The sequence below is a fragment of the Haemorhous mexicanus genome, chromosome 5 (genome assembly GCF_027477595.1).
Source record: "Haemorhous mexicanus isolate bHaeMex1 chromosome 5, bHaeMex1.pri, whole genome shotgun sequence".
NCBI classification, from domain to species: domain Eukaryota; kingdom Metazoa; phylum Chordata; class Aves; order Passeriformes; family Fringillidae; genus Haemorhous; species Haemorhous mexicanus.
The window spans coordinates 27,034,088-27,307,015 of record NC_082345.1 but is presented as its reverse complement, the minus strand read 5'-3'; the positions used below and the strand labels follow the sequence as shown (position 1 = coordinate 27,307,015).

The following is a 272,928-nucleotide window of genomic DNA, read 5'->3' as shown; positions in this document are numbered from 1 at the left end:
TATAAATGCCCAGTTTTGCTCAGCTTGGCCAGCAGCAGCTCCTCAAACTTCTTGCCAAGGCTGACTGTTACTTACCACCTCTCCTCAGTGGGGCACAATGGCAAGGCTCGGCCGAAGCACAGTGTGTGCCCAGGATCTCAGTTGATGCCAGTGGGATGCAGGAGGAGAACGAGCTTCCCCACGCCTTGAGTCATTCACAGGCCAGCAGCCTTGCAGCGGGTCCTGCTGAATGATGCAGAGCCAGGGAGGACATACAGTAGGACTTATTCACTGCTCTGGGATGTCAGTCCTAATGGAAAACAGCAGTGAGGAGTTAGAATATGCCATAAATATTTACTAGCTAAGGCATCCATTTCCCCAACAGTTGTTAGAAGTCCTTAGATGCTTGAAATTTCAGGATTGGACTTCATCTTCCACTCCAGCCTTAGAAGAACCCAAGCACCATCCCAGCACCATCCTAGTGAGTCCAGGTCATGCCTCCTGTGCAGTGGGTGACTGCATGGCTGCCAAACCAGCCCCAGATCTGCCGAGCCCCCGGGCAACACAGTCACCTCCTGTGAAGTATGGTTGGTTTGTGGATGCGGAAATAGCCCGCTGTGGTTTGAGACTGGGATGAGCTGCATTGTTCTCGCCTCTGACAGAGGGCTGCTGAGAAATGTCAAGGTTTCCCTTTGCTCTGGGAGAAGCTAGCCCAGTCTCAGCCTTTCTTTCAGCATTTGGCCCTCCGTGTGCAAAATCTGGGGTCCAGCAGCGCGTTCCTTCTCAGCCTGAACAGCACAGGCACGTGGCTGGCGCTAAGGAGACACACTTTAAATAACCACACCACAGTGACTCATGCCTTACCCAAGGCAGTCTGGCTGCTGGCATATAAAGCATGAAAGCCGATGATCTTTGAAAGAAGAGAGGATCCTACAGTGAGCAGACATATGGCTCAGTTCCTGGCCAGAAGGTGGGCGGGGTGGAAGCGTTTCTAAATGAGATAGGCTGGGAGGCTGAGGCTCGCAGGTGTAGAGCAGTGGTCTCCCCAGCGCTGCCCAGCTCTGTCCTCCTGACCTGCTGCCACATGCGCAGCCCCTTGTCTCTGGAATTTCCCTGAGCTAGCAGTTTTCCAAGCTGAGAAGGCTTGGGGGGTAGGGAAAAAACATGCGGGAGCAGTGCCTGAACCCAGCATGGCTGACATGGGGGGAGACGTCATATGCTCTTTTGCCCTTTGCAGCATTTGTCCTGTAGCACCGAGGTGGCAGAAAAGGATAGGCAGTTCTTGTGGTTCTGGTGGACCTTCACCTTTCTCTCTAGCATTTCAATCATCCTCCATTTCCCCAACCCCCAACAGTTCCAGAATTGCCCTTCCCACTCTGCCTCCCTCTCAAAACTCTCCCCATCCCCTCAGCCCCCTTGTCACACCAGCTCCCCTCAGCACTGTCCCATCCTTCATTGCCCGTCCCTTTCCTCCTCCCTATCCTCCCACACCTCCTGTGCTTCTTTCCCAGCTCCCCTCCCTGGAAGACCACTCTACAATCTCTGCTCTCTGCTTCTCTGTGCCATCTCTGCACCCCTCCTTCCCTGTCTGCTGCCTGGGGCCACATCTTCCCCTCTGGCAAACAGTCACCCCTCAGGACCTACTGTGGTGTTTCCCACAGACCTCCCCCTTCCCACAGCTGTTTCCTCCAGAAGCACCACAGTGGCTTGGCAGGCTGGCCCAGCTTTCTGCCAGCAGCCAATACGGAGGCCAGCCTTCATCTTGGGTCGCATCCCGCTGTCCCTCGCCTCCTCTCCAGGCTGTGGCTGGGTTGCCCTTGACAGCCACATGAGCTGCCTTCCCCAGCCCACAGGCTGTTTTCAGGGCCTGGACGCCCTGGAGCTGCTCATTGGCTTTGGCAGGGTAGCGTAAATGTCACGTCCCTGCCTGTTCCCAGCCTGATGCCTGTTCCCGGCCCCAAGCGATGCCCGCGTGTCTCCCATTATGTAAGGCCTAATGTGGATGGGAGCTGGGAGGCCTCGGGCTGGCTTGTACACCATGAATGACAGCTGCAAAAATGAGAGGGGAACTATTTTTAAACCTTCCCCTGCTCTCCTTCTCCAGCTCTTTTCCCCACAGCCTCAGCCAGGCTGTGTGGATGGCCAGCCTATGGGGGCAACTGGTCCTGCTGGATTCTGCTGAACAGGTCCTAAGCAATTCTTTGTACTGCCACAGAGGCACATGCAGCACCTCAGCACAGGGCTGGTGGTACCCAGAAGACGTGTCCTCTTCCAGCCCTCCTTGGCCATCAACATTCCCCAGACATTCTCTCCTTCACCTCTCAGAGCCCTGCTTGTCAGCAGGACCAGCAGTCTTCCTTTCTTTCCCCCAGCCTCTCTCTGTAACTTTAGAAAGGTCATTCCCTCCTCCCTGAGCTACAGGGTTATCACAGTTCCTTGGAGAAGAGCAGAAGGGATCTAGAGGGGGAAAAAACCCTACGTTCTACTGCAGAAACATGATACTCCAGCACCACCCTGTCCCTCAGAGTGAGGGCAAGAGACAGATGGTCTGGAGCAGGGGCCTGCATAATTGTCCCATCTCCCACTGTGTGTTGTTGGCACAGGGACCACTAGGGAAGAGGCAAGGTGGGTGAGGAGCTGTCTAAGAAAGGGGCTCTGACAGTCACAGGGAGAACTGTCAAAACCAGCAGCGTTTTGCCTCAGAATGCTGTAAACAAGACACCCCTCAAGTCGGAGCATTGGAAGAAGGCGTGCAGGGGGTAGACACTGCCCATGTGCTGTCAGTTTGGCTCTGAATAAAGACTCGGTTCAAGGATTTGCCCATCAAAGAATTGTCTGGAGAGACCAGTAAGTGTGAGGTACCTCTTCACCTGGCATTGCAGATACTGCTTTAGACGCCCCTCCTTAGGAAAGATGGAGCTGGCCTGTAGCAGGTACAGAACAGGCTTGTGAGTGGCCATTTTGAGTGTGGAGCTTGTTTAATCTAAAACAGGAGAATTTGAGAGGGAACGACATCCATGTATCAAAAAGATATGCTAGGGCAAATGTCTAATTTGTTCTCTCAGAAGCTCATCTGGATCATAAATACATTTAGAATTAAAATTAGAAAGAAGTTCCTAGCCAGCCATGGTATAAACTTCTGTGACAGCCTGTCGGGCTGGAAGGTGGGCAGAAGAAGCCTAATTTGGTAAGAGACTCAGCAGGCTGGTAGTCACTGCATGGCAGAAGAGGAGGGAGCCCAGAATGAGCCATACACATACACAGGCCTGAAATGAAGCTCGCAATCATGTCCCCAAACTGGTCCCCAGAGGTATTGGTACAGAGCTGAAACCGCAGCGTATTGCATCCTCTGTAGGCTGGTTACATATCATTAATGTCATGCTTCAGGGTCCTCCCAGACCTTTAAAGAGGCAAGAAAGAGGTCACCTCTTTTCCTTCTGGGTTTTTAGGAAATGAATTTCCTTCATTTCTTTTACCTCTCTGGCCACAGTAGCCACGGGGCTGGGGTGAGGCAGGGAGGAGAACAGGGTCACTCCTGCTGCTCTTACTCATGCTTTGGGCGTGCTGGTTTGCCTTGCTCACAGGCTCAGGACAAAGCCAGCTCTAGGGCTAGGGAAGCATTTCCCTCAGGCTTGGTGTGCTGTGGCAACCTCGGGAGCTTGAGGTGTTGCTCACCATGGCAGGCAATGCCCTTCTGGGACTCCTTGGCTGCATTTCCCGTGTTGCAAGTGCTTGGGGAACAATAGAGACACTTTTGCTCTCTCCCACTCCTGCTGCTGTTCGCATCCTTAGGTTTCTGTGGACTTGCCAACGGGAAGGGAGAGGGTGCCTTTAGTCAGTCAGGGCGTTCCCTGGGTGGTCCCCAAGTGTCTTTACTCGGGCAGGCCCAAAAGAGTCCAAAGCCTCAGCCCTATGTTTCAGTGTGGCACGGAGCCCGCACTGTCACGACAAGGCCCTCAGCCTTCGCGACCTGCTATTTGTGCCTGCCCCTTGTTGCTCTCAGTGCTGGGGCTGCAGGGCACACCTGCCCTAACGCGGGAGCCTCCGTGACGGCTGCGGGAAGTCAGCTCGGAGGAAAGCGGAGAGCTGTCGGAGACCGGCAGCTGCCGTAACAGGAGGCAGAGGCTGCTCCTTACCCTGCTCAGCCCCAACCGAGCGCTGCCGGCCCGGCCGTGCCGGGACCCCCAGCGGCCGCCGGGCCCTGAGGCGGGCGGGGCCCGGCCGGGGCGGTGCGCGCTGCGGCAGCGCCACCTCGCGGCGCCGCGGAGGGCGCGGCCCGGCCGCCATTTGCGGCGCCGCGAGGGCCGTGAGGGGGCGGCGGGCGCTCCCTGCCCGCGCCCCCAGACCCTGTCACGCCACGGGTGGGTCCTGCAGTACGACTGCCGTCTTAGGACTTGGTGAAGCCAGCTTTTCCTTCAGGATTAACATTTGGAACGGCAGCTTATCCCTGGCTGCAAGCAGCGTGCAGGAAGCAGGACACCGGAGCAACCATGGCTTGATGGACTGAGGCAGTATATGCCAATTTAGGAGAATATGAGATTACTTCTCCTCAAATGATGTATTTTACATTTTACACCCTATAAAACTTTAGGAACAAATTAGCAACCATCAGGACAAAATGAATGCACCGGCAGACAACGAAGGCTGAAGCAGCAGCTGCTCGGGAGCCCCCGCGCCCTTCTCCAGCACAGGCGGGTTGAGCGGCACCGCGGCCCCAGGCGCAGCCGCAGCACCGAGCCCGGGCCAGGGGGGTTCTACTGCCGCCTCTCTGCCACCCTGGAACACGCTCATGGATCTGGCTCAAAGCCTTGCTGCTCCAGCCTGAGGTGGGTGATGAGCCTGCTCTTGCAAGCTGGAAGCATATTTCGGGAATAAAGCATACAAGAGCCAGTTTTGATCATAAAAATTGTGATCAGGCACAGAGGGGTAAGGTACATGAACTCACCTCTTGCAACATCTGGAATACTGCCAGCAACTTTCCACTCCACCTCCCAAGCCAGCCTCTTTCACCTCCTCTCCTTTCCTTATGGGAAGGCTAGTCCCATAATTACTCTTTTGCAATTATTTCCCAGTGACACGCCACCCACTTAAGCACATGTCTATCATAGCTATACCATCAGCTTCTGGCTTTACTCTCTTATTGTCGGTTTGCTCTCTATTTCTTCAGAAGCCTAGGACACATTTTCTCAATGGCCAACAACCACAGCCAAGAGCAAGTAGAAAACCCCAAGGCACTTGGCAGATGCAGCTCTTGCACATTTCTCAACCACAGCATTCCACTGCTGCTTCGGAGTGCTACAGACCAAGTGCAGATAGATCCTTTCTGATTTTCTGTGGATCTGGTGTAGCCAGCAGGAGCAAAAATGAGTACCAATGAATCTGAAGTCCCAGTATCAGCAGATCTTCCCAAAACACCACAGGAAGAAGGCTGAGTAAGCAACTGTCATATATCAGATCACTAATAGCTGTAACATTTCCCAAAGAGAACTAGTAATATAATGTGCAAAGATAGTACATTTATAAACACATTTATAAACTTACTCCCCACCCACCCAAGAGAACATTCACGCTCCTGGAAAGAAGGCAGTGTAACAAACATTGGTGCTGCTGCCTGCTGATATCCCAACAGGGAAAAAATGCCTCCAATCTGTTAAGGCCATGTAACACCAGGATACATCCAGCACAGCCTTGCATCCACTCAGTTTCTAGGGCAAATTCTTGGCTTGGCCATGTCAAGTCCTTGGCCTTTGGAACATAGTATAGTTCAGGCCCCTCCCTCTAAAGATGCTTTCATAAACAAATTGCTTGGGTCACTAATCCAGCCATAGCTCTGGAAGACAGCCAGAGAAAAACAACTCACTGACAGTTTGTTTGTTCCTTGCTACCACTCTATCACTAATCATACAAGATACCTTTTACAAAAGTGAAGATCCAACAAAGATCCTTACTGCAGTTTATCTAGCGGTTATACTGAAACAGCAGTGATCTTGTCTACCTTGAAAGCACCTGTGAGATGTAGTGAATATATAGAAGACATAAATTTCTTACCAGGTTGATCTTCAATTACCAGCTTTTAGAAAACAAAAAAACCCAACCACCAATGAAAAAAACAACAAACCAACCAAATCCCTCAACAAATCAACCAACCAACCAAGGTTTAGTTAAAAAAAAAATAAAAACCAAAAACCATAGAAAGGTACAGAGAAAGCTGTCCTCATGGAAAAAAACTTACTTATTCAGAACCTTACTTCTTCCCATGAAAAAAAAAGTAAAATTCTAATTACTCTGTGGATATTCTCAGCTCCAACGTAACAAAGCACAGTCATTGCAGGACAAACACAAAGCCTTGCAATGCTTTTGAAATCAGTTAATCCAGAAAATAAAAGCAGGGAACTGTATATCTGTTACCAGCACACCTAACACATGGGAAATGCACAGCAAGCACCTGCTCCCAAAGGGTGATCAGCTGCTTTATTGTCTACCAACTTCACCGCAAACTGCAGGTGTAATGGTGGCAGTGGAGCTGTACACCACACAGTATGCTATCTAGAGAACAAAATTACTGGATCTCAGCATAGTGGAATATACATTTTATTTCTTAAAAAGGAAGGGTACTAACAGAATTTAATACAGTCAAAACTTTACATTTTAAACAAAAGCTTTTCTTTTTCTTAAAAACCAGTTACGAGCAGAGAGGTGCGAGGATTTAAACTACTCACAAAACCCAAGCTGAAGACTTTGAGAATTCAAATCTGTGGTTTATACATTTAAAAAAGTGTAATAAATGGAAATATAAAATAATACCAACTCTGTAATAGTGAAATGCCCTTTCCTCATTAGATTGCTGTTTAAGCACCTTTATTTTCACCCATCAGCTGCCAGGAGTGTTTAGGTTTATGTACAAAATAAGCAGTTTGGGACAGAAGATTCATATATAAATTAAAACCATTTATGGCAATACAGTTTTACCCAGCTGCTTTACAAGCTTTATTATCACTTTCACTTCTATGGAGTTTTTCAGTCAGGATGATCTCAAATGCTCTTGATGGACTGCTTCAAAAAGCAGCTACATATACAGGAATTATATAGACAACCTCAAGGAGTAGACATCCAAGAGATTAAACAATTTAACACACAGTAAAACTAAGATCAGATTCATATCTTATATAAATACTGTGCAGATTTATCATCCATCCCACTGAATGAATGGGACAGATCAGTGTCACATCTGAAGACAAAAAAATACTTTTATCCAAGAGGCAACAGAATTTCAGGCCAAATATAACAGATAGGAGTTCCCTCAAATTATTCAGTTAAAAACTGTATCTGTCTGAAAAAGCTTAACAAGAACAGAGTTTTCAGAATAACTTGCACATTTGCTTAGCTGTTTCATAGCTATTTTACAGCCTAGAGACACTGAGAGAGGAGGAAAGAAAATAGAAGAAAATAAAAAGAGATGCTGTTATCTCTGCCCACTACAAAAGATGTAGCTTTGTCATTTATGGAACACTGCAGACACAGCTGTTACCAGAGAGCTCTGAGACTGCTCCAGTACAGCATTAAAGACAAAGTTACATTATGGCTGGAGAAAGTGTCATCACAGGCTTATCTCTTCACATGAAGGCTGATGGATTAATCTCACCTCCTCCTCAAAACCCAAGCATTCAGATTTCCTAGCAGACTACTTATGATTCTTACTCCACTGTTTTCTATTTTTTTTTCTTTTTAACACAAGATAGAAAAGGTCATGAAATCTGATGAAAGGTCCAGCTGTGCAGCATCCAGTGGACATGTACTCCGCAAAACCATAAGTCATTAATCACTTTCTCTCTCTCTCTCTCCACACCACAACAGGAAACCTGTGTCATCTATGTACATAATGGAACTAATAAAGATGTAGACTATCTAGGTCACAAATGAGCTTCAGTAACAGTCACTCACTGCTGCACTGCAACTTGCTGCAGTCTGGCTGAAGGGTGGAGACAGATCTGTTTGAGCCAAAAGAGAGAATAGTTAAAAAAACCACACCCAACAAAAACCACCCAGCTTTAGTCTTCCTCAGTCACTAAAGTTTACAAATTATGTAATATTGCTACTTTCCAAATGCTACTCACAAACAAATCAACTGTCCAGCTAACAGGATGGAAATGGTACAGTTATGAATGTAATCAGTGACTACTGTTAAAGAAAGACTGGAAGAGAATCAGTTCCCTCAAAATCTTAGTTTCTCTGCTTAAGTAGCTCATTACTATTTTTTAACTTTTTTTTTTGATAGAAAGCATCACAACTAGACTAGAATTCCACAACATCAATCTTTGTTTTGATTTCTGTAGTTCTCTAGGAAAGAAATAATCCCAAATCAAGCTACATGAAGCATTAACAATATTCAGATATTACAATGGAAGCACTTATTTATTACTTCATAGAACAGATTAGTTTTAAAAGTGTATTTACATGTTCTAAGTTATACAAAATACAGTATTCCAATAATTATGTTAATCACCATATTTCAGACAACTTCACATAAAAGTGCGGAGGATGCATCCATCCCTGATCCTGGCCAGCAGCGAGCGGTCACCGCAGTGTGACAGGTGAGAGCTGCTATTGTGCCCCCTCGAGAGAACAAATCCCACCATCCCTTCCCACTGAAACGGAGCTGCAGATCTAGGAAAACATTCAGGCAGGTACACGAGCAAGGTTTGTTGAGACCCACAGACCAAAATCACATGCCTTAATTTACTAGACATATGTGAAGTACATTTTAAAGTTTTTTACAGATGTTGTACATCAAAGGGCTTCTGCTCATGCCTTAGTTAGGAAAATGAAGTAACAAGGGTTTTGGCTATATAACAGGCACCAGATTACACTTAATATCAACAGCCCTATAACTACAACTGGACAGTGTGTTAAGGACACAATTCTGCAGCTGACTGCCTGGGCAGAGCTTCACATTCAATAATAGATCCTGTGAAGTCCACATGGTTCTCTATAGATATAGGGCTCTTCCCATGCAGAAATGGCAGCAGAATTGAGGCCTTACAAGATTGGGGCCTCAGATAAGTAGTTTCCTCATGAGACAGCACTGACCAAGTCACATTGGCAGGTCAAGTTCCAGCGCAACAGCACACTTAGTTGAAGCAACAGCTATTTTTTCATGCCTTTCTGCAGTAGCTCTTCTCCCTATCTGTATATTCCTTTCACTTCTTTCTGGACTGTGGAAGTAGGACCAAGACAAGGAGATTCCCAAGACCTAAACAATTACTTATCTTCAGTATGATGCTAAACTGAGGGGATCCAAATTGACCTAAAATTGTAAACAGTGAGATGTCAGTTTTAGCAATTTCACTCAGGTCAGACTCATGCATTACTCTCCCCTTCCTCTTTCATTCTTTGCTCTCCTTGACAAGTATCTATGTCTATCTATGTATGGATCTACTCAAAGGATTCCTTTTTCCCTGTAGGTGTCTGAACTTCAAGAAGTTTGCATTCCAAAAGTGACTCGCGAGGGACAGCGGACTGTCAAACTAACAAATTACATCTCTATGCCAATTTGCATTATGATGAGTTAAATCACTGTAATTTCTCAATTAGCATTATGTTAGCATCTCCACAGATATTTAGTTAACCTTATTCTTTCTACCTTTCTCCCAGTCTTCAACTGTGAGTTTATCTATCTTCACCATGTTACAGTGGCAGATATACAGACCAGAGTAATTATCTGAACATCTAGAAAGCCAGTCTGAGTCTTGTAGTGCTGCAAAGGCACAATGCTAGCACAAAAAATGATTTTGCTCTTTATGGATTTAGGTGTATGTTGCCAAAAATATGAGATTTATGCACTAAGATAAATCTGCATTTTTCATCTTGTGCTTAGTAGCAGCTAAAACTAGAAGGGTGAACAAAAGCCTATCTGGATTTTACAAAGGTCTGAGATACCTTCTCTCTCACTAAAAATGAAAGCACCTGATCACAACGAACAAAGCTCTTCTTTTATGCTCAGGTGGCTTACAATACTGAAGCAGCAATATTCTCCTCTGTGCAGGTCCATTTATTTTTGCTATCTAAAAAAAAAAAAAAAAAAAAAAAAAAAAAAAAAAAAAAAAAAAATCTGCCTAAGTGGTTTTATTATAGTATTCCCAAAGCTGCTGGGCTTCCACTGCACCTCCCAACTTGAAATTGATTTGGTACAATTAGTAGCAGGCCTGAAGATAATGCTGAAAGTGACTTCTAGTTAGAACACCTTGGGCTTTCAAATGGCACAGCAAGGAAATGAAGAATTGTCAGAAAAGACATAAAATGTTACTGCAAAAAACCAAACAACCTGAAAACACTTCTTCTCCAACACAAGTTTATAGTACACTACTTTTTCACTCTGTCCATGGAGGACCAAAAAAAAGCAGAGTTCAGATTATCTGAGTATCAAAACTATCAGGACCAGTTTACCAACACTATACCTGCAATCTGAGATGTATCCACCTGATCCCAGCACAGAATGTGTCAGAGTAAAGCAAAGACACCCATGACTCCAGCACTTGCTAAAACTTTACAATAACCACATAAGGGTAAAGACTTTTTCCTGTGGGAGTTAATGAGATCTTTGTTACTAGCTTCAGTGGGAGCAGATCTTGGCAACAGGTGAAAGACTAAGCTTCTTGGAATTTTTAGACACAAACCCACTATATGTAGATTAGATCATCACGTATGAAAGCAATACTGTATTAAAATTTGCACATTATTTATTCATAGCTACTGTCTTCTGTAGAGTAAAACAGCACTCATTGTCCACAAATTTCATCCACAGTTTATATATTTTCAAAGTTAGCACTATGAAATTGCCATGTGGTGTCAATCTTCTTCCTAGTGAAAGTACAGTTGTCATGAACTGCTCTTTCCTGGCAATACTTGCAGTGATGTTGAAAGGTGCACATGCCCTTTATTCTCTCCCCTTGGAGATGGTCCCTTTGTGGAATGGGGTAGTTTGGCATCAGGCAAACTTATGGCCTCTACAGAGTATGTTCCAAGGCTAGAGAACTTCAAACCCTAACAGTGTCAATTCAGCATCTTTTAATATTCAAATTGAGCTAAAAGAATATTTGTCTTCTTATGATTGGTAAGAAAACATACCCAAGTTATCACTTACAGATAGGACTGTCATCCTAGTCAAAGAAACAAAATGATATAGCACATCATTCTGAGAGGAGCAGGGAGCTCTGGAGCAATAAACTTAACTTCCTGAGACTGCAAAAACTGAGAAAGGAATTCAGCATTGCACAGTATTTTCTGTCTGGCTATATCTGCACTCCTTTAAATAGTTACTACCTTGTCATCTATCTTTAAAGATACTGCTTCTTAATAACAACACCACCAAATTCTCCAGCTACAAAAGTTGAGCTGCACTCACTCTAAAGTGCAATTTTCCAGTTTTGCAACCCGTAGACACATGAATCACAGATTGTGCAAATCTGCATTGTCCTACAGGGAAGCACAAATGTTTGCTAACAGTCTTCTCTGAAAAAAAGCTCTAATGAACATTCACTGTTAGTTTCCACTGTGTAAGTTTTTAAGATAACAGAAACAAAACAATAGAATTGCACATGCTAATCTCACTGACTGAATATTTTGCTGTTAAAATGTCATGACATACTGCAAAACCAAATCCTGTTCACAATATGTAAGTATTTAAAAGATATTCCTAAGCACAGTAGGATCCAAATGAAGCAACTTCTCTGCCCAGTTATTTAGCTTTTAGCTTTGTGATTTAAACAGGAAGAATGACGTTTAAGAACAGCCAGGGCTAACTGAAAATTTAGAAATTATAAATTAAAAAAGCTGCTACATTTACATGCTGTCATGGTTGTTTGTTTTTCTTAATCCATGGTTTGGGCCTTTATCACAATAATAAAGCAAAAACCAGTACATACTGAAAATATCAGTTCAAATCAGCAGTACTCAATTCAGGTAGAGATATATGCTGCCATATCAGCAACATGGAACTAAGATATTTATCTATTTGATAAAAATATCCCAAGATTATTTCAGAGCTTTATAATACACTCATAGGTATACTTTGGTAATCAGCAAAAAATTAAAAACACTTTCTTTACTCCAGTACATCGTCCATTAAAAATGATAGGTCAAAAACTACATTTAATATATAAGCTCTGTACAAAGGTTATGCTGTCAAACACTGGTTATGAATCCTGGCTTTTGAATTTTTTTTTTTTATTAAGCTTACAATATTTGCTGCTGCTTCTCACATTTTTCTCTTTGCGTTTCTGCTCTGAAATTAGGGGTAGAATCTCTTGGGTAAATACAAAGTCAAAATAATTGTTCAATATGATAGCACTGAGCTATGCTGGTAACTAGTCATGCCTCACAATTTTGGCACTTGTGCTTCAGAAAGCTTTTAAGTTTTTTTTTTTTTTTTTGAGGTGTATGCTATTCATCAATCTCCAGGCATGAATACACTCCTGTCTTACAAGCTCCATTTTGGCTACAAGCATGGCCCTGTACTCCTTTCCTAGAAAGTAACTACTCTTCCCACATAGATTTAGCTTTCAAGCTCCCTTAATGTAAGAGCAGATTCTTGTTACGCTGATGAAATTCTTACAGCGGAACTGCCACCTACTTCCTCCATCCTCTAAACACAATAAACATCTCTGCAATCCATCCAACCTTTTATCTACCCTCCCATACAAGTACAAGGGTCCTCACGCTTAAGCTGCCCATTGTAACTGTGGGATATCATTGGCTATTTCACCTTCAGCACCACAGCTGTTCTGCAGTCAAGAGACAGAAAATGGTAATATGGCAACTACTAGCCATTGTTCTCCTGGAGCTAATACTCATTCGGTAGTTTCAGATTGCCAAAAGACTTGGAGATAAGCAGCTCAGAATAGCACCTTTTCCATGATTGCTAAGTCATTAGCAGAAGAATAGATTCTTTTTCAGCAAGATACCATGAAAGAAAGTGAGCCTCATAAATGAAATAAAGGAAAAGGCAGGTTACAGCAGTGTAACTGTGGAGCAGGAAAGCCACCGACGTGGTTTATTATTACGTGGGTCATTTGATAGAGGTTTATTACTCCCTGTATGGCACATTGTGGTGCTTTCTGGGTTATTTCAGTACATCTGCTGCACTGAAGTCTCACACATTATGGGCTGCTGTCTTCCCGGTGTCTTTAGTTCTGCACTCACAGTACTCCACAATACGCTACACTGTACCAGAAGTGAGCTGCAGTATTAAATAAAATTCATTATACTGCAGGGAAAAGAGTCTTAAAATATAGCAGTTCTTTATATATACAGACACTTTCATTTAAAACTCCCTCTCTTCTTCCACTCGAGTGCCAAAACGAAGAGTCACTATTCATACAGGCTGTCAACAGACTTTGAGACATGAACTTTGAGTGTCTTGACAAAACCCCAGTAGGTAAGCTTATTGTAGTTCATAGTTACAGTGAGAAAGACAGATAAGAAAGCCATATACAGAATTAAGGAGACTTTGCACTTTTCATCATGCCCAGCCCTGGGTAGTCAGATGGGGTACTTGCAGGCAAGGAGGCAGGCAGGGTCATCATCAGTTGTTTGTGTTGGGACACCTCATAGATTTCACTGCTCACTCTGAAGACTGGCGATTCATGTGTGCTTTTTAGTTTCTTTGTTTTTAAAAGTCTTTAAAGTTGCATCACTCGGAATCAGATAAGTCACTTTAAACAAAGCAAAGTGTTAAGTGTGACAATTTATTTATAACATACTTCCCACCATCACCACCACAAACCACCCTGTGAAAGAAAAAACCCCTGCTGAAAGGGTGACAATTTTTAGTATGTTTGAAAGAAATTAGACCAACACCGCATCAAGAGCCACTCCTAGTCAAATTAAGAGCATAACAGCGGGGGGTGTGGGGGGGGAATAGTTCAAAGCATACATTAGGTGCTGTGGATTAGCCTGCTTCTCCACTTCCTTAAGAATTCAACACAAAATTGCTCCAAACTCATAATTTCCACATTATGTTTAAAAGACAAGCTAGTCTTTAGCATAGAAAAAAAACCCTAATGCTTTTCTCATGTATTTTCAGATTTCAGTAGAGGAACTGCAACTACCCGCAACATCACCATCCCACATTTACTCCTTAATATAAATATTATCCCAGGAAGTATAGCCTAAGAGTTCTGACACAGCCACTATCTTAAGACAGCTTCTCTTGTAAAGAGGACTTCTAGACATACACTTCTGGTAAAGCTTCTAGTTCTTGCAGTTGTAGGTCATGTAGAAGGTCTCAACATCACACACAGCGTATTTTTTTCTTTTAACACCATATATTGTTGAAGCAGTGCTTGGTGCTGAGAATGGATTACTTCCAAGAGGGCAAGTCTTGTGTGCTAATTTTTTATCAGGAAACATGCTGGAGATAGAACCAGCAAGCGTGGAGAGACCAGATATACTGCTACACAGGAGATAGTGAGGTAAACTGTTCACGTTTACAGTGGGTGTAGCTTATCCCATAGTGTGTTCACGAGGCAAAGGACCAAAACTCTTTCTCAATCTCTTGCACAACAGGTAAGGTGCAGTAAAATAACAGTGGCTTGTTTACTTCTTTAAAAAAGCCCCTTCTTTCAAAGCATAAGATGCTGGCCATTTTTTAACAGCTGGGACTCAAGGTTCAGCCAAATGAGCCAGACCTCTTTTTCTAAATCTCCCTTACTTCTCAGTTAAGTGCAACATGCTGCTTTATCAGCAGTTCAAGAGGGAAGACCCTCTAAAGAAAAAAAGGAGGGGTGGTGGTAGAAATACAGTCTGGAACCCACATCAAATTATTTTGTCCACATATGTAAAGCGAGTGATTCATTACTGCTCTCTCTCCTTGGTTTCTGCAAGTTATCCAGGATTAGAACCTATCAAGACATTTAGACAGTATTGTAATCTAAACTGCACTGACTCCATTCTGCATAATATTCATTGCAATATTTTTGTTTTTACAAGAGATTGAATGTTTTCCTGTCTTCCTGTCCTAAAGGTTCTCCTATTCCTCTTCAACAGGAACAGAGTTCTATTCAACAGATGCTTTCTAGTGCCTCTGAATGGGAGAGGAAACAATGTCATGATGCTGCCCAGCAACATCTACTTATATCCTAAAATTATGTTTTACACTTTTACTGGGAGGGGGAGGTGGAATGGAGAGGAGAGAAGAGCAAAAGTTTGAAAATTAAACATAACAAAAAAAAAAAAAAAAAAGGAAAATAAAAGAGAGAGAGAGTGAGGGAGAGAGGAGAGTCTCCTAGGATCTTTCTCCACTTAAAAATTAAGGTTAGAACAGATAGCAAAAGCTCTCTCCAATCTGGAGGGATCCACATTTATTCCTCCAGACAGGTGAATCTGTTCAGTTGTATGACATCAGAAAATGTTCTATCGATGTCGAAAACAAGGTTCTAAACATAGACACTAAGATTTTGGACAACAGAATGATCAGGAAAGGGCCTGAAGGAGTTGTGCCAACAGAAACAGGGTTTGTTTGTGTTTTGTTGGTTTCTTTCTAGTGTAGATGCAAAATGGCAAAGCCTCCATAAACTTTATTTCTGGGAGTCTCTACAGAAGGCAGAGAAGTCTAAGAGGCTAAAACAAAGAGCCCTAACAAGGAAAAGGGTGTGCTTACAAGGGTCCGTATCTGGTCTCGTATTTAGAAACAATGTTCTTGCATCGTCCCACTTCCTTGCGCAGCTCTGCCACCTCCGTCCTCAGGGCCGTATTTTCTTTCTCAAGAAAGGCTGCCCGAATTGTGATCTGATTCTCCTTTAATCGCCGAGCGTCACGGGAACGCTTTGCTGCCACATTGTTCTTCTTTCGCCTTGTCCAGTACTTTTCATCCTGTATTAAAGAGCAAAGCCAAACTGACAAGTGTTTTGGAGACACCTCTTTATTGTATAGTGATATTCACACTGACTGCTCTATTGAGGAATCTCCTCCATAGGTTTGCAGGGCTCGGACATCAAAATGGAGACCAGGCAGAACTGCAAGATTGCATCTTTACACAAGTCTTCTTTTAGGATTAACCAAGTGGTTTGCTAGAACTAAAGAGATTTAGAGACCTGGGTATTAAGAAGCTGTCCAACTGAAATGGTTCCTTTACTTAGTTTCAATTCAGGAGTCAACTTTTACATAAAACCAACTGTTCTGTTGTCTAGGTTGCTTAAATCCAGATTAAACACAATACTGGGCAAATATAGACAGTGGCCTTCAAAAGTGCAGATGATGAGGATTTGACTAGTTCTTCTAATTTCTCTGTATAGCATGATCAGTTGCTCTTGCCAGTAATTAGCTCATGATACCAAAACCTACAAACCAGCAAGCACAGCAGTTGGCTTGCCAATTCTATTCTCGGCAGTGCTTCTGACCAATCATGTAGGTAAACTGCATTAACTCTGTATGTCAAAGTGTTTGGACAAACAGTCAGAAACTTTATCAAAGCCTAAAAGAGTTTGCAGCAATAAATCTGTTACCTTTTGCTCATCTGGGACAAAAACCTTCTTGGCTTTTTTAATCATAGGTTGTGGTTTCAGGTCCTCTTCGGTAAACTTGTGTTTGCGAGGATTGAAGAGCTCACCACCAGGCACACTGGACAGCACTAAATCAGCAGGGTCAGGGTTGAAATTCACCTCAACTTCTACGCAGTCAGGATCAATGGGGCTGGGTGTATTTCTCTCATTTTGTGGTGGGGACTCTGGCAACAACAGGAGAAATTACAATATATTCAGCAGGATTAAGAGAATCAACAAAGCAGCCAACTTTATTGCCCTGTGGTGAGAAATCTCTAATAGAATTAGTTGGTGCTTCCCTGAGGTGTGGTGGGTGCTGTACTGCTGCTGGTATAGAGAGAGAGTTCACAGTGTTCACAGTCCAGTCTGTAATATAACTCTAGGAGCATATGCCAGAATAACAGACATGAGTAGACAGATGCAGACAGGAGTTAATACTTCCTTGGCAAAAATTACTTGTTTTGCACACATAAAAAGCACCTTCAGCAGCAGTAAGAAGGGAGAAACTTGTATCAGCCTGAGTTTTGTACCATACAAATCCTTACAAAAATAAGCCTGCCCTAAGACCCCAGTCTTCAAATGTCACACAAGCAGACTTCCAAAAAACTGACTAAATAAAGGAGGATTTGCTACAAATGCAACAGTATTCTTCTTTCCACATAGAAATAAATGCCCTGACAGAAATGTCTGACACTGGCAGTGTTCATATGAGCTTTATCATATTAATCTATTGTTTACAAAACTTCATATACATGAGTTGCAAAACTGCATGTCACTGCCATGTGCAGTAGTGATCAAAAAATAAGTTTTGCATACACCACCTAGAAAAAAGCCACACCCTGTAACTTACGGAAGGAGTTCCATGTTATCGTTCCCACAGATTCACAAAAAAGGCCCAGAGCAAAACGCTTTCTTTAAAGCTTGCTCATAAAATAGTACTGTGACGGCTATCATGTTCAAACTCCAAATCTAGGGCAAACCAAGCAGCTGAATTCTTTAACAGAGAAGATCTCCATAGTACAAATGAAGTTTCCTAGTACCATTTAAGCACAGTTTTGTTTGTTTGTTCCTTCATTCCCACTTCAAAGCACCACAGAACATCAAACTGCATGATTAAAACACCTTTTCCAAGTGTCTGTATTCACATTTCCCAGGCTACCACAAAAAAGACTGCTTCATTGTTTTTCTATTTAACATTGTTATTTGAGGTACATTAAGTTCATAAGTTCACCCAAGCAGACCAAGGTAGTAAAAATGACTTGTGACAAGCTATCAAATCTGTTGTAAAATAACCTGAGAAAGTATTTTCTCAACTTGTCCAGCTTCTTACTATATTAGCAATACCAAGAAAGCAAATACTTTATGTTGCTATTTCAGCTCTTATAATTTCAAAAGCAAAACAGACTGCACACTGATAGACAAACAGACTGCACATTGATAGACACTCATTCTTTACAGGATGGGAAGAGGGAAAGAAAAGGAAAGGCAGCATCTTCATGAATTGACACAAGAGCTAAGGCTCTACATTGAGCATGTTTGTACTGTCTAACCTGCCACAGCAAACACTGACAGGTTAGCATATCTCCTCTTTGATCTAAAGAGACACCTTTTAATATGAGAACAACTGGAGTTCCTCAGAGCCCCATATTAGTCCATCTACCTGTGCTGGAGGCTGCTTCAGATTGCTGGTAAACCGCAGTGGAAGAGGATGATGCAGGAGAACCAGTGGAAGCACTGGCAGATTCCTTCGCTTCCAGCTCAGCCACAGGCAAGAGTGGATTCTGGTTCAAATCCAGGTGAGTAGGGCTGGAAGGAATTCCATTCTCCAGCAGGAACTCATCCAGATCCATGTACTCCAGGTGGAAAGACTCGCCATCATAAGGAATAGTTTTGTCCCAAATGGGTGGCATGAGGGAAGCTGAGACTGCCATAGTGCTGGCAGCTGCTGCCTCATCTTCTTCAAGCTTTATTTTCTCCTTCTCTTTATCTGAAAAATACAAGTAGGTCACTGTACAAGCCAAAACACAGGAGAGATCAAGGTTTAAGAGTCCAACAAAATCCCCATGAAAGGAAATTCAGTAAGCTCATGGTTCTGCCTCATGACATGATCTGGAAAACCAGATGTTGAAAAGGAACATTTATGTATGGAAGGCTCTAACCCCCTGTGATGGCTGGGCCACAGGCAGCTGAGCAGCCCTGCAGAGCAGCATCTTTGCTGAGACAGCTTACCAAGGGGAGACGAAGTGCTGCATGGAGCTTATTAACCAGTCACTGCAAAACAGCCTGGGTTTCACATACCCATCTCAGAAGACAACAAAAGTGAGTGTCCCTAAGCAGGATTACGTGGGAAACCATTTAAGAAAATTCTGAGGAAGCAGAGTAGCTTATTCTATGCACAAAGAAGGAAGGTGCAGAACAATAATTTAAATACAAACGGGAGAAGAATATGAGTTTTCAGATTACATTTGAAAATCAGTCAAAAGGTCCATAGGACACCAGAGACCTGGATGCTTACTGTTCAGCATTTTAGAAGCATTTCTCTCTGAAATGACTCAGCATGTCCACAGAAAGCAATAGCTCCAAGTGCTGCACACTATAGATAGCTCAGAGTACCCACATACAATTTTCACTCTTTGGGGAGATGTCTAATAAGGCACACTCCCACATCACACCCCCAAGTCACAAGAGACTGATGCGTTTTTCTCCATTTACTGTGCTACAGTGCACATATTACAGAAAAATGGCTGTTTCTATGTTCCCCATAGCTACTGAATTTTAACAATTGTCTGGGACATAATCCAAGCAGAAAACTCAAGTTATGGAATAATTACATAATTCAAGAGATAAAAATAAGCTGGCAGAAAAAAAAATTAAAAATCCAAGTCCTTTTCCTGATCCAGTTCTCCATGCAGCCATGCAGTTCTGTCAGCAGTGAAGGAGGCATTCCAGAAGCAGTGCTAGTACTGCCAGCACTGAGCCAGCACTGCTGTCAAAAGGAAGGGACAGTCACCAGTTGTACCCTAATCACCTGCAAACTGGGCATTACCATGGAAGCCAACAAATACTCAATTCAATAGAACAGGGACTCCAAGGACATACACTGGACCAGTTTGGATCTCCAGTATTAAGAGAGATTAGCCCAATAAAATGCACCAATCTTTGGCATTAGGGTTTTCTAGACTGGCTACAATATGCTAAAGGAGCATTTTTCTTTATCGGGGGTGGAAGTGGGGGTGAAACTCAGCTCTAAATCAGAAAAGCCTATTTATATAAAACCTATTCTGATAAAAGTGGCATTCCTTCCGCTGTTGCCTTAGCTGGTGTGGATCTGAGACTGAAAGAGCTTTTTATGGCTTTAAGAACAGAGCTGCCATACAAAGTAAATTATCTACCGTATTCTGAATATTTTATACAAAAGAAGATAATGATTTTAAACCAAGCAGCTGAGAAAGTATTCACCAGCTACTGGCTTGGGATCAAGAGCAAGTACCTAAAGGACACATTAAATTCAGACCAGTGGCTCCTGGACCTAAGCTTTGGTAATATCACCTCGCAGCTTTTGGCTTTCTCCTTGCCACTTCACACTGCTCCCTCCAAATCACCATCTTCCAGCTTCTGTTCCTGCTATAAACTCCTTTTCACGGGGAGTTTTGCAACTTTCCTAGCCTTTGCTTGGACAAAGCAAACATGCAGGTTAACAGTAATGGTGTCAATAACCAGAATGTTTCTAAACAGCTCCTACTTGAAGTCAGTAAAGAAACAGCATCTACTCCCTATATAAGGAGGATTTCCCTTACTACTGGTGCAGGCCCCACCAAATTGGAACCGATATTTCACCTGTGAATAGAGATTGTGTACTTCCCAACACTTCATAGTGCCCAGCACAACCAAACCCAATTTGCACTGGATGTTGTGGATGATATCCTAGTAAAGACAGCACCAAAACAAATCCAAGCAACAATAATGAATTATTTGTAAATAACTGTTTCTAATTAGCATGATAAAAAACTTGTGAAATGTCAAGTCAAAATGTCAACTGAAAAGGAAAAAAAATTCTTAACTCTTGAAAACAACAGTACACCATTATAACTTATGCCAGTAATACAAACCAGCAGTGCTTTTATTTTGCAATATCTAATTTGACACCTCCAAAAGAGAAGAAAAAAAAAATATTGTTAGACTGAATATAAAGCTTAAAAATATTTATCAGAAGGTAGATGCTAAAAAGACTACACTACTGGCATATGTGGCTCTTCTCAGATCTTTTAATGCCTTTTGGATGTGCATGATCAACCTGCTGTCCTGCAGTAACCTGAAAAAACTGTGGTTCCTCCAATTTCCTCTTGTGATTGTCCCTGCTCACACCAGATTAGATCCTTCCACCACGTGAGAAAAGCATCTGAAATTTTTTGTCCTTCTGCTACAAGCTGACAACTCATCAGCAAGCACTGGGCCCCCAGTGCTGTCTTTGTTTAGCTATGCTGTCTCTCTCTCCTCCCTCACTTCTAACAGTATCTGAAATAAAATAGCAGAAATTAACACATATTGGGAGCTCATCTGTTTCAAAGATGATACAGAACACGGTAAAACCTTTGTATGATCATTTATGCACTGATGTTTTCCCACAGGCTTTCTTTCTATTCATTTAATCTTTATTTCTGACACACAACATCCTGCTTGGGTGCACAACATCTAATGAAACACTAATTAACTTCTTGCATCTTGAGGGGGAACTTTCTGCCTACCTCAGCACAGGGACCTGAAAGATTAATTCTCTTAAGATATTTATAGTGTAAACAGGTATTACCTGACAGTAGAGCTGCAGTATCCTAAGAGGCTCCATTTGCAGCGATTCAAGGTCACCCTGATAAATCTGGACTGTACTTCTGCAGATGATGGCTCATGTCTGATTTAGCCCCCTCATCCTGCTACTGTGACCTATTAACTGGGCTCTACATTTGCTGTCAACAGTGAGGACACCAGTTTATGCTCAGTGACTTAAGTGGACCATTCCAGTTACTGAACTGTTGGAAATACTGCTGCTTTAACCAAAAGCAGCAGCATGAAAAGAGCTTTATTCCCTGTCCTGGTTTTTCCTCAAAACCAAAAAACCAACTAAACCAAAAACCAACCAAAACACTTTGGCCACCACGCTGTCAAGAGCTAGCCCAGCCACAAACAGAACAAATACTTATTTGACAAACGTCCTCTTGTTCACCAAAAAATAATGACAAATTATACTGAAACCACTATATATGTGCGTGTGTGTGTGTGTGTGTGTGTGTGTGTTTAGGCTGATTGCTCCATAAATCTTTAGTCCCACTTGTGAGGATGGAGCAAGGCAGGTTGCAGGGTTCCCTATCCCTAATGCCCATTACTGTGATGTTTGCTGAGGCATTTCTCCTGCCACAGCAGCATGCAACTTGTAATTAAGGCATCCTTTGGAGACTATGTTGCAGCTCCTTACTAATGGAAGAGACCTACACTCCTGCTCCAGAATAACAACTGCCTTCCCTTAATCCACATGACTTTTCTCTTTTTTATGGAAATATCATTATTTTTATTTATTTAATCCTTCCAACTCCCAGCAAGGCTGGTGAGCTGTACCTGGTCCATGGCAAGGTGTTCAAGGGGATGACATTCTGCTGGAACTGGCTGACCTCCCTCCTCTGCTGCTCAGGAGGAGTAGAAAGCTGCTTGCTTTGACTGGGTAGTCAAATTACCCACAGCAGCTGGAAAACCCACAGGTAGCTTGCAGAGACTACAAACGGACAGACACTGCAGCTAGCTGATATAATTCCTTACAGAATAAAACAGAAAACTGTGTTTTTGTCAATAGGCATTCCAAACAAAAGTGCAGGGCTTTTTCTCAGACAGTTTGCTGAAAGTGCACCAATGGATTAAGTGAATGAGTAATTTTTTAACATTTTGAGTGTATCACAGTTAAAAGAACAGAAAATAATCAAGGACCCTCTGAAGTCAATTGAGTCACAGGTCTACTGACAAGCCTTTTGTAAATTAGGAGTAACTACCTGCTGACAATGAAGGCATTCTTTCTTTTGTCTTGAATATGCAAACAAGAAAAGTATCAGAGACCAAAATAAACAGAGAGCAACAAGTTCCACAAAGTGTGAAGTGAAACAGAACAAAGTGAACCTAAGGGAATCTATGGAGAAATTTTAAGAACAAGAACAACCTGAACTTTATCACACCGTGAATGGAGAGGGATAATCAAGATGAAATGGACTCACTAGCAAGCTTCAGAGGCTTCAGCTGAACACCTTCACGAGCTGGAATGGGGTCATCTATTAATCAATCTAGTATCAAATGTTTCTAATTTTAGAAAAATGCACTACCTCACAATCATATTAATTTCAGAATTTTACATCACATGATTCTGAACACAAAAATCAGCCCCAAGATGAAGTTACTAAATCCCTATCAGCAACCACACATTAACTGAAATTGCTCCTGCTAGCACTAATGTCTTTAAAAAGGACCGGGTGCAGAAATATCTTAAGAAATCCCATTATTCGGTAGATTCAAGATTCTGTGTGCTGCAGCATTCTGCACCATAGCAACATAACTAAAACCTTTATCACAAACTGACTTTTTTTTTTAGCAGGAAGGAGAAAAAGATAGTCTCCAGAAACACAAAATGGATTTACAGGGTATTGTGCAATATTAGACATGCAAGGTAGGTAGGATCCTCACCAGCAAAAATCTTGCCAACCTTGTTTATGCTGTGGTTTACCCTGTCGTGTACTGTTCCAAAAACATATTTTTAACCTCAAAATTCATGGTGTAAGGACTTCTTTTAATATATCCCAGTACACTGGGCATTACAGCAGTGCAGATAATCCTGAGCCTTCCTCGAAATGAAACTGATACTCAGAAAGGCAAAAATACTGCCAGATGAGAAAGAGAAAAAAAAAGCCAAAAAAAAGCCAAGAAAAAAAAGAAAGTGTGCCATCAGCACCGAAGACTACAAGTACTAGCACTGTTATTTACACAGCTGCTGTCCACATCAGCAGGGGCAGAGAGGCAGCTCCAGCCCATGCAGGACTGCATGTGCAGGCAGTCACTCATACCCTTATGGATTATCACCGAACCTAAGCTGAGGGGATCCGCTGTTTACTCGTGTCATCGGGCAACTTCCCAGCAATTAAGGTCAAGCAAGACTGGAAACCTTCTCACTGCTGCTCCCAGCTACGCGTCTACAGGCGGGGGAGGCTGCGGAGAGCCGAGGGACTAAAACCAGCGTGTCGCGTCTCGGCTCCTGCCCACCCCTCGCTCCCGCAGCGTTCGGGTTTGCCCGGCGCAGGCACCCACACGCTCCGGAGAGGACGATCCCCGGGAGGCGGGGAGCGATCCCGTGCTGCCGGCTCTTGGCTCGGCCGGCCAGGGGGCGGAGGGAGGGAGGGACGGGGCGGAGGGAGGGGGCCGCGGCGGGCGGCCTCTCCCGCGGGTGCTCCCCCCGCGGCCAGTCCCGCCGTGACCCGGCGGGTCCCGCCCTCCGAGCCACGGGGCGGGAAGGGGGCGGTGGGGGCGGATAACTGGGGGGCGCCGCGCGCTCCCGCTGCCCCCGCGCGCGCCCCCGCGCTCACCCAGGCGCGCCTCCCGCGGCGGGTTCTCCATCAGCTTCTTCAGCACCAGCGGGAACGCACCCGCCAGGCCCCGCCGCTCCTGCTGCGCGGCGGCCCCCGCGCTCCCCCCGGCTGCAGTGGGCTCTGGTCCTCCCGCCGCCGCCGCCGCCTCCTGGTGCGCGGCGCGGCCGGGCATACTCCCCGCGGGCGGGCGGGCTGTCAGCGGTCACCGGCGGCGCGGGGCTGCGGCGGCTCCCCGGGACCCGGCGGCGGCAGCAGCGGCGGAGAAGCGCGGAGCAAACGGCGCAGGCGCGGCCAGCTGACGCCCGGCGCGTGCTTCAGTATTCATGAGCTCCGGGACCCCGCCCCGGCCCGGCCTCTTCGCGCCCCGGGATTGGCCCGTGTCCCCCGAGGGGGGTGGTCCCGCGCGAACAGGCCCCGCCTTCCCCGCCCTGCCCTCTCCGCGGCCGGCGCGGGCACGCGCCCCCCGCCCGTCAGGGCACGTGCAGAGGCGGGGCCTCAACGGAGCTCATTAGCATTCGGAGCCCCGCCCCTCCCGCTCCTCCCGCAGGCGCTGCGTCACTGTCAGGAGGGCGGAGGAGGCGGGGGGAGGCAGCGCGCGCGTGGGCGGCGGAGGCCGCGCGCCTCCTGTGCCTCCGCGCGCCCGGCTGTTCCCGCGGCCCAGCAGTGCCTGAGGGGGCCGCGGTCGAGCGGGCGCCCGTGAGGGCCGTCCCGGCAGCGCGACGCCTGCGAACCCCCTCCCCCTCCCGCCCTGTCACGGCACCAGCGCTCCAGCCCGCCCTTGCATATCCTCATTTAGGATCCCGAAATCACCTTTCGCGCGTGCCCTGGATTTAATCTCCCTCCGTCCCACACGATGCCCGCAGCGGCGTGCCCTAGATAACATGGGCAGGGAGAGGGACTTCACTGCAGTGCTGCCTGGGGGAAGGGAGGAGAGGCCACCTTTCCAAATTGTCATGATCACAAGAAATTCTTGTGATTCTCCAAGCGGCTCCCTGGCTCTAGCAACAAGGATGCCGTGCTGGGATTTAAGCTGCTGAACAAAAGAAGGGAGCAAATATTGCCAAGTTGGTTCCCGAGAGCACAGGTGGATACTGAGGAGCCTCTCCCACGAATGAATAAATTCGCAGAAGTCTCATGCTGCAGCCACAGGCTTTTCCTGTCAGCAGCGGCTGCTGCTCCCTCGGCAGGATGGGCTGCAGCGAACCTACTATACAGTGCTGCGAGCCGGGAAAGGGAGGGGTGTGCTCCGCTGGGATCCGCCCGTCTGCATCCAACAGAGCCGCGAGAGCGACGGCAGAGGCATTCCCATTCGTGCTAGCAGAAAAAAAAGACATCTTCCTCTCAGGTAGGCACTCGGGCATCTGCTTGGTTGAACTTCCCTGCCACAAACCTCAGACATTTAATTTACCTGACAAGGCACGATTTTACGTGACCCTTGCTAATAAACCCTGATGGTCTTTGTGACAAAAAATACCCCAAAAAACACCAACAAAAGCAAAATCAGGTCTAAACTCTTCTCCACATGCCCCAGGAAAAGGAATGGAACGTGAAGTCACACAGGGTAGGTGTTTTTCTCCATTGTCTTACAGCAATGAGGACCAAAGGACATCTCCACCCAACCTGAGTGATGTGGAGCTGCCCTACCCAGCAGCTACTTCTCTTGCATGGGCTGGGAGGCCCAGTCTGCTCCCTCCTTCACAGGGAATGAGTGGGATTCCCGATGCAACTCCTGCACACATGCTGCCCAGCAGGAAGCTTGGAAAGGGACACCCTGTTAGTATAGGCTGACGGCGCAGGTTAATGCATCATTTATCAAGGCTGATAAATCCAGTTGCAAGAAGCAGGCAGAGCAGGTCATGCTCCGCTGCCCAGCATGCTCCAGGGCTGCTACGTGCCCTCCATGGACTCCCTCCGCCTTGCCAAGCTCAGCTGGCAGGAAGAAAAGGCACATGTGTGAAAGGGAGATGGCACTTCACAGAGGGTAATGAGACACAGATGTCAGACCACACACGACAGAGGCAGCACACACAGCTTGGCAAGGGGCAGCAAGCCTGCAGCAGTGCTTTTGTCTAGGAAACAGCTACTGATAGGTGGTAGATAGAGAACACAACCAAGTGAGGTCACAAAAGAACAGCTTTTAGGCAAGTAGATGCAGCCAAAGTGGGGCAGGCTGCAGGCTTCCCATTCAGTTGTAGCTCTCATGGTCACTTTGTTCCATTGTTGTCAATGCTGGTGGCCCCCAAGGATGATGCTGTGCCTCAGTACTGTACAACACTCCTTCAAGGAACAGGGTCTGCGCACATCACCCCTGCAGAGCTCAATGGCAGCTGCTTCGCTGGGTAATGTCTGTATGAAGGGAGGTTATTAAAACCACTCAGCAGCTTTTACTTCAGGGCTTTTCCCTGTAGATTGACCATGTTCTTCCTCCACCACATTTCCACCCATGCTCCACTGTACTAAGTTTTGTTCTGCACCACTGAGAGTTGTGACTTTCCTTGGAAAGGATCTAGACTACACAACGTTAGCTGCTCTTCCCAAAGGCAGGAGGGAGGGAGGGAGTTCCTGAGGAACATTCCTGTGGGCTGCTTCTCACATCGCCTTGCTCCAGCATTAGCACTGCCCTGCCAGCTAAGAGGGAGGCTGCCCTGAGAGCTTTTCCTCACTGCCTCTGGGGATTAGTGTTCAAAGCAATTGCCAACAGAAAGCAAGCACTGTACCACAAGCTTTACCTTCTTGGTTAAGCTGGGATCTGCCTGTGATTTTACATTTGCTTTCACTCTGCAGCTGAGAAGGAAGAGTAGAGGACAATGAGATGTGAGGAGAGGAATGCAGCAGCCTTGGCTGTTGCTGCTGGGAGTCTTGTCAGGGCCAGATGATACAGAACAGCCCAGTTCTGGGGTGCAGCAGGGAGGGAGGCAAGTGATAAGCAGCTCACTGCTGGGCACAGGGTGTGAGGGGAAGATGTACAGTAAGCCCCACTGGGAGGTTTGAATAGCAGAATAGAGAATTTCAAAGAGAGGCCTGAGAACTAGCAAATCCAGATGAGTGCTGTCCAAGTATGGAGACCCAGAAGGAGAGACTGAGCTCTGTGGGAAGAGGGCCATGATGGGAATGCTGGTCTGGAGAGGGAGGCAGCATAATAAATACAGTTCTGAGGACTACGGGAAGTGATGTGGAAAGGCAGGGTGGTCCTGGAGCTGAGGAAGAAAGCTGCCACAAAACAGCACTCTCAGCTGCCAAATAAGTCATATTCAGTTAAGACTAAATTATTCTCTCTTCAAATCATTGATCTCTCCTCTACCCCCTACTCTAAACAGATAGGTCTTGCCAGCACTCCTCCCTTGGATTAATTGAATCCACTTGGCTGTGGAGAACAGAGATCCCAGAAAAGCAGCCAAACTCAGCTTAGCCACAGCAAGACTCTGCACCACATGAGCTGCCCTTGGCTGTTACTGCCTCCTCCCAGACAGTTCCACTTTCTTACCCACAGTACCTGGCTACTGTCAGCTGGGAAAACATGCCCTGGGTCCACACAACCAGTGCAACTTCATACGGTGTGGCATGTAAACACACCTGTTAGTGGGCAGTCTCAGCAAAGAAGAGAGAGAGCTCACAGGAGGCAGCAGCAGAGCAATGTGACAAAATGAGCCCCTTAGGGGTGGGGCAGTTCCCCTTGCCCTATTTCCCTTTTCCACAGGGAGCTGTGCATGTGCCATAGGGCTCACTGTGTTACAGCAGGTGTAGGCAGGTGCCTTTCCTTACATGAATGCTTTACTGTCACAGGAGCAGCCTTTTCTCCCATTGACCCTGGAGCAAGAGCAGGGTCCCTCTCCACATTGTCTGGCTTTTCTGCTCCTGGGTTCTGCTGCCCCTCAACACTGCAGAGCTGCCTGGATGTCCTGGTAGCAACTTCCTAGAGAAGAGCAAGCTCTGTGCATCTTTGTTTCTGTGAGCTCAGGTCACTCATGCCCAGACATAGGCTTGTTGAGCTGAGGTGTTCCCACACACCTCCCCAGAGCTGTGCAGCAAATGTTAAAACATAACAACCAAAAAGCAGCTTGTCAAGGGTGTGTAGCATCCTATCCAAAACCAGAGAGTACTCAAGCTGTGTGATGGGTGCTTGGAGCAGACCCAGCACTAGCAAAGCCATCAGTGCAGCATGAGCAAAGTGTTCAGCACAGCAAAAGCCCAAACTAAATAACCTCCTGGGTCCTTTCCATTTGTTTTCTAGGATGCTGCACAGAGACTGAGAAAGCCTAGGAGTACAGTAGTGCTCTTGCAAAGAAAATGCAGCATTTGCTGTGTTCTCTATCCCAGCTTTTCACTGATAAACAATTAAACAAAGTTTGCACAGTCAGCCTGCCCCATGCAGGCTGGGCTCTGGACAGTCTGAGTCTGGGAAAAGGCAATGTCTGGAGACTTAGTGGTTATTAACCACAGGACAACAACAAATGGCAATCCTGGAAATTGCTTCTATGTGAGCATCAACATTTGTGCCCAGGCCTTTTCTGTGCATGAATCTTTGAGTGTTTCCAAGAAGTAGCTGAGCACAGAGATTAAAAGGATCAGGAGCTCAGCATGATTTTATAATCAGTCCATTGCTGCCCTTTTTCCTCCTAGCTGCACAACATGCACAGTGCCAGAACTCCCTGTCTGACTTGGACACTTTGAGGAAACACACCCTGGAAGGGCTTGCAGCAAACAAGGTCTGCCCCTTTCTCACCTTGCAACTGAAGGAGGGGATGGAGAAATCAAAACAGAACCCCCAGTACATATTTCCTCAATCCTACCTGTCATCTTGTTGGTCCAGGGCAAGGAATACTCCAGTAGGGACTTCAGGACTTCCGGAAAGTCCAGGGCAGTGGGGCCCCCAGGGGTGTTGCAGCTTGACATGTCCTGTCCTGGGACTGTGCCAGCAGAGCTGAGGGAGGGCCAGGTGCCTGGCCACCAACCTTACACCCCACTATCCTGGGCGCTGTGAGATGGGCTGGGAGGCACCCGGAGCGGGTGTGCTGAACTGCTCTGGCTGAGAAAAAACAAGGAGAATGGGAAGCAGCCTGGCAGAGATGCAGCTTGCCCGGCTGTCTTCACCTCCCCCTCTCCCACTCTGAAGTGGCCAATTGTGGAAATAGCTTGCAGCCTTGCAGGGCTGGGCTGGGCGCCTGGCCAGCGTGGTTTTACAGGGCCTCTCCCAGCCAATCCGGCAGCAAAGAACTGGGCCAGTTATCTAACTTTGCAAAGGCAGCACCCTTTTCCTTCCCAAGGTGTTATAACAAATACATGTGTCTGAAGGGGAAAAAAAGCAAGTGTGTGCTGTTAAGGGTACATGTTGGCTGCAAACACAACAGCAGAGGGATCCTCTGGCACGTTCTTGGGAAGCTTTGAGGAGCTCCAAGCTGTGCAGGCTCTTACAGGGAGATACACATGCTGTCTGCATCTGCCTGATAACTTTTTAGCTGAGATGAAGATAGTGAGATTATTTGTATGTGATGCAACAATTACTGCCTGTCCCTCCTAAGTCAATATTGATAATAGCACAAGGTTTCTTTCTTATAAAGTGTGTATCATCCCCAAAATACAGGATTTTTCTTCTGAAGTGCCACAGAATTTTATCAGGAAGCAAACAGCCTCCTCTTAGAGCACTGCTGTACGGGAAGAGAGTTCATGAACCCTGCAAATACCCTGGTAACAGCTGGTTAAGTAAGATCTTGAGCGCACAAAGCCCCTCTTCTCCTGTCAGTAAAATTTTTAGCATGGAGAAAAGGACTGGAGACAGGAGGATAAAGGTTTGATCCTCTTTTTCAGAACCTGGTGTGAGAAGTAGCATCTTACATCTGCTATGGTCTTTTCTTTTGCCGAGTGTGGTATTTCAACAGAAGTGCCTTTATTTCTCAGTTTGTTCCTGTCCTTTTTGCCAGGCTCAGCCTTAGAGTGCCAGTGTGAGTCGGTAGAAACCAGGTATTCCTACAGTGGTCTGTGAGCCACAGCAATTGGACACATCCCAGCAAAATTGGGCATGGCGTTTGGTTCCATAAGGAAATGCATTTGATTTAACTCAGTAGAAACCAAAAAGAAGGAATTACCTAGCCAGGTTGGGTAGTTGAGAATTTCAGTTTAGCTGGAGAAGACTTGTGATCTAGATCCCAATCTAATCAGGTTCAGAAATCACACAATATTATGATACAACCTCTTCAGATTTTAAGCCAGTCATAACCATCAGTGGTGAAGTCATTCAGGGAGAACAGTACCATACTAGTGGTATGTTACAGTGTTCTCCACCCACCCAAAGCTGGAGCCAGCAGAGTCTGCAGATGGTCAGTGCGTTCTGGCTGCTGTCAGCAAGAGACTCGATCACATCTCTCCTTCCTGGAGCACAGCCTGCCAGCCAGGAGATCCATGTCCTCTCCTGAAATCTTCCAGTCCATTCAGTCATGCCAGGCATCATTGATGTTTGGAACAGCTACTGTCATATATGCCTAGTTTTGCTTTTTATCACAGGCTGGCATGGGAAAGTCACTGGGAACATGGTAGCTGTCCAGTGCCAGGTGCAGCTGGACTCCCTGATTTTGTCCCAGGCTCAAACTTGTTATGAAATCTGAACAAACATCTGACCACACGTCTGGAGGGACCCAAGAACTTCACAGCCACTGCTGCAGCAACTGACTGACATTTATGTCTTCAGAAAATGAAGACATTAATTCAGAGAAAATTCACAGAATCATGAAGTGGTTTGGGTTGGAAAGTACCTTCAAAATCATCTAAATTGTCTCTTAGCAGTTTGAATTATTAGCCTGCAATGGACATCTCTAATTTTTGTCTAGAGTTCTGAGAGTGATGAGATACACATCTCATCTGGTGTTTGCCATGTCCACAAAGTCTCCTACCAATAGTGTATGTCCCTCTTGATTCAGAATCCCAGAGCAGCAAGCTCCTGCCCACCAGAAGAGCTTGGATAACATCACTAGCTGGAAGCATCAACACCACCCTGTCTTCAAGCCCCAGGAAATCAGAAAATATACGATGGAGTAGAGTCATAGCAGTAGGGAATGTCTGTCTGCCCCCATGTCCCTGCCATGGAGAGCAGAACACTTGAGCTGCTTTAGTGAAGGAAGTTGAAATGTTGTCTCTGGAAAGGTGCAGGCATGGCCACAGATTGCATCACTTGTGCTGGCTGCACTGTTGTCAGATCAGATATGTTTTTACTGGTTTTGTGATCCCATTTTAGTGGAGGTGCCAGCAGCTCTGCTCCAGCCATCACTCAGAAGCCCAGTCAGCCCTTAACAGCACATTTTCTCACAGACTCAACCAGCCATAGTCAACTTACACTGGCCCTGAGTGGATGGCACACAAAAGGAGGCACCTAATGTCATGGCAAAGGCCAAACTCCAGGAACACCAATTTTACTGGCAGAGACCAGGGCTAACTTCACTGTATTTTCTGCAGGTCTCTTGGGCATCTACCCACACCACCCAGCTGTGCTGGCTGAACCTCTCTGCATATTTGCCCAAGGAGTATGTTCAGCAGTCCTGAGAAGAGGATTGTGGGTCCTTCAACATTTGTCTTGGTCCATACTCTCCCTCCTTTTACATTTTTATTTGAAAGAATTGTTCTTTTTTTAAGCAACCAGTTCTTGTACCTTCCTTTCCCTGACCTCCTTGCCTTCCTGCAGTGTTCAGGTGCTTCTGTTGGCACCAAAGCATGTAAATATCTCTTTTAAAACCTCTAATTCTACTCCTGTCTCTAACGGGACCTCTCCAGAGAGGTGTGCCATCGGGCCAAACAGAACTGTGGAGCAACACTGCTGAGGTGTCACTCATAGCTCCAGCCCTGCTGGCAGTTCGAGACCCTGTAGAATCTTTTCAGACCTTTAGACCTCTGATACCACCCTGCTCATTATAAGGAGCTGGGTAAGGGGGTTCTCTGTTCATGGGTCCAAGTTGCCATCTTTTCCTCAGCCTCAGGAGTATTCCCTCAACTCCTCCACAGGGCCACTTTCGCAGCACTTCTGGAGCAGCCCTTCCCCTGTTTCCACTCCTGCCGGTGTCTTGCAGCCTCCCCCAGACCCAAAACAAGAGCCAGTGCTCCACTTGTGTGCCTCCTCAGTCAGAAACTCCTGCAGATTATTGCTGTGGGTCTTGTCCTTGGTGGTAGCACCTGGCTGCTCGTCAATTTATGAGGCCACCACTACAAAAGGGAATTTAATTGTTTCTCAGGTGTGTCTGAAAGCATAGCTGATGGGAAACCCGGCAGCAGCAATGACATTTGACCAAAGAAAGGCATTAGTGGTTATTATTACTAATTGCTTTAATCTCAGCTTCCTCCAATAAGGTGAAAGTTTGGCTTGGTAATCTAATGGAATGTGTTGTCTTAGAAAATAAAAACTTTTTGTCTTATTTTCTAAGGACACAAAGCTTATGCAACAGTATTATCCATCCATCCATCCATCCATCCATCCATCCATCCATCCATCCATCCATCCATCCATCCTCAAGTCTGCTACTTCACCTTGGCAAAGGGATAAATACATTTAAATATCTTATTCTGTTTGAAAGATAAGCTAGGAAGAGGAGAGTCAAATTAATGCCCCCCCAGAGATAAAACCTGCTGTTATGTGTTCTGTATGATCTGGGGCCCATTGGCAGTGACAAGGGACAGGCAGAAGCCAGCAGTACTGAAAGGACTTTTTGGTGACGTACAAAATGACATTCCCCTGAAGTGAATCTGGAAAAAAGGATAAAAACATTTAGAAACGTCTACAAGATTTGCAAATTCTGCTGTTCTTGAAGCAAGACTAATTTCCTTTTATTCTTAATATCTTTCAGTTACCCGAGACCATTCACACTGGCAGCGCAGCCATTACTTGGAAATTTCCGTTCCTCCTCACATGAGACATCTTGTGCTGCACATCCCACAAATCGAGCCTACTGCTCTAAGTCTGTGTGGAGGCTCCAGGCCCACCCGCAAGGTTTGATTCTTGCACCAAACCCAGCTTGGTAAGTGGTTTCCTCTTTCTTTTATCCATGCAAACCCTTTGCCAGAGGTTAATCACTGCTTCTTTACAGACATCTGTACAATTTTTTGTTCTTGTACTAGTTCCTAGGACAATTGTACATTCCCCTTACAGCTTCCAGACTTAACTATTTATTTGTGTGGTACATTGGGCTTGGTAGGGAATTTTTCTCACCCTGGCAGAGGCCTGCAGGGTGAGTTTCACCACGGCCATTTTGAAAGGACACTTGCACCACATCCCAGAAACTTGTCTTCTTCTGGGTTGAGATGCTGCTAGTGCCAAAAAACATCCATGGAGCTGCAGGAATACCCAGAACGGCAGCGGCAGGGAAGGCTGTGGCCAGACCACAGGGGTGACAGCATCCACAGCAGATTACTTTGAAGAAAAGGAGGTGAGAGAAGGAGTAATGAAGCCAGCAAGGGAGGGTGTACAGCTGAGGGAAAAGTGGGACCAGGGCTCTGTATTGGCTAAAGACCCTGCCCGATGCCTGCAACATGGGCATGCAGCACTTTGGGTACTTTTGATGGTAGCAATATGTGACACAGCCACCTCACTCCTCAGAGCTCCCTTCCTGCCTCTGAAAGGGCTTCCTTCCCCAGCAAGGTATGGCATGCATACATGTGCCTATGTGTGTGTACAAATGTGCCTGCCTGTCTCCCTGTATGGAGGAGCAGCGCTGGGATCTCCCAGCCAAGCAGTGAACTTCAGTGGAAGGAAGTGCCTCCACCTCCCGCCCGAGGCAAAATAATTTCTAAAAACTAATTCCCCAGTATGAGTGCCAAAAAGTTAATGAGCTTTGCTTCCCCACCACCCCTGCCAAGACATCTCCCCCTTCTTGGGGTGCTCACATGGCAGCTGGGCTCACCACAGCTCTGCTTCTCTGCACGTGGCCTTCCCTTGTGAGGTACCATTTGCCAGAGAACTAGGTGCTAGGCAGGGAGAAAACTTGAGAAAGGGCCTTGGGATCACCAGAAGTTGTACTGTCCTGGGCAGGAAGGACACCTAGAGCTGCCTTTTTGCATTTCCCTGCTCTGAAAACACTCTGGCAGCCTGGATGGAGACAGTTTTGGGAGCTCTTGGAACAAGCCTTGGCAGGAGGCAGAGTCCAGGAGGTGCCAAGAGCAGCAATAAACCAAGGGGTTGAAATCAGGATGGGGAAATCCAAGAGCTGTGATGTTGGGCCATGGGAGATCACTGGGTGGGACAGTAAGAGACACATTCTTGTGGCTACTTCTCTCTCAAAACCAAGGCTGTCTGTAAGGACCTAGGCTGTCTCTTCCTACTCACATCTGCTAAGGACAACATGGTTGCCAGCAAGAGCAGGGATCCTGCAGCATTGTAGCACAAGAGGTCTGAGCTTGACAGAAAGATACAGGAGTCAGACGAGCCTGGGGAAGGCACGGGGGCTGAAAGAAAACAAATTACCCTTAAAAACTGCTTCGACAGTTTGGCTGCCACTGATAGCCCAAAACCAACACATGAATGGTCTCAAATAGGAGAAGCTCCAGGCTGCTTAGAGCTTCTTTTGAAACACTGCTGCTGTATTGAATCCCCACCACAGCTCCCAGGGGCAATGCCCAGCTGTGTTGCAGTTATTCTCAAGCAATTTTGCTGAGGAAAACTGAGGCCATCTCACTCCCATGGAAGCAGGACTTTCCCTCTCGGTCTCAGAGCTTTGCTGGGGTACAGATGGGGGCATGTGCCTTGGTATTCAATTAGCAAAACTATGCAGCTCTTCATCCTTTTCAGCCATCTGCCTGGAGGGCTGCAGCGCTATTGGAAGCCCAGAGCTAAGGAAGACATAGGAAATCCTGAGAACAAAGGAAATATGCCAAAGAGCACCTCCAGAGCTGTTTTTTCCAATTCAAAGCAAGCCAAATCTACTCTGGCATCTAGCTTTAGAGACTTCTATCCCACCCCTGGGTAAATGTAATTTTTTGGAGGATTAATTCAGATGGTTATGAATGACCCTATTTACGGGGTCTCTGCTATGTTTGTGCCTCCTAAGGCTCTCTGGAACAAGTAATAATTTTCTGGGGCACTGCCATCCACAAGATAAACTGCAGATACGAGCATTCCTGAAAGAGCCAATCTTGGGAGCTGCCAGGGACAGGACTGTTGTGGTGGGAAATGAGTCAGCTGGAGCTGTCATCTGGTCTGGTCCCTGCTCTTGTCTTTGCTGCATCTGGAGCTGTTTTCAGGAAACACCACTCCTGTTCCAGAGGCACCAGGACAGACTGCTCTTGCCTGGAGGAGGAACCACAAGAAACAAGAGGTGACAATCAATTTGGGAAGGGAGAGAAGTTATGTGGAATGGACAGGTCCTGTCCTGTCCACTCCCATCCTGGGGAGAAAAGGGTGAGGCTGAATGAGACATGGCTCAGCTTCTGACCAGAGCCCGCAGCTTTCAAGGAAGCCCCAATAGCTGTGTGTCCACAGGACCTCTGCCCAGAGCCATCCCATAGTACCCAACCAAGTCTGTTCAGTGCCTTCCTCCACCACATATCAAACAGCTGTGTGCTTCAGCCACCATGCCCACAGCCTTTCCGCCTCCACTTCCCTCCAGCTAGTCACTCCCAGCCAGGCCTCTCTGACTATTTAGCTTGTTGCTTTCTGGCCCATGTTTTCCCCCCCAGCTGCCCTACATAGCTGCATCCTCTGTGCCCAGCCAGTGACCAACACACCTCCCCAGCTCATGCATGTCAGGAACTCTCTGCTGCTCACTGTGCACAGGACACTACACAACATGACCCTGTTCCTGGTTGCAATGGCAGCAGCAAACACAATGAAGAGGATGACAGCATTTGCATCATATGCTGTCACTGCCCAGAAATATTTCTCTGTAGTGTAGTAGGCAGACTCCATTACAGGATTGCTTAGGATTCTCATCTGCAGCAAACTCCTTCTGCCAGGCTGCTGTGTGATGGCATTAACCATCTTCAATAAGAAGCCTTCCTCCCACGTCTCAGGGGTTTCTACCCTGCTCCTCTCAATCTTCCACAGAACCTGGATTTTTCCTGGCTGATCTGGGTCTCTCTGCCTTGTCTTTGTATCTGCTGAAGTTCCTAGGAAGATCAAATTATTGAAATCACCACTCCTTTTCTTCCTCTCCAAAATACAAGTTTATTTCAGTGAAGAAACATGGTTTACAGCTGAGGCTCAAACCTGCAAGGAAAACAGGTGTTCTTCTCCTGATGCTTTGTCTTTCTCACAATTTGACAATTTTGGTTTCAGTTGTACTGGAAAAGCTACCTTCAACTCTTGCCAGCATGGCCTCAACAATCTTTGGAATGTAAAACTAACATCTCTCACATTGTATGTATTCAATTGACGCCCCTCGGAAGTGCGCATGGCTCCTCATTCCCCCTGCACTACAAGAATTTGTTCAGGCCTCTTCTTTGGCCAGAAGGACATGAGTTCTTATGTCTGTATGAAGGCACATCAAGGAGACGTGTGACATATCTTGTCTCTTCAGGCCTCACTGGATATGACCTTCTGGTCACTACCAGTTTATACAGCAGTAACAGGGCATATCCATGGGACGCTTGTGTCTTCACATCTCCAGTTCTGATTTTATCAAGAATCTAGATTAATCTGCATTGTGATGGATTCAAAAAATAAAGAAGGTGGATTTATTAATAAATGTTTTCACAGTGACCTCTTTCCCAAATGCATTTCCTCACACAGCATCCTCTCTAGGAGGAAAGTGCACGGACGCTTCCCATGGCCCAAGCTGTGTGCCACTCAGTGAGTAGGGCTAAGGACATGCTCCCTAGCAGGGTGCACACTGCCAGGCAAAAGAACTGGCCAACCCAGTTCAACAGAGCAGCCTACACAGAAGAATCTCTAGCTGAAGGTATTTACCCAATTATTGGAGGTTTCAAAACACAGGTTACCCAAACACCTGAAACTATGTGTTAATGCATAGCTGGCACTAGGGGGAAAGAAAAACATCTTAAATACACCTAAAGTTCACTAGAACTTTGTGTCTGATGAAGAACTTCATCAACTGTTAATATGCACATAGGCAATTTTCCACTCAGCAAGAAGAGTAGCAGATTGTACTTAAAGATGGGAGAAAGCCACAGTGGTCCAATGCTTTACGAGCTCCCTTTGCTTCCCTCCTCACAGCAGGGAAACCCAAAAGCAAGATAAAATCCTTTGCAGGCTGTTTGAAAAACACAAACACACTCTGGATCAGGAGAGGGTTTAAAGTGCACACTTTTATTTTCTATTACAAAGGCTAAAAGAAGCAAGTTTGGTTTTTCTTTCTTTATTTAAGAACAAAAACAAAAATGTTGTTAAAACATCTACATATTTATCCTTATACTAGACCTTATGAAAGATACTAAGTTCTTTTTTAATAGTAAAGCGTGGTATTCTTAAATTATATTAATATGAAGACATATTAAAGGACTCAAAATCATTACTACCCAGCTCAGAACTGCAGCATCCCCTTGCTATCTTTTCCTTTCACTTGCTAAAACCCATCAATTTTTGACATACAGTTTCATACAAGCTAAGTAGGGTATTTTTGTTGGTTGTTGTTTTTTGTTTGTTTGGGGTTTTTTTGTTAATTCTCCTAACTCCAATCCCAGTGTCACCTAAATCCCTGCCCCTACCTAAGAATTTGGGAAAAGATTTTCACTAAGTCCTTCAGCATGTAATAAGTTTCTTCTCTGTGTGAATGTCTGTAGTTATTTTACAGGATATGAGATTTTCTTCTAATGTTATAAAATTAAAACATTATTTCCTGCGTTAAAAACTCTTAAATTTGGTTCTATGCTGCAGAATTTTCTTCTTCTTCTCTCACACAAATGAAGAAGAGAGAGTTAGCACAGGGTCTTGGGAACACACCACTAAAGCAGCCTCTACAACTTGTGGTTTATCTGCTGTAGAGCTGCGAGCACTGAGCATTTCTGTTGAGAGCACATAATGTGCTGAAGAAAACCCTCTTGGCTTGATAAAGCCTGGGAAGTCAAGTGTGAAACTTCCTGCCTTTCACAATGTCCCTTTAAATAATATAAGCAAAGCCTTATATTAAAACTTTACTCACTAGTTAGCAGTATAATACTCTCTCACTGAGATGGGACTGCAAGGACATCCTAGAGGGTTTCAAAAATGTGAACAAAGAAACCTGTCCCATCTCAAAGTTTATACCTATCTATATAAAACCCTCCCCTCTTTTGTTATTTCCCTTTCCCTATCCCAAATAAAAGGCTTCATAATTAAACTGGAGATGCTGCGTTTCCTGGCTTGAGTCCTTTTCCTTTACCCTCATTTAAAAGATTCCTTCGATACCACACACATATAATATTATATAGAGCGATATATTTAATACCTGTGTATATATGCTTCATGGGAAGGGTCACATATATACACACTAAAACAAGTCTGGTGACAAAGTACTGCAACACCACAGACCAGGTTATCATATCAGGGAAAACAAAGAGACACTTGATGCAACCCCCATGACCGTGGGCCTACCTCACCTCACCCTCACCCCACCCTCTCCCCATCTCAGCCCCACCCTGAACCTCTGAAGCCCCACTGAGCAGCTCAGCTCTCACTGCAGAGATGGGGAGAGGGGACAGTGACCCACTCTGTAACTTGTTTAGGTTACATGAGAAATCACGGCTCAGCCAACGCTAGAGTCACACTAGAGATGCAGGTTTGTTTTAAAAAGAAAAAACACATTCCAGTGTCCCCCAATCCAGATTTCCTTCCTTGGCATCTCTGCCCAAGAAGAGCAGAACAAGATAACCCAGGAGCTGATGCCTGTCTCCTCCCATCTCTAAAGTTGACCACTTGAGCACAAGGATGACCAGGAGAAGGTACCATAGCTACCACAAAGAACAGAGGAGAAAATACAGCACCTGACTACTCAAAAACTGCCATGTCTGATATTGCTCATAGCAAACCAGAGACTACCATCCATATTTTAAGGGAGAGGGAAAAAAGCTCAGCAGAAAAGTGGTTAGGTTGCCCAGGAAAGAGGCTGAGTCCCCATCCCCAAAGGTATTTAAAAATACATGTAGATGTGGCACTTTGGGACATGGTTTATCTGGGAATTGGCAGTGCCAGGTTAACAACTCGACTTGATGATCTTTGAGGTCTTTTTCAACTTAATGATTCTAAGTGCAGAAGTGCATTCAGTTCACTTACAGCACACTGTGTCTCTGGAAAGATTCCAGCACTCTGCTCCAGAACTGGACCCTAACTATCCCAGTGGAGCTGAAGGCTGGTTTAGAAAGATGACAGCTGCCCCACACCATCTTTACATCTCCTGATTTCCTCATCCCATCTCTCCTGAAGCTCTGAACCCCAAGGATATGGGAGCAGAGAGGAATGGGAGGACGCAGCAATGCCAAACCACCAAGCAGTTCAAGGGCAGATTGTATTTACCATGGATACAGCCCTACCAGCCCCAAGGGCTCCAAGACTGCTGTCCCAGAAGAATCTGTATGAAAAAGACATCCCTGACGAAGGCTGGGAGGGAGATGTGTTTGTGTTTGACTGGATGGTGCCATCCATGCATGCAGAACTGCAGAGCACAGCTAGACTGCAGAAGAGAGAAGGAGAGGGAAGCTCAGAACAGGGAACACATTTACTGCTTAGAGGATGAGACTGCCAGAAAGGACAAGGCTGGCATGCAGAGCAGTACTGCTTCTCACTGCTGCCCCTTATAAAAGCAGCAAAACTTCTGTCCCAGAGTTCAGCATTACTGATTACCTCATCAAAGCACACATCAGGCAGCACAAGAGCAGGCCATGGCTGGGTCCCACTCATTTTGTACCACTGTCCCTGCTCTGGGTCACATCCTGGTTGCACTGTGTATCTGCAAGCTCCCTGCTCTGGCTCTGAGGAGGAGGGAGCTGGACCTCTGGTACTGGTAAGCGCTTCCAGCTGGATTCCTATTAGCTTAACATTGCCTGTGCTGTGCAATGGTGTCCTTTTAAATGGGTCCCCACCCAGTTCTTCTGGCAGTGCCGGGAAAAATGCAGCTCTAAGTAACCAGAAACACATGCCATTTAAAGAGTAAGAAAGAACACCATTACCTCCCTCCCTCCCTCCCTCCCTCTCTTCAGGACACAAGGCAACACAGAAACACAGGATCCGTTTGGTGACCACCTCCCTCCTGACTGATACTGCTGTGTGGACTTCAGTGACACACGGTGTGTCACAGATTCCACTACACCTCCTAGATGGGTTCTGTTTTATTTGCACCAGTCGCATCAGCCAAAAAACCAAACCCAAGCTATCTGCCCTGAACACCTGCCACACACTGAAAAAGACATCTAATGAGAAGTCACCAACTTGCCTTCTGAGTACAGTCAGCTGAAGTTTGAAGTAACCTACAACCGCATTCCTGCTGCTGCAAGCAGTTCCATTACTTTGCTGCTTTTACCTTGCACTCCTTATACCACAAGCTGTTATCCTCCTCAGCACCAGTTGATGCCTCAGGGCAATACAGACAGCTAGAGCATAAGCCTAGATCTCTTAAGCCAAATCTAGTGGTTTTCCTTCTTTGCACCACAATTTCTATTTCTTTTGGTACCAAACTCCCAGAAGAGCAGGAGAGCTGCAGCAGAGTAAGTGGCGCTTAGTCTGCAGCACTGAGAAAAGGAACGTATGAAATTCATGGTTACCTTTTCACCAGATTTCATAAAATCATAGAACGGTCTGGGCTGGAAAGGACCTAAAGATCATCCCCTGCCATTTAGAAAGATGCCTTCTACTAGACCACACTGCTCAGAGCTCTATCCAGCCTGGTCTTGAATGGCTCCAGGGATGGGGCATCCACAACTTTTCTGTCCCTCTCTCTCGGCTCTGTCCTCCAGACCTCTGCAGTCATACTCTGAATTGAAAGACAGAAGAATGACACAAGGAGAAATTCTCTGATTTGCAGCCCAATACAGACTGAATTAATTCCTTGGAATGAAGGACAGTGAAAACAAAAAGATGAAGTGGAAGGAGAATTTGGGGGAAAGAAGAGAGAAAAAATGGATCACAAACTCAGTGAGCGTGGCGTTGCTGGCCAACGAGAATTAAATTCACAAATTCGTTCACTAATAAATCATCGTCTCATAATCTTAAAACAAAAGAAAAGATAAAGTTCTCATTGCGAGACACCCATCTCGCTCTCCCTGCTACTGCCATTTGGAAAACCCACCCCGTGTTTCTGCAGCTGACAGACTCCCCCCAGGTCATACTATACGTCATCCCGCAATAGGAAGTTGTATTTCCCGAAGTCGTCATCCCTGGGGCAGAGCAGCATGTCCTTGCGAGCTTTGGCCAGTTTCTGTTTCAGCACTTCCCTCCTGTCCAGCCACTCCGTCAGCTCGTCCTGCCCATGGGCGTAGCGACACTCCTCTCCCTCAGGACAGGCCTTGTTCTTCTGGAACCTGCCAGCACAAGGAGTGCAGTCAGGAGGGCACCCCCAGTAAAGGGGTTTGAGCTCTCTGTCTGGGATACTTGATCAGGACCCACTGAAACATGCTGTGAACTCTCCTTTTTAAGGGTGAGCTGATTGTCCTACAAACCTATGTACAGGTGGGAAAGACATCATGGCTGGGAAAAAAAACAGAGCAGCAAAACCAGCAGTGGCTACAAAGGGATTTAGTCAAGAGCACAAATAAATGTGAGCTGGAACTGGACCAGCAGGGATGAGGAAAAAACAGTGCACAAGAGAGGAAATGCCAGGTAACCGCCATGAAAGACAAGAACCTTCTTGCTAAGTGGCATTTTTAACCATCACAAGCTTTCTGAAGGCACCTTAAGGTGCTGATTCAGAGGGCGTGAGACGTTCAAACCATTTAATAAGGCACCTGGGATTCCCCCAAGCACTGGGCCACGGAGACTGTTCAGCAGCCTGAGAGCATCCTGGCTATGAAGACCATAGGTGCAGACAGGAAGCTCTCCTTTTCTCAAGACACATGCTCAGGAACGTGTTTTTATCCCTCAGTATTGTGGCTGAGCACCTCTGTGATCCAACAGTAGCCACCGTGTCACCCAAACCTGTCATCTCATCCCACTCCCCCTAAATGGAGAAGTCTCCAAGAACTCTGTGAGAGGATGAGGAGGGATGACAGAGGCCCTGGGCCTGTTAGCCTGTCCCCGCAGCAGCAGCACAAGAGGGAGGTGAGACAATAGTACCTCTCGCAGAGCCGGAATTCGCCCATGGGGAACCGGTAGCTCCAGCAGCTGGAGTCACTGTCTGAGGTGAAGACCTTCTCCTTGTGCTTCTCTGACTGGATGTGCTGCTGCCATTGCTTCTTGCTGTTGCTGTTTTTCCCACAGAGCCAGCAGTGGTAGCCCATCTAACCGGTGCAGACAGGGAAAAAGGCCAGTCAGTGCAATAACATTCACGTCCACTGGCCTTCCTTATGCTGGCACTGCCTCTCTCCCTCTCCTTCCAGAGCATCCTGGAAGCTCCACTCAGTCTATGACTACCCACACTTCTCTGCCATATTGTTTTTGAGGAACTGTGCTGACACTAAAGGGGAACACAGGAGATGCTCTGTCAGAGTTTATCTATGACTCAAACAGGCTCAAGGGACAGGGCAGCTCAGTTCATTGATGTGGTCCCCCTGCCCCTGCTGATGGCCCCAGTGGGGTCTCAATGCAAGGTCCCCAGATTCATAGGCAATGCAGGACTCTTTGGCAGCGCTGATCCTTACATCAGTACCACCCATGGCATAAGGAAACACTTCTGCCTCCAGTTTTTCTGTGCCAGCTCTTTCCAAGCTTCCCCCTCTTCTGACAGGCCTGCAATGGTTTTGCCAGCTTGCCCAGGAGCAGGCAGGAGCCCTGGAGAGAGGCTGAGCCCACACAAAAGGGAACCTAAGGTAGACTCCTAATGACTTAGGGATTAACAGAAAAGCCATTGTAGAGCGTTGTTGACCCCAGGTCGATCTCTTCCCACTTCAGCTGTGCTGCCCCTGCTGCGCTGCTCCAAGCTGTCCATTTAACCTATGTTAATACAAGCTCTGTTCCACTAGAGCAATGCGGTCCCTGCTAGCCACACCTGGAGCACAGGAGAGAGGCAGGCTGGCAGCACTGAGGAGGAGGAGGAGGAGGAGAAGGAATGAAGGACAAGAGATCAGCTTATTACCATGATGTCCGCATAGTCAGTGGGCATCTGGATCTGTTTCTCCCCTTCTCGCGAGGTGAGTGGTGTTCCCTCTCCAGGCTTCCCAGGATTGTGTTTCTTTAGCCACATGTCATAGGTCTGCTGCATATCTAGTACTGCACAAAGGCAACACATGAAGCCACTCAATAACCTCCCAGCCGTGCACAAACTATGAGAAAAGGACAAATGCTGGGGCAGCCCTTCCCTCCCCTTGCCTGTGCAGCAGCCCCAGACTGAAGGCCTGTGCCCCATGTCACCTTTTCAGATAAGACCCCTGGGGAGAGAAGCCAAATTCACAGCACACCACCTGGCATGGGGGGTGTCTTCTACCAGTCCAGGGGGAACTGTGACAACAGCCACACAAACTTTTCAGAAAGGTGGCAAAGTGCTGCAAGATCTCATTGGAATTCACCCCACAATACGATTCTCCAAGAGGCCCGTTTCTACTTGACCTCAGGAGACATCTCATCCAGCCAGGAAGCTAAGGCATGGCTGGTTTCAGTTCCATCTCTTCCCTCTAAGCCCAAGCTTCATCCTCAGCACTAGAGAGGGAGGACAGCCCCTAAGCAAGTTTGCCACAGGAAGCACTGCAGAGAGGAGGAAGCCTAATGATAACTTGCCCTAAGTTCAATACCTGCCCAGAGAACTGCAGTCAATGTCTCTCATGGCTTTTGATTTAAAAGCCACTCAACATACTTCTGAGAAGGAAAATTTGAGGTGGAAGCTTTAACTAGACATCTGCCTTTGCAAGATCAGCTCCTGAGAGAGGCTATGGAAACATAAATGTTTGCAGATATCGATATGATGCTCAAAGTGTGATGCATTAGTGATTGACTCCTTGCTAAATGAGTGATTGAGAAACTCGAGGTAACTGGGGATAAATGAATGCAAATTCCCCCAAACTAAGACAATGCTGTTGTTTGAAGATTCACCTTTATGCTTGAGCAAACACACCCAGACTGGTCTGACGTGCTTTAAAGGCCCCAGCAATGAAATGCTGTGAACTGCAATAAGTAACAGTTTGGCTCAGCAGAGAGAAGGACTCTCCACAGAACCAAAACTCAGGGGAGGCCTGAAATTCTTCAGGCTTTCCAGCAGCTCCAACAGAGGTAGGTGAGCACCTGGACAGCTGGCCCTTTTCCCCCAGCCTCCTGTTGATCTGAATAAACAAGGATTTCTGCCACGGAGCTGGCTGTCCAGGATATGGGCTACCCCCCAACTATCACCCAAAAGGTAAGCCTGCAGAATTAAATACAGACAAGTTCCTCCACAAAGGCACCACCCAAGGATGTTCTCATTCAGGATCTCAACTCCACCCCTTTGAATACAATGCCATGAGCGGGGAGAGCCACAGCCCAAGACCAAGGAATACGAGCAGAAATAGTTAAGACAGCCAAGGCAGATAGAAGACAGACAAGAAAGATACAGGAGCAGCTACAGGCCAGGACTGGTGCTTTGGCAGAGCTCCATGTAGAGCCAGGCCTGGGACAGTACAGGCAACTGGAGGGACAGTACAGGGTGGATTCAAAAGTGATGCAGAAAGAGAGGGCAGCAGTGAAGCAATGTAAGACATAAAACTATTGTGCATTAGTCCCACAGCAAAGGACTCAAGAGATACATGCCATTTATGAAAAGAGCAGCTGTAGACAGACCTGACCTATAATCCCACACAAACTCATGGCAGCAGCCTTGTGCAGCTCCATCTCTGTTGTCAAGAATGTATCTTAACAGACGCTCCAGATGCCCAAATGTCCTCTCCCCTCTCCCTAAACTCTTTGGCCCACATTTCCCCCACTCACTTTTATTTTCCTTCATGAAGGTCCACATGTCTCTCTCCTCAGGGCTGTGGGCAAAGGAGCAGTTGCCCACATACTGGCATTTCCTGCCATTCTGTGCATGGATACACAACTGTTAAAAGACAGAGAGAAAGATTTAGCATCTGCACAATCAGTCCTTGCTAGAGGGGAAAGTGGGTTTGATAACCAGCTGGGGCATTAAACTGCACAGGAGAGGTTGCAAACAGGACACTTTATTTAACTCATGATTCTTTTCTTCAGTCTCCTGATGACATAAACACACAGGCAGTTCAGCACCTCCTGCCATTTCCATAGGTGACCAGGTGCAGATACAGGGGGGAGCATCATGGATTGACCCAATAGTGTTTCCCCAAAGGTGACTCATTCTCCACCATCTCTGAGTGGGTGAAGAGTGGGCTTACAGATTGCTTAGACCACACTGGTGCACACACAGCTACCAACAGCATCATTGCCAGAGAAAATGTGAAACTTTCTAAACATCGTATTTACTGATCATCTCTTCTTCCCCTGTCCTGGCACAAAAGGAGGACCTATCATAGGGCAGGGGGAAGGAGCTTTCTCCTTTCAGGGAAAAAAGAAAGGAGAGGGAGAGAGAAACTCTCTATCACAACATTTGGGGCTGGGGTTGTAGGCTGGATATCTGTAATTTTCCTCAGCACATGGCTTTTTACCTGAGTTCTTACTTTCACTTTCAAAACCCATCGTGAGCAAGTTTCACAATCTATAGCACACAGTCACAGCAAAGGCAGGGATAGGCTTCTCCTAAGTGTCTCGTCTCTCACCCACACTGAGAAACCCTGACCTAAGGAGAGTCTTAAATTTCATTCCCAAACCCTGTGCCAGCCAGAGATGCATTAACAGCTCTTGTTATGCATTAGCAGCAACACTGGAAACTTGCATTTGTGAGTAGAGTGGTTTAAATGGGTGCTGCTCTTTCTTCTGCTCCATCTTTTTGCTGGATGGATTTTGCTGTCATCAGTCTGTCCTTACCTCCCATCTCAGCCATCATGTGCTTGCCTCCCTGACAAGTCTTCAATGGAGCAGCCCTCAAAACACTGCACCGTGGTGGAAGGGAAAGGGAAAGGGAAAGGAATGGGGCACCTGGCCATGGCGGGCATGGGACTTACATCATATTGCTGTGGGAAGTTACGGATGGAAGGCAGCGGTCGGACTGACACCCACTTCTTCTTCGCTTTGGACATCACCAGCAGGACACGGCGTTCCTTCGTCCAGCTGAAGAAGAGAGAATAAATCAAGAGAGACATAAGAAAGAGCAGAACTAATGTTCTTTACCTCAGAGACCCTTAAATACTGAGAGATGAGCAGATCCTCCTGCCCAGCTTGTCCCTGCACTATCTGGCTGTTCCAAGACATGTACATTTGTGATGGAGAAGCCACAAGAAGGCTGTTTTAGAAGGACTTCTCCCTGTAAATATTACCTATTTCCTGGGGTACCTCCTTTCATAAAGGCACAAAAGTCTCCCCCAAATCTCACATGGCATCACCGCGGATTATTAAACAGCTGCAATCCATCCTTTGACACAGCCAATTCTTGTGCAATCAGATCCATGAAGAACACTTGGGAATAATTTCTGCTTGAAAGGTGCAATAGAAATGCAAGTCATTACAAGTACTACCTTATGAACAGTGCCAGGAAGTATTTATTCTGTAGCTCCAGCAAGGGATCACCAGGAGATACCCTGAGCAAAACCCCCAGCTCTATTCAGCAGCTGCACAAAGAGGTGTTATTTTTCCCATCCCAGGAAGCAATCCTCACCCATTTACTTCTTCCAGAAACTGCTGCTTCTGTCTCTTCAACAAAAGTTTTACATTTACAATATTAAGCTGGACTGTGCCTTTGTGGCTTATCTTATGGAAAGACAAGTTATATCCATCCTATCCCTGCAGACTGCCTGGGTGAGACAGGCCACAGTTTCCATGACCAAACAGTGACTTCCCAGCCAGTATTTTCCTTCTAGGGGGCTTATAAGACAGATGGGACAATTTTTTTTAGTGGGGCCTGTAGTGTTGTGACAAGGGGTAGTGTCTTGAAACTAAAAAAGGGGAGATTCAGACAATATATAAGGAAGGAATTTTTTATGATGAGGGTGTTGAAACACTGGCACAACCCAGAGAGGTGGTGGATGCCTCATCCCTGGAAACATTCAAGGTCAGGCTGAGCAACCTGATCTAGTTGAAGACCTGCCTGCTCATTGCAGGATGGCTGGATTAGATGACCTTTAAAGGTCTCTCCTAATCCAAACTGTTCTAGGATTCAATGCTTCTATCACACCAAACATTCTCAGAGGTGCAAACAGACATGGCATCCATCACAAAAGCAATGAAAGAGCCAAGGGAAACTAATTTAAAAGGAAGCAGGGTAGTTTGAATCATTTCTAATTGTGACCTGACAGACATCTGCAAACAGCTAAGTGTATAAATACCTGCAGAAGAGAACTCTCTTAGTGGCCTTGGTAAGAAGAAATTATAGGAACTGGAGAAAAGGGAATTGTGGGATCTGGACTGCCTGTGCCAGGAGTAACAGTCTGCACAATGCTGGCAGCAAATACACACAGTAAAGAGAGAAGGAAGCTGGAAAACAGCTATCTGCAATGCCTGCTATAGTGACGAACACCCCAAGCAGTGAGAGGCTGCTAGGAAACCTTACAGCCTCTTCCCAAGATGCCAAATGAAGCCCTGGAGAAGGTAGGATGAAAAATTCCTGCCCTTGAAGAGGGGTAGAGGAAAGAGAAGGTTGAATTGCTCACCAGTGGGGGGCTTTGGCACTACAGTACTTGAGGTCTTTATCTGGCTCCACCAGCTGCCCGTTCCTCCAGCACTGGCCACACACAAATTTCATCTGGAGGTCAAAGGTGCTTGACGTGGGATTCCGGGGAGAAGCCTGGGGAAAAGAACCACAGCCTCAGGCGAACAGAGGCAAAATGCACCCCCCCCAAACCTGCCACAGAGATGCTGGCAGCTCCCTGCAAGCCCGTGTGCCAGCAACAAGCCAGATTAAATCAGCTCTCCTTTGCCAGTGTTTGCTGGTGGCCCAATGAGATACCAGACAGGAGCAAAACCACTGCTTGCTTCAGCATGATTTCCTGGGCTTTGACATCTGGCCAAAAGCACAGCCTGGCAGCTTCCAGCACTGACCAGGCCTGGCTGTGAAACCCCTGCAGTGTACCTCCGTGTACAGACAAGCTCTGTGAGACTTGCCCCAGAGCTTAATCCCCACTTCCCTGCAGAGAGGGCAATCCATGTCCCACTCTGCCTGTGGAGAGCATTTGGTCACACAACTGAGAGAGGCCCCTTGGAAGAAAGCTGGACCATATCACAATGCAGGACACAAAACTCCTGCTTTTGGACCAAGAACCTTATGCCACATTTAACATTTGACACAATGAAGTCAGAGCTGGGTCCTCTTGTTGATATCCTTCCAAGCCTTTTCTGGGCAGGTTTCCATCTCTCATAATTTCTCTGCACTGTGTTTCACAAGCAGTTAAATCACAGTCTCTGGACAGAGGTACAATGCACATATTTCATATCTTCTCAGCCATTGCACTTACTGCCCCCACCCCACCTGAAAAGGCTAGTTTGGGATTGTGACTATAAGATTGTGGAGAAGGAAAAGAAAAGGAGCCAATCTCATATAACTGCTGCCTCATGTTTTCTGAGCAAATCTCCGGTAAACTGTTTGCATTCTGTATCACGACTGGAAGAACATGAGGCTGGTGTCTCCAGTTCATTTCCAAACCAAAAAACAAACCCGACTGGATGCCAGTGGCCCTGGGCACGGGAGTATGTGAGAGTACAAGAAAACATCCTGGTCATCGGGCCGGCCATGAAGCACAAAGGTCATGTACCAGCAAAACAATTCTCTGACTGTCAGCCACATCAGCAGCCCGTGCTACCTGCCATGACTTGACTTTAACCCTAAGCATCTCACAATAACCAGTCATGCAAGCCATGCCCCTGAAGAGCAGGTTTCTGCCAGCAATTGATTAGCAGCAGCATGGAGCCTGGCTGCACCCCTTGGTGAAGGGAAAACAGCAAGCACAGGCAGCACAGTATCAAAGCATTTCCCAGGAGACACCACATCAGCTGTCAGCTACCACTCTGCATCCTCCAGATTTTTGAAGAACCAGAGTTGACATATAAAGGGTCCTCTGTCGCTGTGAAAAGCTGACTGGGGAACTGACCACACCTGTGCTGCATACACGATGCCATCAGTTCTCTGATGTCCCAGCAAAAGGACCCTCCGAGAGAACCAGCATCTCCTTTGAAAGAGATAATCTCTTTTGAAAGAGGGTAATCTCTCATCTGGGAGAATGACCTTTCTGGTGGCTCCCAGCACGACTCGTTCATCACTTGCTGTCAGCTGTCACCTGTGCTGGTGACCACCAGAACACATCAAAGTGGCTGGCTGTGAGATGAGCAGAGTTGAGATTTGGGCTACCATGAAAGGCAATAAGGTGCCTTTAATCTCCACTTGGTCTCCAAAGGAAATTCCACTACCGCTCACTATTGACCCATCAAACATTTAGGCCTATGGTAACAAAACGGCACTGCTAGCATATTCCCTTTTATCAACCCCATGCTATCCTCCTGGTGACTCCTCTCAGCACAGCCAGGAAGCTTTGCTCAAACCTACTGACCCAGAAAAACTAAACATTGAGTGTCTGCCCAAGAGACAAGATATCAGAGAGAAAGAAAATATCTCTAAGGTAGCTCTGGTAATCTGGGCTGCTTTTTCCACAAATTCTTAACCAAAAGAAGCCCTGTGCATTTCTTCATCTGAATCATGCAAACTGCTGGTCAATCCAGTGGGCATGTATTCTCTCAGGGGATTAGGAGCCAAGTAAAAATTCAAAGCAGCTCCTGTTAATGCTACATGACTGTATTTGTAAAGGCAAGACACATACCTGGCAGGCTGCTGATAACCAGCAGTGTGGAAATTATATCACATGAGGCTCTAGCAGACGAAGCCAGGCAAAAGTGCCATGGGCTATGGCACCGCCCCTTGCTATGAAGCCAGACATTATAGTGCTAGCTATGCACCATGGCAACCAAATAAATACAAGTCTCTGGCACAACTGCTCTCCACTTCAGGCTCTGCAGAAAGCAACAGACCCTGCACGGCCACTCAAGTCTCCTAGCTTCAGGAACTCCTCTCAGTGATACTGAAATGTTCCCTAGAGGAGCCACATACCTCACCTAATTGAGTGAGCAGTACTTAGGTGCAAGTACTCCTTAATGGAAAGGTTTTATCCTCTCCATGCTTAAACTGATAATTCTGGGGTGAGCTTTCATGAGGGTTCTGGTGCTGGCCAGGAGAATAAAACAAAACAGCTCTTGAAAACCAGAAAAAATGAGAGCTACAACCCCTCAGTTTGCTGGGATATGATGAGAGGACACCCAGCTCCCTACAACAGCCCCTCCTGCTGACTGGCTCTTCAATATGTGGCCACTGGGTTAACTCCTACAGCAGCTGCTGTGAAGCCAAATTTGTGGGGCCAAGTGCAAAATTCCCGGCAGGTGCTTGGCAAGCAGTGCATCTTCATTTTTCATTTCTTGCTAAGGCTCCTGACCTTCACTGTCACAGCTACTGGGCCCCTGCATGCTGCCTGCCTCTTTTCTCCACAACTGGACAGCCCTGGGTGCTGAGTCCAGCTGGCAGCTGTGACCAAACTGCAGCAAAATCCCCCAGAGTGACTTCGCTTCCGCTGACCAGAGGACAGTGGAGTGAGAGCGGATCACGCGGGATGGTGGGAAGGAGGGGCCTGTTTTTACAGCACTCCTGGGAAGTTGTCTTTGCCAGGCAGCCAACTTTGAAAGCTGGAAGGACGCTGAGAAAACTCTGAGTCACGTTAGCCTGCTTGGACAGGAGAAAACAACGGCAAAAGTAAACATCTCTCAGCAGATAGCTAGTCCTGCCCGCAGGGCCTTCGGCAGCAAGCCCGAGTCTCATCCCAAAGCACAGCCCTGTGGCTGAGGACGTGCTGCTGCCAAAGCCATGGTGTGCTACTACAAACACATGCATCTGACTGACTTGACTGTCTCCCTGCACAGGGCCAGTGCCAGACTGGCAATCCTTAGAGACGGCTGGTGGTGCTGCTGGGAGGCACCTTCTCACTGTACCAACAAGGCTGCTGCTTTGCCTCTGCACCCTGGAAGGGGATGTGGGTGCAGTCAGCTCTGTGACAGGCATGTGTGAGGCACAGCCAAACTTTGCCATTGGTGATTAGCCTTAAGCACTGCCCACAGGGCCCAGAAACTGTAGCTCTCAACCCATCCCCTGATTTAGCAGGCTCTGGCATTTCCTTTCCTGATCCTCTGACCCTTGCAAGCCCCAGCAGCCAGAAATGGAACCCTCACTTAGCATCCAGATCCCACAGGCTTCAGAGGACATGCTCTGACCATGCCTGCTGTACAGCTTATTCTTCTAGCAGCAGCACCTCCAGACAAAGGTGAATTTGAAGCTGCAAGGCTTACAGGAAAACAGCTGTCCATTTATCTTTTTTTTTAATCCCCTCATAATGCACAGAGAATGGCAAGACAGAGCTTTCTTGAAAATGCAGGTAAATTCACAATAGGCAGGACAGAACCAATCTCTGGACTGTTCTCTTGGAGCAAGGTACATATGGAGCAGGGATTGCTGATATAAATCCAACTGCTGTCACAAACTGCTGCAAATTCACATCTAATTTCCTCCCATGTGGAGATGCAGGCCATTGCCTCTGTCCCCACACTAGGCAGAAAGAGATCACAGCCAGCTCTGGTTGCAGGGACATCCAGATCATCCACTTCTCATATAATACAGGATGTAGAAACTTGTCTTGCTTAGCTTCCTGAGAGGTTAGAACATATTCTTTAAGCAAGTCAGACAGTTCTGGGAACTACAGACCTTGGTTATTCTTGCTTATTCTGGACTGCTGCTTCCCATTCCTCTCCTCCAACCTTTTCAGACCACAACAGCTGCACAGGTTTATTGCTGAGCATCCCCTTGAAGATGAATCCATCTCATGCAGCAAAACCAGTGCATAGGTGGACACAGAGCCCACTGCAAGTGTCAGTGCAGTCACTTGCATCTTTTCTCTTAGGCTAAGCTATGCCCATCAGACCTTCCCACAGATGCTTACCCAGCATCAGTGCCCTACAGCCTTCAGAACACTTCTGATGGCACAAAACCAAGACAAAAAACAGCAGCTAAACATGACATGAGTGACTCAGATTCCTCTCCTATAAAAGACCTCCTCCACAGGGTGCTCACAGACTGCACTGGGCACTGGTCTCTGCAGAAGAACTCCTGGGTGACAGATCCCACACAAAGGTGAAACACTCTTGCTCGGACAGTAAGCTCAGGTTTGTTAAGGTTAAAGAAAGGTGTCAAATGGAAACAAAAAGGATTTACACCACTTTCCCCACCATTGTCCTGTTCTAATGGCAAAAAGTGCTTTAGTTCAAACTCAGGACTGGGCTGGGAATTGTCCTCACTGGGTGGGCTCTGCTCCTACAGTACAGAAATCCCCTCTGGGATAAAAAAAAAGGATAAGACAGAACTGCCCATAGCCAACAAGACAGAGGAAAGTAAACAAAGAAAAAGACCTTTGCTTCTAACCCCTCTCACACTACCCTGGTACACTCTTGGCATTGCTGGAGGATGCAGCCCTCCACACTGAGAGACTGGTGGCAAAAAAAAGGCAAAGCTCCCAGCCTCCTCCTGGTAAAGCACTACTAAGGTCTCTGTCAGCCTCAACAGCACCTGGGTGGCCAGTTCCACCCACTCCTGCATTTAGATCAGACATCATGAGTCATTCCTTAGAAATCCTTCAAACTGCTCTACCGCCCCTTGGCCACTAAAGGGCAGCAGGACACATTTGGTCCCCACTGTGTGACCACTGCCCCAAAATCTCCCAGTTTCACCAGCAAGGTGTCACAGGAAACATTCTCATGCGTGTTGCCCTTGGTGAGGCTTCACCCTAGCAGGGAACAGAGCAAATCACAACACTGCAAAACAAGGCACAAAGCTCAACACCAGCACTGCAACCAGGAAAGCTCTCAGCTCTCCTCCACCTCAATGGCCAGCCTGGTCTGCCTGGACCTGTCAGGCACAATAGTGGGAGGCAAAGAGAGAAAGGGCTGGAACCGCTGGGAGCAAAATCTGTCTCCAGGCCCTAGATGGACCTTACTTACCACGCTGTTGGCTGGTTTGCTGGCATGTGCCTCCATCTGCTGCCAGTACTTCTTGGACTCCTGCACAATATCTTCGTGGGTCATTCCTGGGAACAAAAAGGAGACAGAACTGAGCAACACTCCTCTGGCAGAGGGAGGGGTTGCAGACTTTTTAGTTTGGGCTTAGTAACCCCGGAGTAGTTGACAGCTCCCAACAGCCCCCTGGTAATTTCAGGACTGAGTTGTGGCAGAACCCACCACAGAATATGTCTAATCCCTTGCTAAGGAAGTTCCTCTCTACACAAGCCAAACAAAAGGAGAAGAGTTCAGTCTCCTGAGCTTGTTCAGACTTGGCTTTCTGCTCAGGCAGTCTGCAAAGAACCCAGACACTGCTTCCAAGCCAATAATTCTTCACAAGGGTCAAGAGCTTGACCAAGGCTGTCCCCAACCCCCATATCAGCAGATTCTACCAAGGTTCTAAAGGCAATGCTTTATTACTATTGAGCTACTGTATATGGAGTTTTTGCTTCTAGCTTGGAAGATCACAGACACCCACTGAGACATCTAGCATCTGCAAGACCCCTGAAGTCTCACCTATTACCTGCTGGGATTAATTAGCCTGTTACACCTTCAAGTTGAGAGGGCTCCCCATAGGCAAAGAGGAAAGGTGAAATTCAACACAAATAGACACCAAGCACAACCAAGGCAGCATGGAAAGACCAGCAGTGCAAAACTAACCAAGGAACAGCTGCTAGTAAATAACCAGCAAAGAAAGATCTGCAAGGTCTCAGATATCAGAAATACAGTATCAGACAACAAGAAAATGGATTGGTCAGACCTTATCTAAGGAATTAGCTCCTGACCAGCTCAAGTGGTGAGGGAACAGTCTCTGTTAGCACCAGCCAGCTAGATGGGCATTCAAGTTATTAAGTGCTCTAAAGATCCAAGAGAGCTGCCAAGACAAACTGAAGCAAATATCTTGCACAGGCAGCTGATTGCAAGGGGGGTGCTGAGGATGGCCTTGATGCAGCATCCCCAGGACACAGACATTGCAAATTTGATTGCTTTGCTGATGCCTACAGCTTTTTTTACTGAAGTGAGGTGCTCCCCAGGAGTATTACATAAACGCACTCATTGATCTGGGAGACAGAATTTAAGGGCCATCAAACAAAGTTTTCATCTCAGCTTAGGCTGTGGGTAGCTTGGGTAAGTCACAGCATTCCTGACCTCAGTTTTCCTGTCTGGGATTTTGGCTGTTCATGTCTCCATCAGGCACCACTACTGCCATTTGCACAGGGTTTGAACAGGATGAAAAGCATTCAGAAAACTTCACCATTCTTCATGAACATTTGCTCAAGTCTTTAAAATGGCAGTTACTGCATAACTGGTATTGCTCACAGATCAGAGCTATTGGTGAATATTCTACCTCTTAACCCTTAATCCCAGAAGAAATGGTGTAGAGTTAGAAAAATTGCAACTCCCTCTTCCATGTCCAAGTATTCTAGGGTCAGACACGATGATGATTTGTATTTTGGGGACAAAAACTCTAAATCTGGGAAAACCACAACAAAAAATGTACATGCTGTACTGGACCTGGCAGGAAAAGAGCTGAAGCAGCTCCCACCTTTTCCATTCTGCATACCTGTGATCCTTGGGGTGCAGAACCAAAGGGAGAAGCATATACAGGTCTTGTCAGAAAACTGAATTTCAAATATAGTTCTTGTGAGTGCCTTCTTCCAGTTCTAGAATTCTGAACTATCTCAACAATACAGTCTAGAAATGTGGTGGTGGAGAAAGAAAAACCCTCACAAATGTGAAAGGATGGTTTCCAATCTACCAGCTTTTCAAAGCAGGAACTGTCACAAAGAAATGAGCTGGGAACCCAAAGGCCCCTGTGTTGATTACTTATAATATTTCAGCATCTTTTGCAATATCATTAGTGAAGACAAAGAGTTTATTATTACCACTGGTTGAAGAAGATAGCAAGAGATGCCTGTGAAAAGCCACAGTGAACAAGAAAACAGTCTTGCCTGTCCAATTTTCAGATCTTGGGAACCTTTACTCCACTAATACAATCCTTTATCCCCATGAACAAAGCCAAAAGCTCTGTAAATGCTCAAATGGCTGTGAAGTGTTTCAAATGTAAGCTGCCCTCTTCCTATTCTTGCTGAGCAAATAGTGCCCAAATGAAACTTCCTGCTCCAAAGCTAAAGCATTCCCAGAGAATGGTAACAACTACCTTTAATCTCGGTTTCCATAATGAAGGCTACACTTGAGAGAGGCAAACTAACAAGGAAAGCAGGCTCATATATACAGCCCTGCAGAAAAAAAACCCCACAAGATAATGTCTCTCCTGTTGTTGGAAAAGGTGGATCATTAAGCACAAGGCTTAATGATCAACTCTGCAGCTTAACTCATGGCTTGTTTCATCTCCTCAACTTTCCCTTTGAAATAATTTCTTCAAATAAAGAAGGAAAGGAGAAAAAAAATCAGTTTATTTCTTTTGCAGGATGAAGAGGAAGGAACACAGAGGGAAGGAAGAAGGGAGCAAAGAAACTTTTCAAGTAACAAACCTGACCAAAACAACTAAAATAAACCAACCAAGGGATGGGAATAAAAGCAAGGTACTTGAATATTAGAGTGCCCAGAGTACAATGAGCAGTATCAGAAGCATGTAGGGCAGCAGTGGTGGCCCATGACTCACAGGCAGTGTGCTATCTTAGAAATTCCAGAGCTGTATTTTTTAATTTCCTGAGGCCACAAGTAAATGAGGGCAAACGGAAAGATTAAAGATGGCATTTGCCACAGTGAGCTCCTTGTTCATCACTCTCCCTCATGAGCTGAAGCCAAGGCCAAGGACTGCACTGAACATCAATTATGACATCAAAGAATGGTGAGAAACACGCATAAGGTGTTTCCTCTCTGAAGTATTCCCATTACCAGGCTGGGTGTTGCACTAAATGAGACCCTGTGGTGAAAAAACATGTAGGTAGTGCTGTATGTGGACTAATACCTACACAGCCAACAGGACAGCAGCCAGAGAAAACCTCCAATACATCAGACAGAGACAAAGTGACAGGACTGAAAGTGCCAGATGTGGCAGTGTCACTATATGATTTCCCTGAGTATAATCGCCATAAAACCCTCTCCCTAAGGCATATCCTCAAAGGCTCTTTGGGAAACACCAAGTATCTTGCAATTTCCTGCTGTTGGTGAATTTGTTTTGAGAAACTGGAGATTCACAGACTTCTTTATATAACCAACTGCTTCATCACCTGTGCTGCCATTCTCACTGCAAGACATGTTTACTCGGGTCCAGCTTCTATTTGCACAAGATCTAAGCACCAAACAGCTCTTGGGATTCAGCTCTATCTTCCTAATTATCATTTTAATTTATACAGCTGGCCCCAAGGGAAAGGCTTTCTGGTCTGCAAATTATAATAGCCCTGTTCCTATAAATGGACAAGGGCCAAATCACCTCACAGAACACCTTGGTCCTCTCTTTTGTGTCCCTGAGGAGGCAGAGTAAGTAACATGCAGGATCGAGTGACACCTTCTCAGTTGTCCCAAATCACTTTCTTTCCCCCTCAACTGGCCCTGGGTACACACTGGAAGAAACTCAGGTGTACACAACACCAGCCAAGTCACACTCACCTGAATATTGCTGCAGCAGCCAGACCTTGAGCTCAATGAAACTGTGAGCAAAGTGGCAGCTGTCCTCACGCAGGCAGCCGTAACGCACCTCATGGCGGCACACGTCAAACTGGAAGTGCTCCTGGAACTGACGGATCTTGGAATATTTCAGGGAGGTGGAACGCACAATGTGGACCAGACACCTGCAGAAAAATACAAAGCACCAGAGGATCAAACTGTCCCCCCTTCCTCCTTACATATGACATCCAGACATTGGACCGGGCAGGCAAAGGACACAAGAAAATCGACACTGGGAGAGACAGATTCCCTCTGGGAAAAGCAAATCCCTGCCCTCCCACCCTATCAAGCCTGGGTAGTTATTTTCACCCTGAGCACATGGGTGATGCTCTGCCTAAGTTCAGAGACTAGACAAGTTTCAAAATACACAGCAAAGATACCAACTCCTCTAGTTCAGCATCTCCCCACATCTGAGGTTGCCAGGAAACAAAAGGAATTGTATGACTGTGTACTTGACATGTTTGTTATACTTGTTTTCCTAAACATTTATTACCAGACAGTCAGAGGCAGGATCCTGATCTAGAGGATTTTTGTTTTGACCTTTTTGTAAAGGCCAACTGAAAGGCATATTAAGTCAATGGAAAACTTAATGGAGTGGCTCCTAAGGGCTTTGCTGATGCCTGAAATCCCTCAGCACCAGAAGCAAACATGCAGGGTGAAGCCCATAGTGCTATTTATCATGACTTGAGCTGTCCTATGATTGAAACCCATAGGGAAGAAAGAAGAAAGAGACCAGAGCCCTGGAGTTAAACTGGCTGGACTTGTGAGACATGGTTCCCATCAGGAGAGAAAATTGTTCACTCACTTGTTGTCATGGAAAATGTGTTTTGCAGAAAGGTTGGAGCAGACAGATGGTGTGTCCTTGGTCCCTTTGCTGATAATCCGGGGTTTGCTGTCAAAGCAAATCTGAGAAGAGAAGAAGTAGCACACTGGGAAAATCTTAGAGAGCAGTGAACCAGAGCAACTTCACTTAAGAGGAGAAAAAAGAACCAGAGCCAGCCTATTCTAATGTTCAAAGTTAGAAAGAAGTGTGGTGAAAACTTTGTGGTAGGGCTTAAAATAAAGCAAGTCAATCTCTGGAAAAGCTTCCAGACAACATTTTTTGGCTTATTCTCCACAGTATTTTCCATTGTGGTTGGAAAAATTTTGGTCAGAGCCACATATTCTTTCCCAGTTAGCCAACAGAACAAGAACAAGGGAGAAAAAAAAACAGCCACTTCACAGCAAAGAACATGTCCTTTTACATGCACTGCCAACATGGGAAACTCTGTGCTGTAGAGCACTAAGATGATCTGAGGCAATTCTCAACTGACCAACTCAGTAGCTCTGCACAGACATCAAGTTAGAATTTGTTGCATTATGGAATTCCAATTTCTAAAGTAACTGGGGCTAAATTACAATTCAAAGCAATATGTCAAAATGGAGGAAGAGACAGGCGATCCCATGAGGCTGTGAGCACCTGGTTCAGCTGCAGGGCTAAAGAGGGAAACTACTCCTTTCTCCTGCACACTCCTGCATACGATGCTCACGGTCCTTCTGGGAGCAGGGCACTGGCTGGGACACAGAGTTACAGATGGCTTGCTCCTGCACCTTTAAGATTTCCTTCTTGAAGAATGTCCAACATTCCTGGACTCTTTTTCCCTTCAGAATTGCCTCCCAAGGTACTCTGCCAACCAGGCTCCTAAAGAGGCTAAAGTCTGCCCTTCAGAAGGTGAAGTGGCAAGGTGGTAGTCTGCTGAACCCTCTCCTTATTTCTCCAAGAACTGAAAACTACCATTGCATGATTGCTGTACCCAAGATGGCTTCCATTATATCACCCACCAGTCCTTCTCTGTTCACAAACACCAGACCCAATGGATGCCTTCCCTAGTTGTCACCCTCACCAGCTGTGTCAGTTCTCTTCCACATACTCCAGGAACCTCCTGGACTGTTTCTTCTCTGCTGTGCTTACAGCAGACACCTGGTAAGTTGAAGTTCCCCACAAGAAAAAGGGCCAACAATTATGAGACTTATCCCATCTGCCTTTAGAATATTTTGTCTGCTCTTCACCCTGGTTGTGGCCTGCAACAGACTTCCACCTTAGTGGCCTTCCCCCAGTTCCTACCCATAACCACTCAACCCTATCATCATCATGGTTAAACTCTAGACAGTGAGAACACTCCCTAACACACAGGGCTCCCCTACTGCCTCTCCTTCCTCACCTGTCCCTCCTGAAGAGTTTCCATTGCAAGCATTCCAGTCGTGCGAGTCATCCTACCGTATTTTCATGGTGGCAACTATTAACATATCAGTGGTCCAGATACAAACTGAAGAGATGATGGATGCCTGCCCCCTCCCACCAGTTCTGTACCTCACAAAGGAAGGTGAAGATGCCCTGATGTTCCTTGAGGAGCTTGGCAATTGTGAGGCTGCTCTGCTTGATCCCACCTAGCGGGTCAAAGAGGAGGTCACGGTTGAGGGTCCCCTTCCTCTCCTCCGTCCACACGTCGATCTCTTCCTGGTGGTACGCGAAGGTGCAGTTATCCCCGTACTTACAGTCCTGCTTGTTAAGCATATCTACAAAGCAACAAACAGCACACACCACCACACAGGCAGGGCAGCCCAGTCAGAAACTGAACTCTCTTTCGTCTTCTCCCACTGCCCACACCTTACACAGAACTGAAAGCAAGAAAACAGAGAGCTAAAAGAAAAAGACATCTCCTCCCAAGTTCACCTATATCAAGACATTCAGGAGTTAATGCAAACTACTGAATGCTGATAATCTCAAGTAATGCTGCTATAGGGGAAACCATCTTAAAACAGGCAAAGATTTATTTCAATGTCTGGCCAGGGACAGATCATGACTTATCTAACCCCTTGTAAAGCCAATACAATTAAGTTCTCCCATAGGCCCAGGAGTAAGGAGCCATTTTAGCTTGGCTCTGGCAATCTTCCCACCTCATTAGGTACTTTGTAACGACACTGCCTCGGGATACCAGTCTGGTCACGCTGTATTGTGGGATGGGCTGGAGCAAAGGAGCAGGCAGAGAACGCTTTTCCCTAGGGAGAACCACAGCCCTGCCATGGGGCAGCTGGGTTGAGCAGGACTAATGTGGGCACATGTACAGGAGGCAAGTTCTCAGTAAAGCCCATGTCAGCAGAGCAGCTCTGAGCGCTCAACTGTGGGCAGCGGCTCACTGAGCCTTTGGAACTCTTCTGCACCACCACTTTAGAAGCTGCCTGCTCTCCATGACACGGCAGCTCACTGCCTTTCACTGTACTGAGCCATCCAGCCCATAGGCTACTGATGGAACAGGACACCCTGTTGCCAGCAGGCAACACCAAACAGAATTTCCCTCCCAGTCTCCCCTGGTACAGCCCCTTCCCAGCAATCAACCGCCACAGATCACCTTTGCACAGATAATAGGATCCTACAAAGTTGGTTTTGGTTGGGCGAGGACGGATCCTCTTCCAGGTCTTGTCTTCAGAGCTCTTCAGCCTGCCCAGCAGGATGTCCCGCTTGCACTTGTGCTCCAAGCCTTCCCGATAGGTGTAATCGCCAGCCTTGGGCCCTGCCAGAGAGAATAACCCCATAAGCCCAGGGAAAGCCAATTCCTAGTCTGTGCCAGTGCTCTGGAGGCAGAGCAAATCATCACCTGTTTTGGGGTAGCAGATATGACAGGCTTGTTTGAAAACATGAGTAGACGCCAGGGGGTTCTTCACCAGCAGAGCTGTGTTGGGCATTACTGGTTCTGGCTGCGACAGCAGGTGCTCAGTGGCCTTGGGCACAGCTGGGTGACTCACTCCACCAAGGCTGACCTGAGTGAAAACACACACACCTCTCTGTTCAGCTCTGCAACCACATGGGCAAGAGACCTCTCCAACCCCTGCCCCACTCCAGTCTCTCAAAACCTTTCTCATTTTGTCTCTCATCAAAATGTTGATATCTGAAATGACATTTCCAGAAGAGATGACTGCAACTTTTTCAAAGAGAATGAACACTGTGGTGTGTTCACTTCAAAGACAGGCCTCTTTCCTACTGGTAAGAGACCTCTGTTTTCTACCATGAGCCACAGAACAAAATGCCCTCCTCACTCCTTCCTATTCCCTCCATCACAATCTACTCTGCAATGAAAGACTTTTAAATCAACCTTATTCCAAGCTAAAAAAACCCCCAAACTGCTTATCAGTAAATCTTCAGGGATATTCACATTGATGTTAACAGGGCCAGCAGGTGACAGGAACTCAAGAATAACTTTTGTTCCAAGCTTACTAATCCTCCCCTTTTTCTCCAAGACTGGAGACATACGACAGAGGCAGAACATCTGGACAAGTCTTCTGACAGGGGCAGAGAGCAACAAAGAACTTCAGTAGCCTGAAGTCAAAGTTGGCTTACTCTGCCCCATCCTTGAGCATTATGGGACTGCCAGATACAGTGGAACCCCGGCTTCCATGATCCCCTGCTGACCCTACAGCCTTGGTCACACCGTGTTTACCTTGGCAATATGGGTTATGGATAAAAACAAAGATGGAACAAATGTCTTCCTACTGACTCAGCGGGAACCTTTACCTGCCTTGCCACAGCATGGGAGGCAACACTCACCAGGGCAGGCTAAGAGGAGGGGCCCAAATTACCTACATCACCCAAGTGATCACTATCACCACCACTACTACCTTGGTTCCAGAGCACCTTGGGACATCAGCACGGGGCAGTAGCTCACTCACCACTGGGGCTGGTTTTTGGCTGCTGGGTGGGTGTCGCAGTTCCTGAGAGCTAGTTTCTTCTGGGCAAAAGAAGGGAAAAGAGCCCCACAAAACAAAAACAATCATTTCACTCTTAGAGGCAGTTCTACTCACAAAGAAAGTTCCACTTTCTTCCCAAGGCATCTGTCTAGACTCAGAAAAACTCCAGGAAATTCTTTCTTGTCCCAGAAATCCTACTTAACCCAACTCTTTGCTGCTGAGAACTGGCATTACTAAGATGGCAACCCAAAGCTGAGGTGAATGAGAGTGTTCAAGTGCTGACTGGCCAACCTCTGCTGTTCTGAAAATACTTTTGCTGCCAATATACTGCAATACTGGGAACAAATTAATCAAGAAGAAGCCCACTTCCCTCATGAACAGGAGGCAACTTAGTCTTTGCCCACCATCCTCCACAGCTTTTCTCCTTATGACATGAGAGTTCAGAGTCCCATTCGAGAGGACACTCATTGCCCTGAATCCAGAGATGGGAAAGACCTATCTTGGCCTCTACCATTCTGCCCAGCACAACAAGGTCCTGTATCATCTAAAACAATCATCACCATTCTGCTCACTTTGGGCAAAATGTCAAAGAGTCATTGAGGAGAAAGGTGGAGGAATCATGCTATGGTCCTGCAAATTGTGCCAAGGGAAGTGTTCTGGACACCAAGGCGAGTTTAAATCTCATCATTCATCATTATACACCTTGATGTTCCTTTCTCCTCTTTAGATTTCACCCCATGCAGGTACTGGTTATCTGGGATTACACACCTACAGCTTTTTCTCATTACTTTTCAGCTAAACATTATCAGCTACTCTGTCCAAGACAATTCACTGCTCTCTTCTACATTTATATTCCTGTTCTGCCACACCAGCAGAGAAAGCTACAAGACATATGTCCTCAGCATTGAAGGAAATAATTCTGGCATGCATTCACAGCTAAGGCAACACAAAACCACATCACCTTGCACCTACCAATGGCAAAGGAATCCAAGGTATCCAGCGACCCCCTGCTTGTCCCAAAGGAGTCCAGGGCATCAAGCCTTGTATCTGTGTATGGAAGCAGATCCAGGGAATCCAGCGAATCTAAAGTGGAGCCACCACTTCCTCCTGGTGGGGCCTCGAAGGCATCCAGGACAGAGGAGGAGGAGAGCTGCTTGGTGGGATCCATCACCAGGCCAAAGGAGGCAGGTGGCAGAGGGGTAGAGACAGGGATGCTGGCTGTCACAACTGGAGGCAGCAGCGGAGTTCCCCCCGGAAACACAGGAATCAACTGGGGCATCTCTGTTGGCAGGTTGGTAGGAATGGTGCCCTGGACCAGAGACTTCAGGAGAGCAGGAAGGAGGATAAATAGCAAATTAGTATTGAGGAGAGAAAACTGAAAAGAGATGTCCTGGTTTTGGCCAGCACAGAGTTAATTTTCTTCTTAGTAGCTGGATTTAGCATGAGAATAATGTTGATAACACACTGATGTTTTGGCTATTGTTAAGTCATGCTTACTCTAAGTCAAGGACTTTCCATTTCCCATGCTCTGCCAGCGAACAGGTGCACAAGAAGATGGGGGAGAGCACGGCCAGGACAGCTGATCTGAACAAGCCAAGGGGATATTTCATACCACAGAACATCATGCCCAGGATTTAAACTGAGGGAAGCTGGTGAGGGTCACTGACTGCTGCTTAAGGAAGGCTGAGCCTTGGTCAGCAAGTGGTGAGCAATTGTACTGTGCATCACTTGTTTCTCTTGGGTTTTATTCCTCTCTTTCTTTCCTTTTCTGTTATTATTGTTGTTGCTAATATTGTATGTTATTTTATTTCAATTATTAAGCTGTTCTTATCTTACGCCACAAGTCTGGGTTTTTTCCAATTATCCTCCTCACTGGGGAAGGGGCAGGAAGAAAGTGAATGAGCAGCTGGCTGGTACTTAGTTGCTGACTGGGGTCAAACCATGACAACAGAGAGCAACAGGCTCCCAGTGAGGGGCATGCTGTACTAGCTGGAGCAAAAGGATACCTGGCAGCTCAATCTACCTGCACACTTCCCACAGACCTCCCAATTTTTCTGTACTGCAAACAGTCTGGACCAGGATCCCTGAGGAGGTGTTGGGATACCTGAGTTCATCAGTCTGCAAGGCAGTGCCCTGCGCTGGGCACTTAAACCAGCTCAGGCTGAGAAACAAGGCAGCCAAGTACACCCAGTGCAAAGGTCACGGTAATGATCACAACCCCTGGCACCTCCCATCAGGGCTTTTCCAACATGAAAATCACTATACTCCCTCCAGACCCAAGGTGGCTTACATAACCAACACTGGCAACTAAAATCCAACATAAGTATGAATACAGATTGTTCATGCAGCTCCCAGATCTGTTCAACGAGCTTAGGCTGAGTGCAACCTGCACAAAATACAAGGACATTAGAGCATGCCCACTATATAAAATACATCCATCATTCCTGCTTCACCACACTCCTTTTACCACTCTCAGACTTCCTTCAACTTCATGAACATGAGAAGTCAGATGGAAGGAGATGTCAGGGGAGGGCTACCTTGGGTATATTTTGAGAGGCAGCTCCCTGAAGCTGCACACAGCAAAGCATGCTTGGAGGAGGACTCTGCATACTCACAGTAGCAGAAATAAAGGAAAGAATGAATGAGTTTTTCCAGAGAAAGAGAGAGGAGAAAAGAATTACAGAAAGAGAATGAGAGGCAGCATGCACATCTCATGCTCCAAGGACTTCCAAGGACCTATTTAGAACAAAGAAGCAGCAGACCCATGCAGCACCCATTCTTACTAGAGGGTATGGTGACCCTTCAGCAAGGGAATCCAGGAGGGAGTCTAGTTCTTCCCCAATGATGTCCCCATCTGTGAAGTCCTCTGTGTTCTCAGGCACTGGCAAGGGTACACAGTCTGGAGATGGGAGCAAGCTGGCAGCAGGAAGCGAGGTGGGCAAGCCCTTTGCATCTGAGTCAGAAGGCAAAGGGGCCAGCCCCTCATTCACAGGGATGGAGGTGGCCACAGGAGCTGGGAGGCACTGCAGGTCCATAGAGGAGTCTGTGATGAGAGAGAAACAGAGCCAGTCACCAGGAGAGCCTCTTGCAGGAGACAAATAGAGCCCAGCATGGCCAAAACAATACTGTACAGCTCCATCAAATCACAAAAACCAAGTATGCCAATTTTCTGAGAGGAGAGGCTCTACTCTGAAGAGTACTTGCCCTTTCATTTTTGTTCCCACTCTCCAATGGCTCACCAATAGCTGAAATACATTCTAAGGGCCAGTGCCCAATCTGTCTGTCAGGATTTGGCAAGCACCTACAGCAACCAGGAACAACACAAAACCTGTGGCTGAGCAGTTATCAAATTCATTATGGCCAAGACTAAAGGCCAGGGGCACGTAATACAATTTCTCTATAACCCACCACCTGATGTTTTTCTTCAATGTTCCTCACTAATGCATTTGGCAGAGGCCACTGCCTTCCCTCCTTGGAGTTTTGATACCCTAGCTGAAAGCTTGCTTACTTGCACACCCTCTCTAAAAACCCAGGCATCCTAAATGGAAGAAGACAAAAACCACAAGGCCCCGTTGAGAGGAGACTCAGAGATTGTGTGGTGAGATCAGGTTGTGCTAACAATGTGTCCAAAAATTCCCATCAGACTCACTCAGTTGTCCTTACCCAAGTAAATTCCCTGCTCTTGAGTCCTTCCTGATGTCCAAAAGTGGGAGGTTGCTACTCATTTTCCCCCTCAATATCTGATCAGCAAACATGCCCTTGGGAACTCGTGTGAGGCAGGGCTGAGGCAGGAAAGAGGCAGTGGTTTTCCCTAAGGTTTCTTCCCCTCTCCAATACACTACTGAAGTAGTAAGATGTTCCCATCATGCAATATAAACCTCTGTTAAGTGAAGTTAAGGTTGCAAGCACATGTTCCTCACAGAAGAGCATTTTATTCTCAAAATAATTAAAGGTTAAAAAAAAGTTCAAATGTTAGAAATTTGGAAAATGCAGCATTACATTTGCAGTTCTCAAACCAAGCACCCAAACTACCTTAATTCTGCCCCTGTGCAGATGTCCTGGAATAAAAGAAAAGAAATAAGACGAAGGTGCTACTTTCTTCAGCGACATCCCATTGGCTGCACTGTAACTACAACAGAGTAAGGCTATAAAAGCAAGGCAAAGTTTGGAAGGAGAGACAATAGCTTTTATTAGAAAGGCTGATAAAATTGGGAAAGAAACTAGACAAGCTTCAGAGACACAAAACTTGATCCAGCAAGAAATGCTGCATCCTATCTGTACCAGGTCTGTTCACTCAGCCCCCATGAGAACTTGGCCATATCCCTCTGCATCAGGGATGGGGGAAGTGAGCCCTGTTACTGGCTGCAAACTGAGAGCTTCTTCTTTAGCAATTCCAGCAAACCCCCAAGTCCTGAACAAAACAACAGCAGAAATGACAAACACAGGCATGCCCCCTTATCTCTAACCCCACCTGGAGCACAGCACCAACCCCTGCAACCTTTCCTCCAGTATTTGTTGTGAATGGCCCACATGGATGGACTGCAGCAAAGGTTACTGTGCAAGGCAATGGAGGCTGAGCCATGACAAAAGATAGGGAAGCAGGGGAAGTGGCAAGGAACAGACACAGGTCCCTCTCCACATCCTCAAGCATGCCACTGAAGGCAAATGCATGTTATACCTTATGGTACAACACAGGATTTTGGTGTGCAGCAGGAATCCAACACAAGATTTTGGGGTGCAGCTGAATGCATTTCCCACAGGCTGGGCATGTCCTTAGTTTTGCAGCTGCCCCACCAGTCAGGCTCGGCCCCATGCCCCCTTTGCAATGACTCGACTCATCTCATCTCATCTCATCTCATCTCATCTCATCTCATCTCATCTCATCTCATCTCATCTCATCTCATCTCATCTCATCTCATCCTTTGGTGCAGAACCCCCAGCCACCAGGGAGCCAGCTATCCAGTTTTTCTCATGGCTGGAAGCTTGGCCAGATTCCCTGCAGTACAAAGGGATGGCTTGTGCTTTCCCATTTTTCAGATGTTTAAATCTGGAGTACTGTCAAGATCCCTACAGAGGCCAACAAGAAGTTCAGAACATGCCGGAAGGGATGGGGACACGTGCAGCGAGGAGCGAAAAGATGCACAATGACAGGGCCCCAAAGGATCCAGCAGTTCAGACTTTCTCTGAGGAATGAATGAGGCCCTGCATTTTCCACTCAGACTGGGAAGCAAAGAAAAGAGGCCCTCACACACCCTAAGAGGCCACACACACCCTAAGAGGCCCCAAACGTGGAAACACTGAATGCATGACCAAAAGGCAGACAATAACATGAGACCCCCACAGCTCAGTGCATGTGAAGGGCAAGGAAAAGAGCAGGGACCAACAGGCTCCACTACTTGCGAGTGGAAGAGGGAGATGTCCACTCCCCTCTCTCTGACCACCCAAACACTGTCATTCCTTCAGCCACTTCCTCTCACTCTACTCTTTCCAATTTTTTTCCCTATCTCTCCTTTCCCATTCCTGCTTTCCTCAGGACACCAGATCTGCAGACCTCACTCACCAGCTGTGATACCCACACCTCAGGTACTGTCCTTACAGAATGCTCAGGCATCCCCTGTATTCCCCTAACGTTTGCTCCATCTTAAAAGAATAAAACAGCTTTCTTTGACGAGTAGCTCACAGGCACACCCACAACTGCTGACTTCTGCCCCGGCTATCACACTCAGCCCCACGTATTACAAGGTCAACGAGGGGCTTGTCCATACACACCCATGAACCAAGTCTCTCATACCAAGCCCCTCAGCTGGTAGCTTCTCTGGCCATACACCTGCCTGTCTCCAAGAGGCAAGTACAGAGCTTTTAAAAGCACTGTTTCTATCTCTGGTCTCCAAAACAGTAGTGGTTCCCTGGTGCATTAGCTGACCAGTGGCCATACTGAGCCAGATCTGAGCCATGATCTCTCTGCAGGACTGGGCTGAGTTAATCAGATAACTTCGAGCAAAACATGGAGGAAAGGGCTTCAACAGTCTGCATTTTAAAACAAAACAACAACCACAAAAACCATCACTAAAAAAACTCTTCTAATCTGAAACCCAGCACCCACAGTCATCCTGTGACATCCAGCACACCCCTCTCAGGGCAATTGGATAACACAATGCCAGTGCTTTAGCAAAATTTTCCTAGCAGTAAAGGCTCTGTCTGCCTGATCTGCAGTAAAGGTGGCATGCTGCTCTTACACCAAATCCAGATTAGATAAAGAGCTTACTGGACGCGGTCATTTGTTAGTCTGTAGTAAGAGTCCAGTTAATTTTAGCACAGCAAGATAATGTGAAAAACTCTCCTTAATTCACAGAACTGGGTCTCATGATCTCATGTAGCAAGCAGGTACTAAACTGGCATTCAACAGAGAACTAACAAGCTTTCCAAAGCACCCTAATAATGAAATTAGTTTCTTTCTATAAAAAGAGCAATTGCTACTTGTCCTCACACTTACCTTCACGCACACAGAGCTACTTTACAAAGGAACAAAGACTGATGTGCTCAGAGGAAGAACTTCAGTGCTCCAGCACACAAGGCAGCAAGCCTTTCTACAGGGGCAGAGTTAAGGTCACTTGTTTCCCAGCATGAGAAAAGCAACCCTGTTAATCTTCCTTCTCCTGGGTGCCTAACCCTGAACTCGGCTCTCCCTGGGTCCCTCCCACCTCCTTTGTTTTCAATTCCTCCACCTCAATGTCTTGGAGGACCATATGGACTCAGAGCAAAACAACCTTAACTTCACTTTATCTGGACTGTTTTGCCTTGGAGCAGAATTTCAGAAGCTTTGCCAAAAGCAGCTTCAAGGAAGCACAACTGGAGAGAGCTGTGTACCTCAGCAGACCCTTTTAACTCCCAGACACGTCTCTCACTGGGCCTGGACAAAAAGCAGGTTTTGCAAGAAAAACACTCCTGCTTTGCACCACTTCTTCTTTCTCCCAGTTACCAAAGTTAGGAGTGTGCACAAGAGACACAAATGCAGGTGATGAAGCTCTCAAGCCTGCCAGCCTGGTCACATACCATACTGAAGCCACAGAAGTCTGAGGAGAGTGATATCTTTACCTGTTTCGATGTCATCTATTGAGCCCAATCCATTGGAAGCAGTCTGCAAAGAGGATGCAGGAAAAGGGAGACGAAAAGTATTGTGAGAAGTTAATCTTTAAATAGACATCCACACTTTACCTATGGGACTCTTCACTACTCCTAAATGTATATGACCCTTTCTTTTTCTTTATGGCCTCTTTCTATGCTGGAACAGTAAAACCAAATGAACTTTAGGAAGCCATTGATCCAAGGAACCTATTCATGTTTACCTTCAGCAGCCGACAAATCCTTTTGCTACAAAGGAAAACCATGTCTGCACAATATCCAACCATGTGAGCAACTCCATACATAGAACAGGGTATTTCATGTGGGGATGAGAACACTGTGTCCCAAGTCCCAGGACACATCAATTGGTCAGCCCACTGCACGGGAGATCTGATTAGCCTGACCTCACACAACGTTCCCTTTCTTAGTTCACATATTTTGCAATCTAACAACCACAAACTTCGACAGCAAATTCAAAACAGGAAAATGTTTCTGCCAAGACAACTGCTGACTTGGAGCTCAAGGCAAGGAATAAATTGAGTCCATATTTTACAGAAACATAAATAGAGGTAAGTACATGTGCCTTCAGATTAAGCTTAAAAAGGCACAAGTAAAGCATTTGTCCTGTAATATTTCATCTACTACAGTGGGTTTGCACTGTTATAAAATATAAAACAATTTTCAATTGTTATAAAAGGAAAATATTTTGAAATTAAAAACTAGGTGCAACTCTTATAGAAAGCTGACTGGCCTTCCTAGAAAAATGTGAAGCCAAAATGTGAACAGTGAGAGGTAAAGTAGTTCTTTAGCAGTTTGTTGCACAAAATTATCATGTTTATAGTTTTATTGTTTATTTGTTTTAAGAAGCATTGTGAAATACCAAACAAAACCAGCAAGTGCTTGTTTGTTGGGACTTTTTTCGCCCAGTGATAGACCAAGGAAACCAGCAATTTCTTGTATTTTACTTTAGCATTTGTACACTGCCCTGCGCAGCTGGGTCTCCCAGGACAATACAAACAATACACAAACTGTGTATGTACCTTACTCACTACACCACAGGATTTAATTCTATATGTCTCTTCAGCAGTTGCACTTTCTGACTTTCACTTAGCATTGTTGTTAGATATGCAAAACTTGAAAAAAATTTATTTAAAATGCAAGAGATAGCAAACATTCACAATAACTAAGAAAAATAGCCATCTTTGTTGATCTAATTACCAACATAAAAAATTATGTCAGTAGAAATGTTTTCAAAGAAATTAATTTCTTGGCAATATCCCTTCAGAGTAGAAAACACTAATTAAAACAGTTCAAACTTAAAAGACAGTTATAAATTTGCATGTAAATAAAACTTTAAAGCATTCTAGTAGCACAACCCATAAATAGTAACAACCACAGGATGCAAACTCTACCTGGTTTGATGAACTGATTGAAGTGCCATTACTGAGTAGTGAGAATGTTTCCAATTCCTGCTGCAAGGAAGAGAGAGGTCTTAGAGCAGAATTCAGCCTGTGAATGCTCATGAATTAGGTAAAGCTGGGTTACAATATGGTTTTCTTCCAAGCACTGCCCAAAAATAAAAGCCACCCCAAAAGGTTATCCCAGTGTGACACAAGAGTGCACATTTGTCAACACTGAAAAGGGACATTTAATTGTTCTGTACACCTCAGAACATCCAACCCACAACCAGGAGGCAAAAAACTTCCTTGAGAAACAAATGGGTTTGCTTTTCTTTAAGAAATTATCACTTTGGGAAGGCATTACCACACCGGAGTGAAAGCTGGAACTCAACACAAAAGATCACAAAGTGTTAACAAAACACCAATCACAGAATTTCAAATAATAAAAAGCATTCTGGAGTGTTTAATTTTTATATTTCTAACATGCAGGTGGTTTAAGTCCATCTCAGCTAAGTAACATGACAGTGGCAATAAAAGGTGGCAAGGCCAACACAGTGAACAGCTACAAAAAGTATTTCCACATAAACTTCCCTTTCTTTGAAACAGAAACATTTTGGAGTGTGGAAAGCTGCTATGAGATCAAAGAGTTTTCTTAGGACAGGCAAATCACACACAAAGTTTGCTGGGGAGAGGATTAACATGTTACAGCCAGATTTACCCTAAAAGCTCTCTGCAAACCAGATGCCCACCCATCATGCCACCTCATGCTACAGAGGTGCCCCTCTGCAGATGGAACATGCTGTTTGTTTAACACTGCCGTGCTTGGGGCCGAGGATGCAAACACAAACCTCAGCCTCCACTACTAGCTCATGTTCTCTGCTCCTGAGAACAAAACCTGTGACCAAGGCAGCTTTAGGGGAGAGCAGCTTTATGGCAAGCAGTGGCCTAACGCCCTCTAGCTCCATCCCAGGGTACACATTTAAACACCTACAGCACCTCCTCCTAGAGCAAAGTTACAGATCCAGCCACTGGGGTCAATTAGCTTCTGACCAGGTGTATACTCACTGCTCTCCCAAAGCCAAGCCTTTCCCCCACCACAAGAAGTGTATGCCTAGAAATGGGGCAGGAACCCTTCATGATCCACTGCACTACAAAACAGCCATGCCTCCAAAGCAACAGAGGATCCCATCCTTCTCATCTCATAACAGGGAGAGGATTGTGATGCAAAACCTGCTATGGGATCAGGTCACATGTTCCTCTCCTGCAAAAAACACAGCAGGCATCTACTGTGTTGGAAGTTTCTCCTGCAGCATCAGCTGGGGACTCAGAAAACATCCTGGCAGTAGACACAGAGCAGCACTGGGGTTAGAAATGGAGCAAGGCAAAGCGAGTCAGAGGGTCAGGACAAGGAGGGTTGCCAGCAGCCTGCCAGAGTTTGCAGGGTTGTGTACACATGTCTGTAACCACAGAGCAGCACCTACCACTTCTGCAAAAGTAAATTTGTACAAGCAAAGGACAGCCTTTAAGACAAAAGAAGTCATACCTGAGGTCTTTTGTATGCTTTTCGAACCCTCAGTCCCAGCTTCTGGGCAAGCTCCTGCCCCAGTTGTGTGACACTTTCATCCTGGGGACAAAAAAATTGATGGGACACTTTCAGTTTTGCCTTTGTGGCACACAGAACAAAATAAAGAGGAATGCAGTTACGCACATTGGGCTGCACCAAGCCTCAACTTCAGACAGCAGCAGATAGATAATTTCCAGAGCAGCCCCAGGAGAGTCCAGACAGACTTCAGCATTCTTGTGATTTAGTCCTGCCAAGACGCTGCAGTTGCACCAGGAGTTCTGCCCTACACTCATTCAATGCTGCAGAAAGTCAGAATCAAGTATCTGCTTCCAACAAAGCACCCACTCTGCGAAAACAGGGTTCAGGAGTCCTGCGGGCAAGCTGGCTGAAGGAGCTGCCAAGGCTGGCTGCTGATACAGCTTCCACAAGGTCTCCATGCCTGGGAAGGAGCCTGCATGTCTTCCCTTTCTGCCAGCTGCAGAGTTAATCATCAGTTTTGATATGCAGACAGTGCCCACTAGCCTGTTTTGCTTGTTTGTTTTTAAAGCTGAAACAAAGTCTCAGTTTTCAACCTACTAGCTAGAAGGCATTTTGACTGTCTCCAGCTCCAGCTAAACTGCCTCAGCTTAGTCAAGCAGATCTTCAGCTTTCCCCATTGTGTGGCATTTTACCATCCTCCCAGCCCAGTGTCCATGCCCACTCACACACCACCATGGGCATCCTGCCCAGACTAACAACCTGCCACAGTCTTCTACACTTATCACCAACAACTGTTTCCTTCTGTTTTCCTCTCTGTCACTGTTTGCAAAAATATCAGAGTACTTCAACAGTTTTTTCAAAGAAGAAAAAAGGTGTCTATCTGCCCAACCTATTGGGACAGACTGCCTTAATCTTCCAACATTTCCCCCCTCATGTCCAACCTTGAAGCTTGCCCTCTTCTCTCTACTTGCCATGCTCGTCTTTCCAATCTCCTTCTCCCTGCAGGTTGAGTCCTTTCCCTTTCAAGACCTGAGAAGCCTCTGGTTCTTCCAGCCCACCATATCAGTAACATATCCCTTCAATCTGGAGTGCCATTTTTTGATTGTGTTCCCCCACACACTCAACATTAGTCTTGAGACCATCTTAATTGAATGTGGATGCCATGGGACAGGGAGAGAGAAATGGCAAGCATTTCTCACAGCAGCTTGTGAGAAATTTTAGGGAGTTGGAAAGATGTGATAACCTGTTGACTATAAACAATTTGCAGGTGCTGTTTTTCTACCTTGTTTTTCCGTTCCTCTCAAGGACAGTGCGTGAGAAAGATGTTTCTGTTAGTTAGCCAACAGAACAGACTCTATCGTACCACTCTATAAAAACCGCGCGGTCTTTTCAAATAAAGTTCTTCTTCGCCTTCGCTACAATCCTGCCTCTTGTCTGTTACTGCCCCGACCTCGGCGCACGAGTGACAACTGAACTCAGTGAAAACAAAATCTAGCTTGCCCATTTCTTCTTCTAAAACACCTCAGGCCATACCAAACACAAGCATACCACAGAAGTATTAACTTCACCATACTGAGAACTTCTGCACACTTGCAGCACTGAGTATCTGCACCCAGAAACAAGTTAACTCTGGCAGACAGTGAGACAAATGAGTGGCACATCCTTTATCATCAGAAGTTTTAAGACAACCTCTATTTTGACCACAACACAGTTCTCAGCAATTACAGCAATGTGAAGATGGAAGTACCCATGTGCTCCAGAGGGTAATGGAAACAAGAGTGAAATGATGGATAGCATGACTTGCCTTTGATGCAGAGAAGGCTTATGATTTTTGTAAAGTAGGTAACAAGACAATGGGCTGTGTTAATTTACAAGGCTGAATTGTTTAGACTAGGAAACACAGATCACTCAATATGGAAATTTTTAGGCTGAATTTTCCTGGCACAGACAAGTTTGCTAAAGTAGTGATAAAAATGGCAGCTATAATAGCTAACATAACTATATAGTTAAAATATAAATTAAATTAAGGTGCAATGTAAAATATAGCCACATACAGCTTCACAAGAACACCTACATTAGATGCTTTTGTTAATCAAAGGGTTTGTTTAAAAAACAGTTCCTTGGGACTCCCCAAAAATGATACCTTTAATATGTTTTGGTCACCCTGTTCTGCCAAGTCAAAGAAGCTAGATTTTACAAGCTATACAAAAGGAATAACTAAGTGCTAACAAGGCTTTCAAAGATTGCTTCTATACCACTAATAATAAAGGAAAGTTAACTTCTCCTGCTGAGGTGGATGCATTTTTCTTCTAATAACATTACTGATGGATCAGAACCAACATCAGCAAAGTGCTCACTTGAATCCATGTAATCACAGTTTGCTTTCCAGATCAATATCTGGCCTAAGAGGATGCTCAAAAACACTATCAGGAAAATATTTAGCTCCTAGTATATGCAGACAGTCCTCTCTGCATGCAAAAATTTATACATCCCTGAACACAAAAATAACTGTGCCATGTGATGTCAATGACACCTTTGCATGCTCCTCAAGAAATAAAAAGCTTGATCACTTTGCCTTAGCAATCAGTAAGTGAAATGTGAGAGATTTGTATCCAACATAGGAAAATCATACATGTTTTCCTTTCAGAGCTCCAGTTCCCATTTATCCCATGCTCTTATTCACTTCCATTAGAGATAAAAAAGCAGCCAACTAAAACATTCTCATGGCTTTAGTTCACCTTTTGTTAGAGTAGGGGTTTGTTCTTCACAAACAGACCATGAACCTGTTGTCACTAACTGGTGTCCCTGGCTGGCACTATCTGTAAGAGGTGACTTGTCCTGAAGAAACATGTGAGGACAAGTATCTTTGAGTCAGAGAGACAGAATTTCTGGGCATAAGCATGGTCTTGGGAACACACAAAAAAATTTCTCTTCCACTATTCTCTGCCTCACACTAAGCATGTTGAGGAGAGAAGGCTGTGAGCCACAGAGACTAAGATGAGTTGTATGTCAAAAACTTACATGTGGGAGGGACAGCAAGCATCGGCTGTTGCACTCATACGCTTCTTTGTGTCTTCCAAGTTCATTTAAGGAACGGGCTTTCCGGAATAGCGCTCGGATGTTCTCCTCGTCGAGACTCAAAGCCTTCTCGCTGTCTTCCAGCGCCTTCTCATACAACCCCTGCATGGAACAGACCACCTGCAGTCAGCTGAGGCACAGCAGGCTAACTTGTCCTTCTCTGTGAATGCAAATGTTCTATCTTTCAGCAGAACACATGAATACAAGCAGCGGGTGGAAGTGCATATGTTACCTCATGCACAGACAAGCATGCAAACACACCTACATTAACAGAACATTTTGTTAAATCTTGCAAAACTCAAAACACTTCAAAGTCAAGGAATGACAAAACTAAGGCTGCTTGAGCAAACTTATCTTGTCTCTCCCTCTACCCTGAGCATGTTAAACTTGAAAGTTTTTAATTAAGTGACTGCTTGCTAATTTTCAGGGGACTCAGTGTCTTTACAAACAGGACAGGCTGGCTCTGGGGTTGTGCCATAAAGGAAAGCTGTTACATGCCTTAGTAAAATGGAAGCATCCAGCCTTTCAAAGCCTGGGTATTTCAGAATCCCTTTCCATGTGTATGCTGCAAGTACCTTCAAGACCCAGAGCCTTTCTACTGTCTTCCAGTGTCTCAATGGAGGAGGCAAGAGCCTCCAGAACAATAAACAGCATTCCAGAAAAATACTTGCTCAACACTGGAAGACACTGGATGATACTAACTCCTCACCACTGAAGAGCAGAAGAACTGCACTGTCAGTACCTTAGGCCTGGCCCCCTCTCCTCACATCCCTCCTCTGGTCTTGCAAGACACAGTGCAGTTGTGAGGAGACTGCAGACTTTTCAGTGTGTTGCTGTCTCCTCCAGTGTTTGAACAGGGAGTGGACAAAACCAACTGAAATGCCTCATGACATCTTTTCCAACTTCACAGCACTGCAACCCTGGCTCCTGGGGATGACTTGGGAAAGCACTCACCATGGCAAAGTAGCAGGCAGCTCGGTTCACATGGAGCTTGCAGAGGAGCTCCTTTGGGATGGTCACCTCATCAGAGGCTGCATAATCTGCCACGTTCAGCCCTTCTACGTACTGGACCAGGGAAAGCTTGAAATCCTTCTCTCTGAACAAATCATTGCCCTCTGCAAACAAGTTTCTCACCAGCTTCTGCAAAAAGGCCTGGGCAGCAGGGAGAGAACAAATAGACTCAAGTGGATATTCAGAGACAGGAGAGGCTTCTCAACTTCCCATTCCTTTCTGTCTCTTTTAGCGAACTGCTTGCCCACTAAGATACTCCTGCATCCCTACTCTCCTGTAAAACGTCGGGTTTTTTGGTAGAGGAGAACAATCCAGTCAAATTCCTATTCTTCTTGAGTACTTAAGTGTCTTGTCCTTTCCCTGAAAGTTGTCATCATCAGAACCTCCAGTCAAATTCCTATTCTTCTTGAGTACTTAAGTGTCTTGTCCTTTCCCTGAAAGTTGTCATCATCAGAACCGTAAAACTTTAAGTCACAGGCAAATTGTGACAGACCATCCCACATTCTTCACTTTTGGCATGTAAACTAATGGCTGTGCAACAGAACAAATCTTGCTAACCCAGGGCTCCCAGCCTCAACAAACAAAATCTCCCTTACCTCATAATCTTCTTGGCTTAGGGGTAATGTGGACCTGAAGAAAAAGAAGAGAAAATACTCATGAAACAGCCATCCATGCAAACAAAGGCTTTTGTCTCATGAAGAGATCCTTTTTCTAGTCCTGTGCTGGTGATCTCATTAAGTTACCGAACATTTTATCACTGCAAAGGCAGCTGAGGCAAAGAGAACACAGTTAGGGAGCATTATGCTCAGTGACACTCACAGTGGTGTCAAGCAATGGTCACATCTAAGAGGGTCTTGAGCCTCGAGGAGTCTTATTCTCATTTATTTTCTGTGCATACAGGATCCTCTGTAATGTGCCTTCTGACAGTCACCTAAAAAACCCATCTTCAATAAAGTCCCATGAGAGACTGCCATGAAGAATACAAGTGTATTTTATGTGCATCTGGCTCTAATGAGAGGCAGCAGAGTGACACTCCAAGACCTCTTCAAATTCTTTGTGAGACCAGAGACATACAGAGATAAATGCAATCACTTTTCTCTGCCTTAACTTAGCTGCATGCCTTTAGGCCTACCCCACAAAAGGAAGGGAGAAAACAGTGGAGGTTCAGGAGTTCAGGTAATTTAACTCCAACTTTCTTGGCCAAGACTGAACCACAAACACTGGCAGTGCTTGTGAGGATAACACCTACCCTACAACAGCACTGAGACTTAAGAGAAAGGTTCTGTTCTTCAAATTGGACCAATTCATCCAGACTTGATCTACATGTATTTCTTGTTTGTCTTCAAGGACAAATCAATAGGCTCTAGAGGAATCCTCAGCACCTTTCATAGCTTTTCTCACCTACAGTGCATACATGATCTTACTGGTAACAGAATAAACATTTTTTAGATTTCATCTAATCACTCCTTCAAACTAACTACAGGAAATGTCATGGCTTTGTAAGAAATATTCATGCTGCTCACATATTTTACTCCCTCCTTCGCATCAAAACAAACCAACATAGGGCACTGCTCCTGGTTCAGAGTGCAAGATGCCCCAGATGCATGAACTACACCTCATATTTCTAAATTATTTTCTTCCCCAGAATCTTGTGCATTTTTATAAGTGCTACCAATATAAATCTCACAATTACTCCTCCAAAACTGGGCTATCAGCCCTATTTAGTCTCAGACTGGGATGAAAATATCATGGCCATATTACAGGATACAAATATGTAACATGGAAAATCTAGGGGGTTTCCTACTGTAGAGGCGCAGATTTCAGGCATAATAATTGCAGGACACAAAGCAGACGTTAAAAAAACGCAAACTGATCTGATTACAATCTTACTACTTCCTTACTCACCATGGAACCTGGACCTGAGTTTGAGGCCTCTGCTAAGTCAAACATGGGAGGGAGAAATACTACTGTCTCTTGCAAGGAAGTACTAGGATTTGTAACTACTACATAAGCAACTTCAAGCTCTACAAGGCCACATGATATTCACAGAAGAGTGAACTGAGACATCTACATTACAGGTTGGCAACTGTAAAAGAACCCAGGTTATCTGTTTTTCCTATAGGCACCATATGGGGTACCTAACAAGTTATGTAACTTGTTTCCTCACCTACACTATCTCCCTTCCTAACAAAGGTGGGATAACCTTGTTAAGAGAGCACTTTGAGATCTTCATGCTGAAGATGATGTAGAAGATCCAAGTACTATTAGCATTATGCTGACTGTGAAGATAATCCTGGAACTGCAGTGTAGGGCAAAGCCAAAGGAAATTAAAATTACAGAATGTTAAGTTTAGGGAGCTCTAACAGGACAAGAAACACCCTGAAAAAAATCACAGTCAAAATCCTCAGGACAGTATCTCTTTCCCATGCAGCAAACCCAAAGCAGTGAATAATAAAAACTCAGTTCCTGCAATCCTCAACAGAAAGATGACCACCTCCAAATCCACAGGGAACACTGAGGTTGTCCACTTACTGAATGAACTGAAGTCCTTTCTCTATTTCTTGTTTTCTCTTCTGCCTCTCCATTATGGTTGCTGCGGAGGAAGAAGAAAAAGAAACAACACAAAGTGAGTCATTTTAGGTCTCGTTGGCAATTAAACAGCAAAGTATTTTGTTTGTGCCTGAATTTACTACTAACAAAATGTTCCAGACCAGATGCCCTGAACAGCAAAAACCATGATTTACCACACTGCAGATACAGCATGGCAATCAGCTCTCTACCAAGTATCTGCTTTTTCTCACATACTACTGACAGGATACAGGGGCAAAGAGGAATTGCTTCAATTTGAGCTCTCTGCTTAGGCTGCCAGTAAATAAAGCAATGGGAACCAACTGTTATCATGACTGCCTTCTAGGAAAAGGAAGAAACCCAACTCCATCTTTGCCTGAGCTGGCAGTCATTTCAGGAATTTGCACCTAGACCCTCCCATTATAGGCAATTCTGACCACTATTTATCTGGGACAGATTTAAATTGGTTTATTGCACAGCATATGAAATATACCTTATCTACATAAGGTTTATGGAGGTACAGCACAAAGGGACATGCAAAGGAAGGAGATGAAATTGCTTGCTGTGGTCCACATAAAAGGACAGCACTGAATTCATGCAATGGGGATTTCATACTGAAAATCAGCAGGCAATAGCAGCACAGACTGGGGAACACTTCTTTGGAGAGGAAACAGAGCCCTATTCTGCAGTGCTTTAAACTGGGCAGCACCCTTATGAGGACTCATGAGTTATCTGCACTTCATCCTCTGCAGTTTGGAAGCACATCTTGGAATGGCTGCCCAGTGACCTTTGTCCAAGGTACACAGGTGTGTAGCACAAGAAAAGAATAATGAAGGTGAGAAAGGATGGCACTTTGTGGCAAAACTGAGCTGTTGATGACAGCAAATTTCACATCAACCAGCTGTGACCACAAATAATGCTCAGCATTTGAGGAACAGGAACTTGGGGACAAAGGCAGCAAGCACAGAAACACTGAAATGAGATGGAGATGAAAACCCTGTACCTTCCCAACCCAGAATTGCCTCTAAGAAGATATTTAAGTAATTTCTCCACCTCTACTCCACAACACCTTGGAGAGGATTATCATCCAGCTCTCTTTTACATTAAGACCATCTCTATCATTCTAAGATATCTTGCAGTATCAATGACACAGGTTGAAGGGGCCTTTAAGGTACATAAGAATCAATCCTGACAACTCAGCAAGCCCTTACTGACTGTGCTCTGTGCCATGCAAAATGTAGAACTGAACCTGCCCTTTCAACAAGAGGAGTGGGGGGAAGCAGGAAAGACTGGAGTGAGAGAAAGTGGCAGCAGAAGGAAGCAAGAGCTTGAAAGTGATACTTTGCAATTTCTAAGTCATCAGACAGTAGATTTGGGAGCAATCTGGTTCAAGCAGCAGGTAGGAGACTTCAAGCAGCTGAACTTGGAACAGGATGGGCAGTGCAGCAAGAAAGGGAAAGCCAATAGACAAGGTGAGGGATGATCAGCATCTCTACAAAGGTTTTTAAACAGAAGTGATGGAGAAGATCTGATATACTTCTGTACAAAATGAACAGAAGGCCTGCATTGATTCATAAATAGCCTGGATAATGAGCAATCAGGAAGAAAGAAGGAAATTTAACAAGTAGATTGTGAGGTTAATATGATCACTAATGATACAAGCAGACAGGCTTGAGAAGTAGACAAGGAGAGAAAGGTAATTAATTCTTTTTTTTTCTCCCTGTGTGAAATTCTGCAAAGACAGAGGAAGTAAGAAAGAACAGAGAAGCGGAAGAGGAGCGGTAGGAACCATTTCCACAAAGCAGCAGTGAAAGACATGAAAAGACAGAGCCACCCCAGATCACTGTAAGAAACTGTGAGGGCCATCAGAGACAGGAGTGAGGAAAGGGCCTCCACAGGAAATGACAAGAGAGAAACTGTGGGGGAGAAGAGGAGGCAAAAGAGTCAAATGGACCCTCCCAAAGGCTCATGGGGAGAGCACAGGGAGGAAGGAAGAATTTCTAGCTGAACACACTAAAAGTCTTGAAGCACTCCTGGGGATGCCATGGGACAGAGAGAGAGAAACGGCAAGTGTTTCTCACAGCGACTTGTGAGAAGTTTTAGGGAGTTGGAAAGATGTGATAACTCGTTGAGTATAAACAATTTACAGGTGGTGTTTTTCTACTCCGTTTTTCCGTTCCTCTCAAGGACAGGGTGTGAGAAAGATGTTTCTGTTAGTTAGCCAATAGAATGGAACCTATAGTACCACTCTATAAAAACCGCGTGATTCTTTTGAATAAAGCCTTCTCTGCCTTTGCTACGATCCTGCCTCTCACCCGTTCCTGCCTCAATCTCGGCACAAGAGCAACACACCCCAAACAGCCTCACCTTGGACCCCCACCTATGCCCCTCTGTCCATGGTCTAGGAGCTCCATTTCAGCAGAGGTCCAGGTCCTGCCTTGTCTGAACTATGCTGTAGGTGAACTAGTCCTCAGTTCTACCTCTGGGACAAACCTTAGACCTCCACTGCAGGCAGCTTGTCTCCAGTCCTGCCTCTGGCACCATTTCTTACCGCTGGACTCACTGGGTGGATCTGGACCAGATTCACCACCTCATCTTCTTTGGGACTGTTGATGGACCACTCCTATTGGCATCTAGTTCTGCCTACACTGTTCACATGTGGTGGGACTGTACCCTATGAGTGAGGGCATTGCTGGTGACTGCCATCACCTTCTGCTGCTACTCACTTGTCCTGCCTGGAGGTGCAGCCCTGCTCTTGCTGCTCCCTGAGTCATGCTGGAAGGAACAAAAGTCAGGGAAGTGAAGCTGAAGCCCACAGATCTGATGAAAAGGGAGATTATTGGTGACTGTGGGGAGGGCAGTTGAACACTGGCTGGTCACCACCAAATCAATGGCCGCATTCCAAAGATGCCGTGGCACACCTTTACAATTGTGTATATCCACAAAACACATCACCACCTCGAAAAACTTTCAATACACATGGTCTACTTCTGTTTCTGAGCTCAGTCTTTAAAACACTGCAAGGAGTAAAAAAGAGATCAGTACCTGTTCTCAAAGCTACCCTGACCTCGCTGCTACACAATCCTACACAGTAGGATGTGAGTCTGTGTTACAGTGAGAACTGATTACTCTTACTTGCCCAGAGAAAAGGGCATTCAAAAGTTACTGACCCAGACCTGGAGTGCAGCCAAAGGACTACTGGGACCGGCTACAGAACGTCTCCTTTCTAGAGTTACCCAACTCTTCCTGCATCCTGAAGCTCCCCTACTGTTTTTTCCTCTCCTCATCACTATTGCCACTGCATCCAGCATGAATATCCCCACCCTTGCTTCACCCTTGGCCAACCAGCCTATTGCATCTCTGAAAGTCCCATAATACACAGCTAGAGTTTGCTCCTTTCTATAAAACCCTGGTAAAAGACAACCTTCTCCTCCTCCACTACCTCACCAGCAAACTCGGTCACTTCTGTCTCCCCCATCGTTCCAGCCTCTTCACCGTGTTGCATTTAACATTCAGACCATGCCATGCACTTGTTACACCAGCAAATCCAACACACAGTGACCCACCCACACGAGCAACACTCCAGTTCTGCTGCACACTATATCACAGCTACTGCATAATTAATTTTAGGTGCAAAGCTTGTTTAGCTTTTGTTGTCTTGGGCTTTCAAATATTTTTAGAAACACAGTAGAAAATATTTTATTAAGCACTGTGTCCAAGTGTCCCTTTTCTGTCCCCCACCAAATCTCTCTGTCCAGACTCGTCCACTCAAATCACCAGCAAAATTCAAATACAGAGTATTTATATCTCCATTACAAAGCTCTCATCCTTTCAGTCCAGAGTCATTTATCCTCCCTGGTCCAGCATCTAGAGAGAACTTTATTCACGGTTTGTCAATAAATTACAAACCATTTGCCAGAGAGGAATATAATGCTACAGACAGGCAAAACAGTTTTCTTGCCTTAAGAAGGAAGCATGAGCCAGTGAATTGGGTGACTGAATCACAAACTGGGTGGATATCCTCTAGATGGGTAGATGGTAGAAACACAAGATGAACGGAAAGACTTGAATTTATCTTATCAAGGACACAGCTCTTATTCACAACCCTGTCAGAACCGAATTTGGACAAAGTTTTTCATACTGTATTTCTGAGATGGCAATGAGCTGACACTTGACTGGCTTCCAGGCATTGACTGTAACATTTCAAACTAGAAATAAGTACACTCAGATGCAAGTGGCAGGTCGTAGAGCTGACACTGGAGCTCCCCAGGAAAAAGGCTCCAGGATACACTGGTCTGAAACATGGGAGTCTTTCACTGCCTGCAGTTTGGCCACCTTAGTGGTGCAGCAGAATAGCTAACTGGGCACACCTCAAGTAAAGGACAAACTGCAGAGCCCACTACAAACTTGGGCTCTTGCTCACTCCTGCAGCTGCTTTCTGCCATGTCCCACTCCCTGGGTTTCACTGCTTCTCACAGCCAACCACTCTTGGATTCCCCAGCACTATGCTGTGCCCGCCAGGGCTGACTCCTCTGTCCCTCCCCACACCGGCTGCCCCAAGGAACTTCCCTGGCCACCATCTCACATCCCAGCACCCCACTAGTGCCACTCCTGCTTTGCAGCATCACTGGGCTCACTGGGGTGCCGCCAGCTGCGCCCAGCAGTATTCACTGCACCCAGTGAATGCAGAGCAAGCCACAACCAGCTCACCCCCCAGTGAAAATAAAAGCAGTGACTCTTAAGTTTCCCGGAGAGGGGGATGGTGGTGGCGGCTAAGGCCTCATCTGACCACATCAGCCCCCATTACCTCATTTTCCACTCCCTTCAGCCTTGTGTTCCATACATAATCCTTCCGTAGTAGCTCCATACATAACCACTCCATACATAACACCTTCATCCACCACGGGCCACCCTTCCCCCTGCCCCCACTGCAGCGCAGCCAAGGAGCAAGGAGAGAGCTGTGGGGTAATGCTGCCTAACCCTAAACCACTTGCTCTTGGGTTTCTGCCCACCCAGCTCGTATTCCCTGCCTCATCTGAAAAACTAAATTCGGGGGCCGGTTCCCACACGGATGGCGCGGGAACCCTCGCTCGCTCCCTCCCCCCTGCTGCCCGCACTAGGCCGCGGGTCCCCGGCCTTGCGTAGAGGCCGCCGCCGGGAGAGGCGCCACCTCGGCCGCTGGAGCGGAGAGGGGCCGGCGGCGCCTCCTGCACCCCCGCGACTCTGCCGAACGCCGGCACCCCCGCACTCCCAACACCGCGGCCCTGCTGGGAGGGGTCTCCCAGGGCAGGAGACATCCAGGCTTCCCCGGGAAAAGGAAAACAAACTAAAACATACTCTTCCTCCTTCCCCACCCCCCATCCGCTTAAATAAGAATCACGCATCTCCAAGAGTATGGGAGACAGCTTTAAGAGGAAAAAAAAAAAAAAAAAACAAAAAAAAACAAACCAACACATAACGTCCCCTGCCACCCGGAAACTGTCTAAAACATTAAAGAATTAAAACCAAAACAAACAAAACAAAACCCCAAAAAACCATAACACAATCTTCTTATTTGATAAACTTTAGAAGACCCTACGGAAGGTCCATCTAAAAAGCAATTCCAAAGGGCTTCTCTGCCGTTTCATGGGGTTTGGACCAAACAAGAGGGGGAAACTGCAGCCTAAATACAGACCAAAACACACATCCCGAACGTACAAAACACAAACAGGCACGAACGCGATTAATACTAAGTTTTCCACGTAAACCCAGGGTCTTTCCCCCTAGCTATGCAATTTTAGACTACCACATTTTTTTCCAGGGGGTGGGATTAGGATCTTTGACAATTTTTTTTTTTTTTTTTTTTTGCAAACCCCACATTTTTGGCGGAAGAGGGTTTAGCTTCAAAATCTCACCCGTATTATTTTTTCACCACGTTTTTTTTAAATTTCCAATTACACAACCTTTCATCTATGCAGTTACTATCTGAAACCTTTACTTTCTAATGAAGCAACATCCAGAATTTCTTGTTTCTCATGTCCACCCCTTTCTACACAAACAAACACACACAGAATTGATTTAAGACAAAAATAATCCCCCGAAAATAATAATAAAGAACTCACCTCTCCTCGGGTTTTCCCCCCCACACTAGGCATAAACTTTCCTCGATAAATGGTATTGTATTACTAGAGATATTATTAATGTATTATTACTAGAAGTAATAATAATAGTAAGTGCTATTTAATTATAGAAGGCAGCATTCTGCTTCTGGATCGGCTGCCCCTGCAGCTCCCTCCATGTGCCTCCTGATCTCTTTACTTTCATTTCCAGGTCTCGCTCTCTCTCGCTCGCTCTCAGCTGCACCAGCAAGAGAAAATGCCTCCCTGCATATCCTCTGGGCCCTAGAGGCTACCGCTTTCCATTACAAGAATTCACAAATCTTTCCCTTGAGGCTGCTTTTGAGATTCTTTAAGGTGAATTAGGCTTTAAAAACAAAACAAAAAAAAAATCTAAAAAATAAAGCGCTTCAGCAGCCGACTCTCCGTTCTCATTTTAATGCAACATTTTTTTCTTCCCGGTTGTCTTTGCTGATACAAAAAAATATACCCCAAGAGAAAGCAAAGCTGCCTCTGCAGAGGGAATGCATGCGTCCCAACGCGGCGAGGAACTGAATTGTGAGACCCCCCTGGGATTATCACATCCGTGAAGCAGTGACCCTTGTGCCCACCCATTTCTGTTCGCTGGACGGGGGCCAGAGCCATCGCTGATGGCAGAGCAATTATCTGCTCCAGCCAGACCTTACTTACTCCACCCTGCACTGCTGAGGGGGTTCCCTGTAAATAAAATCATCTGAAAACATAAATCTTTGGGTGGAAAGGAATATGTATTTAAAAACAAAACAAAACAAAAACCCCCCGAAACTAAAACAAAAACCAAAACAACAACAACAACAAAACCAAACTAAACACAAAAATAAAACAAACAAAAAAATTTACAATCTCGATTAATATTATATTTTCTATGCCTGGATGTTATACAATCTACATATATTTTATATATATACACACACATATATCTATGTTCTATATATGTAAATGCATATATGCAGCATTAATAAACAAATATTAATATTATATTTTATATGATTGGGTAATATACAATCTACATATATATGTATGTAGATGCATATAATATATAATTTTTTTATATTTATGCATGCACATGTGAGTTTAGACCCTTTTTGGAATCGAATTTTTGCCTTGTTTTCATCCCAAATTCCTCAATATTTCCAGAAAGTGGACTGAATCTCCAAGCAGCCCATGCTAGCAGAGCCCCAGGAAGAGAACTGCTGGCGGGAAAGGGAGGCTGAGTGGGACATGTTCTACCATGGGCAGGGGTTGTGAAGATCTGGATACACAGACCTTCTTAGCTGGGGGGCCACCCATGCCCACCCAGCTGCACTAACTTCAAATAACCCTCTGGGAGGAGTTTTATGCTTGTACAACTTCCCTGGAAGAATTGTTTCCCTCTCCCTAAAGGATTCTGTCTACCATTAGATTAATAATTTTCAGACTGACACTGGCTTAAATGACCAGCTTTTTCCCAATCTAATCAGTGACATGTTTACTCCTGAGTGTCTCACTTCTCTGTTTACAGTGACCCACAAGAATGTCAGCTTGTGCTTTGCAACTGTGTACTCTGCCGAGATTCAAAGGCAGATAGAAGGTAACATCTGAAGCGTGCTAACCTTGCTTGATATTTAAAATGCATTGATCAGAAAAGGAAAGACTTTATTACACTGAGTAGGATTGGCTTCTGACAGCATGGCCAACACAATAAACTGATAATTTATGAAATTCAGGTTGTGACTTGAATAGTGTACCTTATGATACTGGAGAACATTATCTAATGCTCTTCACAATATTTTATTACAATGCACATTTTTAGGTATTGGTTTTGATCAAAAGATTGTTATTATCCATGGATAATATTTATTTTTATTAACTCTTCAGAAGATTTGTTATTTCTTAATTTAAGGTGGTGACACTGTGACAATGTCTAGATCCTAAACTAAGCTGGGCCTCTGGTGCAGAAGCTGCTGGGTAAAATGTACATTAAATGACAAACCCTGTTGATGGAGTGGTTTTGGGCAGAAGAAAGGTGGAGCAGGTCTGGAGGCAGAAAGTAAACATAGGGAGATCAGATAGGCCAGATCACAGTGGGAGGGCAGCCCTACAGAGCCATCACCAAATGAGTCACAGAGCCCAGGACGCCTCCAACCCTGCAGCACCTGCGAAAGGAAAAGACCACTGCTGGATGAGAAGGTTAAGAGGAGATGAGGAAAAAGAGGAACAAAACCAAAACGTACACACAATCAAGAGTTATGCTGCACTAAAGCCTCAATAGTTTTCAATTTAAGAACATTAATTTCCAAGACTGCATTTCTCAATTGAAAGTCATGTTGTGCTTTCCTCCATCCCAATTTCCTTTCTCTGTAAGACTGAGAGGCGTCCTGAAAGGTCATGGGCTGTTATGAACAAAAAAAAGTTACCCTTTTTTTTAAGAGAAGGGGCTGCAGAGGAGTTTTGAGTTGAGCTGGGAATTGATCGCTGGCCAAGAGTTCTTTGTTAGTGAAATGTTGTAATCACCTCTTGAGTATCCTTAAGTATGGCCGTTTAACTCTCTATTGTGGAGAATTCTTGTTTTTCAGTACCACCCTAGCCTGTTGCCAGGAGGATGACAACCCCCCCTCGGACGGTGGGGAGAGGGGGATATTTGCATCTCAGGAGACATGCAAATTTATCTCAAAACCCAGACTGCACTGGGACCGGACCTTCACCAAATCCTGGAACATACCCCAAAAGAGACGAGCCAAAGCAGAATGGAGAGGTCAGGGTGGTGTCTGGACAGCGGGGCCGAGGTCCGAAGCCGGCAGAGATGCTTGAAAACCTCGGTCACTCCTCGCCCCGACTAGAAACAATGCCAGTCGGACTCAGAACCCCCTGGACTGACAAGTTACGTTGAAATTTTGGATATATCTCCACTGGCTTTGGTCGGACAGGATTATCTAGTTTTGCGTCCTGGAAGACAAAGCCGCAAATCCTCTATTGAGTCCCTGCGGGGAGCAGTGGCCGAACTCCGCAGGTCTGCCACAGCCCCCATTTTGAAAAAGGCAGTAAAAGAAGGAAAATATCCTGCCCCGTTTATTTAATGGGCTGGCACGCGCGTCTTCTCTAATGAAGGAAAAGCTTTCCTTAGTGGTCAACATAAGGATTTTTCAGAGTTTGCAAGTGCGGTTATTGAGGTCTCAGTCTCATGTGCAGATAGTCAGCAAGAGTCAAACACTGCAAACCCCTGCTACAAACCAGATACGGTGTCATAGAAGTTGCTTTGATTTGTAAAGCTATTTTTTTAGGAAGAATGAATGCATGGATCTGTGGTACACCTACATTCCAATATAGCTGTAGCTAGAGTCAGTGCCTTTGCCCTCTGGCAAAACCAGTATTTGGGAGAATGACAGGGAAGGGAATCTGATATATTTGATAAGATCCTGTTTATTACTAAAAAATGTGAGTAATATCCAGTGCCAAATTTCTTGCTTATATTTTCCAGGTTCAAGTTCCTTCTCAAGACCGCACTAATTTAGCTCCTCATCAGCTCTATGTATTCTGGCAGCTTTATTCTTCTCACATACAGCCACAGTCTAGTGGCTAAGTGGTTCTTAATTTTCTTCACTTGCAAAAGAAACTTGTCTTACTATTTATGAGGCTGGTTACCCAGCACCATCAACTACTGACATTCTTTTCTTGGGTCCATATAAGCATTTGCTGTTGCTTATTAAAACCACAGTTGGGAAATTTGTGAGGGGCTGGAAAATGCCTCTTACAATGTTTTGAGACTAAACAGCAGAATAAATCCTACCTATGGCCCTCCTCAATAGCAATCTCTCCAGGTATCTGCCACCTGAAATGCTACCTACATTGGTGCCTGTGAAAAATGCGTATTTTATGATTGGCTTTTCGCAAATATTAAAATGAATATTATATGTGTTGTGTTAGAAAGTAACGCTGTATTAATTCTCTTCAGTAGTGTGTTAAATATAGTTTTAGCTTATCAAAATTGTTACAATAGAAACTATGCTATGTAGGATACTTTTTTAAAGAAAGGACTTGCAGCGAGATAGCAGCCACAGGACACCTAAATCTTTCAGAGAAAAATAATTTATTGCCCTCTTATCAGAAGAAACGAACTTCTTCCCACCTCGAAGGCGCTGTTAGAATTAGGAGGAAGAAGTTGATGATGACCAGGCCAAATCCTTCGTTTGAATGGAATTTATGCATCATGTATGAAGTGTATGAATATGCAACAGGCTGTTGTTTTTAAGGGTTAATCCTTTGGTAACGGGTGTCCTTTTTCGGGCTTGTGCTGCCCAGAAAAAAGTACCCAGACGTCCGTAACTCTTTGTTTTTATTGTCTCATACTGTCTTAATTCAAATTGTCTAAATTCTTTTTATTCTAATTGTATTACTATTTTTATAACTATTTTATTACTATTAAACCTTTAAAATTTTAAAAAACAAGTGATTGGTGTTTTTCACTGTGCCTGTTGCTTGCAGGTTGCAGAGAAGGGCCAGAGATGCTGCACAAACCCACTGCAGTAGCAGGCAGGTCTGTGCACAGCTCACCCTGCCTCATCCGATATACTTCTGTTTCTATACTCAGGAAGAAAATGTCATGCATAAATGTGCACACAAGGCTGTCAACAAACCAATGCTTTTTCCCATCCTGAAGCAGGAATGACTTTGCGCTCCAGGGTGAAAGCGACAGATGAGAGAACACAATCCTGTGCTGTGCCAGAGGAGGTTTAGGCTGGCCATTAGGAAGAAATTAGAAAGGGTGATTGGATTTCGCGATGGGCTGTCCAGGGAGGTGGTGTCACCGTCCCTGGAGGTGTTTAAGACTGGATGTGGCCCTTAGTGCCATGGTCTATTTGATAAAGTGTTGTTTGGTCATAGGCTGGACTTGATGATCTCAGAGATCTTTTCCAAGCTAACAGATTCTGTGATTCTGTGAAACGCCTCCCTTAGCAGAACGGTCTGACAGTAACATGCGAGTACGAACAGGAGACCCCAGGGACATTATCTAGGCGAGGTTTCACATCAGAAGGTGCTCGTGTCCCACCTGCGGGCTTGCGGGAGCTTCCCCAGCGACCCTTCAGCGAACGGGGGTTGTGAGCGTGGCCCGGACACAGCCCCACGCAGCCTACTCAAGCCCCGGCCGCGCCCGGAGCCGAGGGCAGGAGCAGGACTACACCTCCCGGCGTGCCCCGCGGCCGCCGCCGCGCGCCTCCGCAGCCCCGCCCACGCCCGGCGTGGCGACCCCGGCTGCGGCGCGGCGGTGGAGCGCGTTCCGTGACGTCACGAGGCAGCAGCCAATCGCGGAGCGGGGAGCAGAACTGCCGGCGTTCAAATCCTCCGCCTCCCCCGCCCGCCCCTCACCCAGCGGCCCCGGCGCGGCGGCGTGAGTCTCCCGCGCCTTCCCCGGCGGCGGAACCCCGAGGAGGTGAGGGGACGGGCGGCAGCCGCTGCCGTTAGCGGCCGGCGGAGGGGCCGTGCGTGAGCGGAGGCGATCCGGCGGGCTGACGCGCTCCTGGGCCCCGCCTGCGGGGGGCGCTCCCACGCGCGCCCCTCCCAGGCGCGGGCGAGGATCCCCGCCCGTGGGGTCGCGTCCCGCGTGTCCGGCCGCGGGTCCCGCTCCCGCTCCTCGCGCGGGGCGGCAAGGGGCGTTCCGGGAGCGCTTTGGCCCCGTTGCGTGGGGCGGGGGGGAGCGTGTGGCCGGCGCTCGGCTGCTCCCGCGGGGGAAGAGAGGAGCTTCGGCCAGCCCTGGAGCGAGCGACGCTGCGAGGCTGTCGGGGGCTGGTGGGGCGGGGACCTCCGGCTGTCGCCCCGCTCTACCAGGTGCCCCGGTGCTGGGCGAGCAGCAGGTAGCCGGTGTGTTGGCTCTTGGGGTCGACGAAGTGTTGTAATTAAAGTATTCGTCTGAACTAACTTTTTGATTATCAGAAAGTGTTAAGTTTCCTACAGCCCTTAAGTGAAAAGAAAACCTGGTCTTTAGGCATTTTCAGATCTTGGTTGTGTTTGACAAGGAGACTAACTCTTTTTTTTTTTTTTTTTTCTTTTTTTTTTTCCCCTCCAAAGCTTTCTCTGTGGAAGAATTAGCGGTGAAGAGACTTCTGGTAGGTTGACAGTTGGGTGTGGCTGACACGTGCTATAAAACATGCTACGGGATGTGATGCTGAATTTGTATGTTGAGATTAGGAGGGAGTCTGTATGTAAGGTGAAGAACGACAAAGGCGATTCAAGGGAAAAAGAAGCCAGGAGGATGTGAACATGTGTAAGGAAGATGATCATAGTAGAATGGAACTGATTTTTAAGAGTAAAGTTGTTAGTTGAACTAGGTGGACAGACTAACTTCTGCAGATATCAACTTCTGTTCCTGTCTGGTAAAGCCTTCATGGTTTGGAGGATGTCCTCTTCTTCCTTCTCAGTCTTGGTTTGGCAGAGGCTGGGAATGTCCATGAGTTTGGTATCTGGGTGATCTGGTAGGAATGGATTAAGTGATGTAGGTTTGATGCCTTAAGTTTTAGCTTTCATATTTTCTAGATTCTGTACTACTGCTTAGTGTGTAACTCTGAACATTATATAAAGCGTTAGCCAGTTCTCTTCACAGGTCAGTTAGACAAAGCAATCCTTTTCCAGCCTGAGACCCAAGGACACCATTGCAGCTTCAGGCCCAGAAAGTGTAAACAGCAGCAAATTGAGGAGAGCAGTCTGGGAGGATGGGACTTCATAACCTGAAGCTGAAATTGGACAATTAACCCCAACATATAAATGGACCAAAACTTATAAAAGTGTGAAACCTTGTGACCAGGGGTCCATCTTGGGTGGAGCCATGGCCGGGCTCTTGCACTGCCCAAGGTGTATCTTTTGAGGGCCTTTTAGTTAATACCTGCTTTATTCCTTTAACTTTGTCTAGCCTCTGCTCCAGGTAGCCTCAGAAGGTATCAGGTTTCTTTCTACTGGCAGCACCTACTTGAGAGGATAGTCATCCTAGACAAATTATGTTCTTCAGCCTTGGAGATTTTCACCCCTTGTTTCCAAAAGGGATATTAAAATTAAAGACCTCTGAAGACAAGTCATACTCTGGGGAAGCTGGAGGCTTTACAGATGGGTATCAGGAGGAAAGGATGTGGAGGAAAATATAGAGCTTTTGTATAGGGATGTTTTAAAACCAGCACTGCTGACCTCAAACAGCTATAAGAGTGTGGGGTCGCTTCTAATCAGACAGGAGCAGAAGGGAACCAGTTTTGTGTTGTAGGAATGGAAGTTCATCCCTCCTGACATCTGAAGTCTAAGTGTGTGGTTTCTAAGCATTAGTTGTGTGTAGCCTTTTATCCCAGCAGAGGCAGTGGGATAAGAAATGTACTCTGTTTATCCTGCTCAATGGATGGAGGCCAGTCCCTTCAGACAGTGATTAATATTCATTAAATAATGCTATGCAGATGCTACCAGCCATGGCTAGCTTTAGACTTGTGTCTCAAGGCTAGATATTCACTAATTTACTGTAAGATCATCCTGTTTAACTTGTGATGAATTTGTGTGGGGCATCTGAAAGAAAAGAGCACCCAGGAAGCTGAGAGAGTTTTTTGTATGCAGCACACACAGTGTTTTCAGCAGCTCGGTGGTTCTGGAACTGTGCTGACAAGGGCACTTCTGGGAATATCACTGAAAAGGAAAAGCAACTGTGTTCATTCTAGCTTGCTAGAATGAGAGAGCAGGGGAAGCATGCAACACATATAATTAAAGGATGGAGGTTGAAATGAGAGGAATATTGCATTGTAATTGTTAATCTTGCACAAAGAGTAATGTCTTAATGTGGCCTTAATCCATAGTTTTACCTACTGTTTATTTATGAAGTATATTGTCAGTGTTGGAAGAATCAGCGCTGTCTGACTGGCTGGCTTTGGAATATTAATCTAGCTTAGTTGTCTTAATTGAGCTCTGGGGAAAAGTAGTAATGACATGGAAAATTCAATTAAATATCTGAGTAACAAAAACCACAAGTGTTCAAATAAATTGGTCATTTGTATAGATTGTTATTTTATAGATATTTCTATAGGTTTGATACAGGTTTTTTGATATTTGATATAGGTTATTTGTACAGATTATGTAATATTCCTGTCTTGTTAGAGTTTTTACTATGACCATTTCTTTTAATTGACAGTTCTTAACTTTTGGAAAAAGCGGGGAAATGGCATCAGAAGACATCACTAAGCTTGCAGAGTCACTTGCCAAAACCAAAGTGGGTGGTGGACAGTTGAGCTTCAAAGGCCAGAGCCTTAAACTCAACACAGCTGAAGATGGTAAGAGAAAATACCTTTGTGCTTTGAAAGCATCTCCCTGAAGTTGTCAAATCTTGTGCTAAACTTTCTGCTAATCCTGCATGGACAGGTTGTCATAACATACCTGCAATGCAGGGGTCTGTCAGCTACAGCTGCTTCTGATAGCGATGTTTGCTGCCCTTCTGGTACCCTGTTTTCACGTGGTGCCCTGGGAGAGCTGCAGCTGCTGTAACTGGGGTTTGGGTGCCTGGTTTGCAGTTGTTGTATTCTTGGTGTTCTCTCTAAGTGCTTTTGACAGTTATTGGGCATTAGAAGTCATTGCTCCTGTTAAAAACAGTAAATGAGTGAATCACAGCTCTTGGAGCAAGAGGTGCACAGAGCAATGGGCTGATATGTTAGCCTGCTGCAGTAGTTCACCTTATTTCTGTCTTGTTTCTGTATGTGTGTTTCACAATAAGTCCTACAGTGGCTGCTAATGTAAGTATCTGGTGAAAATGTATGTATTAGATCAACATTTGTCACACCAAGAAAAACAGCATGTTTTTCAGAGAGGTTATTTGCTATAGTATATAGCAAATAATATATATAGTATATATATACTATATAGCCTTTTTTTTTTTTTTTTGCCAAAGGTGGAGCTTTTTTATAGATTGGTTTAGTAGTTCAAAGGCACTGAACCATGGGGAAAGGCCTTGGGTCTTGGGAACAATAGCCAGTGCCCATTGGCAGGAGAGATGCAGCTTGCTCTTTGCCTTGCACAGGATTACTGTAGAGCTAAATTGTTCCACCCTGATGTGTTTGCTAAACAGACATTTCTTCTGCCAGTCAGTGGGAACTTTTTCCTCTTGATTGACACTAATGCCCATCAACTTAGTCACTGCACCTCTCCAGGGACATTCGCTCTAGCTTTTAAGGCCTGTGCTGAATGGCAGGAGAATTTTATTTGGGAAATAAAGAAACTTACTTATGCAAATAGGAGCATGGCTATCAGAATAGAACATAGACTATAGTAGAGGAGTAGAATTATGAGAAGGCAGGGTAGGGAGTGGAGAGTGTCCTTTCTGGTGGTCTGGCACTTCAGCTCTGTTCCCATTGCTGTTTCAGGTGTTGCTCTAGCTGTTTTTGCTAGAGGAACTAGATTTTTACTGGATCTCAGAGGGTTACTGTGGTAACCAAGACATTGGTTAAAAGGCCAACTAGATTATCTGCTTCTTGCAGCTGAAGAAGTGATCAAGCAAATTGAGGAATTTGATGGCCTGGAAGCCTTGCGCCTGGAAGGCAACACAGTGGGTGTGGAGGCAGCAAAAGTTATTGCCAAGGCCTTGGAGAAGAAAAGTGAGCTCAAGGTGAGATTCTTAAGTGGGGAGTAGTGAAGGGGAGGAAATAATGTAGGCCTGTCTAGACTCTTCCTACAGAGACCTGCCTTGGGTTACCTCTGAAGCTTGCTTGGTGGCTCTTCTGGGAGGAAGAGCAATCTTAAGAAAATACAGCATAACTTGGAGACTTTGGGATAATGGGAATACCTTTGGCATCCTAACCTCCTGTGGAGAAGGCTTCCAATCTTAAAGCTGGGAAGCTGTGTGAGGAAGAGCCTCTATTGAAGGCAGCATCTGTAAACAAAGCCATGGCAACAGAAGACTAAGTTCAAATGAAGTTCTCTGAAAAACTGAGCTGAATCTTCTTTAGAGTGAGTCTTCAGAGAATGTCTGAGTAGGGAGGAAATGCAACAGGAGGGTCATCTTTGCTCAAGCAATGTTTTCCTACTGTTGCTTTAGCCTAATGTTAAGGGGATGCTGTGCTACTAGAGGCACTACACTGTCCCTTGAAGGAGAGTGGTATGAGACATTGATATGTATTAATCACCCAAATGTGGCTTTTCAAGTAAGTTCAGATTGTTGGGCTTCATACCTTAGTAAAATCTGCATTGCTAATGTATTCTTCTGTTTCCTGTTGTTTTTTTTTAGTGGCAGTTTTCTCAGCAAAAAAATAATTCCAGCTTGAACACAAACAAGAATTCTTGTATAATGTTTATAGTGAGAATTTCAGTTACTTTGTCCTTGCAAGTGAAGTGATTGTAACACTGGTTCTTGCAGCTCTTTATTACAATCAAATGACAACCCAAGGGAAAGGAGACAGCATTAAGCTGTCTCCCGTGATGTAAAGCATCTTGTATGTGTAAATGTTTATTACATTTGAGTTGACCTAAATATTTTAGTGGGGTTTATCTGTCTGCTTCTTATTTTAGAGGTGTCATTGGAGTGACATGTTCACAGGCAGGCTAAGGTCTGAGATCCCTCCTGCTTTGGTAAGTAAAAACTAGATCTGAGACTTCTGACTAATATAACCTCTTTTCTCACCTGTCATGGTTTTTGTGGGAGTCTGTATTTTGGTACAGAGCTGATCCTTCTCTGTGTTGTTAGTGCTAAATGTTTCAGAATAGGTGAGTGGTTCTCTTCTGCTTTTACTGTATGGTGGAGAGGAGTTGATTAAAGGCTAAATGTGAGTCCATGCTGGTGAAGGAGCTTTTCACTGGGAAAAACCATCTTCATGACCCAATAGATAAAGTGAGAGCTAAGCTTTCAAAGTAAATCATATGGCTGTGTCTTCTAAGACCTGTACAGAGCTCCTTGTCTCCTCGAGTCCTGTGAAGCCAGAACATAAGCTCAACATTTCAGCACTGTAGAGCAGGAGATTCACTTTGAAAAGTATTTGACCTAAAGGGATGGGATAGTATCTTGATAACTACTTCATGGCTATCTTTAGCTTAATTTGTGCAACTTCCTCTCTGGATTTAGCAGTAAAGTTTTATTTCCCCATGCAGCTTTGCAGAATGTCTTCAAAGTGGAAATTTTTTTTGCAGCATCACTGTCATACCTAGCCCCTGCAGTGATGCTGTCACTAGAAGTTAATCCATTCCCCCCTCCCACTGCCATCTGTTTCCTTACAGATCTCTTTGGGGGATGCACTCATTGCTGCTGGAGCCCAGCTGGTGGAGTTGGACCTGAGTGACAATGCCTTTGGGCCAGACGGTGTGCGTGGCTTTGAGGCTCTGCTGAAGAGCCCTGCATGCTACACTCTGCAGGAGCTCAAGCTCAATAACTGTGGCATGGGCATTGGTGGTGGCAAGGTAAAGGTTATCTCCTCTTTGGGAATGAAGTTGGAAGCAATCTTTGGTGATTGCCAACTCCCCTGCTTAAGGCAACTACAAGTACACCGGGTTCTTCAAGCTTGGTCTAGTCAGGTTTTGAATATGGAGACTTCACAAGCTCTATGAATAACCTAACCCAGTGTTAAACAACCCTCACAGTAAAAAAAGGGGGTTTGTGTTAAAGTGGTGTTTTCCCTGCGCTTTGTGTGCAGTTCTGTCTGACTCTGCCTTCTTTATACCACCTTCTCTCCTTATCTTGTTGTTCTGGCTATTTTTACACATGGATAATATGTCCCCCAGAGCCTTTTCTTCTGCAGCCTTAATTTCAGGGGCCAGTATTGTCCTAGTGAGTAAAATTATCCAGTTCTTCAATTGTCCTTGGTACCCTTTGCTGGACTTGCCCCAGTAAATCAATGTAGGAGCCCAGACACTGTGCTTGGATGCATTTCACAGAGCTAAGTAGAGAAGGATCTGACCCTCTGTGAGTCCTTTTTCCCAGGGCAGCCCAGTAGAATTCCTTAGCTTGAAGTGTGTATTGGTAGCTCATGGTCAACTTCCTACCCATATAATCTTTCCTGCGTAGAAGCAAAATGTTCTTGATGGCTCAGTGTGTTTTAGTGTTGTAAAATTATCAATTCTTGCCTGAGACCAGTGTGGAGGTGTTGCAGGTAGAGAGTTTTATTGTGTACCTGCTGTAGAAACAGGTACCTGTCAGTGATGCCCAAAGTATTTCTCAAGAGGTGGATCTACAAAACAATGTAGGATTCCTGTAGAGTGATATGCTGGGGGATTATAAGCTGCTTGTTTTGTCTTTAGATATTGGCAACTGCTCTGAAAGAGTGTCACAGGAAATCAAGTGCCCAGGGCAAGCCTCTTGCTTTAAAAATATTTGTGGCTGGCAGAAATCGTCTGGAGAATGATGGTGCCACTGCCCTGGCTGAAGCCTTCGGGGTGAGTATCAAAGCAGAGCTGCTTTGACAGCAAATGGGAGCAAGGTATGATTCAGTGCTAGTGTTAAGGATGATGCACAGAGAGTTTGCCTCAGCTAGGAAGCAGGAGCTGGTGGTCTGTTCACTGAAGTCATGATGTTTCTTGCTGCTGAAACTGGAGTCTTCAACAAGTGGAACTAGAGTTGCTGGCTGAGTGTTTTTGTGACCTGAATTTCCAAACACATAGCTAGTTGCTGTGTAAAGTAGGTACCTGAGGGAGAAATAGTCATCTCCTGAGTAATTTAATAGTCCTATTCCTTTTCCTCTCTCCATGCTAATGGTTGGTAATTGGCACTGGGGTGGGTATCTCAGCTTGTTCTCATGAGTGCTGCTTTGCTCAGTCCTCTGGCAAAAGCAGCCCGGTGGTTTTGGTAGGATCATCTGGCCAGAGCTTGAAGTGTTGCCTGGCTTTCTCTAGCTGGCACTGGCACACTTGCACTTTGGTGGGAGGAAGACAATTCACTGTGATTGGGGCCACCTAATTCCCTATTCAAACCTCAGTTGTTGCTAGAAGTGACTTCTGAATTACAATGCAGATTGTCAGGTATATTAACAATGATATTGCAAGTTACAGGTTGACTTTTTGTAAAGAACTGCCTAGATGTGATTTTGATTAATCAGTAATCATGGCAAAAATAAGACTTTTTAAAAACTAGACTTGTATAACAATGTGATTCATGGAGAATCAAGATTGAATGGCACTACCAAAATGGAATTAATTACTGTGTTATGTGGCATGCTGTTTAGTCCATAAACAATATTTGTACTAGGTTTCTTACATGTTTGCTTCTGTAATCAGGGCAAAATGTAGATTTTAATTAGAAAATTAAAGTGATGTTGTGTGGTCTGTTTCAGTGCTCTTGAACCACAGATGAAGAACTCTTGGTTTAAGTTTTTTAGAGTAGGCATATAGGACAATGATACTTGTATCTCTTTGAATCAGGGCTTTGTATGTATCTGACACTTGCTATGTGTCTGTGATTTTACTTAGATTTGTGACAGAATTGCTAGTAAATAATTCACTGTAGAAGAACCAATAGAGTTTTGAAACTCAAAACAACTTTAAGTAAATCCTAAGAATGGAGCAGCATACTCTTGAGCTGAAGGTGAATTGAAGCTGAATGCTTTCTAAAACTTTTTTTTTTTTTTGTCTACATCCTTTCCCAGATCATTGGGACTCTAGAAGAGGTTCATATGCCACAGAATGGAATCAACCATCCTGGCATAACAGCACTGGCACAGGCCTTTGCTATCAACCCACTGCTTAAGGTTATAAACTTGAATGACAACACCTTCACAGAGAAAGGAGCTGTGGCCATGGCAGACGTGAGTTGTTTTAAGCCGTTGTTTTGGGTTTTGTCTCAAGTCTGGTTTGCATTAGCACCTTTGGGTTGGTAGAACCATGTGATGTTGCAGTAGGAAAGATGGCATTCCAGAAGTAATAAGATGTTGACTTACTTGCATGTCCACTTTCAAATCTGTGCTGTCTTGCTCTCCAGACTCTGAAGGCACTTCGCCAGATTGAAGTGATCAACTTTGGGGACTGCCTGGTGCGTTCCAAGGGTGCTGTTGCTATTGCTGATGCTGTTAAAGAAGGGCTTCATAAATTAAAGGTATTGTCTGCCTGCTGGTCAGCTCTTTGGAAAAATGTCAAGTTTTCCATTTCATGGTTTTCTGTTCATTCTCCTACTGCTGCTGATTACTTCAAGATAGCTGAAACCAACAGGCTGTGCTATAGATCAGTGGCATCCCACCATCCAGTGAGGGCAGTGCTGTGTGGAGGTGTATCAGTGATCTCTTTAGTCTTTGCTTGATCTTTTTGCCACTGTTGGCTCAACTCTCTGCAAGTGCTACACAAGAAATCTGATCATGGAAGTACCTGCTATTAGAACTTCCCAGAGATTCAAGAGTGGGGAGTGACATGAAGGGGACTTCATGAGCAGCTTGTCTTTTCAGCATTTCATAGCTCGTACAGTTAATGCTTTTTCTTTGTTAGAGCATCAGTCAAGGGTCCGAGTATTCTTAGTTTTTTGGTGATACCACAGCCTCCTACATCAGTATTTGCACAGGACTTGAATCTGACAACATTCTGGATAGGCTGAAGTCAAATTTATAACAAGCAAGCCAGGATCTTTAGAAATACCTGCCATGAGTCATAACTACCCTGAGACAGACGCTGAACATGTGATTCCTAATCTTGCAGTCAAAGACAAAAATTAACCTAATACCTATTTGAGTGTTTGAACCTGGTGTAGAGAGAAGCAGGTTCTTTGTGGTGTGTGGTCCCTTGTTGGGACTTCTGCTGGAACTGGTCTGAATCTCCCAAGCAAACTTAAGTAATGGGGTATTGAGATGAACAGACAGAAGTTAAGTCATTTTTTCCAGAGCAGAAATGGTTAAGGGAAGGTAGCATGAAGCAATTGCAGCTGATTCATTCTGTTCAAGGACTGCTTCCCTTCTCCTGTTAATGTTCAATCCCTTCTCAGGAAGGGATTGATTGAGCACAATGTGGAATGGTGGGGGATGGTGTCTGGCTGTTGAATTCCTTTACTCTTACTAGTCCACATGGTTTTTCTGCTGGCTGGATCTGTCAGAAGTAGTACCACGCATGGCTTTTTTTTTGAAGGCCTTAACTTGCAACTGAGGTGTCAAAGGAAATGTGCAATCTCTTTAGTACAGTAGCTGCCCTTCTTCTGTTAGACTTACCAGAGTGGGAGTTTTGGAGTGCTCTTGAGACCCTTGATAAGTGAAGATCTGCAGTCAGCTGACTGCTAAGGACTGAAATGTCTGCTGCCTTTTAGGTGAGCAGTGATTTGTAGGCATTTTAAAATTGCCACCTTTAATAGTGCAGCTCCTAGCTACCAGTATGTTTCAAAATTCCCCTTTCAAGTATATGAGGTAGGAGTATGTCATGCTTTATTTTCAATTAATAACACTTTTTTTTGCCAAGAGCCTCTTCAAAGGAGTCTTTCCAGGACACTTGTGAGGATATGAAATTTATGGATATGATACATCTCAATAGGAATTCTGCGGACAAAATGTTCTTTTGCATTTTTAGGAACTGAATTTGTCTTTCTGTGAGATCAAGCGAGATGCTGCTCTGACTGTTGCTGAAGCTATTGAAGATAAGACTGAGTTGGAGAAGTTGGATCTCAATGGTATGTGGGTTTGCTAGATCAAACTATATATAGTTTGGTTCCAATCAGAAACCACAAGGAAGAAGGTTGACAGAACCATATGTTGGATTCTTGCAATTGTCAGCATATAAAAAACAGTACTCAGTAGCTGAACTTGCATGACCTTGGGACAGGAAATGGTTAGATCTTGAAAGTTTTCTTAAACCATGAGCTCAGTGAATTGGTAAGCATTTTTGGTACACCTGATAAGGTGGAAGGATTAGGCTGATACCTATTCCTGTTTTCAGTAAAACTTAATTATTCAGCTCTATCTCAGATACTTCATACTTGTAAACAAAAACCTTTGTGTGCAGCTCTGCAGAAGAGTGTGAGAACTTTGCCTTTGTTGGCTTTTGCTGTTCATACCGTGGATCACCGCATTTCACTGGTGCTGTGCTGTGTCCTTGTTTTAGAATCACTAAGAACAAGAGCTATTTAGAGAAATAGCAGCTAGTCTCTCAAACAAGCTCTGAAGCATTAGGGGATTTTCCTCTCCAGCCATTGTGTAATGCTGCTGAAATTTCTTTAACAACTGTTTGATTCTGATAAGTGCAGCTTGTGTTGCTGCCTCGAAGGTGTTGTGCAGAAGTGGCATGTTTGATTTCAGAAACAAGAGATAGACAAGAATATACAGCTAAGTCCTCAAGAACAAACTTATGTGCATCTGTCAAGTCCACTCCTTTTCCTCTGTCAACCTAGGTAACTGTCTGGGAGAAGAGGTGTGTGAGCAGCTCCATGAGATCCTTGAAGGCTTCAATATGGCATCAGTGCTGGGATCTTTGAGGTAAGCATGGTACCAGAGTTGAAATCAGAAATTTTCTGACCATTTTCATAAACATTTTCACTGACCTATCTCATTTTAAATAAGAACTCTCTCATTGCTGGTGGATGTTGATCTGAGTGTGGAGCACAGCCAAGGATGTGTCTAAAACTTGTCATATTTTCATTGATGGACTTACCTCAGCTTAAGTAACTGATTGTGTTTGTTGCTCTGTTCTTGCTGTTCTCAGCTGGGTGACTGAAGTCCGAGTGTCCTGTTGGTGTGTTGTAGGTGACATGTGCTTCTTGCAGTAGGACCTTGAGGAGAGGCTGCTCTTTTGTTCTTGAAAACTTTTGGGTTTCAGTGTACAGGAATTCCAGGTGTGTAATTAATGGAATGTGTAACATTCTAACCTTAGTGATGATGAAGGGGAGGAGGATGATGAGGAGGAGGAGGAAGATGAAGATGAGGAGGAGGAAGAGGAGGAGGAGCAGCAACAGCTGAAGGAGAGAGGAGCAGAAGAACAGGAGTCACTGACTCCTAAGAAGATAATTGATTCACAGGTAAGGTTACTGCCAGATGGATTTTGGTTTCATCAGCTGGAGAAGAGTAAAGGAGGAAATGAGATTGTGGAGTCTGAACTTGAAGTGCTGACAGGCAGTCACATTCCTGCATGGGCTGGCAGTATTGCACCAGGGAGGTAACATTCAGGAAATAAAATGGATTAGTTGAAATATGTTTTGTTCAAGTGGGCATTTTGTACCCCTGCGTGGAGGGAAAGGCTGAGTAGTGGTTGTAGCAACACATGGGTATCAGAAGTCTTCCATGTTCAGGAAGTGGTGGGGACCTTGTACATGCAGTGCCATGCCCTTGTGCTAGCATATCCTGGCCACTTCAGCTCTGGGCTTAGGTCAGCCTCAGGCTGTTTTCAAGCAGAGCAGATTTTGGCCTGGTATAGCTGTGCCCTGAGCTGCTCCATCTGCTTTTGCTGTGAACCAATTTATTTACTTCCAAGAATAAACTTGAGATGTATTCCACCTTTCAGGCTTCAACTCCAGTGCCATCTCCTCCTGTGGATGTTGCCACGTTCCTTGCTTTCCCATCACCAGAGAAGCTGCTGCGACTAGGACCAAAGTGCTCTGTGCTGATAGCTCAGCAGGTAGGTGGGCTGGTGCTTGTCTGGGCTTGATTCTTCTCTCAAAATTGTTTAATTACCAGAGTGATAACTTGACCTCGATTTGCATCTTTTCTCCAGTGATCCCAAAGAGCTTTATGGAAGGAGATGATGCAGCTAATGCTTAAACTGGCTTCAGAGCTTCTACATAAAGTAATTGTGTTTGTGTTGCTTGTGCCTTGTGATATGGCCAAGGCAAAGCTGATGTCAGTGATCTGAAGACTAATTCTTTCCACAGCCCTAGCAGAGACCCATGTTGTGTAGCTGTCTAGCAGTTAACTGATCTCTATTTTTTCTCTTTCAGACAGATACATCTGATGTAGAGAAAGTAGTTGCAACCCTCCTAAGGATATCCTCAGTCTTTAAAGATGAGGCCCCAGTGAAAACAGCAGTGCATGAAACAACAGGTGATTGGGCCTTTCCTCATTTTGTGGTGTGACCTGGTTCAGTGCCGTAGACACCACTGCAAGGTGGACAAGGCCCCTGTGAGCCAGACCATTGGGCCTTTTTGTCCCTGGCAGATAACAAAGTGCCAAGCTGTGTCCTGCTGTTGTGTGGAGTGGAAGAGTCATTCTGAACCTGGAATATTTTGTGCTGCCAAAGCCTGTCTGTTGTAGTGGCCTGATGCTGCCCTTACTGCATCTCCTTGGTGCTGGGCTGTCCAAAGCCAGTAGTTGTGTTTTTTAAGGCCAGTTACCTTTCCAAGGCTGTTTATTTAAAAAGCATTTTGCAGGAAGTGCCTCCCTAGTGTAGTGTTCTGAGATTGTAAAGAGACATCTCCTAGTTGCTGTCTCTTATCTTTAATTTCTTCAGGAAGCAGAGATTTCCAACATGGGGCAAGACACAGAAACCAATCTTCAAAGAAGGGACCATTTCTCACACTATATTGGAATAGTAGTTTGGGTTAGGTCTGAGTGTGTGGACTACTAGTATATTCCTTCATGGTTTTGCTTGGAAATGGGAATTTCTTAGCAATCCTGGGCATCTGACCACTGCCTTTCATCTTTTTCCACTCCCCCAGCAGTTCAATTCTCCCACACCATATTGTGCAAAAGAATTGGATCAATTATTTTGAAGACCACTTCAAGTGGTGTACTATGCATTTCCCTAGTTTGGAATTCAGATGTGGTGAAACTGTTTTGCAAACAGTAACACAAGAGCTCTCTGCAGTTGGTTGTGGGTTGAATCAGTGAAAAATAGTCAGGTGGCACCTCACTGAGCTAGTGCAGCTTGGCTCATGCCTGTTATGAGTTGTCTCCAGTAAAAAATGGAGCAAAGGATATTAGTGTTGTCTCAAGTATGTTTGTTTACGTATTTATTCTTGCTTCTTCAGGAAAGGTAGAACCTGGCAATTACTTTCCTTCCATAAAAGCAGCCATCAGATGACAGTGAGGGCCCTGGTTAATGTCTGGCACTGTTCTACAGCCATTCTAGTGAATTCTGCCCTTCTAAGAAAACAGTTGTCAGAGGTCAAAAATGGGTTGCCTTGCCACCTTGTACACATGAGAGATCAAAGCCCATTGTTTGTGGCATAGTATTGGTCCTGAGGGAGCTCAGAAAACAGCTGAACAAACTTTCTCATGGTGTTCTCTCATTCTTTGTGGTTTCAAATGAAAGGTGAATTGTTGCTGTCCTTTAAGAAGTCAAGGCTCTACATCTTGATGAGCTCTAGGTCATCTGCTCGTGTTTGTATGCATGTTTATGTGTATGTATATACAGCATGCATGCTCAAGTGCACTGAGCAGAGCAGCTGGTGGTGCACAGGACTGGGGTGCACTGCATCTGAAGCTTGGCCGTGTGGGAATTCTCATGTGGGCTTGGTGTGTTTTGCTGGATGTTTTAAATTTTTTTTTCTCCTTTATGCTTAAGGGGTTTTACCTGTCTTAGTGTTTCAGAGCTTATAGCTACATAGACAAATGAAATCTTAACAGATACTATATCACAAAACCGATTAAACAGCTGAGTTTCTGTATGATCCATTTTAAGCTTGAAATCCATGAATGTCCTTCTTTTGTGTTGATTAAACTTATGTGCTTATCTCTTTAGATGCCTTGATGAAAAAAGCCTTCAGTTCTGCCACGTTTAATTCAGATGCATTCATCTCAAACCTCTTGGTCCACATGGGACTACTTAAGGTGAGGAAGCAGGAAAGAGTTAAGTCATGGTCTGTTTAGGCTGTTGAAGGCCGGACTGGCAGGATTTTGGGTAATTATGTTGCCATGGAAGCAGCTGAGTGCCTGTGCATGCCTGATGCCCAGGGACAAAGGAAGTCTGCAATTTGCAGTTGCTGCTGGACCTGCAAGGTTGCATTAGGATGAAGTATGTGTCGCCTTTTTGTACGTCTCCTGCTTAATGTGCCCTGGGTTCTCAGTCATTCCCTGAAGGTAGGCAGGCTCAGGTAGGGCAGTGATGCTGCTGCTGGACTGTGATGTCTGTAAAAGCCGTGCCAATGTTTTTAGTTATTGGGGTCCTTTGGGGCATTTCTTGAGAGCATGTCTCAAAAATCATCTACTCGTGCCAGTATCTACTCATGCAAGTATCATCTACTCATGCCAGATCAGTGGCATTCAACTTTTTGCTTTGGAGACTCTTTGCCAAATGCTAGTGTTAAGCATTTAGTTGCAAGGAATGAACTTACTGTGAGAAGATGGAGGGATCAGTAGGAAGCCTGTGATTTTCAGAATTAGTAGCTTTATTTTCAGTGAGGTGACTGTGGAGTGGTTCTCTCTGCAAAGCCTTTAACACCTTTGCCTGCTTGTGCTGCAAGGGTTAGTGTTTCTCACTGCCTCAAGACCTGGAAGCTGAGAATATAAACTTGGACTAAGACAATTCTAAACTACAGAAAAGCCATCATCTGTTACAGCAGCCTGCTATTAAGCAGGTTTATGAATGTCCTTCTGGTAGTATCCAGCTTGGCATTCAGACCCTCTTTGACATGCATGGGTATGACTTAATTTCCTAACAATCAGTTTTGCCTCTTCCTGTATTCATTGTATGCTGGACCAGCACTGAGCTTCCCACTTCCCAGAAAGGTCAATGGAACCCAAGGTGGAATTTGGTTCTGCAGAATGTCTGTTTTGAGGACTGCCACCTACCTCTTGCCCATATGGAAAAGCATGAGGCACAAAGCACAAACCTGTGCTGCTGCAGAATTCTTTCAGGCCAGGAAGTGGCACTGATGAAAAGCCCAGGAGGATCAGCTGCTGATTCACATCTGTGATGTGCCTAATTCATCCCCAGTCCCTGCATGTGTAGAAGGTGCATACTCTGTTTTCAGTCCTGTGTAGCTGGAAGCATGTGAGCAACAGATATTCTTAATGCTGTGAACTCCAAGGTCACACAGCAGGAACACAGGTCTGGGTCCTGTCTGCAGAGTGAGGAGTTTTGTTGAAATGCCAGTAGAGAAATAAGTGAAAACAATGTAAGAGTTGGGACATGTAGGGTAACATCACATTAGGAGTAAGAATAACTTATGCATCATGTAAGCAAGGAGGTGACTGTTGGCCTTATCTTGTACATAACTGTGAGACCAGTTCTGGGAACACTGCGTCAGGTTCTGGAGGGAGCCTGTGAAAGAGCTGGAGGTGTTATAAAAATGAGCTACAGAATAATACAATAAAAATTAAGGCAACTGAATTCTTTATGGACTGAAATCTGGTGAAGTTCCTCAGGAGAACACTGACAGAGAGCCTCTCAGAAGATTTGGATGCTTCACTTGTAGGTTCACTACTTCCCTTTCCCTATTAGTACTACTGTCAGTTGATAAGTACTAGAATGTTCTTGATACATTATTTCAGGTGCTGGGAGGCTGTGGAATTGGCTACCTTTGTCTTGTACTTAAGCTAGTGACCAGCTTTCTCTCCTGCAGTGTGTGGGAGCACTTCATTCAGAGAGAATTCCTTGTCTGTGAATTACAGTGGCTTAAACCAAATCCCTGTTGTCTGATGTCTGATTTCTTGTCCATTTCTCAGAGTGAAGAGAAGGTCAAAACTGTACCAAGCCTCTATGGTATTCTTATGACCTTGAACCATATGGTCCAGCAGGATTATTTCCCTAAATCCCTGGCCCCAGTTCTCTCAGCTTTTGTTACAAAGTGAGTATTGTATTTGCCATGCAGTCTTCTCTGTGGGAGCTTGTGCAACTGTTTGAGGGTTAATAGCTACATGTAAGCTGTTGTGAAAGCCCACTAAATGTCTGTTCTAAAACTGAGCATTAATAGCTTAATAGGCCTCTATTTTATCTGCAGTATGTGAGGTTCAGAGTTTAAAAAATCCTAAAGAGGGAAAAGTGGGAAGTTGGCTTTGCAAGGAGGTGGCTCTGAAGGAGAGACTGCTAATGCTTCTCACAGAAGAGCTGTTTTGAGCTTAAGGAAACCTGCTGGGTTTCTGGCCACTGCATGAGTGAACTGTGCATACACTGGATCTAACTGTGCCCTCCAAGGCCTCCTTCAGAGTTGAGGGTCAGCAGAGCTCTGCCAGAGTTGTCATGCTGTGTGACACTGAGCACCAGCAGATGAAAACTGCAAAACACAAAGACTGAATTTGTTTTTAAATGAACTTCCTACTGTGACAGCAACCAAGTTAGTGATTTTTCTGAGAACTGAATGGGGAGCATAAGTACTGAAGAAGCTGCTTTTACTGACTGCCTGTAGTGAATGTTACTTCCACAATAGGTGTAGAACCAACCCCTGTCCCCACCAGCTTTAGTTTTTTTAGTGTTTTAAATGACTATGGAAACCATATCTCTACTGAATTAAATCAGTGTCAACTTCAGCATTGATATTTAGGGGGGAAAACCCCCCAAAGAGATTTGCAATAGGATTTCATACTACTGTTCAACAGTCAGAGAAGCAGTCCAAAAACGTCACTTCAGGCAAAACAGCAGAGGCCTGAAATCTGTTTGGAGCTTGGTGGCTGGCTCAGCATGGACCATGTGCTGTGTAGGGTGAGAGCAGCTTTTTAGTAGGGTCCAAAATGAGGCTTTCCTGAATTTCATGGTATATGGGTTGGCAGCAGCTGCTTAGGGTCCCTTGCTGGTGAAAGGTGGAGGCATCAGATAGTTGTGGTCGGTATGAAACATGGACAGTAGGAATGCAGTCAAATACTGCTAGTCTGTCTTGGTCCTACTGGGCTTGGAAGCTGGCCAGTTGTGATGGGGGGAAAGAGTTTTTCCAAGCATTGGTGTGGCTGAAGCTGTCAAGACTGATATGGACACAAACCACTGCTACATAAGCACCAACCATGCTAATGTCAGTTTTGGAAAATAAAGTGTCTTGTTTACACATGTGCAAATGCCAACTGGAGGCCCTTCTTGTGGAACACTCTGCCTGCTGCCTCCTCTCTTTGTGTTGATCAGGTTAAGGCACTTAAAAGCCAGTGACCATGTGCTTTACCAACTGAAGAAATATACCTCCAACTCAATCATTATAGGTTTAAACAAGAAGTACCAGGACTTGCCATATCACTGAACTTCTGCTGTTTCCTACAGTGATTCAGGGCATTTGGCTATGTCAGGTAGCAGTGCCCAGAGTAGCCTCTTAATTCTAAGTCTCCTAACACATTTTGTTCAGAAAAGACACTTGTCTCCCCTCTTCCTGTACATGTGCATGTAGGCTTTTCCCAATAAATGTTTCTAAGCTGTAGCTGATGCTACATAATTATACATACATACATAATTATATGACAAAATAAAGAGTAAAGTTTTGGTCTTCATCAACAACCCTATTGAAGCCAGAGCCAGCATTTCACTACACGAACAAGAGGGGAGAGTCTTTTGGGGGAAGTATGAGACTGTTCATAGGCTCTTGTAGAAGCTGAGTGAGAGCTGAGAGCCTCCCTTAGTAGAAGGCAGCTCTTCCTGCCTTCTCCTGCTATGTACCAATGCTCATCCAAGCTCCACTGGCCCTGGTGCTATGAAATGCTTGGAGCTGAAGTTTTCTGCTTTACAAACTTGTTGCAAGCTGTGATTTCATAGGGAAACTTTTGTCCCGTGCTGCATAATGAAGTACACTAAATACAGGCAATCTCTCTCTGTTATATGAATATAGGCCTTTCTTACAATGCTTTCCCTTAAGGGAACAAGGACAACAGCTCTTAAATCTGTCTGGGTAAATGTAAACAGCTCAAGAGCCTCCCCAGACCAGTTAAAACAGCCTGGTGTGGTTTCACCTCAGCTGTCACCAAAGCCCCCCATAGCCATTTACTCTCAACCCAGTGGGTTGGGGAAGAGCAGGGGAAGACTGAAAGTGAGCAGACTTGGGGGTTGGTGTGAAGATGGGTTAATAGGTAAAGCAAAAGCTGCATCTGCAAGCAAAGCAAAACAAGGAATTAATTTACCACTTCCACCATCTCCAGGAAAGCTCCATCATAGCTAGCTTCTTCCTTCTGCTTTATCTGATGAGCATGCTGCCATGTGCTGTGGGATATCCCTCTGGCCAGCTGGGGTCAGCTGTCCTGGCTGTGTCCCCTCTGGCTTCTTGTGCACCCCTGGCCTACTTGCTGCTAGGAGAGGTGAGAAACAAAGTGCCTTGGTGCTGTGTGAGCCCTGCTCAGCAGCAACTGAAACATCCCTGTGTTAGCAGCACTGCTTCCAGCACAAATCCAAAACACGGTCCCTCCTGTGAAGAAAATTATCCCAGCCAAAACCAACACACAGCTTCTCAATTAACCTCTATCCCTTGTCTCCTCTTGGAATTCAGTCAGAGTAAAATTGCAATCCTAAAATTAAGCCTCTGCTTGGTTAACCTAGTAATATTCAGAACTCATCTGGCCTCTGTTTCTGCAACAAATCTAATTCCACTCTGTCAAACCTGGGATTCTTCCACTTACAGAAAACTAATATGCATTTTTGTGGTATTTTCTATTTTTTTTTCTTCCTTTTGGTTTGCAGTTAGCTCTTTTGGGCTTTTAGAGCTGTAAAGTTCTTGTAGTTGCCTAGGCCAGAGCTCTGCTGTCTTTCACTGCAAGGGGCTTCTGGAACAGGCACTTACCTCCTTCCTTTTGTGATAATTTGTTGTTGTAGGCAGTGTTCTCTGTTCAATAATAATTACAGAATTTTAGATACAGACTGTAAACAGCATCCATCTTACTCTGCTTGCTGTCAAGCTTTATTTGGGGTTTTTGGACGCAAGAGGGTGCTGTGAATCCACTTGTGCTTCTCCATAATTTTTTAAGTGGAAATGCTGAAAGTGTGTGGATGTCTGCCTGCCCACTTGGGACTTGCTGGAGGTGATGGGGGTTGTGTTTGGCTGGTTTTTAGGGGATTTTTTTTTATGTTGCTCTTTACTGTTGAATTGCATCATATCCCTGGACTCTTCCAACAGTCTGTAGCATAGGGTGGCAGGCAGGTAACCCATAAAGAGAATTGTGTTGCTAGAGGAGGCTTAGTGTCAGGAGAGGGGGCTGAGAGATCTTGTCTGTGGTCAATATCAGTGGTCCAGGTTCTCTAGTTCCAAAAATGGGCAGCTGCCTGGATGGAACCAACTCCCTCATTGCAAACAGGGCTGGGTCTTCCAAAGATCAGGGCTGAAATATGTCTCCCAGCACTCTGAAGATCAACTCCAAGCTGTGATTCTGCAGCACTGTGTGTTCAGTGTGAGGCATTGAATGGCTCTTGGGGGGAGTAAAAAGGGTTCAGTCTTCTCCAGGATGTGCTTCTGTTAAAGGGCAGCAGCCATGGAGTGAAGTACCAAAGAACCTCTGCAGCTATTGGTCTCGTGCTCTACACCTGGAGGTGAACTCCTTGCTCCTTCCTAGATATTCCACTCTTCATTTCAGCTCCCCAAATTGAGTAGGCTTCACAGCTGTGCATTGTTAAAGGTTATTTTGCTGTGGTGAGGCAAGAGAGAGGTAAAATTAATGATTTCTATTCTCAGAACAGTGGAAAACATTGGATTAAAATTCTTTGGAGGAAGCTCCCTAATGGATGGATTGAGACTGGTAAAAGTTTCAGTGGTGCTGAGCCAGAAAAAAAATTAGCCTGCAAAACCAGAAATATATGTTACTGGGAGGTGATGGAAACATTACAGAAACTTGGCCTCATGTTAACCCTGCTGTGAGTGTATTTCCATGGTTTAACTTCAGGGAGCAGATTATTTTGTGGAAATCTGACTTAGCTACTGCAGCCTCTGTCTTGGGCCCTTTCAGGTGGTGTTCTGCATGTTCTGCGGGCTGTTTGTAAGGCACCCTGAAAGGTGGCCCTGTTGCCTTTTTCCCAACCTGGAAAATAAACTGGAGATAATTTTAGTAAGGAGGTAATATAAAAGGGGATCTTTATTTGAAGACCTTCAGAGGCAGCTATGGAAGGATGTCCACAAAAGTCCACCCCCGCCAGGGGTGAGTTCATTTTATAAGTTTTAGAAAACTAGCATAGTTGATAAGAAGCATCTGTTAGGAGGACAAGTGGTGATGCAATTCCCCCCAGGTCAAGCCCCTTCTCTGGAACCTCCCCCTTCAGCACTAGTTGTACTTTGTCCATGAAAATGTATCTTGAAGAGTTGTTCTTGGCCTTGGTTCCCAGGAAGAACCAAGATAGATAGTATGGAGCCTTGTATCTCCTGAGGCTTGGAGCTCTGCAATTTGTTTTGTCTTTCTGCTTAAGGAAGGCCATGGAAAGGTACTGGGAAAACTGGTCACTGATACAATGGACCACAGAACTGCAGATGCATGTGTGAAGAATACAGAGAACATATAAAAGAAAAAAGGCAAAACCTAAACGGCATCAGCCCAGCAAAGCCAGTCAGGTGTTGCTTGACATCAGGGAAGAGTAACAGGAGGTTATGCTGCCTCTTTTAAAGACTTTAAAAGTCCTGAGACCAAAGTCACCATCTGATTATAGGTAGCAGATGACTTGGTGAGAAATGATTGGAGTGCTCACAGGATAATCTCCTGTGTTTTGGGGCTCTAAACAGTGAAACTTTATGGGAAAAACCCATTGCTAGAAGAGAGGGAAGGGGGTTTCCACCTCCATCATTCTACACTGGGCTGCAGAGATAAAAGTCAGTAGCAGATTGTTTATAGTTACGGAAATAAATGTTCTAATTCTTGGCCACTGCCTTCCTGACTTGGACTCTCAGGAGAGAGTTTTCCACAGCAGGCTCTGAATGGGAAGCAGTGATCTGGCCAGCAGTGACAGAATGGTTTTGGAAAAGGTAACTGAGGGCAAAATCTGTAGGTTTTGGGGCATACACATGCAATGCATTGGAAGCAGTGTTTATTCGCTTAGTCAAAGGCAGACACAAAGCCATTCTTGAGTTCAGTATTTTAAAACTCTCTCCCTTCTTTCCACAGACCCAACCGTGCTCTTGACTCCTGTTCATTTGCTCGTCACATGCTCTTACAGACCCTCCACCAGCTGTAGGAGACCAGAGCTGCCCTTCCTTCCCCGTGGGACTGTCATCAGCAGAGAACTCGGAGCTGCCTAGTGGGAGAGGATCCCAGAGCCCGTACAGACATGCTGTCCTTTTTTTTTTAACTTCTGTAGGAAATCTGTCCTTCCTTCTGCTTTCATAAACTTGAACAAATCCTGCTGAATTGTCTTCCTGCTCCTCTTGAAGTGATTCCCTGGTCTGTAGGGCAGGTGCTTATGCTAAAATAAGTCTGTATTGCTGTGAGCTCAGCATGAATTGAAGAGTTCTCCATTTTGGTTGCATTGGCAAGGGTGCCAGGACTAAACACGGGGCCCAGAAGATCCCTCATCTGGATCAACCCAGCTGGGCATTCTGTTTTATTGGACTTTGACTCCTGCCTTATAGCATTTAGCACTGTGCCAGAGGGAGGCTGTGCTGCTGCTGCTGCTGCCCTGCTTCTCTGAGCCAGGGGGGTGCTGCTCCTGGACAGAGGGGTGAGGTGTGATCCCCTTTGGTTCTTCTTTCAAGTCTGTTGTCAAAGGCAGTGTGTGGCTGATTTTTATTTTAATATACTCTTCCCCTTCTGCTGTGGCTTGGAATATTTGTGTAGTGTGGCTGATCCTGGTGGCCATTGCTTAAGGGAGCGAACATATTTTATTGTAAATTTTTTTTTGCCATTGCCTGTGTTGTTTATTCTTCCTGCCCTTTTCCTTCTCACCCTAATTAAATAGGCTTGGTTTGGAAATCAATACAATCCATGAAATCCCTGTGGAACGTGTCCATTTCTCTTCCCTTTGACAAAACACTGGGCCTGTGTGCACTGTTCACATGTTTGAAAGCCAAGCACATGTAAAAATATGGAGAGAGAAGGTTGTGCTTTTCTCTTGCACAAGTAGCAGCAGATGTCCCTAAATCTGTCTGGAGGATTGTCCATGTGTCCATACAGGCCTTTGAGCTGCCATGACATTCCTCCATACAACTTACAAATGTTTATGTCAATTGCCTGAAATGTTATGTAAATAAAAATTAACTCCACAGCCTTATCATCATTTATAAAACCTACACTGGGATTTGGAAGCCTGTTTTGCAGCTTTATGTGACTGCAGAGTTTGCAGTGGAACACAAAATGGGACTGGAATGGAGCCTGGCTTGTGTGAGGAGAGGGGCACCAGTAAAGTGATCAGCCAAGCTATCAAGTCACAAACCTTGTTTCTGCAGCACCCCATCTCTTTCCTTGGTGGTCTCCTGCTGCTGTCCAAAACAGGAACATGGCAGAGGAGCACATTTCCCTCCAGACATCTTCAAATTCCTAGCACAGTCTAAATAGGAAAAGCAGTGCCAACACTTATTAGCAGTAGCCTGCTACTCAGCTGTAAGTAGTGTGAGGCAAACATTGAACTTGTTACTGTCCCACATTCCCAGGATGAGGTAAATTTAAGCAGTTCATCTCACTGGCTAAAAAACTAGGCTGGAATTCACAGGAATATTCACAGGAACATGTAAATGTTAAGAATGATTGGATTAAAAACTCCATCACAAATCTTCCTGGTGTGACCTCATGCACAGCCAAGATTTGGCCAGCCCACGTCTTGCTGGATTTCCCTCTGGAAAGCTGTGACTTGATGCTCTGACTATTTGAATGCTGATTTTTTTCTCTGCCTCTTATCAAATTGCATGGAGTTGTTCTTGAATTTTGCAGTGGTTGTGAGAAAATAAATGTAATCAAAGGGCCAGATCTGTTAGGCAGAGCTCCGTGGACTTGCTAAGGTTGTACTGCCCCTGCATTCATAAAGGTCAGATGGTTACAGACTCATGAGAGCAACATGACATTTAGGGCTTTGGCCAGATTCCAAACTGGTCTGGTCAGTCTTGCTTTTCTTCAGAATTTGGGGCTTATTGGCTACTAGCCCTTTGTAAATATGCAAAATGTTTTTAAATGTGGCCTGCATAGCAAACCAGAACACACGGCTTGCTAAAATGTGTCTGTGCTTTGCTCTTACAGCACAGTGGCTTTGTATGGAGTCCTCTGATTTTGCACATCTACAACTTTTATAATGCACCATGGTTGTGGGTGCAAAGCTCACGAGCAGGTGAGGAAAATGGAAGCTCAGATTCTCAGCCACAGTTCTGAGACTGCAGATGAGGATTTTTCTCCAGACAAATAGGGAGGAGTTAGGATGTTGTGATGTATTCTGTAGGACAGCAACACCTCTTTTATGGTCCTCATTTTCTTGAAGATGAGCACAAAATAATTTTACATTTATTTTGGCTTGTTGGAACTGTCAGAGTCCCTCACTCTTCCACAATTTCATTCACCTTCCTCAGGAAAGAAGCCTTTGGATCCAGCAGCTGACAGGAAACACAACTAATGATGATTATTTGTATAATCTAAAAGTACTTTCTCTTCCTTTCATTTGGGAGCACTTGCACTCTCTGCCTGTGTCCCTTCAGCTGAGCAGCAGCCAAGCAGCATCACTCAGTTATCTCATTAGTCTTTAGGAAGGACAAGACAAGCAAGAGAGTAAAGCTGAAGTAAGAAGGGCTTCTCTGTGGTGGAGCTGAAAAACCTGAATTTCAAATCTAAGAAACACAAGAAAAAATATTTAATATTCCTGACTGTAGGATGAGCAGGAGCAAAAGAAGGAAAAAAAAAAAAGATGAGTGGAACTTTTTAAGCTCCTTAATACCTTTGGAGGAAAGTTTGGTTTAAAACATCATCTCTGACTTCTTGCAAACCTGTGAAACTAACAGAGGTTCTCGGTCCTAAAATACATCAAATGCTGAAGAAAAGGCATAAATGGGAAATCCAATTTCATCAAACTTTCCAAAATCATGCTATCAGTTAATTACTCAGTCTTTTCATTAAATCACAGAATCCCAGAATGGTTTGGGTGGAAGGGACATCAAAGCTCATCTCATTCCTCTCATGGGCAGGGACACCTTCCACTATCCCAGGCTGCTCCAAGCCCTGTCCAGCCTGGCCTTGGACACTTCCAGGGATCCAGGGGCAGCCACAGCTTCTCTAAGCAACCTGTGCCAGAGCCTCACCACCCTCACAGGGAAGAATTGTCTTCAAGAAAAATTACATGGCTGATCAAAGTTTTTCAAAATTCCCCTTTTTAAAGCAACAAGGAAAAGCTCACCTAGGAAATTAAAAATTCTTCTTAAAGATGTATCAGTTCATACTTTTTGAGTGAATGGAGGATCTGTGAAAATGCCACACTTCTTGTAACAAAGGACTGTTTTTTTTTATTTTCAGGGAAAGATTAATATTTATGTGATCCCCCTAAAAGAAATAGAAAATTAGATAACATAAATATGCAGTTATAAATCAGTTAGGGTTATTCTACCTAAAATTTATATCCATTAGCTATGAAATAAACTTGAACATAATCCTATACTCATCTACCCCCAAAAAAGTTATTTACCATTAGTAGCCATCAAATCCCACCTCAGGGCTCTCCTGGGAGGGATGGCCCTTCTTCAGATGTCTGCTGCAATCCAGAGCTGCCCACATGGTGTGACTCAGCTTTTAAAGGTAGTAACAACCTGGTTTTGTCTGTCTTCAAAGAAAAGCTCTTTTCTGGGGGGATGTGGTGTTGGTAGTATTTGGATTTTTCTGATGGGTGGCAGTGACAGATTTTTTAATATTGATTGTGGATGCTGATTCTCATTGTTTCTGAAGAAAAACCCCATGCTCTAGATCTCCCATTCAGATCTCCAAGTGCTGAACAAAGGTGGATTCCACTTTGGTTTAGATCTGGTTTTGCCTGTTGCTTTCAGGAAACATAAAGTGTTTCTGGTTTTAGGTTTTACTAACTCCTTCCAGAGCTGATTTATGTAAATAACTTGTATCTCTCCTTCCCTGGCCTTGCTGGCTGCCTCTGTTCTGCTGCTGGTTTTAATTCAGGGTGTTAACTCTTCAATTCAAGAGCCTGTTTGCTTGAGGGTCAGTAGGGCTCCCAGTGAACACAGTCACCCTTAAACTTGGCCTCTTGGCACTCCTGTAATCTGGGGATAAAGGGGAGTAAAGTTCTAATTTGGGACCTTGCATTCTTGAAATTGCTAATACATACTCCCAGATAGAGCATCCTGAAAGGCTGGGTTGATGAGTATGAGTTCTCTTTGCTCCTTGTATTTGTTGGGATTGAAATTTGCTCCTTGCATTTGTTTGGCCTTTGGAAAGGCTGGATAAACTCCTAAAGTGGGCGATGTGGAATTGTCAAAATCAGCTCCTCTGATCTCAAACAGATGAGGTTTGTGGTTTTTCCAAGCTCAGCTAAACCTGTCCAATAGCTGCTGCCACAAGCTGCTACTCCAGTGGGCTCTGGGAATGCAGGGATTGGTCATGACTTCTGGTGGGATAGCAAAGGCCGAAAGTGACAGTGGTTCCATCCCCTAAGGCATATTCAAGCCTAGATCCTTCTGACACCAATGGTGTAACTCCTCTGCTTATGTAAAATGTCTGTGAAAGTTAAAACACTTTTGCCCATCATGAAATTATCCTGCATTTTTCCAAAATGTAATTATTTATCAAAGTGGGCGTCCTGATGCTGGATTTTTTGAGCCTCTGTGCCTTAAGTCCTGAAATATTTGGAATTTATTTTACTGAAAAGAATACTTACTGTGTATAGTGAAAGCATTTGGCTTCTGAGTGCCAGCTCTCATTCCACCAGTTCAATCATGAGGTGGCTAAGGGTTATTTATAGCTCTTAGACATTCTTTAGGGATGAACTCATCCACTGAAAAAAAAGCAGCCATGGTGCTCATGGGTAATTTATAGCAATTTTTAAGTTAGGAGAAAACTGGCATCTCATACTACAGGCTGAAAACACTGCATGGCAATGGAATTTGGTTGGGATGCTGACATACTCTGAGGAAATTGAGCTCCACACCATGCAGGTACCCCTGAGCTGGGAAAGGCTCAGCTACCAGTCCTAAGGAATTACATAACTTTTTCTTCTCGCATCCTCTAATAGCACAGACACAAATTGAGTCAAAAAGAATTTTTTTTTCCAGTACACTCCATTTGTTCTTCAATTTAATTCAAATAATTAATTCCACCAGGGTTGGAATACATCATTTTACAGGAGGCAGAAACTCAGGGTATACTTTCAGCAAGATGTTTCTAAATTTTAAATCATGTATTTAAATTAGATGGGTTTTTTATATATACCACACTTCATTGCCTTTAATTAAAGTGCACATTTACCTCACTCTGGGTGTACAGTGAAATCCAGCCTGGGTGTGATGTCACTAGAAGACAGAGAACCCATCACCTGTCTGTGAAGTTGTGTGACTGCTGAGATGCTCCTTGGCCTCAGGATCAGTGCTGGGTTCAGTACATGTCTACTAATTTAAAATAGACCTTTTCTCACATAAAACTGAGTCCTGCCACTGTAGGTTATAAAGGATGGCAGTGCACCTCTGTGAGCAGCCTGTATGGCTCTAAATGTCTACTACTGTGCCATGCAAGAGCCATAGATTTGCAGGGGAGGCAAAGAACATACCTTTATGGACCTCATGAAAATACCTTTATGACCTCATGTTATCCATTTATACTCTGAGTCATTACAATGGTTGCTTCTTATAAAAGTTATCTTTGCTAGCACAGGAATATGTGGGCAAATGCTCCCTCTGACAATCAGTGTGCTTTGGATCAGACTCAAAACACACATATTATTCCAGCTTAACTTTCCTTGACTCCTACTGAATGATTTGCCCCCAAAAGAAAACATCTGACTCTCCATTAAACTGCAGGTGATGGTGAAATTCCTGTCAAGCACTGGAGGTCCAGTGTGCTCCTCAGGTTAATTGTAAATTACTCTGGAACCCGCTATGCAAAAACGAGATTTTGTTCCACCTGTGGTCCACCAGTGGGTTTGGAACAAGAATCTACTGTCAGTAGATCAGATTTATTGCACAGTGTCCTTCCCATCAATGGAAAATTTAGGGATCTATAAATCAAAAAAAGATTTGACAACACTGCACTGTGTCCAAGCATTCAACATCTAAACACGTTGGCTTTCTGTTTGTCAGTTTTAGTTATAGAGTAACTTAGAGTAGACTGTAAGGTATTTTCTGTGAGTGTTAAGGGACTTACTGAAGGAAAATGAAGAGCAATGGAAGGGCAGAATGAAGGACAGGTGAAATTCATAAAGCTGTGGGTCAGCTCATGCACACATATTTAGCTTTTCTTTCAATGGAAATGAAGTTACAGGAGGGGATGGTTCAGAACAGATCTCACTCTGATGTGGCAGTAAGGACTGAAGTCCCTGATCAAGGAAGTAGGAATTGCTCTTAGGTCCTGCAGTTTAAATTGGAATAAAATGTATCTTGCTGTAGCAATTAAGACAGCAAACTCCACCAGTTCATCCAGTTAAATCCACTTTTTTCAAGCACTCTGGAGGCTAATGCAATTCAGACCGCGTGTCATTCTATTTCTCAATCATTTTATTTCATTCAGCCACATTTTGCTAGTCAGCATTTGTTTTTGCAACCATAGTGATGAAATGTATTTATTGGCTACATAAGCAGGTGCCTGGCTTGGTCAAATTTCAATAATTCAGAACATCTCCTGTCCATAATACTAATAATTGAAATTTAAACAAATTTCATTCTGTTATCAAATCACAAATCCCTAAATTTGGGATTCACTAAGAAGATATGAGACTATTCATACACAGTTCAATATTTCTGCCAATATCTTGCTAATAATTTTGTCTGGTTTTTTAAGTTATTGTCATTTGGTAACTGTAGTTCATATTTCCATTGAGTTTGCATCTTCTGCTGTAGAACAATATAAGTTTAATCTGTTTTTATATTGTTATGACAGTGACACCACATACTTATTGCACTGACAGTTGATATTTAGAATATATTTATGGGCCAATCTTTAAGCTGGCATTGTCCTTCAGTGCTGTTGGAAATACCCTTATAACCAAAGAATTCTCAGATTCAGAGCAAGTTGCTTTCATTACAAAATCCAATAACCCCATTACTTTTATTGTAGGAGACCTCAAATCTTATTTGGCTTTTATCTCTGAGTTTCAAAATTTTTTTTCATCATTCTTTAATTATATTTTTTTAATTCCCTTCACTTTTTTACAAATAATCCCAGACTCACGAAAACTCACTAAATTTTACATTTGTCTCGGCTATTTCAGTGTTGCAAAATGCTGTTTAAAATATACTCTTAAAAACCCTGATAAGGAACTTTAATACTTTTAAACTGTGATGCAGAGGACAGAACACTTTATCCTCTGTTCTTCATACAACTTAATCACCTTTTAATCCATAAACAATTACAGACAATTAAAAATGTCTTCAACTACCTCAAGGGAAAATGTCCATATGATCAAAATTCAAGATATTTAAAATCAGTAGCATTTTGATGACAGAAATTCATCCAGAAATAGATGCTGAATTGTCAGAAGGAAATCTGTATTAAAAAGGAAGAAGCTTTGCTGATATATTTATGTATTGATGTAATTTTAATATATTATCAGTCTGAAAATGCCACAATACTAAGAACATGTTTGAAAAGAGAGATGTGCTTGATCACATCAGTATTAAGATTGATAAATTATTTGATATGGCTGAATATTCAGCCATAGAAATGGCACAGTGGAAATCAAAATGGCAATAATTTGTAGGACTGTCTGATACGTCAGTGGCAAAAGGAAGATTTTTAACCCGATGGGAAGAAGTGAGAGGTATTCTCTAGTTTTTGTCTAAGTATTTTTGCAGTGGATACCCACAGCTGGCTCTCTCGAGTCTGGTCCTCCACCTTCCTCCCTCCAGCTCTGCTTGCAGCTGTTTTATTTATCCTTTCCTAAGGAGATATTGAAATGGAGCTAGAATTGGAAGAGAGCCTGAATATAATTTCAGCTTTGTTTCAGTTTTTGGCAGCTGAACCCGAACACTTCTGGAAACCTTGAAAAATATATATGCAAGGAAGGTTACTAAAGTCATTAGTCAATTGGGAAACACCCCCTTTTCCCAACCACACAGAGTGGAATAATGCATAAGATGGACATAGCTACTAGTGATGTCAATTGTTGTCACTGCATTGAAGTTGGTGATGAGACAATTATTCAAATTTATTATCTGAACTCTTGCTCCTCTCCATTTCCCATAAGTAGATGTACTAAAAATCTTAGTAGAGGACATGGAATTTAAAACAGGAATGACATGTGCCCATGGAATTGACTGAAGCATGTTGAAGGAACTTCATTTGTTATTAAAATTTAATTGGAAAGATACGATGCCAGCAAAATGACTGGAAAAATGTAATTTTCTTTCTTCCCAGAAATATTATCAAATACTAACAGCATAATAGTCCATGTGCCAGATTCCTAAATGATAATTTCCTTTCTCTGCCTCCCTATAGCTCCTTCCATTCTAAGTACTGCATGTATCCATTATTTTTTCCCTTTTTATACCATAAAACTCCCCTGTCACTCACTATATTTTGTTAGGATACAAACCAGCCCACTCAGCAATTGTTTTGCATTCACACCTCACATGTGAAAAGAGGAAAAAAAAAAGCTGCAGACAAAGTGCAGCTGAGGACAGGCAATATAATCTGCCTTACTTGTGTTTCACTCTGAGAAAAATAACTGGCAGTATTAATGAAGTCAACTGCACTTCATCCTAAGCAAAGATGGCAGAGCTCAAGTGCTTTTAAGGGAGAGAGAAATGAAACTGTATAGATTTTAATTGTGGACACAGGAAAAGGTTAAAGAAGAATTTTTCCCTCTAGTTTTGAAAAATGTTTAGCCTGGAAAATACAATAGGCACAAGACTGCCTATCTCAGGGAGTGCCACCCTTAAGGCATCTCTGTCCCTGGATCATGAAGATGTCATTGGATATAAGAATATTTCATCTTAGACAACAAAACTGAGGAGATTGGCATCATCCCTATGTACCTTATATCTAAAACATCTCCCCTTTATCTAAAGCAAAGTCTTACACACCTTTTTCATTTTCTACTGAGCAGTTACCAAGAAATCATTGATTATATTGATCTGAAGGACTAATAGTGATGTTTTTATAGAGAGCTTCTTACTGACTGTTGACTGTTTCCTGAAATCACTGACGTTTGCAGCTGAAAATACAAAGTGTACAAATGATGCAAATTGATGGGGGCATGTGGGACACTGATCATTGCCATCTGTGATTCCATAGCTCTCAGAACCTCTGGAAAGTCACTGGAGAGCCTAAATTAGTGCCAAAGTGACAGACCCAGGTCCCCCTGGCAGAGAGGCCCAGAACTGCTCTGTTCTTCCCCATATAATTCTCCTATAATTCTTTATGGGAATTCTCCATCTCATAGAATTCTTTTTTTCATCCTTGAGCAAAGAATGCTCTGTAACTTCCTTCTTTAAGTTTGGAGCACCTTCCATCCATCCTGCTCTGAGTTGCTGCTATGTTTTAGCATTGTTTAAAATTATACCAATCTATTGTTGTGATCCTTGGCAGGGCCAGCTGTGCTTTATTACACAGAGAGGAGTAGCAATCCAAATGGTTATTCTGTCATTGATCTCTAGCTTAGTTTTAGAACTTTCATTCACCTCATCAGTTCACTTACACCTTAATTAATTACCTCAAACCATCAACAAAGGATTTAGCTTATTAATAATTTCATAGGTGAGATTTATGGCCAATGTTGCAATCACAGCCATGGAGATAAAGGTTAAATCTGTCTTCTATAAATGTTTATTTTGCCTCATCCATTTTACTACAGCTTTTATTTTTTCATGGTATTTTTTGTTTCTCACATTTTATATCATTATATCAGCATCAACTCATATTGAAGTAAAACAACAGAATTAGCTTTAACCAATAGTGCCCACAGTTAAAAATTAAATACTACATTAAAAAACATACAAATAGTGAATTGGAATAGGGGAGGAAAATAGGCATGAATTAGAGGCTGGATTTGAGAGATGATGTATTCTTATATCAGCTTCAGGAGATCTGCCCAGTGTGGAAGGCTCTTGTACTTTAAATGCCAGGTTTGTTTTATACATTGTGACCAAGTATTCTGAAAACTTAAGTAAAATAACAACTTCAATCACAGATCAGAATTCAGAAAGTTCCACTCTTATGTTTGGTCTCTTTCCCACTGGCATCTCTTGGCCTGTGTGGATTTAAATGAGGTGGTGCAAGACTGGAGCTGGCCTGGCAGTTAGGATAAGATTCAGATAAAAGTCCATTTTCAGTTATTTGCTCTAACAGAAGTGATAGGTTACCAGTTCACCAGTTGCTGAAATGTTTTGTGTGAAGATCAAAAAATCCCTATTTCCTTTGTGTGTGGGGGAAATCTTTCTGTGTGAATATTTGGGGCTTTTTTCTTATGTAAAATGACACGTTTTAAAAATAGAATTTCTAGAACTCTCTTCTGAATGAACCAATATCTCTTTTATTTTTTTAATGTTTTAGAAATGAAAGACAAGCCAGGCTGTTATGCTGGCTCTATGTTTGCCCTCTGTTTATAAACAGTGTTGAGGGTCATCCATCATCTGCCCTGGACTTCAAATTGATGACATCTGGACTTCATCCTCACAATGCTGTAGCACTGACACTTCAAACAAACTCAGAAAATGCTAAAAAGAGGAGCATTACTTACAACCATTCCACAAGCATAATATCTCACTCACACTAAAGTTGAAAACTTCCTCTTTCCAAAGGTAATTGTTTCCAGTTGGTACTTGCCCCTTGAAGGGGGTAAGTCAGTCATTTTTAGAATGAAAATAGTTCTTATATTCCTGAGAAGGGAAAATCCCTGAAAAGGTCTCTGACCTTGGAAAAGAGATTGCATGTTCCTTTCTTCACCTGTGATCTAACTTTAAGTGTCAAATCCCCACACAGAAGCTTTGGCAGAAACAGGTAAAAGTTGCAAGAGTTCCTTGTTATTTATAGTCTATGAATTCAAAAAGAAAAAGTGGGAAAAGTAGATTATATATTTGAAAATATTCAATATTTCAAAACTTTCTTACAAAGGCCAGTGTTACAAATTTAGATCAGGTAGCCTTTTTGAAATGTGGAGCATTTTGAACAGCAGATAATGGAACAACTGCAAGAATATGTCAACAGAATATATAATTTACAGTGTGCTTGGTTATGTACCTAATGCACACTGAAAAAAAAAATCCTGAATAATAACATCTATTTAAATAAACATTTTTATAGTCAGAAATATAAGTTAGGTTCTTTCTGTGGCTTTTGATAAGCTTCTTGAGGGCATGCTTGCTAATAAGGTTGTTTTAATTCTTTAGCAGCTCCAAATCTGGAGTAGGAATCTCTGGGTTTCGTCTTTACTGCTCAGCACAAATGAGAGCCCAGACCTTAGAGGGAAATGAACTGTCCCTTTTCTCATTGGGTTTAATAAATACATGCAGACAGCAAAGGACTGCTGAGTTTTAGGATTCCGGCATTTATTTCAGCTCTGAAAAATCCCCTTTTCAGTTTCCTCTCATTACCTTTTTCTCCCAGCCTCCTCTCTCTGACCCTTATCCCAGGCTTGTATTGTCCCTGTTTGCCCTCTTGTAAACAAACAAACAAACAAACAAATTGACAGCTTCTATGTGTGTCTTTCAGACACAAATTCGACAGCTTTTACTTGTGTCTTTGAGCTACTTCTGAGCTATTTCTCTCTTCTGACATGCAGAAAAGCTGCCATAAATACTTATTTGCAAGTGATACAAGCAGCTTTGCATGCAAGCTCTCAGAAAAGTTTCTGTGACTGAGATCTGAACATCAAGACCTGAGTCTGGTGCTTAATTTGAATCATCCCAGAGAGCTGGACTCAGTCAATCGTTGCCTTTGCTTTATTCAGGAACAAGCATACTTCAGGTTATTCCTGTTCCTGTCAAAACAAGGCTATTTCCTACTGTCTGTTTGCACCTTGATTGACTTCAGCTGAATCTGATACGGGTTGCATTTTAGGATGTGGAATTAGCAGCAGCTACCTAAAATTTGAGTTTTTCAGGGAAACCGGGTGCTTGTATGCCCCACTTATGACTCATTTTTTCAAGGGGAGCAAGGAGGAGTTTGACCCAAAGTACAAATTTGTAAAATTATTATAAAATGTTCAAGGTAAGGAGTAAGATCTGTCTTTCCATTAAAAGGAAGGAGGGAAAAGGGAAAAAAACCCCACCCAAAACATAGAAAAAAAAAATTGAACTGCAGAACTTGCTCCAGTAATGTGGGAGAGAAGGACTGGAGCTCCTGCACACACAAAATCTCCAGGTCCATGGAACGCCATGGGGCTCCCAAGGTATTACAGGATCTGTCTCAATGCTTGGTGCAGTAAAACTCAACTGAAGAACTCCTTGTGCTCTACAGAACTTCTTCATTGGAATTGAGGAAGGGTTTGCAGGCTGGAAATCTTGACCAAGTTTTTTTTCTCCCACTGTGCCAGCTGTTCTAGGAAAAGTTGTGATCTCCTGAAAATCTTTCTCCTCAGAAAAAATAGTGTATTGATGCTGTTTGTTTTGCTTGGGTTTTTTCCACTTTCAGGGCAAGTAAAAATCTTGTTTCTGTTTTAACAGAGCTCTGAGGGATATAAAATCACTTGTAAATCCCTCTACTTTCTGAAAAAGGAGTTAAGGGCTAACAAAGTTAAAGAGGCCACTTTAAAAAGAAAATAAAAGATAAAGCACAGCACGTGCCTAAGCATTTTTCTGACTATGATGAAATTAGGCATATTCTTAAGTGAAACAGGGCCAAAACATCCGGGATGCCAAGGGAAGGCTTTTAAACAACACTGTGTCAAGTGAGTAATTCCAGTTTCCAGGCACAGTCTGTTTATGAGAGAGGAGGGCTGACCCATGATAAACATACTGCAGAGGAACCCTTTGGAACTATTTCATGCTTCCATTGCAAACTTTGTGCAGAATATCAATTAAAACCATGAGTATTAAGAAATTACATATAGCCATCATTGTATATCTTCATAATATTATTTAAAGTGTTCTTTTAATTAAGGTTTCTTGATGCTGAAACTAAAAGCATAGTGTTTAACATAATTTAAGTTCAAAGCTGAAGACAAAAACCTGAGAGTTTTATCTTTTGTGCTTCCAGTTCTCCTCTCCATCCCACCCTAGGGAGGAGGGAGTGGTTTTACTGGGAGCACTAAATTGGAGAATACCATTCCCAAACCATTACATGACCCTCTAAAAAAGTGATGACTGAAATCTTGTTTTTTCTGTCTATAGTTAAAGACAGAAGGAGCAGAACTGCATTGCTTGAGCAGAGAATGTTTGTTCTTTGTGGAAATTGGTGGTTTCAAAACCATACAAGGAGTAGGTAGGCAGTGAAATTAAGTAATATATAGAAAATTTGCCCATGAATCATGGAATATTTGCAAAGGGATTGAAAAACAGTTTCAAATAATCGAATTTAAAAAGTTGTGGTAATGAACACCTTGTCACTCAGCATCTGTGGAAAGCAGATCTTTCTCACCACATTTTTTTCTCCCGAATTTGTTTATGAAAAAGAATGCTTGGAGAGAAGCAAAACACAATTACACCTCCCTTTTTTTCTTTTATTTCTTTTTAAGTTCCAAGATGCCTCCAGAAACTGGTAATTTGGCAAGACACAAAAGTTAAACTTTTTAAAAACATAGCTTTATTTAGTCATTGTTCTTATGCTGCGAAAGAGAAAATAAAAATGGCACCAAAATCAGTCTGGTAGCTTGAAAAAGCAGCCCAGTTCAAGGCATCAAGGGTGGTGAGTGGGGAGAAGGTGAGCTCATTAACAAAACAAAGTCTGGAGTGTCTTTACAGAAGGATGAATTATGTTGACAATCAAGTGAAGGATGCACTTGAAAGGCAAAGGTGCGCTGCGATATTGGACCATGGTGCTCTGAGAAAAAGCTTGATTAAAAAACAGAGAGAACAGTCAATCCTCCATAAATGCAGGACTGTGTCCTGCTGCTGCCCACACAATGGCTCCTTTATAGGCTGCCTCCTGCTCTCTGTGCTGAGCCCCAGCTCTGACAGGATAGGTATGACTTGGACCCTGGAGGATTTTAAATGTTGGGATGTTTCAGTTTTTTTAAACACACTTCAGACCTCCTGAGCAACACAAAAGCTTAGCTTGTTCTAACCCAGGATTTTAAAATTCCCTTCAAGTATTAAGAGGAAAAATTAGTACTTTACTACCTGATATACAAATAAAATGTCCTTTGATTACTATTATTGAACCCTGGCAAAGTATTAAGATGGGAAATCTGATGCTATTTCCATGCTAAACAGCACTCCAGCCCTACTATAGTGATGTAGAAACTTGCAGGAATGTGAAGCAGGGGGTATGTGAGGGAGAATTACAGCTCATGATAAAAGCAAAGGAGTGCAGTCAAGTAACAAGACAGAAAAACATGAAATTAATGCATTTCCCTTGTTGTTTTAACAAAGCCTGTTTACTGTGGAAGAAGAAAGGTCTTCAGATTAGAAATTCTCAGTTCTGGATTGGGAAACAGCATCCATCACATTCAGCTGCTTTTCCCAAGATATATTGTTAGATTTTGCCTGAATTCTCCTCTTCTGCTATGAAAGAACTGCTGCCTTAAATGAAAAAATACTACAATGTTTCAGTTTCCAATGCCCAGGAGTTTTGTTGTTTCTGTGACATTGCTGCATTGGTCTCTGCCAGACACTTGAGTTGTCTGTACCCCTGACGCCTGCACTTGCAGCGTCTCTCCCTGCAGAGATCTGGCAGAGGGCCCTCGTCAGCTGAAGCCACCAGAGTTCCACGCTGTTAGGAAAATTAATCCACAAACATCAGAGGTTTATGTCCAAAAAGGAGACAGAGGAGTGCTTTTACTTTATCTGAATAAAGGGAGAGGCCATGGAGCATTCCCCTGGGATCTCTCAAATTTTTGGAAGATGCAGCCTCCCTTTTTATCCTAATTTCCTGGCCACATTTCCTTCTCTCTTTCCCCATTGGCTGAGGTACTTGAGAGATACAGATTCCCCAATATGCCTGATACCAAAGATTTCCCTCTAATGTATAACCCTCCCTTTTAGTTTTTAATTCTTATGGAATTTAGGGGGTTTTCCTCCCCATTGTTTCTTTCATCTTTCAATGTCTAATTTCATTTATCAGCAAAACTAAAGTTCATTTGTAAAAGCAAATATCTATTTCCATTCATCAATCAGTGGAATCCTTCCCATTGTTTCTTTTATCTCCCAGTGCTAGTTTTATCTACCAGCAGACCCACAGCTTGTTTGTAAAGGCAAATCTGCTATTCCTCTCAACACTAACGCAAGAGGAACATCTTCGCCTTTGGAGTGGGAGCTCTGCTTGCTGTGTGCATCCAATGAAAATTGCCCTTCCCATGCATTTTGTTGAGTCAGCTCAAAGCACAAAGTGCTTGTTAGTTTTCCCATCCAATGTTGAACCTCACTCAACAAATCATGGGTATGTTCTTCGACCCTTTTTCACCTTTACCATACGCTAATTTTGGAATTTGCAGTTTATAATTACAGCACTGAGCCAGGGGGTCTTGGCTTGGGAAATGAGAATATTTTAAAGGGAAGCTTAATAGCTGCATCTTGGTTGAATACACCATGAAGAGTGTATTCTGACCTACATTAAAAGCTTAGAGAACTTTTAATCCTGCAAATGAATAGAGGGTCCTAACTCTGAGAGAAAAGTATATATGAATTTCTCTCTAAAGCACTGAGATCCCCAGAAATTGAAATGGAAGGGTTTTTGTGGGACCTCTCAGTGCTTGTTTCAGGATGCTATATGGCAGTGCACTTTGTCAGGGTTTGAGCCAGTGCCTGCTGCAGTAACCTGCTGTAAACTGGACTAAACAGGCAATTTGATTTGTCCTAAAACATCTCTGGAATGCCAGCAAATTAAGGGCAACTTCTCCATTATATGTTTAATTAGTGCTAAGAAATGTAGGTAAAAGAATAGCTGATTAAATTATTTGCAAGATTTTTCTGATGCTGCATCAGTGAGTTCTGTCTCTTAAGCAGAAGTCATCCTTGACACCTTGGTTCAGAATCTGCATCTGTGATATTCTTTTCATGAAGAAGGGAAGTTTTGGTTAGGGGTAAGACAATTTGAGAAAACTTTCCTTTCCTGAGGTTGCACCTACAACCAAATGAGGATATAAGCTATTGCAAAACCCCAAGCATGGGAAATTTTACTCCAGAGGAAGTCAGTGATCAGGGTTCTTCTCTTTTTTTTTCCCTGGGATTTTAAATATTCTCTCAGAATAAACCATGTATTTGATGATTTTCCACTGACTGATATTTAGCTCTGGGAAAGGACAAGATAATTTTGCCAAAATTTCCTGTGGATTAGGATGTTGCATAGCCCATTGCTAGAGACATGGCCTGCTGCAGAAAACATTACAATTTGATTATATTGTTGAATGCAATATTATTTGTGAAATAAAACTGCCTTATTGGGATATTTAACCTTCTTGGATCTTTAGATTAAACAAAATTCCCTATTAGCTCAGTGAAGAGGAATTAATGAAAGAGCAGAATTATCAGAAAGGTCTGAAAGGAAATGATTATGAGGTATCCTGATGTCAGCAGATAGAGTTCAAAAACATTTACATTTGTCATCTGGCTTGTCAGCTTTGATAAGTCCTTCCTTTACTCCCTCTACTTTGCTTATTTGATCCACAGCATCCCCTTCAATTTCTCCTTGCCTTCCTCACATGTGCTTATTCCTCCCAAGCACAAAGCAGGGATATGGATGTTTCTGACTATTTACTAAACTGAAAAATAAAACTGTTGAACTGGAGTAATAATATTTTGGTCCTCCATCTAAAGTGGCTAAAAACAAAAGCCAAAAAAATCCCAAACATATTTTCAGTTTTAACACTACTTGTTAAAGTATTGTATGTGATACTTCTTGGGGGTATCTCTCTCTCTTTTTATTTTTTAGTTTTCCCTTAAAGAGTAGCTAATTTGTCAAACAAAATGTCAAAACTCTGAAACAACACTTCCTTTTGAAATTCTTATTTATTTCGATATTTTATAATGCAATTCTTCCTTGGAAAAATATTGGCCATAATTGGGCTAAAAATGCTTCTTAGTGTAACTAGAATTAATGTAAATATGAATTTTTCAGTAAATTTACTGTCCATAGAAAATTTGTGACCAGGCTTACGTACAAACTATGAGTAACAATATGCTGTTGCTCCTACTGATGTTGTATGATTTGGCTTAAAATTTACACTGTCTTGTTAAAATAATTTAAAAAATATGTTCTGATTTCAATAAATGCCCCTAGTGCTTCTGATGAACAGTGCTTTGTCTGCAATAAAATTTGAAATTTAAAGCCTTTGGATTTAATAGGGACATTCAAATTAATTCAATGTTAGATTTATCTATATATCCCATGGAAATACCTTCCATCTCTTGAAATTTCTAATCTAAAGGCTATTAAATAACAAAATAGATAATCCTGCAAGATCTCTGCCCTATTGAATAGGAGAAATACTTGCTGTCTTGAGGGTTTGCTTCATGGCAGATTTCAAGCTCAGCTCAAATTTGCCTTTGAACATAAATGCTGTTTGCCATTTGGCTATACACCTTGGTTTTATTTATCTGAGTTCTGGTGGGGCAGCTCGTTGTTTCACAGGAGTTAAAGCAGCATCTGAAAAGTCATGTGCATCTCGGCTGTGCATTTCTTCTGGTTGTCAAGGAAACCGCACAGGACTCCTGGCACCAGACTTCATCTCAGTTGGAGATGGAAACACCACACTGGTATTGGCCAGCCAGGCACGTCCCAGTCCCAGTGGGTGCTATTTGGGGAGCAAGTCAATGGATCAGATTCTCCTCTCCCAGCAGCTCTGAAGCTGTGTGAGGGTTTGCCTTTGTCTCCACGGGGCTCGGCTCTCTGGCAGTTTCTCTGGGCACAGAGCCATCCTAGAGGTGAGGCTGTTAAACAGTGCTCTCGAGGTACAAAAAAGCCTTCAAAGCCCTATGGTAAACCTGTCTCTAAATTTCCTAAAGTCCAGAGTGAGGGCTAAAAATTATCAGGGGAAAGAAGATGGTAGACTATGTTTCAGAGGGACACTCTTTCTCTTTGTGTACCAAAACTGTACAAAAGTGTTTACACTTACAGACTTAAACAAAAAATAATAATTGCACATTTGTAATGGATTTGTAATTTAGTCATTAAATGTGCTGAATATATTGACTGAGCTCTCCAGTCCTGGGAACGGCAGAACACTAAGGTTATGGTTCTGGGGTCACCTGTGAGTGCTACAGGCAGTCACCCAGAGTGAGAGTCAAAGTGCTACCAGCCTGCTCCCAAACTGAGCTTGTCCCGAGAGCATGCAGAAGGGTTAAGTGCTTTATTTTCAAGAAGAGGAAAGTAAAGCTTTGGGTGCGATTTGGGATGTTCATAAGAAACAACAGAGCAAGCTGGAAGAAGATTATTTGAATGCTAAGGGGAGAAAATAGGACAGGATAATGGGGAAGACAGATGGTAGGAAGAGAAGTAAAACTCTGATGGATAAGTGAAACAGGAATTGGAAACCTGTGTGGTGGGAAAGAAAGAACTATAAGAAATGTCACACTGGGGAGAAATGGTTGTGAACAATTGAAAAAACAAGAATAGGGATTTTAGGGTAAAAAACGAATGGGCTTGCACCATCACAGGACTGCGCAGTGTTTCAGTTTGTGAGGGGAAACGCTGAGGTAACTCAGAGGCAACAGCAAGAGCTTCAGAAGGGAGGAATGCTGGAATTCCCTGGCATCACCCAGACAGTGCAGAATGAACATTTTGGGGGTAAAGTCGAGGAGTTTTATTCCCACTGGACTGTGGCAACAAAAGATGCAATAATCTGTGGAGCACATTTTTGGCAGGAAAGTTTGAGGCGATCTCTAGAGGGGAGAACTGTTTGTGGGAAACGGCGGGAAAAGTCTGAGGTAACTTGGGGAGGACAGGCAGACAAAATTTTGTGATAAAACCTGAGGTAATTTTTAAGGGCCTGAAAGAAATTTTTGAGGTAAAATCTCAGGCAATCTGCATGGGACTGAATGAATATTTTTGAGGCAAAATCTGAGGTAATCTGTACCGGAAAAATAGGGAAAATTTGTCAGGGAAAACCTGAGGGAAATCAGTAGGGGACAAAAAGGACATTTTGGAGGTAAAGTTGGAGGTAATCAGTAGGTGGCATTTTGGGGCTTAAATGAGAGGTAATGTGTAGGGGACATTATGAAGGGAACATTATGAAGGGAAAATCGGAGGTAATCTCAATGTAATTGAACATTTTGGAAGGAAAATCTGAGGTAATCTGTAGGGGACCACAATAAACACTGAGGGAGAGGTGGGTGCTCCAAGTGACACTGAGGGGATGTGAGGGTCCCTGAGGGAATATGAGTGTCCCTGAGTGAGTGGCAGGTGCCCCTGTGTCACTGAGGGTGGAATAGGTCATGGAAGAAATGGCCAATTCCCCGCGTGCTGCTGATGGGCGGTAAATGTAAAGCCCAAAACTGGACAAGAAAATAAAACTTTTGTCAGCTACAGAGCAGGTATTTGTTTATTCAGTGCTGGGAGCGAGGTGGATCTCTCCACCAAAACCTCACTCAATCTTCTTTAGCCTTCAGCTACATTTTAAAAGTCCTTCCATGCAACATCACAATTTCACGATATCATTAATAAACTCATATTTGTATAAAGCTGTGTCATCAGTCTGTTGCTTTTGTGCATGCGTCAGTTCCTTCTACGGTGGACATCATTCTTCTGGTGGACTTTTGATGAAAACTTCTGTAGACTTCCTCACGTTTGAACCTTTTACCTCTTCAGCGCACGCCTGGTGCTCCGTTTTGGTCACTCTAATTTGTGTTTAGCTAATTTTGCCTTTTGGAAGTTCAGTTAGAGCCTGCTATCTTGCTCTTGAGGATGCTTGGTCTCACTGGCTTTGCTATCTCGCTTGTTTTACCTTCGCATCTTGTAACAATATTGCTGGTGGTTAACCTTTTGTTACACACCCCTTAGGGTTCAGATGCCACTTGTGTTCCTCTGAGGAGGAAGATGAGGGTCACTTGAGGGGATGCAGGTGCCCTGTGTTCCCCTGAGGAGCATGAGGATCACTGGAGGGGTGGCAAAAGCTCTGCGTGTTGCTGAGAGGCCACGAGGGTCACTGAAGGAATGGTGTGTGCCCTGCGTGTTGCTGAGGGGACACAAAGGGGATTTGAGGGGGAGGTGCCCGGAGCCTCTCTCTGAGGAACCGTGAGGGTGTCTGAGAGGCTTACAGGCATCCTGCACGTAACGGAGGGGTGGCAGATGCCCTGCGTGCCGCTGAGGGAGGTGCGGGTTTGCCTTGTGTCGCTGAGGGGGATGCGGGTGCGCCCCGAGGGACACGGAGGGACGGGCGGGTTGCCGTCGTGCGGCCGCCGCCTCCTGCCCGGCAGCGCAGGCCGCGTTTCCCGCCCCGGCCCTGGCCCGCCGCTCCCCTCAGCCGCGGCGGCGGGAACTCCAACCCGCTCTCCCGGCGAGGCGCCCGGCAGGCTCTGCAAGCGGTCTGGGAGCCACCCAGAGGCACCCCCTGGGCTGGGACACGGAGGAGGTAATTTGGGGCGGACAGGCAGGGGAAATTTTGTGATAAAACATTTGAGGTACTTTTAAAAGGCCTGAAGGAATATCATTGGGCTGAAATCTCAGGTGATCTGCAAGGAATGGATGAAAGTAAAATGTGAAATAATCTCTATGGTATAGAACATTTTAGGAGCAAAATCTGAGGTAATCTGTAGGAGATATTTTGGAGGGGAAATCTAAAGAAATCTGCTGGGGACAGAATGGATATTTTGGGAACAGAATCTGAGGCAACCTGTAGGGGACATTTTGGAGGGAAAACTTGAGGTAATCTATATGGGACAGGAAAAATATTTTTGAGATAAAATCTTAGGTGACTTATAGGAGACAGCTAGGGGATGTTTTGGAGGGAAAATCAGAGATAATCTTTTGGGGGGGGTCTGAAGTCACTTTCTTGTAAGAAAACCTGAGATAAACTGCATTAAACAAATTAGTGCTTTTTTGACAGGTGAATTTGGGGTAACTTAGGGAGGAAAAATGGGCATTTCTGAGGGGGAGAATCTGTTGAAACGCAGCATTTCGAGGCAGCATCTTTGCCAGAAAATTTGAGATACCTTAGAAGGGAAAGAGTTGACATTATTAGCTGAAAACCTGTGATACTTTAGAAGGGTACTGTCACGGGCAGAATGGGAGGTGCAGAACAAATCTGTTAGAAAAGCCCTCCTGCTCAGTCATGAGGTGCAGAAACCCCTTTGCTTTCTAAATTCCTCACAGAAGAACCTGGGTGTGGTGTAATCCAGTCTCAGCCCCAGATCTGTCAATGGTTTATGCCTAAAAGATTTTATAGAAGTGAACCTTTATACAATTTTGTCCTTCAGGATAAAGGATGGCAAACCAAATATATTAATATAAATTTATATTATTTATTATGATAATATCTAGACAAAAGTATCTTAATCAAAATTGTTTACTACACAGCAAAGGTGCTATAAAAACCAGTGTAGTGTAATGCACTGTTCTGCACAAAGACTGAAGTGATTATATTAAAACTAGCAAAAAAAAATTATTTGGGACTGGGTGGCTGGAGGCTCAGCCTGTGGAGCTTCTGGTTTAGGGCAAATTTGGTAGAGAACTTCTGAAGGGGTTTTTCTAGAAAGTAGATTTAAGTGACACTTTTTTAAAATTGGTTTGGGAAAATATTTATTTGGAGAAAAGTGGAAAAACTTGTTTATTTACTTGGTGAAGCATTTACTAGTATAAAAGATGAATAATAATAAATAATAAAACTTTTCATTGCTCGAAAAGAGATGACAAATTTAGAAAGCCTCTTTTGTGAGTTGTAGTTAAGTTTACTCAGTCTCTTATTAGTTTCTCTGGTGCTGGAAATGCTGCAGACCAGGCTTGGCCCAGTGGGCTACAGGTGTGAGCTGCTGATGCTCTTCTGGGTGTTCAGTTTAGAGTAGGTTTAAAAAGGTCTAAAGAAAAAGAAAAAGTACAGTCTAGGGAAGTTGTCTGCTTTAAATAGCTAAAAACTAACTAAAAGCAAAGCAGAGTCTTGTTTTGCTGTTTCTCTGTCTGCAGACAACACAGTATAGGAGTAGGAAGGTGGAGGAGTGAGTGCAGTTTCTGAAAACAAACTGCACGCTTCTTTTTCTCTTCTCTTTGCTCCTAGAACTAATCCTAAAGGTGTAAAACTTGTATCTGGGCTAAAGAGATGAATGGGGATGTGTGCATTATAAAGTCTTTCTAAGACAATGGCATGGCCAGGGCACCTTCCTGGTGCTGTGGCTGCCTTTGCATTGGGCCACCTCCTGGAAGCAGGGCTGGGTCTTTGCTGTCAATGGCCTTTTGCCCTTGTGCTCCTTTGGAGGGGCAACACTGTAAGGAGGGTGAGAGCCCCTGTCTTCCTACCTGAGGGGAGAAATGGAGCTCTCCCGGTCTCCAGCCCAGCCACCCGCCCTGTCAGCAGGGCAGGGCCTTTTGCCCAGCCCCGGCAGCTTTCTGCCAGCCGCTGGGCCCTGGCCAGCGTGACGCCCTGTACTCTGGGCGCGTCACAGCCTTTGTCCCTGTGCCACCCCTGAAGGGCCTCGGTGTGTGGAGGCCCCGTGCCTTCCCTGCAGTGCTGTCCAGCCTTACCCCTGCCGTCTGAGGACGGCACGGAGCCACTTAGTGGTAGCATGGGCACCATGACCCACCTGTAGCCAGGGCCTGGGTCTGTGCCTAAGCTGCTGTTCCTGCTGGTGACCTGCCAGCATGCCGGCCCTGTACTCGGGGCACGTGTCACAACCTTGTGGAGACATTTGTCCCCAGGAGCAGCCCCAGTCCCTGTAAGCAGGGCTGGGGAGTCTGCTTTAGCCAGGTGACAGGAAGGAGCACTCCTGGACCCTTCCAAGAGCACAGGTTGGAGAAGTGCTGTGATGCAGGGTGCAGTCCTGCCTTTGGCGCTGCTTCAGCCTGGTGTCTTCGGTGCCGGTGCCCGTGTGACGGTGTTTTCAGGGGTCTCAGGATGAGGGAAGAGACGAGAAGCTTGACTTTATGTTTCGGAAGTCTTGATTTATTATTTTGTGGTATATATTATATTAAAAACTATACTAAAAGAATAGAAGAAATTTCATCAGAAGGCTAGCTAAGAATAGAAAAGGAATGAATAACAAAGGTTTGTCTCTGACCAAGACAGTCTGGACAGCTGGACTGTGATTGGCCATTAATTAGAAACAACCACATGAGACTAACCACAGATCTACCTTTTGCATTCTACAGTAGAAGATAATAATTGTTTACTTTTTGTTCCTGAGGCCTCTCAGCTTCTCAGGAGGAAAAAACCTTAAGGAAAGGATTTTTTATAAAACATGTTGGTGACAGTGCCCGGGCTGGTGAGGAGGCTCCCGGGGCTCCTGCAGACAGCTGTGTTGCTGTGCTGCCCTGCGGCCAGGTTCCAGCCGGCCCCTCAGTTGGGTGCAGGCCGGAGCCTGTGCTCCGTGGTGCTTGGTGGGGGGTGCCAGGCTGCGGGGGACAGCCCTGTAACTGGGGTGGTGTGCATCCCCTGCCCTCGGCAGGTGGTTGGAAGGATTCCCTGTAACCAGGACCCGGCCTTTCAGAGGCATGGCGTCAGGAGTTATGGGTCCAGGCATGTACCCTTGCTGTCCTTGGGGCTGGGCCCCGGCCCCTCGGCTTCAGGCCATGAGCCTGACTGTAGAGTCTTGTTCTTGTTGTCCTGGGAAAAGCTCTGTGGCTCCCTGGGTGTGGATCAGCCTGTAAGCAGGCTGTGGGTCTGGGAGCCTTTGTGCTCCCTTCAGCTGGCAGCCAGCGTGGGGCGGCCATCCCATCAGTGGGGAGTGCCCCGGAACTGGAAAGAAGGAGCCTGTGTAGGCCTTGGGGAATAGGGCCAACCTGTAAGTCGGGGCCAATGCTCTGGAGTCCCAGGCACTTTGCAGTCCAGGCAGTGGCTTGAGCCCCCTGTAAGCAGGTGTGCAGCCTCTTGGCCGCTGCTTTGCATGCCCAGCTTAATTTGCCCAGAGGGCCTGGCTCCCAGCACCATATGGGACTTCACCAGACGAGCTCTACAGTAGAACTGGAAGGTAAGAGCAGCAGCTTAGAACTAAAGTTGGAGGATCTGGGGCAGCTGGGGGGGTCTGTGGGTGGCTGCTTGAGGGTCTCGCTGTGGGGCTGTTGGGTCGCAGTTCCCTTCGGGAGCTGAAGCTTCTCAGGCCTGAGTGTGTTGTTCTCCATTGGCAGAAGCCATTGGACAACGAAGTAAGTGAGCAGGAGCGGGTGTGGCTTCAAAGTCCAGTGTTGAACAGTGAGGTAAGAGCAGCAGGTCTTGGAAGTGTCTCTACTGGGACATACTGGTTCTGGCAGCTAAGATTGCTGCCGGAAGACAGCCACTCTGCACTCCCTGATGGGGCATGGGACATGAAGGCAGCACACCTGAACTTCCATTCTGGCCGCTGTCCAGCCTACCCTGCTGCCCACTGCCTGGCCCTTCCATCATCTACTGTGTCCAGGAGCCCCCTTCCCTGGCTTGTAAACAGCCTGTAGAGCAAAACCTCCCTGGTGGTGGCCTGGGCTCTGCTGGAGAGGCTAAGGTCTTGTACCAGGCACTGAACATCACAGCTGGTCCTTCCCCAGCCTCACCCCAGCCTCTTATTTTGCAATGATTTCAGCTGCTTCAGCTTCTACTGAGGCTGCTGCACAGGAGAAGGGCTTGAAGTGGAATGAGATACTAGCATCAAATCTTCCAATATTTTTGTAAGGCTGCAGATCTATTCCAGTTCCCTGGAAGAGTAAAACAACAGTCTGGGAGGAAAATGAAAGTCTCCGTGTCCTTCTGTAAGCTAATGATGATGAAGCAGGCAATGCCAATCCAGCCTCTTCTAAACAAGCAAAAAAGAAAAATAGGAGAGTGGAGGGCTGTAAACGTGGCAGGACTGGTCAGCTGCCTCTCCTTTTGCTCAGGCTTACGACTGCCATTGCAATTCATCTTTGAATTTGGCTGGATGTCATCTTTCTGCCCTGCAGCTCTGTAGCTCCTGTGACTAACACAGCCTGGAAAATGAAGGCAGAGCCCTGGAAACAGTGAATGCAAACCCCACATGGGCTTTGCCGGGTTGGTGCTCTCAGCCCCTGGTGAATCGAGGGGGAGGTAATGTCTGGGTTGCTGCCCTCTCTCCAGGGGTGGCTTACCCTTCCTCCCCCCGTCCTTTTCCTCCTCCCACGTTTGTGGCTCTGCCTGGTGAGAGCTGCTGGGAAAGCAACACAACGGGGCCCATTCAGTTCTCACTTCTGCAAGGAGAGCAAACACCAGTGCAGGAGCTCGGCAGCTGCTAGGCAGGGCAGGGGACACTTTCCTCTCTTCGACACATCTTGAAGTCCAGGTACTCCAAACTCCGGGTGTGTGAACTCTCCAGGTGTGAGGGAGGGAGTGATGGCATGATGTCTGGCATGTGGCAGTGCTCCAGGCACAGCATGGGGACTGAGTTTAGGGACATTACATTGATGGCACTGGGCAGTGGGTGTGCAGGAGAAGACTGCCCCAGAGTGTGTGTTTGTGTGTGTTTGTGTGTGTGGGCTGCAGCAGGACTAGATGGGATGACAGCAGGAGAGCAGTGTTGGTGTATGGGACCACAGAGGACAATGAGCTACAGTGGGCATGGGGCTGTGCACTACAGTGGCTCCACAAATTTAAGCCTTGCAGACCCCACTGATGCTGTCTCAGAGTTTAGCAGGATGTATTGGTCATATCTGCAGCCTGCTGCCTCCTCTGTGTTTCTCCCAGCCTTGGCCTCTCTCTCTGATACCTTCACCCCAGGGGCTCACTCCTGCACAGCCAAAACCAACCTCTCCTTCCTGCAGCTAAACAGTGGAGTTCTATTCCAAACACTGCTATGAATAGCTTAGGAGGGAAGCAGGGAGCTTGCAGGGTGGGAGGCAGATGACCAGGATGGTGGAGACATGGGACATTTGCCATTTAAAGAAGGGTAGCAGCTCAGAAGCATGTGTGATCATATTCTCTGGATGGCTACACCTGCTTGCCTTACAAAAAGAATTGTAGGAGAGATATTGATAGCTTGCACAGACCAAGGCAATCTTAAGTTAGTGATATTTGAAGAAAATGCAGGGGTGGGGTGGGTGTCTGTTTAAAGCCAGCTCCTTGTGAGTGACCTGCTAGCTGTGACTTTCACTTTTCATTCCAAGAATTCCTCCTCTCTTTTTTCCACTCTTCCTCATTTATACCTTGTGAAATCATAGCGTGAGAGCAAGAGAAAGTGAGACCTGACCCACTAGGTGACAGCAGCAGCCCTCTTGGCACATGGGGTTCTAAGCAGGCGATGCTGTTTGGGGATGCACGGGAGCCTCACCTCTCTCCTGGCCTTACATCTGTCTCTCCCCAGCCACAGGTACCCTCCAATATGGGGCCATCCTGGGGGCTCCTCCTGCTTGCAGTGGCCTCGGGGGCGACGGCTGCCGCCCGCTGCCCTGCACCCTGTGTCTGCGATAACCTCCGTGCCCATGTCCTGTGTCTCAATGGGAGCCTGACTGCCATCCCTGACACCATCCCAGAGGTGGGGAAGAGGAAGAAAGGTCAAGGGATGGGGAGAGAAGATGGGTATGGCAGGCCTGGGGTAATTCAGTGTTTTATTTGTGTGACTGACAGCTCACCAGAAAACTAGACCTTCGGGGCAACAGTTTCATGGTCATCCCAGCGGGAGCCTTCCTTGCTACCCCCTACCTGACACACTTAGACCTGCAGCATTGCAAGGTGGAGAGGCTGGAGGAAGGGGCTTTCCGGGGTCTGGGAAGGCTTGTCTACCTCAACCTGGCCTCCAACGGCATAGCCCTCCTCTACCAGGAGTCCCTGGACGGGCTCTTCTCCCTCCAGCAGCTCATTCTGGAGGGGAATCGCATTGAGGAGATACAGCTGGGTGCTTTTGGCCATCTGGGGTCCCTCACTGTCCTCGACCTGAGGGCAAATGCTTTGGTCTACCTCCCAGACATGATCTTCCAGGGACTGCAGGTTCTTAGATGGCTCCGGTTGTCTCACAACGCTCTCCATGTGCTGGGCAGTGAGGCCTTTGCTGCTCTGCCTGCCCTGCGCAGGCTGAGCCTGGACCACAATGAACTGCAGGCACTGCCTGGCGAGGCCCTTGCCAGGTTGGATGGGGCTACCCGGCTAGACCTGGGCCACAACCCCATCACCTACGTGGCCGAGGAAGCCCTGGCCATGGCCTCACTGAGGCACCTCTTCCTGGACCACGCCTCCCTCCAGGATGTGGCACCCGATGCCTTTGCCCGCAGTCCCCAGCTCCGTATTCTGGACCTCCGAGAAAACCAGCTGCAGGGGCTGCCACCCCTGGCTGGGGCAGGAGGGCTGGTAAGGGTCAGCCTGGATGGGAACCCTCTTCTCTGCTCCTGCCTCCTGCGCCCCTTTCACAAGTGGCTGGCAAGGGCACGAGTGCAGGCTGAGGGTGCCTGTGCTGCACCCCCTGCCCTCCGTGGCCGGTCCCTCAACTCCCTGAAGTCCCCTGAGATGAGATGCAGTCACCTCCGGCCACCCCCTAGCCCCACGGCACCGCCAGAGCAGCCAAGTTCAGCCAGCAGCAGGCAGTGTCCCCGGGGATGTGTCTGCTCCCCTGATTTCCATCACGGGTCCTGTGAGAATAGGGACCTACGGGAGATCCCTCGGGATTTCCCTGAGGACACCCGCCTTCTCGACCTGCGCCGAAACCCCTTCAGGACAGTACCACCGGATGCCTTCCCTGGCCTGAAGGAGCTGGTGTCACTCCACCTACAGAGGTGCAGCATCAGGGAGCTGCACCCCGGGGCACTCCGGGGGCTAGAGAGCCTGGTCTACCTGTACCTCACCGACAATCACCTCTCCACCCTGGCAGCTGCTGCCTTTGAGGGGGCCCCGCAGCTGGCCTACCTCGACCTGGGCCACAACGCCTTCACCCGTGTGCCTGCAGGAACCTTCCGGCTCTTGCCCAACCTCATCTCCCTCCATCTGCAGCACAACGCCATCAGCGAGCTGGTGGAGGGTGACCTGGCCGGAGCCACGGGGCTCCGCTGGCTCTACCTAGCTGGGAATGCCATCAGGCACATTGCCGTGGCTGCCCTGGCTCCCACCAAGATGCTGGAAAAGCTGCACCTGGAAGGAAACCATTTGTCAGAGGTGCCCACAGCAGCCCTGCGAGGCCTGCCTGCCCTGAGGGAGTTGAAGCTGTCCCGAAACCCCATCAAGCACATGGGGGATGGTGTCTTCCTGCCAGTGGCCTCCAGCCTGCAGCACCTCTACCTGGACAACATGGGCCTGGAGCAGGTGAGTGTGTTATGGGACTCCCAAGGGGCACTGGCACCACAGGGCATATATAGGTTACACTGCCCATGGCTGGTGGCCCCTATAGGGTCATCCAAACAGAGGTCCTCAAATTCCCAAGCCTTCAGGAGATGTTCCATAGCCTGGCTGGGAAGCCAGATTTTTTTCAGGCTCATCTGTAGCATTCCCTTGCTTCAACCTTGCTCCTGGCTCCCTTGGAAGAAGCTTACTCCCTCCAGTCCTTAAACACCCAATTTCTTTGGGGTCCACACCATTTCCTAAATCACCTCCTTCCCCCAGCTCTGGCCAGATTTTTCTTTCTCTTCCTATAGGCTGTCCTGCAGGCCTCTCCACTGCTATTATCCTGAATATTTCCATTCTATCAAGGAAGTGGTGTTAGCAGCACCCTCATAAAAATGGTGTATCTGAACAGCACCCAGGGATCACTCTGAGACTTCCTACATGTGACCTTCTCTCTAAGAAGACTGAACAAGAGTCTAATGAGTTCCAAAATGTGATTGAAACTGCTTGAATAAATTAACATTCTCCCCTATTTAAAACAGCTCTTTTGTGGGGCCACCAGCTTCAGCACAGGTTGTCAGGCCCCCCAAGATGATCAGAAGTTCAGGGGCAGAGATCTGCTTCCCTGCCTTGATCAGCATGCCCCTGACTTACCCTTCTTCCATTGCAGATTTCCCCATATGCCTTCACTGGCCTCGGTCCCAAGATCAGAAGCCTCCACCTGGAGAGCAACAAAATGAGTAACATACCCGACATGAGCAACTTCACGGGGCTGGAGATCCTCAACCTGCAGGATGTGCCTTTCCACTGTGACTGCCAGCTCCTTCCGCTGCACAGGTGAGTGCCACAAGGGGGGAGCAGCCTCAGGGATCTGCCTGGGGGGCAGCTGAACCTCCTATGATAAAGGCACAAACTCACAGCACACTGGGCCACTTTTGGTCTTTTCCCATGGTGGCGAGATGTAGCACACATCTGTGTGCAAGGATGAAGGTGCCTGGGCTTTCTGGGTGTAGGGAAAGTAGCCACAAGCTGGGGCAGGCAAATATTGAGATATTCAGAGGTCACCCAGGTTACCTGGCCTTACTTTGAAGTGATCATCCACTTATGGGCATAGACTTTTGCTCTTTCTTACACCCTTCCTCATTTCTTTCCCTGATCTTCTACCACATTTCCAGGTGGATCAACAAACTCAACCTCTGCGTAGGAGCCACCTGTGGTTCCCCTACAGAAGCCCAAGGGCTGAAGGTGAAGCTTTCCACCACTTTCCAAACTTGTCCTGGCTGGGGACAAGGCGAGGCTGGGGATACCAACCCTAACAAGACTAAGGCTGCCAGCAAGCCCAGCAAGAAAAAGAGGTTGGGAAAATCTCCAGCCAGACGCTTCAGTAAGAGCAGAGCTTAGGATTTCTTAAGGCGTATTGGACATGTGCTGGACACAACAGGGCCCTACCTACAGTCTGGCTAGAGCAGTTTTTCTAGACTCGTCCCCACCATGGAGACATGAATATCACCCAAGGTGCACAGCAGAGCCTAGTGCCACCAAAACAATGCTGATATGCCAAAGATGTAGGGTTTGCTTTTGCAGGATACAAAGGTACATTCCCTAGAGTCTACAGCATGCTTTGGTGATGCAAACAATGAAGCCAAATACTTGCTGCTTCTTTCCAAGGCTTCATCCAGCCATGTGGAAAAGCTGCTATCCAGAAGTTTGGTTTTGTTTTTGAAAGCATTTTCACAGCTGCCAAAATCATAGAAGAACCCAGAGTGGGACTGCAACCAGCACCATCCAGTAAGATCCTGCACTAGCACAAATCTTACACTAGAAAGCTCAAAAATCATTCGTGAAAATGTTGCCTTAATTCCCAGAAGTTCCTCAGAATTAAAACATATGCACATGGAAGCCTTATTTCCTGCAGATTTCGATCTGTGATCCGTAAGTGATCCCATGATAAACAATGTGTTCAACCTGTTGCCCATGACTGCATAGGTTGGGACCCCAGATCCCAGAAGTTTGCTTAAATTGAAAAGGCTCTGAAAGATAAATGTACAGATAAAGATATGTTTTGACTAACTCTGGATTTTGGTGGCCTGGAAAGCAATATGCAAGCCTTGGGCCTCTTCCTGAAGCTGGTTATAGGGCTTTAGGGTATCAATCGTAGACCAAATTTATAGTACAACTGTTAAAAAAATTAAAAACTCAAACCATGCTCCAAGTCCTCTGCAATTCTGGGTTCAAAAGCAAGAAATTACGGAAGCAGACACATAGTGCAGATGACTATCTGGTTTTGAGGCCAGTGCCATGGAGGTTTTGGCTTTCAGGACAATGGTGTGTGCTTTAATGATTGTAACATGTTAGATGGATGGGATCTACCTGTCTATAAAGGGTAAGAGAATCTTTGGCAGCAGCCTGCCTAATTTGGTGAGATGGGCCTTAAACTGAAGAACTCAGTGTAGGTGAGGTCCAAAGTCCCATGGCTTCCTCTGGGGAGTAGATCACACCAATCAGTGCAGTGAAAGATGTTCCCTGATTGTCCCTCACAGTAAGCCTCAAAGAGCTATCACCAAAGGTATTTATGGTTGTGGGTGAATCCTCCTAAATTCCTTCTTGGGTAATCCAATTCCTTGCTTAAACCAGATGTGAAGGGGACAATTTCAGGTTCTTTCCTGGCAAGCTGTAGAATGGTATGAAAAGGTTAAAGGGACAGGGTGCTAGTGAGTCCCTCTGCAGGTGACTTGAAGAGGTAGTAAACATGGGGAAGCACACCTGTAGTCTTAAGAGGTGAGCCAGGGACTCCTGAGGTAACAGAAGCCAACAGGGATACCAGCAGGGAAATACCTCAAAGGAATTAAGGGGTGTTCCTCTGGGAAGGTGATACAGCCAACAGCCTGGCCAAGGTGCTTTTACACCAAAGCACACAGAATGGGCAACAAACCAAAGGAGGGGCTGGATGCCACCATGCTGCTGGACAGTTATGACCTTGTTGCCATTACTGAAACTTGCTGGGACAAATTGTGTGACTGGAGTGTGACTATCAATGGCTATGAGCTGTTCAGAAGAGACAGAAAGGAGGGAGAGGTGGAGGGGTTGCCCTCTATGTCAAGAGGCGCATTGAGTGTGAAGAGCTGTCTCTGAAGAACAGCCATGGAGAAGTTCAAAGACTGTGGGTAAAAATCAGACACTGAGGCAACAAAAGGACCCTTGTGGCTGGGGTCTGCTACAGCTGCCTGACCAAGGGGAGCCTATTGACAAAGCCTTCCTGCCCCAGTTACAGGAGGCGTCGTGCTCACACACTCCAAACCTACTGGGGGACTTCAGCCACCTTGACAGCTACTGGGAAAGTACCAAGGTAAACTGCAGGCAATCCAGGAGACTCTGCAATGCATGGAAGATAGCTTCTTGAGCCAGGCAGACTTCTGTAAAGCTTTTAACACAGTCCCCCACAATTATTCCCTCCAAACTGGAGTGATGGGTTCCATGGGTAGACTGTTTGGTGGATTAGGAATTGTTTTGATGGTTGCCTGCAGAGGGTAGTGGTCAACAGCTGAGAGTCCCAGTAGGCATCAGTGACCAGTGGTGTCCCTCAGGGGTCTGTATTGGGACCAGTGTTTTTTAATGTCTTCATTACTGACACAGACTAAAGGATCAAGTGCACCCTCAGAAAGCTTGTAGATAACACCAAGCTGGTTGGTGCTCTTCACTCACCTGAAGGATGGGATGCCAGCCATAGGGATCTGAACAGATTCAAAAGTGGGCACATGGAAATCTCTTGAAGCTTAACAAGACCCAGTGCAAGGTGCTGCACCTGGGTTGGGGCAAACCCTGGTATCAACACCAACTGGGGCATGAAGGGATCAAGGACAGTCCTGCCGAGGGATCTGGGGATACAGGTGGATGAGAGGCTGGACATGACCCAGCAGTGTGCACTCACAGCACAGAAAGCCAATCAAGCATCAAGAGATGTGTGAAAGCACCAAAAGCAACATGGCCAACAGAGTGAGGGAGGGGATTCTCCCCCTCAGCTCTGGTGAGACCCTACCTGCAGTGCTGCATCCAGCTCTGAGATCCTCTGCACAAAAAAGAACATAGATCTGTTGGAGCAAGTCCAGAGGAGGCCACTACAATGATTAAAGGGATGGAACACCTCTCCTATGAGAAAATGCTGATAGAATTGGGATTGTTCACTCTGGAAAAAAGAAGGCTTCAAGGTAATCTGCAGTCTCCTGATACCTAAAGGGAACATACAGGCAACATGAGGCAAGACCATTTACAAGAGCATGTAGTGACAGCACGAGGAGGAATGGGTTCAAAGTGAAAGACAGTAGTTTTACATTATGTATTAGGAAAAAATTCTTTACTGTGAGGGTGGTGAGGCACTGGAACAGGTTGCCCAGGAAGGTTGTGGATTCTTCATCCCTGGAAGTGTTCAAGGCCAGGTCGGATGGGGCTCTGGGCAACCTGGTCTAGTGGGAGGTGTCCCTGCCCACAGCAGGGGTATTGAAAGTAGGTGAGGATCTTCAGATCTTTAAGGTCCTCTTCAAACCCAAACCATTCTATGATTCTATGAAAAAAGGTCTCACTTCTTCAGCAGGCATCATCATCTCTTTTTGTTTCTTCACCTCTTTCCACTCTTCCTGTCCTGATTTTCTTGGGGTTCGCAGCACTTAGACCAGAGAGCACAGCATCAAAGTCCTACAGGGGCAGCAAAGTCCTACAGCTCCTTTCCTGGTACGTCCTGCACTCATCACTTGTCACCTCCAGTCAAAACTAAGAACTCAAACTGGCCTTTAGTGCTCTGGCAGCCTCTTTCCCTGTTTTGAGCTCCTGATCCAAAAGGTGCCTTTAAAATCAGGCATGCACAACTACAGCAGCCACGCAGGTTGTGCTCTGTGGCACGCCTGCAGTCTTTTTGCTGTTTCCTAGGGCTTAATATTACAAGTCTGGGGGAAATTTTCTTGCACACCAGGAAAGCAGAGTTATGATGCCACAGGGTGGTCTGCTTTAAAAAAGGAAGGCCCTTTTGGTCCTCTGTTTCCCTTTGCCAGGACCTTCCCTGAAGAGCCACAAGGTGAAGTTGCTGCAGGCAGCTGTGGAATGCTCCAGATCAATCTGTGTCCTCCTGCTTTATGCTGCTGATGGGAATGGGAAGCTCTGTCTCTCCAAATTCTGCATCTGAAGGGTCAATGGTTTCTTCTTTCACCTGCACAGCAATGACTAGCAAGAGATAGAAAGAGAGAGGGAAAAATAAAATAAGTAAATAAAATCAACCCATGTTGACTAGCATACCTGCAGCACCTCCAAACCAGCTCTGTCCATGCAGGTACTCAAAATGCCCCAGGCCCTAGGGCCAGCCCACTTCCTGAGGGTACCTCACCACAGGCAGCCCTGTCATGCCACTGCAAATCTATCCACGGTCACAGCAGCAATCAGGATGGGACTAAACCCTGGCAGCATTGAGCTGCTGGCTCCCAAGAATAACTCCTAAGGGATGATGGCATCCAAAGCTGATGTCATCCATTTTCAATCTGCCTGGGTTCACACAGGGGAACTTAAATGAACAGGAGGGACCTTCATGGCTCTCCAATCCCCATGTGCACAAGGCACCTCACCCACCCTCCTTTACCCTACCCACTAGGGTTGGCAGGTGACCCAGCTGCTCTTCTGGTCACTGCAGCATGAGAGGCACGGTTCATATGCTGCTACAGCCCTGATGGGGATTGGGATGTGACAGCCACCCCTGACATACCCACTCTGTCTCTCCTCCCTGACCTCACACAACCAGGCCCTCAGCAGGCATTAGCAGCATTGAAATTTTGAGCAGTACTGGTCCCACCAAACCTTCTCGGCAGTCAAACCTTTCCAGGGAAAGCAAAGCAAATGCTTTCTTCTACTCTCTGGAGTGTTACTGGAGGAGTAAGGAAGGCTATTTGACATGCTGCTGCCTTTTCCTGCCTGGGGGCGCCCATGACTTATTGGCCAAGAGTGTGTGTGGGGAAAGGTGGATGTGGCTGCAGGATAGAATAACTCATTCCCTTACTCTCATCAGGTGCTGGCTCTGGCAAAACCTGGCTGGCAGCTTTTGCTTCTCGTTTTGAATTCATGGCAGAAGCCTTCTTGACAGTCTGCTTGACATTGCGGGCTTTGGCAGGTAACTTTTTTCCTTAACAAAGAGATAACAGAGTATGAGCAAAAGTGTATTTCTATTCCCCTGGAAAATCAGCAATCCTGCTCCTCTGAGAAACCACAGGCCAGGGACCAGCACAACTGAACAGAAAGCTACATGGTCATTAGCTGCCAACTGGTTATACAACAGAAATGGCCTACTGGAGAAAAATTCTATAGTCATCATCTCAAAATATGCTCCTTCATGTTCTCCTTCATTAAAGGCAAGGCACTTCAGCATGTGTTTAACTTCCAAGGAGCAGGTCCTCTTGGAATCAGTGTGGAGTCAGCTTTGCTTACCTGTCTGAGTCTAGTCCTAGGCAATGAGCATATTTGCTGCAAGGTGCAGACATTGTAACTGTAAATGTTCTGGTTTTTAGCTGACCTTTTTATTTAGGTTGAAAATCTTTATATTCTTTGGATGTTCTTTCCCTTCCACCCCCCAAGAAGGAATTTCTTGTCTGTCTACATGATTTGCCACAGCTACTGCAACAATGACAACAACAATGACAAGATGAAACAATAAAAGTATTTCTACTGGCCTCTTCAGCCATCTTAAGGCTTTCTTTCCCTCAACACAAAGCAGGGTTGCTCTCCAGCTGCAGCAAACATCTCCCTCCAACCATGGACACAGTAGTGAAAGCAGCACAACCTCACACCTGGAAGCAAGTGCCATATATACCTCGGCCAACAGAAAACAGACTGCAAAACAGATCCTTCCCACACACAGCTCTCTGCTCTTTAGGTAACAGGCAGGTAAGAAGGGTGAAGGTGTGTTGGTAAACCCACAGCTGACTGAGGGCATCCACAGCAAGACAAGGCCTCTCTCTCCTGCTCTGATGGGACATGGACAGGGTTCCTCTAACTGGGCCCAGCCTGCGAGCGAGCGGGAGGGCACTAATCAAACATCACTCACTCTTCTTTCCATAGGGTTTCTTCCTCTTCTTGGGCACCTCCTTGGCCTTCGCTGCAGTTGTGGGCTCTGTCATGGAGACGAGAGGGAAACGAAAGCCAAGTCCCATAACCAGTAGGTAACTGGGATGAAGTGACATAAGCGAGAAACAGATATACCCGTCCCCCCAAGCCAAAGCCCTCTTCCCAAGACAACCGGCTGAGGGGAAAGCAAGGCTCTAGTGCAGTTGCTGTCTGTGCTTCCAGGCAAGGGCCCAGAGCGGCAGGCTGGGGCAGCACAGGGGAGAGAGGCCCAGTATAGACTTTGTAGGGGCAGTAAAGAAACAAGATTCGTAGTTTGAAACAAGAAGGAAAACATCTGCAAAGGTGAGGCAGTGGCCTCCCCGTGACAAGGGAAGGAACGAACTTTTGAGAGGATGCTCTTACCTTTTATAGACAGAGTCAAAGAGTTGATGAGAAAAGGGAGCATGGGGCGAGTTCCTGCTGCTATCTGGCTAAGGTTATAGCTATGCTTAATAAAAGGGAGCTGTGCAGGGATAGGACCACCTGGAACTACCCAACTTCCTCAGGAGCAATTCTCTGTTGGTGTGGGGGAACAGAGCCAATCTCAAAACTTAGGCTGTTTTCTCCCCATCAAGGCTCGTCCCTCTGCCAGCTGCTAGAATGTGGCAACAGAGGAAGATTTCTGGTAGCCAGTGCAAATCAAGGCAAAAGGAAATCTTTATCTCTAACATTAGAAACCACAGTAAAATCTTCACTCACCTGGAACCACTGGTGGTTGAAGCTGGTAGCCTGTCAGCTCACACCACCCCACAGGATAAATGTCCGGAGACTCGCAGTCCACCCACTGGTCATACTCGTTGTCCCAGCCATCAAAATGGATGCTAAGGAGACGCTGGACTACACGCTTCACTGTGGCCACACAGATGAGTCGGGGTTCCATCAGGTCCACTGCCTCCACCTTCATGCCTGCCTTGAAGCCATGGTTGGGACAGTCCTGGGTGCATAAAAATTAAAAAATTAAAAAATTAAAAAAGAAAAGCCAAGGCCATTGCACTCAGTCCAAACCCACATCTGGCCAACACCACTCTCACACAGGCTGGCCTCTAGCAAGCAGACAACAAGCCCATAGATCCAAAACCAGATCCAAGGCCAGCTGTGTCCTCAGCCAATTTCAGCCCAGCCTTTAGAAGCAAGATCCTTACAGGGGAGCAGCAGTTCAGGAACACAGTCAAACAATTACCTGACATACCCTTGGGAAATCAGAAAGACCAGCATAGGCCCTGGTACTGCAGCAGTTTTGTTGATGTAAAGCAGCTCCCACCCTCCACCCAACATGCCAGCCACACATCCACAGGCAATGAGCAATGCAGAACCCACCAGGAGCTTGGAGCTCACAGAAACACTAGAGAATCACAGGTGACACTCAGAGGGACCCACAAAAGGCAGGACACTGATGTCCCAACTTGGAGAGTACATACTCCTGGGCCTTTGAGCTCTCCTTAAAGCGCTGTCAGCAAACTGCAGCCCACTAGAGACTGAATATGTTGTGTGTACTGCATAGTGTCTGTCCTGACTTCAGGAAGACTTTTGACACTGTCTGCCACAAGAACCTCCTAGAGAAGATTTGCATGCTGTGTGTGGATGCAGCAAGATAGACTGAAAACTGGCTGAGTGACTGGGCCAAGAGGATGGTTATTAGTGGCATGAAGTCTAGTTGGAGGCTAGTAAATAGCAGTGTACCCCAGGAGTCAATACTGGATCCACTCCTGTTGAACATCTTAATTAATTATCCAGATGACATGTCAGAGTATCATGTCAAACCAAGCAAGCTTGCCTCTAGTAGAAAACTGGGAGGAGAGACAGAATATACTAGATGGTTGTGCTGCCCTCCAGAGGCACCTTGACAACCTGGAATCCCATATCTGCAGAGGAAGAACCGCAGGTACCAGCACAAGCTAGGGGAAGACTGACTGGAAAGCAGCGTGGCAGAAAAGGGCCTGGGAATCCCAGTGGACATGAAGTTGAACATGGGCCAGGGATGTGCCCTTGAGACAAAGAAGGCTGATGGTAAGCTGTTCTCAGCAGGTCAGTGGAAATGATCCTTCCCCTCTGCTCAGCACTGACAAGGCCACACCTGAATTGTTCCCTGGTATAAGGGAGACAGTGGAGAGAGTCCAGCAAAGGGCCAGAAGGTGATGAGGAAAGGCTGACAGAGTTGTGACTGTTCATCCTGGAGGAGAAAAGCCCCAGGGGTACCTTATTTATGTGTATAAATGCCTAAAATGAGGGTGCAAAGATGGAGCCAGATTCCTCTCAGTGGCTCCCAGTTCCTGGACCAGAGTTAACAGGCACAAATTGAAACACAGGAGTTTCCCTGTGAACATCAGGACACAGGTTCTACCATGAGTGCCAACGAGCACCAACACAGGTTGCCCACATGGTTGTGGAGTCTCCATCCATCTGCACAAGGTCCTGAGCAACCTGCTACAGGTGATCCTGCTGTAGCAGGGGTGTTGGACAAGAAGTCACTTCCATCTCTGTGATCTTGTGACAGCCAGAGCTATTGCACTCCTCCTTGCTTACTCCAAGCATCCCTACACATCGTTTCTTCCTGGCAGCACTCACTGTGTTGAAGAGCCGTGATGGAGCAGGTCTTGATTTGGTCTCTTCCAGGTAACGTTCCCAGCTGAATGTCTTTGCTTCATGCCCTGCAGAAGGAAGAAACACTAAGAAGTAAAAAGGCAATCACTGGGTAGACCAGTTGGGACAAAAGGCAGACTAGGCAGGAAGGAGGCATAGCAACCAGTTGCAGAGCAGGTCAATGAACCTGCATGTACAGCCTGATCTTGGACATGAACCTAGTGCATGGATTCCATGGGAGTCCAGCACCCCTCTTTTCAGGCAAATACAGAAAAAAGCAAGTTGCAGCTCTGAACATCTGTGTCAGCCATAGACCCAGACCACAGAGAAAGGGAAGGACCAGCAGCAACTAGGAAGTAGTATGTTCAAAACACACCACTTGGACCAATCCTTCTTTCTCCCATCAGCAGGAATGTCAAATGAAGATGGAACGTCACTGCACAAAAATGCCGCAATACAGAAATTCAGAGCAGGCCTTTTCAGGTATGGCTAGATGAGGCAGCAAAAACACTCCTAGGGTGATTGTCTCTTAGGAGTTTGAAAAAATACTCATGTCAGATCTATTCATAGAGAAAAGAATAGAGATGACTGTGGACACTTAAGTACTGATTCCTGCAGCAATAGCTCTGTTTATCCCTTCCCACCTTCCTTGTCCGTTAAAAGCTTTTATTCTGTTCAGTTTGGGGATCATACACCTCTGCCACTGATCTCCAGGAGCTAACCAAGACTTGGTATATGGGCAAAGCTTAAACAGCCTGGCTCTCTGAACTAGCCATCTCCCTGAGAAACAAGCAGATTGGGACCTTGTTTTGATTTATGTGAACCTGACCCCTCTCAGAAACGCACCCCCCATCAAATTCTGCATGCAGGTTTGTACTACAGGGCAGAGTCCAAATCTCACCTTTTGGAGGGGTCAGCTCGATGTTGTTCCTCTTACAGAAGTTGGCAGGGAAGATGGCATGTGAGGAGGCATGATAGCAGAACCAGTCAGAGCCATCATCAGATGTTGCTCCATCAATGCTGATCATGAGATACCCATCCAAGAGAACCTGAGATGGGAGTGAAGGCATGAGTGTAGAGCTCTACTTGCTCTAAAGCCGCTCCTCCTTGCAAAAGATTCTCTTCTCAAGAGTCCCCACATATCAATCACAGTTGCAACTAGATAGTAAAATCCAATGTTATATGCCCCAAGCTTCTCCTAATATGTTAGTCAACACAAGCTAATCCGCAAAGCAGCAAGTTCTGCAGGACTGGGACCAACACTAAGAGCCTTGTGAAAGGACTATGAGAAAAGCCTTAAATGATGAGCTGTTTCAGTTCATAAATAAATATATATATTTCAGTTCAATAAATAAAATTTATTTTATTGATTCTGTGTTAACTGGTTTGTTCAGTTGCACCTCCATGTTCTCCCCGAGTTAGTTTACCCCTGGGTTTTACCCTCCCTCAAAGCTGTCCCTCATGCCATTCCCCACCCCTTGTTCCAGCTCTTTCCCTGCCTGTCAAGGCAACTCAGCCCCTTTTGTTCCCAAACATTCCCTGCCACTTTAACCTCAAGCCAGTCCCTGACTGGAACACCCTTTTGGAATTCCCCTACTCCTCAAAGCCCCACTGGCCCACTGTGACCCATCCTCTCCACCCTCCTACCCCAATTGCCCCAGACACTATCCCTCGCTCCTCCCCTGAGGATTCCCTATTGGTTAGCTGTTTGTATCCACCCCCGATTTGTACAAAAACCTTTGCACAGGAGTGTCCGGGGTTCTCTTTGTATCTGATCCCTTTCCTTGGAAAAGGCTCTTTCTTGTGGAACCTCAAAACAAAGCGTCTCCTCCTTTGTCTCTGCCTGGTCCCTGTCATGACTTGTGTCTGGCACCTTGGAGCAAGTGGCTCTAAAAGTTCTGCCTCTGGTAAATCCCCATACCGAGGCAGTTCCCCACTCCTGGCATGGCCGGAGTTCTAAGAGCTAGCCCAGGCTCTGTAACACAGCAGTCAAGAGCTCTGCTCTCCCCCAGAATCATTTCATTAGCAGCTCAAAATCCTTCTCCCCCAGCCAGATCATGAGTTTGTTACTGGGTAGAAGGGAAGGAGCACCACCCTTGGATTTGCTACCTCATACAACACAACCCTTGGATTTGCTACCTCATACAGCACCAAGACTTATCCCCTCCTGTCACTCACTGGTAATTAGTGCCTACTAAAGGTGATAGAGTCCCAAACTCTTCCACTTCTAAACCGTGGCTGAAGGGAACATTTCACAAGACACAAACAGCTCTCAGAGCATCCCACTGCCAAACTCCCAAGTGTCAAAGTCCTCAGATTGGGTTCTGTGAAGGCAAACAGCTTCCTGAGGAAGCAGGAAAAGCCCAGATGAATGCTATACTTTCAACATTCAACACACTTCGCTGAGAAAACCTGGGGAAGGAATTTCCTTCTTGATACTAGCACAAGAGTAGAGCTTACAACCACCTCATCAAGAGAGAATGAAGGTGACATGTCCATCCTCATGCCATTCCCCACATGGAGGTCACCTTCCACAACTCTTCCCTTCTTTCCACAGGGGCCTCTCTATACACTCTCAGAAATGGAGAACAAATCTTCCGTACTGCGTGCCCAGTGGTGGAAAGAGGGTGGTTGCCAGTCACACACACTGGGCACTACCCTGCGGACCAAGCATGCTCATCTTCATGCTGTCTGTTTAAGTACACATGGATAACAGCTTGTCAGAACTCTGAGGTAACCCCCCAGTTCCCTCCACACATCAGCTGTCCACCTCTCTTGACAGCCCTCTCTGCTCCCCCATGCAAAATTGTACCTGGTCTTATTAATTTGAAAAGAGCTGAGGAGAAGCTGCATTATCCCAAGCAAACATAGCAGACCCCCTCAAGCTCACCGAACTTACCTTGCAAACAGTGGCCACACAGATGTTGCCCAGATTCAGGGGGTCAATGGCTTCCAGTTTCATGCCTCGCTCAAACCATCCACCTTCAGAATAGACAGCTCGTACCTAAGGGAGACTCTGGTAAATGTGCTGCCAGGGGCATGGGACAGTCCCATCCTGACACTGAGCACAGCAAGTGCAAATAGGATTAGAACTTCTTCACTTGGCTCAGCTTGGGAGGGGAAACCAAAAATATTACAAGAAATACAAAGGGGCAGCCAAACCAACACTATGTTTGTGTTGGCAACCTCCTGCCACGGCTCTGGTCAGTCAGAGAGCCAAGCCCAACTGCTGCTCCATAGCAAAGCAAGGTTCCTTCTCATCTCAGTCCTTACCAGCATGATCCAGTTCCTTGTTGGAACTGGTCTCTCTCATGCAATCCTCTTCGCTCTCCAACTCAAAGCTCCCCTGCTTGCCCTTCGATTGAGTGCCTCAATCTGTCACTGTCTTTTAATTCTTTCAGCTTTCTAGTTTGACCTGCTCCTTCTTAACAACAACCTTGACACCCCAAAGACCTTACTGCCCTTAGGTCTAAGAAAGATCACCCTCAACAACCCACATGGCAGCCTGTATGCCCAAGCAAGGAAGTGCTATCACTGCTTCCTTCCTTGTGACCCCCACAGAAAGGCAGACTTGTCCTACCTTCTTAAACAGATAGGGCACAGCATCACAGTAAATCTTCCTGAAGGTGGGATGGTTTGCCATGTCATTACGTTTTTCATCTGTGAGGAATGGAAAAAACACAGAGAGGAAAAAAACCTGCGGCAACTGCAGTAAGGAAACAGACTGGTTATTAATTTTCCTGTGAGAACTTAGCTGCTATAAACCCCCTCAATATGAGACTATTTAATAAAAAGAACAGGTCAGCCCCTCTACACTTCTTATAAAATGGGCTGTGATGAAGGGCTTGTTCAAAAGCAGATGGCTCAGCTCTCTGAGAACTGTTGATAACACAGGCAGCTATAATCACCAGGGAGAGGCAGGAATAGAGACACAACCAAAAGGATCAGCAGTGCTCAAGTCTTGCCTTTGTCTTTTACTTTGCCAGAGTAAGCCAATCAACAATTCCTCTTGGTAAAGTCCATAAAAATGCAACCTGATGGCATCCAGTGTTACAGAAGCCAGCACGAATTTCCTCAAAAAAGACTACAAACATCTGTCGTGTTGCAAAGTCTGCATTCTCATGCTAAGGGGACAGACTGTCTGCTTCAGGTAAGAAACCCTACAGTCCCCCATTGTGACCTGTGATCACAGGACTTTTATCTATCCAGATTAAAAAAACAGCAGACACAAAACTAAGCAGACTTCACCTGTTAGGTCTTGGAGCAACTGTCTCACTCCCAGCATGTCAAGACTGGTGTCAACAGCAGGGTGCAGGCAGTTCCCAGCAAATCAGAAGATGGCTGCAGTGGTTGATGGCTGATCATTACCTGTCTTCTTTATGTCATGGCCGACTCTCCGTGACCAGCCCACAGGATGGATGAGGGGACTCCACATGTGGCACCAGAAGTCATCATCACTGTCACCGTCCTCATAGAGAAGTCTCAGTCTGCCCCCAATCACTGTGTCCACCACTGCCATACGTGTCTGGGACACGTGGTTCTTATCCACCACCTCGACCCGCATGCCCTGCCGGAACGGGTACTTCATGCTCTCTGCCATCTGGCAACAACCAACAGAGGAAGGAGATGAGATGAGATCAGCCACAGTTCTCCAAACACTTCAGAGAACAGCTTTCCCCACAGACATGCACCCTGGCACTGTCCAAAGCTGACTAGGAAGAGATGCATAGGAGTGGGTTCTTTGGGGGGACAGGTAGCTGGCAGCCCCAGACATGACAGTGTGGCTGGGCACACACATGCTGGGTGTCCCTTTTGTCATGTGGCCTCATAAGAGCTGCCCCACTCCAGCCCAGCAGCAACGCCCAGCCACCACCTTGTGTGAATGTTCCCAGTGAGAACTTCTGCTCACGAGGGACTGAGTAAGGAATTGCGCGTGCCTTTTTCAGTCATGAAAGAGAGCACAAGGGTTTTGAGGCTGCAGTTAGTTAGACGTGTAGCTTCCCACAGTGCAACAGGATTTTCAGTTGACTTCAAAAGAGGTCAGGTTCTTATTTTCACCTTTTTATTCTGATCAGAGGTATGATAATCTATCTCCCAACTCCATATCCAAAGCAAGTTACTCTGCAGACTGACCCAAAGGCACAGGTATGTGGAGTCACTGGCTTCTGACTTTTTTGAGACCTTTGGTTTGCTCATGCAGCCTTGTCCTATTCCTCCACAAATGCCCAGAGGTGTTTACAGAACTCCTGACATTTTGGAACTGTGATCCCAAGATGCCATGCAGCAACTAGGAAACACAAAATAGATACCCAAACCAGCCTACACCTGAATCCAGAAGAACTTTTAAGCCTAAGTCTTCCCCTTCCACTTCCTGTTTATTAGGTGGGAGTGGAGATGCTAAGGGGAGAAAGACAAAAGCAATGTCTGTTTCCCTCCACCATTTCCCTTTCAGCTACAAGCTGGGGCCCAGGAACAAGCAGCTACAAACAACCTCTTAACTTTCTGAGAAGTAACATGGGAAGCACTAAATACATCCAGATCTCCAGCTTAGTGTCACCACTTACCTTGCACAAAAAAAACCCCTATCACATGCCTTCCTGCCTACTGTCTCTGGGACTGTCTTCCTTATCTGCCATTTCCAAAGCTCCTAGCTACAGGAGATCCTCTTCCCTCTAACAAGGTCTAATCTCAGCGCAGGCTACACAAAAACAATCATGAGAGCTATGGAGATGCCAAGGCCATGGCACTTAAAGGAAGCCTGTACCCTTCTCACTCCCTTCAGGCTGCTTTGCTACCAATACTGAAGGCAAACCTTTTTGACTCTCAGAGCTATTCCCTGGCACTGAAACAAGGCAGGGAAAGGCCAGGTTGGAGCTGCAGTGGCCTCTCCCTTCAGCCAAACCTCATCCCCAGTATTTCCCAGCAGACCATTTGACAACAGCTTTTAAAGCCTGCCTATGACCCAAAGCAGACATTGTTGTGCTGAGAGGGCATGGAGGCTGTGCCATCCATTACCCACAGCATCATGACAAGTATCTAAGGAGCATGTGGAAGCACTCACTGCCCCTGCCCAGGTTTCAAGGCACACAAAAGTTGCACAGATCAGAACCAGAAGAGACATGTTGAGCACATGTCTTGACTTCAGCTTCATTTCCCCCTTGCAAAACAACAGCCTCCCATGGTTACCTTTATGTGAAAATCCACTGGGATGGTCCTAGCTCCCACCAGTTTTTTCATGAGGTAACTTCTCCAGTCAGTGTACTTGGCATGGATAGCTACATGTGAGCAGGGAAAAAGTCCATCTTTATGACCAAAATAATTACAGCACCACACCTTTCATCTCTCTGACAGCCCATTAGCACTAGAAGGCCTTCTTCACATCCAGATTCTGTACTCTGTTTTGCCAGCTTGCCCCCACATCTGGCCGAAGGGATCACCATTACAGAATGAACTGGGCCAAGCAGACACTCAACTCCACTGATCTAGATGAGGAAGTGGTAATAGAGCAAAACACATGAGCCATACCAAGCAAATCTCAGCTTGCCAGAATTCCACTAAACTGGCATCCCTCTCTGAACTGCTAGCTGTGCAGGGACTGGAGTCACTGCACTTACTAGAGATGTTGCCCAGGATGTAGGATCAAAAAGTTCCCCCAAAGTTCAAGTCCAGCCACCATGTGGATTAGAAGGAGGAAAAGCCACCTGCATTAGCCCCCACAGGTCTGCTACTGCTCTGCATGCAGTATCCCTAGGTCAATAATAGGGAGATGAAGAGGGAGCAATCCAAGCAGTCTCCAGCTTCCCAAACTCAAACTGCTGCTTGTAAGTCAAAGCACAAATGGAGCTGTAGTCCTACATGCACTGGGAACACCTGTCCCTCTGTGCTAGGCATAAACCAAAGCTTCTCCATGCCCAGGTATATGGTGACCCCTCTCGCTCCACACTCACTTTGTGGTGGTACCAGGATTTTGCTGTTGACGGCACACCAGCCAATGGGGTGAATATCCACTGTGCCCAAATTGCACCAGAAGTCATGACCAGCATCATTCTCAAAGCCCTCATATCGCAGAAGGGCCCTGTATCCTACCAGGACAGAGCAGACAAACAAAGGCATTAGAGACCAAGAATTTGGCACCACAGGCTTAGTACCCACAGCATGGCCTTCGGCACTCCGCATAGGTTACCAGAGCTTCTCCAGTAACTACTCCTGCAAATTCACCAGCAACCAGAAGAGGAACCACGTGCTGGTTTCCTCTCACTCCCGCACCATGGTATTTCCTGTTCCAAAATCTCTCAGCAGCTGTAGAGCTCCAAAGAGCTTCAGTTTTGCTTGACCAGCTACCCTCAGCTCTCTAAAGCTTCCCTCAGAGCTTAGCTGCGCCCAGCTGTCAAAGATTACTTTGGAGACTTACCCACAATCTGGATGACAGATGCAATCCAGTACACACGACTGGGGAGCACAGCATCACTGTTCAGCACTTCCACCTTCATACCTTTCACCACATCATCCCACTGATCGAAGAGTGGCACCTGAAAGATTGAGGCAGCCATTGAGGCAGGGAGAGGGACGTGGAAATCAGAGCAGGGTTTAGGCCCTTCTAGCTTTCAGAGACATGTCTTAGGCAGCTACACCTTCACCTTATACACAGGCTTGCATGCCTTACCCCTCCTAGATTTGCCAACATCTTGAAATACAGTTGAATGGTCCCAAACATCTCACGGGGATGTTCACTGAGGATCCCAAAAGGCAGAATACAATATAGCAATACTTAACTGCTTCACTGCCAGATGTCCTATTATTCCAAAGTAGCTGCTGCTATTCCTCTATGGCATAAAGATACCTAACAATGAGGATACCTAACATGTCTGCCTAACCTATCCTCAAAGAAAAGGAAATGTTGTCAGTACTATCAGACAACTCAAAAGGAATATGACAAGTCTTATAAAAATTGGACATGTTGGAGGTGCAGCTACTGCCAGGCTCACATAAACTGATTTCCTCTCTGCACATCACCCTGGGCTGTACTCAGCCATACAGACTGCAAAATTAGCTTCCCACTACCATCTCCGGTCAGAACTAATTCTGTTCCCAGTCAGCACTAAGCCATCGCTACTGATGCCTGGAAAATAGAATAGATCTTCCCAACAATGTTAGAGTCAATATAAAAGCAAACCTTTACTTGAAAGCTTTCAGGTACACAATATGGCAAAGATCACATGTGGTATAGTAATTCTACAATTTTGATAAGATTAGTCGATTAGTACACTTATCATGTACTGTCCAGGTAAAATGTTAGTTGGTTAGGTAATAGTTCCTGGGGTTCTGACCCACTGGAAGCAGTGCAGAGGTTTTGTTTGCCCCACTTTTGTTATATCTGGTTCAGATTCTGGTTGGAAAATAGAATGTCCTCCAGTTGGTTCTGTTCTTGGAATAAGACTACAATATTTCTGAATGTGTTTATAAAGTTAGCTTATTGTTCCTACATGTAGGGAAGAAAAATAGGAAAAATACTAGAAGCTACAGCCATGCTTTAGCAATTTACAAAGCTACAAATATATGAAAAACTTAAAAAGCTAAAAATCATAGGCATCGTTACCAGCAGTGTTTCTACCAAGTCCCTCTCTGGTTCCTTCCCCCAAAACTCCTGGACCCTTTGTGAGACTCCCATTCTCAGCTGCCAAAAACCCCAATTTCATTCCTTGCATCACCTGGTCTCAATAACCCCCACTGGGCCTCTGCTCACCACCTGTCACAGGAGCAGGGGGGGCTCATGCATATGACAAGCCCTGTGTGCCCTGCCATGCCCAGCAAAGTAGAACTCACGTGTTTGAAGCAACTGACAGGAGCTGCCTTGTAGCCGTGCTCCTGCAGGTACTTTCCCCAGTCAAAGCCCAGGACGAGTGCTGCAAGCAGACATGAGAGCAGAAAATCAGACGAGATCACAGAACAGGCACAAAGATCAGTTACCTCTGGACTACAGCCTGCAGCCTCCAGGCACTAGGACACAACACACAGGGATTATGCATTCCACTGCATTTTCTCTGGTGGGAAACTAAACCCTACATGACTGCATGGTCACTAACACCCACAAGAGGCAATATATTATTAATCAATATTTGCTGTCACTTGCTTTTGGGGGAGCAGAAAGGGCAACAAAAGGGGTCAAGTCCAGCCCAGGGCTAGAGCACTCCAGGGAGAGTGCATTCTTTCAGGGTTAAACCACTTCACATTTTGCCTCTCAGCAGCAACACTGCAGGGTCATATCAGCAGTACTTGCTTTCCCAGAGGGTGCTGGGAAAATCAGAGATACTAATTTGAGAGATTAATCCCACAGTCACTTCTCGTTGCAGGCTACAGCTGTGCTCCAGCAGCAGTCTGCTCAGGGATCACTCCCTGCTGCTGCCATGCCCGAGCCCTCCCCTTTCCCCTAACACAGTAAGTTGCTGCTTCTTCAGCTGCAGTGACTGGTTATTGCTCAAAGTGATCAGCGAGTGACTCAGGGCAAATATAACTTGCCATGGGCAGTGGGGCAGCAAATGGCCGGGGGAAGCAGGACACCTTTATGTCACCTTTGCCAGCAGAAGTCAGCTCCTCATGGGACTGGGACCACAGAGCTTACACTCCAGGCCAAGTAATACAAGGAGTGAGGATGAGGCTACAACAGTGGATGGGCAAGAAGAGGAGAAAAGACATGCCCTGTGTTCTGCCAGCTTGTGTCAGAGCAATCCACACACATCATACAAGGCAGTGTACCAGAGAGGAGGAGGAGGACTGCAGAGCTTACAGCCCTCAAGGTGTCCCCATTTCTGTGACTCCAGCAGCTGCACCTCCTCACACCTCACCTACACTCACCATCCTGACCTGTCAGTGTCCCATCTGCCAGCTGTCCCGTGCCCTGCGAATGGAGGAAGGCCCCGATCTTGGCTGACCAGGATGCCTTGTGCAGAACTTTAGCTTTCTTTGTTGGTGGTTTCCCCTACAAAAGAAGGAACATTAGAAACATTAATGGCACAGGAGACTAAGCCACCCCCTGCAACTGGGTATTCATCTTTTCCTTGGGACAATTTCCAGGCTACTACAATATTTATTAACGCTCACAGGAACAAGAAAGAGCAGGTAAAATAGCAGTGTGTCCTTTCTCAGCTATTAGGGAGCACCACCTTTAAGCTGTCATGCTTCCTTTGGGGACTTCAGGCAGGAAGAAAAAGCCACTGGGAAAGTCAGTCTGATATTTAATTAGAGAGCAACCACCTACCCCTACATACAGGCACATCCTGCTTCATCCCCAGGAAATCTCACAGAATTACAGACTGTCTCTGAAGAGCTGGAAGTCTGCCTTCCTAAAGTTCAGGAGCATGACTTTAGTCTTTAGCTGACCTATACTCCTCAAGATTGCAAATTCCACCAATGCATGACCACTGCAACTGCGGCCACTGCCTCCAGTCTTGGCATCCCCAATTAGGTCACTTACCTTGATGACCATCAAATCTATTGTTGCGCTCCCTCTGCTACAGCTGTCTATTCCCTGGCTTAAGAAATTATCCCCCATGCATTCCAGGAGTCCCCGGGATTACCTACAGCTTGTCATGCTACTTTTTGCAGGTACAGGGGTGGTTGAAGTCCCCCAGCATGACAAGAGCCTGCAAGCACGATGGAGCCTGAGAGCCAGCTGGAAAGGTTTTAACGCACCTGCAGTCGGGCCAGGATGCTGGCCTTTTTGGAATTTGAGGAGTAGCTTCTGGAGCAGGAGACGCTGCAGAAACGTTTGGTCTTGGAGAAGAAAGCCTCCCTGGTGCCAACAATCCCACACATTTCGCACACAGCTGCGAGAAGGAAGGCCAAAAACGTGAGGATTTAGCAGAGTCACTTCACTACAACGACAGAGCTGAGACCAGCTAACCGTCATTATACAGAGCAGATCCCCCACACAGCCCAGAAAATGTAGTGTGAATCCAAAGCTGCTCCCAAAGCATCCCCAAGGTGCAGGCACACACCCTGAACAAGGCAGCACAGGCAGTACCTGGCTCAGAGCCACTGTCTTCTGTGAGGCGGCCTGTGGATGGCTGGTGCATTGGAGAGGCTGAGAGCTCTCCAGCTTCCCTCTCTGGCACCTCATCATCGCTGGACTCCTCCAGACAGGAGCTGCTGCCACTGCCCATGCTGCTGTTATAGCATGTGAGGGTGTCGTAACCCCCAAAGATGTCCAATTCATCATTCTCCTCATCGTCATCACCTTCTTCCTCCACCCGCTCCAAAGATGAAGTTTTGTGGCAGAAGGCAGACACCAGCTAGAAAAAGAGCCAGTTTGCTTTAAAAACATTTTACACTGCACAGTAAACCTGCCTTTGCTGCTGGGGGAGGCCCTCTTGGGCCAGGGAGTAGCCTCAGGGTGGGCAAGGAGTCCACATAACCCCAAAGGCAGGACTCTGAATGCCTTCCCCCAGACAGGTCCCTTTACTGGTATTCCACATGCTGCATTCTGCTTCCCAAGAGGAAAGTGCCACAGGGCTGTTGCTAGATAGAAAGCAGCTTGAGGAACATAGAAAAATACAGGGCAAAGCACTGCCTTACTGATGAAGGACAGACGAGACTATGTCCTTCCAGGCAATGTTCCTCCCAACACAGTTGCACAGCAGCGCAGACACCGTCACAGTAAAGCCAGCACAGACTTCCAGAACAGAGCACAGGCTGCATGTTCCTGCCACCACAGCTCACAAGACCAGCACAGCCTGGAAGTCAGCAGGACCAACTCAGTCCTGGGGACAGCTCATGTCCTCTGGAAACTGCACAGTCCACAGCTGACCTCAGTTCAGAAACTACACCAGCAGGATGGCAGGACATTTGCTATAGGTTTTTGCCTAAACCCAGATGCCTCCACAGCTAAACATCTTCACTGGCTGTTTGTACTCGCTGTTACAGCAGGAGAGCTGTAAGGAAGAAAGAGCACAGACTAGAAGAATCTTGAACCAGGCTCCAAATAAGCATAAAAGAAGCTGGGAAAATATGTTAGCAACTCATGAAGCAGCAGTAAGCACTCAGCATCAGCACAGGAAGTGATGGAACAGAAAAGCAGATACAAACAGCTACATGAGGCAGGAGGATACCATTGTTCCTCCAAGTGGGCAACAACAAAAGATCAGCAGCAAGCCCATCACCTTCTGATCCCTGGCTCCTAGCTATCATTACAGACACGCGGACAGGAAGATCGGACTTCACTCACTGCTGTCTCCCCGCATCCTCCCCGGCTTTCACACAAAACAGACCCAAGGTTCCCAGGTTACTCCCTGAACAAAGAGTTACTCTCCTGAGGATCCAGGGCCTCAGACAGCATTCCTGACGTCTGAAAGGCCTGAACTCCTCTAAAAAATTAAGATTTTCATCGCCTTCTAGTCCCTGTGTGGGTGCATTTTGCAGCAGCTCGTAGGACGTGCGCACCATTGCACCGTTACTCTTCCACAACAGGTGAGTGAAACTTGCGGACACCTTAAAATCCCCAGGGCTGCCAAGCAAGGGCAGCATCACCCGGAGCCTCTTCGGGAAGCTGAGGGGGACGCAGGGGCCCATCCCGCCGGGATCGGACGGAGCCACCGCCGCCCCCAGGAGCGCCCAGCCCGGGCCCCAGAGGAGCCCCCGTCCCGTCCCACTCACCTCTGCCCGGTCCCGCTCCATCGCTACCGGGACGCCGCCAGCCCGCCTCATGCGCGTGGAGAGCGTCCCCCGTGCGCTGCCCGTTTGATTGGCGAGAGCAGCGGAAAGCACAGCAAATCAGCGGGGAGTTTGTTCCCGCCGCGCTGCCCGCGGGGCACGACGGGAGCTGTAGTTCTTTTTCCGCAGCCATGGCGCCTCGTGGCGGTCCCGCCCAGGAACAGGCTGGGCGTTGCTGCCGTCTCCCTGACTCCGTTCCTGGTTGTGGTTCCGGATTAGCCCACTCGGTCCCAGAATGGCTTGGATTGGACGGTATCCTAAAGATCATCCAATTCGAGCCCCCTGCGGAGGGCAGGGTCATTTTTCACCAGAGCAGGTTGCCCAGAGCCCCATCCAACCTGGCCTTGAACACTCCCAGCGATGGGACATCCACAGTTTCTCTATGCGGCCTATGCCAGTGCCTCACCACCCTCACAGTAAAGAATTTCTTCCTGTATCTAATCTCAATCTGCCCTCCTTCAGTCTAAAATCACTACCCCTTGTTCTGTCACTACCTGCTCGTATCAAAAGTCCATCTTTCTCCTTTTTATAATCCCCCTCTGGTACTGGAAGGCTGCAGTCAGGTCTCTCCAGAGCTTTCTCTTCTCCAGGCTGAACGACCCCAGCTCTTTCAGCCTGTCAAGAAGCTTATGTAAAGGTAAGCCCCTGGAGGCAGTTCTATTTTCCACCCTTTTATTTTGTTGTCACTGTCACTGTGTTGACGTTGTAGGAGAAAAAAAAAAGGGCTGTACTGAGCATTCCTAGTCTGTATGGGCTTTGTAGTGAGTGGCTGAACAAATAATGCGTGAAGCACAATTGTACAGTCTTAGCTGCAGGTGGGAGTAAAGCAGCATGAAAAAGGTTCATTCCAAAGGCTCACCTCATACATGGATTGCTCTTCCAGACAATCCAAAGGCTGTAACATGGGGCTACAGCCTGTTGATATAAACACAGAGTGTCACTATCCATATGAAACACACTGAGAACCCAGGGTAGTGGTCACAGCCTAATTACAGGGGGACAGTGTCAGGGAGCTGGCAATGCCAGTCTGCAGCTTGACCAGCAAATTTGCATAGCAGCAGGGATCCTCCACGCTCAGGTTTTCCAAACAGTCCTCCAGCAATGTTAAAAATAGAAAATTGCTTTAAAATAATATAGTTAATAATGAAATAAATCATAATGCCTGTTATTCCCTTGTAAATACTGCTAGACATTGCACGGCATGGCAGACAGCAAAGCTGTTTCCAGGAAAGACACAATCCAAAATTAAAGGTCATTAAGTATTTCTACTGCAGTAATCTTTCATGGAACACATTGTGAGCTATCACTGGTGTGCATGCCCTGCTCCCTTCCCAGAGTGGAACAAGCAGCACTGCTCCCTTAGGTCACACACAGGCTGACTCAAGGCTTCTTGAAGGCTTCAGTAGAAACAAGTCCTGTGTTGACACAGAACAAGCTTAAAAGGCAGTCCCCACACCACAGCTGTTCATTTTTCATTGCAGTTCTAAATAAGCCTTTTCAATAAATAACAGTATTTAAATAAATTAATTTTAATGTGAATCAAGTTTCATCTTGATTGAGGAATACTTATATTCTTTTCAATAATAAAAACTTTGTTATGTAACAATAATCATAATAGTTCCTTAAAGCCAACTCCTTTCTTTAGGGAGAGAACAGCACTGACAATCTCAGGTAACTAAAACCCAACACTTAGATTAGACTTCACTTTTCCCAGCTCCTTTCCTACTGCTGTCTGGGCTTGGTCTGTGTTTTAACATAATCTGCAATAAAAATTTTAGGAAGATCAGTATCAGAGGGCTGTTGTCAGGTGCAATGACAGGAGGAGCCCCAGCTGCAGTGGGAGGGATTATTGCTGCAGGACAGAGGGTCAGGCTGCTTCCTCAGGCACTCAGCTCCAAGGTGTGCAGCTCTTGTACTTCAGCATCTGCTCTGTCCCTCATTACCACAACTTCTTTAAGGAGCCTTGTCTCACTGGCTCTTTGTGCTTGTACTGGGACTGTCCTCTCACCCATGCTCTGGGATGCAGAGCTCATGTTCCAAGTTCCCAGGCTTCATAAATTCATCTGCTGCTTCTCCAGTGCTTCCTTTTTCAGTTTTCTGCTCTGTTATTTCAAAGAGCTCATGAGAATGCTGGTGCTTCAGGGGCCTTTTTTCACTCCCAGCACTAAGTGGCAGCCATTTGGTTACAGGCCTTCCAAATTCTTGTGTGCAGTGGGAAATGGCACATGGCTTTCCTGAGGCTCCTCCTAACTGACACTGGGAAAAACCAAAAGACTTTGAAGGGTTTAATTTTTCTCATGAGCACTGGGAAGGGAACCATTTTGAAGAAAAAGTATTTATAGACATGTAAGCCTTGGCTGTATATTTATGGTACATACTTTGAAAAAGGAAGATAGGGTAGATGAGCTTGGAAAACCAACAAGAAAACAGATGGAATAATATAATAAAACATATTCTGCTTAACCTTTGGCAAAATAATTTTACCAAGGTAACCGTGAAATGAAAAGAGGTGTGTCCTGCACTATGTAAGAACAGGCAACAGCCTACATGCAGGTGGGAGATTTGAGCAGTTGCTGTGTTCTAGATCTCTCTCGTGGGCTGAGGAGCTTGCAGAAAACCCTTGTCAGATCATCCTTAATGCTACACTAAAGTTCTTCCACATTTACAGCCACTTGTCACTGTCACAGTAATTGAAGAGTTTGTATAGTGAACAAATAATCCAACCCCAGACCCAACAGGCAACCCAGTTAAGGGCACAAATACTAAGTTAGCCTGTCCTTCCTTGCTATTTTACTATTTTACATTAAATCTGTCAATATATGTCAACGCTAATGAAACAGTAAATAATTTTTGTCCCAATTAAAAAAAACTCAAACAAACAAGCAAACAAAAAACCCCAAACCAAAACAAAACCCCAAAAAGCAGCTACAGCCAGTTCCAAGGCTATCCTGACAAGGAGAGGGAAGAGTTAACTGCCTAGGAGATAAATCTCAGTTTGAAATGCTTATCCCATTCCAGACCCCCAAGAAATCTGGCTTTTGAGAGCTGAGCTGCACTGCCTCTTGATCCCTCTGCAATCTTTTCAAGGAAGACATGGGGCACCACTATGTCCTGCCAGGTCACCTTCCCCAGCAGAAAAGGCAGCCTGGACCAGTAAGTCCAGCTAATGGCAGAAGATGTTACACCATCCACAAGGCCTGACACATAATATGCAGTTTACCAAGGTGGAAATCCCTTTACATATCCTTTCCCAAGTCACAGTTAAGGGCTTTCTCTCACTCTTTGTGTTGACACTGCAGAACTGGGCCCATCTGACAGAACAAAAGGCTTGAAATCCTTCAATACAAGCTCAAACTGAGATAACAGCAGGCAAACAGAACACCACCTGAGGTATTTCCCCTCCTGCCCCAGTTTGTTTTTTTTTATTTTAATCTTATGGGTTTGGAGTTTTAACTTCTGGTGGCTGTAACTCAGGCTGTGTGGTTACAAACCCTGGCAGTGTGGGTGGCAGAAGACCCAGGCCACACCTTTCCATCCTGGTGAGATATCCACTGGATGGCTCCCGAAGCTTTGGTCACCACAACATTGTACTGGGAGCTCATTTCAGTGCCACACTGGTGTGGGACAGCACAGACAATGAAAAGCAAAAGTGAAGAGGAAAGAGAATGAAAGACTCCTTGCTTTTCAGGGCAGCAGAAGCTCGGCACTTTCAGCCAAAGGATCAGGGTTGGCAAAGAGCTTTCTTCTGGTAATGACCTTTCAATTCCTGCTATTGCCCTGGGGACTGCAGGGACACCAGGAGAAGCAAAATACCTACTGCTAGTGCTTGTGATTGCATCCCACATAGCTCTGTGCTCCCAGGATACACCAGAGCCTGCCACCAACCAGCACACCTGGGGAAAATCAGAGTCTGAGCTGTGCCAACTTCACCAGGAGCTAGGAAGGGCTTTAAAGGTGACTAAGGGAGATGGTGCCAACAGTAATTTCTCCACCCTCCCCAAATCCACCACACTCCCTACAACAGGGAGAGTAGACTGGAGCCATGGCTGATTGCCCATCAGCTACCCACAGCAGCAGTCACAGAACAGGTTTCCCTTCCAAACACCCAATATCCCTTCCTGGAGAGCTGAAACCAAGACCCTGTTGTAAGGGAGTGCAACTGAAGCAACTTGAGCAAACCAAAATGCCAGAGCACAGTCAGGCAGGCAAATGCTGATGCACATGCCACACCTGCAAGGCTGACAGAGCAGCTCAGTAGCTCTCCAGGCATGAAGCAAGCACAGATGCTGCTGCAATCCCTGTGGAAGGAGCGTGTTGTGCTTTTACACTTTCAGGGGCCAGGCTAAGCTGTGTCTCAGGCTGGGATCTAAGGTACACAATCTGCTTTTATAAGGGAAGAAATGGCTCCTTGGGCAAACTGGCAGGTAACCCAGTGTTGTAGGAAGGCAGCTGCTGAGGGGGTTTGTAAAAATAAACATTCCCCAAACAGAGCACCCTGTGGCTGGTCTTCAAATAAAAGCTCATTTTTAGGGTAGGAAGCCTCATCACACACTTAGGCAGAACTGGTCATTAGGAACAGGCTCTTCTGACTGCTGCTGACTGTCACTACAGGATCTGTTTCAGACTGTCCAGAGAGGATGGGCTGGAGTCCTGGAGTTTGGCTGAAACTGGAAGCAGCAAAACCACCATGCTGGAAACAGGAGGTAGAGTTTCTTGCAGAGAAATTGTGCATCATATACTGGAAAAATGAAACAGAAGCTGGAATGGCTGTCACTGTCACATCATCTACCTCAGCCTTGTCATGGTGCTGCTGCTGCCAGTAAGAGGCCACAAGCTCTGCTTTATGTGAGGCTCTGTCAGGCTTTGCCTGGGCTTGTCTTGGCCTGCCAGGAGCTGCTGTAGCTCATTTTGCTGTTACAACAGCTGTCTAATGACCAGGTGACTGCACCAACAGTGTCTTGGGTTTTGTGCAATTATCTGGTGTTTGGGCCACCCGGTACAAGAGAGACATGGGCATAGTGAATCCAGCAAATGGGCAGCACGGTGATGAGAAGACTAGAGCCTCTGTCAGATGGGGAGAGGCTGATGGAGCTGGGATATTGGAAGGTCAGACATTAGGAAGTTTACATCTGTGAACTATGCATTATTTGAGTACAACCATTAGCATTGTTGTAACCGGACAATCAATATCTGACTGGATTGCTAGAACTTCGGGTGTGAATTCTTTTAGCTGGTCCAAGAGTCTAATAAATAGGAGTGAAACAACCTAACTCAGACACAACTGAATGGCAAGAGAGATACAGATGACACCCTAATTTTGCTGTCACCCTGAAATCCTCCCGCTACTGGAAACGGTCATAGCAGTGCCCCAAATGGTGGCTTCTGGTTCTCCAGTAGAACCAGGGAAAGCAGAAGTAGAGGGATGTCAGGAAAAGAAATCCTATGCAAATTTTAGACTATTGATCATCCATATCACCTCAAAACCTGAACTTGACTCAGAGTCAGCACCTACAAAGAGGGACAGAGCAGCTCTGCTGTCACATAGAATGCATCATGGCATCTTTTAAGCAAGTCTCTATGTTGGCATTTGAAGTTGGAAGATCTGTAGTGTGCTCTGCAAGGTCCCAGGACTTCCCCACTTCACATGCTTTGATAAAATCAGGACAAATTCTAACCACAGCTGGTGTGCTAACTCAGCAGCACAAATGAAAGCTGTTTGCACTAAAAGCATGTAAGTGAGAAGGCTGGGCACACTTTTCACTTCACTAGCCTGTATATGGTCAGAAAGAATCTTATTTATGCTTCATCCTGAAAAGTCCACCAAGGCTGAAAGCAAAACTAGGCTTTGCTTGATGGCAGGCAAGGAAGAGGAGAGCTTACTGTGCAGAGCACAAATCTAAACAATCCCAGACTGCTGTCCTGGCATTCAATACATGGGGTTTTTTGCTTTCTGCTCTCCTTTAGGTCAGGAGCAGTCCCTCCCAATGCACCAGGGTAATTGTGGGCTTGGTGCAGAGCTGGTCTGCACCATGCCAGGGTGAGGAGTAGGAGGTTTAGCCAAGGCCTAATACCAAAGCCCAGGGCTGCTTTCCTTAAGCCTGCCACAAACTTTCTACGATCTTGCTGAAGGCTTGCCACCAACCACTTTTTAAATACGAGATTCATTGTCCTAATTGTGTTTATATCCAAAACCCAAGTATTTTACTCACACTTTTGAAGATCTCTAACACCCATTCACATTGTAATACACCATTAGTTTTATTTGGCACTTACCCCCTCCATCATCTTCCACCAGCAGTTTCCTGAAGTCAGCTTGCTTGTTTTATCTGTCTGAGATCTATGGATACACTGATGTTCCCAACACAGCTGGGATTGCAGTCATGCTCCTTGGTCCCATTTGGGTCTTCCAGGTGCGTAATGCCCTGGTGGCGAGTTATTCCCTAGGCAGCCAGCACTGTATGCACATGCACACAATAAGGCTGGATTTTGGGAAGCCCTCAATGAACCAGCCACATCCACCACAACCAGCCTGAGCACAGCACGCGACATGACTGGATTAACTCCAGGTGAGCACAGCTGAGGGCAGCACACAGCTGGTGCTGTCACCATGAGCTGCCTGCGCGCTCCATGGTGACAGCACCTCTGTTCTGGAATGCCTCTGTGCCGAGCATACGTCACCAGATGTGACACAGGGTGACTGGGCACCCACGCACCATCCCGGCGCAGCACCTGCCTGCAGGACATCCACACAAGCTTACCTCATGCTCACACTTCAGTGCCAAAAGGCGCACAATATACTCCAAGTGAAATAGGATCTTTTAATATCACATATCCAAACAAATAGTTCTCATTTCAAAATGCAAAATAGGTCCTTTGAAGATCAGCTGCTCCCAGGCTGTGTGAGCAGGGCGGGGCACAGCTGACTGGCACAACTGTTGAGGTCAGACCTCGTTTCTTTGGTAAGATACATGCCGGGGACAACGCGAATGTAGAGCTGTACCAAAAGAGTCCATTTAGAAGACTAATTATTACTCCACACCCCTTATTAGAGATTTGCATTTTAAAACAGTCATATACATTAAATAGCTCTCTGACGTCTAGATAGCAAACATTTGAAGTAGCACATATTCCGCTACCCCCACCGTTTTAAGAACAAGCAACACATGTGGGAGAGAAGGGAAACATTAAAAACAGGCTGTCTGTCTCACACAGTTTATTTAACAATAGGTAATAAGAAATCAATTTTAACAGTCTATACAGTGATCGAAAGTTCTTATTTATAAGTAACCAACTTTAATTGCATGATATACAACATTTGAGGGTTTTTTGCTTTCTATTTTCAAGTTTTACAGAAAATGGAAGAGGGTGGGAAAGGGGCATGGGAGAGAGAAAGCAAGCATAAAGAAGAAACCCCAGGGACTTTTTCTCAGGTTGAAATAATCCCATTGGAATTGTTTCTTACCCTCTTTTTTATGTTTTTTTTTCCTTTGTTAGATGTAAAAATAACAAAAAAAATTCTTTCAAGAAAACAGAAACCACAATATATATACTACATCCATTTGGCAGCTGCCCCTGTGTATTTCCAAAAATGTTGTCTTCTCTCTACATGTACAAATTACTTTAATACTTGAAGTTTTTTTAAGCTCAGACTCTTGTATAGAAAATTCTTGGAGGACAAAAGTAGACTTCAGGAGGGGACTGAGTTATTTAATATTTTTACATTTTTCAAAGAATTGACATATTTCCAACCAAAGAGGAAAAGATTGGTATTTATTTTTATATATATATATTTATATATGTAATGTAGTTTTAAAGCAACATTAACCCCTTTTGTCCTCCGGTTTCAGGAAAGGTTCTCCTGTATTTTTCTGTTGTTCTGTTTTTGTGGTGTTTTTATTCGCAGTGACATGAAGAAAAACCAGAATAGGGAAAATGTTTACCATCTGCCTCAGTAAATAATAACTATCAATATTACATATTTTCATTAATTTAAAAAAAAAATAAAACCTATTGGAGGCATGAGCAGGGCATCCTTTGGTGAGCAACCAAAAGACTGCCTTACTCCCCCGACCTCCCCAACGCACACGAGGAAAAAAAAAGCCAAGAAAAAGGACTGGTTATGATTCCAGCCATAACAAAAATATATTCTTTGTACTCTACTGTCCCTCAGGTTCATTGTCGGTTTGTTTTTAAAACCACAAACTACTGCTGCAGAGTTCAGATGTGTTCCAGGGAAAAATGTCGTTTTAGCTAAGAAAGATTCAAAAAAATTTGTCTTCAGTACAAAAAGTCTTGCGAAAATAAGTTTTTTTAAATTTTCTTTGTTTTTTTAATTTTTTTTTTTTGCTCCCAAAATGCTACAACGTGTCTAGTGTATGTCTAGTGTACTCTGTGAAAGGTTTGAATTCAAGTCTGAGTTCTCGGAGCTGAGCCCCAGTTCCGTGGCGCTTGTACCATGGAGGCCTGCCATGCCGGCGTTGCTAGCAAGCTGGGAAAGCATTGCACTCTGGTCCGGGCTGGCAAAGTGCCCTTGATCCATGGGGTTAGCCTGGGCAGCTACCAGTCCTGGATGTGGGGAGCTGGTCTGCGGGGAGACGTGGTGTGGAGAAGGCTGAGGCTGCATCCGAGGGGATGGGCTGGAATGAGGGGGCTGGGACTGGGGCCGCGGTGAGGGTACAGGCTGTGGAGACCGCACTTGATTGGTGAGCGATGAAGGGAGCTGCTGGCCCTGGAGGTGCGGGGACTGGGCCTGATTGGGGAGCATGTGCTGTTGGGGGCTCATAGGATTGGGCTGAGCTGGGGATCCCATCTGCTGCTGAAGCAGCCTTTGCTGGAAAGCCTGTTGCAAACTGGCTCCTGTCTCTGCACTCATGGCCTGTGGAAGCTGGCTTATTTGTCCCATGTTTCCTTGCTGCATCTGCTGCATGTGATGCTGCATTCGCTGCTGCTGCTGCTGGGGATACCCGACACCCTGGGGCTGCTGAAACTGGTTGTGGTTGGCCATCCCTGGCCCCAGCGCCGGTCCCGCTCCCTGCTGCTGCTGCTGCTGGTGACGCTGCTGCTCCATCATCTGGTGCCGTCTCATCAGGAGATCTCGGAACTGGGGAGCCATCCCCGAGTGATTCATATTCATCTGCTGCGCCTGAGGATTCATCCCAGCCATGGCCTGCTGCGGCTGCTGCTGCGGCTGCTGCTGGGGCATGCTGGGTCTCTGCACTCCTGCTTGCATGGGGTTCATGTTCTGCATGGCCGGGTTGGGGTGCACCCCTCCTTGCTGCCCTTGCATGGCCTGCTGCGGCTGGAGCCCCGGCTGCCCCTGCGGGATGCCAGGCTGCCCCGCCATGCCCTGCGGGTTCTGGGACCCCGCGTACTTGGCCGCCCGCTGCTTGATGAAAGCGGCCAGCAGCTGAGGGTTGGAGTGAAGGATGTTAAGCACCTGCTGCTGCTGCATGGGTGAGCTGGGAGACCTGAGAGTCCGCAGTAGGTTTTGTAAGGCCGCCTGGGGCAGAGGTTGTTTGGGCTGAGCAGCGCCAGGTACTTGACCCATCCCTGGCTGAGGGGCCATATTCATCGGCTGACCTGGCTGAGCTACTGACATCATGGATGGCCTCTGCATTCCTGGCTGCAGCTGAGCTTGGGGTAAGGCCCCCTGCACCCATGGTGGCTGCTGCTGAATTCCCGCCGGCCCCATTCCTTGATCTATATGGCCACCAGGACCTCTGCCTATCTGTGGAGGGTTCATTCCCATTGGTGGCATCTGGGGCATCTGGTGCTGAATCGGCCTTTGGAAGATCTGAACCTGTGCCATCTGGCGCTGGGTCTCTGCTGCCCGCTGGATCTGCATGGCCATTTCCACTGCTGCCGGAGGAGGACCCTGAACTGGTGGCTGCGGTGGCTGAGGTGGAGTTGGAGGCGTCACCTGGCCACCTGCCTTGCCCTGGGACACGGCGCTGGGGGGCTGAGTTCTTGGCATGGTGTAGGGCGGCATGCTGTTGGGAGGCGCGGGCTGAGGCTGTGACACAGGCTGGGGCGGAGGCTGGGGCTGCGGGGTTTGCGGCGTCGGGGGCTGCTGGCCCGTTGGAGTCGTCGGGGTGGCCGGCGTGGGCGAGGGCAATCCTTGCTGCTGGCCCGCCACACCCGTGCGCTGCATGCTCGCCATCCTCCTTCGGAGCATCTGCGCCTGCTGCAGGCGGTGCTGGAGCTGCTGCTGACGGAGCTTGTGTTTGATGTTGAGGCAGAAGGGCACGGGGCACTTGTTCTCCTGGCAGTGCTTTGCGTGGTAGCAGCAGAGAGCAATGAGTTGCTTGCAGATGGGGCACCCTCCGTTGGTCTTGCGCTTGCAGCCTTTGGTGTGTTGGACAACCCGTTTCATCTTCTGGCAGGACGGCAGCGAGCAGTTGGCATTGCGGCACTGGCAGGCGTGGACCAGAGACTGGATACAGCGCTGGATGCTCAGGCGGCGCGAGTCGCCGGGGCTCTGCGTCGTGGCTGTCTGCTGGTTGTTGCTCTCATCATCTAGACCGAGGCCTAATTTTTCCATCTTGTGGTCATGGTTTTTAGTGTTATAACAGGTGATGCACAGGTCATAATCCTGAAAAGACAACAAAGGATGAGTTATCAGTGTTCCTGAAACTCCATATGATAAAGGAATAAATTATGTCCTGCCACCTCAACAATTACTCCCAGTCTGTTCCAGGCCAATTGTTGCTCTAGGGAAAAATTTCATCTTTTATGCCATGTTGAGGTACTAGAGAAGGAATACATATAAATTATAGCCAGGGAAAGTGTGTGGGCGTAAGGGTGTCTGAAAGCTACACAAATATATAAACCTTGAAAAACAAGTTGGTTCTGAGCTAGTAAGTCTCACATTATTCAGCTGGCCAGAAAAATCCCAACAGGAAAGGAGAAGAAATAGGCAGGGGACAAACAGCTGGTCATCTGCTCCTTCTTCAAAAAAAGAGAGCAGGAGTGGCAGAAGAGGTAGCAGCTTTCAAAAAAGAATGAAAGCTGCATTTTCAGTTTGCAGATGTGAGTTAAACAACAGAGTGCTGAAAGAACAGAATGCATTCTGTGAGAGCAACAGCACATGAGTTTGGGTTCAATAATTGATCTTTAAGAAAAAGACCTAAGTTTTTAGGATTGACTAAACCATAGGAAATTTAGAGTTTACTTTCTGGTATATAACAAAAAAGTAAAAGCACATGCGTGTGCATCTATACATATATTTGTAACCAGAGGAAATTGAAGTATCAAATTGTAATTAGGATCAAATCTGAGTCAGTCATTCACTTCCAGCCGGGTAGAAAACTAAGTAAGAAGCCAGATACAATGATAATTCAGCTTCCAGTGGGCATTGAACCAAACCCCTTGACTTGATCTTCAAACACACTGGTTTTGCAAACACTTCCGAAGACACAAATACTGTTCGCAGCATTTTACACAGACACATTTTACACAGACACAACAGAGTAGTGAAGGAGTCACAGGGGTATTGGGCTGACTTGCAGCATAGCAAAACCTCTTTGCTAGCAAACCAAGAGAGCCCTCTTTACAAAAATACTGCTGCCCCACACTTCTGGCTCTGGAAGGAAAATGTAAGCATTGCTCTTCAGAAAAATCCTACCATTCCAGCTCAAGCCATGGCTACAGTTCCCAATTTCTTAGGCAGCAGCACCTTAAATAAACTTCAGAAAATGCAACTCTATTTCAGCTCTCCACAAGGCAGAATTCACACCAAGCAGCACATTAGCAGAACCACTTGTTGAGGAAAATGTTTCCCCTCCTTTCTGAACTGCCAGCAGATGAGCTGCACAGATCTTTTTCCATCAGTTAATAATGAGAAATCGGTTCAGATAAAGAGCATTCTGGGCAGAAAATACAGGAGCAGAAGCAGGGAAAACTTCACCAACATACCTCACAGACTGTGCAATGCCATCTGGTCTCCACATGATGCTTGCACTCGTTGCAGGTGTAAACAAAGCGGTCCTGGCTCTGGGTATGCAGTTCCACCAGCATGCACATGGTTGACCACTGAGCCCTTCGCAGTGAGGAGAACTCCAGGTGCTTGTCTCTAGCAAGGGTTAGGAAAGCATCACGCCCATCCATCAGGTCACATGGAATGAGCGGGTCAGGCTCAATGATGGGGGGCAGGGAGTTGGCTGCAGGGCCAGCAATGAGACGGATGACAAAGAAGACCTGAAAAATAAAAATGTTTAATATGCTAGCACTCATCAAGATGCTTTGGTCACCAAACCTCATTACAGAGTGTACAGTTCCAGGATCAGCTATCATTTGTATGACCTGCTGTTGTGGTGTGAAGCTCTGCTTCCTCCTTGTTTCACCCCTGCCCTCTTCCTAATGGCTGTCTGTCAAGTTCCACATTCCAGCTAGGGCATCGTGTGATTGGCAGAAGTTCAAAAGATGCTTTTCAGACCTGGAGTCATTGGCCTGTCCAGGTGTCATTGTCCCCTGAAACCCTCCCCCTCCCACCTGGTTGGTGGCTTACCTATCCTCTCCCTCCCACCTCCCGGTGAGCTTAAAAGGCCTTGAGGCCATGTGGTCCGGGTCTGTCGGAACTGTACTGAGATTCAGAACTGTGTCACCTTGGAATAAACTCTGGATTTAACTCTCCGGCTGAACCCGCTCTTTTTCTCTTCACCATCGCCTGAACTTTTTCCACTAGAGGTAAACCGAGTTCCTACTTCGTATGGGTCTATCCCGAGTGCCTGGCTGCAACTGCCTGCGAGCTAAAGGTGTCTCTGAGGAGAAATATCCCCAGCAGTCATCTCTAGCACAGTGCAATCAATAACCTGCTGCCAGGTGGGGTGCTTGTGAGGCCTGGGAAATTTCAGACCTCTGGGTGCCCTGCAGATTCACTTTCCTCCGAAGAAATAGGAAAGGGGCACTGGACTGAACAGCAACAGTAGAACTGCTGTAGCAATCTAGACTGTTAGGAAGTTCTGCACGGGCACAGCTGCATTTATTCCCACTGCCCTTGCAGCAAAGAGCACCAGACTTACTGGTACTTGACTGTCTGGGTGAGCCACTCAATTCTCCAGCCTAACCTGTATAATTTACAGGGCATGACTCTGTTTGAAGTATCAAAGCTTTGTACACCTCTTTACTGAAATAAAAAACATTCCTCATTCAATCAACTCTTACCTCCTTGTGCTTCTCCATAGTGGCATACAACTTTTGGGAGAGGTCATTGGACACGTTGGGCATGCCAGGCTTCTTCTTATTGCCACGACTCAAGCTGCTCTTGTTTTTACTTGTCTTCTTATTGTTCTTCTTTTTGGCATTTTTGCTGTCTCCCTTGCTCACCTAGCAATTTTAAAGACATTTTATGTCAGATGTCTAAGCAACACCACATCAAAATTTTATTATTTTTATATATTCTATAACTGCAGGACAAGCCACACTTCACAATCATTTACTTTGAAGACACATACTAGTGTCCCCAGAAACATTACATTAACTCCATTAGAATTACTCCACAAGAGATCAAGATCAGCAATACATACTCCAAAAATATTAAAAGCAGAGATGCTCAGGACGTACAAGCAAAACAATATATAATGAAACTTGTTTGTCCATTGTAGCTACACACTCTTGGACAATCACCAAGGGGTTCAGCAGATGAATTCTCAATGCAATTCAAAAGTAAAAATAAATGCAAAGTGCAATTGATATTGGACTAAACAAAGGTAAGAAAGACTTAAACCACTTAGATTTAGTCTGCTACAGCTCTGACAGATTTACTTTTAACAGACTGCATTAGACTGATTTTGATATGAAGCTGTTGTTCTGAGTCCAAAATGCATTAGTAGTGCAACTTCTAGCATGCACCTGTCACCCTGAAACACTCAAACAAAATAGGTCAGCTTAATTTCAACTATATTCTGTTAGCAATAAACAGTTTCTTGCTCGCTGGGATGCTTAGAGAGCCCCTCAAAACCTCACAGCACAAGATGATCAAGGATCAAAGTAATTGTTAGCCAAACAAGCATTTTTCCTAAGCTTAAAATAACTTTGTCAGAATGGAAATTCACAGTGAACATGGATGACTATTACATCACTTGACAGTACAGTTTATTACTGCCCCTTCTTCAAGTATGAAACATAGGATCAATAAAGAGTTAAAAATATTTGTAGTAATAATAATAATAATAATAATAAGAAGAAGAAGAAGAAGAAGAAGAAGACGAAGAAGAAGAAGAAGAAGAAGTAGTAATGTACTGCAAGTTGGCCCTATGTCAGGATTTTGGGGCCAAACTGCTGTGAAGGCTCAACTGAATATTGACCAACCTCACAGAGAGAGCTAAATGATCCTTCACAGGTGGTTTCTGGGTATATTAGAGAGATGAGCACTTGAAGCTATACCTTGTGGAAAGCAAACAATACCTTCCTAAGAAAGATGTTACTTAATGCAAATTTGGTATCATGTTGCCTACTTTCCTGCACTTTGATTAAACAAAGTCTTTGAAAGAAGGGATTGCAAAGAGCAGCACAGCAGAATCACAATTTTTAATTGTAACATTAAACCTAACTTTTTTGATCCAAAGATCTCCCAGCAAAAAAATTCTAATCTCCCCCCAAAAATCTAGTCTCTGATAAGGTGAAGAAGCAGCAGTGTTTAAAGAGTTAACTAACAAGTACTACTGCATGAGCAAAACTACTAGCCTTATCCTAGATTCACCACTTCTTCCATAAAAGTTCAGAGCATCCCGGGATAGGCAGATGCATAAATTCTGCAACTGTTCACTTTCAAACTTATTGTTGAATTAAGAGGCATCTCTTATTTTTGAGGGTTTTTTTGTTGAACTTGATAACAAAGTTTTACATTCTCAAAAAAAATTGCACAAGACACCAGCAAGAAATTTCTCTAGTTTAAAGCAGCCCAACAATAGTTCAGCAGTAATTGGTGCTTCAGATCCTCAATGCCTTAAAGCTACTAAACAAACCTATTGAGAGTCAAGTACTAACTCACAGCATTCCATTACTTTCTCAGAACATTCTGCTAAGATTGGTCTTATATCATCTAAGTTAGAAAGAAGTGACCCACTATTTAAAAGCTAATGCTTAAGGAAAAAACTTCCAAATCAGGCTGAGGTGGCAACATGATCATTGATAATAACTGATTTCAGCAACAAAATTTTCAACTAGCAGCTGTTTCGACAGAATTACCTTTGGTAATTAGACAGTTTATAGCCCTATGAACACCCACTGTTCATCCAGATGTACCTTATGGTATTTTGTCAGCTCTAGTTTATAAACTGTAAAATTGAAATTTATTTTAGAGTGAAAAGTGAAAACCCCAGTAAACCAAAGTGCCTTCTGCTCCTCTTTTTTTTTTATAATTAGCCTTATCTAATCAGAACTTTTACATTAGATCATGAAAAGCAAAAGAATCCTTACATCTGTGCTTTCATTACTAGTGTTTTCTTCTCTCTTCCGTTCTTCTTCCTCTTGCTCTAGTTCCTTAATGCTCTCCTCCAGAACATTAGGCCAGAAGTCTCCTTCAAAGTAAGGGAGCTCCTTTGCACTGGTTAGACGGTCTTCTGTTGCCTGCTTAAAAATATCCTAAAAGAGAGCAAGCCCACTTTTGGTTATCACTATTACAAGTCACGTAAGGAAAGGCAATGTTCTCAATGAGTGACAAGAAAAGGCATCAGCAGACTAAACAAATGAAAGCTTAATATTCTAATTCATTTTACTAGAACACATTCTAAGTGCAAATTTAACACTGTATCCATTACAGTTTGTCAAATACATTTTAAATATTCCCACTCAGAAGAAAGAAATTACTGTGTGCTAGACTTCAATATGCATTCTTACCAACTGGGACAATGTTATCACCATAATCTCAACATTCATTTAAATCCTTATAATTCCAAAGATTTTACATACTTCTAACTGCATGAGCATCCTAACCCTGCAATTTGATCTAACACAAGGAGACTTAAGATTCCATATATGTTTTTTTTCTCTTTTACAGTATTCCTCAAGAATTTAGCTTGTTCTAAGGAATAATTTCAGGTCTTTTGCTAGAACAATTTGAGAAGCTACATGTTTTGAAGAGAGTATGTTTTAAACTTTTGGTGCTCAATTCACTTAAAACTAATGCAGTAAACACCAAGAATCAGACACAATGCATAAGGCAAGGAAGAAATGAAGACAAGATTGACCAATCTCCCCCAAGCAGACACTTAGCACACCTTGTAATCATGGACGATGCGCTCCGACACAGACTTGTCCAGCATCTTTTTGTACCACTCTTGCAGTCGCTTGGGTTTGGGTATCTTTTGGTCCGGAGGATGGCAGTGGAAGATGTAATCATCTCCTTCACTGGGCGGGCACGCCCAGATGTGTCCAGTAGTATACCTGGCGTGGTCACAAAAACCGGGACATGTGGGCGCTGACAATGGACTCCCGCGCGCTCTCCTCTCTGACACCAGGTGGCGCCACCACCGAGGTTGGCAGCTGTTCTGGACCTAACATTTCCATCTTTTCACTGATTTTCTAAAATCCAGCGCTATATATGGAGCACTTACATGTAAAGGGTGCACATTTTACAGCCTAAAAACCAAAGCCTAACACAAACCTGCAACTACTACTATCTCCCAATTAACTAATGGGAGAAAGATGGAGTCTAGGTATTTCAGTAGTGAAATCTTGAGACAGAGCAGCAATATTTTATCTAGCAACATTTTAAAAACAGATTTACTTAAAGAAAGAATTCCCTTTTCTATTGTAAATCCTCTGGTTTTTGAGAATCGGTTTGAAAAAGTTTTAGAATTATATCTGGGAATAAACAGGCACTGCCAACCTGTGGTATAGGGTGCACAATCTAGAGTACTATTAAGAGAGATGACAGCCAATTAGTAGCAGCTGCAGCAATTATGACACCTAAGATCACTTCTTTAGCCTCAGTTCTTCTCTATAAGTTTTTGAAGAGAACTCTAGTAGGAGGAATAATCAGTTAGGAAAAAATAACCATCCTTGCCCCATTGAGAAACAGCTCTGCAGAACCCTTCGCAAGCCCTGGGAGCTGCAGCCAGTTGTCATTCCTTTTGCCTGAGAATGGAGAGATGATACTGCAAGACCAAGATTCTTCTCCCAAAATGAGAACCTGATGTTACCCATTAGCACAGAAAATAGCATTAAGTAAAGCTGAGGCTTGAGCTCTACGCAGCAAATGTACAGACTCATAAATGAGAAAATAGACAATAAAAAAGCAAAAAGAAGCCTAATTATGCTTTTGAAGTAATAAAAAACCACACCACCTCACTGAGGTACTGAAGATAGTACTGCTTACCTCCACTTCAACTCCTATAACTTCTCATCAACTGCTTTAAACAGTCCCTAGCAATTTCTCCACAAATAACTTCACCAAACTACACTAGGTACCTTGACAATAGAGTGAAGGTTACTTCACTGGCCTTTCTACTTCAGTAATCATGGTAATTTAATTTCCACCTTTCTTGTTACTGCAGTTGTTCTGTGTTCTTTTGTGCTGTCCAAGCATATTTTCCTCTTTCCCTCCTAACTCTTCAGTTTCTCACATTTTCAACTACTCAAGATTTCTTAGTGGCCGTCTACAACTGTTACAGAGTTGACCAGTACAGACTAAACCCACTCCTCCTTACAAACAAGGTGAAGAACTAAAGAACTAAACTTTCTCCTTACAAACAAGGGTAAGAACTTACTTACTAGCCCAAAGGAAGGGCCTAATTAAAGCCGTGGCATTACACAATGACAACAACATTTTATGGACTGGAGAAGGGGCTCACTGTTTCTACTTAGACTTAAGAAAGTTTTACATAAATTTGGAAACATCAAAATAGGTGAAGCAGAGGCCTCCCCTGAAAAGCCTGCAATCCCTTCTTCTCTTCTCCTTTTCAACTGTACACAGCTGTTGTCAAGTTATTCTATCACGGGTTGATACTTAGGCACCATATTCTTTACTGTAGGATGTAGTAATTTAATTTGCAGCAAGAACTGCACAAATGCTGTACAGAAGAAAATGTTTTAAGATACTTACCCTAGTTTCTTAACATATTCTAGATATCCAATCAGTATTTCATGATAGACAGCAGTCCTCAAGCATTTAGGGCGGAAGAAATGAACACTGTCAAGGTACGATATATACACTCGCCTAAAAAAAAAAAAAAACCAACAAAAAAGTCATGAGAAAGAGGAGAGATTTTGAAGTAATTTGACAAGTTTAGTAATGCTATTTTATTCATCTGAAGCATCCATTACAACAGCAATCTGCAAAGCCTCTGATCCTAATTTACCTCCAGAAACTTTACCGCCTTTTGATATCCTGGCCTCATCTCCCTAAAACTATTCAACCCCTGCCTTGAAAACACAGATCAGTGATCCTTAAGGCAACTCTGTCCTCCAGCCATCATCCTCAGTAAGGAACAACTCTAACATTACAGAAGCTACTTTGTTTCTCGAACCTAGCAGCACTCACATAAGGGTCTCACATAAGAAACGGAGGAGCTCTATACAGAGCTACAGGAGGTTCATCCAAAGGAGAGAGCACCAAGGTAAAATAGACTTTTGTGGGGTTCCTCACCTTTGATTGGGTGGAGGGCAGTCTGAGCCATACTCCTGCACGTGCATCCCAAAGAAGCACAAGTCTACTCCATCAATCTCCTCAAAAGCAAAGAGGGCTTTTGTTCGGTACGGGAACGACTCTGCCATCTCTCCACTGTCTACGAACCTGCAGACCAGAGGGTGAAGTGGAATACCAAATATATTCACACATCAGAGACCGCATGTTACTAGATGAAGGCAACAAACAGCAAAGATGAGGGCTAATCTAAGTGTAATTTTAGTGCCATTTGAAAGATAGATGTTTACAGACTACTCAAATATGGGGCACCCACTTTTTACTGTGAAAAATCCACTCATCACAAAAAATCATTATGCTGCTGGAACACCTGTTTGTCACTACTTGGCTGGTGATCAGGTTTGGAATACAAAAGTCTTTTTTGACTGGACATTAGAAAAAAATTGTTCATGAAAAGGACTGTCAAGTATTGAAACAGGCTGCCCAGAGAAGTGTTTGAGTCACCATCCCTGGAGATATTTAGATGATGTGTAGATGTAGCACTTGGAGACACGGTTTAGCAGTGGCCTTCGCAGTGCTAGGGTAACAGATGGACTCAAGCTTAGAACTATTTTCCAACCTAAATTATTTTATTTAATCAAGTGCATCACGTAAGCACAAACAGCTCCCACTTCCACAAGAAGAAAGCAAAATTAGAAACGAACATACCTTGCTTTCATTCCTGGTTTTACTTCGACAGTTTTGTCAGATGCATGTACCACCCTAACTGTGACCTCTCCTGCCTCAGGGTGATTCTGTCGTCTTAGGAAATCATTGACTCTGTTCTCCAGGAATGTACCGAGTCTTGTAGCTGGTAATCCTGCAGGAGGAAAATACAGCTCTAAACATATACAAAACTGAACTGTTCATATGTGATTTCTCTACTCAGATGTTAGATGAAAAATGACTTTTAACACATGCAGTATGCTAACATAAATTAAAGCCTTATCTTTAAACCCTACCACTTCTAGATGGGGAGAGCTGCTTTTCCCCTGCAGGCACATTTATGGCTTATACATTATTTAATGAATAAAGATTCTGTATTTTAACCCAATTTCTATCTTGTCTTAAAAGTCAATCACAATTAAGGTTTCTCCTGAAACAGGCATCTCCTGAACAGATGTTATTAATTACTTAAACTGGATTACAAAACACTGCTTTCAGACACACCTTCACAAGCAGACATTGCATTTGGAAGTATATTCTGTCTATAAAGCCACACTAGCCAAGTTAGTATCTCCACTTACCAAAAGAATATATTTCAATAATGGCAGTGCTCTAAAACAGTTTGTTAGCCCTCTAAAACAGAATGTTAACTAACACTACCACCTGTGAATGCAAACACTCTGAACACTACAGAACTGATGGCCAAAACTGACCAAAAGTATCCTTGAGCTCTTAAAAAACTTAACTAAAACACAAGCATAAAAGCCACCTCTTCCGCATTCTTAACATGTTATTTAAAATTTTTGGTGCAAGTGTCAGAATCTTACTTTTAGCAGAGAATTTGTTCTCTTTCCTGGTTCGTCCTGTTTTCTTTAGGCAGCCATCACAGACGAAGCTGAAGCAAAAAAAGGAGAAAGTGAAGTCAACCCAAGTCAGACCAAGTTCTCTAACATCCTACCAATTAGAAGCAAAATCTTTCACCAGATCTTATCTGATCTGGAAAATACCTTATCTGAAATTTGAAATAAAAGCATAAAGAACAGCCCAACTGTTTCAGAGCTGCAGAGGAGGATCTAAGCTCCAGGTGCTGCACACCCTATCAGTTTTTCACATCTCCACTGGAAAGCCCAGGGAAGTCTCCACTAGCAGGTCTGACAATATCAGCTCAAAGTATTCTTGGTGCAAATAGGCTCAAACTGCTGTCCCTGATAAGACACTGCAACACCAAGCATAAGGCTGATTTTTTTTCTAAATGCCCAAATACACTGAAATGATTCTGTGATTCTTCTTCACTTACAGGACATCCACTCTCTTCTGCAGCAATGTGAATAGGACAACAGAATGCTAAACTGACACTCTTTGGACAAGAAATGGGACATTGAAGCGGTTATAAAACTTTATCAACATATAATTCATCATTATATGAAAAGTTTTTAAATCAATCAGAAGAAAACAAATTTTGATCAAGAACTGTGGAACATCTAAAGAAAACTATATTTTTAAAATTTAAATTTAATCTGATCACTGAGGTCAAAAAAGTTGATTCACCTGTTACAAAATTTTTTGAAGATGAAGCAGTATGATTTGTAAAGAAAACAGATCAATCTGAAACTGTTACCAGAACTAAAAACCATCTTTTCATGAAGGGCTAGCATGTCTAATCATAAAAAGCTGAAATGCTCTTTTCCATACAAAGGAGCATTGGAAACATTAAAGATTAGAAAACTTGACACACAACACTGTAAGATATACTGTCTAAATTTGGTATTACCCTACAGATTGTATAAAATTTTCAAGGAATGTAATTTCTTCCATTAAACAATATTTTAAATATAACCAATATAAGGAAGTTTATACAGGAGCTCTACCAAATAGTAAATATGCCATGTACTTAATAAGGAGAAATTCCTCACCCAGAAGGCCAGATTATCTCATTATGAAGAACACAGATCTGGTGCATTTTTCTTCCACACTCTATACATTCAACAAATCTGTACAAGGCAAAAAAGGCAAAGGGAAGCAAAGGTTAGTAGTATCATTGCTTGCTTGTGTATTTTGTAGTACTTTATTAGAGCACTTCTAGCATTTAGGCTTTTGAGTCTATTTAACACAGAGGGAACAGCTATGCTGAGAACGGCCTTCAGAACAAATTACGAACCTGCCAGCTCAAGTCAGGCAGACTGTGCAGGAACACTTTATTAGCATTTGCTTGTCTTACCACCATCCATTTATTTTTTTTCAAGTGAAGCCCTTTTAAGGATAAGATCTGTAAACTGCTTCTTGCTATAGAGAGTAGAGGAAAATGGATTCACCCATGTCAGAAAGGAAGAACCAGGTGAAATACTTGGCTGTTAGTTGCCCCACTATGCTTGAACCCTGGGGTATATTGCAAATACACTGCAGAAAGGTGGGAAGGAAGAACCAGAAGCAAATACCGAAGTCACCTTCAGAAAATTAGCAGAGATTTAAGAACTGCTGAGATATGTCACACAGTTTAGTTAGTTCCCAGATGCTGGTGAAAATAATGATCCAAAATACTTAAGGTTGCTTCAGGTATTGGGACAATTTGACTCCTTTTGAACATGCCTGTCTAAAAGTTTGAGACTTTGAATAAATAGTTGTAATCTATGTAGAGCATGTGGTATCACACTGTAACTTAGGCTTATACTCTATCTTCACTTTAACAAAGGGAAAGAAAAGTTATGAATCAAGCTACTATTCTCTCCTTCCCACAGCCCTCATAAAACACAAGAACTGGCTGACCCTTGTTCCTTTAGAAAGATGGTGTGGGAACAATAAATATCCTTTTTCCTCATTCATTTCAGAACTGAGATGATGTTTGCAAAATAGCAGCATAGGTGTATGATGCAGGACCATGTAAAGCAGCTTTGAAAAACTGCTCAGGAATATCAAGAAAAGCAGCTGAGTCACCATCATCTTAATGTTACTGAATGACTACAGTTCTGCTTTCAGAGCAGTACAGAATAACTGGCTGATTCAAAATATAGCAACTTTTCCTTCTACTACTGTGAAATGCAGCAACTAGAAACAGCAGCAAGAGCACTAAGAGCTACTGCCAAATGACTCAAATCAGTTCTGGGACTTGACCATTCACCACAACCAAGTTTCAAAGCAGAGCTATCTGCATTCATCCTTCTGCTGAAACTACATGCAAGACAACAAAATGGAGTCATTTCAGCCCATACATCCAGTGTTAGTGTTTCTCAAGCACAGCCACAGTGATTTGTGCTCTCAGCACTGAATGCCAGATCTGCTGATTACTGAGCAGCCCCTACCAACTAGCAGAGCTACATGAAATTGAAAACATTCAAAGACAAAGCTGATGGTGAATGAATAACATGTATCTTACAAAGCACTATAATAAAATAAGGATCATTCAAAGAATGACAGAAATACTTACAGCTCAGGATCCAGTGTATCATTTTTCCTTTTTGAAAACTGTTCTTTGTTTATCGTGCTATGGAGAAACAGGCAATAAAACTCAGTTTTAACACAAGACAACAAATATTCATGCAATACCCACACCTATCCACAAACCAAGACAAAACTTACAAGCAGAGTTTTTATACACTCCCTGGCACTACAAGGAAAGTAATTATATTTTACACAGTGACAGACAACTGAAGTGTATGCCACTCCTCTTTGTCTGTGGAAAACATTATTTTTCTCTTGTAGAGAGCAACATTGTTCCCTTATTCAGTTTTACTACAGGATAAATATTAAATCTGGCTGACAAGTTTTGGATAGGTCTGATCAGTGTTTAATGGTAAAAAGACTACTTGATATGCCTCTCGTATTCTGTAGGCAGAATTCCAATTATCTTTGATTACTGAGAAAGGTAGGTTATCTTTTCTTGAGATTCTCCTAGCCCTCCTCCTCCATCAACTTCAAAGGATAAATTTCAGCTTCCAAACCCTGCAACCCCAGCCCAGCCACTACCATACATTATTTCTACCTTCTCTACATCAGTTTCAAGGCCTAAAATTTCAACTTTTAGACAGAAGTTTTAAATGACCTGGTTCAGAACATACAGTACTTAAATCTGTGTGAACCTATCCCAAAGAATGTTCTGCACAACATGAGAAGTATGTCCCTCTGTGAGAAGTAATGACACAGACTCACTCCAACTTGCATGACTAATTAACCTTCCTATCTCCTCTTATTTCAGTATTCATTCTGAATTGTGCCACCTGCAGAATAAATACTTGAAGCTCCCTATAAAATAAATGAAGTTAAATATCTAAATTACCTCAAATTATTCTTATAATATGGTGCATGGGACTTAAACAGGACCCACCGTGTATATTCCTATTATGTACTCTATGACACTATATTGAATTAATTTTGGATCTTTGCTTCTACTAGAATAGCAATCCATCTACCCACTGTATTGACCAGCACACATTATTTCTTCCTTTTTCCTTCCAGAAAGGTAGGTCACAGAATCCTAGGATGGTGTGGGCTGGCAGGGACCTTAAGAGATCATCACCCCCTGCCACTGTCAGGAACATCTTCCACTAGACCAAGCAGCTCAGAGTTCCATCCAACCTGTCCTTTAACACTTCCAGTGATGGGGCATCCAGAACTCCTTTGTGCCATCTGTTCCAGTACCTCACCACCCTCTTAGTGAAGAACTTCTTCCTTGTATCTAAGCTCAATCTATCCTCTTTCAGTACACTTCAGTACATCATATCTAGCCCAAACAGATACATCCAGTACTGTTTTGTATGCATCCATTAGTGCATCCAGCATCTGGTTCCAAATGAATGTTAACTTCATTACAACTCAGACAACTCTCCCTCTGGCTTCAGACTTTTCCTGAATTCCTCATGTTGTTCTACCTGAAGGGTTGTTGCACTGCCTTCCTCCAAAGGGATTTCTTGAATAGCTCAAAGAGTAACTGCTTGGCACTCTTTGTCCCTCAAGGAGTTCCTTAGCCTCGAAAAATTCTTTCAAGATCTTTCTGAGGTATGTGGAGGATACAGCAAAATGAGAGACTGCAACAACAGTTTGCCACCAACATGGTAAAATCCATGCACAGCCTTTCTCATAGGCAGATGGCAGTCCTGTAGTGAAATATTTGTACGGCAAAAGGAGGTTGCCTGCTTCTGGTTTGGATGAAAAAAACCCTGATGTTGAATACAAGTTTAATGGCATAGCTAGGGTATAAAGAAAATGGTACATTTGATATTTCAAGCTAGGTCTGTCACACACTAGCCTGCAGGCATGGTTATTTTTCTGCAGTAGAATACTTCCACTTTTTTTTCAGGGAAAAAGCCATTTTCTTCTTTCCCTTCTATTGGTACAGTTGCAATTTTAAGCACTAAGTGCTTCTTTTTCACTAGTTTAGTCAGTCCAGGTTTGAAAGACAAGCACATGAAGGATGTATCATCCACCTTCTACTACCCTAAAAACGTAGAGCTGAAGCCCCCTTCCCTACAGAAGGCACTGTAGGCCATGACAGAGCTCACAAAAGCACAGCCCAAGCAAACACAAAGAACTCACGTCTGAGGTTGTGATGGGTCATCTCCCAGAGAAACGCTCTCCCCTTGGATTTCGTTGAAGCACTTCTCACAGAAATGATACCTGTCAGCAAGAAGGCCATATTTGGGTGAACTGCTCCGTCCACACAACACAGCCCAAGTCAAGCAACGGAGCCACCAATCACAGCAGGCCAAGGAAGGGACAGGAGCAGAGAGCAGGTCATCAACGGCGACAAGGATATTCAATGATGCGGATTTATGGGCCCCACATTGTGTTTGGTTGGTTTGGTTTTTTGGTTTGGATTTTTTTTTTTGCGCAATCAAAGCCAAGTGCAGACAATGACAAGCATGAAGGAGAAATTAAAAAAATAACACACACACGAACAAAGAAATGGGGGTTTGCAGGACAAAAACAAAAACATAGAAGCAAGACAAGACAACACAAAGCAGAAAGCCAAGGCAAAGCACAGATTAGCATTAAATCTCTCAAATGGGTTCACAAGCAGCAAACGATAAAAACAAATTAAACAAGAGTATTCCATTTTAGCATACCCATACCCTCTTCATTTTAATAATCCATGCCACGTACAGCAAAGAATTAAAATGAGACAGGGGAAAGAGCAGAAGGAAGGAGGAACTGCTACTCTGACTCGTACATCAGCACAGCAGTTCTGTTGGGAGGAGGATCTGCAGGAGATCAATGGAAGAGAGGTAGTCTTCCATCTTAGATGTATAAATGCTAAAAGGTCACAGAATTCTCTCCCAATTGAAAGGAAAAACTAAATACCAGAAACTTTAGGAACAACAAAATCTGTCCTTAAAATTCTTACAGACTAATAGAACAGTCAAACTCCATGTTAACTAACATTAACTAGACACATAATGCTCTACATGGATATGACTCTGCCATAGCCCAGTCTGCACATAGAACAGTCCAGCCATCACTACAGCAAGCATTAAAGAGAAAGATTTTATTTGTACTTCAATAAAATAGAGATTAATTCAAGATTCTACCCTAGCCTTCAAAAATGTTCTAAAGCTGTGGCTTCTCCATTATAAGGCATGCTAATTGAATGCACAAGACAGCTAAAAATATAAATAAAAGAATTCAAACAAGTTCATTATAAAGCCACACTAATCTATGTTATTAGAAACTGTTAGGCTAAAAAGACAAGTCTCAACCTCCTTTCCCAGTTTTCATTTGAGATAATGCAGAGAACAGTACTTCTGCCATTATACATTTCAATCTATAGATATATGCATCTGTATATACGATGCAATCTACAAGTCACACGTAGGCACCTGTTACAATGCAAACATCCCCTTCTAACATTTGCAAGCATGTCAAATGTCAGATTTCTGAGCAATAGTCTTTTGGTTCATCTAGTACTTGCCTATGGACAAACATAAGCAGAAGATACTGACATGACATGACATGACAAGCTCTACACTACATGTACCTCTAAAACTACAATAGCTACTGTGGGGTATTATAGGACTAAAGAAGTAGGAGAAGCTTAAAAACCACCATTTGCTGCTATAAACCTTTATGAAGTTTTAAAAGGTTAAGATGTAACTTGTGTAATCTTTGACTGCTTTCATCTGACCAGTACTTAAGGAAACTACAATTCTTGGAAAATTTTGGCTTTCAGGTAAAATCCTTCATGTTTTTGTAATTCTGGTTTGTTTGGGGGCTGGTTTTTTGTTTGTTTGTTTGTTTGAGGTTTTGGAATGAATGGAGAGCAGGAACTAAATAAATTGATGGATCTTGGAGTTAAGCAATTCTCTGCTCTAATAGGTTCATTCTGAACACAGGCAAGGGAATATGGCAAAGTTAAAGCATGTGTTTGCCTGTTTCTTCCTGGCTCACTTCCCCAGAGATGACCAGCAAGACATCTCCTTTCAGAAGTCAAGTAAGTTTAAATCCTTTAATAAACCCCAAGTAAAAAGGATACTCAAAAGAGCTGTAGAAGGGACAGCATTTTACAGAGCTACCAATAGCTACTGCCAAGACAATGCCCTTTAAGAAACTCTGTGAGAAAAAGCAAACATCAATTTGCTGAAGATCTGAATACGCAGATCTTCCAGTTAAGATGTGCAATACAGAAGTAAGTTTGCTCCTCTGCATTAAAATCACAAGAAAAACCAAAGACTTGCCAAAACCAGTATGTATTATGAGCATTAATACACTTTCTGCATAGTCTACTCAGTGTTCTGCATGAAAAATACTGCTGCACAGTAGGAAGTAAAAGCAACAGAGTTGTATATATGATTTGTAGGTAATTGAAGATTTAATTAAATGCAGGATCAAAATGTAGTAAGACATCACATTTCTGCAAACAGAGGGAAGAGCAAAGGCTGCAGTGAGCTTTTGCTCAAAGAAATCATTATTAGCACACAAGGCATACTATTCTAGAGGACTTCCAGCAAAAAATTTTATCTTAAAACATAAAGGTGTACACATATAGAGAGGGTGTCTATGTAAATACATGCATGCCTATAACAGATTGATTGCAGCATGCACAAAACTACACCAGCTGAGTTTTCCTTACCTGTTCTGGTAACTGTAGTAAGTGGCATCTCGAGGGATCGTGCATAGCTGTTTGCCATAGCAACACAAAGTCTGTGGCGAGAACTCCAACTGAAAGAGGAATGGGTCACCTTAGTACTCACACATTTTCACTTGCTCTCCATGGGAAGCAAGTGTGACCCAGACAGTGAACAATTCCACCTTACTCTGTGCACAGATCTCTCCGTACAGCAAAGTGTACAAAGTGCTAGTCACAAAAGAGTGTGAGTGGGCTGTTATTCTCAAGTTAACTCTTCTCCAAAGACAGAAAGCACATCGAAACAAGGGAAACAATTTCAATATACAGTGAAATACAGAACTTCTGAAGGAATAAAACCACACTTGTTTAATTTGCAATAGCAAAAGTTTGTCCTAAACAAAATAAGCCTTCTGTTGCTGACATTTTTCCCCCCAAAGGGTTTACAAACAAATACATTATTTAAGGACTAAATAGAATTAGAAGATCCACAAAATGCTCAAATTCAGATTATTCAGGATTGCTAAATCTGGGTAAACTTCATAAATGTTTCACACACCATAACTGGTAACAGCTGCAACTGCTATATTTTAGCCCTTCAATTCAAGGAAGCAAGAAACAGGCTAAAGATATTTACTTTCTTACCTTTCTTCCACAGCAATAACCAAGGCTCTGCATAACTGGGTCAATTTCTTGCTCAAACACCTCTGCCAGTTTGGAACAGTACTTGTATACCCGGGATGTTTTGCGGTTATACAACCAGGCATTATTGAACATGAGCCAGATGTCATCTACATACTGCCATGGTTCCTGATACTGTCCTGTGTCCAGCTTCCTCTTGATAGTGGAAAGATCCATGGGGTTCTTCACTATGTCAAAATAATCCTGCAAGAAAACACAGCACATCAAAACCCTCCTAGAGGAATATGTTGTAACACGACAGCATGTGCCTTCTCAACATATAAATTCTCATCAAGAAAAACAGGTTCCTCCCTGACTTGACTGTCAAACTGCTTGTGACACACACAATGCAATCCCTAAGTAATACCATATAATTCCCCAGTGCTTTCTTTTCATTATTCCTTTATTTCTCGGGTGCTGTTGCTCATTCACAACTAATGAAATCAAGTCACTCTAATTTTAATCAGCGAAACAAGTATTGCAAATAGTAGAAAATGCCAATGTTTTTGCAGCCACAGTGATCCAACGACTTACAGAAGAACATTAATATAAAGCAACTGTTTTCAGTAGCCCAGAAAACCTACCAAAAATAAATAACTTTATTCTATGATAAAACTTGTGTCCTCTAAAGAATGCCCTTTTCCAATCCACCACTGGTTATGGTTCAATGTCTACAAAAGTCTGCAGAATGACAGTCAATTGAAAGCTCGTTAAAAATATTAGCAAGTGTATAAATCCTTGTAATACAGCAGGCCTTGAAATTTTGCAGTATCTGCCTTAAAAAAAACCCCACACCAATAGCAAATAAAAACACTTTCAGGCAAAAAACATCACCTGAAGCACCTAAAAGGGACTTCTCCAACTATGTATTTGTTTATATATTGTAAACTTGTGTGGTCAACTCAGAGAGCTTAAAAACACAGATATTTGAATGATAGCTCTCTTCTCAAGACAATTCTAAAACAAGCAGAAAATTTAACATAAACCTCTAATTTAAATTTCTAATTTCTTCCTTTCCTATAACAAATAACACTCATTAATGGACATTTTTAAGTGGGTTTTATCTGCCTAATTTCCCACATCTTCAGAAAAGATTTATACATGATGAGAAACAGCTATGAAATTCAGCAATAAGAGCATCACAACATGTAGCAACAACCATAAAAATGCCATACAGCACCTGGGGTTTGGTTGGTAAATCATTCCAGTGCATGCTATATCTGCTTATTTAGTAAAAGGAACACAGAACCAAACAAACTTGCCTAAGTCAGACCTTGTCTATTCCATTGCCTAAGTTAAACCTCTCCAAACACATCAATGTGAAGATGTTAAAAAGACAGATGTAAGCTGTTCTCGAACAGGTATGTCAGAATACAGTAGTTTTGAATTAAAACCAGGAAATGATCTTGCTAAGACACTCACAGGAATTCCTAGTAGTTGGGGATCCACAGGCTGTCGAAATGGAAGAGACTCCGGATCCTGACGGTAAAGTGCCTCCAGTGTTGGCATAAGTGCCTGCCGCAACTCTTCTGGCTTGAAAACTTTGGAAAACAATCAATGTCAGAAAGATAGCAGAAACAGCTGGAAGGAAGAAACCTGCTAGAAAATGTGATGTCTGTGGAAAAAGACAGACAGACAGTGGGTTTATGGTACTTAAGCATGGCTTGTTTATCCTCTGCAACACTGAGTCCCGAAGAGGATATTAAAATGATCACCTGAAGAAAAGGCAATCATAAGATGACACTGATGAGTAGAGATGGTTCTCATTCCAGATACATCCCCTCTTGGAGGCCCCGAGAAAAAAAATTGTCTACAGAATCTGTAACTGAGTATTTCAAATCTCCACTGTATTGACAATTTTACTACGGCTTAGTGTCTAATTCTAAAGGCTTAAAGAACTTGCCCAAAGCCAATTATAAGCACATGCATTATTAGATATTTTTGTCCAAAAGCCACAAGGAACAATCCATATAAGTACCACATAATCCACTAAGTACCAAAAAGGAAAGGCCAGGTTTTTTTCCTCTGCAGAGATTTCTCTAGGGAGATGCACTGAATTTAAGTAAAAACAGTCTTTCTGCTTACTTTTTTTCTTAGACTGCCCAGCTGCTGGAGAAGACTGAGTTGCTGGAGTAGTAGGTCTTTCTTCCCCCTCTGGTACTTCAGTCTTAATTTCAGGTTTCTTCTCTTCTTGCTCCATTGGGTCTGGTTTACATTCCTCCACGACTGGTTCTACTTTAGCCTGGAAAGCAGTTTGGAGCCTGTCACTTAAATCTCCTGGCCACCCATCCACATTTCTGTCCTTTAAACCTATCTGTCATGCTGCCTACCCACTCTTCTAGCTCCTTTGTAGTCAAAACTCGCCTAAAACTTGAGCAAATGTGTTGGAATGCATCTTTAAACACTGCACAGCAGCACTGACAAGCTGCTAATGAGTTCTGAGCTGCAAGTAGACACACGGGTACCTCTTCAGGCAGTTTTAACAGCCTCTCATACAGCAGAGCTGCCAGGATGATGTGACTGGCAGCCACACTCCTGGCTGTCCTCAGTGACAAGCTGTCAAAGCCCAGTAAAGCAGCCCATCATGTACATATAGAATAATTTAGGTTGGAAAAGACCTTTAAGATTAAGTCCAATATTAATGTGGCACTGCCCAGTCCACTGCTATGCCACATCCTAAAGTGCCACCTCTACACATCATTTAAATACCTCCATGAATGGTGATTCAACCACTTCCCTGGGCAGCCTGTTCCAATGCTTGATAACTCTTTCAGTGAAGCAACTTTTCCTAATATCCAGTCTAAATCTCCCCTGGCACAACCTGAAGCCATTTCCCCTCATCCTAGTATCTATTTTAACAGCTGTGGACTGGCCCAAGTGCATCCTCACACTGGCATTTACCAAAGCAAAGCTTCATAGCAACCACATTATAATGCTCCTTTCCGGGGCCACTGACTTCTACTACCACAATTTCACAAGAAAACAGACCCTTCTTCAGGAATAAGACAAAAGGCAACAATCAAAACTGTAGCAACAGCATCAGGTAGCACCTACAGCTCTCAGTGAATTCTGAAAGGAATGACAGAAAGCAGCACTAGATTAAGGTATTCTACTCAACATCTGGTCAACAATCTCACCTCAGATTTCTCCTCCATTTGCATCTCTGTTTGTTCTGGTTCTCCTTCATCTGTTTTAATCTCCATTTTCACTTCCTGCAGGGGTGGCTGCTGCTGTTCTGGAACAGTCTGCTGAGAGTTCACCTCTGTGCTGCTGGTGGATGGGGGGTTGGATACCTGCCCATCAATGCTCACAGCTGGCTGTGAAAGCTGAGGGAACAAAACACATTACAAACAGGCTTCTTACAAACCTATTTTCCTTTTCTAATCTATGTTTTACCTATGCTACATTTCCACTGAGTTGAAAAGCACTCTAGTCCTTCTATTTGTTTTCCCTGAAAAATACAGTGGTCCCACAACCTCAACTACTGGAAAACTTGTATCAGAGGCATGCACTAGAAGGTCTTCTCTACAGAAAATGGGATGGTTTCCCTTATTGTATAAGTACTATGCATATGTATAAGTAACCAAAAACCTCACCCACGTTTCAAAGTGAATTTCAAAACATGTACAAGAACTCTGTAAAATACTTCCTCTCTGGAAACAGCAGATATCTACAGACTTGCCTCGATGGAAAAAGTTTACTTCCCAAATACAAAAAAAATCCCTATTTTAATAATAAACATGCCAGGAGCACACAACTGATAATGAAACCTTGCACACAAACATTTGCAGGGAAAGCACAATTAAAGTATTTCCTTACAGGTGTTGTGGGGTGCTGAGGTTGCAGCGGTGCTGTTGGTGTGGGAACAGAAGCAGTCGTGCTCTGCTGTGACAAGGGCTGCTGCTGTTGCTCTGCAGAAGGGGTAACTGGAACTGGAGGCTGCACTGGTGGAGGAAGCTGTGCCTGTGGAGGCGTTGGAGTCTGCCTTTGAGGGGGGTGCATAGTTTGGGGCTGCGGTCCAGGCGGCATTGCCTGAGGAGCAGGTGTGGGGGCAGCGGTGGCAGCAGCTGCTGCCGCCTGCTGTTGCTGTGATCCCAAGCCTGGGGGCGTGTGGTGAGGTGTTGGGGTTCGGCTGGGTACCGGAGAAGGAGAATTTTGGTGCATGGGAGGCTGTGGAAGAGGTGGGCAGTGAATATGGCTCCCTTGAGAACCTGGAGCCATTGCAGGAGAGTTCACAGGACAGGAAGCGCTGGTCATTTGTGCCTGTGGGAAAACAGGTACACATTTGCAGTGACTTGGAATAGACAAGGAAGAGAAATTACTGTCAAATGTCTGCTTTACCACAGCTTACTTTAAAAATGTGACAAACCACCTGCTTCACTTTTAAAAACTCTTTCAAAAGCAGATATGGTCTACTTGATTTATTTTGTTCTACACAAACATAAGGCTGTCTTATAATATATTCAACTCTCTTAGAGAAGTTTCACTAGAATAGCTTATACTTGCTGACACACTTAAAGAATGGCACACCTACACTCCCGGTTCGCAAAACATTTCTTTCTAAAACTGCAGATTTGTACATCCTGAATATGGGACAATGCACCGCAGTGGAAAACTGCATTCAAATACACTTAGTGTGCCCATGCCTCCACCCCCAAGATTAGAAACTGAGTTTATCATCACAAATAAGTATATCTGTAACTCCACCATTATAAAATTATAAAAAAAATGTATTGGTCAAGATAAAAAACTGTAACTCCACAATAATCTTGCCTGCAAACTAGGAAGAAGCATCAATGAGAAGCAAACTGACGTTCCCTACTTCTTCCTGGCCTGAAAGGTTCTTGCTGAAAAGGGAGAGGGAGAGGACAGAAAGGAAACTGCTAAACTGTAAGCTCAGATCTTCAGTAGTGATAACCCTCTTAATCCCCCAAAGCCATCAACACACAGGCCTGGATAGACATGCCTTTTTATGACTTATTCTGACACCTCTTAATTTCTCAGGCTCTGCTGTTTCGCTGTTCAGCAACAGAATCTTAACTACTGCATGCTGAGTCACAATTTCTTCTTTGCTCCATAAAAACAAACCTAAAACAGTTCCTCTCTAACACCTAAATTTAAGCCTGAGAACAAGTCAACAATATTTCACCCTTGCCATTCCCAGTGCTACACCAGGAAAATGAAAAGTCTCGATAAATGAATTTGGTTGATCGTAATTCCAAAAGTCTCTCGAGCAAACAAGTTGTTCTCCATTACTACAAACTGAACAATCATAACCAGTTTATGACAAAGGTCACTGACACCACGTCAAGAAATCAGAAACTTACTTGCGATACTGGTGTCTGATTGCCAGGCTGAGTCATAGGCATGCTTGCTGCGTTCATTCCCGGGGAAGAAGCAGGGAACTGAGTCTGTTGTAGAAACTGATTCTGACCAGAAGGCTGGCCAACTCCTGGCTGCTGCATACGTGAAGGAAATCCCATCTGGTGGAAAAGAATGCAACTCATTTCACACAATGTGCATACACCTTCCTAACATTTTCCAAAAAAAGAGAAAACAACAAAACAAAACAAAAAAATAAAACCATTTCTCTTGTTGCAGAAGTTGATGCTTGCCACTTATCCGTAGGATACAACATGAAAAGCCTGCTTATAGCTCCTCTCAAAAGACAGAATTTATGATGCTTTCTCTTAAAAGCTAAGAAAAAGGATATTGATTTCAGATTGGGACTGTGACTTAAGATTTATTTTGGCTCCTTGTTGTAAGAATGCAACAAAAAGCCATTTCAACTTAATTTTTAGGCAATATAAGGCAGATCTTAGAGGAGAAGCAAAAAGACAGAAACCAAAGGGCCAAGAGAATGAAGAAGTGATGTTTGATTTATTTTCAAATTTCTTTTATTTATTGCTTTTATGGAAACCACAGGCAAGAGAAGCAAACCTGTGAACTCAACCCTGGAGGGAAGGCGCACTGACCTGGTTCATGGCCCCGGCCTGACTTAGCTGTCCAGGGTGCTGAAGAGGAGGGGTTTGTCGGGGTCCCATCGGTGACAGCTGCATGTTCATCTGCCCAAACTGATTCATTCCTGTCAATTTGTGCCAAAAAAACACATGTAAACAAAGACCTGAAATCTTCTTTAGGCACCATTCAACATTGGAGAAGAAATGCTGTTTCTTTAAATTTGCTTTCTAGCAACCAGCTTTCAATCAAATATTGCCTTCTATTAACTAGTTACATGGAATAATTTTAAATATAGTGATCCAGCTACCTACTCTTTCAGAATACAGACCAGCTTTTCCCCCCTCAAGACATCTGTTCCCACTGTTATTAAAACTCATTAAGTTTGAGAACTACTGTAACACAACAAATACTGATTGTGACACCTGCTGCTGAAGATCAACTTTCCACAGAAAGTTGCATTTATTTAATTACATATTAGAAATTCATTTATTGAAGCTCAAACTGTATCTTAATTTCAAGTACTTTGCATTTTGGCTATAACACATCTTGAATTTGTAACAAAGCTTCTGCCCTTTTTTTCTGAGCAATAATTTTCACCACATTCCCTCTGCCACCAACATGTCCTCACCTGAGCTGACTGGGCTCACCATGTTTGTCTGATCCTACCATCCTATGCACACACAATGAAAAATTCCAAAAGCATCAAGCTCTTTATTTAACAAAGAAAGCAGTTAATGTGCAGCTCAAAATCCCATGACAAAATGCTACTAGAGATAGTGTTTTATATTTATTATATAGTTATGTAAGAATTACGCTATACAGATAGCTATTTTCTTAACCAAATGTAAAAACTGCACATGATACAAGGTCTCCTATGCTTCAGTAAGAGCTGTCCAAATATAAGATTCCTTTAAAAATCTTTTAAAATTCATATAAAAACTTTAGAAGTTTTTAATTTAAAAGCAAATTTTCTTCAAATATTTACCTGGCTGTGCCTGCATGCGATTCATCATCTGGTTTGGCACATTGGCACGTATCAGGGTTGGGTCAGGAAGAGGACCATCTGCAAAAAAAGACAATGAAATAAGATAGTGTTATTCAGAAGACTACCAGAATTTATCCACCAAATATTTTAGTGAGAATTACACATTAAGGCTCATGTATAAAGAAAGTGTATACAGTAACTAAACATTATTAGAGTCCTCAAAGTGCAAGGCAAATTCAAGAACTTCCTTGAAAACAGAAGTACATTCCAGTGACAGAAATATCCTCTGACTTAGAGCCAGCTTTCAGAAACTGGGGACAAATTTGAAGCTTGTTAACAGGGTACAACAATGAACAGTAGCCCACAAACAAGTCAGGTACCCACGAACAGCTAAATGGTCACCAGACTACTGAAATGACAGTACAGGATTTCCTGCACCAGGTGATCAGTAACCCAAAGGTTCTTACTTGCAGACATTCCTGGCTGTGGCTGTCCCATATTGGGCCCTTGATTCATAGCAGCTTGTGGCATGCCCGGAGCATTTGGGATCATATTTTGCTTCTGCAGCCTGGTTCTTCGTTTCTCCTCCAACTCCTTCTGAATCTTGTAGATCTTCTCTGCTAGCAAGTGATAGTACTCTGCCTGTTGGGGAAGAATAAAAGCCAAGAAAGGAGATGAGACACACATTAAGAAAAGGCAACTGGTGTCAATGATTCAAACTTACAAAGCAGCCTTACAGACACACATTTTGGTTTGGGGTGGGAGGAGGTCTTCCCCTTTGCAAGGACTGTCAGATAGGAAGGGGAAAAGGGGCAATGCTAAGGGCGCTGCTCTCAATTATTAGACCAACACCAGATATTTATCTTCTTGTGTCCAACATTTCTCTGGGACAATCACAGTGAAGAGCTTCAACACGGCCTTTAGGGGCCTGTGACAAGTTTCAGGCACTGCACATCTCAACTCCTGGCAGACCCAGGCAGCAGCCATCAACTGGTTGGTTTCTAGACCCCATCCAGCAGCCCCTAAACACTTGTTTCTTCAGCTTGGAAGTCCCATCTGTGCTTTCATTCCTCTCCCTCCCCAGTCAGCATAGGAACAAGGTAGAAATACACAAAACTAGACAACAGGGGATGGCATCTCACCCTGCTGTTTGCCGATTCATACATATCCCCTTCTACTTTCCGAGCATATGCCACCAGATTCTCCATACGTCGATCCTTCAGTGCTGCAGGGTCAGGAGTAGGAAATATGGCTTGGACTCTGAGTGGGAAGAAAAAAAATATTAAAGGAAAAATATTAAGGAGACAAACAATATAAATATTATCTGTTCCCAGACCAGCATTAACCCCAGTAGTTTGAACACAAAGCAGCAAGCAAATCCGCTGACAGACTGCAGCTACTGCTACCTCTTTCAGGGGCAGTAAATGTTTGTAGATGGCTTGAACATGGAGTGGGAAACTTCCAAGACCACAGCCACAAAACAGCAGATGCAGCTGCATCTTTCGGCTTCTGCTTTCCCTTCTCCATGCATCCAGACAAAACTCACTCCTTGGCCCTCTAGTTCTGCAAGTCAGGCTTCCTTCTGCAACCCCTCTGCCTCCAATACACCTCTGGGGCAGCAGCTCACCTAACAGGAGATTGTTTTGATATTAGCTACTCACAATTTATGAACAAGGTGGTTTCGGAGATCCTGAGTAATGTCCTCATGCCACTGCTTTCGAATTCCGGTATTGGATGGTTGAGCTGTTGGCATGGCTCCCAAACTGGCAACATTGGCGCTTTCACTCATCATGGGGCTGCAAAAACAGAGCAAGAATTGAGTGCAAAAGTCTAGCCCCGGCTTAATCATGTTACAGTCATAGCATCTTTTAGAATAATGTTAGGACAAAGTGCTAGTTCAGCCATTCCCTAATCAATGGGCAAACTGCAGAAATAGTTGCACACACACACACCAAACAGCACAGGGAAAGAGTACATGCTGTTCTACCCAAGGATTTGGAAAACTGCAACAAAAGCTACGAAATCCAAAGGGAGAGATAGCCATCAATGGCATTTACTCCACTGTTTATGCAAGAAATGCCATGAGATCAAAACAAAACCACTGGGGTACAAAGGATTCAAACTTACTTTTGAGAATTCATGGTTGAATGCAACATTGAGTCAGGCAACAGATTAGGAGGTTGAACCCCTACTCCTCCATTCACTCCCATTGGATTTGCACCTAGAAAACAGAAGAATACAGAAAAAATGAAGAGCCCATTTATCACACAAAATCAGTAACTGTTCAGCAATAACAAGGATTTAGACTTTCAAGTACTTGGACTTTTGTGAAGGGAATTTAATTACCCATTGCTCTCTTCACCCCTCTTTCTTTTACAAACTTAGAAAAGCCCAAGGCACAACACTAGTGACCTCCAAGTGAAGCATCAACCCCATGACTCCTCTGCACATCTTCCTGAACTTATCAACAAACAAGTGATTTCAATTGGCTGCAAATATTATGTTCCAGAGTCCTTTCCTGTGACTCTCTGATGAAAGAGTCCAACCACTTCTGCTTTTTTGTTTAGAAGCAGTCAAGTATTTTTTCATTCAGAATCTTAGGATATTCACAAAGCTTCAAAAACTTAAAACATCAGCTACCACCTACATCAGACAAGGTCCCTTCTCAACCACTCCATAACTTAATGATCCTACCGCTAACTCAAATGCTTGTAAGAAGAAAAATCTGACAATCCTTTGCAGGAAACATCTCTAATTTGTTGCGTAACAAAATCTGGTTTTCTGAAGCATATCTTAATCACCATAAAAATTGCCTGTTTTCTTCACACACTACAGTTACCTCTAAACTAGTAAAGAAAAATGCAGTATATTTCTGTCTGGAGCTTCCAAACAGATCATTTTGTGAAACTGCAAGCAGTATGAAAACTATTACCAAGCTTCACGTGTATTTAGGACACTTGAATCCTACAGAATCTGTATTTCAAGCAAAATTACACACTGCATACAGGAGAAGCCCACTGAATTTAAGTATATCAAGCCTTACACATACCCTAATATCACAACCAAGTACTTAACCAACTTTTCATAAATCTGTTCCAAATCTCCTTTCCTTTAGTCCTTTTCTTCTTCCCAAATCCACTTTGCCATCTGAAAGCACACTGGCGTGCAAGACAACAGTCAACCTTTACCCTAACTCTCCCTTTTTCAACTGTCAAAACCCACCATTTGTTTGAGCTATTTAGGACTGCATCTTTCCACATACCAGTCATCAACAAATCCTGCTATTTCTCCTAAACTAGCCCTGCTGTCCTGTAGACCATGACCTGGTAATTCCTATCTCACCTGTTAATTCCCTTCTTAGCTACCCACTCCTAATAAGGAAGCAACAGTCAAACATCTACAGTCTCCATGCTTGTCCTTTCTACATAAAATTGCAGTTCTTCACACTCCAAGAGCTTTTTCAATCCCATTTCATTGGATTTTCTTAGCAATTGCACAAAGAATGCCCACTGTCCTGCAAGGAATGCATAGGCGAAACACTGTCTGTAAGTAATTACATACATAAAAAAATAAGAATAATTTTGCTGTGCCTAATTATTTTAAGACTAAGCTCTCAGGACCCTTGCTCTTTCCTCTGTTTTCACACACTAGAAGGTAAAGTTTTAGCAAGTCACATGCAATCTGTGAGGGCCAGTCATCTCATTAACAAGTCTACTCTACCCAGCAGTCTTTTCCTGAGTAACTCAGGAGCAGCATTCCCTTTGCAGAGCAGAGTAGCAGTTGGTTGCAGGCTGCAGTTTGTGTGTTTCTGCACCATTCTGCACACAAGCTTCTCACAGGCCACACAGGCACGATCACTACAATCCCATTCAAGCTTGTGATAAATCACTACCAGCTCTTCTTTCCTCTTTTCCGCTAAAAAAGCCACATCTACTTATGCAACTCAAGCAAACAGCTAAGAATGAGAAAAACTCCTGTGATGTAATCTCAAACTATCAAACTTAGATTTGTAGGTTAAAGATGACTTCATCTGACACCATTGATAGCCAGGTTCTAATTAACTGCACTTTGAATTTAAGTTGTTATCTAGTCCCACAATGTTGCTATAAGCCACTTAGACAATTTAGAGCTACGTGAGGTCACATGACAGGATTCAGGAGGATGTCAGTTATTTACTATTTTTCATTTTTTAAGCAAACTTTACATATCTGAGATAGAAATGTAAAATGCTGCGCTTGGAGACAGGGAAGTACCCCTGAATGCTAGCATTCCAATGCCTGCATATCCAATTAAAAACTCCCCAATAGTCTGAAACTTGCATTACAGTACAATTATAAAGCAAAAAAAAAACCCAAACCAAACAAAAAAAAAAAAAACCCACAAAAAACAAACAAAGCCTTGAAAAATTATTGTTTTTACAAAAAAACTAGTTTTTCCAGAGAACTTGTTTTTCAGGAGAAGGGCACCTGAGCCCTCTAATGTTCCTGTTTCACTGAGTAAGTTGCTATTTCAAGTCTAAAACATCGCAAAGCCCTACGTTTTGCAAATTATCTAGCAGTATTAAGCTAGTAGGTTGAGAAAATTTGCATTAGATGTAGCACGGGGAAGTTTTCTGTAGTTTGCATTTGAACACTAACAGATAAACTTACTCATAGGATTCATAGGGCGCAGGCTCTGGGGTGACTGTCCCTGTTGTTGATTCTTCACTTGAGCCTGGGGCTGTGTCTGCATCTGGTTCCCTTGATAGGTCAGTCCGAGGGCTGCGTAGGCTCTCTCGATGGAGCTGGGGTCTATCTGACTGGTAGTGTTAATGCTGGGCGTTGTCTGCTGCCCCACGCCCACAGAGCCGGTATTGGCAAGTCCCACGGCAGCTCCGCCCAGCAGCGCTGCAAGAGACACACCGAGTTAGAGAGGAGAGCAGGAGGCAGCCAGAGAGGCCCACCAATACAGGGACAGACAGAGTGCACTGCCTGCTCAGAACTAAAACATCTTCTGGAAGCATGCAGGGAACAGATATGAAAAACCTGTCACGAAACAGAGACAAGTTCTGACCCAACCAGCCAATCTAACATGCTGCTTTCCCTTTGGGCTGCTCAGAGGAAATCCCACTCTTAAGTATTTAGGACACATCTGCTTGCTTCAAAATGAAAACAGAGGCACAGCATGTCACAGAGGTTAAAGGCAGAACTGTAAATACAGTTTTCCACCAGCCATTGCAACACCTTTTCTGTCCTTTTTGGTTTTTTTTTAGTTTTCTTAAACCAAGAAATAGCTCACATTAGTCATGAGAAGAGGCTACAGTAACATTAAAGCAGGGAGGAAAAAAAACCCATACAGATAACACAATGACAAAAATCTTGCCAAACATTTTGTCAGGGAGACTAAGGGGACACAAAAGGGGAAGTGACATCTGATGCAAAGAATGAAGACAGAACCAAGTATCAGGGCTGAAACAACACAATGTGCGTGCACACATCTGTCTCCAGAAACTGTCCAGCTGGAAGAAGCAGCAATGAAAAGCCAACCATTTGATTGAGAGAGCTATGACTTGCTCATCTTTACCCTTACCTTTGTTCTTGATAGAAAAATACAATAAAGTTAGAAAGCTTTCATAAACACTAGCAACCAGAGCCAGAAAAAAACTGAGAGAAACAAGAGAAAAATCCCATTAACATGATCTCAGGTTTGAGAGCATCACCACTACCATCTGGGTGCAAGACAGTTTAACTCCCAACATGCATTTTATGGTTTATTCAACACACAGAATTCCCCAGTAGACTTACATTGCTGATTTCTTTTGTCCCCAGCATTTTTGAGAGGCAAACATACAGGACAATCGTGTCTTGTACAATTCTTCCAGTGTGAGATGATTTGTCGGGAAGATGCACAATGTGCCACTGACAAAGAGAAGAAATGAAAAGCATTTACAAACTGCTCCCAGTATCTCCACATGGTCATCACAAACTGGATAGAGCAGGATTTTCTCTCAGGGCACACACCTATATCAACAGAAGTCAAAGTATTATTTGAAATAGTTCAGCACTAACTAGTCCTGAAAATGTAGCCAGATTTCTTCTAGTACTATTGGCTCAACCAAAGCCTACTCAAAAACCCCATGTGATGCACCCAAGCCTATGTCTCTGTGGCTCGAAGGATAACTCCATCTAGCTCAGGTATCAGATAGACTGTGCCAAGCAACTGAGATGTCAACAACTGGCACAATCCAGATGAGACAAGGCTATCGAAAGGGAGATTACATTTTAGCAGGACAGAGAGAGGTTGCAAGTGTCAGTGGCAGGTCAAATTCATGGCTTGGTATTGCTCGAGATTCATCTCTTAGGTTTAAGGAAGACAGGTAAACTCCTATTTGCAGATTCCTGGTTTATGTCTACCTTTTAAAAAAGGCAGAATCAAAAAGATTTTACCATGAGTTACAAAGCTAGGCAAAAGATTTTTACTCATCTCTTTGCTGTATCTTGTCCCCTCTAATTTACCTAAACTTTAGAGGCTTAGAAGTTGCTTACAATTCCCTGTCTTAGGCAAATAAGACAGAATTTCTTTAACTTATCTCCCAAGTCACCCACTAGTCCACCTCTCTCTAAAAGCCTTTCTCCTCCCAAAAACGTTGACCACATTTACATAACCACTCCCCCACTTACCCTGGCAAGATTTGCCAGCCTGACAGTGCGTCATGTGGTTCAAGACATTCTTCATGGTGCGGCAGTGCGGGAGGTTGCACTGCCGCACCTCTCCATTGGCCTGCTCTCGGCGCTGACACTTGTGAGCGTGCAAGAGGAGAACGAGCTGCTGCTGAATGAGCTTGCGCTTTTCTGGATCTGCTGTCGGTGCTCCAGACCCCATTCCTTGAGAAGCTGCTGGCCCCATCCCAGTTTGTTGCACCTGGGGAGCCTGCTGCTGACCCTGAAGAAGGTGAAAAAGAAATTCCTGGAAATAAATCTATTTTTCAAAATAATTTGTTTAGCAAGTAAACAGCAATATAAGAGAAACAACTACTACCACATTCTCTGATTAAGGAAACAGCCCACTTATGTGTAGTTCTGGAGGACTCATTAATAACACCTCTTAGCAACAGTCCTAGCAATTCTCTTGCCAGCCACAATTTCCTCCTCGTATCACTCTATTAGTCCTAGCTCTTGCCTTATCAATAGCCAGCAGACCTTTGCACATGATCACAGGTTAATTTACAGCGCTAGACCAACCAGAAAATATTAATAGCATTTAGATCTCAAATCTCATTTTGGGTGCTAAAAGTTGCATCCACAATTCTTGCATTAATGGAAGCAAGCACATTTTAAAATGAACAGGGTTCTCCCTCACAGCAGAAGGTATCTCAAGTTGACTGCTCCTAGAAAAGGAGAATGAAAGGTAAGTTCTGGGAAGCTTTTAACCTTTTTCCATCAACAAACTTGCACATAAGCATTCCAAACAAGCACCTCCTAGTCTCTGCTAGAGATGAGGCACAGCTTCAGGATAATGAACACTACAGAACTAATGTCAGGTATAGCAACATCTAGTTTGTCTTCTCTGCTTCTGTTTATTTGTTCAGAACTCTTTATATTCCTTTCAGGTGACATCTGAGGAATACTCAAATAAGAGAGGCTCAGGTACTCTATGTTGCTTGTATCACTACAGTTTAACAGACTTTGGTTTCTAATTGACTCCTCAGGTTCTACAGGATGTTTCTGGAGATCTCCAGATCTTTAGACCCCAGCTACCTGTACTTCTAAACCCCAGTTCCCCTATAGCTCTTGACTACTAGTATTAACCTTTCATTTGACAAGATGACTTCACCAATTAGTCAGGCTCTCAGGGTCTGTGCATGTTCTGGTATCACTGTAACTGCCTTGTTTGCAGCCTGGCACTCTAAACGACAGCTGAGACAGCAACAACTTTAAGTTCCTACGTTCAGCTGGGTACCAGCTTCAAAAGTTGTATGCTCTGCACTGAACAAACTTGACAGCTGGGGCTCTGAACAAGTTTTGGCTGCTTTTTTATTGATTCATACAACCAACTGGTTTGCTTGTCTTCCAATGTTTCATGCTCAACTTAAAAAACCATTAAATAAAACTCACAGGATGGGGCTCTTCTTAATTTAAAGGTACTAAAGTTAACTGGAAATGGTTTTTCAGCAACAGTAAGATCAATAGATGCACCCTCCCAGAGGGCGTGAGGGTGTGTGGGAGTGAAATTTTAAGCAGGGAGAAACACAAGCTATATTCAGAAAAATGAATTTGTTTCCTAAATTTATATATATATATATATATATATGAAAAAAACTCAGTGAGACATGTTGCATGTCATACCCCTAACCAATTTAAACTTTAAAAATGAGGCATCAGCTTTAAGCTCAAGCCAGGGAATCTAACATTAAGGCACGTGGTGAGGCACTGGCTTTACAAGCTTGGGTCATCCACTTTTCCCACCATTCTTACTTCTCCTTTCCTTAAGTCCTGCTGCAATAAGAGTGGAGGCAAAAGGGAAAGGTACCAAGGCTATTACAGTTGCCAGGGAAACACCTCCAGCCCCAGACTGTTGTGCATGTTCCTGTAATTCACAAGAATGAACTCACAGATGGGGTTTCTAAGCCCTATCACAGGTAACACCTGTTTGAAAAGGGACACCTCTCTTTACCAAAAGCAGGAGTACAATGAGTACAAGCAGAAAAACAACTCTCCAGACAGAGATACTCTGAGGAGAAGGGGCCCAACACAGCAACAGCAAAAGAAAGGATGGGACAGGAGAGCAGAGATGTCCAAACAGGTTGCAAAGCTCATTTCAGCTAAGGAACTCCATTCCATTTTCCCCATTAACAGGGTTTGAAGGCTAAAGAGTGGAGATGCAGTTTATCAACATAGAAAGCACAACTCAGCCCTCTCCCTCATATCACTCCTAGGGGTTGAAACAAGTGTGTTCTGCATGGATTCCAAGCATATATTCACCCTGGGTAATACAGCTGCAAAATCTTACAACATGGCAAGACCAGAGCATATTGCTCCTCTCTACCACAACATTTTATGACTACACATTTCATTTTACTTACCATGTTAGGCATTCCTGCCCCAGGAACTGGCTTCTTGTCCATTGGAAACTGTGGTAAGCTATTCTGCAGTCCAGCTTTATTCTGCATCTGAGGGCCAAGTCCACTGGCTCCAATCTGCTGCCCAGTATTCTGACTATAGGGCTGACCATAAGGGCTGGGATTGCTCATCATTCCCATCTAGGAATTAAAATGGTACAGTGTTCAAGTAAGACAGTTTAAGCTCTCAATGTATAAGGCAAATTTATACTTCAGAGAAGCAAGAGCGATCACAGCCATGAGCCGGCTGCAATGCAACACTGCTCCTTCATGTTCACAGATTCACCCATCACACAACATTGCCTTTCCAACTAGACAGCTCCTGTAAACACAACAAAGCCAACTTCACAACCTTTGAGATCTGACTGGATGAAGTGGCCTGATTATTTCTTTACAAAATATTTTCAACAGATTTCTCATTTCACCTTTGTGAATTCTACAAATTTCACAGATTTGTACCATGGACTACACAATTCTTCCAGACTTGAGTTCTCCTCCCTGCACTTGTGCAGACTCCAAATGGAGACAAATACCATCTTCATTCTTATCAGCACAATTTATCCCCAAATCTTCCTATCCAACTGCTAGCACTCCCACAGCTTGTCTCCAGACAGGCACAACAATGCACATCTGCATTATCAGTACACAAACATTTTCCATTTACGAATACACCACAATCATAGGTAACACCTCACAGTCACACCAATTCATTTGCAGTACTAGAGGTCAAAAGAGAGGAGAGGTAGAAATTCTGGAAACAAAGCAAATCTACTGAACCATTCACCCACAGGGGAAGTACATTCATGTTTCATATAAGCCATATGCATATTCAACAGTTCTAGCACACCAGAATATATCATTTGTTGTCTTGGAACACCCAGAACCTAAAGAAAAAGAAGCAATCTTGCCAATAAAGTTGTTTGTCCTCTGACATTTTTTTCCATTCCTTGCCATTCCCATTTATTTTCCAAGGGAAATTTGGCTTTCTAGGACCAAAAGAATTAGACAGAGAAGACCAGAAAAACTGGAGATTTTTCTTAAGATTACCAAGTTCTCACTATTTCTCAGGCAGGATCTTCAAGAAGCCATAACTCAAAAACAATGGCACAAAAATACTTGAAAGAGCTGTTGCTTCAACTCACATTAGCATTTTACTAGACAATGTCCAGTCTCCTTGATGCTCATTATTTCAAAGCATTTTCCTGCATTTAAAGAAGAACATAACTCCATGGTAGGCCTGTTTCTAATCACTTCTACATTTATTCTCAAAGCATCCTCCCTTAGCAGAAACACCTTGTTTATGCTCACCAAGCTTCTTCTTCAACCTGCACTAGAAGTAGCCAACATGCTCTGAGATTACCTGCAATTAATCACACTTCTCTTTTTCAGGCTGTAGCAACCTTCAATCCATTATAATAGCCTCTAGTTTGCATTTACAAAATAAGGCTGGATCAGACTCAAGCGACAGGAAAAGGAATATAAAATTCACCAAAGAACCTGCCACTTCAGACATCTGATATGCACAAGTGAATTCACTTGAGGACAGCCTCCCTCCTCCACTCATAAGCAATAACCATAATCACACAGCAGTAATTCATTAGAGAGCAATGAAAAGAATCTCTACACATGGCAGAAAACCAAACTGTGTAATGATCAAGCAGAACTAAAAGCCTTCCTTCCCACTGCCATGTCTCGACCACAATGAATACACCTATGGTGACCAATGAAGCAGTTGCTGCCAAAACCAGGACAGGTAAGACCCAAAGCCTTCCTCCCTCTTCTTCAGACTACTAAGATCTTACGTGCAAGTTAAGCTGAAGGCAAAGGGAGAAGAAAAGCATAAGGAGTCAGCAAATACACTTTCAGAACTATTCCCCATCGTCACTGTCACCTCAAATTGACGAGCAGGTTTTCAAGGCTTAGGAAGGCCTGACAGTGAGAGTTAGTCCCTTAAGAAGACAAGCTATGTTTTCTTGTAAGATAGCCTTATCCCTCTGAGGCAGTCTCAAAACTCCAGAGAGTTTTGAAAGCAAGGACATCCCCAAAACCATAACTTTCTGAGCAAAGCTTTCAAGTTCATTAACAATCACAGCTCCCAAAGTCAGTTGACATCTGAGAGTACACCCAAGCACAGACAAGCTGGCTATTACTATCACCAGCCCCATTTGCCTTCTGTAACTTATGATGCTATCAGCCTTAAAAAACAAAAAACAAACCAAACATTAGAGTTAAAGGCTGAAGGCACATTTTCACAACCTGGTGTCACATGGAGAAATCAAGACACCCAACTCAGACAACTGGAGACTTCACACACTGATATCAGAGGGTTCAGAATAACTGTGGCCTTGTGAGCCAGCTCTGTCCTGACTACAAGGTAAGAAACTCAAACCTAGACTTTAAGGGACGCTTTTGCTACATCGCCCAAAACAACTTTCTAATGAAACTCACTGACGAAGTTTCACCAAGCCAATCAATATTTATATTTGCAACAAAGCTGAACACAAACTTTATGTGAAGCTTCTGACTTTTTCAAATTACTCATCAAGTTGGCTCAGCACAAGGATCCCTGATGCTTTCTCAAGCATCAGCCACTGGCACTGTTTGGGGTGCAAGACCAGCCCCCTCCATCAAGGCTCTCTCCATGGCAGAAACACAGGGCTCCCCTCCCCCTCCACCCACTCTGCCAAGGGACCTGGCAGCAGAACACCACATGCCCAGCTCAGCCTAGCTGCTCCTTACAGGGGTAATACTTTCCCATTTCAGGTTACAGGAGAGGCAAAGACCTGAGAAGCTCAGGCCAGGCTGACAGGCAAGCACACCAAACTGACGGAAAGCCAGACACTCAAGTGACACCTATGATGCTAAAAACCAAATTTTTCAAGGTCTCCCTGAACAAATCAGCAGCCATTACTTGATCCAGGTGAGACTGACACCTGCCAGATCCTCAGCTGAACCTCACAGCAAAGCCCCCCAGTTCTGCCATCACAGACTAACCTGACACCAACCACCTGCACGCAACCCTAGACTGAGTCAAGAGAAACATCACTTGGGAGATTCTCCACCTGGCACAAGGCGGCCTTGTGATCATGCACAAGAAGAAGGAGCATGCTCATGTTATTTGCTGTGACATATTGAGAAACATGAATAAAAGAAAAAATTTAACAGGAAGAAATGTATGGCCTCATGACTACAGAATGAAGATCAAAATCCTGTATAATTGCATCAGTAGGCAACAACCAGAAAGACTGACACACAGATCATCAGCACATTAATGTTCTTTGGGAGGGGATAGATAAAAAAGTGCAGAAGAACCAGCCAAAGAAAGGAAGAAAGGTGGTGTTGGTACCACTGCATAAGAGGCTTCTCTGCAATACAATGCAAACACATACATGGCTTAGTCATCGCTACGAGTCAGCAAGTACAACCTCTACTTACTCTTCCTGGCCATCACTTTCTTTCACTGCCTTTCCTACTTCTCTTCATATTCATCCAAAATTTTTCTTCGTCTCCTCACCTCACAGCTTCCACTTAATTTCATCACATATGCAAGAACTTGCACACAGAAGAACAGATAGAAGTCCAATTCACATTAAGAAGAAGACATAACATGATGATAATAGAAAGCAAAGGTAATCTCAAATAATTCTACCTTTTACATGTACAACAGAATACAACTTGACTTTTCAGCATCCGGGGGAAGCAGGAGCTGTCAATACCACAATCGTGAAAGGTGTGTATCTCTCACCATGGATGACATGAGTTCAGGAAACATTCTAGTTTACAAGTTGCATCACACAGGGCTGTTCAGGTACTCCCCCCATCTAAGAGGAGTAACTACAAAAGCAGAGGAAATTCCCCAAGGTTTTATTCTAATGCCATGAAACACATGCATCTTCAGTTCAGAAGAAGGTCAAGTGACTAACTCTGCTTCTAGTTTTACTGTTAATAGCACAGAACACAAATTGAAAAGGAGTCCCTGCTATATAAGTATGGACACAGACATTACAAATATTCTACCATTTCTCTGCAAAAACAACGGCATCGTTGATATTCTAATATTTGACAGACAGCAAGATAGTGTCATTAGTACTGAACTGTGACCAGCTTTTAGATCTGCAAAGATAACTATAAGCATGGAGAAGTAAACAAACAAAATTAAGTTTTAATAACATTCTTTCAAAGAATCCAGAATTCATAGTATCAACTATGTATAGCTCTACCAGGGAAACTGCAGTGCATGGTCTAGTTTAGGGCTATACTGATGATATCTAGTATTTTTCCATATCCACAAGGTCACAAGTGAAAGTTAATTAACTTCCCCCAAACAGGAAATTTAAGTGAATTCCAGCTAGGTCTTCAAAAACAAGAATTTACTGTACAACACTTCCTAGTGCCATTCTGACTGCCTGGTAGAGCATTACTGAACTCAAGCAAACTACATTTTGCCAGTGGTGTCTGCTGCATTCTTTCCAAGGACTGTTATTGATTATTTTTCTTTACACTTAACTGCATAGTATTTTAAGATGCCTATTTCAAGACACCAGCTTTATGTCGCTGCTATTTCTGCAAGAAACTCCCCATGCCACTCCAGAAACTTAGACTCACTGCTTTATTTTTCCTTCATAAACAAACTTTCCTCTCTTAGTCTGGTATAAAGAGAGCAATTATTCTTTTTTTTTCCACCTTAGTTTACCAAAGAAGAGCAAGGCAAGGACTGGAACTCCCACAACCCTTTGAATGGATTAATGTACTTGATCACTTGGTATGCTCAGTCACAGACTGAACAGTATGGATACAATTACCTGGTGAATCAAATAGCTACAGAAAAACAGAAAGGCAACCGAGAACACTGACCACCTATCTAAAATTAGAGACTGAATGTGCTAACACTAAGAAATATAGGATGCTTTTATTTTTTTTAATCTAATTTCACAATTTGGGGGTGACATCTTCAATCTCTTCAACTTTGAACAGAAATTTATTGGTATGAAATTTCTTATTGTTCTACTTAGAGGAAGTTAAGGAGATTCTGACAAATTATGTTTGTCTTTGTAAAATACTGCCATTGAATCTTCTTCACAGAGGTTAAACTGATAAAACCAATAATAGCAGAGAACTTTGCACTTACTGAAAGAGTAAACCAAGTCACAAAGAATTACTACTGGAACTAAACGTTTCAAGTGAAATGCTCACATAGCAGAGGTAGTAGTAATGCCCTTACTAATCTGAACTGCCTACACATCCACTTCATTAGTGGAGTAAGGGAACATTTCTTGAATCAGACAGAAAATGTAAGTGACCTGAAGGTCAGGTCTATCACTCTGTGGTAGAGCACTGCTATGACAGAAATACCTAGAGCAACTTACACACAAAATACCCTCTTCCCTTCATACGAGGCTGGACAGGTAAGACCCTGATGGGGCACTCTCAACAGAACCCAGGGGAAGAACAAAACAAAGGTTTTAACTAAATAAAATTCCAAATGAAAAATGGTTCAAAACCAGAAACATTAATCAACTTTTAGCAATTCAAGCTTTGCAATAAGTTAACAGTTTACATTTAAATCAAAGCTGTAAAACTATCTAGTGTAGTAAAACACATGAAAAATACTTCAATGGGCACAGAACCCAAGCATTACAAACAATTTCCAAAACACTATTTCAAGAGTAAAAGGCATGTCTGTTTTCCTCTTAACTTGCACAGAAACAAGCACATAGAAAACAAAAAACTATTCAAGAACACAGTTTTGTGTTCTTACAATTCCTTTCCCTCCAAACTTCTAACACTTCCTTTCAGGGCAGACTTTCACAGGCATTTTTACGTCTGTTCTGTCACCAAAGTAGGATTCACACCCTCCTTTGACAGACAAGATCAACTCCTTTAAAAAAACCCCCTCCCTAATATTGGGAGACTAGCTTTCCAAATGATGAGTATAAACTAGGACCTGAAAAACAATTCAAATTAACTCTTTTTTTTAATGACCACCCGAGTTTCAATTTCAGTCAGGCTTAGTTTCTCCACACAGCCCATCATGCAATTGGCAGAGACGGCATCCAGACAGAAATGCTTCTCCGTAAGTCGGTGACTGCTAACATCAGGACAGAAAACTACAGGATGGAAGCATCAGATTGTGACAGAACAAGTTTATGAACAGAAATAATTTACAGAGACATTTGGGTTTTCAAGTCCTAAAAGTAACGTGCCCAACTAGAGAAGTACATAGATAATGAGCAAAGCAAGTGTTCCACTCTATTGCTAGACAATGTTTTTGGAAGAGAGGAAGAAAACTTCAGTAACTCCACAGGATAACAGAAAAAAGTAGAAACATAACCAATTTCACTTTCCAAAGTGACTAGCCCCATGGAGTTCATCTTTACTGTTAGAAGAGCATAACATCCTCCCTCCAGTTACTCAACATCACAGGAAACCTAAGCTATTCCATATAAACCATTGCACAAAACACGTCCATTTCACTAGAGAGAACTCTCTGAAGCAATCCTCCCATCACCTAAAGGGGCTGCCTTTGGCAAGCTAACATGATGAAGTTGAACAATCATAACCAAAGCATCTCGTCTGATATTTTTTTCTTCCTACTGAAGGAGAGCTCCTGGATAACGCACATTTTTTGTAGCAATGAAGGAAACCTACAGAAGTTATTACATCAACTCCCACTTTAACAGCAACACGCTACTAAATTTACCAATTAGATAAACTGGCTTTTAAAAACAACTGCTTAAGGTCCTCTGTTTTCATCTACTTTTTGAAGATTTGTAGGTGGGAAAACCCAAAAGCAGATGGGTGGGGAGATAAAACGGTCAGACATTACTGTTGTCAGACTAAGCTAACTCTACTGTATGAAGTGAAACACAGGCTCCCTGCCAACAACCAAACCAATTGAAGACATTCCGGAATTTCAGCCTCCATTTCAGACTGTTCTCTCTCATTCGACAGTTTCAGCTCCTTTATGAGGACTATACCCACTATACTTAAAACAAAAAGCCTCAAGATTGTTTTATCAGCAATTAAAGAACCCCAAGTATTTTTAACCTGTCTGGGACCACGAACTAAAAACCAGAAGTTTTTGTGTATTTGGTCTGAATATTCTCAAAAGCATAAAGTGCTCTTAATTTACACATATAAAACTTTTGGAAAGTAATTAAGGAAAGGAGACAATTTAATTTTAGACTAAATCCGTCAAAAGCTTGATATTATGTCCTTTCTTTACTTTTAGATAAATGAGTTTATTATAGTGCATAACTCTACTTTAGCTCTGATAAGTAAGGATGAAGTTGCATTCCATCCAAACATTCAATACATCAAATTTTGACTTCTGAGGATCAATTTTTTTTTTTTTTTTACAGCCAAGGAATAATGAATGCGTGCAAGAATACTTCAAGCAGCTACATATTTCTTACCACTGTAAGCTGTATATAAATCTTCTACTGTAATCAAGCTTTGCATCAATTTTCCTATCAGGCAAAAAAATCTGAAATGACCAGACCACACAATCAACTCATTACTTAACAAATATACACACACACACACACACACACACACACACACACACACACACACACACACACACACACACACACACACACACACACAGCCCCACAGCCCCAAAAGTTAGCACACTGAGCTTAAGCAAGCAATGAAGACCAAAGAATCGCATAAATAATGTTCATAAGACACAAAAGTAATTTCACTTAATATATTAAAGTATGACAAAACCCTTAATACACCATATAATTTTTAAGTATGTATCAAGTACATTCATAGACTGTTACTTATCATTCCAAGTCCTCCAAATGGACTGACTTTAGGCATTCAGAGACAGATTTAGGTATTGCAAAGGACCTTTAAAAAACCTCTCCCCTCAGTAGCCAAGAAACACAAAATACCCACTTAAAGTGAGCTGAAGTATTTTCTAGGCTTTTGATCAAAACATTAAAAAAAATGGAGAATACTCAAGTGGCTCCTACCCTAAGCTGGCTAATTGTGCACGACAAAAATGAAATTAAAGACATCCTTTTATCCTTAGTTAAACCAGTAGGTCTTCTCTCATCTTTTCGGTGACTTATGACAACTTTCTTCCAACCTCCTGGATTACAAAAGTACATTTATTTCCCACTCAGTTTTAAAAATACAGTTTTTTAAGCTTTCTGGTTTACTCTCCAATAGACAAAGCCATTGCAAATTCTAAAACTGGAACCGAGTCAGATTAGCAGTCTTAAGATCTCAACATTGTCTTCAGACCTCCACACAAGCTTTCATTCTCCACCACTAACTCGAATACCCAGCACACACAGTGAGTAGAGCAGCTCTCAGCATCTGCTACAGCACAAACACTCAGCTTATCTCAGACAAATATCTGCATTAACTGTCATACAGAAAAAAGCACCACAGCACCTAAAAGGTCCTGATGCATTCCCATCACACTCACAATACCAGCATCACATTAGATGGAAAACCACAGTCGCAGAGAAAGCATAAAATAGAATAAAATACAATCAAGTTACTTTTCAGTGTAATGGATAATCTGTACTGTCACAAGATTTCCAAAATAGGCTTTTTAATCTAGTCATAGTCTTGCTTGTTGTGCAAGATTCAATTTTTGCTTCCTATGACCATCACAAATTCCACTTTAGCAGCATTTAAACTATTTAATCCATCATACAGGATTCTTAAAGAAAAAATCCTATAGAATCCACAGCACAGAGGATTAATTTTACAAAATAAAGTCAACAATGAGGAGAAGTAATGAAGTTTAGCTTGCCTTACCTTGTTCATGGCTCCAGGTTGTGGCCCTCTTAGTCCAGCCTGCCCTCCCATCTGTGGAGTGCCTTGTTGCAGGGTCTCAGCCAGCAAGTTCCCAGTGCCCATTCCTGGGTTTGGGTAGGGCATATTGGGTCGCCCTCTGCCTGCTCCAATGGAACCGTTCATGACTTGCCCCTGCATCATCCCCTGTCCGTTGCCTGCTGCCAACATCCCAGGATTCATGCCAGCATTCATCCCTGTGTTCATTCCCATGCCAGGCTGGTTAACTGGGCTGTTCACTGTTGGCATCATTGCTGCTGTGGATTGAGCAGAAGGACCCTGGTTCGGCCCACTCGCACCCATCGCCATATTGGGAGAAGTCAACCCAGCCTGTGCCATGGGGCTTTTCACCATGCTATTCAACATTCCCATTCCAGGACTGTTTTGTTGGGTTTGACCGGCCATGCCCTGGCCAGGGCCACCGACCCCCATATTGAGATTTGGGGAGCTACCAGCCCGTAGAAGTTCAGACAGCTGCTTGTGTTTAGAGGCAGCATCTTGTGCCAGGCCAAGGCTGGTCTGCAGCTGATTAATGTCACCACCATTGGTGAGTCCAAGTTCTGTGGAGCTGATCAGTTCATCTGGCAAGTCATGTTCCAGATCAAAGAGTGATCCAAAATCTGAAAAACAAAATAGATTGTGTATGAGGTCAGAGCAATTAATAGCATCTTGAAGTTTCTACTTTTTCATTTCCAGCAAAACTTGACTTTTTGTATTTGAGCAAAATTCCCTTACCAGTTGTTACTGAAAGCTATCTAATTCATCAGGATAAAAGTGATTCTAAACTTTGCAGGGTCTAAACTAGAGAAAACCATGAAAACCATTCTACTTCAGCTTTCTACAATTTGTGTTGAAAGATCAGTGGATATCTCAGCCTATGATGGCTCAACTTGAGAATTTTGACAAGGGGGGGAGAAATTACATACAGAAATCTCCCAGTTAGCCAATGGAATTCAAGAGCAATTACAAATAAGAATTAGCAGGTTGATGGGAAAACACTGTCTTTAAATTTTTTTCTAAACTTTTCACTTTTGGAACAGCAATAATTAATACAGAATATAACTTTAAAAATGTTTACTTCTTATTAAATAATAAACAGGCTATAGGGTTTTATGTTGAATTGGGTTTTCTGGCAGTTGGTTTGGTTGGTTGTTTTGGTTTCTTTTTTGGGTAGTTGTTTGGTTTTTTTACTCTTTCACATGCAGTCATTACCAGCATTGAATTGCCAAATTTCATTGAACTTCACTGGACCGCCACTATCTTCCCACAACAAATACTGTCAGAAAACAAAGTAACCCTGGAGGGTCCTTGCCACAAAGCTGCGCAAAACACCAGGATGAAAAAACAAATTCCCATCTCAAGAGCCCATGCAAAGCAATCCCCAAGGTAACTAAGTGGGGAAAGATTGCTACTTGGAATATATAGATACAAGAATATGACATAGTACCCAACACTGATCTGCTCAAGAGAACAAGTCCTTATGTCTGCAGTAGTATATGCACCTTGGTCTATTTAATCTATGGTAGTTTAACCAAAAATAACTTGGAAAGCTTATGGTTTTTGACATGCATTAATGACAACTTCCCTCTCCAAGTGAGAGAGGAGCTGGTGTGTTCTCACCAACAATAAGCGTCTGGTGAGGAATGCAAAGCTCAAACGCAGCCTTGGCTACAGGGACCAAAAAAAGGTGGAGCTCAAGATGCAAATAGTCCAAATACTAGTGAGAAAAGACTACAGCTGAACAGCATGTAAGTCAGAAAGGTTCGTCAGCATTACGGATCTGTTTAAAATGTTTCACATGATACTGTAGCCAAACTGCCAAACACCTGGACTAACAGAGTTTCTACAACTTCACAAGTGTTGTCACAGATAAGATTATGACTTCAGAATTCTGAAAATATGGTATGAGATTGGCAAGAATGCAGGTACACCACAACAGGGATTTTAACACCCCTTTTACACACTCTACATTACTACAAACCTCCAGAGACAGAAAATTTCCATTAAAGAACTTTTAAACTATTAAAATGAGATAGCCTATTCTTCATTATCATATATCTTGTGCTAGAAGTTATGCTTTGCAAGACACACTAAGGACTGATCTTTCATTTGCATGACTGGTATTTCTGAAGATTCTGAAGCGAAGGAACAATCAGAAGAATAAATCTTTGTCCAAGTTCTCTTTCGTCTTAAATTATGAACTTAATGTTGTGTGTTTTTAGATCGATCTAATGTTTAGATTGATCTAAAAACACACCACATACTCCCCCATCCCCAAAAAAAACCCGAACCTAAAACTGAAACCAAAACCAACGTACAATGCTCAGTGTTTAGCTTAAGAATTACGTTTCAATGAACATGGAAAGAGTTAGCGGAAGAGACCCTAAAATTAGAGATCAAGGAAATGGAAAAGGCAATAAAAAAATTGATGACAGCTTAAATCAGCTTTCATTGGCACCTTAAGAAGCCTGTTAGGACAACAGGCAACTATTGAAACATTACATCCTGAATGCTAATACCCTGACAAAGAGCCCATGAGTGAGGAAGGGGTAAAGGATACAATCAGGAACTCACAAGTTAGTCTGTTGTCCTCAATGATGAACAAACAAAACTGAAAACAAAATTAAGTGACTGGAAAAAACACGACCCACCACAATGCCTGTACCTACAACACAACCATCATGACAGCCCAGACATCTCCCACCAGCAGCCACACAGTCCAAAGATCATGGTTTTGACTGTTTCTAGTTGGGCAAAGAATTTCTGCTCTTGAACAAGCACAACTCCCAGAACAGGGCAAGTCCCACACCAAAAATCCTTGCTTCACCTTTCTTGTGTTCAGACAATTGCATATAAAGTCCTTCACAAAACCAACTGGTGACTGGTAAATGTTTGAATATGAAAAACTAATTTGTTTTTCAAACTACCACATAGTATTTTCTCAGGAAGACCCATATAGATGATTTCAGATGTAACATCACAAAGGGGCAGTGCAATTCCTGTTTTGAGAGACAAAGACTTGGTCATCTTGACTCATAAGAAAAACTTAATCTGAAGACCTCACCTCCTTAAATTCTCCCTCCCCATAAATGAGGAGATAACTCCAGCTTTAAGGTTTACTACTCATTACTAACTGGAGCATCCAGGTACAAGCAATCTGAGCTCCTTGGCCTGGTCATTCTGTGACATCAGTGAACAGGAAGAAAAATGCCATAAAAACTGTAAGTGGCATCAATTCTTTTTATTAATACCTTAAGACACAACACAGCACCAGCTACATTAACAAAACCCACCCCCAACCTGAATGGTTGTGAAATAATCCTAATTGTATTTATTCTTTACATCAAAACATTTAAGATATTCAATATAAAAGTTTTACGTAAAACTAACTTGCTAGGATTTTTAATCCTAGAGTATATACTAGAGACAATTCATTGTGAAAGAATACTGTCAACTATTAACCAGAATTGTAAGTAGTAACTACCAAGAATGCAATATTCTGGTATGAATTTGCACTTTTTAGAAGTCTTTTCCAAAAATAAACCTCTAAAGTCTTCTTTAGCCAGCAGATCTAGAAAAAAACTTTCAATTGTCTGGTCAGCTATGAAAATTACATTTTCAGTCAACTGCTGTGAGGCAGAAATTTTCAGATACAGGACTGAAACAAAACTTCAAAGAAACAAAGACGAAAAGAACCTTGACTATATATAACAGTTGCAATCCATTTCAGTCTTCTACATAGAACTGGTGCCCTAAAGGCCACTGTAGAGAGTTCTACCTGTGACCAAGCCAAAAACTGACAAGGCTGGACCAGGCAGCTCACAAACCATGTGAAAACAAGATCATATATACTCATAAAAGAGACAAAGGCATAGCTTAAGACAATGGTGAGAAGTATCCAGAGAGCTGATTGACTTTCCAGTACACCGAGCTCACTGCTACTCTTGCAATCTGTTTCATTGAGGATATGCACAAAGATTTCTCACTAACAAAATCAAGCTTGTGGGAAGGCAGAGGAGGAAGATTAGTTCTGCAAAGGTTCATCCACCTGATTCATCATCTCTAGAGATCCTAACACAGAAAAATTGGGATGTAACAGAACTGACAGTATCTGGCCTAAAGCCCAAAACCATCCAGTAACACACTGGTAGGAAGTGTCAATGGTGGACCTGAATCCTGATCCCAATAGAGCAGCATAGAGTGATTCCCCATTATGCTGTTTATGGTATTATTAGTGTATTTCTTTCTACAGGTAACAAGAACATATAGAATAGATTGCTGCTGAAACCCAAGAAGCAAAGAAAAGAAAACCTCAAAACAACATCTAAGTAGTAGATCTGAAAGTCTTAATCTGTGATCATCTCAACATGCAAAAGCATATAATAATTTCCTTTTAAGAACTGTACCACTACTGAACACTTAGCAAGTCTTCAGAAAAAAAAAAAACCAAAACATCACAACAACTTACCCTGGCTACATTAGATCTGTAGTGAGAAAATCAGAAAAGACAGTAGGAACAGGTCCATCTCTACCAGTGGCAGTTCAGTTAAACTGGATTAGGTCATATGAACTGTGCCCTAAACTGTGAGAAGAGGCAACTTCAAAAATCAGTGTACTAACCTGCACTGCATACAATGGACTGAATTCTTGATTTTGCATTCTACTCCTAAAAGTCTGCCTGTAGGAATAAATACCAATATATATATCCAGATGGGGCTTATCTGGGCTTGTCTAGCCTCTGCTGCTTGACCGAAAGGCGCAACTGCAGTGTATTCACCTCAGAGACACCTCTGGCTGGCTGGTAGCTGCAGCTGGCCCTAGAGACAAGTTCAGACATGCAAAGCCCTGGTTTTACCTCTGTGCAGATGCTTTAAGGCAAGGTGAGAGAAAGGAGTGGATTCTGCTAGAGAGTTTCGATCCAGAATTTATTCAGACGGCAGAATTCTGAATCTCGTAACAGTTTCTCAAAGAATTCTCTTTTAGGCCCAAGGAGAGGGGGAGGGAGGGAGTAGGGAACCCACCAACCAGGTAGAGTGTGGGCAGGTCTCAGGTGCAAGGGACACCTGGGTGGGCCAATGGCCCCCCAGGGATGCAGGGCATCTTTTGAACTCTGCCAATCACTCGATGCCCCTCTGGAATGCCAGGACTGACAGACAGCACCCAGCAGGGGTCAGGGCAAGGAGAGGGGGAAGTGACTGACACCTGGGAAAGGACAGGATACCTGTGACAAACTATGACTTCACACTGCTACATCTGCCTTCGACAATGTCTAATCTGCAACATGCAAGGAAACGGCCAGCCTGGGTTGAAAAGCCACCTGGCACCAAAATGGACTTTAAACTAATACATATGCAGAGTGCGCAATCAAAATCCTTAAGTCAATAAGACTCCAATGTCTTATCAAGTGATCAATTTTCAAATTAGCTACAAAATATTTATTTCAAGTTACTTTTACTGCAAGAGCACCTGGTAGCACCAGATCTCAAAGAAGGCAAGGTAGCAATTTATGACAGTGTTTATAAAGCAGGGAAAATATATCAATACTAACTAGTTAGCAGGGAAATCAGCACGTGTTCAGGTGGGACACACAAGTTTCTTTTACATGCTTTCTAGCCTACATTCAGGATCCCATTATTTTCTCATTTCTGGATTAAGACAACAGACCTTTACCCACCTTTCAGAATAAAACAGGAATTTCTGTCTATATGGAAACCATCTGGTCCTAGCAAATAGGCTGCAGTGAACAATACTGGTTTTCTAGGAACATCCCCACGTGCTACAAAATGGCAACACTTTATTCTCACAGGAATGAACCCTCAGACTCAAGACATTCGAGCATTCAGTCTTGAGAAGAATTGGTACAAGCTGAAGGAAAAGCATCATGTGTGATCAGCAATGCCTCAAGAACCCTGCATGGCAGATAGGTCAGACGGCTACTGACTCCTGAGCCTACCTGTCAGACCAGCAAAGAGATAACAAACCCCACAGTTTCTGTCCCTGTTTCCCCTATTGCATATTCCAAACAGAGACACACCATCTTTGAAAGCTGCTGAACAGTCACCTTTTTTTACACAAATGTTTCTGAAGCCCAGCAACCTCTTAGTAGATCAACTTATATCACAGTCATTGGGTTGACAACGAGACAAGCAGACAAGGCTTATTACAGGACACTGAATACAAAGCATGTATGGGACAGGGATGACAGGAACCACAGATGATGTTGGACCACATGGAAAACACGACACCTCTGCCATGCTTTCAGACAAAGAATAACAATAGGGTGCTGAGGTCACTATCTTCGCTGCATGGGGATGCAAAATCTACCCATAATTGAACAGGGCCTACATGTAACAGAGAAAGTGCCCAGAAGATCCCACCAGTATTCCAGAGAAATCAGCCGTTCGAGCTTGCAGTCAAGCACCAGCATTACAGGCCCTAAAAGACACTGTCTGAAATGCCCTCAAAAAAAAAAAAAAAAAAAAGAAGCCAGAACTCAAAACATAAAACCAAAAAAGGCAGGACAAGAAAAGTAGATACAATCTCATAAGATAATCCTCAAACATCCATGAAAATGTAGAAGCAAAGGTGAAATACAGACTTGACACAAAGTGCTAATAAAGTCATCAATTCCCAAGGCCTCTACAATGACAGAAAATTAAGCTAGACAAGTCCAGGCAGTTTTATCGGGGAAGAAGAAAAAAACCCGAACAAAAAAACCCAGTCAAAAACCCACATGCCTAAGGAAAAGGCACACACCAACCTGGTAGGAACTTAGCAATACCACACTTTGGAGATCAGACCATCAAATCCATTAAAAGAGGGGGCTTTTCTTGTAGATACTCTACGAAGCCACAACCGCTTCACAGACAAGCTCTGCCAAAATGTTCTAACTTAAAACGTAGAATTAATTTTAAATTCATCTACTAAATTTATTTAAAATGAAGGGGCAAAACATCCACATCAGCCTAAGATAGCAAGGTCATCATTGCAGCTACTGCTTCCAAAATCCTCAGACAGCCCTCCCTGTATAACCCTAATGGAGGGCAATCACTTGCTCAGCAGCAACTGAGAATCTGTCTTCTGTATTTTGCTATTTGAGTAACAGCCTTCAGCATCAGACTTCAAGATTAATTCTGTTCCCTGTAAGAAATTGGGAAAGCACTGTCACCTTCCTTCCCTGCCAATCCAGAAAAGACCTGAATTTCTTCACTACAACAAGAAACATTGTAATTTGAGGTAAGACTGTAAACAATACAAACAGAAAGCATATTAAAAAACCTTATTTAAAACAACTGGAAAACAAACACGAAGGTTCAAAACATGTTAGCATACTATGGTAGCACACAACTTCTGGCACAAATATTTTTATAAACAATCAAACATTTATTGATAAAACCCAACTCACCATGCAGAATGCACACGATTCCAGTATTAGTTGTAACAATCAGGCATAAGTGTAAGTATTTTACAAGTGTGGACAACAACAACAACAAAAAAATTGTTCTAAAGAACCAACAGCATATCTTTCAACATCTACTGAAGTCCAGAAAATTAGGACCATGCTCTCTCCATTTTTTAAGCTATACTAATCCCTATTTAAACACTGGTGTCAAACACATCAACTTTTGCTTAAGGAAAATAGTCTCAGTTTTGTGAAGTCTCAATAACCTGCAAGTTTAAGTCACACTTTTCCCAAACCAATATCAACTGAAATGCCTATTTTAGTAGACTCTGATTGATGCATGGCTATTGCAGCTTCAGAAGAAAATTGTATTTATAACAAACTTTTCTGTTTCATATTCAAAGTTCTTCAAAAAAACAGTATTTAGAGATACAGATGATAGCAGGAGTTAACCACAGAAAACCATAGTGAAAATGCAATGGTTACAAGTCTGAAATACAGAATTGTAACTGTTCTAGGGAAACAGAAGTGGTGTAATCATATGGAGAAGACTGGGGTCAAAATTCAGGAATAGGATATTTTAAAGATTTAATATTACTTAAGGAGGAATTTCAGAGACATTTTTATTCATGTACCTGTTTATTCATGTTGTTACAAAGGCACTAGTCTTGCCATCACTGATAACCCATATAAGATGAAGTTTTGATATTTTAATTCCAAAATGCTGAAGTCATACCATTAATAATTTCCTTGTGAACATGTTGCTAGTTGCATAAATTTCATTGGGCTACCTTTAACTTGAGTCAAAAGTCTCTAAATTAGTATTACTGTTCTCTGTGTATGCACACAGATCTAGAAAGTTAAAGCAGCTGGTGGACAAAAACTGGGTACATGCAGATAGGATGGGAACACCCTTATGTGCACAGAACACACTGATTCATTTTAGAAGCAATTACAAATCAGTTTCAAGAAAAGAGTAAAGTTCATTTCATTGTCAAGTTAACAACGACTTTGAAATGATGCAATCTGCATATACAATTACCAAAAAGTCAAGTCACTTTTCTGAGTTCATTCAACATTACTCCAGAGTAAAAGAAAAGAGCAATGCTGAATTTATGTACAAAAAAAAAAACAACAAAAAAAAAAAAAGTAAACAAAATAACAGATCAGACTTCATTATCTTAAACCAGTAACACCCCAGATTTCCTGGAATTACACACAGTAACATATAAAAAGTCAGTTTAGCTTCAGCAAAATTTGTACTGAGCAAGCCATATATCAGCATTTTGATGGACTTTTTATTAGGATTCCAAAAAGGAAAAAACCCTGAAAATCTGTGTCTTTTCATCCATTAAAACAGTAGGAGCATGTTACAATCTCTCTTAAAACAAGAGAAATTGTCTATTCAGTGGTATTTGGAAGTCCTACAAAAAAGGAAATAGCAAATCCTGATTCTGCAAGCAAAGAGCATTTAAAACTCCTATTCTTAGATCTCTTAAGGGAATACAACAAAAAATGCAGTACAGAGGTGTTTCACACCATCAAATGGGAAAGAGCTAAATCTTTATCTGCCCTATCTCATAATAACCACTAATAGAAAATAACCTGTTTTTCAAGGTTCTGTACCTAACTTGCACTTTGTAATAAAAAATCTTAGACTGGTCTGCAATTTGACATGCTTGATGTCAGGTGTGTTTACAAGAACAGCATCAAGTGAGCAACAAGTTACTGCGGTTTGAGTCCATCAGAATTCAACACTCCTTCTGCTTATTTTCTTCAAAAATATTTGGAAGAAATAAGTGCTTGAAGGAAAATACTGCACATCAAGTTTTTAAGAGAACTTTAAATACGTTCATATGCCAGTCCATTTAAAGAAAACCTGTTGCTGCTTAAGAAGAGAATGATAGGTTGTCAGATCCTGTTCAGGGGGAGGATCTCTGCCCTAGCTGAAGTTCTACCTAAAGTTCTACAAATTCAAGGCAGCCTCAGAAGTTTTTTATCAGGCACACCACCATATGCAGAGACAGATGTATTTTACTTCAGCCTGCTGCTACAGCTTAAGTAAAGACAGAAAAACAAAATCCTTGGAGACAGGTGTGCATTGTTTAGTTGTCAGTGAAATCTACACAGCAAAATGACTTCATTTGTCAAGTAATAAATCTAAGTGATTTTTGGGCAAACCCTCTCAGAAGGAGCACAAAATCAAGTGATGAGAAATGGTGAAGTAGTATCTTTACACAGTTGGAACAACCACTGAAAGGCTGCTCCTGCTAAGCAAGACACTGAGGTGACACACTGGAGATTATCAAATAGCCTGCAGAGAAGATGCAGGAAATAGACACTAAATCACACCAAATTGAAAGTTACTAATAAAGTGGTTTGCTCCAAGTTATAAAGATACAAAAAACCAGAACTCCTACAGCAGAAGTTCAGTATTTAGCCCCAGTATCTTATTAGACCCACACCCCCCAAACACATATACTAAAACCTAGAGTCTTATAGACCCTTCCCAGATAAAATCTGGTTTTCTGCAAATGCACAAGTGACCAAAGTAAGCCCTGCTCTAGGATTGTGAGGAACAAGATGGAAAATTTAGTTTTGTTTTTTTTTTTTTTAATGTAGGATTCAAATTCCTAAGTCTTTTCTCAAACAAAGGTTTTTCACTGCAATATTAAACTTGTGAATCTAGTTTTAAATTGCAATTGTAAACTGGTTTTCCAGTTTCAAAGGTTTTTTATCTGTAAGTGCTCAACACTCAGTTTTACACTGTGGTATGTATGGTCCTCGTGTTAGAGTACTTTTTTAAAAAACAGGTACTTTTCCTGAGCAGTGTTAGAAAGCTACCTCATCTCAGAGACAGAGTCTACACAGTGAAAGACGCAAAGAATAGATACAGCAGTTTGGAAACCTACAATGTTCAAAAGTACACATGCTTTTCTTTAAAAAAAATCACTAAGCACTATATGAATGATTGGTTTACTTTTCAAAGAAGTCTCACAGACTTAAATTATATTTATTCCTAATACAGTTACTTTGAGAGCCTGTTTAGCTACACAGCAATGACACTCATTTTTGCCACACAAGCATCTACCACTGCAGTACTTGACTTACAGTATAATCCATCCATCAAATGACATTTTAAGGCAAAAACAGCAAGAAATAAGGCTTTTAACAAGAAGGGATGAAAACATTTAACTGATGGCTGTAAGTTAAAATGTAGCTAATCATTTGGTCTTTAATGTTAGCTAGAAAACAGATTGATGAGAAATTGTTCATTTTAAATGTAGCATGTACAAACACTAGCAAAAACCACACAGCTCTCAGAAAATAGAACTGAAAAGAGCAGTGGGGTAAGATTAATACAACTCATTTTGAGAAAATAAACATCCTGATTCACTAGGAATGAATGAAAGAAAAGTATCAGTCAAAACTGCAGTAGTCCAGAAGAGAAGTTTCATTACAGGTCTTAGACCTTTGATGCGAGGGAGAGCAAAATTTAAAAGGTCAGAAACAGTTCCTGAAAAAAAGGAACATCCAGACTTTACAAAAGATGGATACTTCAAGGGAGATGGAAGATGTGCTACTGCACAGAAAAAACGTGACTTTTAGATATAGGAAACTGAAGGATGTTAAGGCACGCACCACAAAATACTCTCTGTTCTTTGGTATAACACACATGCCAACTAATCGTAGAAAACTGACTTCCAGTGTCCCAGCAAGCCTGAAACACTAAGCACTTAAAATCTTATTTTCAGATCAAGCAGCCTAAAAACATGATACTATACAAACACAATGCAGCATGGGGTGTACTCCATTTTTACTCTGTGAAGAAACAGAGCAGCTCTGAAACCAGAGCCCAAAATGCTTTCCCAGTTCACAGAAAACAGCTTATTTCTAAGTGGGGGGAAGGAGCATGTAAAATACGATAAAACTCTCCTGCCCTGAATATACCATAGAAATCTGCACATAGCAATTTCAGAACACCTGCATTGCTGTAGGTAAAGTTAAGGGATCCACAAATAAAAAGACACCTCTCAATTCCCCACCCCCCCCCCCACCAATACCAAAACATGTGGTTTAAATAATCCAATTAAAAAAATCTATCTTTATGAACAACTTTCACTCATTTTACTCCAAGAGAGAATTCCGCAGGATGCACTCCAGTTATTCTGTTACAGTGGGGGGAATAATATGCAGCAGTTTGCTAAGGTAATGTTTAAGAAAGTCTTGCTAGAGTAGGTGCAACTTATCAAAAATGTTGCTACCAGTTAAGAAAGATGAGCAAAGATGCTACATTGGCGATGTAGTCAGTGTCATCTTCTGTCAATGTAACCCTGCTGGTACTGAAGTGTAACAAAGTCACTGTTGTCACCAAAAGATGACCCTACTGTAGAGTTGTAATGGCCCTCAGAAAACTTAAGACCCGGACAAGATATATAGATCATTACCATTCTTCTTTGCAACAAATTTAACAATTAAATAGAGAAAGGGGGAAAAACAAATTGTAGAAAAACCTGTGTAGTTCAAGGGAATCCCACACAGTTCTGTCTCTGAAATTATTCGAGAGCTATACAACATTAAAGAAAAAGTGAGACCATTCAAAAATTCTAACATATTAGAGGATGCTGCAAGTACCAAGACTTTCTAAACTACTATTACAAGATGTGCTACAAACATTTCAGTTTGCATCATTAAGGTTGAACCGGCATTAAAAAAGCAACTTAAAAGGACACTAATGCAGTATGTTCCATGGCAAAGCAAATTCTGAGCAGGGAACACATGAACCATCTATAACTTTTAAGACCGAAGAAGATGCAGCACTGCAACAAAAGTGGGAAATGTAGCTATATTTGGCTGCTGCCAATAAATCAAGCCTATTAGGACAATCTCTGCTTACTTCTTTTTAGAAGAAAGCCACCAACATTAGAGATTAGTACATTCCAGGCCCAGAATATAAGTATCATCCAGGTCTATAGTGAAAACACGAGTTAGAGACTCCTCTTGGTCTTCAATATAAATATACTTAAAATCTTCAAGTGTGGGAATAATGTAACACGAGTTAGTCATAATTTTTACATATCTAACAAACTAAAATATTTCAGATTAAAAAAACTAATCAAAAAGTCAACAGCAAAAACAGCACTATGCACAGCTGCTGCAAAAAGATTTCATCAACAGTGCAAGCATCTTGCCTTTCTCCTTCTCTCTGATAGTGCTGAGAATCTAACAGTTTTAAAAAGAGTGCTTGAGTAAGTACATAAGTACCATGTTACTTATTTCCTATTATTAACCGAGGAGTGGGGACAATACGAGATTCTATAAGTGGAATTTACTTCATGACAGCCGCTTGCACTATTTCAAAGCAAATTTAATCAGCAGATAGGTTAAAAATTTGTAAACTTCAAAGCAGTTTCCCAAAGCAGAAGTATGACAAAAACTGCAGTTTCAAGCAGCAAATGAAAAAATATAACCCTCAAAATACATTCATTGGTTCATAGGTTGGATTTTATTCGCAGAAATAGATATTATACGTAATGTTAAAAAACACAGAAAGTAAAACTGTCCCATAATTACTTGGCAATTAAAAAAGTCACAAGATTAAGAACTCTTCAGTAGGTCTTATGTAGCACTAATGAAGTGTTTGCACCATTATGAACTTCAGCATAGCTATCAGGTGATGACAGTCCCAATCACTTTGGAAAAAATTGAAACTGTCTGAAAAGTACTGAAACTGTCCAGTCCCTAGTGTTTCACCAAAACTGTAAAAAGTCCATTTATTAACTACAAAAAGCTGCCCAGTAAGTTAACAACTAAAGACTAAGTATTCTGTGAGAGTCTGCACCTGTTAAACTGAAATACATTCACAAATTATCCAACCTTTATTTGACCACAAATGTCTGAACTTAGATGTGTGTTCATTTGAATCAAAACGTGCCTTTAACTTTCATATTTTTAAAGTATCAGGACTTTTCTCACAAAATATTTTTATTTCACCTCTCTAAACACAGCAAAATAACCACTATCAAGGCAAATTTAAAACAGTTACTACTGAATTAATCACTGTTTTCCAAATCTAGCACAAAAACAGGCAACAACTCGTTCTAGCCAAAGAGTAGCTTCTCCAACCCTCGCCCTAATACCAACAGGTCTCTAGTAAGAGAGTAGAAGAGTCATGTCCTCCACTTACAACACAATATTGGCTGTATTTAATATGCACTAAAAGTCACACACAAACTTTTCAAAACTAATACGTCATTCACTGAGAATAGGAAAGGCAAAAATCAAAATTTTGGCGATGATCCCAAGTAGAATCACATCCACTGCTCAAAGATCTATTATTAAAATCTGGTGTTGTCAAAGAGCTTGTCAGGAAAAAAAAAACCCCCCCAAAAAAAAACCAAAAAAAACCCACCAAAACCAAAACAAACAAAAAAATACCCCCAAAACCAACAACAAGAAAATAACTCTTCCCTTTTCTTGCCAATTGCTAACTGCATTGAATAAGAGCACTGGTGCCTTCAGAAATGCCACCACTCACCAGACTGGCAGGAGGAGGCCTCCTCCACATCCCATAGATTAACAGGATCTAATGTGAGTTCAAAGAAACTCCAGTGGGACAGGTAACAGAGTACTCTCGCAGCAAAATTACACCAAATATTCACCTGCTTCGCAAGCAGCATTAAAAGGCTGAACAGCCCTTTGTTACTTCCTCCCCCCTCCCAGTACAACCAGTTCATATTTGCTAGGGATTGGGACACCTAAAATTTCCATGCTCTAGCTTGCCTTCCCAGCATCACCAAAGACCTTTGCGGGACTGCAGAGAAGCCCCTTTTCTCTTCACAGCTCTTAAGTCTACAGGGGAATTTCAGACATTTTGGTCTTGCAGCAAAGAAACAGGAGATGCATGATTAACTACACTCCATATTGATTCTTAATGCAAATAAGGTGGAATAAAATTTCATCTTTAAGAATATAAGAGACTCAATAAACCTTATGCCCCAAGCGTGGCATCTGGATTTTGGTTTTAGCTGTTTTTCCTAAAGCCGGTGGTCTATTTGAATGAGAAAAGCAGTATTTGGATACACTTCTGCAGGAAGAAGAATGGAGGATTGTAAAAAGTAAATCGTATAAGGAGACTGCACATAAGAAGGAAAAAAGAAAAATCGCAGAGAAATAAATCTCTCGTTTCTAAACAAGCTGCAAAAGAGCCACGTATATGCAAAATACAAGACAAAACCAAGAAACTTGTACACGTAATTCAACAATTAAGTGTACAAAAGCATCGTCTTTAGCACTACTTCGTATTTCTGCAACTGGCATTATGCATAGACAGGAGCTCGTAATCGCTACTATTGTGAAAGACACGAAAATGACGAACTGTTAAGTCCTATCTGCAGCTGATCAAAAGCACAATAAACTGAACAGCTTTGCTTTCAATCACTTCCAAAAAACCAGAAGGGCGAAAACATCAGAACAACCCTCCCTAAGCCATTAACGCAAATAGCTTCAAATGGAGCGAGAACAGACGGGAAGGAGAAGAGCAGGCTCGAGCTAACAGCAGCAAAAGGGAGGAGGAGATTTAGGCAAAAGAGGGGAGAAAAGGGCAGTAATTGCGGCACCGAGAAGCGGGGAGGGTCTGGGGCCCTGAGACTGACCTGTGCCGTCGCTGGCGGAGACGGAGAGCGCCGGTGAGGAGAGTTTAGGCCGCTTGGCTGAAGGCGGGCCCGGCTCCACCACATTCTCGGCCATTTTTAATTTTTTAGACAATCACTCAGAGCAGAGAGAAGGTGGGGGGTGAACCCCAAAACCTTCACGTTCTTCTGGGCCCGGAGTCAGGTGAAGAACAACAATAAGGCCGAAAGCAAGGAGGAAGATCTGGTGAAGGGGGGCCAAGTTCCCCTTTTTCTGCTCCTCGGGCTCTGGGAGGGCGGCAGCGGAGAAGCTCGGAGAGGTGGGAGCTGGGGCGGGCGGGGGTGAGGCCTCTTTCCCCAGGCGAAAGGGCTGAACGAAGATGGGAAGAGCAGGTAAAGCCCCCGCCAAAAAAAAAAAAAAATTTAAAAAAAAATGGAGGCTGGTGAATATTCAATTTTTTTTTCGTAAAATTAATCCCGGCTGTTGTGCTGGTGCTTCCTCGCCGCCGCCACCATAATCATCTTCATCCTTCGGGGGGTCTCCTCCTCCTGCTGCCTCCTCACCGCCGCCATCAGCCTCTTCCTCCTCGGCGCCGTCCTCCTCCTCCTCATCGCCACAAGGAGGCGGGCGAAGGAGGGGAGAGGAGGAGGAAAAAAGAAAAAAAGATCACCGTCCTCTAGCAGCAGCTCGTTCCCCCTCCAACACCACCCTGCGAAAAAATACCCACCGCCAGCGACGGGGCTGGGGGGGAGGCGGCGGGGGGAGTGGCACGGCGTGCGCGGGGTCCCCAGCTCCACTCGCTTCTTCCTCGCCCGTCGCTAATGGCTGCAGAAAGGGGAGCTGTAAGGATGAGGAGGGTGAGGATAAGTCCCAGGAGTCTCCGCTTCACATCTTGTTGTGCAGGGAAGGAGGAGGGGTTGTTGTCCTGATGGAGGCAGCACCGATCGCGGGATGGGAAGGTGGGGGGCGGGTTTCAACACCCTTTCTGCCCCCCCTTTTTCTCTTCTTTCCCCTTCCTCTTTCTCTCGTTCGCAGTAGCAGGCTGCCCCCCCCTCCGGCGCAGGCAGAGGGGCCGATCCACAGCAGCGGCAGGAGGAGGAGGAGGAGGAGGAGGAAGAAGCCGGCCCCTCCCGCCCTCTCTGCCTACCTTCCCCCTTCCCGGGCGGCCGAGGATGGTGGCAGGGAGGGGGCTGCCTGTCTCAGCTCCCCCGGACCCACGGGCGATGCGGGGCGCGATGAGCGGGGGAGGAGACCCTCGGCCGCTGTTCGGGCGCGGGGGACTCCCCCTTCGCCTCTGCGAGGGTGGGGAAGGGAGCGAAGAGGTTGGAAGTCGGGGTGGGAGGGGAGGCCGCGCAGCGACCCCTCCGAGAAGAGGATCGAGAGGTAAAATTAAAATAATAAAACAGGAGAAAAATCACGGCGGGGAAGGCCGGGGGATTCGCCCCGGAATGGCCGGGCGGGGGAGGGGGTCCCCGGCGCTGCCCGGCGGGGGGGGGGGGGGCCGGGGCGGGACGGCGGCAGCGCGGGGGCCGAGCGCAGGCTCCCTACTGCCCCTGCCTGGCGCTCCGGGGGCGTGTGTGCGGAGCGGGCAAAGCGGGGGCGGAGGGCAGTGCGGGGAGAGAAAATTCCGGGAAAAGGAGAAGAGAGAAAAGGAAACAGAAAGAGAGGGAATAGCGAGGGGACGGGCAGGCTGGGGTTGGGGGGGGGGGGCGTCTAGGCTCCTCGCTTCTCTCCCCGTCCCCTGTCCGAGCCCCTGGGTCTCTGTGCGCTGCCCTCCCCCTGGCTCGCCCCGTCCGGCTCGGCCTCTCGCTCCCTTCTCCTCCCTCCGTCGCTCACACACAAACAAAATGGCGGCTGTTGTTCCTTCGCTCTCCCGAGCCCTCGGAGGGAAGCGGCGGTGGCGGCGGCGGCCGGAAATGAGCCAAGAGAACACGGGGGGGCGGGGCCGCCACCAGGGGCGTGGTCAGCCCTGCGGGCGGGGACACGGCGGGGCGGGGCCCGGCGGCGCTAGCGCACACAATGGAACGCGGGGCGCCGGCGGGGTGGGGGGAGCGGCACCGCCCCAGCCGCCGTCACGAGACCGCGTTTATCCAATCAGCGCTCGCATCTCTCCGGCCTCTTCCGCAAACTCCACTGGCCCCGCCCCTTAAAGGCGAAGGGTTTTTCCCTTAAAAAAAAAAGAAAAAAAAAAAAAGGCTCCTTCTTCCTGCCCCGCCCCACACGCCCTTATCTGTCGGCCCAAAAGTGCGCGGCGTAGGCCCAGGGGAGCTTGGTCAGACCCTGTAGCTTCCACGGTCTGCTACACAACCCGATGTCTGCTGCCCGGCCCGGTGGGCTGAGGCGCCGGCGGGAAGAGCGCGGTTCTTTCGCCGCCGCCCTCCCTCCCTCCTTCCTTCCCTACAGGCCGCCGGCTCCCGGCCGGTTCCCCGCTGCGCCGGCGGGCGGGGCGTTCCTGCCGGCGGTCCCGGGCCGTGCTGCGCCACAGACATGGCAGCCCGGGCCGGCAGTCCCCGGCCAGCGAGCAAAGGGGCCGCGCAACCGGGCCTGCACCCCGAGGCCCCCAAGGTGGGCGAGTGTATGTGCGAATCACACAATCGCAGAATAAATTAGATTAGAAAAGACCTCTGAGATCATCGAGTCCAACCTGTGACCGAACGCCACCATGTCAGTCAGACCATGGCACTGAGTGCCACGTCCAGTCTTTCGTTAAACACCCCCAGGGACGGAGACTCCTCTACCTACCCGGGCAGCTCCCAATCCCTAATTGCCCTTTCTGTGAATAAATTCCTCCTAATCTGGGGGCGCTCTCTACTGCCCATCCCCGGGGTGCCCAGAGCTGCCTCAGACTCCCGTCGGCGTTACAAAACAAACAAAAACCCCCAAATCCCACACTTTTACGCCAAAGGGTACATAAGCCCCTCGCTCTCTGCCAGAGCCCTGCGTGTGCCGGGGATGGCGCAGGGCACGGTATGAGGGATCGCAGAGTCCTGACAGCCCTCCCGCCCCTCCGAGGGGTGTCGCAGGCGCAGGTGACACTGGCGCGGTCCTTCGCCAGCCCTCTCAGCCCCCGAGCCGTCCCAGAGGTTACGGGCCTGCCACGAGTTCTTCTCAAATCTCTGAGGGCTCATCCATGAGGAATGCCCCATCCCGGCATTTCCCTTCGGTGCGTTTGGACTCCGCCGGGCCGCACACCATTACGAGATAGGAGTGGAAGGGAAATGCAGGCACGTGCGTGTTTTTGACGGAGAATCAGGGGGTGTTGATCCAAAACCGGACATTTGCGAGGAGGACTTCCCTTGCCGCTCACCCTCAGGGCTGGGCTCTCTGCAATCCACGTAAGAGCTGCAGCAGGTATTTGGGAAGAGCCTAGACTAAACACAGAATCCATACTGCAGCCTACAAGAGGAGCCTACAGACAGGAGGAGATTCACAGCCCTGTAAGTTATCCACTAGCTCCCTCACGTACTCCCACTCTTCATCTTCCCTTGTTTGGGTTTTATTTTAAACAAGATTGTTCTTGTCTCCCCCAGCACAAAAAGGGAAACACAAACCACTCCAAAAATGCCCAAAGATTGGATTAGCCCTCCTGAAAAGTCTTGAAGGCAGAGGCAGTACGGCAAGAGAGGTGGAGGGAGCCTTGCAAATGACAAATAAGCCTCAGGAAAATAATGCGTAGAGCAGAAAGTCTCAGAACTGAAGCTGTCAGGGCTAACAGCCTAAAACTTAACAGTGACACTTTAGAAACTTTGTTAGTGGTTCTCACAGGTTTTTTGCCTTTTATTGTTTCTAAATTTCCCAAAATATTCCAGTTATAAAGGTTTTTTATTACCCCAGGTTTTTTTCAGATTGACTCTTTCCCTTGCTTGTGAAGCAATTTTTTAACACAGCTGAGACTTCTTTTAACTTTTTGCTCTTGTTAGAATTAGAGGTTGACTGAAATAAGTCAATATGAGGTTGTCAGATTATTTGGAGACCCTTAGTCCACAGTTCAATAAGGAATTAGTGCCGGCTTTGTAAAGATGCTGAAGTGCACGTAAACACCTACATGCTTTTAGAAGTAAGGCCCTTATTAAACAACAAGTTTGGAGCAAAGAAAATGTTTCAAATAAGAGTTTTATGACGCTCATTCCTAGATCCTGCCATTCAGTTCACCTGAAGTGGTGCTGACAAACAAAATAGGGGTTTTTTGGTGTTTTGGTTTGCTTTGGATTTGTTTGGGGTTTTTTTGGTTTGGTTTGGTTTGTTGGGTTTTTTTTTTTTTTGGTGCAGTTTTGCCTCTCGTCTGGCTACCTGTCTGTCTGTTCTTGAAAAGGGTCCAGAGATGCATACCTGAACTGTGGGAAACTTAAACTCTTAGATAAATGCAAGCAAACCAACATATGTCTTCTGAATGTTAGTTATAAGTGATCAACTGATACTTTAGTAAAGCCATAGTTCTGCCTTGCAAGCTTCCTACCCAGTAGAACATCTTAGTTCTTTAGACATTAGAAGGTCATATTCAGCTGGCTTTCCATATTAGAGATTTAAATGCAAGCTGAAGTATATTTCAAATAAATAGAAAAGAATGTTATTTGCAGTATTTTTCTAAAAAAACCCCATCAAAAATAAAAGAAGGAGGAAGAAAAGGAAAAGCCAGGAAAATAGGGTTATGATAAATCAAACATATATATATAAACAATGACAAAAACTCTTCAATGTCTGTTAAGTTTTCTGAAATCACTGCAGTTTTCTTAAATGAACCTTAGTACACACACACAACCCATGACAGATAACATTACTGGAAAGCAATAACAGAACATAAAGCATACTAAGAAGCAAATGCATAAACCTATACAAATAAAACCAGAAGGATATTATAATATTAAAAGTAAAACACACCTATTCATCCAAAACCTTCTCTTTGCTTCAGTTTCCCCATTCCTACAGCAAGGATAGTAATATTTATCCCTTGAAAATAATACCTAGAAGAATTGATTAGCTCATTATTGTCAGTAATTACAGTAATTGTTATGTACTTTAAGATAACTGGATGAAAGTACCATAAGTCCAGTTAAAATGAGAATCTGCTCAGGAAAGCAATAAGAGAGGAATGCAGAGCCTTGAAGTTTTATCATGGGATCTTGTTTGGCCTTAGCTGATAGTTACTGAAATTTGTTAGCATGCCCAGCTGCTTTGAGGGCTACAAAGAACGAGATAAGATCCCTTTGTACTGTGAAGGTCAATGTGATGCCCAGAGCTCAGCATTCTAGCTTCAGTGAGATGAGCAGTAATCATCTCCTTCAGCCCAGAGGGAGCTGGGACTGTGGCCTTCCTCTTCCAGCTGCTGGATGGAGATGCAGTATAAGATGTCAAAGTCACCCAGCCAGCCTCCCCCGCTACCTAATGCTGCTCAGGAAATCATTTATACCAAACAAAACTTCCCTGCTCCCCCTCAGCAGGATCAGCAGGATTTGACCCACAGCCCTGTGGCGCTTCGAGTGTCTCTGAAAGATGTGGACTCTTGGAATGGAAAGCAGGAGCCAGGCACAGGGCACTCCCATTCTCTCAGTCCTGTTTCTGCGTGCAGTTTCCAGCTCTATTATCTCTTTTCCCTGAGCTTTCCAGGGCTGCTGTTCATGTCTGGCAGGTAACTTCTGTTCCCTAGCTACCTCCTGTCACCACCGCTCTGCTCACACAGCAGCTGTGGGGCGGGGAGGAGGAATGACCCCCTTCTTTGTACCAGCGAGGAGATCTGTGCATGGAGGGTCCTTCCTGGCACAGGTCAGAGGGATGAGGAAATGATTTAAGGCTGCAATTTTTGCAGTTAATGCCAGGGTGCAGCTATATTTCTGGAAAGCAAGAGCCAGCTGTGCCAGAGCAGAGAACATTGCTCAGCGCGGCGTCAACATTAAAACCCAGCAGCGTTTTGATATGAGACAAATTTTATTAAAACCATAAGAAGCAACCATCCAATAGTTGGTTCTTTCTTGCTTTTAGTGTATACATAAAAGAAAGGGCTGGCGTTCTGACAGCAAGCAAAATGCTTTCAGTCCTCAGTCTCAGAAACACAGGCTTCCTCGGTCACACAGTTTTCAATAGCTGCAAACACAGAATTATGTTGCTAAATGTTAAGGGCTCAGCTGTTTACCAGAAGAATGTTTCCTCCCTGGAACACATGGTTTTGCTTAAAAGAAGTTCTCCCAAAAACCCCACTTTATTTAATTAGCAAATGCAACATTATAGTTCTAACATGCCATGCTGTCTTCCCTTACAAGAGCAAAATAGGAAAAGAAGACAAAAATTGACCTCTCAGTTTAAGAGAGGGGCAGAAGTACATTCTGCCTAGGAAATATTGCAGCTTTGAGGTCTGGTGATCTAGAGCCAAATCTCGTGCTTGAAATGTGTGGTATTTTGTGTGTTGTTTCCATGTCCTGGATCATGCTGAAAGCACAAATGTGGATCAGAGTGAGAGGCTTGCATGCTCTCCCAGCTTTTACCGAGGGCTGGTTAAATCTCTGCCTCTCACTTCCCAGGCTCAGCTCTCCCCTCTCTGTAACAGGGAGGTGATCCTACCCCTCTTTACAGAAAGCACATTCAAATCATTAAATAAAAATGTAGTACTCTTGTTGCTTCTAAATGAAATTACACTGAAATTAATTGCATTTACATCAGCAGTTGATTTATCCCAGAGTATTACTGGGATGCAAGCAAGAGCTTCTAGAATGAAAGTATTATATTTTTAATTAAGAGCCCTTGAACTTGCCACATGCTTTGAGCTTGTGGAGAGTGAAATGATGGCAAATTTCTGAACAACTCAGTCAGCTCAGCAAAGCATTTACGATTATCTGCTAAAAATGATCGTTGTGAGACAGAGCTTAAGCTAACATGGGAAATCTGTGCTGAAAGAATTACAGATATTGTAGCAACCCAAAGGAAACATACTGTTCACATTCCTCTTATTTCTTTTGACTCTTGTATCCAATGGAAAAGTTCTTGATAAGCTTTATTGCACTGCAGAGGGCATAAACAATGCACTTTGAAATCTGCTGAGTTTAAACCCAAAAGTTATCTTTTCATTTGTTTCCTGAATTGTCCCACAGACACAAATCCACACCACACATGTGTTTATAAAGAACAGAATGCATTTATTACTGCCATACAATACCTTCCTTTCTTGTTTTTTTTTTCCTCAGTATTTCTTAATTTTTTTTTACTTGCTACAACATTTTTCTATATGCTGAACTGCAGCGTGGTGTTTGATGTCTGCAATCAAAATGCAACAAGAGGGAGAAGGTAACTTTTTTTCCTGCTGTAATAGTTTTTATGTTTCAAGATTTAAAGTGATTTCTTCAATGGTGTCAAGCAGAAATTTACTCTGTGACAGGGAAATGTACTGAATCAAGAGGTTTTTAGTATAGAGGGTATTGGCCTTCTGACAGAGCTAATGGGACCCTGTTGTTCACAGGATAATACACTTACTCGACACAAACTGAGCTGGTTTTGCAGCTGCCATGGAAGAAAAAAATTCCACAGGAAATATGGGTCTGGTTGGGTTTTTTTTTTTCTTTTCTTATTTTTCTGCTCTTCTCTAAAAAGATCTTGTACATTCTTGGCTTTTTGGCATGAATTCTTTCCTTCTACATGCAAGTAGAAGTCAATTATTAACCACAAACATCAGAATACAATTGATTCTAATGCCACCAGTGTGTGTAAAACAATAGGGTTAATCCTCAGTTCCCTGCTTTCCTAATTTATGCAGACTTATCACTTCATTTCCCAAAAGTTTCTTTGTGAACCCTCACATTTCATTACCTATGAGGTTTTTTTTAATTTTGGTCTCTTGTAGCAAGGGATGCTGACATCAGGTGACACCAGACATTCAGTTCTCATTCCCTGCCTGTCCCTCATGTGAGGCCTGGAAGCCTTGGACAAGGGAGCATCACCTCTGATGGTGCACTGCTGTTAAAAGGCACCAAGAGAGCAGCCAGAATCCAGAAGCTGTGGCAGCACCACAGCAGCACACTTTTTCTCCTTGTTCTCCTACCTTGCCTCCAGCCCTGGACAGATCATTTTAGCAGAGCAGAGGTTTATGGGCTGATTGGTGATACTTCTTTTGCCATCTCAGATGCCCGCCTGATTGCAGAACAGACATGGGAGAAAGGTGCCACAGGATGCTCCAGATTCAGTGCATTCAGGATGCTCCCAATTCAGTCGAGGCGGTCACAAACCACTCCAGTCGGGTGTCAGGGAAAGGCCAGTCACCCAGTCCAGCACAGGAACCATAATAAAAGTGCAACCATCTGGGGGTAAAACTAAAACCTTCTGAAATGGCTGGACTGGTCATCATTTCATACATCAACACGTCCCAATGCGAAAGGAAGGTCGAGGTAGTCATGATACCCTGTTAGCAAGGACTTGTTTATCATTCTTTAGAAGTGAAGAAAAACATTTAAATAGCCTTTAGGGGAAGGTAGAGAGCTTTTCTAGTGGTCAGAAAAGTAACAATTTCAAGGTTGATCTTACTCCTCTGTCCTCAGTGTTTCTGCGACTGCAATTTTGTTGCTAATTAAGAATCAGCTTCAAGAAAGCAGAACACAGAGCTGAAGATTCACGATCGGCATCACAAAAGGACAGAAATATTGATTCTTTCACTATGTGATGAATAAGTATTTTGTGCAGATGTTTGGTCCCCATGTGAAGGGGCTTGGCCATGGGCATTCTGCATGGTGCTGCTAGGCCAAGCACCAAGCCCAGGAGAAGCTTCTCTGGGTGACCAGGATGCTGAGTTCCCCTGGACAGAGAAAATTCTTTTGTCTCAGTAGGAGAAAAAAAGCTTTGTAATATCAACCACACAAAAAATCCCATTTGCTGCTGCTGCCGCCCTGCACGGTGAGCACAGGCTCCATGTTTGGGAATGGACAGAGGGGACTTTGCCTGGCCATGCTGGATGTGCTCCTAGCATGCCTGCTGCCTGCCCCTCAGGACATCCTGGGGGTGATGTCCCAAACAGCTGCTCCGGCAAAAAGGGCAGTGCTGCTGGACAAGAGGAGATGCAAAATTTACAACACCAAAGTGAGAAGCATAGTGGAAAGTCTGGCAGCTGGATGTGTCAGTTGTCTTGGCAGCTATACAGGGCTTTTTCTTGTTTACTCTGCTAGATGTAGGCATCTGAGGTCCTGCTGAAAAGGAGCAGGGGTGTTCAAAGTCTCTTGTGATTTTGCTATTTGCTGGTTTATATGTCTTCCTATCTGTGCCACTTACAGATTCATATGGATAAATGTATATGTATATTTATATACCTCAGAGGTATCAAAATAAAATGTGTTTTGTTTTGCATATTCAAGCCATCCCAGCATAGTTAGCTCCTGCAAGAAAATTCTTTAAAAATTATTTTCACCATGGTGAGCATCTTCCACAGAGGAGTGCATCAGCTTCCAGAAGGTGAGACATGTGGAAGATTCCCTGTTGCCATGCAAAGGAACCGAGCCAAGGACTAACAACAGTGGTCTGACTCTACAATATGAAGGGGGAGCACGTCTGTGCTTGCACAGAAGTATCCCACATCAGTGCAAAATAGGCCTGTGGATTCCTCCATCCCTCCTGGGTATTTCAATTAAAAGCAGAGAAGGAAGTCCAAGAAAATGCCTAAAATGGCTTGAGTCCTTCCTCACGATCTGGAAATGGAAGTCTGCGGTGACTAACTCCAGCCCAGCCACCAAACCCCTCCCTCCCCGACTCTGCATTGCTCTGTTCATTCCCAGCTTCTCTCCTGCGTTTGCAAACAGTCGGCAGTGGAAACAGTGAAGCAGCCTGGCTTCGAACGCCAGCACCACACCAGTGGTATGTGACTGCAGCAGGGACCGTCCCCAGCCCATGCCCGTGCCTAACCTAGGAAGAAGCGGTTAAAATCTGATGGGGGCAAGGCTTGGTTATAAGCAGAGGAATGACTTTAAAAGAGGCTGCTGCCACGCCTGCAAACAAAGCCCGATTAAATCCTTCCATGGGCTTAAACTGGCTTCAAAACAGGCATCTAGCAGTTTCTCCAGTTTAAATAAAAATTAAAATGCTTGTTTATAATGTCTAAGCCAGTTCAGATGATGTTTCCTGACTTTCTCACAAAGCTAACAACAATATTCGTAAGGAACAAAATTAGCTAACTGAATGGTAAGGAAAGCTGCATCCCTTACCCACTCAGAGTTGGTAATATGAGCTTTTCAAGCTTTTTTTTTTCCTTTCCTTTCTTTTTTTTTTTTTCTTTTTTTTTTTCTTTCTTCTTTTTCTGCTCATTCTGTTGTGGTTATGCATTTGACCTGAATTTGAAAGCATCAATCCTGAAAAGAGTTGCCTGGACACTGGGAGCAGTGGGAACTCATGCTATGACGGTGGCTTACTCCATGGGCACCAGCCCAGTTCCTTCTCTGTTCACTCACTCTGTGACAAGCATGAAGTCTCAGCTCTTCTGCTCAAATTTTAACCATCTAGGTGCAAATACCGAGTGATTTTGTGTGATTTCAGCTGTTCATTTCCTTCTACCACCCATCCATCTCACATAAAAGTCCACTGAGACTTGGTTTTTGTGTTTTACCTATCCCACAGGAGTGTGTGATCTCTTCTGGTATCCAAGAACTGTGACAATGCAAAACGTAAAGAACAGTATGGGTTTCTTGTTGCCCCAGTTCTGTATTGTTCAAAATCTTACTTTCTCTTTCAGTTTAATTCAGTCACAGCTTTTTCCCTAAGGACTTTAAGAGTCAGAGCTTTCTGTGCTCATGAGTGAAGGCTAAGGGAGGATAAATCATCCACTGTGGGCCCCAGGATGCTCCTCTTTGGTTGTGAACCATGGAGAAAGACATCTATGAAATGTTTGACTGCTTCTGAGACAAAGCCCTCCTTGCCCTTCATTCAGCAATGCAGCAAGATCTTTGGGAGACCAAACGTGCCTGGAGATGAGTTTATTCTCAGGATGTATGAGGTGCAAGCTGGAGAGATGCAGAGCTGAGCTGCTCTCATATGCCCTACCCAAGTTTACTCCTGCCCTCAGGTTTGTGACCTCGGTGACTATTTAAAAGTGTAAACCTACCTTGTATATTCCCTGCAGAGGTGATTAAAAAGGATGATCACATGATGGAACACCTGAGCAAGGATATCACTAGATTAATTCATTATTTCTACTAAGCTAATTAAGTATTAAGGCAGATCAATTAAGTGATCACACCGGGATCACGATTAAGATCAAATCAATAAATCAGTAGATTCAAATAGCTGACCAACAGGTTGTATATCTATCAGAGTGACTTGTGAGGTTGCCACTGAAGGAATTACTTAGATTTTAATCTTGTCTAGGAAGATTTCAAGGAGGAGGCAGAGTCTTTTCAGGCTAAAACCTCAGAGCTTTCCAGCAGTGAAGAACATAGGCCTTTGAAAGATATAAGGATATTGAAGGAGATATCTCTCCTGCTTTGAAGGGGAATATCCAGTCTTCTTTGGATTTTTTGACAAGCTGTATGACCCAGGTCGTATGGTAATCTTGTTTTCACTGTGTTTGGGGATGTAACATGACAGGCATCACCACGGTAACTTCTCTTTAACATGTCTTTCTTAAATTAATTTTACTTTAAAATGTATTAACATTTATTGTCTATATATACCCTGTTTCACAAGTGGCCCAGTTTTTCTCCACTGCCAAAGCAGAAGGGGTGGTTAGGTAAGCCTGGCTACTTCTGAATAATCTTGTTTTCAGCTCCAAAACCTGCCATCGTAACTCATTTACTACTTTGTTTTAGTATTCCTCCAAGGGCATTTTTCACACAAGCACACCTGGTCACCCATTCATACCAACAGAAAACCAAGAAGAGATGGAATTGATTAATTAAAACAAAGGTAAAAACAAACAGTGTAATTTCATCATTCCTTAGAGGGTTTCATTCATATCCATATTTCTTCATTACACCAAGCACAGCACTGAAGGCTTCCTCTGGGCACACAGCCTGGAGTGAGTCTGACGTGGCCCCAGAGCAGGCTGCAGCATGCCCAGCCCCGTGAGAGCCTTCCCTCAAGTCTAGCTCATCTTCCTCTGTGTACATTATCCAGACCAAGGCCGCATGTTCATGTTTTTATTTTGGGTAGTGGATGATACAAAAGAACCGTGTTTCCTCTTATCATTGGTACAGGTATAACTTCTACTTAAATCAGCCTTGGGTTCACACTGCGGGGCTGTCCGGCCAGTTGTGAACCCTGGTGCTTTGGATGGTATCTGTCAACCAGGTCCCTCATGAGCTGTGTCAGAAAGTCCCACCAGCAAGTGACCTTTAATTTTGCCTGATTGGTTTTGATCATATATCTGTACTACAAAATGCAGATGTGCAGGAGGAAGCCTTGCCTGTAAGGTGGAAGTTTGTCTTGCAGCAGGGGTAAAGGGAGTATCACATGCTGTTGGTGGAAGTATCCCAGCTTTCAGAGGAATACTTGGTGTCCTGCTTAGCACACTTTCTCCTTGGTACAGTTTCCTTGTGCTAGTTCTTCCTACAGTTAAAATATTGTGAATTTCTTAATGGAAAAGACTTGGGATGCTCACTTGGGGAAATGTTTTCCCTTACTGTCCTGTCTTCTATCTAAACCTACAAAACACTGTTATATTAATTACTCTTTGACCATTGAAGTTTTCTCAGTATTGACTCTACTTTGGGTATATCCTCATTCCACAATGTCCAGTCCAAGCAAGGGTCAAAATGTATTTGAGTTCCCAGTTCATGGAGGCTCCAGGCTTGCTGGTAATGTGGTGGAAGGCTTTTCACATTTCTTTGTCACCAATGTGAGTTATAGCATGCCTGAGGCAATATGTGAGCCTTAAAAATAAAAAATTAAAATGCAAAATAAAAGATGCTCTGGTTCTCCTTTTTCAGAGACAGCACAAATCAGAGGGTGAGCTGTGCACAGTGCTCTGGTAGAAAGTAATTTCCTGATTTAGGGTGATATGTAGCTAAGGATTTTGACTGATCTCATCTATATGTATATTCAGTCTTTCCAAGATGCTATTAGTAAGCATAGCTGAAATGTTAATATCTTATTTTGTTTTATAAAGCCTCTTTCATATTATTTTTAGGGAGAGTTATCTTTGTTATTTGCAACATGACACAGCTTTGGGTCATCTGCAGGTTTAATCAACCTGATTTTTCAGGCAAATAATTTACATGAAAACCATGTACAGGCCTGTGACCAGGACAGATCCTGGCTCACTCTCACTTCTTGGTCCACCATTTCATTTGGAAAATAAATTACCTTTAAAGTCCAGATCAGCACAGGGCTTTGCCACTAGCCCTCCACTAATTTTATAAAGTGTGTTTTTCTGCCTGGTTTAGCAGGACATTGCATGGGACTGGGCCACAGCCTGTCTGGAGCTGAGCTGCTGCACCTCTGGAGCTTCTGCTGTTAGTCTGCTTTGGGAGGAAAGCTGGTTGCTGTTGTATGGCTTGGTCTTGACTAATCCAAGTTGGCTTCTCATCTCTTTGTCATCTCCTGGATGTCTACAAATAAATTCATTATTTATTTTGAAGAGTTACAGCTAGGCTGACTGGTCTATGATTCCCTTGGTTTCTCTTGTCTTCCCTTTTCTCTTCATAGGAACTCCTTTGGCCTTTTTGAACTTGGGGGGAGTCCTGGTATATCTATCACTAACTCCCCAAATTAACCACTACTGTCAGTGCTGGGTGAAATTGCTCCTGCATAATGATATTGAAAACATTTACCTCATCTGTGTGCTCCCTAATCACTGTTTTCTTTCAGGATTGCATCTCATTCCCTTTCTTGGCTGCCTATTTGGCAGCAGTTTATTCACTGTAGGCTGATAATAAAAAAAAGTATTAAGGACTTCGACTTTATTGAAAGTATTTATCAATAGCTTTTGCTGCTTATTGGGTAGCAGAGCAACCCTTTCCCTTACTCATCTTGTTTTTACACTATGGGATTAAGTCTTCTGTGAACGGTGCCCCATGCTGGAGTCAGAAGTGTTCAGTGCTCTTTTTTTCATCAGTGCATGACAGTGAAGATTTTTTAGAGCCAAGTTGGTTGATTTCTGGCCTCTGTTGGTTTTTAATGTACTTATTTTTTTGAAGTTCTTCAGGTCTCAAATAGAAATTTGGGCTGCTGAAGACACTGAGACCATCTCCCATCCCCACTGCTTGAGGTAAGCCCAGACAACTCAATCTCTGTCTTAAGGCCATGTTTCTGAAGGTCTCTTCCCAAGATCCCAAACTCTCCACATCTGCTCAGTGATTCTTTTGGCAAGGGGGCCAGCAGGAAGGACTCTGTCTGCATAGTCTCCCACCTGGCTCCCTAAAGGGATATCCTCCCTTTAAAGGACAGCTCCCAGCCTTGCTTTTGGGATGCTCCTGCTTCTGATGTGGTGGAGGTTGGTGATGCTCCTGAAGGCTGAGGCTCCCCTGTGTCCTTTTGGAAGCCCCGTCGCTATGGCGACTGTGTGCAGCTTTATGATCTGTTTGTTGTCCACCTCTCTCAATCAGAAATGCTTCTGGAGCTTTTATATTTTCAGTGATTTTCATTCAAATTCACTAGTGGGTGGTTTTGAATTCAAGAGAAAAATGATACACTGTGAGGAAAAACTTCCAGAAATCTATGTGGTTCACTGTTGCACTCTTTTATTTATTTAATGATTAAGAGAGACTTTTTATTAATATTGTATCATTGTCATACTGTTCTGAGGACATCAGAGAGAAAGAGAAAATTTTTTACTTCGCCCCCTGCTTTGGATGCAAAACTCACCAAATTGCTCCCTGTGATCCAGCTGTGGTGGCTGTGGCACTGAGAGGAGCAGCAGAGCTGCCCATGTGCTTCCCTGCCCCGATTCTCAGGGGACTGGCAGGAGCCAAGCAGGATGGACCAGGACCCTTAGGGCCTAAAGGCAGTTTTGCCCTGGAGCAGACCTGTGGGTAGCCCAGGCAGATCTCCTCCTTGGTGCTCCCAACTCAAACAGGGGATGAATGAAATAGAGGAGCAATGATGGTGAAGCCTCAGAGTGTGCACACGGTAAATGCACCCACCTTTGGTCACCTGTTTATTTATCACCAAGGGACATTTCAAACCCTAGTGGTCACTCCTCCCAGTTTATAAGCTAAAGCTTTTACCTACCAGGTCATAACACTTCTGATTTGATGATTATTTTAATGAAGGATCACAACTTGTATTTGTATCCTTCTTGGCCCATTTCCTCTCCAGAGCTTCTGCCTCTGTTTGTCAGAGTTTTTATTCCTTGCCTCCTGTAAAGTCTTCCACCTGCTCTGATCCCTCTGTCACAGCAGTTCTAGGAGGTGAAGATCTGTTCAGCTTTGACAAATGTTAGCACTTCTGCATTTGATAGTAATATTTTGGGGAGTTATTTTCCTTTAAAGGAATTTAAATACCTCTCCTTACTTTTGCTGCGTTTTAAAATTTCGCATCTTGTGCTGACATGGGAAGAGCTCTTTGTTGGGAGCTCTGAAGGTTTGAGATTATCAATGAGGAAATCTTATTTCTCAAAATGTAGTTTAAAAAGAGCTGCCATGTTACTAATAATGAAAATGTATAGACATGAAGCCAAGAGATTATTGGGGAAAAAAACTGAATTCTTTCAAATACAGAAAATAAAGTCTATGGTTTTAGTTATGTTTTCATGTAATTTGGTTGCTAGTGTTCATTCATTCTGGATAGTCAAATAAACTACTTACTTTTTAGAAACCCTAACATTTTTACTTATAGAGCATGACAGGGTGCTCTTAGATTTGGTGCTCTAAAAAATAGCAGCATTCCTTAAGAAATGTGCTTAAATGGCACAGGGTATATCAACAACAGGTTTTCCTAAACCTTTCAGTTTTATGTACAGAACAACACCACTGTGAACCTGTTTGGTTGAGTGCCTTTGGAAAGGACTTTTCTTTTTCATCTAGCCCTTGGTGTGGCAATGAGAAGAGGTCTGAGGCAAGGAATGGAGGGCCAGGTTTGCAGCCAGGATCTCATGGCAGAGCTCAGTACCTTGGCTTGGTATCAGTCTTATCTTTTGCTATAAAGAAAAGGTGGCTGAAAAAACCCTATTTTACTGTATTTTAATATAAGGGAATTGAAAGAACAGCAACTGAATTCAGGAAAAATCAATCAAATATCACATCATTGATGGGTTTTAATTTCTTTTTCTAAACAACATGTCTCCAACTATAACCATCTTCTGATCACCCAACTTTGCTGATGGACCCAGTTTGAAACAGTTTCCTGCTCAATCACAAACCACCATTTAGCTGGACTGAGTCACAAACTTACTCTGCTGCAGCCCCTCAAATGTCTGTTTTCTGGAGCTACAAGTAGGTCTCAGAGTGGTGTAAGCAGGATATCCAGAAGTGGATGATGATGCCTCTGGGTGGGACAGGCTCTGCATCTGATACTAATCCCAGTTTTCATGGCACATTGGGACAAGAAAGAGCCCTGGGGATTCAGAAGGTGCTGTGCAAAGAAGAGGAGGACACATCTCCCAACCACACTGTTTGGCAGCACCTATGCTAAGCAGGGAAGTTGTCTTCAGAATACTGCCAGTGGGAGACCTGCTGATGAGCATGTTCAGCCCCTTACTACCCCAAGAGGTGTGTTGTTTGAGGGTTATTTATGCAATCAGAACAAAGCAAGGATGAGCTGGGATTTTGAGTTCCTCAGGAGCACTCCATGGACATCTTAAACCCCAGGACTGGACAGCAGCCATCAATGTGGGCAGCATATGAGCAGATTGCAGAACTCACTGGGATTATCAGCTCCCTCTCAAGCTCACCCCTACCCTGTGATTGTGGTTTCTGTGCTTCTCTGAGTGAGGCTGACCCTACAGCCCCTTTTACTTCAGCTCAGATTTATTGCTTTAGGGTTGCTGAATCCCTCTGCCTCTCCAGAGAATGGGGTATATCCAACAGCAGCAGGTTCTGCTCTCAGGAAATTGCGCAGGCCCAAGGAAACCTGGAGGTGGTGGAGAGACCCTTAAACTTTCCAGCTAGAGGTTCTCCCTCCTGTTTTGCTGGTGCTGTCTAGTAAGTCCATGGCAATGTCCCACCATGCCAGACAGGGTCCAGCCATCGTGCTGGAACTGAAAGGAGAGAAGAATGCTGAGTGAGAAGAGTGCCTGTGTGGCTGCTGCTGCTGCTGCTGCTGGAGGATAAAACATTGTGAGGGGATGGGAAGGGCTGTGGGGAACGTGGTGGGAGGGCTCTGGAGGCAGCACCTGCCTGAGGTTGCAGCAGCTCCAGGGTGATTCATCCTGGACTGGGAGTAATCGGCTGCTGAAACGCTGAGCCCTGAAACTGTTTCATCATATTTAGCATTTCCCGCTATATAACCCACAACTTTGCAAACGGCTCTCTGCTTGGTGTTCAGCTGCAGCAAAGCCCTCAGTCACCTCCCAGCACATGGTCCCACGTGGTCCCAGCAGCCGTGTGTCAGTCCTGGGGAAGGCAGCGGGCAAATCAAATCTTGCAAGAACAGGCAAATTACTTTCACTTTCTCAAGGGAAAAACCCCAAACAAACAAACAAACAAACAAAAAAAGAAGATAGTAAGAGGAAGTAAATTCTTTAAATAAGCAGGATCCAAAGTGAGCTCCTTTATTACAGAAAAGCCAGAACAATCTACTGGCATGGTATGGGGGTTGAAAGTGTTTGAGTGATGGCTGCAAAATTTTTCTGTTCGAGAAGATGCACACACTGATGGCAAAGCAAGTGATCAGAATTTTGCTGACTGCTTGCTGCAGTTTTATCTGACAAAACTCCTCACTCAAATCTGAGAAAATAAGTGTCCCCTCAGCAAAGCTCCATGGGCCAGGAGCCTGACACATCTAGGCTCCAACATACTCTGAGAAGAAGATAATCCTATAGAGAAGATCTACTAAGAACATTCATCAACATGTGTTTTAAGATGTTTGGTTGCATAAAATATTGGTGGATTCATTTTCCAAGACAGGCATTTTGCTCCCAAGTACCTGGAGAGCTTTATCAGAGCGTTTTGCTTCCTTCTCCTCCACCTCAGTCACTGAATTGGAAAAATTCACCCCCAGAAACAAACAGGTAGATATTGCAGTGATTGCAGCACTCCTGATGGGAGGCATGAGGCAGGTGCTCTCGAAGATTGTCAGGTCCTCCTGTCCTGTAACCAGCTCTGCAAAAGAGGCTGCAGCAGGAGCCCCCAGAGACAATACAGCGCATTTGCGGGTCTTGCTGCTCTGTGCCAGCAGCCAGATGCACTCTGCAATTTTCTAGCCTTCAAATCACTTCTAAAGGTGATCCAAAATACCCTCTGCTGGCAATTCAGTGGTGGGGAGTCTCCCATCCTCAGTATGATGTCAAATGTCCCCTATCCTTGGTATGATGTCATTGATCTGTGAGATTCCTGCACCTCTGGGAGTTAGAGAAACCTCTGCCAAACCTTCTACCCCAACAGCCAAATTTATATGCGAGTGAAAGGCCAGCCATAAATCAGGAAGAAGCCCTTGTAGAAATAACCATTCTCATTAAAGCCTGGTTGAGATGCATGGTGCAGTGCATCTCTCGTTTGATCTACAGCTCCAGCATGTCCACAGACTTCAGCCAACATCTTGTAGATGATGTTTTCAAATTTCCTCTCAGTATGATGAAAGACTGAAAGTTTAATTTATAAAATAAAATAATCTCAGCTCCTGAAGGTGAAATTTCGATTTCATCACCTCGCCCAGGAGCTGGGACCTGGATAGTGTCTATCTGTTAATCCAGACCCGAGAGAAGAAAGGAAGAAAAAGCTTGTCGTTAGAGGACTAAAGAGAGAAATAATTTTGGGGGCCTGCTCATATCCAAGACTCAAAAAGCACTGATGCACTGAGGCCTTAAAGTGTATTTTTGCAGAGGTCAAGTGCATGTCCCCAGCATGGAATGAGCAGAATAAAAATTGGCATTATATTCTGTGTGTCTGAAACCTTGATTCAGAGTCACTGCAAGTGAAAACCCCCGAGAACATGAAATGCTGTTAGAGTTGTACTACAAGGCTTTGATTTTTTTTTTCTCTACCCCTCTGGTGCATGATGTTCCTGCAATTAATTTAGTCTATGTTTCTAACAATGTGTGTGCAGAAGGAGGGGGAGCAAATTGATTTTTGGTTTTCCTTGTATCAAAACAGTATGGCTTGCTAAAGGAAGAGCTTACATTTTGGCCTCAACATATATCTATGTTACATTCTGTGTAATCCCTGAAAGATACTCCAAGAGTAGAGTTTGGGGAGGAAAAAAGATGCTCACAGAGGCGTGCAGGAGGACCTGTGCACTGCTGCTCACAGAAGACAGGTGAGGACAGAGGCCGTGTACAGGAATGTTGGATGCTGGCATCAGCAGCACACGACTGCCAGTAGGATGGGAAATGGCTTGGACAGACAAGGATGAGAATGGAAACTCACTAACAAATTACTTGTGATCTTGCCATGACTCACTACAGAAACTTCCCTATCTCAGCTCGTCTTCTTTACACATCTTTACTGGTGACTGACTTGTGGCAGTCTGTTTTTTTTTCAAACTTAGAAAGCCACCCAAACACACAAGCACTGAGTAATTACCATACATGTCTAGCACCTAAATAAATAAAAGTGCTTGCCCTGCACTTTTCTGATCCAAAGCGTTGTAGACTCTGAGTAATCACTTCTAAACCTGTGTTACAGATGTTTGTGTTGCTTTCCCGGGCCTGCCAACAAGAAAGCTGAGGTGGAGGATGAGCCTGATGTCCTGGAAAAGCCGCAGAGTCAGACTGAGTGAGCAGGGGTGTGGCAGAGCTTTTCAGCTCCTCTTGCTGCACACAGCCTTTTCACAAAGGCAGAGCTGGGACTCGTCTGTATTTCACTTCCTGCTGTCCTTCTGAGCACCATTCTGCACGCAAATGTGCCCATGGACTAAATACCTTGAAACTCATACTTTCCAGGAGATGCACATTACCTTGTCTTCTTCAAGCCTCTGTGTGGCTTATACTGCAGCTGATCCCAAAGCATGAGCAAGAGAAAGAATGGTGGTGGAAATCCAAGGAAAGAAGGAAGCTAGGGCAGCTCTTTTATGTTTCCTCCTAGAGTTGCCATGGACATACACGGATGAGGGGAAGCACATGTATCCATGTCTGTCACTCACAGCAGTTTGGAATGGGGGTAAGAGGACCTGTCACCCCAAGCCATTTTCCTGACTGAGCTGTTGGAGATCTTTGGTGCTGCCTCCCACAGCCACCTCCTGGCTTAGTAGAGCTGGTGGCACCAGTCTCCTCCAGCAGTGCCTGCAAGTGTATGGGAAGCAGGTGGAGGCAAGGCTGAGGAAATGGGGAGGTGCAGAGCAGGGTGGATGGACCAAGTGTTCAGAACAGAGTGAGAAAATTGACATCCCATAGAGGGAACCCTTTCTTCTCTTGGAAGGCACTTTGAGGGGCTGTTTTAAAAGTTTCGTCCAGTGGACTGAAGAAGAAGAAGACATGCTTGAGATACAAGCACATATTGCTTTCAGGTATGTTCATGGGGCATTTAGGGACAGCTTGATCTACTTAAGATGTAAAAGATAGTCCAAGACATACTGAAAATTTGGAACAAAACTGAGGGACATTGTTGGTACAACCAGATAAACAGTCTGTTCCTCTTTCAAAGTTAAGCAGATTTTACTATAGTTATTTCTACATTATGTCCTCCTGTTTTGTACTTCAGATGAGTGCTCTCCCCAGAGAATGAAACTCCTCTGTTTCCACATGGCTGGGGGAAGCTGCTCAGGTCCAGCTGGGGAGTGAAACCTGTCCCTGGAAAGAAGATATCCATAAACAGTGAAAATACTTGTCAAAATTGTACAGAGAACCGTTTAATTAAAAGAAAAGTAAAGCAAGGCAAAACAAACCCCTGCCTAATTATGTTAGTCTCATGATGATGGATTCAACCTATTCTTACTTTACTCTACCTGCAGCTCTCCTTTTTCAAAGGCTGGGAATGGATATACATATTCAATGCTCACCCTGGTTCCGGAACTGTATTCAATCCAAAATGTAAAATTGCTTTGTTTAAATGTTCTGTCCTTCTTAAGACTCCAGCCTTGAAGCTTTCATTCATCAGTGTAGTGCCAGTATTCAGACCCTGGCTTTCATCTGGAGGCAGGAGTGTCAGTGTTGCATCCTTAGGGTGTCAGAGGTTTCCAGTCAGATGTTGGACAAAACTCCACTTTTCAAGGAAACTCTCACAAGCTGTTGGAGCTTTCTGAGCCTATTTTGTCCAAGAAAAAAATATTTTAGATCCATAATAAGGAGTTTATTCCAGGTCTTTTTCTATTTTGCATGAAATATTTTAGTTATGGCTTTACCCATGCCAACACCACGGGCTGCTATTTGGTTGTTGTTCCTGTGAATGAAGTAAATAGCTCTGCGTTCCAGCTCACAATAATAACACAGCTATATTCCTAGTTGGCCTTGGCCAAGACAAGCTATTAAAATGAGTTTTGTTTTGTCACGTTTCATGTTCTGAATCATCTTCAGGAAGTGTGGATCTCATGGAGAGGCACTGAACAGGCAGGAAAGACACTAAGATAATCCTCTCATGCCGGGACCCACTGGGACAAAAGCAATGCTCCTTGTCTCCTAATGCTTTGCAAAGGTTTGTGTGGAAAAAGGCTCATTTTTTAATGTGTTCAAAATACAGCCCCCTTTTTTTTGCCAATTGTAACTTATGGTGAAATGCCTGTGCTGACTCTCCTCTGTCTTCTGCTGCAGGGAGGTGGGCAGTGGAAAACACAGCACCAGGCTCTGTCACGTGCTTCCCTGTTACTGGAGCAATTTTGTTCTGATAGGGTGAAAAGAAGGTTATTTCATATGACTTGAACTGTGCAGCCTGATACAATCGTTAGGAAGCTTTGTATTATAAATAACTTGTGATACTAGCACAGCTTTGTGCAGGTGCCTCTCTGAAGCTCCTACCTTGGCAGCCGCTGTCAGCAGCCTCCCCTAACGTGGAGGCAGCCCATGATGGCAGTCACTGGTGGGGATGGTGGGCTGGAGAGACCATCCTCGTGCTCACTGTGTGACGCTGCTGCCTTCTGCTTTGCTGCACATGAGGAAGGCTTGAGCCCTTTCCACTCCTCACACTCGCCACCCCGTGTTCTCCTTGGCACAGGCTCATTGTTTTATTTGTCTAGGGCTGCATCTGCGCCTGGATCCCATAGGACCTTGGTAGGGATCCAGCATCACTCATTGCATGGGGACACCTTTTTTTTGAAAGGGACCAGAAAATTTCAGGGCAGTCAGGAGAGAAGCCTTCTCCTCAGCAAAACAAGCCTCTGAGGAGCTGCCAATTAGCTGCTGTAACGGCTCACAATGTCAGGTAGTGTTTGAAAGCCAGAGATTTATAATCCAGAGTCTCATAAGTTCTACGGCAAATCAAATCTGTGATGGGGAAAAAAAAAAAACAAACCTGTAATAAAAAGATTCAGCACAGGAAGTCTGATAAACTGTTAATTTTACTTAGGATAATTACAGTATTTACATCTAGGTAGCGCTGACAGTTCAAGGCTTTGATATACTCTAATGTGATTTATGGGCAGCAGAAGGGAACTGGGTTGAGCTCATCGTCCCCACCTCAGGCACATCTGCTCTATGTGCAAAGCTCTGATGAGCATGTGCTGCCATAAGAGATAGGACCGGCCACAGGTGCCTCCTGTCAGAGGCACGACATCTCCATGGGCTGCTGCTCAGAGATGACCAGGGATTATTAAACACTAATGAAGATACTACAGTTATAGACAGCTCAGAGAGCTTGGCAATGCACTCAGGGGAGTGAGCCCAAACTAGTATTCTGATTCCAGAAGAGAAGTGGGAAAGGAGAAAGTAAATGAGGCAGCCTCATCTCCCAGGAGCTCCTTTTAGTGCTTCAGTAGATGGCTGATCAACAGTGGCCTCAAATCCAGGCCCGCCGTCATCACCTGTAGCTCCATTCTGCCAATGCAACCTACAGCACAGGTGAGGAAATGGCCACTAAACAAGTAATGGCTGAGGTTCTAACAGTGATTTGTTGCACAAATGCTGCAGTTTCTTGTGATTTTGAGGATTTGTCATGTCCCTCTCCCATGGATGCCATCCTGCCCCTTGGAGGTCTCCAGCTGTAAGCAGGATGAGCTGTGTCAATGAGGCGGTGGAGGTAATCATAGCCCAGGACAGAAATATTGCATGAGCACAGTGGTTTCAGAAACACTAAAACCAATTTTTGAGAGAGATGTCATATGTAATATGGGAGCAGAAGGAGCAGCTCTGGGTGCCAGTCTCAGGTTTTAAAGGTGGGTGATGCCTGGACCGAAAAGATAACGTGGTTGGGGTTTATCATCAGCTGACTATTGTCTGAAATGAAGTTGAGGTTCATGGGTGACATCAGAGGTCATGGGAACAAGGTCTGGGAAATAGGTAAAAATCCCCTGAAGCAAATCCAGCATGGGCATTTCTGCTTTCTGAATTTTACCCTCCTGGAAGTTGTGTCAAATAGACTCATTGGGATTCATGTTTACCTGAAACATCTCAAGAAGATTCCACATGGATAAAATGATATCTGTCTTAAAATGGCTCAAAAAGCAAGGGGTATCTCATTTTGCCTCCTACCTGGGAGCAACACTTCTTTGCCATTTTACTGCCCCACTGGAAAGGCACACAGTGGCACCAAGAGACACCCAAAATATCCACTGTGAGGATAAAATATCCACTATGAGGACAACTTTATGTTGCTTCTCACACAAGTCCCTTTAGGGAGTCTTGGAAGGTTTCTGTAGAAACCAGAGGCTCAGGATAATCCTTGCAGAGCTGTTGTCCTGCTTTGTAGACTTTAACCTCTGAAAATTGCACAGATCAGTGATCTATGAGTATTTAAATGTTTGGTCTCCACTTAGTAAAGCAGAGAGATGGATGGCCACTCACTCTGCATGAAGCAGCAGGACATGAGAGCCTTGGCACCCGGAGCCATCTCTCATCCCCAAAACCAAACGTGAGTAAAGGGTTTTGTGACAAGCATAATATCTTGTACACTGAAATGTACACTTGTACATGCAAAACTGAACTTATGTTTTACAGAAAATGCTGCAGCTCTGGGATGGATTTTGGCAAGCACATGCCTCCAAAAACCCACAATACTGACATTTGGGGAAGGGTGGGAGGGGGAGGAGCACACAAAACATCCAAGCCCATGTTTTTCATTAGAAAATAATAATGTTTCATGTCTAAAATATCAGAATTAATAATTTCAATGCATCCAATACAACTGTGATGAAGAGACTGCTCCAACAGCATATCACTTCTCTCTGTGAGTGGACAGAAGATGAATGCCCTTTTTGCATTGAAAATGGTGTCTTCTAGGACATGGGAGAGGAAGGAGGATGAAAAGGATATTATGCAGGCTGCATCTCAAGAGAAGAAAACTCCCTTTAATCCCCTTCCCAGCAAATAAGCATCCATTTGAGATCCAGCACAGGAAGATGAAGAGGACATGAGAGTAAGAACAGCACAATCAGAAGAAAAGCACACATTCTCAAGGGCACCATCAGAGTACTGGCACTTTGTATTCCCATCCTGAGTTTTGATACCTACCATGCTGGTACATCTGATTCCTTTCCAGAGGAAACTGCTCTGCTATGTTCCTGGTTTGTATGTTGGAGCAGTGAGGTCAGGACTTACATTTCATGCAAGGACAAAGAAATCAGGTGTCGGAGCCATATTCACAGTCATATGTAAAGAAAAGGCAGCAAACAGGCAAATTCCAGGCTGCTGCAGTGGAGTGGGTAAATTCTTCAAGGCAACAGGCAGTGGTGCATTCCCATGCTCAGATTTGGCCTCTCCTAAATCAGTTGGTGCTAGTTTCCAATGGACTTTCAAATCAAACCTCAAATGCCTTTTGGTTTGTTTTTTTTTTCTTTTACAATCAGGACCATTGCTGAGTGTGGCAGGATATGAAGACCTGGCGAGCTATCCCTCCTGTGTCCAATGGAGAGAGGCTGGAAAGCTGCTAAAAAAGGGAAAGAACAAGCCAATGCCCTGTTGTTGTGAAGGAGTCAAGTAGCAGAGAAACAAAACAGAACTTGCAACACCTTGACTTCTGGGATTGAATGCAATGTCAGCCCAGGTGAACCCAAAATCACCCCACTAACACCCTCCCTCAGACTGCCGAGGAAGGGCACCGCTGGTACCTTGGATCTCCATGGGAACTATATCAGAGAGAGGGGAAATAAAAGAGGAGAGCAGAGAACAGACCAGAGTGAGCAGCAGGGAATGGGGAGAGGGTGGTGGTGGGGTGAGGGGCATGTGGAAACTATCCATGCACCAAGCTGTCCTGTGGCGAGCAATAACAGGCTTACTGCAAAGCCTGCTGCACTGGGGAGGAAAACTGAGCAATGTATGGAGCCTGTGGCAGGGGAATGGTGTGCTTTCCTCACAGCAGATTAACCCAGTAGCAATACTGGCAGAGAGAGCTTGTGAGGAAAAGCAAAAGCAGGCAAGAAGAGCTTGCTCTTCCCACAGGTTTTGTGGGGAGAAGGTGGTGAGCAAAGCAGGGAGACAAAGGATGCTTCTCTACTCCCATCCTCCTCTTCCCCTCCAGCCCCCAGAGGAACCTGCATTAGGAAAATACCCTCAGCAGTGTCAGCTCCTCCTCTTCTTCTCCAGCCATGGCCTGGGGATCTCTAGGCAGTGATGGCTGTCACCCAGGCTCGGGTGAGCAACCTGGGGTGCCAGTGTCTCCTCTTACAGTGCCAAGGAGTTCATCCCCTTGTTGGATAGCAAAGCAGCTGACATAGGGCACAACAATGAGAGCTCATGGCAGTCCAGGAAAGGGCCAGCAGTGTGCTGGCTGTGCAATGCTTCACAGGCAAGTGCCTTTCTGCTGTTCCATGACAGCACCACATTCTTGCTGCCCAAATACAATTTGGGATCACCCCCATAGTGACAAAGGGATGAGTTTGGGTTCTTCATCAAGGGTAGGCCCTATCTTCCAGAACACCTTGCCTGCCTGACAATGGGAGCAACACAGAGACTTAGTCTTGGTCTCTGCCTCTGCCCATCTCTAAGTTATCTTCCCCCCCATTCCTGGCTGCTGCTTTTTAGCTCAAGGAATGAAACTCAAGACAGAGTCAGTCAGGGAAGTGGTGTTATTGCCATTCTCTGCCCTGATGCCTTTGGAGGAGGTAGTTTTTTAGAAATAGTGCAGATCTTCCCAAGTGGGTGCTTCCTTTCTGGAAGCTCAGCTCTCTGCCTGCACAGGCTTTGCTGCAGCTCACACACCACCAGTGCTGCTTAGCTCATCTTCACATCAGCTCTGCTGATGTGGTCCCAGACCATTTGGGCATGCCATGAGTTTCTTTATGAGTTGGTGGGAGAAGGCTGACAGCTGCAGGCCCCTTTCTTACCTGCACACTAATAACTCCACACTTAAAGGTGTATTTTCTCGTGTGGTTGGGGTTTCACCATCACACCTGACCACAGAGAAGTGGGAGCACCTCCTGGGCCTCCCCTGCTAGGGGTATTTGTACAAGACCACACAAAGCAATTGCAAAGCTTCCTCATCCCAGCCCAAACAGCTGCATCTCCACAGATACTCCCTCCTTATCTGACTGTGGCAGGAGGACATGATGATGAAGTTCACTCCATAGAGTGTCGCTACAAACCTGGAAAACTGGTTGAGGCTTCAGCCATTTTTCTCAGACAACAGGCATTTTTCAACCAGCAGACTCCTGACAGCCTGACATTTTTTTAATGTACAGTCTGTAGTGATTTAAACAGGAAAATTCCCATCCATCACCTCATACTTCCATGCAGCCCAGTGTGCTGTGTCATCCTGGCATCACATTGTCCTGATTCTGGCATCTTAAAGCAAGACCACTGAGGGATTTAGCACACGAGGCACAGCCAATGCCACGCAGCACCTGGAGCTCATTGTCTCCTTTGTGAAAGGCAGAGAAGGAAGTCACTGTCTGGTCATTTTGGCTGCTCTCTGCCACGGCCTGCTCAGCAATGCAGCCTGCTTCAGCTGACAGACTTGTAGAAAGAATCAGAAAAGTCAAAATTACCTTCTGCTCCACAGCAGGTCTACCAGTGATTTGTTTTTCTCTAAGCCAGGCAGCTGCACGATATACTGTTCTCTGCAGTTTTAACTGTCATTCTCTCCTGATTTTTTTAAATCCACAGTTCAAATGCATTCTCCATTTATAGGAAGGGCAAATGGCACTGACATAGTCTTTTCTCCCCTGTGCACCTATCTTCCCTACAGCATACTTAGAAATGTGCCCTATTCCTCCTTCCTCCCCAAGAAGCTCTCTGTATTTTGCAAAAAGCAGAAGCTGTAGTCAAAAATGATTGTCGCTTCAGGAAAAAAAGCAGTGGGAATAAATGGGCTTTCTCCCACATCTAGCAGAGGTGGAGAGGCTGAACAGTAAGTTAGGACAGAGTGAGACCAGCTCGAGCAAGCAAACATTCCCTGGGGAAATGGGGCACTTTGTGCCCTTGGATAAAAGACATCTCTTGTACCTTCACCTGGTGCTGCCTGTGCCACACAGCTTCTGTCTGAGCTCACTCACTGAAGCTTTTCCTTGTCTCTCCAAACACAAGCCTTAATGCACTACAGAAAACAGAGCTGCCAGCAGCCCTGTGCTGCAGCAGCCATGGCCCATCACCTGTGCAGCAGGGGAAGCGGCAGCAGGGCCACTGCAACCGGCAGCAGCTGAAAAAGGATTTTCTTTCCTGGGCATGTGAGCAATTGGTGCTTTACACTCTGTATTTTTCCATTTGGGAAAACTAGGTTTGGGACAGACACTACAAAAGCAATATGAAACAAATTTAACAGAGTTTAATGCACTGCAGAGGAGCAGAGTTTCAAAGGGTGTTTAGGGGAGAGTGCCTGTAGCCAGCCATTTGGAGGGTACATTAAAAAAAAAAAAAAAGGCAATAAAAAATACCAAACCCCTTGTCTTTCTGCAGGCACAGCCTTAAGCAAATGCACACAGAGCCTCAGAGGAGAGGAAAACGTTTCTGTCCCCAGCTAAAACAAATATGCTCAGGGCAATATGCACAGATGAAAGAGGGATGAATCAGAAGGATGTAGCTGGACCCAAAACCCAAAACAAAGTTCTCAAGGATATAAACTGGTGAGCATCTGGGTACCAGGTCCTGAAAAACCTAATACTGCAAACAAAATGGACAATCAAAACCAGGGACATCTGAAATTTCACTCATCTCAACAGGACATTAGGAGTTCAAATTTCAGGGAATGGCATTTAACCTGGATACCCTGTTGCTGGGTGAATACTTTGACCACTGTTGAGATCATCTTCCCCCTCCACTTCTGTTCCCTTCCTGCCTCCATCACCAAAACTACCTGACAAATCCAGGATAAGCTTTCTACCAAGAAACATGGTAAATAAACTGTCTAGCTATAAACTCTTCTAGTCCTACTTGCTCATGTTTTCTTCTTAAGGGTGGAAAACAGCGAGCCATATCATTTCAGAGCAATGACACCAACTGATAAAATAATCCTGACATTTGCTTGCTGCAGATTAGAGAAAGCCCCAGCAATTAGAGAAAACCTGTGAGTTTTGGTTCTGTCAGTGGCCATCTTTAGCCCCTATCTCTACAGTACACTAATGTTTAACATCAGCTATCAAATTTCCCATCCTCAGTAACTAGCAAAAAAATGGCATCCAAAGATGGCATCATAAATAGCCAAGGACAGAAATCAACCATGTCTGCCACTGCTGACATAAAGAGACAGCCTTTTGTAGCAGAATGAATTTCTTGGATGCTGTTTCAGTTCCCAGCATCTGCTGAGGCTGTTGACACAGAGGGCAAAATCTGATGCAGTGAGGATACCAGGCCATTTGGTGGAGGAAACACCAAACAGAACATTATGTAGTTTTCAAAGGAATGATTTTTGGCCAGTTGGACCTGAACTGGGAAAAATACCACTAGAAAGCAACTAAAGCATTGGTTTGCTTATATACTGTTTACTTTTAGCTTTCCAGCCAATCTAGCACATGAATTTCCTGAGTTTACTTTCACTCAACACATGAAAGTGCTTTATGAACACTGACACAAAGTGACATCCCATTTCTGTTCTCCAAAGCTAAACAGCTGGAACTGGGAAGTTAGTGAAAATTTGCTCTGCAGGGAAGGTGGTCTAGTCAAACTCAAGAGTAGAAGTGAGACAATAGTTTCTAATGATGACACAACCCCTAGTTGTATAGATCATCATTTCAACTCTGCTGTAATAAAGCCTGTCCACACAAAAAGCTATTTGCATAAACTACTCTTAGCCAGGCCACGTCCTGCACCCACTGCACTACACAATGGAGCTTAGCACCCACCTCAGTGAGCCAAAGGTGTGGTTCTCATTTGTGTGGGAGTAGAACCAAACTCACAGTCAAAAGCCTGGCACGGCAAAAAAGAAGTACTTCCCAGCTAAAGAGTTAAGCCTAGTTTAAGTCCCCTCTCTGCAGATAATTCTCCTCCCTCATGCTCTGACTGCCCGCTCCTGAACACAAGACAAAAAACTTTGACAGGAAGCTCCAGCACAACTTTATTCAATGGTATACAATAGGAAGAAATTAGCATGAAAGAAGAATCGTATACATTACTGACTTTCCAAGTCACTAAAACAAACCCATAGTGACAAGAACAACTGAGTTCGATGACATAACAAGAAGCGTGGGACCATCTCTCTAGTGTCCATACCTGCAAATAGATAATATGTTAATGCTCTTTTAAAAATTACAATTCATAGGAGTGCTGGTCTGGGTGGATTTATTTTCATTCTACCACAGCATAATTAACATATAAATGGGTGAAATACTGTTAAGGAAGTCTTAGGAAGTTCTCTACATTTCACTTCTCCTACCCAGACACCAGTTAGAAGAGAGCCTGAGCAATCCACAACATCATGTGCAAGAGATCTCAGTATCAGTTATCTTTTGCCCTGAATCCCACTTCAAATATATCTGACATAAAGCAAGGCAAAAACTTGTCACAGCCCCAGATTGAGCACACATCAGAAAATATTAATTAATGTCTCTGTTTCTCATCATGCTGCCCGTGCAATATGAAGTGATTAGCCAGACAACATGGGCTCAGTCTTCATTGTGTGTTCAGGAAAACAATCTTAATATCAAAACTATGGTACTTCAGTTGTCACATCAATGATGATTTGCACAACTGTCTAGCAGAGCCCAAACACAATCCTCAACAGTTCTAATAACTTTTGCTTTGTTTTAGTCTGAACTCTGACAAGAATTTTTTTTTTTTTAAAGTGGGTGGGGAGAGGGACAATCTACAGTTAATAGAAGATTACTAGATGAACGGTGCAGAATGAAGCAAGGGATAGGCAAACTTCCTAACTATTCTCAGTGGACAATTACCTCTCAAAATATGACTATCCCTCAAAAAGCCATTCTTGGATCTCATACTACTATTCTTGACAGGAAGCCTTTAAAAAACATTATAAAACAAACAATACGGCAATTATAAATAAATGGGCCAAAGCTGCAGGAATGGCTACATGGACATTTGATTTCCAGATGCTAGGAAATCAGCTGTATTAATCTCTGAGGCAATCAGGGTTATAAAACAAATCATCAAGATAACAGAGGGACCCAAAAGATCCCTGGCACCTCAGCAGAAACACTTTGGAACCCAAGCAGCTGAATTCAGGTCATCCTCTAAACCCAAATTGCTCTTGCACCAGTACAGTATTCACCTGAGACTCTACTTCTAGCTAATTCCATTTCTCTTCTGCTCTCTGTTCTTTAGAGAGAATGTCAGTAGAAATCACTACTTTTTAACAGCTCCTACATAGCCAACAGCTGCTTGGACTCCCTTCAGAGCTCACTTAGAACGAGGTGACTAAGGAAAGAACCTCTCTGAACAGCCACCATGCCCTCAGACACAGCAATCTGACACTGATCATTTATATTTACAGGAAAAGTGGACTTTTCATCTTGCAATCTGTGCAGAATACGTACTTTTGGAACTCCCATTCCCGGTTGTCCAGCGGACATACTTGGCGAGTTTTGAGCCAGCGAGAGATGCAGTGGAAGTGGAAAGCATGCTGGAAAACAAAGTTCAGATCACATCATTTCAGAGTGTATGAATGCACCCCAATGCAAAAACTACCACTGAAAACATCACAGTAAGAAGAGAGTAGCAAGAGTTTGCAGGCAAAGGTGGGGACAACTGATCAGTCAATTAGCTGACAAACACCAAGGGATTGATCCACATTTTCAGAGAAGAGGAAACATTATTGAAATGACAGCAGGGAGCCTGTTCCACAGTGCATACAGTGGCAACTGACTGACTTCTGATGAAGGAGGGAGTGCAGAGTTTAGCAGCTGCCAAAATTGGCAGAGCAGATGCTGATAAGAAGCACAATCAGAAAGAAAAGACAGGATTTCAGAGTGAGTAGCAGGAATGTATACATGCTGAAGGAAAGTTTCTGTCAGTTTGCAGGAGATACCAGAGCCTGAATAAAAAGGAATTTGCAAAATTAGAAAAAAAATCTCACTTATGTATTTAATAAGGGCAACTGTTCTCTTACCCCATACAGCTACTTAAAACCAACGTTCCACTTGTGGTCACTCTCACACACAACAACATAATTTTGACATTAGAATATCCTGACATGGTTAAAAAATTTGCCCTTGTCCTCTGCAGACAGAATTGCAACACTTATGGTCCTGTTCCAGCATTATCACGTTGTAACTCAATCCCACAGCACAGTAAAGATGGGACTGAGGATCAGGAAGTTATTCCACTATGAATAGTTTATTTTCCAACTGAGGCCCAGGCTAGCTGAGAGGTATTCAAATTTGGAGTTAACATGCTAGTGGGACCAATTGATTTGATCTTCCCCCAAAACTGGAAGGAAATCAGCTGGTTATCCCACACTGACTCTTTGAATTAGCTTGCACATAGACAAATCAAACAGGCTGACATCCAAGTGATCCTATTAGCAGGGCAAAGGAAAAGGTATAACTCCTAGGCAAACCATGATCAGGAAAATCGTGCTAAGAATGAAAGATCTATTATTCCTTAAAAAAAAAAAAAAAAAAAAAAAAAAAAAAAAATATATATATATATATATATATATATATATATATATATATATATATATATATATTAAGGCTTATCTTCCTCCCTTTGCTTCTTTGTCTTATTACATGTCTCCATCTTTCACTTTCTTATCTCTCTCCTTTCTACATTCTAGCAAACATATGGACTTAAAAATTCTTATTTCTGGGGGATTATATGAAACATGCTACAGAACTGATTCTGTCCCACGTCTTCAAAAAAGGAGGATAGCATCACCCCACACAAGCTCCACAACTGAAGTTTTCCTTACATTGCAGACGCCCCATGCAACTGTGCACTCCTCAGAGGTAGCCGATGCTTGGTTGGCTTGACATTCTATGCCTGTGGAAATAAAAATTGAACAAATATACACAGCATTTGGAGATGTACGTGCACATGTACTAACTGGTAGATTCCTTCATAATAGCAAATGTAGGCAGGGGAGGAGGAGCTCTTTTGTGGTATTTAACACACCAGAAAGTATCAAGAGCTGTGGTTTAATGTGCACTGTTTTTCCAAAAGTATCATATCAAAACATTCTTAATCCTGATTTCCTCTTTCCTCTACTTTTTTAGTATTCCAAAGTTCCAGAGGGCAAGAGCACATAGCTCATCTGCTGGCAACGTGTCTCTTTCCCAAATTTCAAGGATAAAGAGTTTCATTTTTGCCTCTTGTGTTCACAGAGACATCTTTTGATGATGAGTTGACAGTACATTTACTTAAACTTCTTACCCAGGTTTCTCTCAATACAAATTCTTGTATGTTCCTGTCAGACATTATGCACTTTATTTGCAAATTAATTTGCTCATGTAATGCTGGAGCTTGACCATCTTTATCTTATAGTCTTGTGATAGGTAATTACATCCCAAAAATCCAAAATAGGAAAAACAGTATGGTTTGGACTTTTTATACCTTGGAGCTGAGTACCCAGGAGGATCTCCAACCCCAACTTTTTATGAGTTTGGGTTATGTTTTGGGCTTTTGTGTCAGATGGTGTAGATGAAGGAGATGAAAAAGAGTGAGAAGAGATGAACAACACTGAGAAAATAAATCCTACAAGCCAGTTCTCCATTCTAAGGCCTGAACAATTCACTTCTGCTCCAGTTCAAGAAGAAACTTCAGAAAAAAAAAAGATTTTTCCAACTCCTTCACCATCAGCAGCACAAACCTATAAGACTATAAGATTTTACTTCTTACTAAAGGATGGCTTCTTTAGAAGTCAAGCCCAAATGATTTAAAAAGATCTGCTGATAGATGATCAGCTTAGAACTCAATACATGGGCTTGCTGCTTTCTTGTTTTGCAGATTTTTTTTTTCCTGGCAAAGAAGATGTCTGAATTAGCTCCAATTCTCTGTTCACTCTTTGTGTGCTTGAATATGCTTAGAGGAAAAGGAATTTGATTCACCAATTAAAGATTCAAAAACTTTCAAATCCCACAGATTTGGCTGAAAAATGTGATCTCCATTTGTTCTGTCCTATTCCTCCCTTTCTCCATTTTTCACACTTTTCTGGTGTGGAGGTGCACAAAATAAAAGAAAGGCCCATTTTTTCTGAGATGCAAGAGATGTCAATTAACCTTGGTCACGAGGAACTACTCAAAACAAGACTGATGTCTAAAGAAACTCAGTAGCAACAGCTGTTCTGCAAGATTTCAATGAACCTGTATTTATCATATGGTTTACATCAAAGATATACCACAGCAGGAAGTCCAAAGCTCAATCCCTGCCTCCCTATAAAAGAAAACAAAATCCAGTACTTCAGTCTTAATTCCCAAATCTCTCAATACATACAGCAATAAAACTAAATCTGATTAAGGATATGGAAGATGCTCAAGACCTTTGAAGAACTTCAATTACTTTGGATACTTGTATAAAATTCTACACCTGAGATCTTTGCAACAATTTTACTGTTACTGCAGTATGGACTCATGGTTATGGGGCATAGTATGTTAACTTCTAAATATCTGGTCACTGTCAGTACAGTAACAGATAATGGTGAGAAGATGAATAGCAGGAAAAGATGAGGAAATTAATCGGAAGGAAAAAAAGTCAAAAAGTAAGAAAAGTTTAATTAAGAAAGCCTCTGCTGAAAGCAAGGAAAATACTCCAGCACACAATATGCTTATCTTGTTTCTTCTCTTTCCCTTCTAGAAACAAAATATTGGGCATATTAGACATGAAGTCCATCTAGCCCATTTTTAATGTAATTTTGTCTTTTTTATTTTTTTGCCTCTGTGAGGCCCTAACATTAGAGCTGCATGAACACAATTTTTAGTTTTCAGGATTTAAAGGATTCTGTATTTTGCCTGGGAGTAAGAGGGAAGAAAGATGGTTTAGGTAAGGAAAAGAAACACCACTGACATTCATTTCAGTGTTACTCAAACTTTCATTGACAAACCTAAAGCATGATAGTCCCAAAAGTTTAAGACACATGAGCTTTTGTGGAAGTGGCTGAGGAGGAGTTCTCTGGTGGTGATGAAAAGCCCTTCCAACAAGACACCCGGGTTTAGCTTCCTCATCAAACACACTGGAGACTACTGCTAGCACTTCTACCTTTGACTGCCAAAAAAGGGCCTCCCAAAAGCCCTAGTAGGAGACCACTTTTTGGTCTCCTACTAGCTTAATTTCAGAAAAGGACACTATATCAACAAATAAAAATAAATAAAACACATGGACAATCTCCATCCTAGAATGAAAGCTGATGATCCTGGCTCTTGAAAGAAAGCTATTTACCATCTGCTGACCCAAAAGAAGTCATAAGGGTGAGATAGTAACAGGTACTGAAGGAATACTGAATGACTCTTCTTCTGTTGCCTTGCTTTTGACAGAGTATCTGCAGGTGAGGACAGAAAGAAACAGCTAAAACCTGAAATACCTGTAAATAATTGTGAAAGATGCAATGGAAGCATTTCAACTCAGGGAGTTGTGGAAATGCATCTTATAGAATGGCAGCTTCTGAATCCTGGCATTTTAAGAACCAGCCCACTTCCTATGCATTTTCTACTGCAGAAATCACCTGTATATTTACACATCAAGAAATAAATCCAAACCCATTCCATCTAATAAACATCCTGAGATTCTTCTCTGAATTCTATGCAGCATATCTATCTTTGTGAAGCTGGATTCATGGTACTTGGCATGTTACCATCAAAGCAAAGGGACAGAATTTTGATGGCACATTTTGCACAGTTCAAAGCTATACTGGTCATCTTACTACAATAAGACATTACACATTTTAGACCAGAGGATAATCTAATATACTAAACACTGTTAACACTCCCCAGCTTCCCATGTTGCAGTGACAGCAACAGAGAGCCAGCCTTTGAAGAATGACTAAAGTAAAATCTAAGCAGAACCTGTCTTTCCAGAGAAGAATGAAGCCAAAACACTGAAAATCTACTCACTCCTTCTGTTCACTGAATACAAACCAAACTGAGGGCAGGGGGGATCCTTTGAATCACATTATTACCAAGTCATAAGGCACATGCATGGGGAGAACTGCATGACAGCTTAGCATTGATGCCTGACTTTACAACATTAACAAACTTTCATTACCATGACTGGCATCACTTATCACTCTTCTAGTGTTTTCCCATTCTAGGTTTCTCTTCGTCGCTAGGAGTGGGAGACATTTATAACCTGCATTTTATCAAATCAAATCTTGTGTTGTTCTTCTCTGCATATTCTATTAATTTTTTTTCAATTTGCCATCACTTCACATCTTATGTCTGAAAATCTAATTAAAGGGTTTTTTAACAACATTAATGATCTGTAACAAGGAAGTAAGCAAATCCAGAGCCAACACTGATCTCGGAATACCAATTTAGATATGCCTTCGACTCTGTATGCTGTCAATTTTAGTCTGTCATTTGCAGTCCAGGCTCCTCATAACATTGCTCATACCAATTAATAACATGTTATGCTTGAGCAACTCAAAAAGGAAAAAAAATTACCTATGCCTTTTTCCTTTACTGTTTTTCCTAATCTACCTATATACTCTCAACCCCCCCACACATATTGGTAGGGCTTTTAAAAATATTTTTTTAAAGAACTGATAAACAAAATTTATTACTGAAAAATAGCATTTGTCCATTCTCCTTCCAACTCCTCCACATCTCTCCTTCATCCCATATGTCCTATTTGCTATTTATAAAAAAAAAAAAAAAAGAAGCAAATATCTGAGACTGTATTTGGTCTGTCATGGGACGTACAATTAATTTTGAGGCAGATTGATAGAATGAAACATACCAGCATCTCCTATCTTAAAATATATCCCTCTTATCATGAATAATTATCTTGAATTACAGGATTTTATATATTTATTCTATACATTTGTAAATTCTATAAATGCAACTAATGTTCTAATAAGTCTTTGAAATTCCATTTGCCTGTCGGCAAAATGCTTTTCTCTCTAACGCATGATAAACCTGAGAGACTAAGCAGTAGTCTAGTGTCCACCTTCTTTTGAAACTTCTTTCCCAGACAGTACAGGTTAGAGACACTTCAAAAGGAAATCTTTACATTAAAGAACCTCAATTTATTTCATAATCCCCGCTCTTTTTAGTGTTATCATTCCCTGTCTAATAACCAAGAATAAACTGAAGCATGGATAGGCAGTAACTGGCTCAAAATACAAAGAAGAGAAGTGAACCTGCTTAACCCATGTTCAGACCAGTGTGTTACGGTGTGTTTTCTCTTCATTAAAAAAACACCAACCAACCAAACAAAAAAACCCACCCAAACAAAGCTTCTGAAAGTAATTTTGTAATTATTATTTAAATATGAAGAAAAATCAGGTACATCCTTCAGCAGCTGTTCCTATATACTTGAAGTCTCATTTTTGTGAAGTGGTTTATTTCCATACAGTCTTATTGACAGGAAGTTGAAAATAGTATTAGTTCCAAGGGTGTCCACATAAAACAAAAGTGCAACAAAAGTATCCCAATGGGATCAGGACAGGCCATGCCCAGGCACTGTCTTTGGACCTGAGCTTGTTTTGGGGGGTTCCACCATGCTCCATGTTTTTGCAAGGCAAGATGTATTCTCTTACCAGCTGTATGGCAGTTGTCTGGTGACAAGTGGGCAATTCTCCTTATCTCTCTCCCTGAGTGATCATAATCACTCCTTCCTGGGCAGGGGACACCTGCTGATAACAGGCTATTGAATGTCACTGCATGACTGATAAGAACTATAACATCCCATTGGGAGATGCTCCGCCCAGAGGGAGGAGCTGAGCATTGCTACCCAGATATAATCTGGAGGTTCTGACACGAGCACAGCTTTCTCCACTGGATTCCCCAGAGGAACAGCTGCTGCTTCTACTTCCACAGATCTGCGGAGGAAGAACACACCCTTTTCTACAGGACCCCCCTGCTCCAACAGAACCACACCTGACACTTCAGGAGGACTGCAGCCACTTTTCCAACTGGACTGCTACCAACACCCTGACCAATGGGGTGCCAGGTTGAGTTCTGACTCTGTCAGTGTTGTTCTAGTGCATTGCATTGTTTTATTTTATCCTTTTATTTTTTTTTTCCTTCCCTATTAAAGAACTGTTATTTCCTGCTCCCATATTTTTTGCCTGAGAGCCCCTTAATTTAAAATTCATAGCAATTCAGAGGGGTGGGGAGGGTTTGCATTCTCCATTTCAGGGGAGGCTCATGGCTTCTTTAGCAGGCACCTGTCTTTCCAAACCAAGACACACCAACCTCACATTTTAAGAATATAGGCAAATTTCTATCCGAGGTAGGCTAAAAGGTCTTCTGTCCCTCATGATTGAAACAAGATGGACAGTTATGGTGTCAACAGTACTTAGTCATTTTTGAGGAAAAAAAAAAATGGGTTTGTACTCATTATTGATACTCTATGGGACTGAAAACAGTGACTTCATGCATACAGACTTATTTCATGATAGAAATGAACCATCAAGATTATACAGCAAAAACAAAAAAAAATTAAAATCAAACCAATACTAACAATGTATTGCTTTTTATTTTGGCATTTGATTACTCTCCTTTGTAAGTGAATAAATAATTTTCTAGTTGGCTACAAAATTCCCCCTACTATAACATGTACTAAGTTAGTTAGGCAAGGTAGGCTTTATAGAACGAGGAGTCAAATTAATTTGCTAGTCCATTCCTTTCCTTGCCAGACACAGACACAGAGAGTGTTACAAGACTTGACCTTAATGAGTGTCATTAAGTTGACACTCATAGCAACCTCCCCAACTCTGACATATAATACCTTTCTTTGTAAGCAATGCCTGTCAACCCTGAATAATTTCAGTTCCTCTTTATTATTACTCTTTTTCTCCTTTGTATTCAAAATACACTCAGCAGCATTGTGTCTGTTGATCTGGCATCAAGAGATCCTACCCTTCACAAGAAAAGGGTGAGGAAGAAGCAGTATGGTGACAGAGGTCACAAAAACAGACTATAAGACTTCAGCATTATATAAAATAAGAGATTAGCAGAAGAGTTAGTTACTAACTGAAAGCTTTGCTGAGTTATATCCTCAGCTGGGGCAATTTCAGCTGTTCAGCACATACAAGTCCAAACTGTGTCCCTCCCCATTTACTTACACAGATCCATAATGTGGTTTCTGCAAATGGCACAGTTATCAACCACGATGTCCCATGCCCACAGAGCGACGGCGTTCCACTGGAGAGAGGGGGAGAAAAGAAAAACAGTTGTGATTCTGTTTACACGGGACAGAAATCCTCGCTATTCTTCAAGATGCCATGTACTTTTTGAAATAGAAAAGCTGGGATATTTAGGAAAAAACTAAACTTAGAAGTCCAGAGTAATTCCTCATCATGAGTTCAGGTTACTAGGAAGCAGTGGTACATTCCTCTCACAAACCTCCCAGACACAATGTCTCCTTCCCAATTCAAAAAGCAGGTAACTCCCACAGTCTCCCCCAAGCCTTTTTCTTTTTCTTTTTTTTTTTTTTTTGTGAAACAAATGCAAACATCTGGATTTCTATTCAAGATCCGATGGAATCCCATGATGCAAAAATGCATCATGCCAAATCCTAGAAAGAAAGGACAGCCCCTTGGAGAAAGACCAATTCAGATGCCATTTTTGTTAAGAGGAATTCCCATTATTTGTGGCAGTTCTAGTAATCACCCTTCAGAGCAGCTGGGGTCAAGAACTAAATCTATAATGCTACTCTCCATTGACTCCTGAATAATCTTCCCTACAAAAGGTTAATAAGTAACAACCTATCAGCAAGGCTGGATAGAAAAATTTCAAAGTGTTACCAAATCAACCTTTCAAAAAACTTACTTTATACATATAGAAAAGTAATAGGACTGTCCCATGCTACTTCAGGGTAAGGGTTTGAGGATTTTAGGGCAAATTATGCAGAAAAATATAGTACCTTTTTATTCTTCCAGACAAAACCTATAATCAGGTCTTCTGTAAACTCATTAAATAAATGGACCTGCCTTTAGCATCCAAAGCAATCCAGCGGTAATCAGGATAATCTTAATTTACTACTTAAGTAGTATAGATTTTTTTCCCCCTTACAATTTCTCAGTATATATTTGCACTGACTGTACTATAGTAAATCTTCTCTACTGTGCTCCATTTCCATTTCAATGTTTTCATTGCTTTCCCTCAGTTTGGGACACTAAAGAAGGAACACTGAGTTCCAAGTATTGATATAAAAAGTAGTCACAATACTACTAGATCTTTTAGGACATGCACCAGTAGTGATCTCATTTTTCTTCACAGTCTTCTAAATTCAAGTCTAGCTGGCCTTCTGGCCTTCCATTCATCTCTCATGGACTTCATCCATACTTCAAGGCAGCTGAGATAAAAGTTCTCAGCACCCTTATCTCTTCCATACTCTCCAGTACTTAATCGCTTGTCCCATTATGGTCTACTCTGATGGCCCACTCACCTGTGCTGAGCAACATGCAACAAATGTCTTGGTACCTTGCCAGGGAGGAGGACTGCCACTGACACATAAACGGTGCCACTTCCTACCACTCTCATTATTTTTGTCCCTGTTTCCAAAGGACAAGCAATTATGTCTCCTAACAATTCCTTCTGCACAGATCCAGTGGTTTCCATCATCACTGATGGCAACTGCATTTCAAACACATCTACAAGCAGGAATCACTGGAAATGTTAACTGATATTCAGTCTAGGGGTCAATTTCCTCAAATTATACCTTAGTACAAACCCACACAATCTAACCCTGCTTCTCTACACCGTCGCGAAGAGCCTCGGACCATCACTGTGACCCAGCTGACAAACTGGTGGAACTGGACAGGAGAGCGATATTATGGCTGCTCTGAGCGAGGAGGCAAAGCCAGGGTAGCATGAGGACGTTTGCACATTAGCACGTAGCTATGGCTCGATTTAAATAAGAAGAAGAAAAAAAAGTCAGCCACAGTCATTTGCAGAAAGTATTTTACGCAGCACACGGGGCAGCCCGGGCGGCCGGGCCGCAGCGGCCGGGGGTGATGGGGAGGCGGAAGCATTCCGGGGCTGCTCGCCGGCCCGAGCTCCCCAGAGGCTCCGGGTGCGCAGTAGCCGAGGCCCGCCGGGGCGGCAGCGCCAGAGGGGAGCGAGCGGCGGAGCCCCGACCAGGGCATCCCCCGGCCGGCACGGCCCCGTCGGCGCCCCTGCTCCCGCCCCCGCCAGCCGCGCCCGCTGACTGGCCAGTTCGCGCTGCACGTGCGGCGGCCCGCCTCAGCCATTGGCTAGGACGCACGCCAGGACTCCCCACAGGCCTCGCGCCGCCCCTCCCACCGCTCCGGTGCGGAACCGGGCGCCCGGCTCCGTAAAGGGAGCGGGAAGTCGCCCCCTTCTCCGTCCCGCTCGCTGGCACCAGCCCGGCCCCAGCCCTCCCCCGTCCCTCCGGGAGCTGCCGGAGGAGCACGCCCGCGGGGCCTCACTTTCTTCACTTCGAAGCGCTTCTTGCCGGCGCCGCTGTTGGTGCCGCTGGGGGCGTCCACATCCATTGCGGCCGCCATTTTGGATGCGTGAATCGACCCGTCCTGCTCCGCGCGCGTGCGCGGCAGGGCGGGGCAGGGGAGGGCCAGAGGGGCGGGGGCGCTGGGAGGGGTCATCTCATGGCCACGCCCCCACCGCACCGCCCTCCCCCACGGCGCCGGCAGGTGCGGGGGGGGGAGGGGGGCGGCTGAGGGCGCGGTCACGTGGTCGCGGTCACGTGAGCGCGCCCCTGAGGGCGGCATCAAGGGCGGGGCCGCGCCGAAGTTACCTCATCGCTCTCGGCACGGCGCCTCGCTGCAATGCCGTGCGGTTTGCCTCCCCGCCTTCTTTACATGAGGGGTTTCAGCCCTCAATAAACTTGTTACTTGTTTTCGCCCATCGTAATCGAGGCAGGACGAGGTGGGCCCGGCGGTGTTGCCGCTGTAGCCCTTTGTTCTCCCGCAGTCCAGGTGTTTTTTTTAAAAAGGAACATGGAATTGCTGGAGACAGGACGCGCACTTTACGGCGTGCGATTTGAGTTTACAATAGTTACAATCAACATGGATTTAAAGATGCTGCCAGAGCTGCCCAAGCCTTGCTCGTTCTGTTGCAAGGATGGAGACGACAGGCACGGGAGCTGGTTCTGGGAGCTTCCTCTGTCTGTACCTTCCCGACAAGGTCAGTAGTAGTATTCTCCATGATATGGAAACAGGGCAATGTACTCCCCAGCAGGACAACTGCAGGTCTTGAAATTTCACCCAGCTTTGCAGGTCCCTGGAGATGCGACCCCTCTGCAGAGCCACCCCTTCTAAATCCATTTGTACACTGTGCCGCTCCTTGGATGTGGGAAAGAGGAGTTTGTAGAAGCACTAAAAGACCATTCTTTTGCATAGATACAGGCGAGCAATATCTGTACTCTACCTCTCATAAGTACTTGGGCCCCAGAGCACCGTTCTGGTCTGGCTCCATTGTACCCATCTTGCTGTGTGCATACATCTTTTTCCTGAGACCCAGTGCTTGCTGGGCTCGGCTGTGGTGTCTGGCGTTCTCCAAATAGACTTAAACATAAAGTAGGGACCTGCAGTAAGAACAAGATGATGCTGTCATTGGATGTGTTGGAATAATTTTAATGTTTGGATTTGGATTAATATTTGGAAGACATGTACCACTTGTGCCCTGATTTATGCACATGCCTAAATATTTGCAGCGTCAGGCTGAGCCTGAAAGTTGCACAGACAATAAAGGTAAGTTTGAAGAAGAAGAATGCCCTCCCTGACGTAAACACCCTTTAACACCTCTCATTACCTACATGGAAAGATTCCATTTCACTGAAGTGCCCCTTTCCCCAGATGCTGCTTGGTTTTGGGGCATCTCTGTTGCTATAAATTGCAGCTGCACAAATTCAGGTTTCTGTCCTGTTGCTCCATATTCAGGACTATTGCAAAGGACTATTTTGAAAATGGGAGTTGGGTGCTTGAGAAAGTACTTTTCACCTTCAAGAAAATAGCTCTTTTCAAAGCAGAATTTGCAAGATTTCTTATTAATAGAAGCATCCATTCTAACCCTAATTCCTAAATGTGTATGGCAACATCTCCAATAGGATGTTCCTAGTAAGAAACCAGGACATTGATCAAACACGCAGACTGGGGCATACGCATACCAGAGAGATGTTAACATTCATTTTCACTTTAAGTGGCTGCTGTAGTTTAAATTGTAGTCTCTCCACCTCAGCTGATGTCACCAGGGGGAGGTGGTTGCCAATAGGGTAAAGCCATACAGCCAGCAATCATGTGGTCTGGATTTATCTTT

General features: G+C 44.3%; 7 protein-coding genes and 2 long non-coding RNA genes across 24 annotated transcripts; 4 read left to right on the top strand and 5 right to left on the bottom strand.

The window, feature by feature from the left end:
• Positions 1-252: 252 nt before the first annotated feature.
• On the bottom strand, positions 253-29,239 carry TEF (TEF transcription factor, PAR bZIP family member). 3 transcript variants are annotated; one of them, XM_059846535.1, is made up of 5 exons: positions 24,122-24,378; positions 18,175-18,501; positions 16,479-16,699; positions 15,635-15,846; positions 253-289 (listed from the first exon to the last, which is right to left on the bottom strand). In XM_059846535.1, the coding sequence occupies exons 1-5, from the start codon at positions 24,294-24,296 to the stop codon at positions 268-270; spliced, it is 957 nt and encodes a 318-aa protein (XP_059702518.1). In that variant the 5' UTR covers positions 24,297-24,378; the 3' UTR covers positions 253-267. The 3 variants fall into 3 exon arrangements, with proteins under 3 accessions (XP_059702518.1, XP_059702519.1, XP_059702517.1); XM_059846536.1 differs by lacking the exons at positions 253-289; positions 24,122-24,378 and adding exons at positions 6,555-13,688; positions 28,915-29,239; XM_059846534.1 differs by lacking the exon at positions 253-289 and adding an exon at positions 6,555-13,688 and having other exon boundaries at positions 24,122-24,377.
• Positions 24,782-37,207, top strand: LOC132327376 (uncharacterized). The gene is made up of 3 exons (XR_009486525.1): positions 24,782-25,469; positions 32,947-33,117; positions 34,884-37,207. It is a non-coding gene; the product is annotated as an uncharacterized LOC132327376 (long non-coding RNA).
• Positions 37,208-37,337: 130 nt separating this feature from the next.
• ZC3H7B (zinc finger CCCH-type containing 7B) lies at positions 37,338-84,777 on the bottom strand. Of its 8 annotated transcripts, none has more exons than XM_059846524.1 (23): positions 84,515-84,777; positions 78,378-78,438; positions 76,442-76,475; positions 75,789-75,986; positions 74,778-74,936; positions 71,757-71,837; positions 70,226-70,285; positions 68,787-68,829; positions 64,475-64,734; positions 62,664-63,012; positions 61,620-61,729; positions 60,605-60,767; positions 60,359-60,520; positions 59,320-59,525; positions 57,775-57,875; positions 56,913-57,094; positions 53,280-53,365; positions 47,852-47,985; positions 46,211-46,316; positions 45,066-45,174; positions 43,249-43,382; positions 42,291-42,454; positions 37,338-41,539 (listed from the first exon to the last, which is right to left on the bottom strand). In XM_059846524.1, the coding sequence occupies exons 2-23, from the start codon at positions 78,428-78,430 to the stop codon at positions 41,347-41,349; spliced, it is 3,087 nt and encodes a 1,028-aa protein (XP_059702507.1). In that variant the 5' UTR covers positions 78,431-78,438; positions 84,515-84,777; the 3' UTR covers positions 37,338-41,346. The 8 variants fall into 8 exon arrangements, with proteins under 8 accessions (XP_059702507.1, XP_059702504.1, XP_059702508.1 ...); XM_059846521.1 differs by having other exon boundaries at positions 61,620-61,732; positions 84,515-84,776; XM_059846525.1 differs by having other exon boundaries at positions 61,623-61,729; positions 84,515-84,776.
• Positions 84,778-89,815: 5,038 nt separating this feature from the next.
• RANGAP1 (Ran GTPase activating protein 1) lies at positions 89,816-112,160 on the top strand. 3 transcript variants are annotated; one of them, XM_059846517.1, is made up of 17 exons: positions 89,818-89,954; positions 90,590-90,627; positions 92,676-92,814; positions 94,012-94,139; positions 95,039-95,098; positions 95,741-95,920; positions 96,758-96,892; positions 98,098-98,256; positions 98,430-98,543; positions 99,989-100,088; positions 100,806-100,890; positions 101,285-101,429; positions 101,912-102,025; positions 102,345-102,447; positions 104,087-104,175; positions 106,012-106,133; positions 111,328-112,160. In XM_059846517.1, the coding sequence occupies exons 3-17, from the start codon at positions 92,703-92,705 to the stop codon at positions 111,395-111,397; spliced, it is 1,716 nt and encodes a 571-aa protein (XP_059702500.1). In that variant the 5' UTR covers positions 89,818-89,954; positions 90,590-90,627; positions 92,676-92,702; the 3' UTR covers positions 111,398-112,160. The 3 variants fall into 3 exon arrangements, with proteins under 3 accessions (XP_059702501.1, XP_059702500.1, XP_059702503.1); XM_059846520.1 differs by lacking the exon at positions 89,818-89,954 and adding an exon at positions 90,356-90,375; XM_059846518.1 differs by lacking the exon at positions 106,012-106,133 and having other exon boundaries at positions 89,816-89,954.
• Positions 112,161-137,809: 25,649 nt separating this feature from the next.
• CHADL (chondroadherin like) lies at positions 137,810-141,643 on the top strand. Its single transcript, XM_059846516.1, has 4 exons — positions 137,810-137,972; positions 138,065-139,726; positions 140,415-140,581; positions 140,920-141,643. Exons 1-4 carry the CDS (start codon positions 137,820-137,822, stop codon positions 141,143-141,145), a joined length of 2,208 nt encoding a protein of 735 aa, XP_059702499.1. The 5' UTR covers positions 137,810-137,819; the 3' UTR covers positions 141,146-141,643.
• A 2,403-nt stretch (positions 141,644-144,046) lies between these two features.
• Positions 144,047-162,199, bottom strand: L3MBTL2 (L3MBTL histone methyl-lysine binding protein 2). 3 transcript variants are annotated; one of them, XM_059846513.1, is made up of 17 exons: positions 162,107-162,199; positions 160,479-160,746; positions 160,148-160,281; positions 159,311-159,434; positions 158,282-158,361; positions 156,870-156,987; positions 156,406-156,540; positions 155,645-155,733; positions 153,827-154,058; positions 153,039-153,118; positions 152,358-152,462; positions 150,360-150,507; positions 149,444-149,526; positions 147,578-147,812; positions 146,820-146,885; positions 145,779-145,901; positions 144,047-144,955 (listed from the first exon to the last, which is right to left on the bottom strand). In XM_059846513.1, the coding sequence occupies exons 1-17, from the start codon at positions 162,155-162,157 to the stop codon at positions 144,846-144,848; spliced, it is 2,181 nt and encodes a 726-aa protein (XP_059702496.1). In that variant the 5' UTR covers positions 162,158-162,199; the 3' UTR covers positions 144,047-144,845. The 3 variants fall into 3 exon arrangements, with proteins under 3 accessions (XP_059702496.1, XP_059702497.1, XP_059702498.1); XM_059846514.1 differs by having other exon boundaries at positions 159,320-159,434; XM_059846515.1 differs by lacking the exon at positions 146,820-146,885.
• Positions 162,200-169,359: 7,160 nt separating this feature from the next.
• EP300 (E1A binding protein p300) lies at positions 169,360-230,594 on the bottom strand. Its single transcript, XM_059846511.1, has 31 exons — positions 230,100-230,594; positions 215,007-215,662; positions 206,190-206,366; positions 203,788-204,049; positions 202,912-203,025; positions 201,778-202,014; positions 199,256-199,349; positions 198,790-198,924; positions 198,271-198,388; positions 197,596-197,770; positions 197,129-197,206; positions 196,158-196,267; positions 195,510-195,665; positions 194,002-194,445; positions 193,320-193,508; positions 192,268-192,424; positions 191,605-191,723; positions 190,147-190,386; positions 189,508-189,596; positions 186,978-187,058; positions 184,873-184,929; positions 183,365-183,442; positions 182,279-182,346; positions 181,455-181,605; positions 180,750-180,896; positions 180,207-180,320; positions 178,381-178,546; positions 177,581-177,745; positions 175,325-175,486; positions 174,077-174,358; positions 169,360-172,754 (listed from the first exon to the last, which is right to left on the bottom strand). The coding sequence occupies exons 1-31, from the start codon at positions 230,191-230,193 to the stop codon at positions 170,532-170,534; spliced, it is 7,338 nt and encodes a 2,445-aa protein (XP_059702494.1). The 5' UTR covers positions 230,194-230,594; the 3' UTR covers positions 169,360-170,531.
• Positions 230,595-231,577: 983 nt separating this feature from the next.
• Positions 231,578-261,141, top strand: LOC132327365 (uncharacterized). 3 transcript variants are annotated; one of them, XR_009486523.1, is made up of 7 exons: positions 231,578-233,513; positions 237,249-237,348; positions 239,400-239,895; positions 244,167-244,237; positions 249,750-250,569; positions 254,995-255,323; positions 261,027-261,141. It is a non-coding gene; the product is annotated as an uncharacterized LOC132327365 (long non-coding RNA). The 3 variants fall into 3 exon arrangements; XR_009486522.1 differs by lacking the exon at positions 239,400-239,895; XR_009486524.1 differs by lacking the exon at positions 239,400-239,895 and having other exon boundaries at positions 254,995-255,191; positions 261,027-261,140.
• Positions 259,607-271,223, bottom strand: RBX1 (ring-box 1). The gene is made up of 5 exons (XM_059846512.1): positions 271,083-271,223; positions 268,755-268,833; positions 262,446-262,516; positions 261,070-261,155; positions 259,607-259,786 (listed from the first exon to the last, which is right to left on the bottom strand). Exons 1-5 carry the CDS (start codon positions 271,158-271,160, stop codon positions 259,774-259,776), a joined length of 327 nt encoding a protein of 108 aa, XP_059702495.1. The 5' UTR covers positions 271,161-271,223; the 3' UTR covers positions 259,607-259,773.
• Positions 271,224-272,928: the final 1,705 nt, after the last annotated feature.

Excerpts from the sequence above, each read along its gene's own strand:
- EP300 (XM_059846511.1), bottom strand. The coding sequence starts at position 230,193 with ATGGCCGAGAATGTGGTGGAGCCGGGCCCGCCTTCAGCCAAGCGGCCT. Across the intron at positions 198,925-199,255 it reads TCAACCATGAATTCTCAAAA|CCCCATGATGAGTGAAAGCG; the intron begins GTAAGTTTGAAT and ends CTGTTTTTGCAG. Across the intron at positions 177,746-178,380 it reads GCATCGTCCATGATTACAAG|GATATTTTTAAGCAGGCAAC; the intron begins GTGTGCTAAGTG and ends GCTCTCTTTTAG.
- RBX1 (XM_059846512.1), bottom strand. The coding sequence starts at position 271,160 with ATGGCGGCCGCAATGGATGTGGACGCCCCCAGCGGCACCAACAGCGGC. Across the intron at positions 268,834-271,082 it reads AGCGCTTCGAAGTGAAGAAA|TGGAACGCCGTCGCTCTGTG; the intron begins GTGAGGCCCCGC and ends CCCTCTCTCCAG. Across the intron at positions 262,517-268,754 it reads AAACCACATTATGGATCTGT|GCATAGAATGTCAAGCCAAC; the intron begins GTAAGTAAATGG and ends TTATTTCCACAG.
- TEF (XM_059846535.1), bottom strand. The coding sequence starts at position 24,296 with ATGCCCGGCCGCGCCGCGCACCAGGAGGCGGCGGCGGCGGCGGGAGGA. Across the intron at positions 18,502-24,121 it reads GCCGCGGGAGGCGCGCCTGG|ATAAAGAGAAGGAGAAAATA; the intron begins GTGAGCGCGGGG and ends TGTATTTTTCAG. Across the intron at positions 16,700-18,174 it reads TGAAGCAGCCTCCAGCACAG|AGTCCCCACCACAAAATGAG; the intron begins GTAGATGGACTA and ends TGTTGTTGCCAG.
- L3MBTL2 (XM_059846513.1), bottom strand. The coding sequence starts at position 162,157 with ATGAGGCGGGCTGGCGGCGTCCCGGTAGCGATGGAGCGGGACCGGGCA. Across the intron at positions 150,508-152,357 it reads GTGTGGCCACTGTTTGCAAG|GTTCTCTTGGATGGGTATCT; the intron begins GTAAGTTCGGTG and ends CTCCCATCTCAG. Across the intron at positions 145,902-146,819 it reads GAAACCCTATGGAAAGAAGA|GAAAAAAGTTACCTGCCAAA; the intron begins GTGAGTGATGTT and ends CTCTTTGTTAAG.
- ZC3H7B (XM_059846521.1), bottom strand. The coding sequence starts at position 78,430 with ATGGAGAGGCAGAAGAGAAAACAAGAAATAGAGAAAGGACTTCAGTTC. Across the intron at positions 74,937-75,788 it reads CTGCCTGCTACTTTGCCATG|GGGTTGTATGAGAAGGCGCT; the intron begins GTGAGTGCTTTC and ends TGTTCCATGCAG. Across the intron at positions 47,986-53,279 it reads GCAAACCAGCCAACAGCGTG|GCTTCTCCCCGGAATCCCAC; the intron begins GTAAGTAAGGTC and ends TCTTTTCCCCAG.
- CHADL (XM_059846516.1), top strand. The coding sequence starts at position 137,820 with ATGGGGCCATCCTGGGGGCTCCTCCTGCTTGCAGTGGCCTCGGGGGCG. Across the intron at positions 137,973-138,064 it reads TCCCTGACACCATCCCAGAG|CTCACCAGAAAACTAGACCT; the intron begins GTGGGGAAGAGG and ends TGTGACTGACAG. Across the intron at positions 139,727-140,414 it reads ACAACATGGGCCTGGAGCAG|ATTTCCCCATATGCCTTCAC; the intron begins GTGAGTGTGTTA and ends CTTCCATTGCAG.
- RANGAP1 (XM_059846517.1), top strand. The coding sequence starts at position 92,703 with ATGGCATCAGAAGACATCACTAAGCTTGCAGAGTCACTTGCCAAAACC. Across the intron at positions 100,089-100,805 it reads GGAGAAGTTGGATCTCAATG|GTAACTGTCTGGGAGAAGAG; the intron begins GTATGTGGGTTT and ends CTGTCAACCTAG. Across the intron at positions 100,891-101,284 it reads TCAGTGCTGGGATCTTTGAG|TGATGATGAAGGGGAGGAGG; the intron begins GTAAGCATGGTA and ends TTCTAACCTTAG.